The sequence below is a fragment of the Calonectris borealis genome, chromosome 8 (genome assembly GCF_964195595.1).
Source record: "Calonectris borealis chromosome 8, bCalBor7.hap1.2, whole genome shotgun sequence".
Classification (NCBI taxonomy): Eukaryota; Metazoa; Chordata; class Aves; order Procellariiformes; family Procellariidae; genus Calonectris; species Calonectris borealis.
The window spans coordinates 3,074,155-3,362,512 of record NC_134319.1 but is presented as its reverse complement, the minus strand read 5'-3'; the positions used below and the strand labels follow the sequence as shown (position 1 = coordinate 3,362,512).

At 41.8% G+C, this 288,358-nt stretch overlaps 5 protein-coding genes and 1 long non-coding RNA gene across 14 annotated transcripts; 4 read left to right on the top strand and 2 right to left on the bottom strand.

Moving 5' to 3' along the window:
• Positions 1 to 82,369: 82,369 nt before the first annotated feature.
• FOXD3 (forkhead box D3) lies at positions 82,370 to 84,090 on the top strand. The gene has a single exon (XM_075157024.1). It carries the CDS (start codon positions 82,370 to 82,372, stop codon positions 83,582 to 83,584), a length of 1,215 nt encoding a protein of 404 aa, XP_075013125.1. The 3' UTR covers positions 83,585 to 84,090.
• Positions 84,091 to 90,700: 6,610 nt separating this feature from the next.
• Positions 90,701 to 92,100, bottom strand: LOC142085232 (uncharacterized). Its single transcript, XR_012674588.1, has 2 exons — positions 91,718 to 92,100; positions 90,701 to 91,628 (listed from the first exon to the last, which is right to left on the bottom strand). It is a non-coding gene; the product is annotated as an uncharacterized LOC142085232 (long non-coding RNA).
• Positions 92,101 to 92,493: 393 nt separating this feature from the next.
• On the top strand, positions 92,494 to 116,077 carry ALG6 (ALG6 alpha-1,3-glucosyltransferase). The gene is made up of 15 exons (XM_075155611.1): positions 92,494 to 93,004; positions 95,407 to 95,518; positions 99,148 to 99,232; positions 102,687 to 102,776; positions 103,724 to 103,812; positions 106,090 to 106,172; positions 106,877 to 106,941; positions 109,251 to 109,436; positions 109,933 to 110,068; positions 112,175 to 112,260; positions 112,611 to 112,695; positions 113,837 to 113,907; positions 114,889 to 114,957; positions 115,108 to 115,306; positions 115,578 to 116,077. Exons 1-15 carry the CDS (start codon positions 92,930 to 92,932, stop codon positions 115,773 to 115,775), a joined length of 1,629 nt encoding a protein of 542 aa, XP_075011712.1. The 5' UTR covers positions 92,494 to 92,929; the 3' UTR covers positions 115,776 to 116,077.
• Positions 116,078 to 118,281: 2,204 nt separating this feature from the next.
• ITGB3BP (integrin subunit beta 3 binding protein) lies at positions 118,282 to 153,685 on the bottom strand. 7 transcript variants are annotated; one of them, XM_075155607.1, is made up of 11 exons: positions 153,588 to 153,676; positions 152,965 to 153,054; positions 149,409 to 149,451; positions 145,036 to 145,171; positions 136,795 to 136,867; positions 133,292 to 133,370; positions 132,090 to 132,183; positions 130,048 to 130,107; positions 122,581 to 122,724; positions 121,734 to 121,787; positions 118,743 to 119,763 (listed from the first exon to the last, which is right to left on the bottom strand). In XM_075155607.1, exons 4-10 carry the CDS (start codon positions 145,097 to 145,099, stop codon positions 121,735 to 121,737), a joined length of 567 nt encoding a protein of 188 aa, XP_075011708.1. In that variant the 5' UTR covers positions 145,100 to 145,171; positions 149,409 to 149,451; positions 152,965 to 153,054; positions 153,588 to 153,676; the 3' UTR covers positions 118,743 to 119,763; position 121,734. The 7 variants fall into 7 exon arrangements, 6 of the variants coding, with proteins under 6 accessions (XP_075011707.1, XP_075011709.1, XP_075011710.1 ...); XM_075155606.1 differs by lacking the exons at positions 118,743 to 119,763; positions 152,965 to 153,054 and adding an exon at positions 118,282 to 118,733 and having other exon boundaries at positions 153,588 to 153,671; XM_075155605.1 differs by lacking the exon at positions 152,965 to 153,054 and having other exon boundaries at positions 153,588 to 153,671.
• Positions 153,676 to 184,420, top strand: EFCAB7 (EF-hand calcium binding domain 7). Of its 2 annotated transcripts, XM_075155600.1 has the most exons (15): positions 153,676 to 153,888; positions 154,122 to 154,242; positions 156,448 to 156,635; positions 160,741 to 160,952; positions 163,402 to 163,488; positions 164,350 to 164,545; positions 165,624 to 165,748; positions 171,740 to 171,881; positions 173,906 to 174,015; positions 175,024 to 175,181; positions 175,409 to 175,542; positions 177,601 to 177,749; positions 179,606 to 179,815; positions 182,284 to 182,391; positions 183,471 to 184,420. In XM_075155600.1, exons 3-15 carry the CDS (start codon positions 156,449 to 156,451, stop codon positions 183,543 to 183,545), a joined length of 1,893 nt encoding a protein of 630 aa, XP_075011701.1. In that variant the 5' UTR covers positions 153,676 to 153,888; positions 154,122 to 154,242; position 156,448; the 3' UTR covers positions 183,546 to 184,420. The 2 variants fall into 2 exon arrangements, with proteins under 2 accessions (XP_075011701.1, XP_075011702.1); XM_075155601.1 differs by lacking the exons at positions 179,606 to 179,815; positions 182,284 to 182,391; positions 183,471 to 184,420 and adding an exon at positions 177,993 to 178,755.
• A 1,521-nt stretch (positions 184,421 to 185,941) lies between these two features.
• On the top strand, positions 185,942 to 212,860 carry PGM1 (phosphoglucomutase 1). Of its 2 annotated transcripts, none has more exons than XM_075155602.1 (11): positions 185,942 to 186,220; positions 200,739 to 200,901; positions 201,162 to 201,308; positions 202,442 to 202,567; positions 203,546 to 203,736; positions 204,169 to 204,323; positions 204,909 to 205,024; positions 208,213 to 208,348; positions 209,786 to 209,969; positions 211,060 to 211,194; positions 212,160 to 212,860. In XM_075155602.1, exons 1-11 carry the CDS (start codon positions 185,975 to 185,977, stop codon positions 212,247 to 212,249), a joined length of 1,689 nt encoding a protein of 562 aa, XP_075011703.1. In that variant the 5' UTR covers positions 185,942 to 185,974; the 3' UTR covers positions 212,250 to 212,860. The 2 variants fall into 2 exon arrangements, with proteins under 2 accessions (XP_075011703.1, XP_075011704.1); XM_075155603.1 differs by lacking the exon at positions 185,942 to 186,220 and adding an exon at positions 196,921 to 197,193.
• The last annotated feature ends 75,498 nt before the right edge of the window (positions 212,861 to 288,358 follow it).

Here is a 288,358-nt window from a genome sequence, read left to right as displayed (position 1 = left end):
GTCCCTCAGAACAAATACAAAGAAGGAGGAGCAAAACTAAAGGAAATTAATTATTTTAGAGAGAAAAGTGAAGAGTAGGAACTCAAGGCAGAGGTAGTTAAGATATGAGGTAATATTCCTATAAATGTCGGAGCTATTGTTGGTCAAAAGTCTGAATTTTAATTTAAATTTTTTATAGAATTATTTTATAAAAAATAAGTAAGAAATCAGATGACAGAAATAAAGCCTAGTGAGACATTTAACAGGTAAATGTGCGGTACAGTACCAATACAATACAGAAGAGGTATAATTCCCCATCAACTCCACAAGATGAATTTTCCCACCAATGTTCAAAACTGGACATACATTGTCTCTTATCACTTGCTTGTGATATGAGACAAATTGCATACTTATACCCTGATCTAACTAAAAATTTCCCTAAACAATTGTAAGAGACAATTTCAAAAGGCAATCTGCAAATTATTAATTTAAGAAGACTGAATGAAGTGTATAGTGCTCTTTTATTGATCTGAATACAACTGATGGGACTATAACAGATAAATCCATTTTCTATAAACAGCAATGGGAAACTTGTCGCTGAAGTTAGAGAGGGTCCATAAGCAGCAAAGAATTTGGCATAATGTATCTTAAATATGAGATTATAAGGAAGGCAAAGCACAAGTGTTTAACTGCTTTTGTATGCTACTATTTATTAATCATAATCCTCCAGGAAACCAGACTAGATGTCTTGAAACACCCCGGACTAGTCACTTAACTGATAGCAAATCTGGAAAAAATAATATAATTTAATGAGCACAGTATCAAGCTAACTCCAAAAACCTATTTTAAAAACAAAGCAAGATTCTACAGATTTTAAAATAAAGCTATCGTACTTTCCCCTCTTCCCCCTGTTATCCATTCCTGGAACTATAACATATTGTCTCTTGTCAGGGACCAACATGAAAAGGAAATTACATGGCTGTCTAAAGTTATGTCTTCACTGCAAAACAGTCTTTCACTGCAGCTTTGCATTGATGGCTCTCTTGATGTTACAATATAAGCAAAGAGAAGGCTCAGTAGTTTTCTCTTGGTGTCACTTGTACAGGTCGACCTCAAATTGTGGGAGAGAAATAACCACAGCTAACTACACTGGGATGATAACAATATCTCAAAGTCTCCTGTAATTATCTCATCCTATTTTGCAGAAAAAATATGTTTTAGAAATCTAAGTTTTCACTGAAAAAAAAATACAAAGAAAATGTGGGAAAGGTTAAAGTAAGTCATATAATAAGGTCTACCTGAGTGTAAAGAGAGCCTGATGCAAGGACTTGTTCAGAAGCAGGATTGTCTCTTATTTACCTTAGTAGGTTAACAACATCAAAACCTAATAATTAAGCACAGATGTTGCTAATGATTCATTGTTAGCACTTTATAGAAAGAGCAAAGAGATAAAACTGTTCTTTCCATATTTGCTGGGTCAGGATACAGTACAGCTCTGAGTTCTCATCACTATTGCCTGCAGCAGAAATTCAGACCTTTCCATCCGTATTTGTTTGCACCTGGATTTACTTCCTTCCTAAATATTAGTCTCAACTGCCTTATGGTTACCAAACCTCCTTCCCATTGCTTCTCACTAGCAACAAGACTAGCATGTTTCCTAGCAGCTTTTACAACTAGTTATTCTTTCATTATAAAACAATTATGACAGACAGAAAATTTGAGAGCATGATAATGTTCACTGGATTTTAGACAAACCAAGCTAAACTGACTGCACTAACCTGAACAGGATTACAATAGGAGCAGCAAGGAAATTTTGAAGCCCGGGTCATTGCTTCACAACTGAGGATATTCTCAGAGGCATCAGTATCAGTGAGGGGCTCAGTTCTTACTGAACATCAAGAGTTGGCTCCCTTATGATTGTTTGTCCCATTGAAGAAGTCCCCCAAGATACAAGCACTTCTGAAACAGGAATTCTTCAAATCATAAATATTGCATTATTAGATTCAAAAATATTTATTAAGGAAGAATTTCTCAATTACAAGAGAAGAGGGCAGTCAACACCCACTGATTCTCCATGGAAACCTGGTGCTCAGGTGATGTCCTTTGAAAATCTTAAAGCAGAATCAAATCAAGTGACATCCTTACCTGTCACACCCTGCCGCTTGTGCTCTTGTCTCACAAATAACCTACCCTATCGTTCAGACTGTTCAGCTGCTTCAGAGGCAACTTTTCAAGTGCTCCAACTTATAAGCCAAACCAATAGAAATATGTGCTAATTTATTTTAATATGTAAGGCTGCAAACCACAGCCATCCAGAAGTTGTTTTGCCATCAGCTGGGCTGTCCCTGCAGCACAGCCAAAGTGTCCAAAGAGAGAGCAGCTCAGGCAGGTGAGAAGGAAGGTCAGAAATCCCAATGTAAGATCTTTCCACTGCCTTAGAGAACTACTTTTAGGCACACTCACCCTAAAACTGTGAACTGTATCTCTTTACCAACAATTCCTTTTATAGGACTTTTTTATACAACTTACATCAATCTTTGATGAGGCCCTTAGATCTACTACACTTAAGAATGTTTAATTATCATTATAAATGGTGGGCTCAATCTGTAACCTTCTCTGCCTGCAACTGTCATTTCTGTCACAGAGCTTTACACATGAGCACCACAAACCCACAAGGAGCTTCATAGCATCGGGCTTGCCTGTGCTAAACATCATCTGGGAGGAGGTCAAGATGGGGGAGAGAGGATTTGCCTCATCACACTCCAACACCAAAAAACATTTGGAGAAAAGAAGCAGCAGCAGCCTCTATTCCATTAACAAGGCATGCAGTGGCCACTTTGCAGTATCAATTACTTCTTCAAAGCAACAGAATTGCAAACCAACTTGTACCAGAAGCTCAAGAAAGTTCAGCATTCTCCACTGCGCATTAGAGTCCCCGTGCTGCTCTCCCCTTGCACATTAGTTAATGCTAGAAAAATACAGCTGTCAATTCTCACGTAACAGCTGAGATTTGGTGGTTCTTAATGAAATACAAGCTGTGTTAGCACAAGGCATGTTAAAACCGTCGGTTCAAATATGTGTTACTAAAACAGTCAGTAGTAAGCTTCACTTGTTCAATAGGCTGTTTACAGACTTACATACCACAAGTCCAAGTTAATGTGAATAAAAACTGAAACTAAAGTATGAGTGATATCCTTTTGATGTGGCTTATGTGTGCACTTTCCTTTTATAGCAGATGGATATTTTTCTTGCAAGAGATTAAGCTATAAGTTGGAGAATGTTTTCCTTGACATTTGCCACCATGGTCCTGACGGAAATGAATGTGAAAAATGAGTGTGAATGTTTTTTTTTTAAATTAAATTACTTGTCTTTATGCTCCTTGAAGTTTGTGGATGCTGAGTAATGCTGTGCTATGCCCTGCATTCTCTTCATAGGTTCTATGCTGGCTAAATTAATTACAAGACAAGCCTTTGGAATTAAGTGTATTTTAAGTTCAGAGGCATCTGTTTAGAGTCTTCTAATACCTCCAGCCCCTTTGGAAATATACTTGTTAGTATGAGTGGTATAATTTTCATTTCCGCTGGCTTGGTTATAGTAGGACTTCTTTAGTTTCAAACACACTTCATTTGACCTATCAAGGGCATAAACTCTGAAGATGTTCTCTCACCATTTTTGTTTTCCTAGCAGGTAGAAGTGAAAAGATTCATTTAAATATACCCTAAGTATTAAAAGAATGTTGCTCCTGCTGTTATTCTCTTTAAATACCAAGATGATTGTTATTTTTAAAGAAATAAAAAATGCAAGAGAAAAAACGCCTTGAAGATTACAGAAAACTGTAAGAACAATGTATCTGTCTTCCCTGTAATTGGTGCAAAAATAAAATGTGTGAATAAAGTATTAAATATCAAATTCATTAAGTGGAATGGTAGCAATAATAAGTGGGAATAAATTGGAAATAAAACTGAGACTTCAGGAGGCTTGAATTCAAAGCAGGAGTAGATTTTGCTCTCTAAAATGACAGAACTTTGGTTTTGTTTTATAATTATATTTTGAAGGTGCTGAATTTCACATAAATACTCAACTGAAGGATGAAATTCCTCAAATATCTGCTTTTATGGAAAGGATTAAAGCCTGGCAGATCTATGACCCATAGATCCCTGATATTCTCAAGGATGCAGTTCCACCAGGCATTGCCCACAAGGGAAATTGAAGTTTAGACAGGCAGCACAAGTCCACCACGTCTACAGCAGCATTTCTACAACACACTGTGTGTTCAGCAAGTGCTGAATTGCAACCCAACATAGATATCAACACACATCTGAGCCACGCTCATTCGCTTGCTAACAGAAAACAGAGCTGAATAGGTTCTCCTAAGACATTTTTGTGCACAAAACACACACAACTCTGTCACTTCAAGGTTGAAGTGGTGCAGTTGCTCTGCAGTGCCAGAACTATGGGAAAAGCAGTATAAAAGAAGAAGAGGAAGATGTTATCTGACATTATGGCTGCTGCTATTATTGTTGCTGCTTCCAGTCCATATTGGTGGTGGCCACAAGAAATACTTGGCAGATACAAGGAGCTTGGAAGGGAAAGAACTGATGTAGAGGAAGGAAAGTTTATGTCCAAGGGGAAGGAACACTTTCCTACAGATCTACTCTGTAGAAGAACTGGAGCCATCAGCTAGTGCAGAAGGCCAGCCACCTATTGGGAAGGAAGGATCACGCTCTGCACTTGATATCAAACGTATTAACTAACACTAGGTCCCCAGTCTAAATCTGAGCCCAGTTACTCTGGTGGCCTCCTTTATCTTCACAGAATCTGTAATGACTGGCGTGCTCTGATTCTCTGGTGCCTGTTCTTTGACACCAGGGGAAATATGGGGTATTCACTCCCGATGGCTGAATCCCTGGAATCAGAGGAATTGGCTCTCTGTGCAGCCAAAATCAAGGAAGAGCCTCTTGATAGAGCAACTTGACACAAACAAGAGGGAGTCACCAATGGGGCCTTCTCCAAGAAGCACCTATACATTATGAAAATGCTTGTCATTTTTCCCTGGCTCCTGAGCATACCTAGATGGGCACAGTAGTTATTTCCTTACACAGGATCAGTCTTTCCTTTATTGCACAATGGTCAACTACAAGAATATCTTAAAAATCTAAAGAAGGTGGAACCAACTTCTTTCAGGACATGCACACAAAAATTTTACTGCCATTTACTTGCATCTGCAGACATTTGAAACCCCTCATTACGATACAGCTACTCTGCTGTGTAAACTGGACACAGTTTAAAATGTCATCAGCTGAAAGTGAAATGCCAAAGTACACAGGATTTAAAAGGTCCTCAGCCATCAAGGGCTGTGGCCAAACCAGACATATCTTAGATTAAACATGTCAGCTAGCTAGGATACTTGTCATTAAAAGCATATCTCCCATGCAGACCCCGGGGTGCTCAGAGTGACAGGAGACTGCCTGCAGTGCTATCCCTTATTTCCACACTTTCCATTGTTTGGATGTTGTAAGTGTAACACTAACTTAGAATTAATTTCCTGACATTCATTTGGCTCGCCAAACTGAACTCTTCTATTACCTTTCTTTCCCCATCTAAATTATTGATATGTATTTACAGCCTTACCTTCAACTTAATAAGGGTTTTTTTTGTCTGGGAATTTTATTGTGATGATAGTCAAAGCATAGTTAGGTAGTTCTGTACAGAGAGTACATTGCATATCCGTATGTACCGTAAATCTCTTTCTATGGGCTGTATTAATATTCTGCATATACCCTATCAACCCATAATCTCATGGCATTATTCATTTCTAAAGCACTGCTCATCCAGGTTTTGCATTAGCTTTTTCCTCAAAAACTTAACAGATAGAGAGTAAACTAAACTGATGTGAAAAAGCTCTATTCATTGGAATCTAGGGAAAAAATAAATTGTGTTGGCACATTTTATTGTGTTTCTGAACAAAGCAATAAGGCCCCAGCCTTAGTTGAGAATAGCTGGAATTCTGGAACTCACTGAAAAAGTTTTCTCTTGGAAGATGGATTAAATTGATCATTTTTTCCTAGACGGAGTGCACTTCAGGCTCATTTTGCTTTGTAATTAAGAAGAAAGCCAGAAACATCATTTACACATTAAGAATTTAATAGATATATTTTTCTAGCTTTATGCATTAGCACAGGACAGCCCATTAATGAAATAAGTCTTCCTTCAGGGTCAATTTAGATGGGCTGTAATCTTCTGCAAATATATTGCAAATGAGGATCATTTAATGATCTTAAAACTAACTGCCAGAAAAGGATTGTTATAACTCTCCAGACAACAAAAAAGGGTTTTGGCATGGCTTGTAGTACCTTTGTAATTAGCAAATGTTTAATTTCAACCCACTGCATCACAAAATTAAAATATTATCTTCTGTGGAGGTCAGTTTCAGATTCTCTGACCTGGGAAGTTAATTCTGAGAAAGGAAAAGCCTGTGGTTGTGTTTGTCAGTCAATAGAACAACAGCTCCAGCCCTCTTCTCAAATCTGGATGCTTCAGTTTGACATGTCCATACGATCAGATCCTGACATGCAAGGAAACCCTAAATGAAAGGGTTTAGTAGCAGCAATAGCAAATGGGTGAGGAGAATGAGTATTTTATCTCAGGCTAGAATTAGTAAGTCTAACTCAGCCGTATTTTTTCTAGGTAGTCACACAAAACCACTTCTCCATCTCCCACTTCGTGTTCTGTCTGTATGAATGTCTCGCATTTCCCCATGTGTCCCTGTAATACCTTAATGCAGTTGTATTTTGTGCTCCAAACTATGGTAGACAGACTCTCGGGAATTTGGGAAGTATATGTGAGTGTGCGTACCAGGGGCTCTGCATGTTTTGTAACTCCCATAACAGTCCCTCAATTTTAACTGCTCTACAAGCTTTTTCTGATACTGTAGTACCAGCTCTGATATTACATCCTGCAGCCCTTAATAGTGTAATAGCAACCGGAGCACCTTGCTAAAGGATTTGGACACCAGAGTGAAGTGTTTATGTTTCAAAATTGAACTCATGGAGTTTGTATAATGAATCATCACAACTGCTATTGACTCATACCTTAGGAAATACGCCATGCACTTCATTCACAAATACAGCTTGTACGCACACTACTAGTATTAACAGTGAGCACTCAGAACTCAGAACTTTTTTCCTTTTCTTGATAACAGGATCCTGACACAGAGTTTCACTCTCCCATGAGAAATGGTACCCACTGTCAGCCTGATTCTAGCAACATCTGGCAACCAAGCATGAATGATAAAATGCAAAACTTCCTCTGTATTGTGACTAGAACATGATTTTTTGCATCTTTCCACAATTTACACAACAATCTTCTTTCTACCTTGTCTTTCTACCAGGCACCTTTCTACGACACATCTTCAGCAAACAGATTAGCTGGAGTGTTTCAGTAGCCCAAGCAAGGAGAAATTCCTATGCCTTTCCCAGACTGACTTACAGTCTTTCTGACAGTTTTTCTAAGGTGTCTTACTCAAATAAATGGGCAATTTGCTAGCTCCATTTTGAAAGGTTGGTCTCTATAGAACATTTCTGATTTCTTGTACCAGTAAAAACCTTGCAACAAATTTTGTATTAGTACAAGAAACACATTCTCGGTTCTGTAAAAGGTTTCCAATCTCTCTTCAAGCTTATGGGTAAAAATAAGTAATTTTCATATTTTCTTTGCCTTCCTTCTTTCCTTTCTTCAAAATCACTTTTAGGCATTACTTTCAGTTGATTCACATTTACTTGTTTGGTGTTTCATACACTAAGAGTAGCATTTTTTGTAAATGATAGTGGAGTAATGATTGTTTTGCGCTTGGCTGGGAATTTTACCAATGATTTCAACAGAGGCCCATTCTGGTCAACACCAAATATTAATGGAAATTTTAACCTAAGCTTATTTAAATCTATCTAGGTGCTTTTAATGCAAATATCCAGAGTTCAGGGATCTGCATATCCAATAGTGACTGAATGGAAGTTAAGGATTCTGTGCCACCAGCAAGAGGCCCAGAGTCTTTGTTTTGCTTTAAGAGTGACTTTTGATTGACTTAAAGTTTTGTTTTAAAGGCAAGAATGCAGTAAACTGTGTTTCCCAAATTCTGACTTTTTTTTTAGCTCCTTTTACCATCTGAGAAGATACTGTATTAGCTGTAGCAAAGTATTACTGAGTGCAATATTTCTGCAAGATCTGGCCAATATGAAACAGATTTAGCTATCGGTTTCAAAGAGGGCTGTCTACTGACTAGTTGCATAAAAACTCAAGGAAGGAAGTGTTTGTGGGAACATCTCATAAGTGATTACTTCTCTAAGATCTTTTTATCTTTGTTATGTGTATACTGTTAAAAATGCAAGATTACATGCAAATGGAATGGCAATCACTCTAGTGAAAACTATTTGCCAGCATGACTGCTTTAATTCACTGGCTCAAGCTCTAAGAAATAGTAGAGCTTTAAAAAAGGGCTCTATACATAGCCTGTATTGTTGCGATCAATTGAACTCCGTAAGGAAGAAAACCTCTGAGGCTAACTGGAGGCATTCTGTGCTTCCCTCTGTTTTATTGCACAACCTTAGACATAATGTGTAAAAAAGGTCAAGACATCATGTAGGCTTTTGCATTAAGCAGCAGAACACTAATTAGTTTTACTGACAATGAGTTTTTGTGCTTGTGTTCTAATATTTTGATGTTTAGTTTTGCTTGAAAACGAAGTCTAACATGATACAAAGCCTCTTCTATTCTCTGTTGTCTTTTCCTCAACATTATTTTAAAACTCATCATGTGTTCTCCAGCTTGAGTGCTAAGTGTTCTGTTGCTTCGGTTTTAATTTAATGCTCCTACTTCAAAGAGAGTAAAAAAGCAAAATCTAGTAGGCCATCGTATTCATCTCTGAAATGGCATTTGTAGAAAACATCAGATAGTAATTGTTTCCCCCAGCTCTGTCTCTGAAATTTGTCCTACTGATAGCTGGCTGCAGCACAGTCTTTGTGTATTTAACTCACTGCACTCAGACATGTTTTTGCTTTTTTTTCCTAGTTATAATGATGAGAGGCCCTACCTAAACAATAAGAAAATTTGTTAATAGGCTTTTGCAACCAAATGATCTTTTATGAGTGCTTTTTGGCTCTAGATATAGTGCTACTATCGTATTAATTCAGACTCTAGCTTACTGCCTATATATATATATGTATGTTGGAAACAAACACCAATCTTGGTGAGCTCTAAATGTCCCCATCTACAAAACAGTCACACATCTGATTAATATACACAGTCAGTTGATTGCTTTTTTGTAAAAAGTTAAAAATATGTGTAAATTTCTGCAAGATTAAGGTCTGTTAACGTTGTTGTTCCCTGATTGATATGAATGCACAGTGCCTACCCCAGTGAAATGCTTATTCCAACAGAGTCGCTAATGGGATAGAAGTATTATGTTGTTGTAATAATAATAATAATAATAATAATAATAATAATAATAATAATAATAATAATAATAATAATAACAATAATAATAATAAAAAATCACCATTAAATTATATCCCACTGGTTAAAATATATCCATCCTGCACATTCTCGGAAGAGAAGAGCTGTCTCTGACTATGCCATGAATCAGTCAAGTGCTTCAAGACAACTTTTGCCCAAATGCAAATCCAGTTTATTTAGTCAGGCGCAATACTGTGTTAATGTGGTTGCAGGGCTCTTGATTGGCTTGGAGAGCAGGCAGACTGAATGCTTGCCTGTCCAAAATGTACTGTGGAGAAATAACCTCCATTTTTGGCACAGAAGTGCTATTTCATTCAAAACAATGATACTGTTAAAAGTACAACAGTTAGGAATGAGAGTATTGCAGAGGCATACTCAAAAGCTCAATTCAACAGCCACATGACAGGCTCAGAGGCAGCTGTAATGGCAGCAGTTCAAAGGTCTAAAGAGCTCAAAGAAGAAGGAAGCCAAAAGCTACTGCAGAGAAGAATTTGTCATAACTTAGTATCCTGAAGCACCCAAGTAAATAAAGCTAGTAAAAAAAAATATGTGCACTTTCCTCACCTTCTAGGAGAAATGGGGAAGGGGGAAGAAAACAGATTAAGTCATATGTAATAAAACAAGCGGGTGAATCTAAACATTTTGTTCTTCTTTAATCACAAACCCACTGCAGTGGAGCACTTATGCTGATGCTCCCCACTACTGCTCTCCCTTTCCTGCACTGCTGCCAACAGTAATGAACTGGGTGCCAAAAATTGTCAGTCAGGGACTCCATTTTAAAGACAAGTACTGCTCTATAGTGAGCAAGAACGGCAGAAACAGGGCTGGCTTTTTCTTTGGTAGTTTGGAAGAAAATGGCCTAAGCAGTAAAGCTCTAATCAAATCCAGCTTTCCCGAAATTTGGCAGCTTTTAGTTTCCAGGTTCTGGTTTCAGGGAGTTCCAACATGCAGTTTTCAACAAAGACCCAGGACAGGATTCCCACGCCCTGGCACAGTGGGAGATTTTCATCCTCAGGTGGGGCCAGGTCGTCGGCAATGCCCAGGCAGTGTGCACAAGACCCTCAGAGTGTGTATCCCCTGTATTAACAGGGTGGCTGAGTCTTCCCATCCTCTTATCAGGTCAAACCAAACTGGTACATCTGGGGATCCTATGATGGCAACAGCCCTCTGCGTAAGAACATAAGAAGGGACACTGGGGTGGGATGGCACATGCCCCAGGCATTGCTCAGATGTCTTTCCAGAAGGACTATGGAAACGCTATGGCACTGCCTGACAGGACATTAGCTGACAGCACTGTGGAGGGATTTGGGGATAATGAGAAGCAAAAATTCCTCTAACTTCCTCTGAGAGTCCAGGCTTGGGCTTATGTGGAACATAGAGTGTATGACCCAGTCTGCACTGGGCAGCTGTGGGCCCGCTGTAATGTACTACAAAGTAAATGGTTCAAGCTAAAAATGCTCTGTTGAAGAGTAGGTTTTTCCCAGTTTTACAAGTGTCCATAGGAAACAAGAGTAGTAAAAAGGTCTTTCAACTCCTGATACAGCAGTCTGGGATATTACATACACAAGAACAAAAGGACAGGCTCTGTGCTGGAGGGCTCATAACGCAATAGTAGTTTCTATGCTTAGTATTAACTCTGTCTTGTTTACAATTGAGTCCTAATCAAGTGCCTAACATTTAGGGACCATGTGCTCTGATACCTTTATAGCCTCCTCCTATGTGAGGAGTTTGGAAATTTTCAAAGGGAACACTCAGATAGCAATCCACTATGCGACATGAGTATGTGAGTCAGAATTTTGCCTGAAAGCCTTGTTGAAAATGTCATCTGACCTATCCATTCCTGGAAGGAGAAAGGATGTTTAACTCTTTGCTCTTTTTGCTTATCTGCATATTCAGCTTGGCTAATCTCACACAGAAATCAGAAATGGGCTTTGTTGTTTGTTTTTTTTAAATTTGCTATTTGTTTTTATTCACTGTGTACATTGGAAGCAATACAGCAAATCATTTCAGAAGGACATGCTTATTAGCGCATCACAATACACTGTGTCTTGTTACACAACTCAATATTTTTAATTACTTGCCTTTACTAGTGAGACAAAATTTAGAGTCAAGTTTCAAGTAATCCCTTTTATTGGACTAATGCAGCAATATTGACAGTTGTGCTTTAGGGATATACAAAACTCCCCTGCAGGTCAGGAAGGGGTTGACTCTAAAGAATGGATTCCTATACCCAGAAAGGTGGTTTGTCAATAGTGTACAGTTAGTCCAATAAAAGGGATTACTCAAACATTGGCTCTACACTTAGTCTATAAAGAAAATATCTGAGCTTTTTAGTCAACACATTTATGACTTTAAGTATGTCCATTTTGTGATGAATCACTCCAAACTTGAGGGTTGCTCTAAATAAACTGTAGTTATATCCTTACTGCAAAAAAACCCCAAAGCAAACAGTGGCTCCACAGCTTTCCTTGGTATACATTTGAATAGTTTTGTGTAGTTCAGGGAAGTTGCATTGACTTGCACCAGCTGAGACTGTCCACAGACTTACAGTGTTAGTGTTTATGAGCCGTTCTTTAGAAAGAACTTTTTATAGCCCATTAATAAGACATTCAAACTACAAAAAGCAAAGAAATTCATTGTCATAGAAGAGCTGTACCCACTTGAATCAAATCTGAATTTGGCCTGGTTATGATGTTTAGTGCTTACGAAGGGTAGCATGCTCTCTTTCATCCTGTATTTCTATTTGTGCTATGGTAGCAGTGGTAGCACCCAGAGGACCTGGGAGGTTACAGTACAAGACCCTGACGCAAAGTGTTTGTAGCCTGTGGCTCTGCAACTGCAACCTGCTCTCTGTGGTTGGGTCTCCATATTCACACACTGCCCTGGTGATTTAGATCAGCTCACAAACCTGCTGGCACTAAGCAACTTCCAGGAGGTTCCAAAGATAAGAACGGGTATTTCCCAGATTCACAAAGTGTACCCATACTTTGTTCCTGTTGTCTGTTAGTTTAAAAATATAAAGAAGCAAGAATTTGTTTACTTCTCTATGCATGTCAGATTAAAGTAAAACCACCCAAAACATGGCAGTGACTGGAAGTCACACTAACAGAGACTAAATTGGAAGACAAGAGGCCATCACCCACTTAGACTGCAAGACTGTGTTTTATTTCTTATACTCCCCAACTGAAAGCTTCACAGCCAAAATGAATTTGGTAATGGAGTTACAAGCTCCTGAAAATAGAGCTTTTATAAGGTAATATAAACCCTAACACAACCTTAATTATAGTGACACAATCTCTGTGCTATAAATAATGACATCTTTGACCAATATGATGCATAGTAACATGAAAAGTGATGTAACATAAGCAATGTCACTGCTAAAAGTTAAAGGGGAACACATTTTTCTCAGACAGAATACCCACTATCAATTCAGACAGCACATATCTGATCTAGATTTATGGTAGTGAATAATAGTGTCATGAATGCTAAAGTGTCTGCGGCTTTCAAATAGTTTGGCAAATCTGTACATCAAAATCAGTTTGAAAAGGAAGCACAACCCTTCCTCTGAGATAATTGCAACTAGAATAACATTACATATACTTTTAACACATTTTTTAAGTAAGTGCCTTCATCTCTTGTGCTTTTTATAAACACAGTGAAGAATGACATTATATATTGACTGAAATATCTGGAAGAGACAAGATCTATGCATCAGTGAAAGTAGGAGAACAACATGAGGATTATTCAATACCTAGAGAAAATACTAGGTTTTTTCTTCAAAACTTAGCAAATATTTTGGCACCTAGTTAAAAACACAGCTGTACTTCAAAAGCTCGGATTTAAGTGTTTTATCAACATTTCATTTAAGAAATGCACTTGAGAAATGCTAGGCACCAACACTAAAAACACAGGTTGTGATATTCAGGGATGTACTTTACGTTAAGCACATATTTAAATTAAAGCAAAATATCTACATTATTCCTGAGTCCCTGAACTCAATATGATATATGCATGTGCTTAAGCACCTACTTCAATTATGGCCTGAATCATGAATTCTGAACAAAATTTTGACAGTCCTAAGGAAATAAACTCCTGTTCAAGTTAACAGGAATTTTACTGGATAAAAAGAGTAAGATCTTCAGGATTTGGTCATCAGCCCAGTACACAGGTAATTTCCTCACTGCTTTTCATTTCTGGGGAAACCACTTCTGTGACATCTTTACTCCACAGGACACTTTAAAAACTGGAAAATAAACACAGGAACCCAGTGAAACACAGCCTGCCCTGGGACAGAAAAAGCCACCAATCGGTACTCAACGCAGCAGACAGCTGCTGGAAAAGGAAACATTTTGCAATAGAAGTAATACTACACCTCATAAAATGAGCTGTGAAATACTGAGTAACTAGATAGAGAAATGAAGAGACTGACTTAACACCTGACACAGTCTCAGAGTCATCTCAGCCAGCCTCAGATGCACATGTTCTGAGCAGAGACATCCTGCAAGATCATTGAAGGAGGTAAAGATTAGAGTGGGCTGAAATGCCCTTTGCCAGCGCCCCCCATCTCTTTCTGTGTCCGCCATTCTTTTATGACTGTTGTCTGGGTGATAAAAATAGCCGTATTCGTTTTTATCGGCCTTACAACATGGCCATGGTCCTGTCTCTAGATACTTTAGACTACGGTGGAGGAAGGAAACCCTGAATCAATCCAGGGGAGTTTATAAACCCCTGTACTAATATGGCTTAGTCCTGAGGAGGAACTCATCGAGCCAGATTCCTTGTAGTTCTACTGTGTTTTTAGGTACTTCAGTGCCTTCCTAGCCAGGATATCGGGGAAGTGCTGAGGCATGCAAAGGCTGAGAGAATATTGCAAAAGCTAATTTTGTTTCAAAGGGATATATCCAGATAATGAAAGAATATGCCTAGATTTATTTGCTTTTTAGTGGCTTTGGGCCTGACTCTTCATCAGTATAAACGAAGAACATCATCAATGAAGTAAAAAGAATTATACTAGAATAAAAACAATGCGCTTCTAAAGCATGACCACTCACAGATTACAATAAACATGTAGTGATTCAAACCGTACATAATTTTGCTATTTTGTATTAACATTTTTAACATGATTAAACAAAGCCCAAAGAATACAATGGCCCTGGTAAGAAAAATGATTTCTTGCACATACATTTTAAATGAAATGCAATGAGACTTTGTGATTCAGACCTTAGTAGGCACAAAATTTAGAATAACTCTGTTTATCTGTGCAAACTTTCCTTAGCCTGTTGCAACTCCAAATGTTTTAACTGTTACACATGGGTGTTTGGTAGAATATACTAAATAAAAAGTTTACAAAGACTTTCTTTTTATCCAGCCTACAAAGGACTCCAAATCTTTACTGTTCAGCACAGCTGCCTAGAATAGGCACACTAGAGCTTTTGTCCAGTGAGTCAAACTGAGTGGGAGTGAATACCATTAACCCTTAAAACAGAATTATCGTATTCTTTTGATTTTACTGGACACTGTAATATGTTTGTGGCCATATTTGGAACACATCCGGCTTGATCTAGAAGGACACAGGAATAATAGATATCATTCAGATCATAATTAGCCATGTACTTGCAATAGCGGGATGTAAAGTAAAAGGAAAAACACGGAAAATGTTGTTTTTTTGGACTGTGACAAAGAGCTTTTTAAATGAGTTTGGGCATTTTTAGTGTCTGACTCATGTCTGGAGATTTCTGCTATATTCCAGAATCCTTTAACTTTTGTGGGTTTTATTTCTGCCTTTGACAATGACATGCTAATAGCTTCAGGCTTCCTACTGCCTTGTTGGGCATATTGCTCCCCTTTGTTTTCTGTTAGAGAGAAAATGTCAGAATTTTAGATACTGGATTTTGTGATCGTGGCAAGAGTTAAGGAAATTTTAGTGCATCCTGTGATGACAGATTGGACCTTCTTCAGACAGATTTTTCACATTTTATATTCTGTTTCCTTTTTTTCATGAGACTACATCATAAACTTATAGCAGGAACAACGAAATATCACTTTAAGAGGCGCTGATTTATCAAGAATTTATGTAAGTAGAACATTTTTATTATTTTACCAAAGTTTTACACAAGGCCAATATATGCTAGAAGAAGAATGACAGAATGGAATGAGACCTGACCCTGCCTCACTGAATTTTGTGGGAGCAATACCATTTTCTTCAGTCATCTGAGGGCCAAGGTCAGGACGAACTAGCATTTACTCTCGGGTGGAAGCCAGCACTTATAAAGGAGCACTCCACGACCAGAGACTTTGCAGGTTTGTCGCCTCTGAGCCTAGTCCTGAAAACAATTGAAATCTCACTTTTCTTATGTCATCCTTATGCAATTATGTATGTACATTAATTCTTATCTAATTGTGGAGTTGTGTCGATGATCATGTGATTTTAGTTAATCCACTATAAATATTCAGGTAATATAAATCTAAACTTGAAATTTCAAAAGTGTCTGTGACTTAGGAAGGCACATTAGGCTTTTGAAAATGCACCTTAAATTCCATTTCAGAAATTATTTAGAATTCTGTGAACCAAAATACTCTTGGATTTCCATGAGACCTGAGCTCCTAACAGCCCACATCTTTCTGAAAATAAGTTGAGGCCCCTAAAATTTTTGCACTGTTTCCAAGCAGTAACCTGTTATGACTAGTACAGCTGACAGTATCACACCATCCAGAAACCTGGTAATATGGAACACGGCACGTGTTACACACTGACAGAGCCCAGAATTCACTGTATTATTTTGGTCTATCACTGCACTGCCTCAAACAAAATACCTTCTTCCTTTTAGGCAGGGGAGCTACGTAGCATGCTGTCAGCGTGCACATCAACTCGAGGGCCAGGTCACAGACATCTCCCTCCTCAGACCATACTCTCCATCCCGTACTGCACTGACACTTGGTAAAAGAATGCCCAGAAAGAGAGTGATAAGGGCATCAATGACTTTACAGTGGCAAAGAATTTTGATGACCAGTGTACATCCAAACTTGAGAGAAGGTCCAATTGCACATGGCAAGAAAAGAAAGGTGGGTGTGAGAGGAAAAACAAAGGCCTAAAGTCTTTACTTACTGACATAACTCAGAAGTAATTCCTTTGATGGCACTGAATTTACAGTGATGTCAACCTGATAGTGGAAGATGTCTAAAGATGGCAGAGACAGATGAGCAGGAGGATGGCAACAGGATGTAGAATAAAGTGAGAACAGATGCATATAGGATGAGTGTAAAAATAGAACAAAGCCCAGAGCCACAATTTTGCTGCAAGAGCAGCAAACTATTAATCGCAGTACTTGGGTGGTGGAGCCTGCAGCACCTGGGCAGCCACAGTCCTGTATCCTTCTGAATTACACATTTGATGGCAGAAAAAACTGTACAAACTCCTCCACTTTTCACTAAATGAAGGCTCTAACTGATTGTGTGATAGTAAGGAGGAATTCCTAGCATCACTGTACAATACAAAGAGTCTTCCAGAGATGTTAAATTGGATCTGACCATCATCTTGTAGGCTCCAAATGAAGCTGGCAGGAGTGATTAAGCAAAAGCAGTGTGAATAAAGCCTAAAACATTCAGAAAGGTAAAAAAAAAAATGCTCAGAGTAATTATTTGCCTATTGGTTTGGGTTTTTCCTTTCTTCCACTCAAATACTGGCTAGTAAAAAAGGTGGTAAAATGGCATTGAAAACATGCAGCCAGGTTCTCTGGGGATCCAAGAATATGAAAGCTAGCTTAAGGCTGAGGGACTGCAAGTGCTTAAGCTAAAGACTCCAAGCAGAACAGGAAGAGAAAGAGAAGAGGGCGTACTGTGCAGGAGGTAATACCCCATATATTGCCATCTTAACACCAAGGAATATTAGTAGGTCTCAGACTGCCTGTAGGTCTGACATTGAAACTGGAGGTGTGTGTACTTACAGTTTTCTTGGATATGCTGGACTCCTCATAGTGTTTCAGTTTCTGTTATTGACTGAAAACAGTCTAAGAAAAGCTAAGGCCTTGTTTTCACTACATCGTTACGTTAGGGTATGGTATGGGTGCTACTCTTGTCCTGACTTTACTCAACACACTGAACAATTCAACCCAAGATAGGATTTGTGTTCCAACTAATGGGGCGAGTCAGGGGGGAGACTGGGATGCAGGTGAAATCTTCTCTCCTGGCTGAGAATACCACAGAAGCCCCAAGAGTGCTGCGATCTTCCATGCTTTCCCAAATTACACTCTGATGGTACTTTTTGGGACCCTGCCTCTTTGCCAGCCAATCAGAGATAACCTCTTAAGGCATAATTATCACATTATGACATGGGAGCTTTGCCTTAGTATGCAACTGCCTGCACCTGTGTTTTCTATAGCTTCACTGTAGCTGGGTAAGCAAATAGTATCTAGGGGTGAGACCTTTCTTCACAGCCTGTGGCTACGTGACCTGGCTACATGACCTGAGCCTTACCCTTCAGCTCCTTACTCATGGTTGTGCTGTGACACCAAAAAGATTTATGCTTTGGGGGTCAACACTTCAAATCAGCATGTTCTCATGACATCACATGCAGACTGTCTGATGAAAGGACGCATAGGACTAGTCACCATTGACAGCAGGAGAAAATATATTAGAGACATTAAAAAAACTGAGTCCCCTACCATGTTCTGAGCAGTTTAAGAAGATGCTTTCCACTAGTCCAAAATCCTGGATCTGTCTGTATCTCAGGGCACTCAAGGACCTGGGAGAAAGTTCATGAGACTAAGGAAGACCTGGAGTTGACATAAGCTTGCACTGGTGGCCGTGGCCACTCCTGCTGTTCCTAAAACTCCGAAAAGGTAAGAAGACCCAGGAGAAACATGGTAAGAAACAAGCAATAACTAAGAGAGAAAGCAATCCCTGATGATTAAAGAGATATCATAAAAGAGACCTGTCATTGCTTGCACAGGACTACACTGTGCAGGGTAGAAGACAGGCACTTAGAAATGCTAGAGAAAAAATTCATGGCATTCACCCTTCCTCCTCTGGCATGCAAAGAGCTGGTTTTAGGTAATGATGTTCTCACATTCCCTTTTGGCCATAATAAGCCCCAGTCTTCCAGTTCCACACCCCAGTCTCTACCTCTTTTCCTTCAGCTTCTACTTTTACTTTCCCTTCTCATGATTTTGTTAACATGAGATTATAAGGCTGTATTTGACAAACTTAGGAAAAAATGTGACAGGAATTTTCTCACTAGATCAGAGAACAATAATTTATCTTCATTGTAGTTTTGCTACTGCCTCATACTGAGTCAGTATGCCAGGTGCATATAATGCACAATTTCAAAAATTAAATACAACAAAATACATAACGGCAAAGTCATGTATTTTGGTGTTATCTGTGAAGTTCATACTGGGCCCAAATAGGTTTCCCAGGACAAAATGTGTGATATTCACTCTGTGATCATTTAAAAATCAGTCAGTAGAAAAATGAATTTCATATAGCTGGTGAAATTAGGAGAAAGAAATGAAGCAGATAAGAGAATGAAAGAGATAATGAAAACTCTCCTATTGACCTTATTAAAGGATAAACAGAAAAGTAGGAGCTAAGTTCTTTGCAGAGTACTGGAGAAATAAACAGAAGTAGAACACGATTAAAACCAAACTGAATCAGGTGGGGAGTGCAGTTAAGCTTCTGCAGTTACCATCACAAGAGTGATCGAAGTGACTAGTCTCCTGCATGGCCAACTTTGACCTCTTGACCCCAATGATCAGGTAGCCATTTGTAGGGGGATCAGCTGGCAAGTAGCCTTCAGTGGGAATCCAGAATGAGGTTCAACTGTTGTAAGATACCTTAATTGATTTGTCAGTGCACCCAGCTTAAGACAGTGAAGAAGCCAATGAAAATTAATGAATTAATTCAAACGATATTGCAGACTTTGATGGGAAGTATCCCTAAGAGAAAATGATGGAAGAAAGAAAGGAGTTTCAATACTAAATCAGACCAATGGTCCATCTAGTACTAGATATAAAATCCCTATAACAGACAGTTATGCAACAAGATACCCATTGGGGAAATTCCTAGTACCGGGTGATTTTATTCTGAAGTAAGAGGGCTTATATATTTCTTTCTTTCCTAATGTACCTGCAGATGTTCTCATTCTTCACACCATGGCCTAATCTTTTCTTTTTCTCCTTTTCTGCCTCACTGTCTAGCGACAGGGAACGCCATAACCCAATATATTTTAATTTCAAAATGCATTTTGTTTTTAGTAGTGTTACATCCATGCAAAGGTTCCCTTGTTTGGGTACTGGGACAAAAGTTAAACCAACCATTTTTTTCTACTCTATACGTTTCACACAACAAATAACATCAACCTTCTGCTTGAACTAAGCACAGAAACTACATTTTGGCTCCTACAATATAGAAGCTTTTCCAGTTTCCAACAATATTTATTGCTCTTTTGGAGATTTTTGATATTTCTGCTACATCTTTTTCAAAACACAGCAACTAGAACTGACCAGAAGGTCAAAGACCAGAATAGCACCTAGCATTGACATAATGTTGAGGATGATTCTCTATTCCTTTCTAAATTTTTTTTGACCAATCTTAGGCAGCGAGAAAACATTTTTACTACAGCATGCCCACACTATTACTTAGGTCTTCTTCATGAGCACTTTTCTCCATGATACAAGAGAAAGCCATCAGATGCATTATAAAGAATGGTCCCTGATCCATTTTGCACTGGAAAAGGAGACTGGTAACAAAATGAAAATGTAAAGTCCCATCAAGCTTCACAACTCCAGTCTTCTTCGAAGCAATGTACTGCTTACTCATCTTGATATAAAGAAGATTTCAGTCCTCCTTTGCAATACACAGGAGTGTTTCTGTAATCTGGCTAGGGATCTTGTGAGGAAAACTGAACACAGTCATGGCAGAGGTTGCCTTATCTGTGAAGATGTTCCCTTGTGTACAACGTGATTTGACTAATGCGGCTGGCGGTTTGAATTCAGGATTATGCCATTTGAACTGAGAAGCTATTCCTTCCTTCCAGAAGTGCTGTTCTTAAGTTACTGGAGAGTGATCCAAGATATTTCATTCATACAGTTCCTTTGATCTAATTTGTTCCCAATTCCAGAACTAAATTCAGAATATTCAAGGGCAACTTGAATATTGCAAAGAGAAGTAAGAAAATACTTAACGGGTCTTGTTACCAGCATAAAGAGAGTTTGAAGGATGGGACACATGTCTTTGTCGATGGCAGCTTTCATCTTACCTAATGGGAAGCTTCCTTTGCAATCATTTCAGCAATAAAGAAACGGGATGTCTGTTTTACTAAATGATCTCTAATGCATTTCATGTCTTATTGTCTATAAGATAAGACAACACTCAACTGTACACAGTCTATAAAGGAGTAGAAGTTTAAATAAGTTCATCTGTTTAAGGAGGTATCATACAAATATTGTCCACAGCAAATAGAAAGAAGCACTAGGAAGCTGATTTCCATATCACGTCTCCAAAATTAATTAATGGTGAAAAGATTCTGTAAGACACAGTAAGGGTTCTCTCATCTATACACAAACATATATTTTAAGGTCAAAGGGGACCGTCCTCTTGCATAACAATGGCCACAGGACCTCCACACTGATTTCTCTAATAAGCATACCTTACTGTGTGAGCTGTGATCCATCTTTAAGGGGAATATTCAACCTTAATTCATTACTCATTTTTACAGTTTGATGAAATCAAACTTATCAGCAATGACAACAAACTATGTCAGAAGGAGAAAAACAGAATCCCAAATACTCTGTGTGACTGGGATGACACAAAAAGCATGTTGGAAGAAAAGATTATGTTAGAAAATTAAACCCTATTTTTTATCTTGAAATTTAATTTCATTTCTTCAAACTCTGATTTTAGCAAACTGAGTACTGTGGCCATGTATCACTTACTAACTTACATTAAGAAAACATTAAGCAAATGCACTGAAATAATTCTTAGTCTGTAAGTAACAGAAAAGTCAGTATTAGGATTTGTATCTTTCTTAACCGCTATGTCCTAAGGGCAGTACAGAAGTCCAGATACTTTAGACCAATAAAGTTGAATGTATTTCAATAACTTCAAGTCCTCACAGAGAGCATCTTACATGGCCAGTTCTTAACACTTCATATCTGCAAGATACACATATACTGACAGCATGTGACAAGAGAAAACAAGAAATTAATGCAGATAAGAATTTACAGGTATCATTCCAGCTAAAGGTCATAAGTAAAATCAATCTTGTATGGGAAGCAGATTTCCCATTACTGAAATATCCCTGGTATCTCATGACTGCAAGATTGCTCAGTACATCTCTAGTAATAAGGTTAACTCTGGCCAGTATGACTTATCATATCAAGAGTTATATAAGAATTATGTTCAGAGAGCAAAAGGTGCTGGAATATGCAGAAGATGCTACCTGCAGCAAAGAATATTAATTGTGTTGGGGCTGGTGGAAATGTGAGCAGATGAAAAGAAAGGAACTTTGAATGGCAGCGTCTCATCTAACAAAGTCAGAGTTTGTGGCATGTGAAAAACAAGGGTGATTACAAGGTAACATCCTAGTGTATGCTAGCAGGGGAGATCTGGTGGCGATGGCAAAGAAGAGAGTTCATACATTATTTTTAAGTGTGAGTAACTTATTTAGGGCCAAGACAGCAAGACAGAAATAAGAAGGAAAAAGAGGTGTAGAATAAAACTGAATTTCATAATCATCAGAAATTATTTTCCAGAGGGGGAAAAGTACTCTGAACATAAAGAAGAAAGGACACAAAACCATCATTTGTCTGCTTTGCGGTGCTCTGTCTGTAATTAGGAAAAAGCAGTCTTGCAAAGATGCAAAAACGCAAAAAGATGAATCCCACGTTATATGATAGTAAACAAGGAATGTGGGGCGGGGGGAAAGATCTAAAAGTAGGTACTGAGTGCAACCACCAGGTGGTTGAGAAGTGTATGACATATGAGGAGCTTAGAAGATCAGCTGGCAGAGGGGATGATTGAGTGGATGCCAGCAGGGAAGAGGCCACATGAAAGACCAAATCCAAGAAATTGGGTCTATGTATCCAAAGCTCTAGGTGACAGCGTTAAAGCAATGAGATAAATGAATCAGCTCTCAAGGCAGCAATGATGATGGATAAGGTGGGATAGGATCAGCTGCCAAAGGAGTGTGAAAAGACTCTAGAAATATTCAGAAATGCATCACAGAGGGGAGGGGAGAAGAAAGGGTACGGGAACGAGTTGTTGGTTTACTTGGAAGGTGTTATGGAACACAAGCAATTGGATTTTATTTGCTGCCTCAACAGTCATTTTGCTTTATGGAGTTTGTTAATGACTTTGTATAATGTCACTAAATGTGAATGCTAGGAGAATGTTAAGGGCTCCATCCCAGATGAGGTGCACTGTTTCTTTGACTCTCATGGTTAGACACATATGTGCAGTTCTTCCAGGGGTGCTGCGCTCCATAATGGGCCATACGTGAAAGCTTTTCTGAGTTGCTTCAGGGGCTATAGTGAGGCTGGCTGCCACGGAAATCCAGAGAAATTTAACTGTGAAGAAAATGGCATGTAAGCCAGTTCACTTGACTTACTGAATCTGTGGAGGGCAAGAGAGCTCAAACTCTCACAGGACAATGTTTCAAATGAGAATAGAAGGAAATTGCTAGTTCTGTATCTTCACAGCACCTTACCAAATGTCTGGTTTATTCCAGAAACACCTTCACCTTTGTGTGTGAGCTCAGAGCAGCATACTGAAATGTAATGAGGAGGTCCCAAAATATTCTGCAGAGCAGTTCTGTCAAAGATGCAGTCGTGATTTTAAAAAAGACCCTTTCTCGCTAGCTTCTCAGGCACGGCTTGAAAGTAAACACGCAAATCCATCTCAAATCTACAGTGTCCAGATCACTTGTGCACTGAGCATTCTTTATAAATCAAAGGGCAATTGTTCAGGCTCTCTGCTGAGTGAGGACAAAATCCCTGATTTTTTTTCATAACAATGTCAGCCTTCCCTTCTGAGCAAGGACTCCAGTTGTTTTAAAAATAAAATCAAATATTGCAATCCCATTTGAAAACAATTATTCTGGGCCAAATCCCAGAAGGTGTTGAGTGCCTCCAATGCCCACTGCATCCATGAGGGACTAAATGTGTTTAATGCCGTACATGATCTTAGAGATTTTCCTTAAGTGTAAGAGCCAGATCCCCCATATCTTTTAACCTGAGGTACTGCTTACTCCTGCAAATAGAGCACAGCTTGACCCTGCAAGTCCTTAGCATGAAAGGTTGCACTTACTGCTGTGCCCAGTACCACTGACAATAATCTCTACCATCCATAATAAAGTTTTGCAGGATGAAGGCTTAAATAAAATTTATGTCACTGACCTACAACCAACAGCTGCAAGAAAAAAGTAAAACTGTGATGAAAATTCCCAGCCCATTAACATGGATATTGCACTACTTCAGCTTCAGACAAAAGCTGCATTAACTCTATCCTTCAAAAATGATGCAGTCTAAACAGCTCAACTAGACTCATTAAACATCATAGTGGTTTTTCGGTACAACTTAAGGCCTCAAAATTTAAGCATACTTTAAATATGATTCATTAAAATTGTACTGGAGAGATCATCAGCAAGGTAAATGAATTCCGCTTCACAGTCTGTGCAGTAGAACGGACAGATATTAGCTAAACACCAGTGCCTGGCTTTATGTCTTGCAAATGCCCTCAGATTTATAAACAAATTATCAAAAGGGTGAGGAGTTAAGGCAGTGAACAGTGGCTCACTAAAACCTAAAGAGGAGACAGAGGCTTGGTCTGGCCACAATGTCCCTGTTTGTACAACTATCTGAGAGCAACTGCAAAGAGCACCCAGGATTAACTTTATGCATCTGGCACAATACATTGAGTGTGCCTGTGCGTTTATGTGTATGAATCTTCTGTCTGTGAAATGGTTAAAACTTAAGGTTACCCATCCAAGGAGTAGAAAATGAAGGTTCTCAGTTTGATGGACAACAGCTCAGAGATCCCTGATGTCCCAAAATATTAGGTTTCTCTTCTAATAATGTTGGAAATATTGCCTACTGTCATGATTAATCTTAGCAGCATCTCCGGCTGATTGCAGGTGACGCAGTCACAGCGCAGTGCCTGTGTTGGTTTCCACACACCGTCAAATCTGCTACAAATGCAGGGGTGAAGGGAAAAGAACTGTGATACCAGGTATCCCAGTGGCTAATAGATTGTGACATGAAAGAAGGAAACCTTTATTTTAATTCAAAAAACAAAAGCCAAATAGCAAAACTTATGTACGTGCCTAACTTTTTTTTTTCTTCCTCAAGTGGAAAACATTCGCCTGCTAACAACTCTTGGCTGGCATCAAGGGAAAGTGGAGGTATTTGCAGATGTGGAGGAAGACATAAAAAACATTTTTCAAATCAAAGGCTTGAATTATTGCACTGGGTTCATGAAGTTTCACAGGCATGTAGACACACCATTGTCTACACTCTGGAACAAGCTGCCCTTTCTTCGAGAAGGAAAAACAACCCAATGTTTCTTACAATCCGATCTGTATGTATCAGGGAGCTATCTATATTTTGAAATTCTTTGCATTGTCTGTGGTAAGGGTGTGCTGTTTTGGCCCAACAATGGCAACATTGATTTTAGAATTTCAGAATTTTGGTGCATAGAACAAACTGTGAAACAAAACCGGCCTGCTCTCAATAGTACAACAACAGTGCTCTTATATAAACTTGCCTTTCCTCGCCATTTTACATAGTCAAAGATCAATACTGTTCATTCAGCCAACATTATTAAAGCCATTTATCAGCGACTTTTTTTTTTGTTGCTAATAAAAAGGATTTTGCCGACAAAGTTATGTCATCTTCCGCTCACTTGGTAGCAGCGCAGATAATTAGCTTTGTTGTGTCCCCAACAATTGGGCCTTGTTTATGAACTTACATTTATTAAGTGAAAGTATTTGGAAACTGATGGTACATTGAAGTTTGGTTGCCATGGGCAATAATCATCCCAAAAAAGTCATGACCTCCCTGTTATGCAGCTAGTAACTAATTGAAATGATACAAATTACTCTGATTCTCTGTCTGCCAATTTAGAGGCTGGTTGTGGTCAAGGGTCAAATGAGCTCCTATTCATGAAACTATGTTTGAAGTGGCTGCTGCCATAGCAAGGGGTTTGGTGTGGACGCTGCGACTCCTCTGGACTTTACCCCATACTGTGGAGGAGAGTGTTGCACAGATAGCAAAACAATAAGCCTACCAAGACTACCTTCGGCTGACACATCAAAAGCTTCCCCTTGTCAGTCATTTAGCAGTAGTTGCTACCAACCAGGACATGGTTTACTGGGTAGAAATAAGTGTTGTATTCATCCCCAAGGGCTACCTTATACATTTAACTGACGCTACAATGCCTCCTGAGGTAGTTTTAAGAAATCAAAGTATCATTCTGCTTGCACTCAGTTCAGTAGGAAAAACAAAGACCTTTTCTGTGAAACGTAACAGGAGAAATTAAAATCTGATGAACTATCTGAGGTGTCATCCTTTAAAAACATTTATCGTAATTCAACTATGTGTTAAAAGAATACAACATGTTTATCTCAGTAAATATGGGGACCTCAATACTAAAAAGTTAATAGTATAATGAGATTTTTGTCCTTTGGGAAATTCTAAGTAATTCCAAGGAATGTTGCTCAAAGGCTTATTAAATATGTACCAAATGTACTGGTTTACTGGGTGAACATTTGCAATGCCATTAAAGAGATTTCTTTCTTTGTGTAAGCTCCTACAGCTTTAACATGTCTAAATTTATTAAAAATGTGATAGAAGAAACCATGCTACATGAACAAGCCAGGCTCCTTGGATAATGAAGATTAACACAAGAATAATGTGTTCAACGTTATTTGAAAGATTTACCATGTAGTTTGAGTCCAGTATGTTTCAACAAACATTTTTGTCAATACCAAATCTGTGCACCACCTATGGGGGACAGAAATTATTCTTATGGCTAGATTTGTCCCTTATCTAGCAACTTTTCTCTTTTCAGAAGATACCAGAAATACTTAACTATGCAACTACTGTTAGAGTAGCTCAGGACAATGCAAGGCAAGAAACACAAAGTCACAAGTGACATCATACATTATCTTACCAGGCACTCTCCTCCAGACTTCATTCACACCTCCTGTGCAATGAACACATATGCCACTGATTCCCAGGTATACCTGAAGCAGCTGCTAAAAAACACCGACAAATATATATTTAAACCAGCGGGAATGGAACTGGTCTCGTTGTGGTTTCTGCTATGATCTCCGTAACACAAGACATGAGTGTGCTACAGTCACAGACATCCTAAGTGTTAACTAGTTGTGGTGAGGACTCGGGAACCCCCATGAGACCACGGAGTTCGGAGTGGGCTAATTTGCCATGTTTCTTGACAGAATTTTAATTCGCATTATGAATATTAGGTTTTGGTTCTGTCACTTTCCCTGATTATGTCCTAGGAACTCCCATACGCATTAGCTTTGCTTAATAATATATTTTTTATACACAGTCTCTCTAAAATATGGCATAATTTTAAAATGGCTATCACTGATGCTCATGATCCAAGTAGGTGTAGGTATAAAGCAGGGTGAAACAGAAAACAGTAATTTGTTTCCTAAGAAAATGATGTCTTTTTTTCTATCTACATCAGTGTTTTCTCCTGGCAAAATTCCTACTTCTTGTCAGGTAACAAAAAGTGAAAAACGTTCATTTTCAAATTAAATACATCAGTTTGGATGTGTTGTTTTTTAACAAGACACTGTCATGTTTAGAGGAAAGTGGGCACCTGTCATGAAAAATATTCATAGTAGAAAACCTAATTTTCCTTTAAACACAGAAAAAAATTGACCAGCCTTATTACAGAAGTCTTTCATTGCCATTCCATGTCAGCACTGTCATTATATCTCCGATTGTGAAGACAGTTAAGAACATGTCTTTGAAAATTTATTCTGGGGTTGCCCTTGTGGCCTATTGATTGTGCTCTCGCTTCATGTGAGAGACCAGGGTTCAAGCGAGAGGGCTGGCAAGGCAGACAGGCTGCTCTGAAGGGACGGAATGGTCCCCATGTGCTCCCACAGAAGCCATCCGGACCATTCGAAGGTTTCAAAGCGTATTTTAATCTCATCTTCTGCAAAACTTCCTGGGTTGATGGTGTTGAAAGGTTTAAAGAGAGAAAAAATCTTTTTAAGCATTCAGAAAGGCACTGAGCACAATCCTTCTTGAAAAGAGGACCCTCTGGGCAGTAGCGCTGATAGAAGATGTGGAATGATGTGAAGAAGGCACAGCATTGCTGATTCCCCTAAACTGGAGGTTTTAAGAGGAATATTTGGACCTGATTCTTCAGTCCGTCACAACAGGACAGCTAGAATCATCTTCATTATTTAGAAACTAAGTCCCAAAGAACAAAGTATCTATTTCCTTACTTTCAAACCTTTTAACTTCTTCTGCTTATAGCTTATTTCTGTTCTTAAGGACAATATTTGGCAAAAAGCAGGCCTGCTTTTCCCCCCACTGATACCAGTATGAAGTGTCTGTCCATCTGATCACTTCAGTGGAGTTATTTCTAATTTGCACCATCATGAGAGATGATGCAAGCCAACCCGTCCGTACTATAAGCTAATCATAGTGGTAATGAAAAAACAGAGGCCTATGTTTTTCCTCACTGAACCTGCCATGAGTCAGCAGTAAAAGCAAGAGCAGATAGATTACAGCTCTGGAAGCAGCTGAAGTTGCTTGGTCCCACGCAGGTCAGTGAACTTGCACAGACAAAATCTAAACCATACATCATAAGGCAGCACTTAAAAGTAAACCGTATATTGGCTTCCAACTCAAACGCAGTGCATTCATTTCCATCTTATAACCATGTGGGTTATAAGGGCAATCTTCAGGTCTATATCCTCAAAGACACGTCACAGATGCTATTTATCGGTATATCCCCTCTGATGCCTTAGCTTTGCCAGCAGCATCACTGACTGCTTTCATTATGTAATACACACATTAAACATTGCCCAAACACATTTTAGCATGAGGGAACATAGCAGCTTAAAAGAAGGGACAGTGGTTTGTTGAGTCAATGACATGCTTTCTTCCAAACGTCTAAATGCAGTGCTAGGTGTTTAATCTGCATTTTAAAAAAGCCTATAAACATGCATTTACACAATAAAACATAACCATCTGAAAGAGCCATTACAGCCAATTGTCCTTTGTGTCAACTAATTCCTTCCATTCCCTCCCAAAAGGGCTCAGCTGAGTCCCCCTTGGAGACCCTACTTCCAATAACAACAATTCCCTTCCTCCCCAAACTATCAAGCTCCCACCACATGGGCAGCTTCCCTCCCGGCCAGCCCTCTCCTGATCATCCTGATCAAATCCTTAGCCTCTGCTTTCCTCCTCTGAGGCATACAGAGGGGCTGGTATATGTCCCCAAGGTAAAAAGGTCCTATATCTAAGAGTGCTGAGAGCTTTTATGGTCGCTGTTTTGATCTGTACCTACCACAGATGGAGATCCGTAAGATGATTTTTTTTCTCCTGCTTTGGTTGAGAAATCTGAATTTCAGGAAGTGTCAGGAGTCTCAAATCTACAGGCCAGATTTTCTCCCATCTTTTCTACAGACTAATATAAATAATTTAAAACATAAACCTAAGGGCTGTGTTTGCTGGCTCCTCACCTCTCCTGCTGATCTCACTGATCTGCTCATGGCGGTGTACTGGTGTGTTGCAAAGCTAGACCAGAGATCTGTCTTCCCATACAGTGCATGCCTTATATTTATTTTCTTTGACTTCTATCATAAGAAAGAAGGCATTACAATTCAAAGCACTAAGGACCAGATTCTTGTCAACTGACATTAAACACTGTCTTACCTCCCAAAAAGCCTGGTGCGATCAGTAGTTATTTATATTATGAGGTAAATCTCAGCATGGTTAAAGGCAATACAATCAGAGGCGGTTATATTTTTCCACATATGGAGGGTTGTATGACTTTCAGCTTCAGTGAATAAAAACAACCAAAGAAGGTAAACCAAAAAAAGAAAACTGCCATGAGGAAAAACGAACAGGCAGATCTCCTCTGGAATATACACTTCTATTTTGCAGGGGTATATTCCCGCTTTCCTTCCTCAAATCATTATCTTCTTAATAAGCAGCATAAGCTTTGAAATATCCAAAATCATAACAGTTACACAACTCCTAGGATTGCTCAAAAGATGACAAACACATTTTTGAATAATCATTAAAATACATGTATGTATTTTATATGTAGATATGTATATACATATATATACATATAGACATAGTCAGCACATATACATATATATACAGAAAGCCATAGTCAGCATTTAAAAAAAAATCTACTCTTTTCTAGCAGAGGGTCTTGGCACAACAGCCAGTCTCACAACACTTCTAAACGGAGCTCATTCTACCAGTGTTTTGTACAGGTTTGGGCACTACATGATTTAAAAGACTTTGGATTAAAAACCCGTCCTCAAACAGAACTAGGAAGCACCCCCAGGATTTCTGCCCTAGCATGCAAGCCACTGGGCTAGTCTCTGGGCAAAGCACTGATCCCTTCTGCCTCCTCCTGACTTCAGTGCATCAGCTGGGAATGAAGGACCTTCAGGTTCACCTTCAGATTGCAGCAAAAGCTGCTACAGTCGCCCGCAGGGCCAACTCCTGATCATATACCCCCAGGAGAGGTCAGGAGGATAGATGGCTGATGAATGTTTATATTCCTTAGCTTTTTGCTTTTCAAGAATTTTCCCTTTTTAAAATCCATTTTTTATGGGTTAGATTGTTCACTAGTTCAAAAAAGGTTACTTAAACTACCATATACTGGGGCGAAATTAATTAATGCACTTGACTAAAATTCAATGAGAACAGAAAACAGATACAAAATAAGAAAAATTGTATTAACTGATATGCAATCCCACATCTCAACAAATAACAATGGACTGTTTATGCTGCATTACTCTTTTCTAATCTGCACATATTACTATAATTATTAACTGCTAGTCCTAAAATCTATAGAGTTATCATTATTGTTATTATTATGAAATTCAATCTCATTTTCATGTCATAAAGATAAACCAAATCTCATTTCAATTAGTTGCAGCAGGAGGGAATGAACTTTAAACAGACATTTAATTTCTGAAAAAAAAATTAGGAAGTTCTTCATGGAAATGTTATGGCATTTTGAAACAGATTAATAGTTCGGTATGAACACATCCACCCTGCAGCTAAATGACGGCTGTACTGCGATCAGGAGACAGGTTAAATGAGCAAAATCAGTTGATACCACTGGTTTGGATCTAATCAAATAGTATTCATTTTTATGACTTTTTAGCTACATTATTTTTTCATCCTGTATGCTATCTGAATTGTTACTGTGGGTTATCTGCTTTGTAATTGGGTCATATTTGTCTTTAATGCATTTGATTGGTAAAGAAGTACAAGGACCAACAGGGTACTTTGCATTCTGGGTCCTGTCATTTGGAATCACACTGTCTCCACTGAGTGCGCTCTTGGACACACCATGCTTCACAGAAGTAATCTCATGCATATTTTATCATCACTCAAGGGCAGGATCTAACCTACACCAGGGCAGCCTGCCCCCGCAACATACCTAGCTTGATCCTGTGCTGAGCTCAGGTGCTAAGCCTCATCAGTGCTGAGCTGGTTAAGGGTTGTACCATGAGGTTGCTCAATGACAGTTTGATCCATGATGCCTATGCATGTGACAAGGCTGAAAGAGAGTACACCATGAAGGGTGCAGTTCTGGATCCTCTCAGCTGGGGAAAGGGAGTCCAATGCAGCTAACTGAACCCACGGCTATGGATGTGGCTCTCCAGAACAGCTCTCCATAGTGCTCAGCACTACGACAGACATTGCAATGGTGACAGAAGCCCTCAAGCCCCAGTACTTTTGACAGTGTCGTCTACTATAGGTCTCAGACAGTGTCCTTTTTACAGACACTTTTGCAGAGCTACAAAATTACTTAATTATTCATTGCTCAGCGATCCCAAGTATTAAGCCAGAAGCTGGGGAAAAAAAAAAGAGATGTCAACAGACTGGGGGTCTTCTCGACTTGCCACCAAGTCTGCCCTCCGCTTTCCCCCCCTGTTGCATAATGAAGCACAGCAGCTGTGCTGAGCAGCTGTACCTGTGCCGTCCTCCCATGGAACATCCCCCCCTCCTGGTTAGCGCCCAGATGGCAGCTACCGGCTGGAGGAGGCATCTCACCCAAGTCTTCTCCCCAGTGGCAGTTTACACGGTCAGGTTTTTACCCTCTCCTAAAGTGTGTTTAGACTTCAGAAACATTAAATGTTTGACATTAGGCCAAGATTAAAACACAGAAATAAAAAGATACCCTCTAGATATCAGCAAGCATTTCACAGATCCTGTAGATAACAAGTTGAAATCCAGTCTCATGAAGTTTCTCTCTCTCCTTCTGCTACCGTCAGTTATTTCATTCCTAGCACTCAGGCAGCAAAAAGCAGTGAGACACCCAGGAGACAAGAACCCTGCCTTACAGAGGGGGGCATAACAGCTGGCAGAAAGGAGAACTGGACCAGGGAATGCAGGACTGGAAGAAACTAGCAGGTGGGAAATTAGGGGGATGAGGAACTTTATTAGCTGAGATCATGAGGTTAAGAGAGAATCTGAGATTAAATTAGTGGAAATTCTCCACATAAGGACAAAGAGCTGGGAAAAAGCAGAGCAGGGAAGGAGGGAGTAATGGGTGAGAAGCAAGAAATGTTTGGGAGAGGCAGGATTAATCCAAGACAGAAACAGAAAGTAGAGAAGTGGACGGGACTGAAAAGAGAGAGTCAGAAGAAAAGACTGTGACCATATCTTGAAATGTGAGGGGAATCCAGGCTTCTTGTATGTCAAAATTCCTCTACTCTCAACAAGCATCTGTGAAATCCAGTGGCAAAGTATGTTTCATTCCAGTACTGTGCTGGTTCACACGTCAGGATGGGACCTTCTGTTATTAATCAATCCATTAACTCAAAATCCAAATCACTGCCGTGAATCTAAAGATACTAGCTCTTCAGGCAAACTAAAGCGGTAGCTATATGATGTTTCATACAAGATTTTTCAGTTTGCCTATTTAACAGCCCAGGAAATCACACAAATAAAATCAACTTTAAAATAATAAACTCCAACACTCTCATTCAGGAATACCAGAATTAAGTTTGCTTCAAACAACTCTAATTTAGCTCCCTTTTAAATTACAGCACAGCATTTAGAGATAACATAATTAACATAATTATCTCCCATTTTTTTCTGCAGGACCCTCTCACTGCAGGCACTCTTAATATCCTTTTAATGTAGGGTTGGGGGTTATTTTGGCCGTAATATAAAATCGAGTGACTTGTTTCCTTAAAGTAGATTAATCTTGAATTATGGCTATGTAATATCATTTTAGGTCTCTGGTTACTCAAGCAATACTCACAGAGTTGGCAGCAGAGCAGTCTGTTGGCCAAGCAATGGGAGTCCCACTTGCCTTTTCTTTACTTTATAATAAAATAAAAAGTAGTTAGTCGCTAGTTTGGCTAACAGCCAAATCACATGGCCAAGATTTTCAAAATGCAATCACAGTATCAGCATGCACCTTTAAAATTGCTACTTTTCATGAGAACTTGGCACTTTATGGAAAAAATCAGGCTCCTTTTAGGACTGCTCTGACGGGATCTCCAAACTCTCTACCCATTTTGATAAAGTTGGCCCACATCTTCTAACAGTCCTACTGTAGTTATGAGCATCTACCGTAACACTTCTTAAAATGAGTGAATGGCAGTGATTTTCTGAAAGCTTTTGCTCCAATTCAGTGAGATAATAGTAAGGCTGTAACTAAGGAAAACATGGGGTTTAGCATTTGAATCAGGTGGATCACCTGAGTCACTCAAATCACCAAGTCTTATTTGTTTGCTGTAGTTCCTAATTGTTTCTGGAATCAGTTCAGTGCTTTCCCTCAACAACGTTTGCTTTATTAAGCATATCCATGCAAGAGAGAGAGAGATTCTTGACATGCTCTGGATTGCTTCTGCTCCCATCTGTGCTAACCAGCAGTGAAGAAATCTTTATGGTGCTTACAAACGCCATAGATGTAAGGCTCCCCAGTCACACCAGATTATGATTTACTAGAGTCATTAAAATAAAATGGGAGAAGAAATTGTTATAGGTCTTGGAAACTACAGAGAATCGTCATTTAAACCACACTCAAATCTCAAAGGAAATAGGATTCACTTGGGAACAGCAAAATTCACTTGGGGGTATGGTTCTCTCTCCACAGCCAGTTCATATGCCAGAGAGTGACTTCCGTTTATACCTTAAAGAATCTCGGGCATATTATTGATGTTTTATGATATTGTTAATGGAATCTCCAGATCTGTAATAATAATGATAATTTGACATTATGCAGCATTTTCTATTTGAAGATTTATTTGGGATTCATCAGAAATACAGCCCCATATGGGGTAGCAGGAATCAGCTATTTAGCAGCATACTGTGATACCACAACAGTATCAGCTATTCAGAAGGGAAAGTGAAAAATGTATTTCACAGAGACCTCTAAAAGAATGCAGGAAAAGTGAATGTAATAATCCAGTTGTAGCCAAGATGCCAGGGCTATCTAAAATAAAATCGAAAGATATTCCCCCAGGTTTTCAAGACCTTGGTTTCACATTTCAAGCTAACACGTGCTACCTGTACAGTATTTGTTTGTACTACTATAGGACGTTAGGGCACTATAGTTGCAGAAAGGAAGATATTGACTGCCTCTGACTCAGTAACATCCCTTCTCCAATCACAGTCAGAGTTGGAGATTTTCAGTTATATCTGAAATGCTTTTGTTTAAGTAAAAAAAATTAGAATACTATTATACTAAATAACTACTAACAATGCCTAGATGTCAATGCGATTTTTGTGATTGCCTCCTAAAAAGTTATTCTGTCAATAATGTTTACTGGGTGTTTACTGGATGTTTACTGGACATCTACCGGATGTTGGTGGTTCTCAAAAACAACAATCTAAGATCCACAAATTCTGTTTATGAAGGTAAGCTGGAGTTTCATCTTTTGTGCATCCTTTCTGACCAGTACTCCTTTGTTTCCTCATTATTGTATTACCAGGTACCAACAGGGTTTTTTTATATATATGTACATATACATATATATAAATATATTTATGTGTATACATACACACATATATATGTATGTATATAAAAGTGACAGTGTTCATAATGATTATTTAGTAAATACTCCTCCTAAAGATGCAGAAGGAGGCAGAGAATCCAATTCATTTCTCTTAAGACCTGCTGCTTGTGTACTACACTGCTGGCTGATGTATTTCTTCAAGCTTTATGCCAGATGCACAGGGTGAAACCATTGATGTCCATCATAATCTCTTCAGAACAGAACCGTACTGTATGCCTTGCTTTGGAGGTTGCTGCCCAAGCACTGATTAGCCTCCATATTTAGGGTCTTGCGGAGCCGTGGAGGAAATGTGCTTAGCCTGTACTAGCTTTGAATACAAAGCTGAGGAGTCTTGCAGAGTGCCCAAAAGGAACCCCTCTGAAGACAGAGGGACTTTACCTTGAGCTGTGAGGCTTTGCTGTAGAGAGTTTTGCTCTTTTTCCTGCAGTCGTGCACAATCCATCTGTGCGACAACAGTGTTTTGTAAAGCAGCAGAACTAAATGAAATGTTCTGAGAAGGGTCATAGCAAAAAAAATCCACCAATAGAAATGTTCTTGGAGTTCTTTTATTACTTCTCTGCATTTCAGGGAGGGGTTTGCTATTAATATCTTTCCTCCTGATCTCCTTCCAGGCTGGTTTTTGTATTTTCAACCTCCATTCTCTTTATTTTAGGGCCCTCTCTAACAGTTTATAAATGTCACCATTTGTCATGTGTAAATTCATTTTTAAAACAGGCTAAAACCTTCCAAATTTCCCTTGCTGCAGTTCAATGATCCTCCCAATTTTAGAGCAACAAATACTTTGTTGTTTCTAATACTCCCTCTTCATAATGTCTGACAGTCCATCTTACAGGATGTGAGCTATCCCTTCACTTCAAGAACAGCCTGGCATATGGAATCACAACACATTTGGTTTGGAATAAATATAGCCTTCAGGCATCAATGTATGAGAAGTATAAATACTAACCAGCCAGTCCCTGCGACATCCTAAGACCAGGTCATTTTCTTTGTGTTGTAGAGAAGGAAAGAGTAAGTATGTTAGTTATAAGGGTAACTTATCATGCTACCACAATGCTGTAGCTGGTCTGGTTAGCAACTGCACTTCCCTACTCCCTCAGCACCCACTGGAGATTATCGCCCCCTTAGAGCGACCAACACTCAGGTAGCCATTAGTTAGTCCAGATCTGTCAAATGATTTGACTTAGCTTGAAGAGTTTTAGTACAAGTTTTTTTCGAAGCAGGATCACTCCTGACTGAGCTGGGTTAATGACTCATTACACCAGCAGTTGTGCTGTCATACCTGAAGGCTGATAACCTGCAGAGGAAGCAGACATCATAAGCCAGATCAGTTGCATTTGTAGCAGCCCTTCTGACCCTGAGATGACTTACACAAATTCATATAAATTCAGATCCAGTGATTCTTAAAAATATACCAAAGCCTTGAACATATCCCAAGAGATTCTAACACAAACACTATTGCTGGCTGCAAGGTTAAGTTAGTATCAGAGAGACAACCACACATTATTAGCCATCCACACCTATTCTGGCTTGGTGCGGTTTATGCAATATAAAAACATTACCATAGAGATAACAGTAAGATACTAGATCTGTACCAAGGGTAACAAGAGTAAGTCAATGTAATGTATTTGTGCATGTATTTTACAAAGCTGACAGGGAATACTTAAGCATGAAGGATGAGAGAATAGAAGGCTAAGAAGAGTTTTTGCTTCAGACTATAATAACATTTTCGTTTTTCAGATCTCCTTGATTGTCTTTTGTGACCCTTTTGATGGCTGAGAAATTCTGCAATGTACCTTGCTGCCTCTCAAAAATATGGCAATAGCTCCCTAATAACTGGGGCTTATTCTCCAAATTCTTAACTGAAGCCAGTAGGAATTTGTTCATAGACTTCACGTTTGGAGCTACAGATGGTTTACAAGCTGCATTACCTTGAAAACATCACCTGATATACACGTGCTACAGTAGGTTCAATTCTTCTAGTTTCTGGCACACATGGTTATTATACCGTCTAGGCCAAATAGGCCTATGTATCCAGACACCTGTACATATGCTATAACACCTGGCTTTAGGAGGCTGCTCTTCCACAGCAGAGCTGGAATCTGGTACTGCTTGCTCAATGTTTTTTTCAATTTTTTTTACATGACAAAAGCCTTCAAAATGAGGAATAAGAGTAAGTGGGGTGGAGTGGGGATGAATTGAATTAATCCAGTTACTATGGATTTCCTTGGTAGCACACTGCAAGGGGGCAGCACTCAGACAGAAGAAAATCAGCCTGACTAGGCATAATCTTACTTGGTTGGCTGCATGTCTGCTAGGTTATGAGCATTCACCCTGCTGGGGTCCAATGGCAGATAAACCACACATACATTGAGGTGGGTCTTTTTTTCATTCAAGTGATCAGTTACTTTTTGCAGTTCCCTCTTCCCACTCCTCTTCTTCCCTCTTTTCCTTCAGATCTGTTTTTTATCGTCTCATCTGGTATACATCTTCTTAAGACCAACTATCTTTACTTGTAGAACAGTTTCCTCTACTTACCCTTGCATAGGTCAAACAGTGAGTCAAGTAGACATCCTTGTTATTTCCTCACAGATGCTCGACAGGAGTTATAACCTCTGAAGCTCAGGTCCTTAGTAAGTAAAGTTAGGTCTTATCTCTCCTCTCCCTTCCTCCCAAATTGCAAATAATCTATAAAATACGTCAACGTTCTCCAGTCTGCATTACTCACCATCAATATGCTAATGCTATTCAATACCCATCTGCAGCCATGACTAGAAGAACGTCAGCAATGTGAAAGCAAAGGTAGCTTCACCAGCAATTTCCATCTTTCCATCCAATTTTCCCACTTTTTCCACCCTTCAATTGTATCACATCTGCCCAGCAGTGCTCATCCTAGATCCTGCCAGGCCATTGTATCACTCAGATCAAAAAGCTATGTACTATTATTCATGTAAGCAGTGGTTAGGCAAGACAAATTGCTGTTTTACAGTAATAGCTATTTGAGTATCTGTTTGGTTCGGTTTAAATTATATCCGAATAAGATTTAACATAAGTTTCACAAAAAAAATTGTGTGATTAAAGGCCAATTGATTATTAAGAGTATGTTTATCGATGTGTAGTAAGTATCACTGTTAAATTTTAAAACATTCTTAACAGTCCTTTGGTATCTAATTATCCTATAATAACTCATTAAATTTAAATCAAATCAGCAGCTGAGATGCATAATTTAAACCAACTGCAATGAAAAAAAGTCCAATTAAAACAAGCAAACAAACAAACAAACAAAAAACCCCAAAAACTCAAACAAAATCCAAAACCAAATCACTTTGAATTAACAGCTGTTCACTAAGATGTTGACTGAAATAAAATGGTCTCAGTTGCTCAATTGTTACAGTTACTGGGGTTCTTGTATGTTGCAGGTGCCTGATTCAGCCACCCTTTGGTGAGTATGTAATTCACTGTGTTCTGACTGTCTTCAAAAGTCACTTCTGATGGGCTATTTGTTAGCAATAAAAATATCAACTCATTTCTTCAGCTTCATCTGAGGCTGGAAAACTCCACAGCTGAAAAGGAAAGAGTGCTTGGCAGCCTCCAAAAAAAAAAAAAAAAGATACATTATAATAAGCTCAGAAAGTCTTTTTTAATTCTTTTTTTCTTCCATCTAGCTTCCCAACCTTCTCCTAGGGTTCTGCAAAAATGGGACGTGCTGATACCCAGAATAACTATTATCTATTTATATGGCATACACTGTCTAGATTACCCACAGAACTCTTTCAAAAGCAGTCCTGGAGGGAAAAGTGCACCAGTCTACACTCTGTGTATGGCACTAGACAGGCGATAGGGACCCTTTCATAAATAGGGTATAGTAACTCAGTGATGTGCTACAGGATCTGCCTATACCATTTGTCGTGTGCCAGCTAAGCTGGTATTTGTCACAACAGCACTCAACTCTTAGACATACCAATACCTTAAAACACAAGGCCACCCATAGCCAGATTCAGCATAAAATAAAGTCGGTGCACAAAACCTAAGCAGAACAATGGCTGTGCAATTCTCAGGTGAGAAATCGTTCCACCCAAATGGACCATGAATGTAAACACTGACTAACGAGAGTGGTACAGATTGGGCCATTAAAAGCAAGGCAGAGATGAATGGAAATGTCTGAGCAGGAACATAAAACAGACCAATTTCTACCACTAAGTAGGAGTGGGAGTATAACAGTCCTTGTTATAGAGTCGCTGGCAGTGACATTATTGTTAAGGCTGAAAAAGACATTACATTCCAAATTTCTCTTTTCACTTGTAAAACAGTAAGATTTTGAGCTTGATCCTTCACTTCAAAGGTAACTGCTTAACAAAGGAGAAACACGAGGTGGATGAGAAGAAAGAAATCGAATGGGTTACAAAACCTTATATAAACTGTAGACCCAGATGAAGGTGAGATTTCAGTTCCACTGAAGTTCAGAGTTTTGGTCTTTTGCAGGCACCAAGATGCACCCCACCTCAGTAAACCAATACAGAAATAGCTAGAGAATAACCCAATTACAGCAAAGATCACAGCCAGGAAAATACACATTTCAGAAGAGAGGACAGATGAGATGACAGTCAATTCCAGACAAAATGGAAAGGAGGTGAAACTGTAAGAACTGATGTCTATAATCTTAAGACTGGAAATGGAAGCCTGGTAATTAGAGTAAAGCAAATGTTCGGTTTTATCAGTACTAGCTTTAGAAAATAAACATACACAAACATGTCTACAAAGATCCTTGACTCCTAATATTTTTTGCTTTAAACAGAGGTATACAGAAAAACAGATTTGAGAAAATGGGGAAGGTTTTTTCCTGTCTGTTTAGAAGCAGCTTAGGATTTATTTATTATTTTATTCACCGACAACAAGTTTTGATTCATCGATTCTGTTTGTGAATTCCAAAAAGGCTAATTCATGGCTTGGTTTAAGAACACTGTTTGGTTCCTAAAAATCCCTGACTGCTTTCACTGGGCTTCTCACGACTGAGGCTGAGAGCCATTCTGAGGAAAGGGAGAGAAGAGACTCATGGTAGAGCTGAGCAAAGGATTTGAAGTTTGAACATTTGTCTTTGTTATGATCAGAAATGAAACCTGAAATTTTCAATGAAGGAAAATTTGTACAATGTGGGAAATAGTTTCAGTGCAAAATTGAAACAATAATTCTAGCATGGCCTTTTAGAATTTGACCTTTTTATCTCTTAACAACATTTAAATATAATACAGAATTTGAATATTTGGAATGAAAAGTAATTTCAACATTTGAAATTTCCACTTTTTGCTCTGAAAATGTCAAAACAGGATATTTCAACTTTCTGGGAACTTTTTTCCCTCCCATTTTCACTTGAAAATGAGAACTTTCAACTTGTGCTACTCATTTACTTGAATCACTGGGACAACTGGCTCTCAGCGGAAAAGGGAAAGCTGATAGACTACACTATGACCTGTGATACCAAGCCCAGCCATTCATTTCCTATTGCCACTACCCAATACAGTTTATTTCTGATAGGTTGTGGAGGAAAAGGAGGCTTGGCTGGGTGGCATTTCTTAAGTAACTACTTTATCATTTTGTTACAGAGACATATGCAATCTACAGCCTAATCTGCGGCTAAGTCTATGGAGTGGCACAAGAAAATACTTGAACAAGAAAACAAGCAGAGCTTTCAGTGTCTTTCAGTACTTTCATCAAAGATAATAATCAGTTGTTTGGTGCTGCCTCCAGTGTTTCATGTCCTGAGAACACTGTAGTTGCAAGGAACTTCTGCCATATGGTGCAAGCGATCTACATTTTTTTATAGCTTGCTTACACTAAGCCAGTCTGAAGCAGGCACATGTTAACTATTGGGTGACATGGCTTGCATACTTTGCAGAGCTCTTAACATTTTAGGTGCCAGTAACTGAGTGTGAAACATTGTGAGTTCTGCTGAATCATGCTGGAACAGTTTAAAGATACTTTAAAGATATTTTTGTTATTCACATGTTTATGCAAGTATTCTAGGCTGAAAATTTACTCTGTCAGCTGTTCATGGGGGAGAAATAGTGGTGATACAACCTTTCCAACTGCTTTGACTAAATTCAAATGGGACTGTGAATTAGAAGTCTCAGCCCATGGATTTACCCTGATGCAAAACTGGAGTGAGAGAAATCGATTTATCCCATACTCAAAGACCTCTTGTCCAGTTCTGCATTGGAACTCCGAGGTGCTACATTTGCACCTCAATCCAGCCATGCCTCATGGACAACTGCTGTCCAATGGCGTGGCCTCAATTCCACTTCCTCTAAAATGGAGCTAATAATTCTACCCACATTTACAGATCATTTTGAGATGTCTGAGTGAAGAGAATTACAGAACAATTAAAAGTTACTATGTATCATGCATGTGTTTGCCCATAAATAATAAATTCCTGAAGCAGACATAAGAACAGCAGTTCCCACTATCATCTACCTTTATAACAAATTCATAAGCAATAGCGTTGTACATGATTTCTCAGCTGTTCCTTTTTGAATGATAGGTTTCACTCTAGATCCAAATCTACCTCTCTCCTTATCTAAGTTATATGGATTTTATTATTTTTAATATTTCAGAATGGAAACACTTATTTGTGAAGCAAAAGTTTTTTAAAAATATTTTGTCTTGTTTGTTTCTAATTCTTTACACTGTTATTTTTCTAATGATCCTTATTTAGAGCTCTTGTCCTGCTTATAGTCCAGGAAGTTGCCAAACCTAATCTATACCACTCACTGATGCCTGATAGTCTGTCAGCATTATCAACAGTCTAGTTGCCGGACTCTATCTGTGTCTGGTGCTTTGGCGGTGGTGGGTCTGCTGTATCCAGTCCCAGGTTTGGCCAGCTGAAATGGCTGGTTGGGCTAATTTCCCTGCCTCTGTGCATCCTACCAGGATTTTACACTGGAAATAAATTGTCACAGGGAGAATATTTAAATTCAGGAAACAAAATGTTCCCACTAATTCAATGTAGCCATCTCCTGCCTACTAAAAGTTATGAGTTATGTGTGAAGTAAAAAACCTCTCTGCTGCATGAGATAATGAGAAAACGGGAATTCTTTATTCATTGTACTTGTCCCTCTGCACATAACATTTGTATATCATGCCAGGACTAACCTGTGTCACTGCACTTATAGCCACAGACCAGACTAAATGCCTGCCCTTCACTGTTTTTACGTCATGATTCATATACTCTCTCTGCTCTTTCTGACTGCCTGCAATTACTTGTGACAAATGATTCTTCAGTGTACTGTCTGCTTTACCTTTTCAAAATGTTTCCATGGTTCACGGATAAGTCAGCTAGTGTACACTGTACTGTCTTGTGGGAAGTAAATCCCAGGACACACACAGGAACAGGTTCCACACCATTTTACTGGCAGAACTGCAACGTCCACCTCACTCGGCTGCAGCAAATGTACTCTGGACCAGCCATGCCAGCAGTGCTGGGGCTCCTCAGTTATGGTGGTGTGGAGATCCCAAAGGAGCAGATTGTTACTTACAGCCGTACTCTCCTAAGAATGTGAATCCTTGTTTCCAAAGGAGCTTGGTATCGTCTATAACAAAATATCTGGTCAACATAAAATCATTATTTTGATATCTCCCATGAAAGAACATCTAGCTGACCCATCATGGCTCCCATTGGTATGCTTGTTAACCACATATACATCCGGAGGTGAATGCTGCCTTGATGTAAACCTGTGAAAATCCAGGGGACCTGATTCTGCCTTCAGTTACAACGGTGAATATCAGGGCAGCTCCACTGACCTCAGGAGATGTAAGTGCCAAGAGACTCAATCCATTGCCTCCTCCTGGTAGCACAGAGCATGAATTAGCATTTGGGCTTGTGATTCCCACCCTGCAATACAAAGATCCTATTCATATAATGAGTTTCATGCAATTATCTGTTCTCTGCCAACACAATGGATCAAAATATGACAAGCACACATACAGTGGTTTTTCCATGGAAAATATTCCATTTGAAAGCGAAACCTGTCAAGAAAATAGCTAGCAACACCTCCTTCTTGGAACATCTTCCTTTTCTAGTTGATGTACTGCAGATTTAATTTAAAACATTTTTACGGCACTGTTGGCCTTTTTTATTGACTGTAAGTTGCTCTTTCTTATTCCAGATTTTTTTCTTTAATAAATACATTTTTAAAAATTGCAAAATACTTCAGAATTTGGAACTGTACAAGAAATGTTGTGGTGAATGGATTAATTGTGACAGCTGTGAACTGACTGCAGCTTTAACATTGGATTTTCTATTCAAATTATTCTCCTTTTGTCCTCTATCGAAGTCTGCTTAGGTATGTACACACCTCTTCTCGTTACAATAACTTTGCTCAGCAAATCACAGAAACAGGATTCATACTGCTAAGCTATAAATGTTTATCCTAGCCTTTTCCATACATACTCCTCTGCATTAGCTGAAGCAGGAGTGATGACCGTTAAAACACTTCTTCCAGGTAACCCCTCTGCCTGGCTCTGTACTCTCTCTCCTCCTTGCTTCCCCTCTCTGCTTCTGAGAGTTAACTCACTTCTAAGCTGGATCTGATCTTGCCGCTGTTGTGAAGGTGTTAGGAGTGAAAGATACTGTGACGTTCCTGGCGGCTCATACTGCCCGCCTCCAACATATTTCATGTTCACATGGGGTCCTTGGCCTGCCTATGCTCATGCCCATCTGTTTGGGAGGCACGGTGCCTGCCTGCAAGTTGTTCAGGTCTTTGGCCAGACACTGAGGGGTTTAGACGGGCAAGCAGCATAACGCTGCAAATGACATCTGTTCTGCAGGAAGTCATCCTTTGTGGGAGCGATGGAGTTGTTGCACACCCCCTTCCACTTGATTACACCTGTTGATCACCATGTGCCAAAGCAGAGAAGCAAAGCGGAGCAGGACAGGAAGTGGTTGGTCACAGGCATTTGTGCCTGGCCCTGAGAGAGACTAGAAAGCAAGAGAGGCTTGTGAAATCCCATGCTGTCGCCACAATGCATGGCACTGAAAAGGATTACCCTTCTTGCACTCCATTCGCAGAACCCGATTTTCTGGGCATCCTCTTGCAAAACAGATGCAAAATGCTACCATCTGCTCATTGCTCCCATGACTGTGCAAGTTGCAAAGAAGTGACAAAAATGCCTGCATGGGCAAGCAGTCTCCATCCAACCCAAAGGGAGACACACAGTTGTATCATACAAAGGAAATTATGTAGAAGGGTCATTGTCACGGCGGGTCTTATTTGTAGTGCAGACAACCATTTTCAGTTCTGAAATATTCAGACACTCCCTGGCACTTTAACCAAATAAATGTACTTCACTGAACTCCAGTAAGCACAGAGTTTATGGATGTGGCTGGTCCTGGAAGAGAGCAAGAGTCCATTACCAGACCTCAGAATTACTTGTGCAGGGGGAACAAGAGAGACAAAACAAAAACACATAGTAGTCATGCTGATGTAGTATCCAGACCCAAGCACAAGCCAGCCAGCAACTCTCTGCTGTGGTTGCTACATATGGTAAAACTTGGGTCATCTTCCCTTCACTGATTTTGTTGGCAAGATAATAATCAATGTGCGCCTGTCTTCCCACACTTCAGATGCACCTTCAGTTTGCTGTTTAGATGTACCCAGCAGGGCCACCAAGCTTCACAGACACATCCAGACAACTGTGCCTTTGGCTGGAGAGAAAAAAGGAAAAAAAAGCTTCTGTGGGAGAAAAGCTCTAGAAAGAATCCACAGCACAAAATGTGGGAAACTAATGTTCTCCTAAATGCTTTCCATTCTGGTCGCTGGTATCCCCACTTCTGCTTTGCCATTGTCCACAGTGCACATTCACCCCGGAGCCAGCTAAGCCAATTGCTGCTGCAGTCACAGCTGACTGTGCTGCCGCTGACACAAATCCCAACCAGAGACAGAGGCGCTGGCATGGCAAATCCACACAGGACAGCAGCACTGCTCAAGTTATTTGTTTTTATGGACAGGGACACTGAACCCAGACTCTGAATTGTCAAGTCCCTCTTAGAATGCAGAATGCTACACTAAAAAAAAGAAAAAGAAAAGCAATTCAGAGAGAAGAAAAGGATGGAAATATCTATCATCCAACAACACTGACAAAAAACAAACCCTGGCAGCAGCCTCCTATGCAATGCCTTGTTTATGCCAATGTTGGTTGCAGCTCCTGTTCGGATCAGAAGCACAACAAATTGTCTGTTTCTCTGAATCCAGCAGGCTCTGATAGCTAGTGACCATGCTGACAGAGCCTATTGCCTGCATTTGAATGGGAACGATGAATAGTAGAAACAACCACACTTGAACACATACAAGATTGTTTTTATAAATCCGAGACTGTATTTACAAGTTCCAGCTTTTAAGGCCAGGGTATTTTATTTACTTCACTGTTTTTTTAATGGTGAAAAAGCATGAGAGCAATCCATCTGTCTGATCTGGAAGCTTCTTATAAATAAACAACAATAAAAACAACACATGAAATTCATTTTGCCCACTTCTGTTTTGTCTGAGTCCCCCCCAGAATCTAAATCAACAAGAGATCAGACTGTAGTTTGTGACTAAATTTCTTTCAGCTGAAACAAACAAAAATAGACAAAGATAACCATCCTCCTTATACTTTATGCACAGTAATGCAAGTTATTTTCCACTCCATTTAGACTTTTCACCTTCCTTTCATATACCCTGTTTTTTACAGTTCAATAAATATTTTTCCAAGCTCCACTTGCCAAACAAAAGAGTTTAGCTTCAGTGTTACTCCTCTGACAAATATCCTTATGGTGTTGCACATGTGAGCCATTGATAAACAAATTAAAATTCTGTCCCAGCTCAGAGCTCAGCTGGCCCATTTCATCTTGCGGTATGGGTCTGTAAAGGTCTGGGTGTCTGTCATCCTCCCCTAACCTTGTCTTTGTCAAAGGGATACAAAAGCCTGCACGCTCGGGGCCTTACGATACTGATTAGTGTGAGTGACAAAGTGGAGTAGCAAGTCCACTCAGCCCTTCATAATAAATCTATCAAAGAGTAATAGAATTCCATCAATTCTGCATCATCCCCGAGGGTCGCTGTGCTGGGATGGAAAGTGTGTTCCGCTGGGATTGTACAACTGTTATTATTCAATTACACTCTTTTCTTCCTAGTTAAAGACCATGATATCATTATCACTTAATGAATACATATAATTGGATCTGGACTCTATGTTTGGCTGATGAATACCACTCACTATTCATTCAGTCTCAGCTCATCTTCTGACCATTTATTATAGACTTTTGGCTGAAAACCATGATGACAAAGGGAATTTGAAATTAGCTGCAATTTCATTCAATGTTCAGTTAGATACAAAGGCAAAATACAATTCTGGCGCCTAAATGAGGCTGAGACCACACGAAGTTTTGCCTAAGTTAATAGCTGTTGATTTCTACATAAACACATTGAGGTAAGTGCGAAGATATTTTTCAAGACCATCTCATAACTTTGCAAGCAAGCAGAGATTTGCTCCCTCTCTTCCCCAAACTGAAAAAAATTGACTCAAAGGTAAATACTAGATCTTCTAAGTTGGTACTTTATTTTCCAACTTAGGCAAAATATTAGCTTTAAAGATGTCATCTGAGGCCATTATGATCTTTAACTCAGCCCTGCTAAGCCAAACACCATTTTATGATTAAATAACATTTAAATCTGACAAAGCAAAAGTGCTTTCTATACAGTATATTTATTACACCTAATATCGAGACCATCATTAAGTTTCATCAAACAGTGTGCCCCCAAAGGAAACTGGCCCTCCTATTCATATTGTTGGGAGTAAATGTAGCATACCTCCTTTGGATCACTGGTGAACAGGCCACCTCATTAATCCTAGTTAGTAGATGCTGCTGGGCATGTGGAGCAGCCAAATCCAGATGCTACCCACAGAGCCTCTCCAGGCAGTTAGGGAATCACAGAGTACCACCTCAAGCCCTCCATACATCACTTCAAATTAAATTTACATTAAGTGCTACTCCATCAGAGCCGAGAGAAGCTGACATCTTTGGAAAATGCAGATGATAATCCATTAAATCCTATTATATACATGTCTTCTAATTTTACTTAAGCTCATGCATACCAAAGTGTGAGTTTGTGTTAAAAATTAAAGACCCTTTTACTAGAACAAAAGACTTTATGAACTGTTGACTTTGGGAGGGTTTATTACAGGATCAGGCTATTCTGTCAAGACAAGTAGACTTTTTTTTTCCTGTAAAATTTCTGGTTAATCATTTGTTCCCGGGATCTTTTTTCAAACGCACAATGTGTCTTTGCTATTTCCATCTCAAACTCTTTGTTCTCTCAAATAGAAGTGCAGCCTCTTTAACTTAATCAAATGTTATGAATGAAACAGTGGGACACATATTGTCTCCTTTTGCAATTAAGAAAATATTTGCTGGCAGCTTCCAAACTGGCAACAGTAAGAAGATGCTATAAAATCATCACAGTGAAAAAGCTAAGGATTTAATTGCCCTATTACCACATATGTTAATCCCTTTATATTTTCATAGTCCTTAGTCACAGTTACTTTTACTTTGATGAGTCTCTTCTAATTTCATAGCAATGATCTTATTATTTTTGATTCAAGGTACTTAAATTTTTACATTTAACTACTGTATTTTATGTTTATGTTTCTGTCTGATTTACTTTTCTGCAAGATCTAAACTAAAATTGAAAATATAGGTTTCAGAAAAAAGTAATAATTATTTCAGATATTAGGCAAAGTATATTATAAGAAAACATACCAAGAAATAAAATACACACATAGACATATTAGACACAATTAATTTAAAAGCTATTTATCAAACCTTTTAAAAATTAATCAGAGTTTGGATTTCAGGCTTAGATTTGTTTTAACTTTCAAATCATTTCTTTTCAAGTGTTTCACTCTATGTCTGCTTTACAATACATGTAGTACATACGTGTTAGTTTTTAACTATTGTCATTCTTTGGCAATTGAAAAAGTGATGGGGCAGATTGTCATCTAGCATATAGATGTAGTACCATAAAATTCAAGTGAATTAATAAGCTGAATTGAAGTTTTTCAATGGGATATTTCTGATTTATGCAAGCTGAGGACATTTCCCTATACTATTTTCTACCACAGAAAACAGAAGTAGCCTCTGTTTACAGTCTGGGTTGTTCCATTCTGACTGTCCAGTCTGGGCAATACCTCCATGAGCTGGTACTACTTTTTGTATGACTCCAGATGCTGTGGCAATAGGCAACAACATACTTAGTATTGACAGGTTAGCTCACTAAAGCTTTAGCACAGCACATATTCTAATTTTGCAGTATTTTTTTAATACTACAAATACTGGCTTTGAACAAGACTCAAGGAGGACAGCTACTGAAATGAACATACGCAATTTGGAGGTGGCTATCAAAATGCACACAGCCAGCTTATCTGTCCCTAGGAGAGGCGTTAGCCACTCTCATAAGCCCTTACCCCCCAGCCTGCCTAAAGAGTGAGCCAGCTGTTGTACCAAGGCTCCCTTACCGAGTACCAAGTACGACATATGACAAATAAAAAAGTGATGTAACCGATAATTAAAACTGGAGAGTTTAGTATAATCTTCTTGATGCACAGGGATTTATGCATGTTACTCCCATTAAAACTAGTAGAATCTGCTTCCATAAATTGCCATTCATCAGGATTATAACATTACCCAAATTATTGATCTATAATATACTTATACCCTATGATTTCGGAAGCTCGCCATCATATATAGGGCAGTGCCCCTCACAGCGGTGCGGGGATTTGGTATAAAGGGCTGTGGCAGAATGCAGAATTGTAGTTATTGTGGTCTTTATAAATAACTACAAAAGTTGTCGCTGTTTACAGCACTAGGAAGCATTTCTGAGGATGTATTTAATAGTGAAACTGGATACATCCTAGATTGGGGTTTTTTGAGTCCTCTTCAAATGGGTATTAACATGGATGTACAGGATCTGCCTAAAACATCAGTTTTTATTTAAACTTCTACACTGTATTTTGAGGATAACGCTATTTGGGATAGGGTAAATATAGTTCACTCTTCTCTGTATGTTACAAAACATCTTCACCACCCCACAGAGAAATGAGTCTATCAGCCTGGAACTAAGTAGCTACTTCCTTTACCTCTGGACATCCCTAGCACCATTTTTAATGCATCATCCTATTAGGAAAATATCATACAACATCTATCATTTCAATTTTCTTATTTCATTTTTAACAAAGGGACATAAGTTATTATTTATCTGCATCTGATGGGTCAAATTTTGTTTTCAGAATCACCAGTAACTGGTGATTGAATTGGATGATTCAAAAAAACAAAACTGATCTTAACTATCAGGTTATACTTAGAATTAAAAGGAATCTCTGAAAGATGGTGCTGAGTACATAAACAAAGTAACATGCTGAATTTCATATTAAAAGCTATGGAGCACAATGCAGGATCATCCTCTTTCTTTTCATATTTTAGACTGCCTTTTCCAGGGACTAAAGAGGAAGCAGCCAGACATGAGCCAAGTAGCAAACAAAATCCTAGGCTCCACTGTGGAACTCACTGCCCAATCTCCATGCCTGATTTCTACCAGAACAGAGACACTTTAAGATATTTCCAGAATCTGATATCTGAAATATCTCTGTAAAAGCATCAAGCCTATCAAAAAAGCCATATGTAAAATTGAACAAATTTTTTACAGTATCTATAAGGAATAGTCTACTGAGGGAATGCCAAGCACAACCAAAACTTACCTAATGCTGGTGTCATCCCTGCACCTAAAAGAGGTGGCTTGAAAACCAAAATGATGGCTAAAAGGATCCTTGGGCAGAGACAGTATTGCCACCGATGAAAAATATTCCTGGTATAGCCCTGCGGACGGGTATGAATCTTGCCATTACATGGAGTTCCCCAAAAACAAAAGAAATTTCAACCTCATCCTTCTAGAAAGAATAACCATAATCTGAGGGCTCAGCTGAACAACCCAAGGCTGGGTTACCACAGCTTTCCACTTGGCCTGCAGGAGCTTCTCAGCTGTATTCCTTGTTCACAGTAGGTGCAATATAACATAATTTATACTTGGTACTCGGTAATTTGGGCCAAGTAAATCATCTTAGTTTCCATTATTTGCCACATGGCATGGATCTGCCTCGTGATTGCATATGGCTCAGTCCCTGATGCTCAGTAAGTGTCCATAAGTTGTGAATCCAGGCGCTGAGAGCTCAGGGCAGCTTGTGATGGTCAAAGTGGTCTTACATCATCATCTGTGGGGCAGGGAATATTTTCCTGCTCTGTGCTTGTTTAGCACCTAGCAAAATAGCCCATGTTAGAGGCTTTTCCTCATTTCTTTCTAGCTTGCCACCAGTTTATACAACCGTCTGCCAACTCATTCTCGTTCTGTGACTTCCTAGAGGAGGAGCTGAATGTTATTATTTACATGCAGCACCACTTGGAGATTAAGCCGTCGCAGAGGTCCCAGTGCACTAGACATGGTACATACATACAAACAGCAAGAGGTAGCCCTTGCCCTCAATAACTTACAGTCCAAATAAACAAGACAGACAGAAGGTCAGAGAGGAAACAGAGGCACAAAGAAGTGACGTGATTTGCCTGCAGTCACCTAGTAGATGATTGGCAGAGTCAGGATTAGACTAATAGATCACTGAATCAATCCACTGACTAAACATACTGCTTCCCATTATTTCTTGGGAGGCAAACCAGGAAGAATGATCTCACTCGGCTAAGAGCCATAATAAAAATAACAGCAGTACTGAGGGCAAGTTCAGAGCTTTCTACATGATGTGCTGTGGATCAATTGGTGGAGAGGCTGCTCTCTCCACCACCATATTCTGAATTGTCTTCACGGCAGGAATGATGGAAGACAGAGGAATGGCTGACAGTACTGAATAAAACTCCATGTAAATTCCCCTTATGAACATCTGATCAGTATTTATATGGGCATAAAGGGTTATTTATTTCCCTGTCTCCATGAATGATTTACATGCTACTCTCCATTTTTATAACGCACCCGCTCGGGCTTGAGGAGGAATGTACTCTGACTGGCTCTTTTTCCAAAGAAACGATTTGACACAGAGCTGGAGCCAGGATGCCGGGTGGGGGTGGGAACATTTCAAGTGGTTTTAACTGTCTTTCACAGTAGCCATTTTCCTCCCTCCTTTTCACTTTTGACCCTTCTTTTTTTTCCTCCTGTCACTGAGTTTCATCATCCCATAAGTCTCTATAGTCTCCAAACTCCTTTGCTCGTTCTATAGGTAGAATACCCCATTTTTATGTGACATCTTTTAAGGATGAGATTCGGGAAAGAGACTGCAGAAGTTTTAACGTTAATCACTCAGTGAATGAGACTGCAGTGCCTAGAAGCTCCCTCTGGTTCTTTAGCTCTCATGCTAGCTCAGGCTGCGCTAGTATCGCCTCCAAGGGCTTTCCTACCTGAAGGCCTGAGTTAGATTTTTGAGAACTCAGTAATTCTACACCAAACTGAGCCTCAGAATTTGAGAATGATTCACCCTGAATCTAGATCCAGTTTTCTGGCTTATAAAGGGCAAAATCAAAGTTTGGAACAATTCCTGATACAGAGTTTACAGTTCAGCCAAATCTTAGTATTTTCCCCGAGTTTGGTTCCTTCTCCCTGCCAAATGTGCATCTTAACAGTTAAAAAGAACTTGAACGATGTACTGAGGAATATTACAGATGATAGATTTTATATGGGACTTCTAAGGCACTTGGCCTTCAAATTCTAGGCAGATGAGTGGGAGTTCAGCTTGAGGGAGCACATTTTTTTCCTCACTTCCAGTAACACCAAATATAATGGATACAATCCCACTCAGCTGAATTTGATAGCTGGAATGAACACAGTAAATATGTTTACAAAGTGTTGGACAAAGATTTATCACTCAAACTTCTAAGAAAATTCTTTTAAAGAGGTCGCCTTTTACCAACCTGTAGCTCTACAACTTATTCTCTGACCTTTCATATTCAGCCCCCAACATCTTAAGAAAATATGGCTACATTCTTTTCATTAGGACTTCTTCTGGATTCATCCAGAGTGGAGTTTGCTAATGTTTTTCATTGGTTCACATTTCTGTAGTTGCGTTGCAGTATTAGCTTCTTTTCAGAGCAAGAGAGTCATGCTTGTAAAATGCATTCAGTGATGAAAAAAAGAAAACTAAGGAATTCAAAATATAGAGCTATATGTCAGACAGAAGTGTATTGCATATGCTACCTGTGCTGTCAGCTTTCCTTGGTCTGCCATTCAAACGCTTCCGATATCAAAATGCCTTGAAAGGAAGACATTAGGGTCAGCACCGAAGCAAAAACATCAGCACAAATTCGAGGCTGTGCACCACCTAAACCAAGGAAAACAGAGTTAAGGCCTTGTTACCTGGGTCCCTGGTTGTGCAAACTTCCTGTGAAGTCAGAGTAGCCCAAAAGGTGACTCCCACTCATAGCAGCCTCTTCTAAACTTTTTAAAAGCTATTCTGCAGTCCTGACTCTCCACCAGACTGCCTGCAATAACTTCGTCACAGTATAAAGCCCTGGGCAGGAGTTTGAAGTGGTGGACAGCAGGCCCTAGTCTACAACAAGTTTGTATCACTTCTGAGGGGAATCTCCCCTCACACCCTTGTGCCACACTCGGTATAAGCCACCAGACAGTCAGCTGCCCTCTTATTTAAATCTCAGTGCAGCTCACGGCCTACTCCAGCACAGAGCAGTCGGGTATCTGAGGGACACCTCTGCCAGTCACCGTATGAACCTATCTGTACAGGCAGGCTCCATTTACACCTCCTTCAGCATTGGCTGAAACAGGGTGGGCAAACCAACCTGGAAACAGCAGACCATGGCAGGCTCTCCCCACACTGGCCCTCAGGCACCCAACATGGCGCCCGCCCCTCCTCAGCACCCCTCAGCCTGCCACCTCCCCTCAGGGGCAGCCAGGCTGCGTGGAAGCACCCAATTGGTCAGGAACACAGGTCCTCACATGGGATTGGTCAGGAGCAGACAGATGGCAGCCTGGGATTGGCTGCAAAGGAAGTGCTTTCCCTCCTCCCTGCTGTCTCTCACAGCAGCATGAGGGACCTGGGGCAGGGGGCTGAGGATCAGAGACAGGGAATGGGGGCAGAGACGGTGTCATCCAACACCTCCCCTGTCACTGGCTTCTTTGCCATCCCTGTCCTGGGACCAGTCTGACCGTGTGCTGAGGCAGAAATAATTTGGGATAACATTCCTTGGATGGGACCTCCGCTGCCCAGCTTCTTCCTTCAGGCAGGCAGACGTGGCATCCCGCCTCATCTGGGCCTATGCCGTCTCCTCGAGGCTTTATCCCATTAAATTCAGTGGGGCTGTGCTACTCCCTCATGGAGACCCCAGTTACTGCGGCTGCAGTAATGCCCCGGGCCATCTGGATCAGCTGCTCTGGCTCTGGAGTTTTTGGCAGCCACAACGAACGGGCCAAACCCACAAGTGGCGCAGTCCCATGCTTGTGTTTCCTGACAGGGCAAAGCAGCACAGGTCCACTGACTTCGGCAGAAGCACCACCGTTTGTGTCACTGTAGAGAGCCGTCACTGATAATTTTGGTCATGTTAGCAGAGGAATTTTCAAACAAAATTAAGAGTCTGCAAGTGGAAGAAATTGCAAATAGTCCCCCCTGTTGGAAGGAGGAGTCTGTTTTGCTGCTGCTGCTATGGGATTTTATTGTTAGCTTATTGTCAACAGCTTAAATTACCATAACAAAAGTAATGCCAAATTTCATGCAGGCAAAGAAGTAAATGATCTTCTCTGAAATCTTTCACATAGGTACAACAACGTTTCTGCCTTCCCCGGGCTTCCCCAGCGTGTGTTTGGCTGGTCAGCTTCCCTCGGTGACCTGGGTTTGCTAACATTTTCTCACAAAACAAAGAAGAAATTATCATAAACAAAGACTACATTTATTTTAACACTAAGCTTTTCACCAACATTTAACTTTTATAGGGAATCAAATTATTTTTTGCCATGACTAAGAAAAATCTAGTGATATATAATTAAAATAACAAAGAAGAGTTCCATTCTATACAAGTGTAATTATGTTCGTGTGGTATCACTGTAATTGAAACACAGAAGATGTTTCAGACTGTATTAAAAGAGAATTTCTTTCAGTGGGTTTCCTGAAGCTCATTAGATATTCCCTGGCCTATTCTCCTAAGTAATTAGATTTTAACAGGATTTTCAACAGATCAGAGCAATCTCTGTGGGTGCCAATAGGAGACTCTCCCTCTGGCCTTACCAGCAGGGCAGCATGGATAACATCCAGGCTGGGAGTTAATAGGACAATTACTGGCCTCTTTTAAATGAGTTACATTAATGCACTTAAGCTAAATGGCTCTGCATATGATTAAATATTAACATCTGCAAAATATGAAATCATGATATGCAATCAAGTTTTGTTGTTTTAATTTCCCAAATGCCGGATTTCGGTGGTGTATGTAAATGTGCACTGGATAGTGTATGTTAAACTTTCAAAACACAGATCAACACTATTTGCGAATGGTTCTTCTGGAGCTACTTAGTTAAACGTCTTAAAATAGCACAAGGCAAGAGGAAATTATCGAAAATTACATAAAAACAAGAAAAGGGGAAAAAAAAACAACCTTCATTTTGAATGCCTTAAAGTGAGCCAGCTCATGATTTCCATTGCAAACAACAGAAATCAAAATTTTAAATTCAGTGCCTCGATACCTAATGGTTTCCCAACAGGAATAGGCAAAAGAACAGGAACCAGCTGAAATGCTGAATGGCATGGCCAGAGTGGATGCATGCTGTAGTGGATAACGTTTTTAAAAGACAGTTCTGTATGGGTTGCCTAAGGCTTCTTTGCATTATATGAGAAGTTATGGGTTTGTTTCTTCACATTCCTGCACAGTGCACATCAAATTGATAGAATTTTGAATGCCCACACATACACGCATGCGTGCGCACATGCACACATATATGTCCAGACATATATACAGAGAGAGTGATGTTTTATTTAGTAAGAAATTTTGTCACCACACGTTCAGAGGATTGAGTGATCAGGCCAGGACATACCTCTCATTTCTAAAATAGTAAATTGGGACTTGATGGAGTCTATTTGAAAGTTCATTCCTGTTGAGGAAAATATGTAAGTACTAACTTAACTTGCATTGACATGCATGTCTTGGGGAGGGGGAGGTGTGAGCTCTATGACCGTATGACTAAGATTTGTCCCATATTACATTTATTTGTTGTTCCTCATATCTCATCCGCTCACCAGACTCTATGCCCTGTCCATGCTAACCCTGACCTCTACTTACACGTCTTCTGCCTGAGTAAGTCCTCTCTGCAAGTCGATTCAGCTACCCTGGCGTGCTCCTACCCTCTGCAACACACTCACAAAATCATCTGACAAGATAAGTAAATAGGGCTTTTATGTGGGCTGGAAACACGCTCACTTTGCAACAAGGAGACAGGCTGTGTACTGATAGTTCTCTGTTATTTACACAAATTCTTGCTGTGTGGAAGGATTTCTTTTTGTTGCTAAGAGTTTTTCCTGTCAAACCCTCTAAACGTTCCTTGGATTTCAAGAGCAGCAAGGACTGCACAGCACAGAGGCACTTCTACGGCTCCATCTTAGGCTCCAAAAGTTAATAATGTCAGCAATATGGAGCACATTCTTTCCAAAGTAGTCTACAAATATGAAATAATTACTCACTGCAAGTCTGCTGTATGGCAGAGAAATATTACTACTGTCTTTCAGCTGGGAAACTAGAGCAGAGATTAAGACCCAAATCCTTCAGTATCTAAATCCCAGTGAAATCAAATGTATGGATCTGGTTTGAAAATGTTTGTCCAGTGCCCCAAAAGTTGGTAGGGAGCTGGGATGAACATAATTCCTGCCTTTCAAGTTTCAGCCCAGCATAAACTATCTTGTGCTTGACCAAGTCCATGGAGTCTAAAGGAAGACTGACAGTCCCATCACAAACTCTCTTATTTCCTTCCATGGCGCAAATTTGCCCTTCGTCATAACTACCAAGCACAGTGTGATGGAACTTAATTTAGGGTGCTGTGCAGTAATGTCTCTAGGTAATAGAAACAGCTACTCCTGTTGGGTAGTGAGGGCTGTCAACAGAGCATTTTGCCTCAATTTGAAATAAATGCAAAACTACTACTCCTTAAAAAAAAAATTAATTTCTATCCTCTTTCTTTGCCCAAATTCCCCAGACTTCCTGGCGAGTTCTAGCCGCGCCATGGTCTGAACGCATGCCCCAGCCACGGTGCATGCTTCCAAGAGAGGGAACTCACCCCGGCTGCCTCGGGTGACAGCGCTGAGCTGTCACCATCTGCTATCTGGAAACACTGCCATGAGAGCTGGCCATGCCATAGCAGCCTCCTCACAAATCTGAAGGAGAGACACAAATGTTCACGTGGTGCAGGAGCTAATGATGGCAGCCCTTGGAACCAAGATGGAAAATGTTAGTGTAACAGCATGACGGGAATGGAAAACAAAAGAGAAAAAGCAGGACAAAACAGAGACACGAAATTGGAATATGAATCTCAGCAAACATGGAGATATTTTAGCCAATGATGCTATTATTAGCAACATGCAGGCTTGTGATCGTCCAGGAGTTAACCCAGGCAGGCTCCCATGAAAAGCATTATTATGAATACCATGAAAAGTGGGGCAGATTAGTGCCTACAGTTAAGCTTGTCTGACACTTCCCATTGTATAAATCTGCTTTCAGTTGCCCGTATCTTTGCTAGCCTTTACCCACTTGAGATTATACATCCCATGATGACTGTCTGCCTCAAGCTGGATTATCTTGCTACATTTCAGAAGAAAAAAAAAGGAAGAAAAAAAAAGAGAGGATTCACATCTTCCTCAAAACAAGGACAAGGCAAAATATTTTATTTTGCCCACATTAAAAGGAATCTCACAACTATCCCGTTGAGGATCTCTCACTTCGGTATGGTTTGTACTTAAAATTTGGCTGCAAGGCTTCTGTTGTTTTTGGGAATGAACTCTTGACTCTTCCCACAAAAACTGTCTGGATTTGGTCAAGTTAAAAAAAAATTTAAAAAACTCGCTAGAGGTTTTTGGGTTTGTCAGCTACATCCTCCAAAGACTCTGTCTTCTGCACGTAGCACATTGCTTCTCCTCACAGTTCCCATCAACCAAGCAACTGTGATGCCATCAGAGCAAGCAAAAGAAGAGCAGCCCACAGCTTTGGCACTTGAGCAGGACTTCCTAGGCTCCCTCCTGCTTCAGGCCACTCTCCCTCCTGCGCTCTCAACTTTTCCCCCCCAACATCCCAACAGCACAGACTGGCAAAACATAACCCTGGTGCAGAGGAGACAAGTCAGACCTGGCAGTAAGGAGGCAAACGCAGGAACCTGGAACAGGGAGGCAGATGTAGGGACTAGAACTGGAAGAGAAGGGGATTTTCCAGTGGGAGGAAAGGGAGAACTACAGCTAGAGAAGGCAGAGAGGAGCTCCAGAGACTGGGAAGTGAACAGGGCGTGCACACATGTTCACATGGGCTTCAGAAACACACACTGTGCCACAGGGTGTGCTGCACAAATGGGTTGTTGTCTCTAAGTTCGTACTTCTTTTGTTGCAGAAGCTGGAATCATGCAGTTGGAGACTCTCTATTTGGGCATACGACAGAGACAAATTAAAGTGACAAGAATAGCCCTAAATCAGGCCTTTTCTAACTTCGGCATACTTGGATTGGCACCTCAGCACTTCCCTCAAGTAATTTTTGGGTGCATTCATCTAGCCCTGTAAAGCGAGCTCAGTGCTTCTCTGGGCTCAAAACACCCCAGGGCCTCGCTCAGTGGAGCCCGCATCAAATAAGCATGGTGGGTGGGACAGGGTTTAGGCAGCAGAAAGTGTCAAACAGTTTACGGAGACGTTGATGTTGAAAGGCTTTGCAAAAACAGGAACAGATTGTATGAGGTTTGGTGTGAGGGGGTCACACAACAGCTCCCCATTTGCACCTCAGATCAGTACAACTGCACCCCACCACATCTCTTAGGTTTGTCTCTAATATTCCAGCTAGAAATATCTGACTAGCGAGATCAATGTTTGCCAGCACTGAGCAAAACTTGGCACAGGATATTTGGTTCTTGAAGGGTTGAGCCTCAGACCTAGGAGGACATTCGCTGCATCACACATGTAGGTACATTTGTGTCATCCACCACAGGGCTCAGAGCTGTGCCACATCTGGATGTGTCAGGTGAAGGAGGAGGGTCCTTGCACCCTGGGGGGACCTCTCAGCCCCCCAAAGCCAGCTGTCATGAGGGAACACATCTGGGTGCACATAAGAAAGCTCTCTGTGTTTCCTTTTGTGATCTGGACCAGTATGGCTTTTACAGTACTGTAAGGGTGCTTTTATGAGATTCACCCATTGCAATGTGAAGGTTTTTATTAGAAACACACCTTCCCCTCTGTCATTTATGATAAATAATGTTTATTGATGTTCACTTCCTTCAGTGAAATAAAGTGTCAAACAGCACGTCGGTATTTGCCAATTTTCTTTTCACATTTCATGTTATGTGCTTTTTATGTTACATGCCTGATTAAAAATTTAAACATTGTCACCGTTAGTGCTAAAATACGTTGCCAGAGCATCTCTAATTATGCTTCCTTGTCTGCTCTGAGCGGGGACTGACATTTCTGGGTCAAGATCTGGTTGTTGATATGCAGCACAGGAAGTATCCAATAGCCACTTGCTGAAAAATAGCTCCTTCTCTCTCGCACAATGCAGAGCAGGTACCCGGGGGAGACTGCTCGTGCCATGGTAATTCCTGGCTCAAGAGGCCTTACCCAGTTTCTGCACATCATTTTGGTTTGCAGTTGATTAACCCAAAAAAAACCCCGAGCCAACAAAGTGCTAGAGAACGAACCCCTCTCACGGAGCTGTGCCAGCAGGGGAGGTGGACAGGGGTCCCAGCCTGCTTCCAGCACCTCCCTCGCTGAAGCAGCAGCCTCAGCCTTGGCCCCGCAGCCTTTCAGGAAGGCAATGACCTGAGCTTCAACTCAGGCCCAAACTTTCCTCCTCCTCCTGGACATGCTGGCTATGTGCTCAAGCTCCCCACAGCAGGAGATGCTGGGGGTACCCATTTTAGACAGGCCTTGGGAAGCATTATCCCCTTTTGGAGGAGGCCTTGCTGTTGGTGCACTGTGCAGGGGTGAGCATGGTTCCTTCAGTAGAATCTTTCCGCTTATTTTTTCAAGAGAAAGTGAAAACATGAAATTGTCTTCAGGTTTTTCTTCCTCTATAAACACATCCAAACTGACAGACCCGCTTCCACTAGGTTAGTAAACAAACATTTAGGAATGCGCTTTTCAGCAAGAGTTTCTTAAGCACACCACATGTGTTTGATTTTATACTTTTGACAAGTACATTTTCTGACATACGCAGGAACCCAGGCTGGTCTGCAAAAATCCACCTGAGGATGCTAAGCGGTGGAGCGGGGCATCTAACAACACAACTGACCTCCAGGAGGAGCCTTTGTACATATAAAAATGCCAACAGTGATATACGCTGTTGGAAATATGGCTATTAAAAAAACCTTGCAATATTTGCTACATTTGTTTGCAATGGTAGCACACAAAATACAGTTAAAACGAGCCAGGTTTCCAAAGGAATCAATATTCAAAAAATTCAGCTGTTCTCCTTGGGAGATGATGGTTGATGAACAGTTATGAAATCCAGCCATAATTTATAGTGAATGTTCAAATTAGTTAAAAGGTGGTATTATATATGGCTCAATGTTTCATCAGTACTTTAAAGAGTGTCCTTATTTGACCCATTAGATGCACATTGTATGAAGACTGATATGTTCCAAGATATTGTAAAAATCCTTCCCTGTTTTTGCCAGAATTTTCTTGCATTGTTATTTGCTCTCAGAAGTATTACCATTTTCCCTTTGGAAAGAAGAAGAGAAGAAAAAAAATGTGAAAAGAGGCTCCAAATTTAAAAGTAGCCATTGAAATTCTAGAGGCTTTACTCAACTTGCCATCATTTTCTGAAAACATTAGAATTATTTTTACATATCATTTTACATATAACATCCTTAATTTGTGACCACCAGCATGTGGCCCTGACTAGCACAGAAGCATTAGAGGAAAAAATGTATATGGCTAAAGGGAATTTGCAAACAGTTGCAGGACCCACTACAATCGTTGGATTTAGCTCTGCTGAACCTGGCTTTAAGTGCAAAAAATAACCAGCAAAAATACCAGCAAAACAGAGTCAAATTTGTGGCCTTCAGTATCAAAAATATCTGTTTAGGTAGCCTTTTCCCTTTAAACATGTTACATTATCATGTACATATGTAACATTTCTAGTGTACATAGCACCAACTTGCCAAAGTACCTGTTGGATTTATGGACTTAAATGATGCATCCATCTTATACAGGAAAAAATGCACCCTGCCAACGTGCTGCTATATTTGGATGGTTGTACGGTTTGTTTAAATTTTTAACCAAACTTCACATTGTCCAGTAAGTGATCTAGTTAGCTAAAGAAATGTGTTCCTGCCACTTCCAACTACTATTTAATTTGCCTGATTTTGCTGGAATCAGGATTTGGTCTTTTGTTAGTGGTATCCTATCTAATTAATACCGCATATTAAACCATGCTCTGGACACTGATCATTGTTGTATCTGAAAGTAAGGCTCAAATACAGGGTTAGGATTGTACAAAGCTATGAAGAGCAACCACTTGGGCTTTTGCATCTGATTCATAGTTGATAGCGTGCTTTACCGAAATACAGGGGTCTTTTTGCCATCTCGTAACCAAGCTGCAAAAGGGGCAGTAGAATAAGGAGGACTCACTAGCAAGAAGTGTCTGTCCAGGAGCACGCATTTCAGAGCTTCTGCAGAAGATCAGGTTGGATCTCCAGAAAAGCCACACATCATTGTCTCTATGCAGAGCTGAGTATGGTCTTGATGGTCCCGCAAGGCTGAACGGTTATTGCTCCTGAGGACACTGAGAGGCAGATCACAGAAGATGGGGACAGGCAGTCTCGCAGCCCTGTTCCCCACAACACAACCACTGCAGTGACTAACAAAAACTGCAGGGCTAGCAGTGGCATTTTTTTTAAAAAACATTGGGTTTAGTGCTTCAGTTCAATATAAAAAATCAGCATAAACCCAGAAATTTAAATGTACAAAGTGCTTCGGCAACAGCTCCAACGAGGAGCATAACGCACGTTGCATCGCATGGCCAGACGCAGGAGCTGGGCAGTGGCTGTCTCTGCAGCATCAGGCTCGAGGCATTTGTGGAAATCATGTCCAAGACCCTGAGATCCAGCTCTGAACTCAAAAATCTGTTATCACTAATGAGGATGGGAGTCATTTTGTAATAGCTGTAATAAACATTTGTTCAAACAAAAAGAAAAGTGAGATTAGAAAACATGCAATATGTCCCAGCATTAATGGAAAACCTATTTGTGCCATCTATTTTGGAAAAATTATTGAAGAACAGTTCATCCATGTGAAAATATTAGCACTGTAATTCTGTCAAGGTCAGTGAGACCTAGAGATCTGCTGAGAAATCACCTTCATTTCACCAGGTAAATAAAGAACTCGTTTTTCAAAGAAGCCTATTGAAGAAGGCACTCCATAGCAACAGTTAAATTATGAATACAGCACATATGTTCCATATCATATCATTTACAGCACACTTTAGCATAGACATAATGCTTAGTAACAAACTACAATACCATTCACAAAATGCATTTAAATAGCATAATTTAGTTCATTAAATTCAGTCATTTACAGTAAATCAAAATTATCACAGGAATTGAAGAGAGTACACAGTTGTTTGTTTGAATAGTTAAGCTAGGGAAGTCAATTCCTTTTTGAAGGTCAAGGACACAGTTGTTTCCATTTTCTGTTGTAAAAAAGATACAGCCTGTGTCATAAGATAATTTAGTATCATCTGAATGTGATCAAGTCCTTTCCCCCTGCTTGTTCCGTATTATATAACTGGCACACCTAGAATATATCTAAGTCAAGAAAACACTTTACGTATAACATTATCAAATTAGACTTCTTTTTCTTTTACGGACTGAATGGATGTGACTCCGAGTTTTTAAAAGGATTTAGTCTTGCAAATCTGCAGCCTATTACTTGGAAGCAAAGATGTATGTTTTCCTCTAGTCCAGCCATCAATTGCTTGGCCTGTGGAAATATTATTATAAAAGAAAAGTGGATTTTTTTGGGCCTTTCTAAGAGATACATTCTGGCTTTTGCCATTGAAGGTGCAGCATGTGTCTGTGTGTGTGTGTGTGGTGTTGGGGAGGACGGTGCGGAAATGGCTTTGCAGCATAGACCGGCTGCACAGGGAGCTCAGGATGAATCACCAAATCCCTCTGGGGAACTCCTGAGGTTTACACCCTCCTGTGATTTCTTGGGCATCAAAGGGAGGAAGGTGACAGGGCAGGGCATGGTGCATCCATGCATTCCTACTCATAGAAGGGGAGACCAGCCCTGCTGTGCTCTGCACCACCCAGTGGTCCAAAAGCCTCCCAGGGGCACCCAAGCCAGGCAACTCTGCTTATTTAGCAGAGGTGCGGGATATAACCTCTTCCTAATGGCTCCGCTGCAGGGATGGAGGTGAGGGCAGGACCACGGCTTTGGTCTCTGTGGACTATAAAGGCAGGGAGGACGGTGAGGATCCCTCAGTCTCTTCTCATATCACAGGCACAGACAATCCTGCCTTCATTCCTGTTTAAACTCCAGCATCACTTTCAAAGAAATGAACAACCCTAATTTTAAAACCGCCAGCAAAAACCCAAGCCACGGGGCCTCTTGTTGAATTGTTCCCAACACTTAAAAACCATGCACTGATTTTTAGTCTGAATTTGCCTTGCACCTTCTTGCACATCACTGTTGTCTTGCCTGATTGATATAGATTGAAAAGACCATGATGAAGATTTTGTTGTCCTTGTAGAAACTTCTGGGTTATCATCAAGTCTTCCCTAACCTGCTCTGGGTTGAGCTCGGTGGAGTCCTTTATCCTAGGGCATAGCTTTCCGTCCCTTTAAACCATCTGCCATGAGAATTACCTATAGGAAGCAAGCGCCCTCTGCAAGGTCTTCTCTCCCTTGCAAAATTTTGACTGCAATGGAGGTGCCTCCATTGCATCCATGAGTGAAATGCCAACCCTTTTCTGACCACCTGGAGGGGAAAATGAATGAATAAGCTATGATTTTCCATCAACAGACTATCCAAGCACCTTAAAGTGCTAATTAATTAAGACTTATATCATCCTGGTGAAAGAGGGAAGGGTCTTTTTTTTTAATGATTGCACAGTGCAGTGCGGTGCAGTGTATACCTATATGAGTTTAGCTTTAAATGAGCTTATCTTGGTACTGATGGCAGCCTAGCTGCAGCAGCATAGAGGATGGGCACCTTTCCCCCTTCTCTGCTTTTTAGCTCAGCCTGCACTGAGGTGCCTCTTCCAGAACCAGGCTCCTGCCAGGACCCAGATGGGTGCTGTGCAGCGGTGGTGCAGGAAGAGCAAAGGCCCACATCCCCGCTCTCACTCTCCCGCTCTGCCCCAGCAGATGTGCACCAGCCACCACGCACAGGCACGTCTGGGAACGGGGTGAAGTGGGAGAAGGGGGCAATCGGCTACAGACGGGTCCATTTTGGAGTCCAAAGGAGCACACACTGCCCTATCTGCCACCACCACATGGACTACACAAACCAGATCCAGGTTACGTATGCCAATAATCCAGACCTGACGTGTCTCCTCTTCTCAAGGATACACAAATATCAAATAAACTATTTGCAAGGGGTCAATGAGACATCTCAAACAGGAAGCTGAGAAAGCCTTTGGTTTCTTGTCCAGATGAGCAGATAGTACCATTCCTACATGTCTTGTCAGAGCTGCCCTCTTCTGAACAGGGCTCCAAGGGAGGATTGGGAATCGGGCAGTAGCAGCCTCCCAGCACAACAGCTGTCTTGGAGGCAGTAACATCTTAAACTGCCCCAAAGTGTTTGCTTGGAGGTCTCCCCATCCCCACTCACATCGGGCACCATGGGAGCCCCTCGGAGCAGTCCCTGTTCTGCGAGGGGGACACGAGCAGCACAATAACCATCGCTTGGCAGCCGAGGGCTGACCCTGCTTCGATGGAGCTCTGTGAAACACCCCAGGGAGAGCCTGGCAATAGCTAGGCAAGCGGCCAGCCACGTACCGAGAGGGACAATTAGGACCCAAACAGAAATGAATTATGCTAGAGAGAGCAAATTGCTTGTTGACACTGCTGCACAACAAAGAGAGAGAAGGAGAAAATGTTCTTAAGACAAATAACCTTCTCCATCTTCCCGGGCACAGGGGGAGAAGCCATGAGCGGGCACAAAGGACACAGATGGCAGTTCAAATCCTTTGTAACACACACTGCCATCACAGCTGTCCTGGGACTGTGAGGGAACGGACCTGTTACAGATTACCCTGGGCACTGAGGAAGCACCAAGAGGGCTCACCAGAGTAAAAGCGCCGAAGTTTTCAAAGGACAGAGCTGTGAGCCGAGGGTAGGTGCTGCAGAAATCTGTCTGGGCACAGCTGGAGCCTCCTCTCCTTGCCAAAGTCCCGGAGCACTGCGAGAACCAGCTTTGCGGGGCTGGTGCCCAGGGAGCAGGGTACTGGGTGCCAGCAGCTGCAGCAAATACCCGGGAGGGATGGACTGTGGAGTCACCGAGGCTCTTTCCCAACTTTTTAGCTTTTCAACCAACATCTGGAAGAGCAGACTGTTAGCAGTTTCTTACAGGCTGGGAAACTAAGCTTCAGACCTCTGCAAACCAGCTTGGTGGAGACTGGGAAGGAAATGCTAGTGCGGGGGTTTGGGGAGTCGTTGTTGTTTGTAATGGCCATCACCAGGGAAGCCCACAGCAGAGCAGAGCTCACCCGGGAAGGTGCAAGACTTTTTCACATGCACAAAAACATGCAACAGCAGACCCCAGCTAGGAACAAGCACGTACAAAAGGAGTTTCCAATATTTCCCACCTCCACCTGCAGAAGAGGATAGTAAATTTGCCCCAGTTCATTAGTCCGTGCCCCCTGGGTTGGTGTATGTGATCATGTCCTGTGCACAAAGCGGGCCAGTGGACACAAAGTGGCCTGTTTTACAGCATCAATAGCTTGGATTACTGTGCATATCTCGTTTGGATGCCAAAAATGAATTTTAACTGCAGCCTGCACTGCAGGCAGCAGGGCTGAGTTATGGAGATCTATAACGGGATGCTTGAAATGTAAACACCCATGTATCCACTTGGGCACAGATATCAGACATCAAAGTCACTAAGAAAGAAAGATACATTCCCTGTCTTACACTGTTTACCTTCTTCAGGCAAGCATGGGATATAGCTGTTCAGCAGTAACAAAAGCGTTAACCTAAGACTAGTTTTAGCACTGATTTTACCGCAAGAAAAGTTGGGTTGATTATAATCCCCCTTCCCTGCTCTGGGAGATTTCCTATACAGCACTTTTCTGAAATAGGTTTAAATCATTTCACAGAAAAAGCAGGATCTTTACCTGTTTTATAGATGTGGAAACTGAGGCACAAGGAAAAAACTGTTACTTGTTCCTGGAGAGCTGCAGCCCAGGGAAACTCCGGCTTCCAGGCTTCCAGTCTTCTGCTAACTGGTCTGGAAATTGCGCAAAATCGTTAACTCATCCTTGAAAATTTTTCATGATAGATTGTAACTATTCAGTCTGTCATCTCCAGAGCCTGCCTCTCTCAGGAATTATAACCATGTACCTGAGGGCTGCCACTACAGAATAGCAGAGGGATACATCACATCTGCTGCCAGGCAATCCTTAATGTGGCTGTATTTGATTGCTGCCGGGTGTTATTGGTACTAGTACTTCTACTGTTCTTACTTTAATGCTACAGTGTTAATTCAGCACCAAAACTGCATTTAAGACTTCACAGTGGGACTGGAAAGCAATGAGCTCAGGAGGAAAATTCCAGCCTCGCTTTGAGGTAATTATAAATCTTTTCTCTCCCATTCAGACACTATATTAAGGCTGCTGCATTGGCCCAGAATTTTATCTTTAATTTCCACTTTTCTTCTTTGCATGGGCTTCAGCCAGTCTTTGAAAGGAGGGAGGGCATAGCTGAGCCTTGACAAAGGGCCTTATTCACAAACCAGCAGCAGCTCCATTTGCGACTTCCCCCAGCACCCCGGAAGCAACTATGCTGTGACAGGAGAAACTTGCACATCAGACAAACTCCAGATTTCCCCTGCAGCGACCGTTTCCTGATAACGCCACATCTGCACTTCCAGGCACCGTGCTGCCTCTGACGCGGACTTGCACGCTCCTCTTGTCAAGCTCGGAGACCTTAGGCAGAAGCTATCGCAAGCAGCACTGTGCCGGCTAAGGTGTTATTATTTATTAAAAAGACTTTGCTTCATTCCAAGAAAGTGTCTCAGATGAAGATAAAGGACTCTGAGCCAACCTCACCAGTATTTCTTGGTCTACATCATTAACTCAACTGGGATGTTGAGCTCAACTTGGGAGCTGAACACAAGAATGGATTGCCTGTGCCTGGCACGCAAGAATATTACACCCCAGCGGCTGGGGAGGGCTTGGGAGCAAGCAACAGCTGGTGGGTGCCCTTGCCCCTATAGCCTTGCCCCTATAGTCTTGCCCCTACAGCCTCCTATACAGCCCCTGTCAGTGCCCACACTATCAGGGGCAGCCCAAGCTCACCCTTCCATTGTGGCATCTTCCCTTGTGGCAAGCGCCAGGAAGGACCATCGTGGCCAAGTGACCCAGTGTGTGTTTGCAAAGCAGATGACAATTTGGCATGTCGCATGGGGCCAAAGGAGTTTCAGTCCAGCCGGCACGAGGGTGGTTTTCCACAGGCGGCAGAGAGAGTCCCCGGGGCAAGTCAAATCCCTCCACGCAGAGAGGAGGCACCAGAGACAGTGAAACACGTATTAGCATCCCAATTTAAGTGCACAGCACTCCCTTCTGTTCCTCTGGAGCTCCTTCCCAGTGCCTGGAGTTGACTGGGGTTTGTTAGGTAGACACCAACCTGAGGGTGCCCACCCAACCGCAGCACCCAATGCAGAGATCAACAGCAGCATGAGCAGATTGAGAACTGGTCTCCTGGCCAAAGTAAGCCCACCCAAAACCCAGCTTACAGCAAACATCACTGCCTTCCCAGTGGGTGCTCCAGGGTGGATTATGTACAGTTTAGACCTTTCAGCAACAGCAGAAACTCCCCAAATCCTTACAGTGAGAGGAGATTTCATCCACACGGTGATTCAAGACACCAAAGTCAGGCTCCCGCTTTTAATTTCTCTCTGGTGGTGTTTGTCTTTCTCTCCATTGGGCAGTAGAAACCACAGAGCAGTTGGAGAGAGGAGCCAGACATTGGTAAGTGAGGAGCAAGAACGATGTGGGCAAGGCACACGGCCACCCATGGCAGTCTCCCCGCCAAAGCATGGGGACAAGGTGGCCTTAGTGGCACGAGCCGTCTTTCGGGCCATGTGGCATGGGCAGCCTTGCTTGAGCAGGGACGGGCAGGCTGGCAGCAAAGCTCTCTGCATTCAGCCTGCGACAAACCAGCACCCAAACAAATGTTTCATGCGGCAAGAAACCTGTTGGAGGAATAAATTAGCTGTACAGCAAGGTTATGCTTTGGGAATGTCTCCACTATGGCAAAAGTATCCGCTGTACCTGGTGATTAGGTTTATATTACAATGTGGCTTTTAAGGCTCACTGTGCTGAATAAAAATTTAGGCAATTAGTGATCTTATTTCTTAGGAAGAACTGCTTGCTACCATATATTAATACAGATTTTGCTCAATTAAAATTGTTCACAGTCAGCAAAAACAATTTCTGCACTGTAATGAAATAATGAAATAATTATATGCAAGGGAGGACTTCTGATCTTTTTAATTATTCTATTCTTCATTTTTAAAAGGGCTATTTGAAAACGCACTCTTATAATTGATTGCTATAAATCAGTCAGAAGCATTCTAAGGATCATAAATATTCTAACTTTTAAAAGACAAAGAAATGCTAAATATTCAATGAAATCCTTCAATATTCAGAAAATTTAATCTAGGGTAAAAGGATAGACTGCTCTTTTGAAAATAAAAAGTAAATTTGTTGTCCTGTGAAAAATGAAATATCTTGAATGTCAGTAACAGAAATGGAATTAACAAGAGATCTTTTTATTGTTTTTTAAGGTCATTAGGCTGTGAATTCTATAATTATGGAAATTGTCAGTCCAGTTCTGTGGAGTGTTTGCTCCCATCCATAAGGTATTGGAATGTTCAATCAGTCTCTCTCGTGGGAAAGTTAGGTCATAACTGTAAGTGTACCAGCAAAATTGAATTAAGCAAAGAGATTTCATTAGTATTTATAGCCAGAAGGCATCTGTAAAAGTACAGGGCAAAGAAGTTATGTGGAAGTCAAAGGAGAAAAAAAAATGGGTTTCTGGTGACAAAGGCGAATCTGAAAGAGATATAAGTGTATAATGAATAAGAGCTATTGAGCGCTGCTCCAAAGAGGGAGTTGCAAAGATGTCAAATATTGATTTTCTTGTGTATGCCTTTGGACTACATATGTAATTGTTTGGATTTGCTGTCTTCATGATACAACAATATTTGTTGTTGAAGGTTAAAAAGCAAAGTGTGAAACAACCCAAAAAGTCTGAAATGTGTTGGAGAATTATAATAATTCTACAAGCAGGATTGCATGAGCAGAAGTCTGTACTTCCTAGCAAATAAACATTTTTATGGCAATCGAAAGCATTCGTCTGTTGAAAGTATTGCTCCTGGTACTGCAGAAGCACACATTGTACGCAGGGCCATCGAACCATATTGCATTTATTGATTGAAAATATACAATTTGCTTCTAATGAGTTTCTCCAACTTTTTATACCGTGAAAATATTCCGTGATCAAGTATATATGTGCAAAGTACTGTATATGCTTTTGTATGTGCTCTTTGTATGTGTACACTGATGGATAAATATAATCCTCTTATGTGAGTTATTTATATAGGAACGACAGTGCCTCTCTGGGTCTTAATGCAGAACTGAGAATGTATTTCCTGATGCTGATTAATGTCTTAATGAAATAAACCTCTTGAAATATTTTCATTCTGTAGAAACAAGTACACAAATCACCTTAAAAATTCTTATCTTTAATAGTTACATCATGCTGACATGGTAGTTCCTTATATTTCTACACAAAAGGGATTTGTGACTATTTGGAGTGACATACCACGTGTGACATTTTACACATATGATCCTTACGCTGGCATGCACAGCAATCAAATCTTTACTGACACTGGTGGGAACTTTGTCCCTGACTCCAGTGGGATTGTGGACTTCAATTAGAGAGTCTCTTGGAGATCTTGGAGAGCTAAAAGCAATGGGTGTCCCTGTAAAGCTGGAGACAAGCCAACTGTCAGAGCCCAACTAGATTATTCAATCTCCTTTTAGGTGGTCAAGCTGGGAGGTGGGGTCTTCATTTCCAGAAGCGCTGGACTCAGCAGAACCTGACAGAGTCTGACAATCAGGTCTTAAACAAAGAAGTCCCAGGGAGGAGCAGTTTGGAAAAAGCCCAAACCCCAGCTGTAAACAAGAATAAGAATAGGATCAAACTCCCGGTGAACCCTGGCCCTGCTAAAGCCAGTGTCAGAGCTCCCATTGCTCTCTGGGGGACTGCAAGTTCACCCACCGCCTGTACGAGCTGGGAAGGAGCAAAATCCTTGGGGAGCCCGGGGAAAGGTGCAATTCTCCTTAACTTGTCTAAACGTAAAGATCTCTCGGGAATTAAAAGCACAGTCTTTATCTTTTCCTAGTCCAGGGATGCAACTAGCTAGTTGCTTCCTTGCTTCTGTCTCGTTAAGGGTATCAAAGCACCTCATCTTTCATCCAAGTCACCGTTGCAGAGCAGTCCGTAGTAACAGCAGCAACGCTGCATGCTGAAAGCATGTTGGCATCAGTAATTCAACTTCCAAACTCTCCTGTGCAGTAAGTAAGTATTATTATTCTCACACAACAGAGAAAAATGGAAATGTTTTGGCCCGACTCTTCTCCCATCTGCAGCAGTTTTCCTCTGCCTCACATGGGTGTAACTCTATTTACTCTGTTACACATGACCGTCAGAGAGATGGGATTACAGCGCAGGGAGATGAAGTGATTTACCCAGGGCCATATGATAGGAAAAGCAAGGATTGGAAGTCAATGACTCTGATATCCAAATCTATACAAACTTCTCTAGGCTACGCTGTAGTAGTTTTTCCCTAAAGTCAACAAATTCTCCGAAAGAACTTGTATTTAGAACAGCAACTGCATCCCTAGGATAAGACTAATCACAAATGAAATGTACATTTGCTAATCTTAAGTAAACGTACTTTGTAATAAGGCATGTTTAACACCAACTGCTATGAAAATAACATTGCCAAACCCACTAAACTGGGAAGCTGCTTGATTTTGCAAACACCCCCCTTGAAAGTGCAGGGCAGGACAGCGCTGTCCCTTCCCCAGCCCCCAAATCTCGCTGCCAAGAAGTGAAGGGGCTGGAAGTTTTTGGAGCCCTGCTGTCAGAGTACAATGTTGCCTAAGCAAGCATTAAGAGATTATGGTAATAATAGGTATGCTTACTCCAAATAAAAGGTTTCATTAATCAAGCCATATTGAGATAAACCTGTCAGTGGACAGAGGAAACTAGAAATCAAATGCTGTGAAAGTTCTGACAGATTGTTAAATAGAAACCCTTTAAAGCTGAATTTAATTTACTGTGATATTACAGATATTTATGCATCAATAGGCAAGTGCAGATTGAGTTCGGAGGTCAGCTCTGGTGCTTGAAAAATAAACGCGCAGAATGAAACAAAAGGTGACAGTTACCTTTGCCAGAAATTACGGTTTATTAAACCAAATATGAAGCCCTCATCTGATTCGTGTTAAACAGAAAGGCACAGGGCTGGGGCACAATTTACTGCAGTAGATTGGTTAACAAATAATTACAGAAAATACTCCCCCTTTTTTTAAAGTCGCATCTATAAACTTGACCAGAAGAAACCAGGAACGAATATTGCGCCATAGAAGCACAGTAAGGTACCAAGGGGCAGTGAGCACAGAGACCTTTCAGCAAGATTGTTCACTAATTATGCCATTAAAGCGCTGCTCTCCCGTCGGGCAGTGTGTGTTTGACTTCTACACCCAGCATTTATTTATTTAATTTCTCCTCTCGAATTTTTTTAAACCTCTCCATTTTCAGATTTGTAGCTTCTTCAGAATCAGGACATTCCTCTTCCTGCCTCTTCCTCCTCCTTACCTTCATGGATTCAGGCGAGTAACGTGCGAGAAGGTAAATTTAAGAAGAGATTTCTGTCCAGGTAACGCTGCCAGCAAGTTGCACAAAGTTGTTTGCAAAGGGAAGTGCCATTCACCTGGGCAAGAGCTGCAGCTCAGCCTGTTTCACATCATTCTTTAAAGAATAAGACCCCAGAGACCGGTCGCTGAAGTGTCATGGGCAGATAGAAAATAAAAGATCATTCTGGTTTCAAGGGATTATCTAGTCTCGTACAGACAGGCACAAATCTTTTTGCCATTGACAGGATGGATCCATATCTAACATTAATGTTTGACTTAAACATAATGGTTACGTTGCATAGCATGTTTTTCTTTCAAACAGATGGCTGCAATTTGAAAGCAAAATTTGGACCTAATTATGATCCAGCTAAGCCACCGACAAGGCTCCTGCTGACTCTTATCAAGCACAGAAAGAAGTCCTTGAATACAAGCAGTCCTAAGTGAAAATAAGTATGTCAGTGCTATGTGATATGAACATATTTATCTGCCAAACTTATATGAGATCATATCTAAATGCATTACTCCAAAACATGTAAGTATATTACATTTCACACGCATAAGAAACTTGTAAAACATGCAGGACATGTTAGCTAAAGCTATGCTAGACATATGGCCCTCCCAGAATGACAGCCTGAAAAATCCTTACCTACTCAAGGACCCTCTATTCATGCAAATAATTACTGTATCAGAAGCAACCACATGAGCTTTCTGAGAAAATGTCCTTTTCTGGCTGCATAAGGGATGCAGGACTGGGCCATTAGTTAGTGGTTAATAGAAGCCAAACCAGCAGGATATTGTGGCAAAGTCTCAGCCGTGTCCCTCCTCCGGCCATCATCGCTCCGTGAGCAGCGCACGTTAACACAAACTAGCCCTGCAGGACCCTTCCAGCCGCTGCTGAAGTTACTCAGGAGCTGCATTCACTGCGGCTTCAATACAGGAATGACCATTGCTCCAGGTTGAGGTTCACTAAGAAATGAAAATAAAATGGTAAAATCTATCAGGAGAAAGCAAGGAAGGAAGAACTCTCATATTTCATATATATGAAGATGAAAATTTACCTTACAAATTTTAACAAGACTTATCTGGAAAATGAAACTGTAGTTCAGCTTCAGAATCCAGTTAACTTGAAGCACATATTTAAGCCCCATTAATTTACACGGTTTGAATGCTATGCCAAGTAATTCTGGAAACACAGGCTACAGGGCTGGAAGAACATTCAAGAAGTTCATCCCTTTGCTTAGAGGAAGACCTTGGCAGATCCAGCAAAGCAGGACCTCTAACTCCTGTTGTAGGGGTATGTAGAAGTCAGTTCTACTCCAGAAACAAACCAAACGCGTAAGAGAGGAGCCACCTCCTCACATATCAACCTCATGCAAGCTTCACCCCGTCCTGGAACAGCACCAGGATCTGACCTGATGTCCTGTGAGTCCTACCCCATCCCAAGAAAATTGCAATTAGTTTAAATACGCATTCCCAGGCTACAGATACACAATCACAGAGGCAGGTCTCAATGGGCATAGAGACCTAATGACTAAATTCACCTTTGAAAAACTGCAGCCATTTCCTATTTCTGGGCAGTTCAGCGAAAGGCTGGAGAGTGCAGAGCCTGTGCTCAAGCATCAGCCATTAACCTCCAAACCCAGAGCCACGACGAACTAAACAGGAGCTTGGAAGTGAATCCAGAAAGTCCTTTTTCATTGTCGCAGCGCACTTATCTGCACTTTGGGGGCCCAATGCTCTTAGGGTGAAATGCGGCATGTCCTCGTGCCCTGAGAAACCATCTCTTTTGGATTTTGAGGAGGAAAGCCATCTCCCCACTTATTTGGAGCAGGGCAGAGAGTAACAGCAGGGGATAAGGAGGACCTGCAGGAGGGTGAGGGTGCAATCCCATGAGGACAGCCCTGAGTGTTGGGCACCAACTGGGGTTGCTCCCTGTGAACCCCAGTATCTTTCCTTGCAACACTGGGGAATAATAACACTTTCCCATAGTTACATGGGTTGCACAACTTAAATTCATTCATTTTCGTTCAGTGTTTTGAGATCATTGGCTTGAAAGCTTTATGTCAGCACATATGTCTTCTTATTATGAATGAACGTTAACTCTGCATTGGTGCTAAGAGGTGTAACAAGCAGTAATGAGGTAAAATTAATAAATGGCCTATGTAGACCAACTACGAGGAGAAGTGTCTCGTAGGCAGGGGAATATTTTCTCAAGGGAAGTAGGGAAAAACCCCACAAATTGGAAAGTTTTAAATAAACCCAAGGAAACCGAAGGAGCGCTCTTACACCTGTGCCGTGTGAGTCCTCAAAGTAAATGATCTACAGGTATTGCACAGAGCTATTTTCACCCGTAAAACTTACAGGCAGCAGTAAAAAACACTGAGTAAAGAGGAGCCATGACGGCTGCGAGAACTTCCAGCGGAGCCGAAAGCCGCCCGAGTGGCTCCTGTCCATGGCCAAGGGCTGGCGCAGGGGATCGCTCCCCACGTTAGCTGCCCAGCCGGTGGGACGGCAGCCCCTGCACACCTCCATGACCCTCTCCAAGCCCAGAGCTGTGAAACCTGCCTACCCTCCCGCACGGGCAACGAGCGGCCACGGCTGCGATAAACCCCGCAGCAGCCCTGAGACAGGAGCGAGCCCAGCCCTGGGCAGGATTAGGACTTTTATCCCTAAGCGATCCTCCCTGCCACGCAGACCACGCTCATCCGTAGCAGAAAGCTGCGACAGCCCTCCACATTTTATTTATTTAGATGAGTTTACAAAGCAATTAAGACATTTTGGCAAATGCTGAGGTGCAGATTTCCTCCCTTATGATAGATCATTCCTAGCTTTTTTTTCCCTCTCCTTCTGGACAGATAAATGTTTCATGGCCCCACAGACATATTTTCTCTCTGCCCAGTTGCTTAGAATCCATTTAAACGTGCCTGTTGAACTCCTCTATCATGTAATATTTTAACAAGAGCCCCTAAATAAGCTTTATTTACAGACTGTAAATACTGCCTGACGAGCTCAATCCACTGTTTCATCACCTCCTTAGCTGGAATTCCTCTTGGAAACCTTTTTTACCTGGGCAAAAGCAGAAAATCCAACAAAAAATTAATGTTGATGTGGTTTAAGGAATAAACGCTGATTCTTCACATCCTTCCCTTTCAATTGGAAATACCACCCCTTAATGATTTTTGTCAAAATTAAAACCCTCCCTGGTTTTATCCGTCCTGTCCTAGGCATGAGCCAACGTGTGCTTTCTTCACACAAGTGCTGGAAACGCTCATCCGGGCTCTGCGCTGCCTCTGATCCCTCAAAGCAGCTTCTGAAATCAGTAGGGTTTTACAACATGCCTTGGAAGGCATTAAAATACTTTAATAAAATGTTTAATAAAGATTCCCCTAATAAGATGAAGGATCTAAATTGAATTCATAGAAGTACCCTAATGGTCAAACTGACGAAGAAGCTTTGTGGGGAATGGTAGGAAGCAGCTCCGCTGGAAATGGTCCATGTTGCCCCAAAAAATAAGAAAATAAAACTATTTTGGCCCAAAAAAAAAGGATTTTGAAGGAAAAAAAGCAGACTTTTTTCTTTCTGAAGCTGCCAGTTCTGTTTCCAAGAAGTTTGTGGAGGGCACCCACTTTTCATAGAAAAATTGTGATAACTCCATTCTGTATTTAGAAGGTGGAGGAAGAAAATGTTGGACACGTGGCAAGTCAGGACGGCCCGTCAGTGGCTCCCCTTCCTCTGCCGCTAAGCCAGGACTTGCAGAGGTTTAGCAACGCATAATTTCTTTACAGAAAAAAAGCAGAGAGTCCCCTAAAATGCGTTACAGCACTCTCCAGATAAGGAGCTACCTGGTTTAGCAGGTGAAGAGGTGCTTGGGGAGTTTTTGATAGAGAGATTATGGACCTGATTACATTAATACCTAGCATGGGTTTTAACCTGCATTTTGGGTAAAATTCACCATTCTGCAGAAGGCCCATAAAAGGCCTGTGCACCACTTACGCCCCACCAAGGCACCATTTGGATGGTGTACGTGGAGCTGCGGTGATGCATAGGCCCTGCGCCGGCCGCCTGCGTCAGGAGGGGTTTCATCCGTTACGTATCAATAATATTCAATGTGTTGGGGAAAAATATTAGCAGAGTAATTTTATTAACAACAGCGATAACTCACTGCTTGTCTTTCTGTGCTTAATAAAGGGAATCAAGGGTGTTATACACGAGCCAGAGGAACGGCTTACAAAACTATCCTGGAAAAAACAAACAAATGAAGCCCTGGGAAGCGTGAGAGCACGTGGAGGGGGAGCTGGCTCCCGCCGACGTCCTGGCTGTGCTGATTAATAAAAATAAATCCTGAATTGGCTTGTGGTGTTCCTTGGGCGCTCTCACGATGTGCAAAATCTCACGGGAGTGTCTCTGAGTTAAGTATGCCTTAGCTTCACGCTGGGAAGAGGACTGGGCCAGCCCGTGGAGGGCTCCCGGCGATGCTGCTTTCTGCAAAGGGATTTCCTCACATCCCTGGAAATCCTCTTAGCTTCTTCTCAGCCATTTGCATCTCACTGGCAAGGGGAATAACTGAGAAAAAAACTGCTGTGCGTTCCTCACACCTTCTGCCTACCTGCAAAGTCAGTATAAACACACACACGGGCAGCGTTTTGAAATGAGCTTCCACTGTTGCCTCTCTGCGGACCCTCATTTTGAGTTGTCTCCCTTCTTTTTGGGTTGCGTCCCCTCTTTTTGAGGCATGTCCCCATGTTTGCTACCCAATCGGCACCATTTGCACTGTCCCTTTGGGCCATGCATAGATGAAGGGAAAAATATTATGTCATGTTGATTTACTCCCCTTCCTCAGACAAATAAAGGCATCTTCATATAAAACGTACCTTCCGTCCCGAGCCCATAAAGCCTTCCCTCTCCCTCCATGCATGGAGAAATCCCTGGATTTTGAAGGAGCGACGATGGCCCGAACACATCCCTTCACTGACAGCCATTCCCCGAGCACAAGCCGGAGGGTGAGGACATCGCACCCTGGCATTGCTGCTGCATGCGAAGCGGGTCCTGGGGCTGCCGCGTGCCTCCTCCCGCACCACCCCAGGAGCTGGGCCGGGTCACCCCTTCCGACCCATCCCTTCCCTAGATAAAGTCAAATAAAGCAAATTTAAAGGATTTTTTTGAGATTTGCCTCTGCTTTTTTTTTTCCTGTGTATTTATTATGCTTCACAGGAGCTTCCTCCAGAGACAGGGATTTGACAGGGTGTTTAGAGAATGAGTTTTAGCCATTTTGTTAGAGATGGAACGGGGACGTGAGCAGGGCCCTTCCAGGAATCGACGCTGCTGGACGCCCGGGGCTGTGCAGGACTGGGGAGCGGGTGCGGGGTGTTTGCAGGCACAAATTGGGGACACCTGTCCATTTGTTTAGAGTGGGGATTTGCAAAATGAAAATCTGAAGAATAAACAGATTTTTGTTGAACAACTGCCAACTGTTTTTTTGGTGGGGTTTTTTTTAAATCAGGTCTTAACTAACTTTGCAGCCATCTTGCACAAAAGGCAGCAGAGTTCCTCTGCTCACACAGCCCAATTTGCTCAATAATAATTCTGTATTTTAACTTACTTCATTAATTTTGCTCTCTCCCTGCTTTGTAAAGCACCCGAATCTCTCAGCTGTACTGGGCTCCACTCTTCTGACCATTTTGGTTTTATATTTTGTGAGTCCCAAGAGGTTGCATTATGGGGACACCTGAGCGCTGCTGCCTGGCTTTTGCCAGGGCCCCGGGGTGTTCCTGCCCATGTCCAACACAAGGATGTCCCCCTGCGAGCCACTGCCGGGTCCCCCTCCACCAGCACCCATCCATCTGCCCAGTTCAGCTCCCAGGGGACGGGAAGGCAGAGACGAGGCAAATGGCCAGCGCAAACACGCACCTAAAGGAAAATAAACCCCGAATGCGTGTTTTTGCATTAACGCCGTCTTTGCCTGGTGTTTAGATCCCGCCAGCAATAGCGAGAAGGGAGCAGAGAGAGGCTCGGTGTGAAACCCGTGTCCGCCCGTGGGGCAGTGGGAGGATGGACACGGCGGGGGGCTGCCCGAGGGGGAGCATATGCATGCATATATATACATGCATGTACAAACCACATCCCTCTGTGTGTGTATGACCGGTATGTGGATCCCCCCTCCCGCCCGCGGTCCCCCGTGGCCGGGCCGGGCGGGGAGCGGGGCCGGGACCGCGAGGCAGCCCCGGCGCCTCCGCCCGGTTAAGAGGGGCGGGGGGGGAGGTTTGGGGTTGTCTCCCCAAGGGGAAAAGGCCGCAGAATATGGAAAATCTGCCCCTCGATGAAACCCGACCTGCGCGGCGGCCGGACCTCCGCACAGGGCTCAGCAGGAAAACCAGCGCCTAAAGCGCGCAAACAGCGCGCAAACAGCGCGGGTTGCCGCGGCCGGCCCCTCACCCCCCGCAGCAGCCCCGGGGAGGGGGGGTCCCGAAGTTGCCTTCCCCTGCGCGGCCGCGCACCCCGCACGGGGGAAAGTCCCGTGGCCGCGGAGCGCCGGCCGCCCCCAGCTTGGGTTTCCCTAAAGGCGAACTGGGGCTAAATAATGAATCGATCTAAAATTAACCGGAGGAATGGAAATGCTCTAAAAATAAGCCAGCAGCTGCCGTGGTCGCAGCCCCCCGCTCCCGTGGGGAAGGGGGAGCGGGGCCGGCCGGAGGAGGGGGCTCACCACGGCGCGGAGAGAGCCGGGCGGGCTCCGCGGGGCTACACGGAGCGGCCGAGCCGCGGGAGGCGGCGCAGGCCGGGGTGCAGCGCCAGGAGGGCAGCCGTGGTTTACTGGCGGCTGGAGGGGCGTTTTCCGCGGCTCTCCGCGGGCGCGGTGGCGGGGAGCGGGGCTGCCCGCGGGGCGGGGGCCGCTCCGCACCTCGGCGCGAACGGAGCCCCCCCAAAACTTCGCCGCCTGCCCCCAAACCGGCAAATTATTATTAATTTTTTTTAATTTATATTTTATTTTTTATTTTCGCATGGAAGAGCCGAAAGCGTTTCGGGAGCCGGCGGGTCGCCTCCCCGGCATCACCGACCCGGCGGGGGTGCGGGGGGCGGCCCCGGGGGCTGCGGAGCGTGTGCGGGAGCCACCGCCGCGCTCCTGCGCGGCCGCGCTGGGCAGGGAGCCGGCCCCGGCCCGCTGCGAACCACCGCGCACACACGCACTCACACTCACACACCCGCACACCTCCTCCTCTTTCCTCCTTTTTGATCCACGCAGCGATCCTATATTCTCCCGGCTTGTCTCTTTTATTCTTTTGTACTCAGGCGTGTTGTCCTGGCCAACAGCGTGAACGGGGGCTTTGTAAAACGGGACAGATAAAAATGAGCAACATCATATTGTTTGACAGAATGATCCAAAATGATAAAGTGCCTTCTCCGGAGGGGGTGAAAATGGTGAATTCCTAAAAAACAAGAGCGTCGCTTCTCTCCTCTGCCTCCCTGCGCTGCTCGCAGTAGCCTAAAGGGATCTGCCGCCTGCACCAGCCCGGATCACGTCCAGCCACTCTTTTCAATGGGAAGTCCTCTTTTTAAAAGCCTTCATTTATTTATTTTTAAATAAATAAAGAAGGGGGGGGGGAGCGGCTTCGGCTCGGGACCCCCGGTTCTCCTCGCGGCGAATGAAAAGCACAATTTTCGAGAGAAAGGCTCGTTTTGATTAAATCTGACATGCTGCTGATAACTCCATGCTAATGTGAAATAATTAACATAATAGCCATAATTAAAAGCACGCTAACAATGCCATAAATTTATCACACAATTTTACTAGCTTTCTGCCCCTAACTGCTCTCTCATCGTTAATTAAACGTGTTGCCTTTTACAGAATGGATGTTTATACATTTCCAATACAAATAAATCCGAAACCGTTTTGGAAACATGACCAATTTCGTTTTATGCTGAGGTCTGCCGGTTTTACAGGCGATTTATTACAATTTAAAAAAAAAAAAGAAAAAAGAAAAAAGAAAAAAGAAAAAAAGAAAAAGGAAAAAGAAGCCAAGCACATGCAAATAGAGGCCTTAAAAAAAAGAAGAAGAAGAAGAAGAAGAAGAAGAAGAAGAAGATATATTTGAAAATCTGCATCTTTAGCGAAAAGCCCGGCCTGGGGGGGTCCAGGCCCGGCCCCGGCCGCCCCGAGCTGCCCCCGCAGCTCCGGCCCCGCCGCTCGCCCCGCTCCGGGAACGGCCGGGGGATGTTTGTGTGTGTGTCCCCCTCCTTGGATGTGTTTATTTTACAGGGATTTCTCACCCGCAGCCCCTCTCCTGCGAGCCCCTTTACCCCCGCGCGTTTATTACGAACCACAATGCTGGTTTAAGCCAGGTCAGGTCAACGATTTATATAACTCATTAGTGAAAGTAATAGGCTTAAGGAGATGAAAGGGGACACCTTTGGTTTCTCCTTCCTTTAAAACGATTACAGAAGCAGAAATTGTCCCAGCCCTGCCTTTCCTCCTCAATCCCCCCCCACCCCCGAGGCTCAGCCTCCGGATTTATTTTTAACTCGCTTCGCAGCCGGGATCTTGCTTTGCCATATTAGAATCAAATTGAGTTGTAATTAATTTCTCCCTCTCTATCATAACTTATTCCATCCTCCCTTTCCCCGGTGCTTGCCGTGTCTCTATTTGACTCCGTATCGATCCGGACGATACAGTTTGTTTTTCTCCTGTTGCTAAATCTATCTGTCTATATGGGCGCCCACTTTCTATTTCTGGTGGTGTCATTATTGTGGGTTTCTACCTCCACATAGGCTGCTTTAATTATTTTATTGCTTTGCGCAGCCCCTGCTCCTGCTCACGTTCAGCCCTTGAACTTCGGTGGGTTCGGGGGCTCCTGGGATATTTCGGGGAAAGTTTCCTGATTTTTAGAAAAGCTTTTCTCCCTCCGCACTCCATCCGGGTGGGCTCCTAAATACTTTCCTAAACTTCGCCACCTGAAGCCCTGGGAGCCGCAGCAGCGCCCACGGCCCGCGGAGGGGCGCGGAGGGGCGCGGAGCGGGGCCGAGCCGCTCAGCCGGCAGCCGTGATTGAACACGGGATTAGCACAATAGAGCCCTAATCGAGGGGAAACGTTTCTTTTCACGCTAAGCACCGTAATTAATGGTATGAATCAATTAATTTGACTTTTATTGTGTCGAAGAAAAGCGCAACAAATGAAACGGGGTTGCGGAGTTGGTCTTTTTTCCTCCCTTTTCCCTCGGAGAGCTTTTGCGGTGCAACGGGGGGGGCAGCGCGAGTGTGCGTGAGTGTGCGTGCGTGTGCGAGTGTGCGTGTGTGAGTGTGCATGTATGTGAATGTGCACGTATGTGAATGTGCACGTATGTGAATGTGCATGCAGGTATGTGAGTGTCAATCTGTATGTGAGCGGGCGCGCAGCGCGCGGGTGCGGAGGCCAGGGTCACGGTCCGCGGGGCGCGGAGATCCACCGGGAAACGCGTAAAAAGGGAGCCGGGGGGGTAGGGGGGAACCCCGCGGGGGCCGGGCCCGTCCCGCCCGAGGGCTCGGCGGCCGGAGCGGCCCGTCGGGGCCGGGCAGAGGCTCTCCGGAGGCCGGGACACCGACATTTCCGAGGCTCCGATGGACTTTAGGGTGGGTGGGGGGCTATTGCCTTTCCTAAACTAGAACCGCTCGTGGGAAATTGTTCGCTCCTGGGGTATTTTCCTAATTTAATTGTATTTACCGAAATCCGACAACACGTGCGAGAACGACAACAAGAAGGGTACCGGCGGTAGGAATTAAAAAGCAGAGCCCCGTGAGCCACCCGCGGCCGAGGTCCCGGGCGGGGGTTCCTTCTCCTGGGCGCAACGGGGCAGGGGTGGGCGGCCGGGCCCCCTCCCGCCCCGCCGGGCGCCTCTCCCCGGGCCGGGGCTTACCTGGGGCCGCGTCAATACGGTCCTCACATTCACACACACTCCCTCATTTCCTACTTTTTCATATGCTAACGCCCGCAATGATTAAGTCGTTAACACCTCTGGAGGGAAAAAAAAAAAAAAAGAAAAAGAAAAAAGAGGGAGGGGAAAAAAAAAAGGAACCGGCTAAAAGCTTCTTTATTTATCGCTTCCCTTTGTTATTTTACGTCTTTTTTATTTCTCCCTGCAACTAACCTAATAGATTAATCAATAGCCATTCTCTGATCTTCCGTTCCCAGCTGGTGCTGCTGTTGGAAAAAAAAAAAAAAATCTAGAAAACCACGGAAAAGTGATTTCGGAGCCCAAACTTGGTGGTTTTAAGCGCTATTACGGCGAGGCATCCGCTGAGCCTGCGCTCGGCCGGGGCGGCCGCTGCCGAGCGCACGGCGGCGGCCTCCGGGCCCGCCGCACCGAGAGCGGCGGCAAGCCCCGGGGCGGCAACTTTTCCGCGTTGGGCCGCGGGGGGCGGCTGCCGGGGCCGGCGGGTCCCGGCGGGCTGCGGGGTCCCGGCGGGCTGCGGGGTCCCGGCGGGGCGGGCGGCCCGACGGGGCGGGCGGGCCAAGCAGAGCCGCCGCTGCTCTTTGTTGACAGTCCATGAAACAACTCGAGTTTTGCATGACTTCACAGCGGGGCGCCTGACGTCACGCGGTCACGTGGCGCCGCCTCCGAGTATATCTTTAACGGGAAAGTAATCTATCAGGCAGTCCGGACCGCCGCGCTTCCAAAGTGGCGAGCGAGGCCCCGCGACGCCCCGGCCTCCTGCCCCCGCCCCGCCCGGCCGCCGGGAGCTCCGTCCCCTCCCTCCGCCAAGGGGGGGGAGAAAAAAAAACCCAGGGAAGAGGAGGAAAGAGGGGGAAAAAAAAAAAAAAAGCCGAGGGCGGCGGAGCGGTGCGCGGCGGGGCCGCGGCCGCGGAGCGGAGCGGTGGAGCGGCGGGTGCCCGCGGAGCCGCGGCGGCGGCCCCATGCCCGGCGCCTGCGGGAGCCCATCGCGGCGGGCGGGAGCCAGCGTCGCCGCCTGATCCCCGATGCCCGGCGGCGGGAGCGGGGCGCGCAGCCGGAGGTGACCGGGCGGCCAGGGCAGCCCCGCGCCGCGGGACGCCGCGGACGGGAGAGGAGCGGGCGCGGCCGCCCCATGCCCCGCGGGGACGGCGCCGCGGGGGGCAGTCGGGCCGCTCGGGTCTAGCCCCAGGGGCCGGTCGGAGGAGCGGCGGGAGGGGGGCGCGGGGGGAGCCCGCCGCGCCGCCGGGTGCGGGCGGGAGGCCCCGCCGCCGCGCCCCGTCCGCCGAGCGGGGATGACCCTGTCGGGCGGCGGCAGCGCCAGCGACATGTCCGGCCCCGCCGTCCCGGCGGCCGAGGATGTGGATATCGACGTGGTGGGCGAGGGCGACGACGGGCTGGGCAAGGACAGCGACGGCGAGGCCGGCAGCCCCGCCGCCCTGCCGCGCCTGCCGCTGGACGAGGCGGCGGAGCTGGCGCTGCCCGCGGAGGCGGGCGCGGGCGCGGAGAGCGGCAGCAGCGGCAGCGGCAGCCCGGCCGAGGCGGCGGCCCCCGGCGGCGCGGCCGACGGCGGCAAGGGGGGCGGCGAGGAGGGGGCGAGCGGCGGCGGCGGCGGGGCGGCGGGGCAGAGCAAGCCCAAGAGCAGCCTGGTGAAGCCGCCCTACTCGTACATCGCCCTGATCACCATGGCCATCCTGCAGAGCCCGCAGAAGAAGCTGACGCTCAGCGGCATCTGCGAGTTCATCAGCAACCGCTTCCCCTACTACCGGGAGAAGTTCCCCGCCTGGCAGAACAGCATCCGCCACAACCTCTCCCTCAACGACTGCTTCGTCAAGATCCCCCGGGAGCCCGGCAACCCGGGCAAGGGCAACTACTGGACGCTGGACCCGCAGTCCGAGGACATGTTCGACAACGGCAGCTTCCTCCGCCGCAGGAAGCGCTTCAAGCGGCACCAGCAGGAGCACCTGCGGGACCAGACGGCGCTGATGATGCAGGGCTTCGGCGCCTACGGCCTCGCCGGCCCCTACGGCCGCCCCTACGGGCTGCACCCCGGCGCCTACACCCACCCCGCGGCCGCCGCGGCCGCGCTGCAGTACCCCTACATCCCCCCCGTGGGGCCCATGCTGCCGCCGGCAGTGCCGCTGCTGCCGTCCAGCGAGCTCAGCCGCAAAGCCTTCAACTCCCAGCTCAGCCCCAGCCTCCAGCTGCAGCTCAACAGCCTGGGCGCCGCCGGCTCCATCGTCAAGTCGGAGCCCAGTAGCCGCCCCTCCTTCAGCATCGAGAACATCATCGGCGTCCCGGCCGCCAGCTCGGCCGCCAGCGCCCAGACTTTCCTGCGGCCGCCGGTCACCGTGCAGTCGGCCCTGATGGCCCACCAGCCGCTGGCGCTGGCCAGGACCACCGCCGCCATCGCCCCCATCCTCAGCGTGCCTACCAACATCATCGCGGGGCAGTTCCTGCAGCCCGCAGCCCCCGCCGCCGCCGTGCAGGCCAAGTGGCCGGCGCAATAGCCCCGGGCAGTAGCCCCGGGCAGGGGTTCCTGCAGACCCGCCGCCGCCGGCCGCCCCCTCGGGGCTCCGCGGCCGCCCCGACTGGGCTCCGGGCTGCGAGCAGCGGGCATCGGCCCCCCCGCCACCGCCGCTTGTACATATTTGTATCAAAAATCACTGACGTTGCTTTCGGGGTTTTTATTTTTCTAAAGAGGCGAAATGACGGTCGCGATTAGGAGCTGCGAACTTTCACTTTTTTTGAAGGTTCCGGCGCTCCGAGCGGTTTTATTCGAAATAAACGAACAAACGAGAAAAAAAATGTATTAAAAAAAAAAAATAAGCGGGGCAAATTTTAAATATTAAATGAACGAACAACAACAAAAAAGAATTTTGGAGAAAAAAAAAAAAAGGAGGAAAACGCTGTCATTCTATTATAGAAGTCTGTTTATATATGAATGAATATATGTATTCTAAATGTTATCCCTTCGTGTTGTACACAACTTTGTAAATAAATTTTTAAAACGCTCTGCCCGTGTTTGTGAGAGGCGTATCTTTGAGCACCCACCCGAAGGACGAGCCGCGGAGGCGGGAAAAGCCAGCGGGAGAGCGGTGCGCCCGCGGCCGCGGAGCGCCGGCCCTCTCCTTCCCGCGGAGGTCTGCGTGTCGCCGGTCTCGGTGCGGTACGGACAGCTTTCCCACGGCGGAGCGGCCCCGCGGTACCTTCCGCCGCTTCGGGATGCGCCGTCCGCGGCCGTGCAGCGACAGCCACCGGCCCCGCTGATTGCCGGAGCGGCCGCCGCGGCGGGGCCAGCATCACACCGATTCCTTTAAAATTAAACCTTCCTCGGCAGAGCCGAGACTCCCTCAACCGTGCCATAATTTTTCCCTAAATATATTAATTTTTCTCAGCCTGACTTCGGCTCTGCATCCCAGCGCTGCGGGATCCTGCCCCTTCCCGGCTGGAATAGGTACGCTTTGGGTTGGCTTTCGTGGCTAGTTATAAGGGAAATGGTTTTAAATAAAACACGCTGGGGCGATCTAAGCAACGTTTACTATTTATTTTGCAGGGGGAAAAAAATTAAAGATGTGTCCGTGCGGTGTGAGAGCGCGGATCTTTCGTTTAGATCAGGAAAATAATCGGTGCTAAAGAAGCGGCTCTGCCTTCCCACGGAAAGGGAACGGCCTTTCCCAGCTAATCCTTAATAACTAAGTTTTAAGGGCAGCTGAGAAAAAAGATGTACATTTGTGTGCATTTCTGTTAAAATAAAGAGGCCGCCGAGAGGAAAAAAAAATTAAAATATCTGTAGCGCGTTACAATATTTAAAACACTGCTTTGGGGGGTTTTGGCGAGATCTCGGGCATTCGGGCTCTCCTGTGCACGGTGACAGGTACTTTATTCTCTCCCTCGCAAAACGTTGATTTTTCGTCGCCTTTGGAAACCTCCATGGATTTTGCTTTTCCGCCCAAATAATTCGCTGTCTTTGTTAGGAAAACCGGCGGCGTAAAACGCAAGCGGGATGCAGCGGGCGCCGGGTTTCGCTGCGGGAGGAGCTGGACGAGGCGCTTATTTCACCTCTAACACCCGCTGGGAAGCGCGGATTTAAAAAAAAAAAAAAAAAAAAAAGAAAAGAAAAAAAAGTGTCCTTGCTTTCCTGGTAAGCAGTAAATATTATTTCTTCCTAAGTAAATATTTATACCTCCGCATACATAGACTAAAATAAAACAAGCAGCCCGGTGATGAGATAGTTTGAACTTTATAAATAAGGACTCGCTAATCATCTGACGGGGAAAGGGAGAAGAGGCACCTGAAGCGAGCGGGGGTTCGGTGTCAGGCAGGGCCCTACATGGGCACCCGCCGGGGCTCCTCTCCCCGGCCAAACCCGACGCATCTAAATTTGTTTGTGCGTGGCGGCTATAAAAGTAACAAGTTGTTTCACAGTTGTGTCTGGCTAATCGGTTTTACACAAACAGCAAATGGTAGGTGATTTGTGCAACACGCGCGGAGGTTATTTCTATATTTAGCGGATACCCCTGGGAAAAGAGAAAGGAGCCTCTTCTTGAATTCACTTTTAGGCTCAAGAAGCTGCTGATCCAGGGCTTCCAGAGGACACCGGATAACAGGGGCTCATTCCATTCCCCAGCCTTTGTTACTTATAAAATTACTCGCTCATATTTCCCCACATAGCAGCAATACCTCGGCCTCGGCATCTGCGCGCCGGCGGCGGCGGAACCGGCAACTTTCCTCCCCGCCGCCTCCCTCCGGCGCGGCCCCGGGAAGCGCTTCTCCCCTGGTTACCTCCGTCCTCTCTCTCTCCACCGGAGGAGAGCGGCCGGCGGGACCCTGCGGCGCCGGAGAAGCCTTTCCCGGAGAAGGGGCGGCGGCCCCCGGGGCCGGGCAGCACCGGGAGGGCGCGGGGCTCGGGAAGGACCGCGGCGGCGGCGATTCCCCCCCTCCCCCCCGGTCCGGCGGCCGCCTCCCCGCGGGAGCCGCTGCCTCCCCGCAGCCGCGGGGCCGGGCCGGGAGCGGCAGCGGGGGCCTGCGGGCAGGTGAGGGCTCCCGGTGGCAGCGGCGGCGGCGGGGCTGCAGTGGCGCACCGGGGCCTGCAGGGGGCGCGGCAGCTCCCGCCGGACCCGCGGGGAACGGGCGCGCGCCCCCCCGGGGCCGGGAGCACCCCCCCCCCCGCAGCCCCGGGGCCAGGACCCCCCCGGGGGGCCGGGGATATCCCCGGCGTCGCCCGCGACGGGACCGGTCTGGGCGCGTTCTTTGCAGCGGGCGGCCGGACGGTGCGTCCCGGCGGCTCGCTCAAAGCCACCGGCGGGGCTCGGGGGCCCCGGGGGTGCGAGAAGTCGGTTCCCTCAACGGGGGAGGGCTTGCAGCCGGGCCGGCGAGCAGCTTTCACCGCATGCCCAGGGAAGAGGGGCGCAGCCTTCCGCGGCCGCGCCGAGCCGGACCGGGAGCGACGGGGAGCGGCGGGGAGCGGCGGCGCGCCGGGGACAGCCGGGGACACCATCTCCCGGCGAAGTTTCCGCAAACCACTCGCTTCAACAGAAAGTTTTTTTCTGGTTCTTTCTCTTCTTTTTCCTTCTACAAACTTGTCCGACGCATATGGCAAAACTTGACACGCTCGGTGACAGATGCCTATTAGTATAAGACGTGTCATGTCGGTCCCTGGGGTGTATTGAAAGTAACTAGATCCCAAGCACCGGGAAAATGACCATCCTCGCCGCCCGGAGAGTTTACCCACAGCCCCCCCCCCCCCCCCCCCCGCCCGACCCCCCCATTATTTATTACAGTTGCGGACCCGCCGCTCTCTCCGCCCGGGGAAGGTGCCGGAGGATGTACAATAAGCTGGAGACAGGATCTGGCCCTAATCCTCTAAACCACCGCGTCGCTTGAAAAAGGGACAGGATGGGCTCATCAGGGCCATCTCCTCGGCTGATGCGGGTCTCCCGGGGAACCCTCTCGCTTTCGCAGCCGGCGGGGCCGGGCGCTGCGCGGCCGCGGGAGTTGCGCTCCCCTCCCGCCGCCTCCGCGCTAACCGCTCTCAACGCCGCCTATTTATAGCATAATTGATCTCTCCCCGGGCACAGAGCGGGGCTGAAAGTTAGAGGCTAATGGGTGTTGAAAGACTGCGGCCAGCATTTGAAAAGGCAGGAAAAGATCTTTTGCAGTTATTTAAAAATGTGTATTTATCGCGCGTGGATCTTGTTTCTCAGGAAGGAGCTCGGGCGTTCGGGCTATCCCCCCCTCCAGCCCCCCGGCTGGCAGCACCGAGGTCTGTGCGGCCGGCACAGCCGAGAACCGGAGGCAGCAGCGGGGCCGGCGGCCGTGGCCCCGGGGGGCGAGGCGGCGTGGAGCCACGGGGCAGCGGGCGCGCAGCCGGGCCCGGCCGCTCACCCCTCACCCCCCGCGGGGGAGCGATCGGAGACCCCGCTCCGGAGCTACGGGAGGGCAGAGCTGAGGCCGGGTTTGCCGGTGCTCGCGGAGGAGCCGGTCCGCCGGGAGCGTCCCGGGGGAGGGTCGGGGGGAAGATGCCCATTCCCTCCCGGTCTGTCCCGCGGAGAGGTGGCCGGAGAAAATCATTCACTGGAGACACCAGACACTTTTGGGACACGGGCAGCCTTTGAGGACGGCTCTCGCCCCGAGGATGTTCAACCGAGGCGCTCCGCTTCCCCGGCGGGTTACGTGCTGGGGTCCACGCCGGCGGTACCGTGGGGATTTTGCCCGGGTAGCCGCGCATCACCCCGCAAATCCCCAGCGCTGCCAGGACCGGGTGCCCCGCGGCCGGGCCGCTCCGAGCGGGGGGTGCGGGGGACTCCGAACGCTCCCGCACTGGCGCTGGGGATGCGGGTCGACCCGGTCCCCACCCGCCGGCCCGGGCTCCGTGTCCTGGGCCAGAAACAAAGGAAGGAGGGCGCGGATTTCGGTTTGGGAAACGCCATCCCGCAGCCTTCGTGGGGCCCTCGGGGGTCTCCCACTCCGGGAAAAATGCCACAGACACTTGCTTTAGGGGGAGTGGGGGTCTTTCCTCCCTCCCTTGAGGGTCCGAGGCAATTCCCGGGGGACCAGAGAGCTCAGTGGGATTTTGCCTCCTGGAGCTCGTCGGGCAGTTTTGCAGAAGCTCCCTTGTGTCTGAGGCGTGCTGCGGGGCCCGTCCTCGCCCGCTGCTGGGGGGTCAGCATGGCCCGGGAAGGCGGAAAACCAGCCTCGCCATTTTGGGGGTGTACTTCCGAGCGAAACGCAGCGAGTACCGCGCAGAAGTTACGCCGCCCAACACCGCGGCTCCGCGGCTGCGGACAAGGCTCGGCTCGGGCACGGCGCTGTCGTTTAGCGCATCCCCCGGGGTTGCGTTTGATACGCGCCCGCTTAAACCTCCGCGGAGCTTAAGTCTCCGCGGGAGACTCCGTCCGGAGCCGTGCGCATCCGTGTCTGCCATCCCCGCAGCCGTGTCTGCCCCCCCTGCAGCCTCCCTTCCCTTCACCTCACCTCTGCACCGAGCCGGGAATTCGTGCCATTGGCCAAACACTCGCCATCCAGTTTTCTTGAGCGACACCACTTCTATTTCAGGGACTTTTACTGAATTACGTTTTACTAGTCCTAAAACGTTAAGCGTTATGTACTTAAAAGATACAGAGCATAGGTATTACATCCACAGAAAGTATTTTAGTCAGTGAATGTTCAATGTAGCAGGTAGAGATGAACTTAGCACGTCTTCTAGACTGAACTGGGAACAGACTCTCCAGCCATAAAATGCACTTAACAGTCTATTTAATAGTGGCGAGGTCCTTGAAAATGCAATATCCATGCTAATCTTGCCTTTTTCTAAATCAGAAATGAAAAATAGGTCAGTAAGGTAGAACCTTCCCCTTCCATTTAAAATGTGACATTTAATCTATTTAAATAACTAAGTAAACTTTATTAATTCAGGATTTGGTAAGCAAGTTGAGAAAGTAGGCACTTCGCAACTTTATTAAGACGGCAAAATGTGAGAGGGAGCGTCCTTGAACTCCAGGTTCAATCAAATCCCTGTTTCCTTGAGCTTCAGCAAAATGGGAAAAGCCGCGACACGCGAAAACCGCTCAGCCTCGCCTCTCCATTGAGGAACGAAACGTCTCGTCCTCCCACATGCCCTGTTTTACGGGGTTCGGAGCACCCTCCGGGCGCGGGGGCAGGAGCTCTTCCCGGCAGGGCGTCCCCGGGGCGGGCGGGGGAAGCTCCGCTGTCCCCCAGCGCCCGCACCCCGGTCTGCTCCGAGAATCGCAGGAATTTAAGAAAACAACCCAAAACCTCAACCCTTTCTAATTACTTGATTAAGTGCTTGTCTTTCAGGGGAAAAAAGGGGGGGAGGGGGGAAATCAGTGTTCCTGCAGGTTATGGTAGTGGTTTCAAACACGTTTGTTTCTCTTGCTAGGGAACTGAAGATGCGAAAGAATCGCGGGTACAGCAGCCTGCCCGCGGAGGGCTTTCACAGCCCGGCTGCCTGTCCGCACCCCCCCAACCTGACAAACGTGCCCGCTAAATGACGGGCCATTTTATAGTGTCGGGAACCCGGGAAAAGGTCAGATTGTGAATCTACAGCTGAAAACGTCTCCAGAGTTTGTTTCCCCGCTCGCTCCTGCATCACGGTTCAGCTGAGAAACGAAATCCTAGCTGAGTTGGAAAGCAACTTTTTATAGCCGCAGCCTCTGCCAGGACTCCCTTCCTCCCGCCTGCCCTAGGAAAGGCTTTCTCATTATCCTGACCGCATCTCACTCCAGATTTATAGAATACCCGGGAGATATTTCCCCTACCACCGCTCGGCTTTACATCAACCCTAAGAGCCGGGGTGGAGGAGAAGAGCCAGCAGACCTGCTGAAGCCTCCCGAGAACGCCAAGGGTTAAGACAAGCCGCTTAATCTGCTCATTATCGGTTTCTCTTTACTACTGAGTACCAAAACCAAGCCCCGCTTGTCTACCACCCCGCGGTATCAGTGTCCTGAATGCCTTTTCCAGTCATTGATCTGGTCAAAGTCATCGCAGAAATACTAGTGACAGAGACTCAATTCCAGGCGACGTGACCAATGCAAGTATTTAGAAAGCATTCAATAAAAAAGCTTTCCCGGGGAGTGAATGATTTCACCTTGCAACAAAGAGCGCTCAGCTAATTGAAATAATGCACTTGAATGTGCAGCCGAGCAGTTCAGCTCGCCCGTACCGGCTCCAGGACCAAATTATCAATAACCCGCAAAGTAAAACCTAAAAACTCTTCATGTTTTTGCAATAGGCCGGTAGCCCATAGGCAACGCTCTCAGACTTGGGGGTGGCGTAGTACTGCTGTGCGGTGTTCCCTGGCCTTGCAGTTTGGGAGTGGGCTTTAGAGAATTCCAGGCATGGAAAATCCTGGATGGATCCTAGAAGGAAAGGAGACAGGGGCTGGGAGAGGAGAAATTAAAATAGGGACCTGCCGTGGGGATGCTCCCCCAGGCTTTAGGCTGGGAATTCACTCACAGCGTGTTTTCAGTGTCATATACCACGCCAAAGCTGCGGTGGGGTTCAGGAGGCATAACTCTCCCTATCTTCTAATTTACTTTGTAGTTGATGGATTTTTAGGACTATGCTTATTTTACAGATTTGCCATCTCCAGACATCCCTTAGGATCTTATTAATATCCTAAAATGGAAGCATTTTATTAGGCAGCAATATAAGTGATTGAGTATAACAGATTTAGGTAAAATATGTAAAATTTGACAATCACAATCCACCATTTTCAATAGGATCATGGCTCCAAACACCTTGACAGGCCAGCAGACTAGGGTGATTTTTATGTTTACCTGTATACGACCACAAACTTCCAGTCTGTTCATACTGTTCTGCGTGAGGGAACACGTACAAGTGACAGTCACCGAGAATGCTGAAATTACGGCAGGTGTAAGAGGGACCAGGATGTCCAAGTAATTGGCACTCAACTGAGAAATGGTTGGGATAGTGGAAATTAGTATTCTATATGATACTGCACTGGAGGAACTTCAAGGAAGAAAAGCCATCTCTGGTGGTATGCAATAATGTATGTTGCCTAACGCTTGCGTGTTTTGAAAAGAACCTACACCTGTAAAAAAAAAAATCTAGGAAGAATTTTGTTTTCCTGTCATCTCTGGTTACTTTAACGTCCAAGGAGAGCAGCGCTGGCAGTTCATCTGGAAGGTCTGACCATGAAAATCTCAGTATGTGGTGTTAGTTTTAAAAACAATCAGTTTTCTACTAAATTTCCTATCCCAACCTCAGTTAGACACACAACCAGCAGAAAAACACAGCAATCTGAAGAAAAACAGAGATCGTACTTTTAAATATCGGTAAGGTTGTATAAAGATGATCTAGGATCATTTATGTTATGCTATGTACTTTGTCAAGACCTTAAAGAGAATCAAAGAGTGTAAAACTGAAAGGTTGTAGAAGAGAGGTCTATGGTGCCCAAGATGTTTCTTTACGTTGGTTCCTAGACATCGTCTCCCAGACATAAAGCTGAGGAGATGCTTCCCAGCTCCCTGGCGCAGTTGAAGAACAAGTCTTCCAGCTGCTCCCTTCCTTCTGCAAAAACAAACAAACACTTAGATCCATCACCTAAATAAAAAGCCAGTCTTCCCGCGTGCCAAGACTATGCTTTTCATCAACAATACCTGCTATGACATTTTCCCACTTCCCTTGACTGCTGCAATAGAGACGTAACCACTACCGGTGCCATGAAGGGATGCATGTGAGAAGGGTAAAAAAACGAACGAGCATCCATCTCTGACAGCACCAGCACAACCGAGCCCGGGGCAGGCTGGCCAGCGCAGACTAGGCCCCTGCGCGGGGCTGGCGCCACAGCCTCTCCTGAGGTAAAGCCGCTTCTCGAGCCGCCATTCCCAGATTCCCCGGTACCTCCGAGGTGGACCAGGGGCCGGCGGCTCGCTCCTACCCTCCCTCCCCAGCGCGCATTCCCTCCGGCGGGGCCGGTCCCCAGGCAGCACCACCGCCCCGAGGGCTGCCGCCACCCGAGGGCAGCCGCCCGCCGTCCCGCCGCGGGCGGAGCTGCGCAGGCGCAGACAGCCCCTACGCATGCGCGCTGCGCCGCCTTAACGGGCGCGCGCGCCCGCCGGCGGAGGCCGGAAGCCGCTCCGAACGCGGAAGCGCGTGCGCGCCGGTTGTGTCCAGTAAGGAGCCGCGGGCTCGCGCCATGAGCGGCGGGAAGGGACGGGCCGGGGCGGGAGGGGCGGCGGCGCTGGTGCCCGCTCTCTCAGGGCTCGGCGGGCCACTTCGCTCCCGCTGTCGTTGCCCCGGGGGGTCCGGGCGGGGAGCCGGTGTTAGTGCGCGGGGCGGGTGTACCGCGCCTGCCCCTCCGTCGCTTCCCCGCGATGCGGGCGGCGGTTGGGGGCTGAGGGGAGGGGGTCGCCCGGAGCGGGGCGGGAACGAGGTGAGGGGAGGCGCGGTGGCCGGTGAGGGCAGCTGGGCTGGGGCAGCAGAGGCCCGAGCGCAAGTCCCCCTGCAGCAGCTCACCCGCGCGTCTCTCTGAGGCGGCTGGGAATAGGGGGCGGATGAATGAGGAAATCTGAGAAATAAATACGTCTTCTGACAAGGAGTAGGGGAGCAGTAGGCTTACAGAACGGGAATTGCTTCAGCAAATTAAGTTTTTAATTTAGTGTTTGCATTTTTGGGGAAGGAGATGATGAGCTGTGTGCTGACCTCCCTGTTAAAACAACGGGTTATATTAAGGGTCGTGCATCTGTGACTGATTCTGTAAGCGTCCCTTTGGCAAGGGGTGGGTGGCTCGTATCGGTGCTATTTATCTGAATTTTCACAGTGGGCAGCGTAGAAGGATAGTGGTTTTTTGGAGCTGTGATTTTCACCTTATGCTTATAGGTGGCATCTCGCTCGAGAGACCCTCTAGCCTTGCCCATCCAGAGGCAGAAGGTAAAAAGTTTAAGGTGAGACTGACCAAACCAGCTTTATCATCTCCTGAAAAGTCTTATTTGTTTAACATTGTTACCCGTGGTATAGCAAAAATTAGAGATCCGTGCTTTAGAATCTAATAAAAGCATGGCTTTTATTTCAGGAGGTATGGAATAATTATTAAAGATGGAAAAGAAGTAGGAAAGAATATTTTTAAAAAACACTTTTGAGAGGAGAGAAAGGAGAGCCTCAATACCCAGAAAATGACGGTTACTCCAAACGCAGGGAATGGCAGAAGGAAATGAGAGGAACAGAGATGGGGGTGTCTGTCTGCAAGTGAGACTGGCATTACGTAGAAATTAAGAAGGTATAATTAATTAATAATTGTTCTAACTGGAGGCAGAAAGGAAGGGCAGATGTGAGTATTTTTATAGACGGGAAAGGCCAGACTTGTGACACTTGATTTTGGAAGTCATATAGGACTCTGGTCTTATTGGGCCCGAGTTTAGGAAGCATGAGAGTTCACTTAGGGTAAAATGATCTACAGAATCGACCTCAGTATCTTTTATTTAGGTAGATGTGCCTATCCTGTGGTTTAGGCACAGGTGTAGCATGGAAAGCATGCAAATATCAGTGTTCATGTTTCTACCTATAGATGGTGATCTACTGCTGTCATAGATTTATATTGTTAAAGTAACTTTTTTTTTTTTGCTCTTGGTGGTGGTGTTGGGTCATATCTTTCTGTGAATAGTAAATAAACATGGATTTAGTTTAAGCAGAATAACCTAAACATGTCTTAGGTTTTGCTTGTCTGTTACTAAAACAGCAGTTCTGTACTGCTGCTGTGTGGGATTTTTTTTGTTGCTTTTTTTTTTTGGCGGTGGCAAGTATATTAAACTCACTTAAATCGGATGATGCCTCTTCTGCAAGGAAAGTCGTTGGCAGTTGTACTCGGGCTCATCCACTCCTCTGTAATGTATTTGTTGCTGACTGTGGAGGGAATGGTGCTACTGCTGCGGATTTGGCAGAAGTTCAGCCTTTGGATTTACTGCTGTCTCTCACTGTCAAGACTGGAGTAGTTTCTTTTAAATTTTTTTTCTAACTCCGACTAAAATATTTTTGATTCTCTGAGTCAAAGTTTGCATATTCTATAGTTAGTGTTTTTTGCATAGGGCAACATCATTACTTTCTTTCCTGTTTCCTGAGTTTGATGAATGCGGCCTTTAATTTGACAGCTCTAGCAGTGTTTCTTATTCTTACTGGATCCTTAGTGTGGTCAAGCAAGCTTGGTGGGAGATCAGTCCTGCCTTTTTGGGTAGAAGAATGGAGAAAATCTCTTGAACCTGGTAGGTTTCATCTGGTGTATCCTCTAGGGAGAGGTAGCTGATGGGTAGCGTGCTTATGCTTGAGAAGGAAGAGGTAGAATTTCAAGCCCCTTTTTGAATATCGGGGAGACTGAACTAAGATTCAGATCAGGGATTTTTCATCATTAATGCCAGATGTTTGCATTCCTAGGTCAGCAGTACACATTTAATTTTTTGATTGTGTATTGGCTAATGACTGTATTCCTGTGGAATTAGTTAGAACACATAATACAGAGTTTATGATATGCTCTGTGTGCTTTTATAATGGCTGCAGAAGAGCAGACAATACCTGGTCCAGCATAAGACCTGCCTGTACATAGTTAATTTTTAAATCGTTTTTGAATATCTTTAAACCAACAGAGAAGCCTATACCAGATCTGCATTTTACGTAATTTGGCCGTGGTGTTCTTAATCAAGAAAATAAGTGGCATTAACTTAATACTGGGACACTTACGCACTTTTTAAAACTGTATGCTTGTTAAAAATTTTTTTTCCTAGTGAGTTATTAATCTAGGAATTTTTATAGACTTCTTTGAAGAGGTTTTTCTTGTTCAGTGGCAAATATTAGTTTGTGAGCTACTTAACATACGTGTTTGGCATGAGTATTTTGACTACCACTACGATCTTTTCTACTGGTCTCTTGTATGATCTTCTCTGGTCACTCACAGGTAAAACATGCTACATGTTTGCATAACAAATTGTGTGGAGCTTATTAAGGTGATGTTTAAGTATGCAGGTGTATGTACAGTGTAATGTTGATCTGGTATCTGACTTCTCTTAAGTGGTTTGAAATCTTTTACCCTTCTTCTTGCTGTTGTTTTTATGTAATTTTGTCAGATGCCTTTTCAGCTTCTAGCTCGGAAGTGGGAGAAATTGCTTCTGGGCAGCATTTGGCTTCATGGTTGGAAATTCTCCACTGAAAACCCCTCCTGATTGCAGCGTGCTTCCAGGCGCAAGATAGTAACAGAATGTTTCTGGGTGGGGAGAAAACCGGGACTATCAGTACTGCCGTTAAATGCCTAAGGAACAAAAACACGGACAGTTTTGTAGCAATGTTTATGGTGTTTTTTCAGATACCTCTTGGCTTGTTACAAAGACCAGCTATGGAGAAGTGGAGCTTAATGACAATTACTGTTTTACTAGCACTTACTGTACGCTGGACTGTATCGCTTGGTTCTTATTCAGGTAATACATGTTCACGGTCTGTAAAACAACCACATGAAGGTGAATTATGGAGCTTGTGATAAATTAAAATAAACTTGCATGTAAAATCATAAATAGGAAGCAATGTGTTATTTCAAGTATTGTCGTATTTTAGTGCCTCTCTATTTCCCTAAGGTTTGTATAATACCTTGTTCTTATTTTCTGAAGCGTGCAATGATTAACATCACATCTGCTTGGAAGAAAACGCTGAAAAAACCCCCACAACTTTTTTTTTTTTTGGGAGGGAGCAATGGTCAGTAATGTTTTGCGAGGAGCCAAAGAACAGCTGGCTGTTCACCCCTATGCCTTTGTTGTTTCAGTAGCTGCGGAATATTATTGCAGTCCAATTGTACATTTGTTTAATCTTGTCCTTTAAGTTCTATAACAAATACAGCCTTAATTTATATTTAGATAAAATTGTACTGGTGATAATGAAGACAGTGTAAAGATGATGTGGAGTGAGCGATTACACTCTGCCTTGTAGTTATACTGCTATAAGATTGTTTACCGCATGAACTAGAGCTATATTCTTTTAACAGATGAGTTTTTCTCCTCCCCATCTCATAATGCTTGCAAAGAACTAGGAAGTTTTTTTCCAAACCTCTCAATGCCATCCTACACTTAGCATAAGCTTGCACAAAGCTTGCTCTCTGCAAATTAAAAAAAAAAGAACCATTACTTTCAATCCCCATCAGCTAAAAGAATCACAAGCTCAGTCAGATTCAACTCTGATTTTCTGTTAAGGCAGTTGGGAGCCTCATCCCCTGAGTAGTTGGAGCTGATCAGTAGTATTCTAGTGATTTTAAACTGGTAACTCCTGCCTTTCATTTACTTGAAGGAATTTGCTTGAAGATAAGTTGCATGCATACCTTCTTGCACAGTTGTTTTATTTTGAGTTTGCTTTCTGAAAATGCCATTATGAGACGTGTTCTGTAGGTAACTGAGGCTCTCTTCTATATGCAGAAAAACAAACACCCTGTCTTTTCCCACACAATACTAAATTACTGTTGCGCTGCAAGTATTTACAATCACATTGCTAACTAGATTTTTTTAAGTTGATTTAGTTTCAAACCAATCAAGATTCTGAAAGAGTCTTAAAATAATGCCTGAACTAAAATAACAATTTTCTAATCTTGTTTCATACAGAATGATCATATAACTTCTTTTGGAATAGGAAAAGCTGAGTCTGATCCAATCCAGCATATTATTAAAGCATGTCTTAACTTTGAGCACTGTCTGGCTGGAAAAAAAAAGACAAACCTGAATGTTAGAAAGAGCTGTCAAATGCATAAGTATACCAGAAATTTTTTTTCCTTTGATTTCCTTCGGATGTAGTAAACCTTTAATGACAGGAGCAAGAAAAAAAAATGGGGCAGGGTAATGTTTAACCTGATGTGATCCTGTTGTTTTGCTTTCACTGCTGCTCAATGCAATAAAATTGAGCAAAGGATTAGAAGTAGTCATCGTTCTCTGAAGCAGGCTCTGGTAGAAATGCTGATTCGGCATACTCTGAAGCCACGCGTGACATGGATGGCCAGAAGGAAGGAGGTTAATTCTGCCCTCGTTTACTGTATAGTCTTGGATCGCTGTATCATTTCCATTCTGTTGCTTGCCATCTAGCATGCTTTTGGATCTGCCTCTGGAATTGGGGTCATGATGGTGAGAAAGCAGACAACTAATACCTGGTTTTGAAAGGCTGCCGTTTACGATGACCTTAGATTAGCTGGTCTTGGAGAATTATTGAGGAAAGATTTGGCTTCATAGATTAATGCATAATTCTTTTTTTAATGCATTGCCAAACTTCTGCTAAATGAGTAGAAGCTAAATACCCATGTTGAAAGGGAGCTTCAGACCCTTAAAAATGTCTGTTTCCAGGTAACAATAAAACTGAGTAAGACCACTCTAAATTTAAAGTGTTTGTGACCCTTTTAAAATAAAATACTCTGTTTTTATTAATTCTGAATTCTGTTTGGCTGTATACTTGATGCTTGCTGTAGATGGAAGCTAAACATGCATTCTCAAACTAACTGATACGTGATCAGTCTCTGTATTTGGCTTTTAGTAATCGAACCTTTGGATTAAGATGTCTGTTGATTGTTCTGAAGCCAATTCATTTAGTTTCCTCCTTTTTTTTTTCCTGAGAGGGGGAGAAGCTGAAATAAAATGTGTGTTTATATATGTATATGTGTGTATATACACACAAACACACACCAAACACACACATATATACACACACACTAAAATTTGGATAACACCTATTTTTGTATTTCAATAATCCTATGACAGGTTCTTTGTTCCACTAGATTTATAGCTACAGAATGGACACTGATAAAACTCTTGTTCTCCAGTGACCTCAGTTATTTGGGAAACTTTAGTTGAATGTGTCATATAGTGGAGATAATCTAGTCTCTCTGCTACCCAGGAATAAATTAGCGGAGATAATCTGTTCTCTCCACTACCCAGGAATAAATAGTACATATCTGAGTTTGTGTGACTCCCACAAACTCGGATCATGTGAAAAAAAAAAATAGATGGCTTTCCTATATTTTAAAAAAACTCTTAAATCTCTGTCTGGCCAGTGTCAATATTTTACTGGAAGTACTATCAGTCCAGTTTCTGTTCTCAATAAACACAGGTTAATAGAAGTAAATAAACTCTGAGATAAAGATGCTTAACATACTGCCATTATCAGAGTTAGTCTTACGTTCAGGGAACTGTTCATGAGTAGACATCTGAAGTATTTGTATTGTTAAAGCCTTTTTCTGTGGGGAAAAAAAAAAATCTTAGTTTCCTGAGAGACTTATGTATGCATGTGTAAAAAGTGTCCTTTAGCATAATTCACTTTGCAGAATTGCTATATAACAATCACTCAGTTGAAAAATGTGTGCGAGAGAATTCCTGTAAACTGAAATGAAGCAGTTATTATTTAGAAAGCTTTGTAGATTATAAGAAAAAATTCTTCTAAACCTATTCTGTGTACTGAATGGCCTGATTTAGTAAATAGCCCATCTTAACTCTTTACTAAGAGTCATGGGGAAAAGGGACAGATGCAGTATTCTTGCTAGTGTTGCAAAGCAGGCAACAGAGGAAAGTGAGAGGAACTGGGGGGCTTGTGTCAGGTCCTAGTTTTAAGTAAATTTAAAAATAAGGCTGGTTGTTGCTTTTAATAGCAAGGTACCACAACACGGCTGAAACACAAGTCAGAACATTGTCAATTATTATATACTAAGGAAGTGTAGTAGTTCACACAAAATCAGTGTAAGATGTCCATTAGGTACATCTTCTTATTTCAGAGAAAGTGCCACATTTTTCATCTACACTTGGAAATGAATTTTTTTTTTTTTTGTCAGATGAGGAAGCAGTTCTTCACAGTGGAATATCTTGATAAATGCTTATCGCAGAAATACCCAGAAAGCCAAAAGAACGTGTAACTTTTTTTTTTCTCCTCCCTGCTAGACTGCATAGCAGATGAGGTCTCTATTTTGTTCTCAAATATCATAGAGGAATGGAGAATAAAATTAGTAATATATTAATAGGCAAATACATATCTGGAGGAAAAGCAATCTGCGTAAACCGAATAAATTCCTAAATACTCTGTCATCTCTTTTTAGGTGCAGGAAAACCACCTATGTATGGAGACTATGAAGCTCAGAGACACTGGCAAGAAATTACTTACAATTTACCCGTCAGGCAGTGGTACGTAGTGCTATTATAGTTCAGGTTACAAAGGGGTAAATGTAATGAAACTTGGGTTCATATCTTACTTTAATATACCTTTAAGTTTAAGATCTCTGCAACACCTTCTACTGTTCTCTGAACTATTCTAAAAATCCTTTTGTAGTAATGTAATATCACCCTGTTCTTAGACTGAGGTACCATTTTCTTCACAAAAAAGAAAAAAAGCTAAAATTTGGAACTTTGACTTGCTAGCTATGAGTTTGTATAATAAAATATTGTGACTGGTAGATATCTCTGTTGTGAAGTTCCAGCTTTGTTTTGAATTGACTGGAAAGATCAAGAAGCAATTTTTTAGCAGGCTTATATAAGAGATCATAGACAAGCTTGTTCTCCTGGTTTAAAAAAGAATCAGTTCAGCTTCCTGAGTTCCAGTTCTCTAATGCACAAAAACTTCCATGGCACTGACAAAACCAAACCGAACTCTGCTCGTCTCCCCTAAGCTAAAAGGCAGGGGCATGCCAGTAAATGCAGAGACCTGAATTCTTGTGCTGGAGGCACTGGTTGTTTTTTACACTTACGAGTTCATTGTTCACACCTGTGTTCTTAATACAGCTTTTAAAATGCGGATGCCTGGAATCTAGATGTAAGGATAGTCAACTTACTTTGTACAGATCACTTAAAACAGTAGGAAAATTATTCCAAATATTCTGTTTAGTTTTACATTGTTCCTAATATTCCTTAGAGCTTGCACGGAACAGTAGAAATTATTTAGTCCGTATATATGCTACAACACAAATTGGAATACATTGGAACTCAAAGTCATCTTCCAACAAGGGTAGTGGCATTCTGTTTGGTGTAATTTTTTCCTCAGCTATCTGTTGGGGAACAGACAATATGACAGAATAGAATATTAATTCAATTGTATTTCTGTAAATGTAAGTGGGGCCACTTCTGAAAGTGTGGCACTCTGTGGAACTCTGCAGATGACTCTATATTGTGACTTCAGATCATCCCGTTGTATCTATATTACCATTTCTCTTCTACATTTTTCTGGGATACCCAAACCCCTCCTTGTGCCAGAGTTGGGATAATGGAGAGCTGACATACTAATAGACTTGGTAGCTTTGATCCACTCTGCTATGCAGAACTATATGTACTTAAAATTAAGAGTTATAGCAGTCATTATTTCTAGGCATTCCCAGGGGCCAGATGATATTATATTGCAGGCTGGGTTTAGCCTATAGGCTGCCGGTTGGGCATCTCAGTCTTGTTGTATTTGCTCTGCGTTTTATTTATAACAGAAGTTTTTTGGATTGGGTCTGCTTTGGGAATTGAATCTCTAGTACAGCAAAGTCATATTCAGTCTTGGCTGTTTGGAAAAGAACATCTCGGCTGACATGCAAGGGATTACATTCTAGAATACTAAGCTTTCCCTCCTGTATTGTAGACACATGCAGTGTGAAAAGATGTTATACTTTGGTATGTAAACACAGTGTTCAAATTTGAAGTTGAGATTCTAATAACTTCTAGTGCTGTTATTTGTTTCGTATTTATAAAAGCTGTCTATGCAGCAAGCACTTGTTCTCCTGTAAATTTGTCTAGGTAAATATAGAGAGTAGGTATCTCATGAGGACATAGTCCTATAAGATCTCTTGATCTTTTCACAGACTTGTCACGTTTACTGTTTAAACAGGCATGTATATGTAATGCAGCTGCATGTTCCATGCTTGTTTTCTTTGATCCAAAACAAAGATTTATTTAAAAAAAAAAATGCTGCAGTAAACTACAGTATGGTTTGTACTTAGTTTCCTTGTGCGAGATTTCTCTGAGCCAGAGGCCAGAATTTAAACGTTTCTTTTTTATATTATTCTTTAGAGCCTTGGCATTATTTATTGAACGTTACTTTAAGAATATCCTTTCTTATTATACTGCTAATTAAAACTGTGAAGGCTTTTTTGCTAGATATTACTGGGTGTAGGGATTGTTTTTTCTGTTGAAACTATGAGTTTATGGAAGGTAAAATTAAAAAAAAATACAAAACTGGAAAGTTTACTACTAAGTTGCAGACTATTACAATCTCTATGAAGAACCTGAACTGCCATGGCATGAGCAATCTTGAATCGTAGGATAAGAAGCAGAGATGTAACTCAAAGAAATATGATTTATCATCAGTTCATAAGATACTTCAGGCAGCTCATAAGGAATTCAAGAAATACCATTTACTATAATAAATGTCAAAAATTGGCTGCATTTGAAGAGGGAAACTGGAAAAGCCAAGAGCTTGCCTCTTGGCAGTTAAAGTAGACTAGTCAGTCTGTTTCACTGTAAGATATGAAGGGTCTGATGCCTTATTTTTGTAACTTCTGTTTTCCTTGGATAAAGCCTTCTGTTTCTCATTTGGAAGAGGTGACTTAATTTTAACTGCTGTCATCCTTCCGTAGAAATACCGACACAACGTAATTACAAATGGGAAAATCCTTTTCCTTTCTCTCACATGGTCTGCTTGAGCTCTGAGGTAGAACTAGGTAAAGTGGTTGTGGCTGACATACCTGACTGAGATTCATGACCTTGTGTTGGTTATTCAGGAGGTGTTACTCTGATACCTTGGTGTTGCCTTCTAAGGAGCTTTTTAGCCCCCGACTCCTACGTTTGTACTGACAGAATTGCCTAGGTGCACCTGCTGTGGCATAGTTTTCTTCCAGACCTATGGTGCTTTTTGTTTGTCTGTGTAATATCTTTATGCCACCCTTTTCCACTTCTGTTCAGTTGCTTTCCAGCAGTATAACCTCAACTGGTGTTTTTTCAGAGTTTTCATATTAAGGTCTGTTCAGTAGAAGCAGTTCATAACTTTGCTACATTACAGTCTAAAAGAGTAGCAGATAAAGTTTAACTATTTGGAAGTCAGTGCCACATACTAAATGTGCTGCCCAAGTCCAGAAAAAAGGAATCTAGGATTAATATAAGGAAAATAATTTCTTTTGAAATTTCCTTTTAACTGCATTGTTTTTATTTCCTTTTTGGCAAATTGACTGCTGTCCTCTGGAATAATTGACATGCATGAAAAATGCAGGTTGGTTTGTAGATGGAGGTGAGAACCTGCAAAGCCTACCGCATAAACAAATCTAGAGCTACAGTAGATGTGCACAACTATTTTTGTGCAGGCTTTGTCTTAGTCTCTGGACTAACTCTGTTCACATTAAGGATTTTCCCTCTCCAGGTAAGTAAGTGCTAGCAGCTTTTTTTAAATCTTCTGTTTTGCAAACACAAGTGAGTGTACTCTGAATCGCTTTTGCTTTTATTTTGTTGCTTGAGATTTTTTTTGTGTAAAGCAAAATAAAGCAGATATAGAAGTTGCTAACTTCCTTTTGGATTTTGAATATGTTGCTAAAAATATTTGGTTTAATATTCAGCCTTTTCCTTGGGCTGAAACAAAGCTGGAAATGTAGATCCTTCTTTACATTTTTTTTTTTAGGTACTTCAATACAAGTGATAACAACCTACTATACTGGGGCCTTGATTATCCACCTCTTACTGCCTATCACAGTTTTCTGTGTGCTTACATGTAAGTTCATTATTGTAAATACTTACTTCTGTGGAGAATGCAAAACGCCAAATTCACCTCTTTTTTTTTCTTTTCTCCCCCCCCCCCCCCCCTCCCCCTTTCTTTCCTAAGGAGAGAAACTAGTAGCTAAAAACTACCAGTCTGGGCAGCTGATGAAATTGAAATATTGTTTGCTACTTTAAAGCTAGGGAATAGATTTTATGGATATCCCTATTGCTTAACACTAATAGTGCTATTTTTCTGTCTTGTAATTATTGCAAAGGGGACTGAAGGGTTACATTCCTCTTTTTGCCAGGTCCTTAAATTTTAGCAGATTTAGATGTGACTTAGATTTTAGCTTTCCATATAAGCCACTGTTGGATCAGTGATGCACAGAGGAAAGTGCTGTAGGAATTGGGTGCATCGCATGGGAAACCTCTCTTGTATTGGGAGCCCAAGTGACATTTGATGACTGGATATCATGTAAATAGAATTCTGTTATTGGAATACTTTTTCCACAAGGGCTTTACTGCTGTTGGAATGAGACTTATGGAATAAGAATGTAGGTTAAAGTGCACAGGCACAGTTATGTGGGGCATCTATGTGAACTGTAAATGGTTTATATTTAATACTTAAGTATGAAAAGTATTTACAATTGTTTTTTTAAAAGTCAGTGGAACTAGACTGAAGGTGGTTATCTTGTCCTAATAAATACTATATTCCGTTTTTACTGTTTTCAAAGATTTTTTTTTTTTTTAATTGTGAAATAGCAGCTAAAGTCTATAGTGTAAACTGATCTAGTGGTGAGGAAAATCTTTCATTGATCACTATTGCTCTTTGAAATATTTCTTCTCATTCATCTTAATTCTTGGAATATGCTCCTGTGCATATCATCTTTATTGCTGGAAGGAGTGTAAAGGGAAATGAGAACTGTCTACATTTTGATGTGTCTGTACTTTGTTTTACAGTGCAAAGTTAATAAATCCTGATTGGATTGCTCTGCACACATCTCGGGGGTATGAGAGTCAGCCACATAAGTTATTTATGCGTACAACAGGTAGGAAAATTATATTTCCTTAGGATGATTTGTCTGGCTTACTAATTTAGCATGTTTAATATCATGCAGCTTCTCTGTCTTCACCAGTTTATTCTCAGCTGGGTGGCATTGCAGGTCCATTTGTGAACCAAACTCATGTGTTCTTTTCTTTTCTGCCATCACTTCTGGAGCTGATAAATATAAAATATACAAACAAGTTTTCAACCCAATTGATTCAGTAAAAACTCTAAAACAAAGCTACTTTTTTTTTTGTAGCATAGACCCATTTTTTAATTTTAAAAATAGTATTGTTGTTTTCCCTTCCATTCTGATAAATATGCTTTTCATTTTCAACTTAGCTTGGTTTTTATTGTAAAATTATTTTGCATGTAGACTGGCATTCACTGACTTAACAGCCTCTTGAGGTCTCAGAGATCTTTATTATGAGCTGTATACTTTATCTGAAAGGGAGAGATACTTGATGTTTTTAAAGATGTCATTTTTCTTTCAAACGGTTACCACTTTCTAGAGATAAAATTCTGTTAACAAAAAAGTAAAAATGTATTTTACCACTTTCATCCTAAATTTCATTTTCCTGCAGTCACTCTTCTGACTGTTTGATTATTTTGAACTGCCTCTACAAAGAAAAGGATAAAACAAGTGCAGAAGAAAATTTGTAGAAACTTAATTCAGTAGCTGTATCAGTAGGACAGCAAACAATGTGGCCAGTGAGCTCTTGTTCTCTAAGCAATGGCACATGCCATATTATCCTATTACTATTTTCTTTCATTTTAAATCTGTCTTTTGCTTTGCGTAATACTGGAGTTCCACAATATGCTTTCTGATTGCAACAGCAGAATTTGTTGTTCATCAGTAGCTTTTCTGTACTTCACAAACCTCTTAGTCTGGTCTCTAGTAATTGATTGAATTGGAAAAAAAAAAATCACTAGAACTTAATTACCCTTGAAATGGTCTTTATTAATTTTGAAATCAACTCACTTGACAAACCACTGATGGATCTAGGAGAACTGATAAACACTTCATAACAATAGCCATTAGAAGAATGCATTAAAATAATTCAGAATGGTCAATGTCAGCTGTTGGTATTACCTTTATTTTGAGTGTCAGTGTATTTGTTTTGCTAACGCCTTGGCTGTATTTGTTTAGTTGTGGCTTAAGCCTTGCAAAACAATTAATCACTGAATAACTGGTATCTTTAAACATTCTATTCCAAAGCCTGTGACTAAAAAGAGGCAAAGTGTACTTTCCCTCTTGGAATAATTGCACATTTTCTGAAATTGGTTTATAGAAATAATCTCAATTTTTTCTCAGGCTCTTAAGGCAACACTCAAGAAGAATTCACCTGGTGGTTTAAGCACAAGCAGTTGACGTAATTCTAGGCAGGTGAACCTGCTGGTTCTGTTTTCTTGTCAACCTCCTTACATATATTTGTTGTAGGTAGATGATCAAAGCCAAATAACTAGTTTTAGTCTATTTATCCACATCACTAGTAATTCACACAGATACATTGGAGATTGTTATAATCTAGAGCTTCTTAATTGTGTCTCCAGACTATCTGTTCCATCAAACAACTTGACTGGATCTAGTCGTAGTTCATTTCTTTTGAGAATTAAGAATGCCTTCTCTTATTTCGGCATGTGAGGAACTAGAGTGTGCTCCCTTATTGACTGAGGCTGTGCCAGAAGCCAAAACAGCTGAACACATGGAAGCAGCAGCTTTTGGACATCAGAAATGATAGCGTTAGAAACAAGATCAAATTCTGTAGACCTATTTCTTTTTGTCCTTTGAAGTGGAACTACCCAGTTTATTCTAATGAAGAACTTTCTGATATTTTAATGCTTATTTGCCTATTTTTTTCCTTGTCTTTCCCAAAACAATTGAAAAAAATTAGCTTTGGTGTAACTGCCAAACCTGGACTATCTTTAAAGCAATGAAACATACTGTAACGCAATGTAAGACAATAAAAAAGCATATTCAGCTGAAACTATAGTCACATGACTTTTGAACTTCAGTTGAATTGAATGACGAAAGTGAAGTTTTCAGTGAGGATACAGATGCAAGCCCCACATTCAAAAGGTAGGCAACTAGTCTCACCCCAACACTGTGTAGTTATTATCATCTGAGTTTTTTTTTTTTTTACACCAAATACAACGAAGATGTGGAGCATTAAGAAGCAGAGTCAAAGATTCACAATCCAGATGAAAATACACAACTTGAATAGCATTAAGATGAGGTATGTGCGAGGATTCTAATGTAAAGTTAATCTTTATTTTTCAGTGTTTGTTGCTGATTTGCTGGTTTATATTCCTGCAGTTATTTTATATTGTTTTTCCTTGAAAGAAACATCTACTAAAAAGAAGGCAAGTATCTGGTGTGTGTGTAAATTAAAAAACAAAGAAAACATACTGTTAAAACGGGGTAGAAATGTAACAGTATGTAAGAGAGTTAATTAAATATAGAACACGGCAATGGCTTCAATTGATGTAAAACTGATGACAATCTGTGTCTCGTATTGAGGGCTTTTCAGTTAAAAAGAAAAAAAAAGCCATTAACTTAATCTTACAGCAATTATTTTAGTGCTTTCAATAACAATAACAAGATGCTCTGAAGGTTAGTAGCCATGAACTTCTGAATTATATTTCTTTCTGAATTTATTGCTTGGGTAGTAAAACCAAGATTTGTGCTGTGATATGAGGGAATCTACGAACTGCTTTGTCTTGCACACTCCTTATGGTAGAACCAATTCATTTTGGAATAATAAGTCTTCTGATTTTCGGAGTGGTTCCAACGTTTAAGACGGGTGTGGGTGATCTTTGAGCTGGTTGGCAAAGGGTGGGCTGGTCTCCATTCAGTATTTTCTTATTTATGGAAAAACTTTATCCGTTTTTATTCCTCAAAATATTACTGACAGAAGATTACTATATATACTGAAGAAGGTTCCTATATATAGCATGCACCATGGAGGGGCAAATTTTTTGTACTGGAGAAGTAATACAAGTTCCTCTCTCTAATGTCTAACTTAGAAGTAATTATTTTCCCATCCTTTTTTGATCCTTTTTTCCAGGTTTCCAGTGCTCTCTGTATACTGCTTTATCCAGGCCTCATTCTTATTGACCATGGACACTTCCAGTATCCTTGTTCTGCAGTGAAATGAATTTCCATTTACGAAGTAACACTGTTCTTTAGCACTTGTCTTTAGCTGGGAAGAGGGTTACCTTTGTATATGAAGTCATCTGAGAGGCTTCTGCCCCTCAGTAAAGAAAACTGTAAGTCTGAAATACGTTGGAGATAAATAGTTGATATTGGGACAAATCAATCCAAACATGAATAGCATTCTTCCATGCCTCAAGCTTGTGTCTCTGTCAGTCGCCTATTGCAGAAAACGTCAATGGTACTATGACCGTGAAAAGAATGATGGCTTGTGCTCCTGTGACTTGTGTTTGGAAAGAGATTCACCTTAGATCTTCCTAGATGGCAGCGCAGTGTGTCAAGTGTAGTTGTGTAAAATGTTCAGTTCTATAAAATGTGCCATTCTGGTTTGCCTTTACAATTACTTGAGACTGGATTAACTTCACTTAATGCCTAACCATTTAAAAGCTAGGCATCTAATACGAGTTAGGCTGTCAGAGCTAACTAGTCAATATTGGTGACAGACACCTTCACAGGTGGGTCTTTTTTAATAAGATTTCTGGTTTTTTTGCACATCAACAAGCAAATGTGCTAGTTGACTACTCCAGCCTATGGTGCTCAGTGCTGTCGAGCTAGAGGGACACAATCCTGCAGTTGTAATAAAGGTAGATATTTAAATATTCCAAGGAGATACTGAATCTCAGCATCTACTACTAAATCGAGTTTTGACAATCAAATAGTTTACTAATTTGTGGTTTTCTTCCAAGAGAGTGCATGGTGAACTTGAAGATGATCTATCTTAGAAAGCAGATTTTGAAGGAAGAAAATTCATAATGCTATTGGATATTTGAGTTACAGTTCAGGAATTCTGAAATTCTACTTTTGGCCTGACTCTTTAAAGATGTAGATCATCTGGAGACATCACTTACCAGAATGGGGATGGGAACGAATGCAGATCATCTTAGGTGAGAGAAGCTGGTGGTCAGAAGGCGGCACAGGGTCACAATTTTCTAATACGTAAAGGATGTACAAAGAGGAAGGCAATAATCTGTTCTGTGTGTCTTGTGTTGGATAGGGCAAGAAGTAACGGTCCTAAGTTACCACAGGGAAGGTTTGTGTTTTTTAAATACATGGAAAAATCTTTGGAACTGTAGTTACAGTGAAATGCTGGAATAGATTGTGGATGTTGTGGAATCTGCAGCATCAAAATCTTTAAGAAAAGGTTCAGCAAACCTCATGTCAGGAACGACACAGGTGCAGCAGACACTGTGTTGAAGCAGACGGATGTTCTGCGTTGTGTCCTGTGGTCTCTTCCAGCCCTGTGACTCTTACGTGAATAACTTGCACTATCTGTCACCAGCTGCCGACAAGTCAATAGATTTACTTAACCTTAACTGCTGCTGCACATCTCTGCAAGATCACAGCCTCTTGGTATAACAATTTGTTGATGAGATTTCAAATATACATGGTGATTTTGAGTGGGAAATTTGAGTGGGCTGAAAACTGCGTAGACAATCTGGATGTGTTATTACAGCTATTTATATTGACAAAGAGAAAACAAAATATTGTGAGATTTCTGACAATACAAGTATCTCTTACGTGGTTTCTCTCATTGTGTAAAAATAGCAGTAAAAGACAAAGCTAATCTTTTATTGCAATTTAATAGTAAGTGTAGCTTAGTCTCTTCAAACTCTACTGAGCTTGGGAACCTGTTCTCAAAGTCATAAGGAAGTAACGTTGCTTTTAGTAACTATTACTCATTGTTTGTACAGTATTAGCAGCTAAGGGAACTGGTCATGGATGAGGGTGCATTGCGAGTATAATATAATCACAAAAACCTCAGGAGTCCTTGAACTAAATAATACATAATTTGAATACTGACGTATTTGATTATTCTGCACATACCTTTTGGGAGCTGGGAGGAGAGACTCTTGAAAGGTTTATCCTTAATCATGTAAATACCAAGAAAAAAATATTTACCCTGCTGCGTCATACCAAGTAGTGTTACTGTCAACAAAAGCTTGGTTGACTGAGTATATGTTACATGTATAATTACACACACACGCGCAATTTGTCCTCATTTTTGCCTGTGCAAGCTTTGAATCAAGCCTTGGAAATACAAAAATTACACTTTAAATAGAAGTAAAATTATTTCTGTCTGTGAACAACATAGTCACAACTGGCAATGTGATTTTAAAACTAACTTGGAAAAACTTATTTTGCATGCTGTTTTATGCTTGTCCCTCAGGGCATTCATTACTGACTTCCAGTACTGAGATGTGTATCTTGTCCTTGACATAAAAAACCATATACAACTCAGTGAGCCTCGGCTTTGCCTTGTGGGGTGTGATTTATTTGTCTTATGACTGGGACCTTTTGGGGTCGGTGGCATTTTGCTTGGCCTTAAATTATAAGCAAATGGAACTCTACCATTCTCTGCCCTTTTTTTGCTATTTACTTGGAAAATGCTTCAAAAAGGGACTGAAAGGAAAGGGGTAAGTGACTTCAAACCTTTTTCTCTTTCTCAAGAATATGCCAGGCAGCCTGGCATTGAGAATGTGATTCTCCTTATTTGCATGTGGTCATTTCTGAATTAATTTCTAGTGGAAGGTACTTACATTGTTGTAATGTATTCCTCTCATGCAAAATAAACATTTCTTGTTGAGATCTACATTAAGTATTTCCACTGAACAAATAGCAAAATCTGTGAAGGTGTCCTTTCTTAGCCCTCTTCAGTCTGTAAGCAAAATCAAATATGGGCTGCAGTGGGCAACCAGATTAGATTGACAGCTCTGTGGTTCTCATGGAGTTGTTCTCGCTACTCTGGGGATGATGAACTTTCTGTGGTACTGGTAGCCCTTTCTGTTTAGATTTGTTACCTTCAGTTCTGTATCCCTTTTAAAAAAGGTTTATGCTATAAACTAAGAACTGACTTTTGTTACCAGTAATTGGATTTATCTTTTCTGATGTAAGCTTTTCTCTTGATTGCAGGTTAGTATTGTTAACTAAAATAGCAGGGACAGTGGTGGTTTGCTTTGCTGTCTGCTGGCTCCCGTTCTGCACCGACATGGAACAAATCATGCAAGTACTCAGAAGACTCTTTCCCATTGACCGAGGCTTGTTTGAGGCACGCATGTTTTCTTCTCCCCCACCCCGCTGTCAATGTTCTGTATTCTTAGATCCCTTGAGAAGCCTTCATCGTGACCTTTAGGGATTTCATGTGGGAGACACACCACAGAACTAGTAATTTGAGATGGCTTCTTCAGCAGTCGTTTCTTGCCAGTTATTTAATCCAGTATTTAACCCCAGCTCAGCTGGCATCTTCCAGGATATTATATGAGTAGACAACACTTATCCCGTCATCAAACCCATACTTCAATCCATACATTTTTCCATTGAAATAGATTCCATAGTAATTGACAGTGTCAGAAGATGTAACCCTAAAAGTTAACAGCTTCAGTCTCTGTCTTTGGTTCTGCTCAGCTTTTTTCAACAAGATTAATTATTTTAAAAAACTTTAAAAATAGTGTTTTGGATGCATCCTAGAACTTCCTTTTTGACCCACCTTGTATTTTCAGTGCAAGTTTCCACAATATTTTCCAAAAGTTTTGGGACAGTTCTGCTTTTACTTTTCCTTAGGCTATCAACATTCGCATGCTGCAAGGTGCTGAGTACAGTAGCCTTAATCCAGTAAAGTAATTACTCATTTACCTAATGCTAAAGCCACAGGAGTCTCGCTGATAAAAGAAAGGGTACTCACTTCCCAAGTAACAGTGAGTTGTTGTTGTTTTGCTTAATTAGGGCATGAGTCTTGATATTAATTTTAAAAGTAAACTCTCGTCTTCAAGTTTAACCAATAAAATGAAGCTTTGAATTTCCAAGTTCTGATGTCACAGGGATTTAAGCAAATGCTTACATAGTTTGATTCATCTTAAATTGTCTTTTAATCTTCTTTAGATAGAAATAATATCACGACTGGCACTTTTTTCTTCAAAAGTTAATGCTGATGTACCAAAGGCAGCATTTTATTTAGGCAGCAGTATGGAAGTGTTCTCAGTGTATTCTCTACTAGTTTATTAAAAAACAACAGCAACAAAAAACCCCAACCAACCACAAAACCCAAAAAACATACCACCCCCAAACATAACCCCGACGGAAGACATCCCCCTCCAGTGACCCTATTCCTTGGGAATTACCTGGAATTTATAAATAAATAGTTTTGGTCACCACACGTCTTACCCAGCACGCAGTTCAAAAATGAAATCTGTAAATGACAATAACCAATGAGTCCAAAAGAGCTTAAGGATTTTAGTCTAATATTAGCCCAAATATTTTCTGAGTTGATCAGGGGAGTGACTTGCTGGATGCTAATCTAGATAAAATGAGAAATTGTCCACGTAAGCAATGCGCAGTAAATTTATACTGGGGTGCGTGTAACAGGTTCTTTGAATAGGTTCCCATTTACAGCAGCAGTAACAAATGCTGATGGTTGTAAAATCGTATTGGCTATTAAGTAGGCGTCCTGTGTGTTTGCTGGTGCTGCCAAACCCTCTGTTCGCTTGTAATCCTCAGCAGATTTGAAGTGCATATTCTGTATTGCTGGTGAGCATATGAGGAAGATGGCTCAGTTGTTGGTGCTAGTAGCTTTCTTGCTGTTATGTCTACACAGCTGTGATTCAAGCAGCTGTTTAGGGATGAGTTTCATGAGCATGAGAGCTGTAGTTACAAATTTAATTTTGAAAGTGATCCTAGCACAACTGCTAATGTCTTTAGACTTCTTGATTTATTAGAGGTTAACTCTGTCATTGCTAGCAAGCAGTGAGCACAGCTAAATACATTCAGGTATGTAATGAAATGTGACAGTATACAGAACGTCTTTACATTTGAAAAAAAGATTCATATATGCTAGTGTTTAATCAGGGACAGATAGTTTCCAAGCCTTATTTTCACAAAATGTGTGATCTCATGAGTTAAGAAGTAGCCTCTTGTGCTGAAGAACTGTTTCTCAGTTACTTTAGAACATGTTTTAAATGAGTCTATTGAAACTTTCTGGTTTTGAAGATCAGAATAATTTAAAGTACGTCGAAGAATCTGATGTATATCTGCAAGTGACTTTTTGCAGTATCACGGTAAAAACCCAACAATCCCCTACCTCCCAAGCCCTGTTGTTGTCACAAACGTAAGTTTAAATTAATGTAATTATCACTAGTTACCTTTTTTTTTTTCCTTCCAGGATAAAGTAGCCAATATTTGGTGCAGTCTAAGTGTCCTTATAAAGATAAAGAATATAGTATCACCTCAAACTCAGCTAAAACTCAGGTAAGACACAACTGAAGTGCTTTAGGTAGTTTTTTATTTGCGTTATTTTTTGCAAAATGAGTAATTTTTGTCAGAGTTCACAGTTCTGTTTTTTGAATAAGTGAACAATTCAAGTCTAGGTCTACAGGGTCTGAAATGTTAATGAAATGCTTTATTCCTTTTTCAAAAGCACTTACGTCAGTGAAGACCGTTCAGTGCTCTTCTCTTGTGATTGAGTCTCCTTGAGTGATTTTGTACTTCTGAATATTACAATTGAATTCCTAACTTACATAGTTTTCAGAAGTGATTATATGACATCATGGATGTAGTTACTCATGTATTAAAACTGTTTTTCTTACAAAATTCTTTAGTTTTGCTGTAACATTCCTGAGCCTGCTTCCTACTTGTATAAAACTAACCGTCCAGCCTTCTCTCCGAGGATTTAAATTTGCTTTGGTAAGTGTATGTTTTTAATTGCTCCTTGTTTCGTATCCAGCACTGGTGTGTGACCAACAGTTCTCCTTACAGTTGCTGCAATGTGCAGAAGCCCGTGTACCATTAAATGCCGTTCTCTTTCTGCTGAAGAGGTTGGTTAAAAAGGGCGTTGCTATCTCATGGCCAGGGGCGTCTGACTGGTCTTTTAAATCCAGACTTTTTTCCTTAGCCTCAATTTTCTTTATTTAATGCTGTATTTTTATTATCTTCCTCTGAAGAGTCTTTAGAAGATTCCGTACACATTAAAGCCTCACATAGAGTTGGAATTTCTCCTCTTTCTGTTTAGCTTCCAAAGTGCTAGTTTTTCTTACTGCATTGGCTGCAAAATTCAATAAAAAAGCCCCGAGATGGGCATTGTAAGCTCATTAGCAGTTTGAAAAGAAAATGATACTATTTTCCCAAATGTTTGCCTTTTCTTAGTCGTATTATATCATTGAATTTAAGCATTTCGACATGACTTGCAAAATTAATTTAAGCACATTAACATGGAAAAATTGGTTTTCCTTGAAATCAGAATTATATGGAGCCGGTCCTAAGGTTTCAAGAGTTACAAGAAAATTTCTATTTTTAATTTTATGTGAGTACTGTTTGAGAGTTTATTGCAACATTGCCCAAAACTAACATTTATCCTTTCTAAGAATCGGTTTATATTTTACAGTGTGTTTTTATTTGGTGGGGGAAAAAAGACAGTTTGTTTACTTTGATGTATTGGCTGTTCATGATGAGCAGAATTTTATGTCAAAAAGGTGGGTAGTTCTCACCGTGACTGAACTTTGCTAGTGCTTATGTATGTGAATATTGTGTTTACTCGGTGGGGATACTCGTCAGTAAAGCTAAGCAAGAGTGAGGGCTCTTTATATGAAGTGCTTTCTGAATAATTCTGGGTAAATTTTCAAACAATGTATATTTTAGTATGTATAGGTGGTTACAGAAACAGCTCGGTGTACTTGTAAATTGCACTGGAGTAAATGTAGCAGCTAATTAGAAAAATCAGATCATTTAGCTCATACATTCATGTAAAGTCTATGCCAGCAGAGAAACTAAAATGGTGCTTTGCATTGCAGTCACATATACTAATATATTTCTGATTTCCTTTTCTAAGGTTAGTTGTGCATTGTCATTTTTCCTGTTCTCCTTTCAAGTACATGAAAAATCTATTCTTCTAGTGTCAGTGTAAGTAAATTATTTTTCTGTGGGTATATTTCGGACTTCTTTTCCTCATCTTGTTACTGCATGCTGCTTTCTCACTTACAAATATATCTGATTTTAAAAACTCTACACATTCGCTTTTCTGAATAACTTGTAAATGAAAGTATACAAATGCAGCCATGCTGGTCTCTCCTGCCTCACTCATCTCTCCGGGCCAGTGTTCTGACTGCATTTCCTGGAGTACGATGTGGCGGGGAGCATATCCCTGTTTGTCCAGGGATAGGCTGGGGGTTGGTGAAGGCGATGCTGCCGTGGACAGCAGACTTCCACTTGGCTGCCCAGCAAGGCTGGAGCATGGCAGTAGGTTGAACTGGGCGATTGATACCTCACTGTCAGCGTTGGTAAAAGGGCCTTCTCTCCCGTTGTCATTAAGGTATGTTTTTCCCATCCCCTGCCCCAAAGGAGGTGAGGGCAGCAGGGACAGTCAGCAGCTTTGCTCTTCGGTGTGGATGTCCTACGAGTACCTGAAAGTAATGTTTGATAAAGGAGGACGGGGAGAGGCGGCCCTCTTAACACTTCTCGTTCGTGCCTGACAGGAAGGCTAAGCTGCTGGTTAGAGAACTCCTGTTCTCGCTGTAGGCGGCTGTCTAGAAGTTACAGGTGCCCCTCGAAGCCAGTGAGAAGCCTTGCACAGGGCTGTCTGCGTGCCAATGCTGCGCACCGTGAGCGTTCTGCTGAGCGACTCTCCTGCTGCAGACCCCCGTGCAGGGCAGAGTCTTTGCACGTTGGGGCTCAGTGGGGTGTAGGGGGGAGCAGGGTGCCCCAGCAGCAGATGCAGCGCTTTGGGCACCGCCTGTTCCTGGACTTTCTGAGCCCGTGTCACTGGGGCGTAGAGCTCTGCCCTGCCTCCCAGAGGAGTGGGAGTGCGGCATCCATGTGAAAGGTTGAGGACGAAGTGCTGTGACCTCAGTGTTTGCATATCTGTTTCTCCTCTCTTCATTCTAGACCAGTCTGCTTAATCATAAATGAAATCCCTTTTATGGCTACGTGGTTTTTACTTGTATCAACTTTCAGGTGAGTTCGACACTATTAACGTTATTTTAAAACAGCGTTCTTCCCCAATTCTAGTAAGCATAAAAGTATTCTTTTTCCTCTTCTTTTTACGTTCTTTGAAATACAACTTGGAATGTGCACTTACTTCTGTGGGCAATTCTGTTTTCACAGTATGTTGCCTCTTCTGCTGAAAGACGGCCTGCTGCTGGCCTACGCCGTGACAATGCTGGCATTCCTGTCAGCCTGTGTGGCTTCCTTTTCCATATTTGAGAAGACTTCAGCAGAGGACCTGCAGCTGAAACCATTCTCCCTTTCCCTGAAGGGATATGTTTCTTGGTTTAAGTCATTTCCAAAGATTGTCAGGAGTCTGGTAAGCAATTTTAATTCCTATAACTCTTAGTTGCAGCTCTTCATGGTACTGAAGTACTTGCATAAACCAGTTTTATGTCCATAACTGTGTATAAAGCCCCAAAACAGGGAAAGCCACGCTATCTCAGTGTAAAGGTGTGCTATAATTTTCTTCTGCAATGTCATCTATGTATAGATTGAAGAATACAGAGCACCCAAGTAATGAAAGTAACAGCTTACTCGTTTGAGGTGTCAAATCACCATTAGCTAATATATCATTCCTTATCTTACAGTTTCTTCTTTCCGTAACCCTGATGGGCGTCCTGTCTGTAATGAGTGCTGCAGTGCATCCTCCACAGAGGTTACCGGATTTATTCCCTCTATCCGTGTCCATTATTTCTTGCTTACACTTTCTCTTATTTTTGGTGTATTTTAATGTTATTATACTCTGGGACTCCAAGAATAGTAGAAGTCAGAAGAAAATCAGTTAATCAGCCCTTGAAGATCAAGGACTAAACTGTGAAAGGACAGAGTATTTTCAGTGAACGGTGTCTGGCATTGCAGGTAAACCTCTTTGTGATGTAATACAGTTCCTGTAACCTAATGAAAATCAGGAAACACATTACGCATATTTAAACACAAAATAATCAAAGACTGTTTTAAAGGAGAAGTATTTTGAAGAGCACTTGGAAGTGTGATTTGGTGTGTTTTCTTCAGAAGTATAATACCTTTTGTTACCATTTGTAAACTTAAAATACCTAATAAAGGACCAAATTTTGAATTAATGCTAAAATACCCCGACTGTATTAGCAAAACAGCAAACTATTTTGTTAGCATTAAGTTTACACATTTCCCAGCATAAAAAGCATAAGCAAGTGAAGTAGTGCAGGTTAAGTAGAAACTCTTGACTGGTAGTCCTTAAGTTGTCTTGCTGCATTGTTTTATGACATAAACCGTTGTGTAGTCAGTCACTGTCCTCCATCGTTGTTTCATATAGCACACTGCAGTTCATCCAGGCTGTCGCACAAGGCTGCGTGTCCGTGTGAGGAACTCTCCGGACGCTGTGGTCTAAGCAGAGCTCTTGGTTCTTCAGCTAATATCGTAGGGAAGAAAACTCGAGCTTCCCGCAGCGTCACTGGCTGGAGATCTGTATGCCCAGCCACAAGACGGACCCAAGTCCTGTAGCAGCTTCAGTTCACCCACAGGGTTTTGGTTTTCCGGTACGGTAATACGTGTTATCTTCCACACTGCCCATACTTTCAGAATGCTGGAGAATCACATCAGCCACAGAGATGCACCAGCGTTAGTGCCGGGCACAGAAGAAGAGGCTGTGACATCTGGAAAGGGGGAGGTCCTTGCGCATGCGGCGGGTTGCAGTACGTTTCTTCCTTCGCTGTACATCAGCAGCTATGGTTTGGTTTTAACACTAGTGTAGTCTTGTGACTCTCAACAACTGTTTCTAACAGGACTGAAAAGCCAAAAAACCTTGGTTCTACTGAAATAATAGCTGAGGTACTGCAGTGCAGATACTAGGCTCTTCAAAAAAAGAAAAAAAAAAAGAAGAAAAAAAAAACCCCACAATAAAAACCACCCCTTATTGCATAGTAATTTGCAGATGTAAACTGAACTAAACTGCAGTTTCTCCCTCTGCACAGTATAGCATCCACTGCCAATAGATCAGTTCGTTCACAATTGATGGAATAATTATATACATAACAAAGCATGTAGTAAGAAAATAAATCATAAAGCAATTCATGGTAGTATAGTTTAATTAGGAGTCAGTCTATCCTTTTTCTTAATTCTGCTCTGACACTATATATATATAGACACACACATATATATATTAAAAAAAGCAAACCCATCCTTGTTTAAAGGCTTCTCCCCGACCTCGCTGCACTGTCACATACCAAACCGTCATTGACATTAGCATGTTCTGGGGCTGTCTCCGCAGCATCGGTGGTGAGTGTGTGAATCAGCTGTTCTGTGAACTTCCAACTGTGTGAGTTATGAATACTGTAAATGAAGTGTCTACAAGCTGAGTGTATTTATTCAGTTTTTCCAGCTTTATTTGTTGTGGAAAAAGTAACCTCAGCCAACATTATACCCACAGCAGCTGAGCCAAAATAAAAAAGGTGCTCTTGAGTAGTAATTGTAATGTTATCGGCGGTGAGTACAGTTTAGCAGTTTACCTACACTGTAACAGTTCACTATAAAGCAACAGATCTTAAATATTTTTGCAAGTATTTAGAATTTTTCTGAGGGTGTGTGTGCAAGAGCTCTGCCCACAGCATGGCCTTTCTTTTTAGGAGCGTAGGCCGAGTGGCACTGATGTGTATCAATAGGAATCTTTGTCTCCAGCGGCTGCAGAAGCTAAAAATCACAGCGCTCCCTCCAAACATGGCTGGGTGGAAGACTGCCAAATGTTCAGGCAGCTTGAAGAACGTCTACTTCCAATGAAACAGCATGTGAAAGAGCAAATTAAGATGGAAGGAAGCAGAAGGGTTCAGGTTCTAATTAGCCTGTTCTCTTGTGTTCATCATGAGATCATGGTGCAATCCTTCCCACCCATATAAAAACATTAGTTTTGCCTGTATCCCTTTTCTTTGTCCTTGAGATGGCCTCCAGGGGTGATAAAGTGAGAGTCATACGATCCACCTGGGGTGGAACTGGAAATGGTTCTTAACAGACCCAGCTGTTTCTGAAAGGCAACAGCCTAGTACACCAGGAGGTCAAAGAAACAGTAACTGCTTAAATAGCGAAGGCATGTATGAGGAGTATTTGCAGCTGAATCTTAGTATATAATTTTGTATTTCCCACAAAAATGATTAAATACCAAATTTCATGGTATTTAATAATTGCCATGGTATAAGTTACTGCTGTAACTCATTGTAGTCCATCATCCCCTCACTGTTATTTTCTGTAAAAAATTTATTTTGTTCTTCTCAGACTGCATAGAACAGCTTGATTTAGAGTGGCGTACAGTTCATTTACAGACTCTTTTCAGATCAATAATTATTTAATTTCCAGCTACAGAGGTTACAATCAGGTTATATAAACTATTGCTGGTTCAGGCTAACCTTCCATTACCATCAAAGCAATCAGCTGGTGAATCTTACACATACAACAAAGAACCAACAGCACAGAAAGCTTAAATGAGAATGGTGCAGAAATTAAAAAACTGACACAATTCCCTTCAAAGAATTACTAACATTTTTTCCAATCAGACTGCACAGGTATTAAAGTGCAAAACCATTTTTATCAATTAAAAAAACTCACAAAGCTTGAGTGTGTACATGTTTAGCCACACACTGGAACACATTTATCATTTTTGTTCTCAGAATTTTCATTGTAAAAAATCAGTTTATCTGTTTGAGTAACAGTACTTTGCAGTGGTAGCAAGAAAGGATATTCACTTCTGTGCATTTATGTTGAACTTTCTCTCTTGCGTTCTGAAAAAAAAATTCATTCTAGTGCACTCCTTCAACAGGAGAGAGGCCGCACCTAACTCAGTCACCGATTTGAGCCAGAGTATTCACTAGGTTGGAGAGGTGGTTCTGAGGATAATGAAAAAGGGAAGAAACTGTTTTATAGCAACTCTCCCCGTATATCATTAAATACCAAAACTAAACTAAAAGGTGACCTACAAAGCAAATGTTATTAGAGCCTTGTGTTTTAACGCTGTGGGCTCGAAGCCGATACCTTTATACAGTGTGTCTTGGGTGACTGTAGAGGAAACATCTTTGCAGATGACACATATGTCCCTAACCGTGGCAGCCACGGACAGGGAAGGTGTCGTTTGTAAACAACTTTAACACGTTCGGCACTCAGAATAATGTCTTGCACACTAGAGCTTCCTCCTCCTTTTGAGCCCAATCAGCATTAGAAAAAGTTGTAAATTTTTAGGCAAGCTGTTGCGAAACTAGATGCATTAATTTAAATCATGTTTTGCTAACGTTTGGGGGGATGATGAACCGATTCAATGAGCGTGGATGCACACCCACACCCCCGTGGCAGGAAGCAGCCATTTCCCACTGGAGGCCTGGGATCCAAAGTTCATCTTTTAATCTGGTTTCTTCTTACCCAGTTCTTGGAGGGAGCGTTATAGTGGGGTTGTTTTGGTGGTTTTCTTCTTTTTAAAGAAAAACAAGGCAGCATAATTATATATTTGCAGTAAGAACATACAGAAAATATAGTTTATTTTCCATGCAGCAGTAAACCTAAATCAGCATTTTGTACCCACGCTTGCATAAACCAACCATGATGTATTATTTACATTGAGATTATCTGGTTGTGCACATTGTTAAGTTTAAATAGATGCCAGAAATTTTATCTAGATGTGCACCTGCCTAGCGCAACGGGCAATCCCAAACTGGTATTTGCTGGGGAGATAGGTTTACAGTCATTTCTTCTCTCCTTTTAAGTACAGTCAAGCAGATGCAGAACTTTGGGTTGATGAGGAATGCATTTTTCACATAATGCCTGTGTGGAGATAAGGAATGACTAAGATAAATAGCAATTAGACAACAGCGTCATCATTCATGTGATCTGTTCAGAATTATATGTCTGTCCTACATCCAGTACTAGCCTCACTGCATAAGAAATACAGACACACACACATCCTAAGGCAATGCAGAGCAACAGACGGTCTCCCTTGAACTGCAGGAACATTTTAAGATGTTTTAAGGAAATGCTGTAGTCTTTATCTGTAGAAAAAATTGAGAAATAATTGCTAAAAGATCATTTAGCTTTCACAACTATATTTTTTTAAACAGTAAGAAAGCAAAGGGCTTTACGGCGTTGGTCACACTTGGGAAGGGATAGAGAGAACCAGAAAAAGCAAATGTGTCTTTTTTTGGACATAAGGTGCAAACACAATATTCACTGACTAGACGATAGTCGAGACAGGAGTGCCCTCTGAGCTAACTTTGAATTGAAGCCTTGTAGCTGTGGTCAGTACGAGTTCAGCTGACGCTAATAAGCCAGTGTAAGACTTAAACTGGTTATTGTACCATAGAACGGTCACGCTCTGCATTCTTTAGGACTCACTCAGAAATTATGCTGAATAGCGAAAATGAGCTGCTAAAGAGGATGCTAGCGCTGCTCTCCTGCACTGGTTTCTGTCCCTCGATTACTCTGTTCCCAGCCTGTGGTGTGGTAGTTGGTTTGGAAGAAGTAAAGAGTACAAAGAATCTCTGGCATAAACAGCTAGTGAGTATTAGGGTAACATTAGCTTGTGCACCAGCAGGGTTTTAAAGCTTTTTTTTTTCCTACTAGGTTACTTGTGATTACAAAAATAAAATTTAACCTTCATTGAGAAGCACAATGCAATGTCTGAGCTCACCCCTGCACTCACTCAGTTATACAGCTTGTAAAACCTGGAGATCTACTTTTCCCCATTCCTCGATTACAAGTTTAGAATACTTTCACTTTTCAAAGGAGAGATGTTCTCACACTGTACAGGGAATTGATGTAATCTGCAGACATCCTCATCTTTAGAGACTTCTTTGAATCAGTAGACTTTATGAAAGATACGAGCAGCCAGTTTTCTCATGCACAGGTAGTATATGATGATAGACAAGGCCAGTCGCTAACTGGGCTTTTCTTACAACACTGGAACAAAGACGGAAGGAGGAAGAATTTAAAACCCTGTAAAACATGGCTTGAGGTGTCTGTTAGTACATTGGTTTATGCTTTCTGCTCTGGGAATGCTAAGAAAGTTGATGTGGTGGACTGATCAGCAGCGAGCCCCGTCTGAGGTGCACGTGCAGAGATGGAACGGGAGGGTGAGATGCTCCTGGGGAGGCGGGCGGTTGGAAGTGGGCTGCTGCTATTGCTATTTCAACCGGACCATCTGCCCTGCAGCCCACTGTCCTCTCCTGGAAAAGAGCTGGGCTGTTCCGGCTGGCTGTGTACGGCCTGCCAGGAGTGAGCTGAGGAGTCTACCTATGCGTTAATAACAGCGAAGAAGGGTGCACACAGCAGCTTTGCAGGAAAGCAAAGCCTGAGCCCAGTGAATAGCATAGCAGGGCTGCAGGAGGCAGTCTCCTTGGTGAATTCCAGGGCATCAGTTGTGACATTTAAGAAGATATAATCTGAACTACACAAATTTTCTTGCTTTCGTTACATGTATTACAGCTGAATTGCCATTCTTGAAAAAACATCCAGTTAGAAACGGACAGCGTTGATGAGGAGAAATGCTATCGGATGTTTTAGAGTGGGACAGAGTTTCTACAGATTCAGTATGTCATTTTGCTTAACAAACCAGTAACGAGAGATACCACACGCAGAGTAACAACTGTTTCCCCATCAAGCTATTACAGTCTTGACTGCAGGCCTACATACTAGATCACTCTGCCAATGTTTTAAAATCAAGTACCTCCGTCCTTCTGATCATACTACCTGCACGTGGCAGCTGGAGAGGCCACACAGCAGACCAAGGGGCTACTTACCTCAGTCAAGGAGCGACTTCAGGAACGCAGAGCTACTGGCAGTCTGGACATACTCTGTGGAGGAGGAAAACCAGTTTTGATAAACACAACAATGGTGTTATTACAGAATTTATGAAAATCCCCACACAAATATGAGTTAAACAAGTTACTGCGGTGGTTAACAGAACCCCTTTTACTTCATACAGTTACTGTATCTCAAAAATAATTTAGAAGATTGCCTTAATTACTTGTGATTGTATCCACATACGCTATATCATTACCAATGATGACAAAGCAGAACAGAATGTGTTATGAGTATTGGAAGCTGGTCCTTCTTTTTTGTTATTAATAATAAAAGAATAAATAAAAATCCGTAAGGACCGTATCAGCAGACCCATATCAAAGATTGCACGAGAGGAACAACCATCCCCTGGGTTCTCTGAGGGGATGCCAAAAAGAGAGGCAACCACACCTGAGCCCCTTACTCAAGGAGGGCAGGGCCAGGGTGAAGGGCTGAGCAGATGGCTGGAAGAAGTGGAGGAAAAGTGTGCGAGGGTAGAAAGGAACTCGGGGAATGAGAACATACGGGGAAGGGTCTGGAAGCAGGTGCATCCGAGTGCCAAGATTTCGGAATGGCTTTCTGCAGCAGATGATCAGCTTTGGTCTCAGTACCCTTCGTGTCTGCTGATGGTTCATTGTGGTGGTGCATTCATACCCCCCCTTTCTGCAGTTTGATTCCACCACCACAAAAGGGTGAAAGGAATTCAGAATTACTCGCTTTATATTAAACATACTGAGAACAACAGATATTTACAGCGGCTTATAGCTAAAAAGACTCCTACTATGAGGAAAGGGGCTGCATATAAACCTTGTTGGAGAGAGGCATCAGAGCCGCTGAAGACACGGGTGGTGGTGGGGAAGATTCTCCTCAGTTCCTCAGTTTTCACGTGGCATGCTGTGATTTCTCCAGCGTCACACGCTTCCTGCACAGGACGTGACGCAGGAGACCTGCCTGTGGATCTGACATGAGGTGCCAGTGACGCTGCCTGGAGCTGGCCCAGACCAAGCCAGAAATTCTGTCATAAGCTAGGTTTCATAAGATTACTCCATAAAAAAGGCATCCAATTCAACTTTGCCTCAGGTACAACTTTTCAGCATTGTACCTAATAAACACCATTTGTTTACACAAAATAAACCCCCACTAACTATTGCTTAAAATAGGAAACTGTGCAGTCTTGCAGGACAAGTAACAGAAAAAGACTGAGATTTAATTACAAGTTGGTTTCTTTGTGCTAAATGTAACTTCCTAATTCAGTCTTTATGAACCCTTTAATCACTGATTGCAGCATTCTGACTACGCAGTACTTAAAGAACCCATACGTGCCAAAGCAACCGTGCCAAGATCTGCACTCCACTCTGAGAAGCTGTCTTAAAAAATGTAAGCTGCCCAGATTCATATAAAAAAGTCATTAACTCAGCTTTCTTTCCAAACATACACCATAATAGCACATTTTGACAAAACAGCCTTATTTATAGCAATATTTATACAGATGGCATTAAGATTTAGATATTCAAGTAACCAAATAATAAGATTTACTACTCATGTGCTCCAAAAACTTACAATGCTTGTTGTAGCAGTTTAAGGTTTTTTCCTATGTGTGTGTGTGTGTGTTTGAGCTAATGAAGATAATGAGTTGCTCTTTAAAAAACGCCAACAAAACAGACCCCCCCCCCAAAACCCTTCTCTCTCTTGATGTTTTTATATGCAGAACTCCTAAGTAAGTTAAATTACATAGAAGCAAAGAGAACATTAGCAAAACTTCTGGATGAAAATCTGTTGTGCCCAGAGCAGCTAGGAAAGGAAGGCATCTGTGGAAGTGACCAGAAAGACGTCTGGGCTGCAGCCGACTGCGGCACCAGCACTAGCTGGGTGCAGGACCAGGCTGCTCTCCTCATCAGCTGAGTGTTTCAGGGTTGCGTAGGGTAAGGCAGCAGCTAGAGAGTCACCAGAAACCTCACCCCTGCGCGGGTGGCTTGGTAGAAGCCTCGCTGCCCTTTGCCAGGGTGTCTCCTGTCCCCAGCCCGCAAAAGCATTAAAAGGGCAGAATCTTCCCAAGTTTCTTTTCGCCTCCTACTTCCACCACCTTTCTTCCCAAAGTTTGACTGCTCTAAAACATTTACAGATCTAAAAAGCAGAGAGAAAAAAAATGTTCACCTGTCAGGTGATATAAAACCAATCTTCTACTAAATGTGCCAGAATAATTTTTCTCCACCTCAACCACAGTTAAAACCTTCAGTCTATTCATTACTGTCTTTTTATAGTATTTTTATTTAATAAAACCTATTAAGACTACCATACAAATCTCTTTACTTATGCTTTTATCTTTTAACTGATCAATTTTTATATTGCTGACATCCCTTCTTCACCATTTGCTCATTTAAAAATTCATAGTATATGAGCTATGTCTCTGGAGAAAACGTCTATAAAATTTGTTACAGCTGGCAAATGTGTATGAGTCAGTGATAGCACATGACTAAATGCTTCACAGAAAATAAAATTTGTTTCTGTAGTAAGCAGAACTGTTTAAATGTTATTTATTTTTATGTTTCAAAGAAAATATATTGTGAAGTGCTGCATTGATTTAATACGCAACAATGTCTGTGTACACGCTGTACAAGGAAAATTTATGAAACCTTTGCACAACTCCTTTAATTGAATTTTCCAAATCTCTCACCACACACAAATAATCAATATCTTCTGCAGAGAAAACCAGTCAGAATTATTACAGTCTTTCTTTTCAATTTTGTTGTCATCAGCACATACAGAGCACCTGGATATTTGTAATGTCTGGATAGCAAGTTATTTACACCTCTTAAACATATAATTGCTACTAAGTGAGTCCAAACTAATGTTTCTTTTCTTTTTTATTTAAAATAATTATATTCATGGGAGAAAGCAGTATTTATTCTCATGTAAGAGTTGCTACGTGTAGGTGTTGAAAGAACTACAATTCTTTTTAATTTTTCATTAAGCTTAATACTCTAAAGTCTAGATCCACTAGAATTAAAAATTAATAGCTACTGCGTCTGTAAAAAGGTACATAGGAAAATAGAGTATAAACACAAGTGTGAAATTCATGAATAAATGTGGCTGACACCTAAATATAAAATGCAGGTTGACAGTTCTATATGTATATACGTCTGAGGCCTATAGTCATATGTTTCATGTGCATTTCTGTATCTGCCACAAAAGTTAATAGCTTAATATTTCATCTACATAGCAGAGGATGTTAAATCATTGGAGAGGTTTGTGTTTTCCATCCAAAAAGCTTATCATTCAGGTGACCTCAGACCCAGACACTTCTCAAATCTCCGGCTGTATTTTAAAATACGCACTCTCAAGGTGCAGGTACAATCCAACAGACCCATAACCTGCTGGGGAACAGTGCAGCATTTGGGGGTCGAACAGAAACCTGTCTGCCAGCTCCTTTGCCTTTCAGTAGCGTTCCTTCAGTAGACAAGATGACTCACTTGTCCTAGGAAAATCACTAGCATTGCAGATTTTGGGTACCGGGCTAAGTGGGTTTTGTTACCTCTTCTGGACCGTAAAGGACTTTGCATGGTTACAAACTAAAAAAAGACCCGCTTGCACAGAATGAGAGAAGATGTACAGTCAAATTTAGCCTGAGTAACAAGAGCTTTTAATCCACACAATACTAATTAGAATACAACACACTCCTTGCATTTTGGGGCAATCCCACAGTTTGTTTTGATTGTAAATGCAGGAGGGCAGAACGATTTCTCTGGGTCTCTGCACGGGGACGTTCAAAATAACTTATGAGTAAGCAAAACATGTGAGTTGCACTAAGTCCTTGAGTACAAATGCACACTCACATGTTCAGCACTGAAGCAGTCAATTCTGTTTTGCTTAATGCAGTCCCATTTACAAGTGTTCACACTGAGGTATAACTTAAAAACATAACCGAGATTAACTTTTCCCCATGTCTGCTTGTAGAAAAGCCTTGTGAGCAGAAGTACAGATAGATCTTCCACACGGAAGAGCAGATGAACAAGGCCAGGCTCCCTCCCGCACCACATAACAAAGTTAGGATTTCTTGAACCTGTCTCACCAACGACATAGCACATAACACTCAAAGGGTCCGCTCACTTCCATCGGCTGGTTTCAGCTCCAAGGAATCATCCACCAATCGGGAATGCGTGCAGTGCATCTGCACAATCTCTCTCGTTCATCTGCCGTGCACCTGCACCTTAAGGGCCTAAGGCGTGCCAGTCACACTGACTGCTCTTCCAGAGGAAATCCTGCAAAGTGCTGCCCGGCTGTAGCCCCTTCGTTCCGCTTTTGGCCTTGAGAAGGCTCTTGGCCTAAGGGCTCTCTGTCCTGTGGTAAAGGCAGGTATGTACTCCATACTGCAGCTGCATTACAGATCTAGTCTGTGTAAGCGTCAGCGCTGGCCTACACAGCCGTGGACATACAGGCTTTCTGGTACCGGGTTGACTGAACTGGAATGCAATTCAGTATCAGGCTTTAGAGCGTATTTTCAGACCTTCAGAAAATATCGATTCTTAACTCAATTTCTGTCTTAGTTTCGCAGCCTTTCTGAGTAGGCCAAGAGGGGAACTCATATCTTGGTTGCATACAGGACTTAAGTGAAAGAGTACGATGATTGTCATAGAATCATAAAGGTTGGAAAAGACCTCTACGATCATCGAGTTCAACTGTCAACCCAACACCACCATGCCCATTAAACCATGTCCCTAAGACCACGTCATCTCTCTTCCAAACACTACGTAGGGACATTAACTCAGAGCAGACATTTCTGACGTGTGGCAAAACATCAAACCTGGCCTTTAGTGTTAAGTTAAGAACTTAAGTAAGCATATCGTTTGCCAACACAAGCTCTAAGTCTCCATCTAGTAATAATCTATTTGAAAAAAAGTCCTTCAGCATCATCTTTGTTGCTTTTGGAGACGATGCACATCACAAAAAGGCTGCTGGAGAAACCTTGTTAAACTTTTGCTGGAAAGAAGCCTAGGATTTAACTGAAAGGACCTTGGTAGAACTAAGGAACTGTTGTTTCTGTCAGCAGCTTTTTCCAAACAGATTAAAAACGTGGAAGAACTGAACTTCAGAAAAGCCTCTATCACAAATGCCTAGAAGTAGTGTTTGCACAAACTAGAGCATATGATTCATCCTTACAGTCAGCTCATGTATCAGTTCTTAAGAAAGTGACCTACAGATTTGCTAGATAAAGAGGCCGTTCCCGATACCTAGGTGCAACCCCTGCATTCATCTCATCGCTTCCCTGAAAAAGGAATATTTTCTGTAAGCAAAGGCAATCATGGTATTTATTCCATTTGCTCTCAAGGAATGGAAACTCTGGAAAGAAACTCAGTTTCTGAATAAATTTACTTGTGAACTCATTCAGTTCACTTGATAATTTCTGCTTCGCCAGTTCATGAGACTTACTTTTCCCAGAAACGGTATAATGATATTTCTTCCATGCAAGTGAATACAAAGTTGGTCTGAGAAAAAATGTTTTTTAGGTTGGGGTTTTTACAGTCAAAAAAATCCACAGATATGTTCCTGAAAATATACATCTGAAGTCTGATGTATTCCCTTTTTCCCCAGAAGATCCCAGAGGAGGAGGAAGGATAGGTGGGAGACAGACGCCCAAGTATGTCTAAAGGTCAACAAATGTATTCTACTTTATTTGAGAATGAGGTAGAAATCTATTGTAAACTTGATTTACCCTCACTCACAGCAACCCACCAGCAGTCCAGACCCAAGCTATTTAGTTGCTTGTACACAAAGACCCAATACAAAGTCCAAACTCAAACCGACATGAATTGGGATAAACTGTGCAATATTGTATTCTTACCATTTTATCTGTTTGAGAAGGAACTCCGCTTATTAAGGAGGCGTCTATATTTTGCAGTGTTTCTGAAATGGGATTTTATTTTTCACCATATATACACAGTCTTCAAAAAATTGGCTTGGCGAGTGGGAACTGAGTATTACTTGGTCCCTAATCTCTCCAGCTTTGCTTTCATTAGTAATTTCAAATGGCGTTAAATGAAAATCCATCTAGTTAACCCTGATCTAGTCTCTTGGAAAGCCACCACTACTGTTGCAGAGAGTGCAAACTTCAGTCACTTGTATTAAAAGCAATATGAAAGTTAGGAATGTTTAGAACTAAACTTAATAGGGGTGATCATATTTGCCCATGGGCTTGGCAGGATGAACAACACAGAAAATAAAGTATTTTTTATTTCATTACAAGATACAGTCTGAAAATAGTTTTCTTTAATGCTGCAAGTATTTGATCTTCTATAACACTCTTGTTTCTTACTTGGACAGCAGACGGAGTCACGGACATAATTTATGTCCATGTTTTTCTTTTTGGGAAGCAAAGTATTACTATAATTTGTAACAATCAGCTTAAGTAGCTTTCCTGTTCAGAATGTTATCTTCACTCCTTGAAGCTCTGAACCTATTAAATTTTCCTTTAAAATATGCGTATTGCAACCTACCCATTTATTCTCAACACACATACAGCATGTTTTGGACTGCAACATACTGACTAGATTTAATCTTTTGGCAGCTGCTTTACACTTTGCTTACATTCTATTCAAAAACATTTTGTTTACTGTAAATGCTAGTCATGGACAAACAATGATGCTATTTTTTATGCTGGTCACACAAAATGATATACTGAGTCCCACATAATGCTGCCCATTAAGCAAGGAATGTTTTGTATTAAGTTGTTTTAAGTAGAGGTTGTTTATGTAAAGTAAATAAATTTCACGCCTCACCATGTGATGATAATGTGACATTCCGTCTGTATCAAGCCAGAGAACAGTCATAAGTTTTAAGTCTTGAGCATAACTAATTAAAAATAATTATGAAAAACCACATCCAAAACTAAAAGGCAAAGTAAAACATCTCCAAATGCTCTTCTTTTACCACATACTTCTTCGCCTCTCCTATTACTGTATTTTCAAGACTGCAAAATTGAATTTATTCTTTATTAAAGCAAAATTGACATTGAAACTTCATCAAAATTGGTCAACTTAAACTCATTCTATTTTCCATCCTCCTTTCACAAAATATCTCATTTCTCATCTACCACGACTGGATATATGTCTAGCGTCAGAGGCTAGTTTCTAGAGCAAAGATGGAACTATAAATGTATATCCTGGTGACCATTAAAAAGCAGTGCACAAAGGAAGCAATGACTGTTTAAATCTGCAATGGCCCATAGCGTTCACCATTATCAGTGCCAGATAGGGGCAGTGATCATTTGAACAGAAGGACATAGGGAGCTGTAAATCAGAAAGAGCAGATTGCACAAATGAGCCAAATTCCTTAAAAAGTGATGTCACTCCTTTTCATTTTGTGGTAATCTGCTGGAGCTGAGGAAACTTAAGTTTGATCAATTTTCTTTCTTTTAAGAGAATTCCCCACAGCAGAAAGAACTTAAGCCTGTGGAAGAGCAGATACAATCAAAATCAAAGGGGCTGCCTGTGATATGAAGCAGTCCTGCTGGTTAGGACAGCTGGCAGACAGAGCAGTAGGGATGCCATCACTGATTTTGATTCTGGTTTTGCTCTATTTTAAGACAGAATGTGTGAAGATAACAGAAATATCAGAATATCAGTGGTGAATGTTTGTTGATTTTACTGGGTGTGAGAGAAAAGAATAAATCTTGTGTGTATCCGTCCGCCACCTTCCCAGCTAGACAAGGCACTAAAGTGGCTATGTGGGCCACACTATATTAAACGCCACCAACTTCAAATATTTTCACAGCACTAGTTATGAAGAAACCTAATAGTTAGGATTTCACAGTCCCCTGGAGTGTGCTAAATACCTCACAATACATCTAAGGTGAAAAAGGTTTTGCTGCAAAGACTGTATGCTACTTGGCTTATACACTCAAAATGCAGGGGGAGGGAGGACAGTGAGGAAGAACGAGGATAACGGGCATACATAAAAGGTATGTAAACTCTCTAGGATCTGACTGCACTTGTTTCTAGACTATGCCTCAAGTGCAAGACCATTAATGATTTCTTCTCCTTGCACGGTTTTATGGAGAAACACCCAATACAATGAAAATAGCTGAAAAGATGAAATTTACATGTGAGTAGTGCAAAAGTTTAGGCTAGCCTGCATGCTTAGAAGAAACACATTTGATTATCATCATTTTCACATACTAAAGGTTACCCAACTTATTTCAAGTGGAAAGAACTAAGAAGGAATCAACTAAAAGGAATCATCAAAACATCTGTTACGCAGGAGTTATAAAAAGTTTCTTACCTCGGGCAGGAAGTTTTCCATGGTTTCTTTTCAACAGCTGCAGTTCTTCTGCTTGACTCACTAGTCAAATAAATAAATCTGAAATCAATAAATGTTGCCCCAGAGATTTCAAAGAAAATAATACCTACGCCTCCTTTTTCACTTTCAAAGCATTCATATTTTTCTTCAAGCAATGACAAAAGCCCCCCTTTATCTATGTATGGCGCTCAAAAAATTTAACAAAACATTTTCAGGATGAACCGAATTTTGAGAAGTTGTGCTTACAAGTCTCATTCCACATTTTGTTCCTATTTTTGCCTTCTAGTGCTGACACGGTGCTTTGTTCCCAATTCAGAGATGGGGGAAAAAGATGATTTCCATTTTGAAAGCAACAAGAAGCTAACAGGAAGAGTGGATGTAACAGAAAATGTCAACAATAGGTCTGACATCTCATTTGGGCAGTCTCACTGCCCTATCCACAGTGTAGGGTAGTAATGTAAACATAGGCTATTTTCAGAAAACTTCATTTTGTATAAGAAAACATCTGGTTATATGCATTACAGTGGGAACTAGCACAGTGTATACAAATGCAAAATGATAACTGAATGAGCATTCGAATACAAGTCAGGAAAGAAATGGTAATTTAAACAACAGTAGCTGCTGGAACTGTGTGGTGCATAAATTCCACTGCTGGGGCGCATGCACCTAATGCATTAGAAGGGTCACAGTGCTCCTTGGTAAGAAAAATTCTCTAGCACCTGTGGCTTTGCTGTCCACCTATTTCCAACTGCGAACAAAGCAGCAGTCCCAGTCACCCTAGGTTTTGCTCTCCTATAGCTAGTTCCAGTGTTTTTACACTCTGCAGAAAAACAGAGCAACCAGACAGGTTGTAGAATAATGTATACCATCAAAACATCGTATTTGCTGCAGGTTAAGAAACTGTTTTATCTTCTTTGCATGCTTGTCCAAAGACTGGACACAGGGACCATGTATATGCATATATTATTTATATTCCCCGGTCAGCTGGTAACTAGATTATCAGAGGTTGGTATGAAAGATCTACAGGAACAATGTTATAGATGCAAACCTTTGAGGAAAAGTGGTAGGTAAAGGCAGTCTTAGACACACACCTGTACCACACAAGTCATGTGGGTACAGATAAAAGGTGTTGCTATTGTGAAAACGAATGAACAAACTGTTCTGAAGCCTAAAAATTGGGGCCCTTTTGGTGCCTACAGCTACCTTTCACCACATTTAATTCTTAAAGGAATGACCTGGTAAGGAAAATCTTTATTTCTTCTCCCTGAAAGCAAAATTTTTTTTTTCCCCCTGCTATTATTCCTAATGCAAGTTTTTTGCATTAGAGTATTTCCCCATCACATACTCCCCTTCTAGTTGCAGAGGCAGTTGGGAAGCGAAGTACACTTTTCGCTGATGAGGATTCACATGCCCCAAGAACCTCCGATTTGGAGTAAGGATAAAAAGTTTCCTAAAAATGGACACATAATAATGAAAATCTTTGGCTTTCTGGGTTCCTTTGGAAAACTATTACAGATGTGCCACCTGTAAAGTGCCCTTATCCCAACACAATAAGCATCTGGTATGTCCATCATTTAAAGACACATGAATAGCAATTTTTAAAGCCTGGAAACCTATGTTCAGCCTAATCCTCCTAACAGGCAAACAAACAAAACAACTTCCTTGCAAAAAGAGAAGAAAGGCAACGCAATCAAAGTGCAAAGGTTTAGCCTAATCACTACCTAACTACCCACTAAGTATCTAACTATTTACATAAGAAAAGGTGTTGCTCTTGCAAGTTTTTCCTCCCCATCTGTGACTGTGAGTTAGAAGAGTGGGCCGTTGGGGTTGCCTTTCTTTTATGTCCCTGGCTGGATGCACAACGACATTTAAGGTGCATTTGTCCTGACCAAAAGAACTCACACGTCAGAGTCCTGGGTATGACATTATAACAGGCAGAGTGGGGTATGACTCTAGGAAACGTTTGCAGTGATCATTGTTAAATTGTTATAAATGGGATAAATATTACTGAAAATCCTCCTTACTTAGCACTTGGGTTTTCTGCACTTCAGCACTCAAGACGCAAGACAAGTCTGAGACGCCAATAATATTTTCAAGCTCTCTACTGCCCTCTAAAGCCTGGAAAAAAAAACATAATTAAAGACATTGTTAAATCTCATTCCCAAACTACCTACAACTTATTAAAAACATCTGAAAGAAAGAACTTTTGGAAACTTTTCATAAACTCTAAATGATGCATGAGACTCCACCTCACAGAAAGTCAAGGGGACTAAAAAGTTTAAGGGTGTAAGAACATATGCTACTTTTGAAAATGGCATTCAGGTACCTTTTAAAGTGTTACTTCAAAATCTCCTGTTATTTACGCTTCATTCGTAAGTCTTCAGCTGTTTAAACAGATTAACACTTGATCCCCAGAAAAGCAATCTTGGCACATGTACAGGCTTGCTATAATATGTTAGTAAAATGGAAATCTACAAGCATTTAAGATTCTGTGAGTGAACACACTCCTCAGCATTTCATGGTAGACCTAAAACCATACACTATCAATCTCAGGAGAAATACAAAGGATTTTTCAATAGGGTTTTCTAAATAAACATTTCAATTAAAATATTTTAAAGTAGTATCAGCCTTTTTTTGCAAATAAAACATTGTCAGACCACATATGCAAGTAAAATAAATCAATACAATACTTTGAGTACACTGAATTATTTCTCAGATATTGCTATACAGCAATGAACCTTGTGCTAAATTTATTCAGGAAACAAAATGTGAACAAAACAGAAAAGTTATTTGCATTTTAGCATGTATTAAACAGACTATTAAATGATGATACATTAGTGGTAAATTAAATAGTACAATCTCTTCAACACAAAGGGATATTTAATCTTCAAGAACATAAAAATCTATGCAGTAATGATTCATATTTCAAGGTATAAATAATAGTTGATAACTACTTCATATGCTTTTATTTGTGTACAAAATGAGGCGTGATACAAATTAAAAATGGTGTACTTGGAAAAGCAACTCCTCTAGTTAAAAAAACATTTCTACTAAGTTCTGGGGTTTTTTTGCATTTTCTGGATTTCCAAGTCAAACCTGCCTGGTTTCAAGTATTTTATTTGCTTCCCTATTTCTTAAAACTCAAATGTTGCATAAAAGATTTTCATTTTCATTTCAAGTCCTATATTAAAAGTAGATTAAAAAAATAAATCAGTGTAAATCAGACCTGTAGACTTGTCAGATTTGCTCTTATTTTCACAATTCTAACCAATGAACTTTTCACTTTGGACTGCAATTCCATGAACCTGCACGAAAAGTTAAAATAAAACAATTTCAATTAGCTGAAAATCAGTGTTTACGATGTTTCCCAGAGTTTCTTCACATTGTAATCAGGATGGATCTAGATAAGCTGTGAACAGATGGGCTGTGCAACCTGACTGTGTCATACAACACCAACTATAACTTGCCTTTGGTTAGGATTTATATGCGAACTGCCAAACAATATATATCCTAATTTTAAGGATAGGAACTCAGGTTCAGCAATACTAGAGGATTTTCTTATGATCATGCAAGAAGACAATGGTAAAAACAGGAATTTAACTCATTTGTTCCTAAGAGCAGAAATTTCATCAAGAGGACGAGCTCCCCAAACCCACAGACTGTAAGACCGTACGACACTGCTTGTAGCCATAAGAAACATGAGAAGTTAAAGCTGAGCCCAATAGAGACAACATCGCATGATGTTATTTGTTCAGCTTTGTTGTACTAGCTCCCCTTTTAAGCCACAAATATATTTTACAACCAGTGTAAATATGGTCAGCTTTCAGAGTTTAATGGGTTTTGCAATAAAAACTAAAATAATATCCAATCAGATTAGATCTAAATGGCAGACTTTAATGCATGATTAAGGATTTGCACTGAATATGTATTGAAAAAAAATCTGCAATGAATGTTTAGGCTATTTTCTCTTTAAAGCAATTAAACATGCAAATCAAATGGAGACATCAGAGAAATAACCTATATACTGCTTCTTCCCACAGAAGGGAGAATCACCCTTACAAGAAACCCCAAATTTAGAAAGAGAACTACAGTATGAGAAAAACTTATCACTGTTGCATTTCAACATGGCAACAGAAGGCAATGCAGAAAAGAAAATGCTAATATCAGTGTATTGTACAATATATCTTCCACCTGTAAACATAAAGTGTATGGAAGTTCACATAAATATTACTGTGTAGGTGTTAGTTTATAAATGTGTTTTACTGGCATGTCACTAACTGCTAGTCTTCTGAAAATCTTACAATTTTTAAAAAACATACTGAGTTATTGAATACAAACATTTACAGGTCAATGAAGACTATGATTACTCAAATTGTTCTGCAATTCAAGGTTACTATCACTAAGAAATGAGTCTGTATGTGTTGACCAAGGGATTTACTGAACCAGAAAAAAACCCCAATTCATCAGTTTACAGCTTTCCACTGCTATAACTGTAAGATTTTACTTTTTACTATCTAACATGCCATCCAAATAATTCTACTATCTGCCAAGCTTCATCACTTAGAAGATACTTACTGTCCTACAATGAAGAAATTTCAAGTTAATGGTGGGGGAAAGCATCCATTACAATAAAAAAAACCAACAAACATATTGAGAGTTCAAGTGCAATAATCAAAAGGAAGAGAACTTCAAACACAAGAAACGTAATATTTAGTTGAATAAATTTCACAAATATTATTTGTTAGTAAAAAAGAAATGCATGCATAAAATATCTAGCCCCAGAGGAATTTTCATCTGGGACACCAGGTACAACTGTGATACAAATATTTAATACACACAACGGAATACAGCAGCAGAATAACAGAATCAACATATACTTAAGCATATGACGAAAGAAATCCACTCGAGTACAAACTCTTTAATGTTGGTTAACTAGCCTGCATGAATACTGCACTAGCATGGTGATACTTCTTCCAGTGACACAAGCTGCAGCACGGCAGTTGCGCTCTGCCTTCAGTATCAACAGGACTTAGAGTATGAGCTGTTGTCAGAGGCAGGAACACAAGGAAAGTACAAAGAAGCTGGCCAACAAAGGAGTATGTAGGCAATGGAGGTTTGCATTACAGTGAGAGGTGAGCTTTTAGTGACAAACTGGGGTAATAGGAAATGCACCTCAGATTTTGGAGAGAAAGTGTGCCAGACCTACAGACAGGAGAATTTACATAAAAATTTGAATTGGATGCACAGGCACACTGGGCCTGAATGAAATACAGGACAGTCACATTACACAGAATGATAAAAAAATATATAATGCTATAGAGGAGAGAAGAAGAGATGTGGTATAGCCATGTTGATGCTGAGCTGTGAATTAGACTTTCTCGGATAGATGTCAAAGATATATGTCAAGATTCCACCAGAGGACAAGTTGAAGCATCAACTAAAAAGGCAGGACAACACAACAGGATAATAAGATTTCAAGAACAAAAATGTAGACAGTGTTGAAGAAGAATGAGAATAAAGAAACTTTTTTTTAAATGCTGCTAATAGGAGATCACAAGAGTCTCTGGTGAATGCAATTTCAATTGAGTAAAAAGGATAGAAGTGGATGGGGGACTACCTAGGATGATATTGTATTAGCAGCAAGAAGTATGAACATGCTCATTGAGGAAGGAAACTTTTTAGCTAGATTAAAGCTTAAACTCAAAGTAGTTTTACTGAGCATATATAACTTCCACATTAAAAAAACGCATAACTTCCAGGACTTCCGAATTAGGTAACTTCCCATAAAGATGAAAGGCATCTCTGATACAATCCAACTTACAGAGATTGACAGCTTTCCGTTTTTTTACCAAGTTCTATCACAGATGAAACAAATATTTCCTTTGTCTAACTCTGAGGGATGGATATGTTTGTTTTGGCTGAAATATGTAACACATTTAGCCTGACACCTCACTGTTGGCACAGAAAATTTCAGTTCACTTTTCAGCTAAGATTTGGCAATGTTATAAACAATTAAATATGGTTTTCATAGCAGAAAAGATGAAGCAATACTAACAAAATGAGACACTAGCAGCCTTACCTCTAACACATCTTAGCACTTCTCCTTTCTCACATCTATCAAGTTTAGGAAAGCAGTTTATCAGATACTTCACCTGAAACACTTATTTTAAGTGCTTTACTAACTGTGGACTGCCCAAAGTCCATTAACATCAGGAAGCTTATAGCTTAAAATAAGATTGTGGCAGAAAAGACAAGAATTTTAAAAGATTTTGCAAAGCGAACATGAAGTTTCATCATGACCATCTGTGGCTAGTCTTCAATCAAAAAGTCTCCTGCATTATTGGCCCTTTGGCAGTTAATGTTTCCAAAAATAAGGTAAAGGAATGTACACTTTCAGAAAAGTCTGGAAAGGCAAAACATACCTTCCTTTCAGTAGTTTAATTATGATACCTCATTGTGTAGTACTAGGAGCGTGACTCCTGTAATTGGCAGTGTCATATGCCTCATACTACCAGTGAAAGACAGAACTGGCTGGATAGTTGTATTGCAAACCCTGCATTAATCTGTACCTATAACTGTAAGCCTGCCATTCAATGCCTTTGAACATCCAATCCTGTGGAATTAGAAGTATTAAAAAATAATCTCTATTAATTTAACTCTGTATGAAATATTAATCTTTCATAAGTAAAAATCACGGCCCTGCACCCACAGCGCACTTAATACACTTACGCATCCTCCTCTGTTTGAGGCTGCCCTCTTCTGGATAATCTGCTTTCTGAACCATTCTGCTCAGTTCCATCTCCTAGGAGGTTCACAAGAAAGGAAAGAAACAATAAAGATGAAAATGAGTTATCTAGTATTTGAAGTACATGAAAAAGGTGTTAGTATGAACCCTGACCGTTCCATGATCTTTTAGGAAAAGAAAAAAACAAAATTCACTTATGAAGCAGAACAGATTCCCTTGTAATGAAACACACTAAGTTCACTGTAATTTACTCTTCTGTAATTTGACCTCTCATCAGTTCACATTACATTTATATTTGTGGAAACCTTGGGATTATAGTATTAATAACTGGAAGTTAGTATAATTCTGACACATAGTTATTGTGTTCTACTCAGTAACTTTTTATCCTATTAACTGCCTAAATGCAGCATATTAGCACAAAGCATTATCATGAAAATACTGTAATGATTGAGCAATGAAACCTCCATTTTTCTTTAATAAAAAGTGCCTGGCCCCTAACTCCATCTTGTAAACAACTACAGAGATACTGCAAATTACTTCCAAAGGCTCTGACATGCTATATTGACAATATAATATTCTAGCTCATCATACGATGGGGCATGATAAATCATATGCCAGTTGCCATTATTCTGCATGGCGAGTCATATTTCTACATTTCAGTGCACTGATATTTTGAGCAGATGCGTGTTTCTGTGAGGAAACAGGAATAGGATATTACCACAAAAGTCCATTCCCATGGATTTGTTAATAAAACCTAGGCTCACACGTGGTGTTGGTAAACTGGTGGACTGCCTTTCTGCCACTGTAGGTTGGGCATTCTTAAATGACCAGATTCCAAGATAAGCATCTAATACGGACTGCTCTTCCAAAGCAGGTGGACAGGGGGATGTTTTCAGTGATGCTGATTAGATTAAGAAAGTTAGTGCTGCACTAAAATAACCTCTTTGGCTCACTGGCTGCTATCTACTTGAGATTGTTCGACAGCCACTTAAAAAGGCCTCATTATGTGTACCGTTACGTATAACAACACACCTCTGATCACAAAAGACTTTCTGAATTTCTATCTATTTACACAAGTTATCACAACCTATGCAATTCAGACAGAAATCATATTAGAACAAAAACAGGTTAAAATTTTACCTTGCGTATCAATTAACATCGCTTTTAAAGTCAGTACATTATCTTGTCAATTCTGCTTGCCCTCCAACTAGCATATCAGGAAGGTGATGTACTAGCAGAAAAAAGTACTGCATCCCTCCTAGCTAATACTTAAAAAATAGTATATACTGTCACATTTGATAGGATCCCACAATACGATAGTCTTTGGTGATCTACTGAAACTATTGAGGCTATAACTATTCATGGTATTGTGCTCCACACAATCTATATGGTCACCTTTCAACACTCTAAGTGTTCTATCTGTCTAGGTTCCACCAATAAAGAGGTCACATCCGAATGTGTGAACAGCACATCTGAATCGCAGCAATTATTTCTGTTTAGTTGTGGCTGAAGTTGAAGACATCATATAACGTGGAGTTTTTGTAACTTCCACCTTAAGAATTTCCTTCCTCAACAGTATCAGTCACACAGTCTCTCACCTTCTACTGCAATGTTAAAGCTCCCTTTTTTGGACACAGTTCTATTCTCCTGTGCAACAGATTTCTTTTGGATCTGACACTCATTAAAGACAAAATGGTGGAGGTGTATGCACACATACAAAGGGAGAGAGGCATAATCATGCATTCATTCTTTTTTTCTGAAAACAGTTTTCCCCTTAAACAGTGAGATCAATAGTGCAGTTGACAATTAGTGACTTAGAACTGCATACCAGTAATTCAGCTTTAGAGTTCACTGTACTTGTAGCCAATCAGACTATACTCATCTATCCAAAACCCAAGAACGATCTTTTTTTTCTGGTGCCAAAGAAGTTCACAAGGTGTTTTAAATTAGTTCTTATCTACTGTCCCTCCAACAGATGCAGACATGTTCTTACAAATGCTTCATATTGAACAGCTGCTATTGTAAGGTGAAATTCACCTTTAAGTGAAAGATTTGGAGGAAACTACAACAGGTCTTTACTGTGGCCTTAACAAATGCATTGATCCTAGAACAGACCCTTGGGCATGAGGTGCTTTTCACATTTCACTGTAATACATCTGCTTTCTGACATCAGACTAAAAAAGAGAGACCACACTAAGCATTAAACACTTTGATTTCTTCTTGCTAGATCTAAATTATTACATACAAGTAACAGCACTCAGGGATAAATTAACTTTTAATTTTAATATTTTGTAAAACATTTAGAAATACCTCAGAATGACAAGGTGCTATAAAAGTTCAAGATGTTCCACTACAGTAGCTAAAGGTTAAGACTCCAAAAGATTTCATTTTAAATCTAAGTACTCATAGAACTTGCACTTAAATCAGTCATCCATTATCAAACAGATGCTACTTTTAGACCAGTACTATGGAATGGCAGAACCCTGGATTGATTTGAATTAAAAAAAAATCGATTTAAAATAAATCTTAGAATCATAGAATCATAGAATCATACAGGTTGGAAAAGACCTCTAAGATCATCGTGTCCAACCGTCAACCCAACACCACCATGCCCACTACACCATGTCCCTAAGGGCCTCATCTACACGTCTTTTAAATACCTCCAGGGATGGTGACTCCACCACTTCCCTGGGCAGCCTGTTCCAAGGCCTGACCACTCTTTCAGTAAAGAAATTTCTCCTAATGTTCAATCTAAACCTCCCTTGGCGCAACTTGAGGCCATTTCCTCTTGTCCTATCGCTAGTTACTTGGGAGAAGAGACCAACACCCACCTCGCTACAACCTCCCTTCAGGTAGTTGTAGAGCGCGATGAGGTCTCCCCTCAGCCTCCTCTTCTCCAGGCTAAACAACCCCAGTTCCCTCAGCCGCTCCTCATAAGACTTGTGCTCCAGGCCCTTCACCAGCTTCGTTGCCCTCCTCTGGACGCGCTCCAGCACCTCCATGTCCTTCTTGTAGTGAGGGGCCCAAAACTGAACACAGGATTCGAGGTGCGGCCTCACCAGTGCCGAGTACAGGGGCACGATCACCTCCCTGCTCCTGCTGGCCACACTATTTCTGATACAGGCCAGGATGCCGTTGGCCTTCTTGGCCACCTGAGCACACTGCCGGCTCATGTTCAGCCGGCTGTCAACCAGCACCCCCAGGTCCTTTTCCTCTGGGCAGCTTTCCAGCCACTCTTCCCCAAGCCTGTAGCGTTGCCTGGGGTTGTTGTGGCCGAAGTGCAGGACCCGGCACTTGGCCTTGTTGAATCTCATACAGTTGGCCTCGGCCCATCGATCCAGCCTGTCCAGGTCCCTCTGCAGAGCCTTCCTACCCTCCAGCAGATCAACACTCCCGCCCAACTTGGTGTCGTCTGCAAACTGACTGAGGGAGCACTCGATCCCCTCGTCCAGATCATTGATGAAGATATTGAACAGGACCGGCCCCAGTACTGAGCCCTGGGGAACACCGCTCGTGACCGGCCGCCAACTGGATTTAACTCCGTTCACCACAAATTTAACTCCGTTCACCACAAAGAATATGTTAGTCGACAATGGTGACAAACTAGTGAAGATTTAGTATTCTGTTATTTTAGAAATTCATGTCATAAATGGCTTGTGAGATTTTGGGTAGTTAGGCAATATATGAGTTATCAGGCAGCCCAATAGGACATAGATTGGACAACATCATAAAGACACACAATCTTATAATTGGGTTGGTTTATGTCTTCTGCTAAAATAAATGTTACTTTTGAACAATCTTAGCATTCTGTAGGTATTTAGTCTTTTTTGAGGCACTCCTCCACACTGTTATTCAAAAGAAAGTCATGTTCATAAGACACGTAATTTCCATCTGAATTCTCAGTGAGATACATGCATGCAACTTTGTGTACTTTGCAGAACGCAAAATAAGATTTCATAGCTAATAGCATTCATTTTGTAATAATTTTCATTCTGTTGTTTTCCTACTTATTGGTCACAGAAAAATAGATTATAGATTATACTCTAACACCTCACTTACAGGTGATATGCGTAATCTATTAAAATACTACAACACTTAAAATAAAAGTGTCTTTTCAGAAGGAGAAAAGAAATTGTGGGTTTAAAAGGACAACCTGAAAGCTGTGGTATAAGAGGAAGTCTTACATACCACCACCTTGTAGCTATATTAACACAGGAAAAAAAAAGATGGCTAGTACTACAGTACTGAATAATTATCCATCTAAATGTCAGCTATGATCACGTGATCAGTCTTTTTATAGGCAAAAGGATGTTCCCCTATGTCCATACTTAATATCCGTATGGAAATACAGTACATGTTCACCTTTCCCATTGACATCCTAATATACAGGCATTTTAATACAAGACATTTTGCCCCCTTTTTTCTTTCACCTAAGAGACAAGGCATGTAATACAAATGCAGAGATGCTGAAAAAGTTTTAAAACTTGTAGTGTTATCATGTGTTGTGTCACCAAAAAGGCATTGACTAAAACTAAAGGAAAGAGGTCATTAAAGCAGGTAATTATAAACATGTAGGGATACTCAAGAGAACATATCTAAAGAGTCATAGCATTTTTAATTTTGTATCATACTGCTATCATTTTATACAATTTTAAAAGCTTTTTGCAAAGGCAAGTCTTAAAGTGCAGGTGGATATCCAACCAGCCTGAGGTATAGTTTCATATTCTGCAGACAGCCACAAAATTAAAATCTGCATTTATATATAAAAAAGTAGAGGTTTTTTCCAGAACTGCTTTTGTGATGTGGCAACACTAACCGAAAGCTTACTGCTCCCAGTGTCTCAGACTGTAGTCAATGGGGATATAGATTGTTCTAATCTGGTTCTTCCCTCAGGATACAGGCAATCTTAACTCAGTGATCATCAGCAGCTAGGTATAACACGCAGTCACTTTGCTTTAATCTTAATACTTATTGCTCCATTCTGGGTGAGAATGTAGGATGCCACACCATGACAAAACAATTAATTGACGTATGGTATGAGCTGCCCTTTCCTTGACATGACAGATGCCAGTACAGGCATACCAATTGATTGCACTAACAGCAGCCGTATCTCTGATCTGACAGAGAACACCTATTGGCAACTCTTCTCATTGAAATGTTTCTTTGTACAGGATGAAGAGATTCATATTTACCACGAGGAAAAAAAGACACATAGGCTCTTCATTTCATCCAGGAAGTCCCATCAAATCCTGAGACTGGTATGGGAATTAATACATGCAAACACAAAATTTCCTTCTTACTGATGAAAGCAGAGACTGCCATAGAAATCTGACCTGGGAATACTTTGAAAATACCTTTCTCTCTGTAGAAAAATAGAGTACATAAATTTACATGTCAAAGACACAAGTTCCCTAACAAACTAAGTCAGAATGTTGCTGACTGGAAGAGTTACTTTTCACAGTAAGAAGAAAGTTGGAAAACAGTGGGGTTAGATTGCTATCTAACTTGGTTTAAACTCCAAGGAGAAAATTCAACACATAAGTATTACCACAGATATCCCTGGTTAAGACAATGCTTTAAGCAACTTCATTGAAGAGGAAAACAATCCCAAAGAGAAACTATTTATAGTCTTTTAAGAATGCAGGGGTCAAGACTTTAAAGGGCTGATTAAATGTCACTAAAGATTTCTGGGAGTGTGGAGATACCCACTGTGCCAAGTAATCACCTCTTTAGGAATCAAGAAGCAGCCATTAGTTTTGAGAGGAGGAATTGTTCACAAGACAGGTTAGGCACTGTAGCAAAGATCCTTACTTTCTGGTAGACAGAGGCTTACTCCCTCCACCCCAAACCGGGAAGTACATAAACCAGGCCTTTCATTGCAAATCTCAACATAGTTCTCAACATGCATCAACTGCATATATCTTTAATTTTGTGAAGGCAAGGGTGTTCTAAAATACAGGTCCTTTCAATATACCAGGTTTGCACAACTAGTTGAGACATGCTATCACTCACTGAAAGAATGGGAAGAAATTAGTATAATTCTTCCTCCAAAGGCTTCTTGGAATGTCAGTGGTTGAAACAGTCATTTTTGTACTAGTTCCAGGGGCAAACGCCCAATTCAAAAGCATAGCACTGGCAGAGAAGAACAACTATTCTGGGGAGAACTGGAATCAGCAGAGAACTTGGTAGGAAAGTTGTGGATATTCCGACTGGCAGCGAGTACTCATGAAGAACTAGACTGTGTTAAAACTGTTTGACAAGCAGGTAATGAGGACACAAAGCCAGGTCATAATGAAGACTGGCAGCACGATAAAGAATTAGGATATAGCTGCTTCTGTTTAGTTTCCTAGCATGACTACTAATTAGGAAAAAAAAAAAAACCAACAAAACCTCTGCACACAGGCCTGTAACTACGTGTAGCTATACTACCACCAAAACACACGATACTTCCATGTTTCCTCAAGTACTCTGCTATTTTCAATAAGGAAAAGGGATGTAATGCTCACAGATTGTAGTATTTTCAGCCTGAAGGCTTCCAGTAATTTTCATTTTTTGGTCAGCCAGCTTTGACAGAATCTCAAGATTTCTTGATTACATTCCTTTAAAAAAAAAAATCCCTTTTTTCCTGGAGGAAAAATCCATTTTTGTAGATCCATCATGAGAGCACATGGTGCAATAGCTAGTGCAAAAATCTGCAGACATCTAGATAAATTTCAAACAGTGGTTATTCTATCCTGCTCAGAATATTTCTACTCATCGTAATTCATGAATGTTAGTGAGACCTCAATTACTGCACATAAATTCCAAAATATATGGGGCATAAAAAGCTCTTTAACCCAACAAAAAGGCATAACAAGAACTGATGGCTGAAAATTAAAGCCAGACAAATTCAAAATCAGACAGGAGAATTTTTTTTTTTTTTTAATAGCGAAGGTACTTGCTAACAAGGGAAGTGATGGATTTTTATTATTATTATTATTTTTTAAATAATTTGAAGTCTTCAAATCAAGACTTAACCATCTCTCTAGGAATTATACTGCAAGGAACTAAAAGCTCTTGGGCTCTATATGGGAAAGATGACAAGAAAGTCACTCCATTTTTTTTTTTTTAATATAAAAAAGTCACATCAGGTGACCTAATGGTTCCTTAACACTTAAAAAGATTACAACCTATACAGCCATAAAAGCAGGTTAGTCTACTGAAAATATACTTCTTGAGCAGTCATAGTTTGCGTCAAAAACTGTGACTGTGTAACTGAGTGGACATATATCCTAAAGTGAACTGGAAATAATATGATTATAAAAAGACATATTTTCTGAGAGCTAATGACATTCAGTGTTATGTTAGATTAATTAAAAATTGCGTTGAAGTGCCTTACTATGAAAAAAAATAGTAAAAAATTCCATAGAAGAATGCAAAGCAGAAGCATTAAACTAACTGAACTTCCCTTTTAGCTTTGATTTGATAAAATCTACATAACTTTCAATATTCATAGAGAAAGACTCAGAGCTGAGAAATGCTACATGTATGTATGCATGCATACGTGCAAGCATTTACCACTGGAAACCTGGAAGTACATAAACCAGGACTTGCACTGCAAATCTCAACATAGTTCTCAAAAGGCCTCAAAATTAAACATGCATCAACTGCACACATCTCTTCTTTCCAGCTCTCCTGACCACGAGAGAGTCCAGACTTCAGCTGTGTAGTATAAACAATGGATTGCACTGCCTTGCAAGAGTCAACCAGGACTTCCTTGCAATAATTTGATGTAGCACATAGCAACCTCAGAACATCTCCCCATATAATCCAAAGAAGAACAAAGTCACTGTCAGTAGCATGTATCAGTTCTGCCAATGAAAGCTGGGACTTAGAAAGCAAGCAAGCAAAGGACATTGCTAGCATAAACATGGCTAACCAGTGGAATTAATGGAATTATTGACAAAAATGCCAGTGCAGGTTCTTTTTGCTCAGCCAAAGTCGAACAGTTTTAATATTGACCAACAGAAAGCAAAACTTGTTTCATAAATGAATTTTTCATGAACGCCACCAAGATTTATACTGAAAAGATTCAAGCTTTAAAAATCAACATCAGCTTTTCCAAAAGAGATTAAAATTCTTTAAGAGGAAAAAGAAATCAAACATACCACATGAGACATAAGTTACTAAATCAAGCCAATAACCAGAAAAATGTTGCAGTAAGAAAGACAGAATGTTCAACTAACCATTTGATGGGCGATTTCTGAGATTTTGTGCATTATGACTCGTGGGAGATGAAAATGGACTCATTTGGCGCGTTCCTGTTGTCGGTGAGTAAGAGTTTAGATTTTTCTTTTTGGTCTTCAAAGGTGTTGCATCAGGCTAAAATGTTGCAAAAGACAAAGAGTCTAGATGAATATTGGCTAAAGATAAAGAAGTACCTATGTCCATCTAAACCTACAACGGTTGTAAACTTCCCTTCTGCAAACTAAATACATTCTGGCCTCTACCCTTCTTACCAGTAGAGTTATATATTGCACCCCAGACCAGACAAAGCCTCTCTGAACATCTACTATCTGGTAATAGATTTTTCTAAGTAATTCCTAACTTTATGTACTCCCATTTATGGAAAGCCCATGTTCTATGTTGTGGTGGGTTGACCTTCGCTGGCTGCCAGGTGCCCACCAAGCTGCTCTATCACTCCCCCTCCTCATTAACATTAGTTTTACTCAAAAAAAAAAAAAAAAAAAAGCCCGTCAAACACGAGCCTCCCAGTTTTCATAAACAAAAAGTATGTTTCCAGACATTTAGGTATTCTGGCATGAACACTTGGCGTTTTTTTTGTTTGGTTGGTTATTTTTTTTCTTTTCAAAATTAGTCAAAAACTGGTATTATTTTTCCTACAGTATTGAGAATTTAAGACACATGAACTATAAGCAAATACTGTTAGATTTTAATTCTATCAAAAGATAGTTATATCTAATGATTTTCTAAACAAGTGTTAATTAAAAAAAAAACCCAAGTGAGTCCCTTAAGTCCAAAATTTTGTCTCTGGCTTAGGATTTCAGTATGTCCAATGATATAAAAGGAGCTATTTAATGATGTTAAAGGAATTGCACAGAGAAGTTTTCAGAAGAACTAGTCTGCAATTCTGAAATACTAACTGGGATTATTTGGGAACACAGTTCTCTGTCTAGATTGGATGCTGAATTGCAAATCTGAGAAACTCAGATTTCACTGCACTACTAATATACAGAAGAAAAAAACAAACCAAAATCACTCTTTGTTTGCACCTAAAGGGCTTCCGCTCTATAACAACTTTATTCCAATTAAGAAGTCTAGCAGCTTTAAATAACACCATCAATGACTCTGTCAAAAAGGAGACATACAATAGAACACAGGTAGCACTTAAAGGAGACTTCATTGGCATCAGAAGCATCTTAATGTCATTTTACACTCTTAGAAACCACTGATCAAGTGGCTACAGGATTTTTTAGGTAACTGAATTTGAAGTATTAAGCAATATGCATACTACCAGATCTAGAGTACTTTGCTGTTATGTCACCAGCTGATCCAATAATTAAACAAAAGAGTTGGAAGATACACCATAGAGCAAGCTGGAAAACACAGCTTTAGAATGACAGCTTCCCCGTTCTTGCCTACCTTTCGTTTCAAGGAGATAAAGACAGCAGGCATGTAAACTACTGTTTCCAAACAAGACTAGCCACCTCTAAAGAGGAGAATGCTAGTAGTGTACAACTGATTTCAGTGTATTAACATCTGTCGTGTAAAGAATAAAGGGACATTTTGGGCAAGCCCAATTTTTTCTGGCCCCTTTCAGAATTTTCTCAAGGGATTAAAGAAGGCCTGTCTAAATGGAGTGAAACAGACACTTTTTTCCTACGGTTTAGTGATTTTTTTTTTTCTCTCTCTTGGAAACATAGTATCATCAAAGCAAATCCCTCACAAAAACAGAATAAGAGATTTCTTCATTTAAAAAACAAATTAAAAATTTGTTACAATCCTGGGGCTTTGAGTTTGATGAGCAAATTCATTTATCTTTATTTTTACAACTGTAGCAAGCAAAGGAATGACTCATTCACTTCCCAAACAACTAGCCTTTTCTACCAACTTGAGCTTCATTCCATCTGTAAAACTGAGTATCTATAATTTGTCTTCATGTCACTCATAACAGTCACTCAATTTCATACAGTATTTCTTCATTGGAAGCTTTATTGTAGATGATTATTCTGTAATTTCTTTTAAGTTCCATTTATCATTCCATTTATTAATGTTAGAAAAAGTATAATAGGTAAGCATATTACACTGTTTCAGTTCCATGAATAAAATATAAGGTGAGGATCTGATTTTTATATTCATTAAAGAATGCACAGTACTTAAGCCAAGTTGGGGGGGGGGAAAACAGACAACCTGATATTTGCACTTTGGTAACTGACATTTCCACTGCATTTTTAAATTAATAACTCATTCCCTTTTCATACTTAATCATATGTTGTAAGGATTCCTCAGCACGGGAATCTCCTGCATGCTCTGGGAAAAGAGTCTACTAGGGACATGGTTGGGACAAAGGCAGTCTGAGTCCGGAACATGGTAGAGAATGGAAAGAAAACTCTGAGAAGGCCTGAAACTCACAAGTTTAAGGGTTCACAAATATCCCCTGGAAAATTTTAGATTTCAAAAGGGGTGTACAGGTGGCAAAAGCAGTATTTTTAAGGCCAATAATCAGGTTCACCAGGTAACACGTGCGAAAGCCACAAGTCATATCAGAATGTAAGTCATACCAGATCACAAAGCTACATATACAAAGGTGACTTAAAGCCTCTACTCCAATCTGCTTACACTTTCAGGATATTTTTCCTGCTTGAACAGCAGTCACCTCAGCCACAATATTTCTGGATATGAACTAAGACTCCTTTGAGCAGCTACCTGGAAAAAGTTTCTGTAGTACTTAGAAGGACAGTATTTATTTGGCAGTAAGAATTTCTCTTCCAGGAAGAAGAGTCTTAGTCCAGTTATGATACCATACTAACATTACAAAATCTAAAAATACTCATTTCTGATCTGGTTAGTTCAGGCATGCTTTGGGTAGTCTGACCAGCAGGTGGAATGAGGTTCTCCTGAATAACAGGAAAGAAATTGTAGAAACACCAATGGATGTGGCAGAGCTAAAACAGATACTTCGCACAAACCGGGTGTGTTTATTATCTTACGTTCCTTCCCACCTTCTAGAACGTTATTTAATTATGGTAGGCTTTAAATCTTTGACATGCATCTGTTAGAGGCATCGTATGAACTAAAAATCATAGTGTAAACCTACATTACTGAGATTCCAGTAAAAGTTTTTATCATTCAGATGGGCTTTTGTTACGCTTTTTGCTGCACAAGAACCTGAATGCAGGTAACCACCAAGTAACTCTTTCTTTTTATCTTGTGGGGAGGAGGCAGGGAAGGAATAGCTTTAAGGCAGAAAAAGAATTCCATGTAATTTCAGCTGGACCACTGATCTACAAAAACGTTACCACAGCCCAAGAAACAGATGCAAAATTACAGTCACAGCTGCATTCTGAGCAGAACAAGTTGGGTAATGGTACACTAAGCTGCTAATTAAATTGCTAATGATTTTTTTTAGTGCCACTGCGGTATTTTGCCACCTTTGTTTAAATTAAAAAAAAAAGTATCCAGAAAATTTTTAAAATTATAAATTTCTGTCTTGCTAAATACCAATGAGACCTCCAAATACATGCTCCATATAAACAAATCTCTTCAAAATGACACAGATGTAGAGATTTATTGAGAGCTCATTTGCTGACCAGCTATTTCTCTCTATATACTTTTCCAAAATTTTCCTTCCTTTAAACACTGCCATTCTCACAAGCTCCTCTGTATTGATGTCTGCAGCAACACCCACTGTTGGTAGGAGCAGATAATAAACTGACATATGTCATGACATGCTGGTACTGGGAGTATACTATAGCTGCATTTACAAAAAATAATAGCAACAGTACAATTTTATTTTCATTGTGATAACTGTGGTGAAATTTATTGCAGTGTTAGTACTTTATTGTTTCATTATGCCAGATTAGCTGAGGGAGGTAATTATATCTTTGACATGAAAATGCCTTTAATGTTTTCATTTCAATTTTGCAGTTTATAATATGCAGATTACAGCATTATCATAATTCCATATTGTTACATGTACAATTACATGGCAGAACATTTGCTTCCAGAATAATGGAGCTAATTTCTAATAAATGATTTCACCAAGGATCTTAACTCATTCAGCTCTTGGGTAAATAGTGATGGCAATAAAAATATACATATTTCTCCGTTATTTTCAAGTGATTCATGCAGATATACATTACTTAAAGCCAGGCAGTTCTATGACAAATGGAACACAATAAATTTTATACTATATTTTCAGCAGTAATTTTGTGCCTTGTTAAGATTTTTCTAGTCAACATCCAATCTGTAACAATAGAAATGCAGCTCTAATGAAATACCGTGTTTATATACACATATATGTGTGCATATAGATATATATACACACACATACATATATATACAGCCCAGATGATTCCATACACCAAAAAATACTTACATTATCTTTTTTAACAGTGTCCAACTTTAATGCTCTCTTCACTCTGCAAGAGAAAAATATGGACAAGTTTTATGGTGATCTAGACACAAAGATTTTTGGTAGTAAGGTCTATAATCGGTAATTTTAAACACATTTTTCTTTCTTGTGTTTCACATATTTTTATCCTACACAAGAAAACTAATGTCATCCAAAACAAATACATCAACTGATTAAAATACTGTGTACCAAAAACGTTGCTTGTTTAGAAGGATGAAGTGTTTGCATAAGAAAATCCAATTCTCCATTTTATACTAGAGATAAAAATCAAGACACTGAAGTGAAATCGCACTGTATATTTGCCTCTTTCTCAAAGACTATAAACAATGAAAAAATGCAAAAGCATTATCATTTACATACCTTTTGAGCAAGGGTTGAAATTATTTTGCCATTAGTAGAAATAATGTATTAGGCATTTAAACCACAGGTACAGCCAAGGTGAAAAAAGTAGTTCTTCCCATCATTTTAGCTCTTAACATGATTCAGTGCTACCAGACTATGACTTAACTGGGGAACAGATGCTCTATGTCTTTACAGGTCCCCAAACCATAAGAAACTATTTTCTAGTCTTCTTCACTATACTGATTCAGGAACATGCCAAGCTCTCTCTGCAAAATCTGCTCTGCTGAACTGGATGCCCAGCTGTTAATGGCAACGCTGGAAGAGGAAAGCTGAATATTTATAATACTTTATATCGTACAGCTGTCTTCTAAAGAGCAGTCATCAAAATTTTATTGAATGCAGACTAAATGCTCAAAGGAAAGAAAGGTCAACATAAATTAAGACTATTTTTCCCAGAGACAACTGAAACTTTTTAAGCACATTTCTAAATCTTAACAATAGTTTAAAGCATTATATAAAACAACGAGGAAAAAAAATTAAAATCTTTATACGAACAGTCCCCAAGAAACATATATACTATATCAAATTAAACAAGATTTAGAAAATACATCGTATTTCAAGAACTTAGTTCACAGTTTTCATCTTGGAAAAGAATGTTTTGACTTGTAAGGAATTAAAATGACCTAATTCCAAACAGATCCTTTTAAAATTCATGTTACTATTCCAAAACTGTAAATTAAAGTATTGGAAAAATAGAATGAAAACACATCTTTGAAATATAACTTAGGCAACATTCTTACATGAATACTGTTTTACAACTATCGCTATTACAAAAAGGGGAAGAGAAGTATTCTATCTTAAAAAAGCCAAGTAAACAGGTAACATTTAAATTAAAAAAGCGTGTGAACTTCTTGCCAAAGGGCAGTCAAAGCTGTAACAGTTTGATGGAATTCTTTACAATGTATTTCTTTTTTAAATAGAAACCCATATTGCTTAAGGAATGCAGACTCCATTACATCTTCCACCCCAGTGGCAGCAGAGAAACATTATATTTATTAATACATCTACTCTGAAAGGATGCTCTAGGGGCCAATGCATTTACATGTTATACCAAGGCATGTTATGATGGAAGTTTTTATGATGGACTTCGAAAGAAGCTGGAAGCCAAAGTAAAGCAGAATCTGGACTCAACATAGCTGTAGGATGAAGATAAAGGCGAAACTACATGAAAATCCCACTATATCATAAACATTTAGAAAATTTCTTAGAGAGAAAGTTGTGGACTGGTCAAGACTATGTTCTTTAAAGTCTGTCAAGTACTGTGTACACCAACAGAGTTGCAGACAGCCCAAATTTCTCTCTGCTGGCCTGCAAACCCCCTGCAAACACCCTGAGCTATGGCGGCGAAGAGGCAGCCTCATTCCAGGCAAGCACTTCCATGCTGGATGGAGCTGCATGGATACAATTTTGGCTTCAGGAGGTCACCTTTGCCTCGCTTTTCCCAATGCATCCTACCCAGCAGCCTGGTTTGCTTGTGGGCTTGTTTTTAATGATTGTCTTTCTGATGCCATAATGTGAGAAAGTTAATCTCAAAATAAGTTAAAATTTATGCTCTTAGCCTACACACAGTCCCTGGCCAGAACCACTGAAACAAAATTCATCCAGACATCTAACATGAAGACCTAGTTGGCCAAAGTGTCTTCTCTCAGGTCTTTCAAAAGATGAACATGAAGAAAAACCAATATGGGCATCTAGGTGCAAACAAGATTCCTAAAGTATTTTAGGAAACACCATGGAGGAAGAGTACCAGTTTGGTTTATCTTTTTTATATGGCTGGAAAAGCCTTGCTGTGGCTGTGGTGTAAAATCAAATATCAGACTGTGAACAAGAAAAGGAGACAGAAAGATGAGGCATATGTGATGACAGCACACAACAACTTATTTACCTGAGTTTCTTACCCTTGAATTGGTTCAAAATTCCCTAACACGGCTTAACTTATTTTCTTAACTGTGCAGAATGTGATGGCACGTGTTTAAAGCTAGCTGTACAACCTGCAATGATTATTTTGCCCATAATATTTATCAGGTTAAAGAACTACATATTACTTCTATAGTAGAAAAATAGTTTCTATTTTTCATATTATCTATCATTCCGGGTCATATTGTCAGTTCCTTGCTAATACTAGGAGACCTTTACTCACTTGGATAGTGCTTTGATGAAACCACTTATATGAGGAACTGCTTAACAGTGAGAGTCTAGATATGCAATTTAACTTTCTATAAAGAAATGGATTTTTTATATTGTTTTAATTCCACATACACTTTACTTTCTCTCCCTCACAATTCATTTATGAATTAATGCAATGGTAACAGTCACGTACAGATTTAATGCACAGAATCAGGGACTTGATTATATTATTTAATTTAAAATACCCTAGAGAGTATGGTAGTGCATTTTGAGGCCATTTCAGTTAGCTTCCTCTTAAGTTTCTGCTTTCACTGGGGACAAAAAGAAAACACCTGTATGCTATTTACATATTGCTACATCTTCAAAACCTGCCAGCAAAAATGTCTTATTAATTGGAAAAGCAGAAAGAATACATGATCATTTTCTATGTTCAGCTTACATGGTAGTTAAACTCAGTGTGCAACCAGTGAGAAACAGACTTAAACACCAAAAGATCAAAGCTTGTGTATTGATGTTTCCTTTGTATTACTACTGTCTGGCATGACTACTTCAACTTCCAGTGGTCAAGAGAAAGACTGGCAGAAGTTGCAACCTATGTTAGCTCTAACATAAGCTGTCTTTGAAATTGCATAGGGAGCTGTAAACTGGGACAATATCCCAAGCCTATATACAGGCAGCGTAAGTCTTATGGCCTCACCCTGCTGCTGTTGAAGTAGCAACATCCTACACATCTTCTTTATTGTTCTTCAGAAGCCCATGATTAGCAAATATACACAAGAATAGCATCAGGCTGACATGACTACTGCTTGATAAATTGCAAAGAATAGGAGAGATATGATCGGGATTGATTCCCATTGGAGAAAATACGAAGAGATACAGCCTGATGAAAAATGGACACAGGACGTGTCACGCCCTTATCGCCGCAGGCCTGCCATACCTCCCCAAGCAACCTGCAGCCCAAAACCCAGGTGTCAAACCCAGCACAACCCACCCATGACATGGCTCCTGTCGCTCTTCCAGCCCCTACCACACAGCTTCACAGGCTTTATCCATCGGGTGTGCAGAGAGAAACAAAACTCGGCTGGGGAAGCAGGGAAGAGACATGTAACATACAGAAGATATTACCCATGCCAGTGGGCATCACCCACCCTAACTCCCTCTGGACAAGGCTCTAGCCCGACGAACAACCATCTTAAATATCTCCCGGTCCCATCCAACAACTGGAAGACAGAGCTAGAAACCAAACCCGCCCTTCCCCACACAAATTTTGCCCGAGAAGACCCCCGCGCCCACTGGAGAGGGAGGTAATGAGATTCCTACGGTAGAAGATTCCTGCTCCTCCCCTCTCCGGGACAACCCGAGGAGCACATTTCTCCTCAGGGAACAAGTCCGCCACCGTAGAGGAAGCCCGCAGGCCGCCGGGGAGAAGCGCTCCGCCTCACAGCGTCCCACACGGGCCCTCTCTCCATCGGCCGCCCGCCCCACTCCAACGGCTGCCGCTGGGCCCTCAGGGGCCGCCCCGCTGCGGCGAGGCGCGGCAGCCAGCAGGGAAGAGGCGTAGAGTGGCGCCTAGAGCCGAGCTTACCCGCTCCGCCGCCCGTGCCCGATACCTACGACATTGCGGCGCCTGGAGCCGCTCCGCCGCCTTCGCAGATCTCCCGCCTCGCTCCGCCGCCGTGCACCGGCCAAACGCCGCCGGCTGGAAACGGTGCTGAGAGGGCGGGACGCGGCCCCGGCAGGGCGGGCCGAGGGCGGCGGAGGCGGCGGAGCCCGCGCCCGTCAGGCCTGCGGGGCGGGGGCCGCCGGCTCGTCGGGCCGCGCTGCCCCCGCGCTGGGTGCTGTGCAGCGGTAGGAGCCGGGCCGGTGGCGGCCTTTCCCCTCGGGAAGGTTTGTGCGAGGCCAGCTTGGGCGAGAGGTGAGCTGTGGCCAAACCCGGCCCCTCAGGGCTGCTGGGGACGCCGGGCAGGGCGGAGGGTCCCCTTCTGACGTGCGGGCGGGAGAGTTGATTCCCATCTGACGGGCTGGGGGAAGGGGATTGTAATGTCTTTTGCGGGAGGGTGGATGGTAAATTTTGCCCGAGCAGCCCCCTGCGCCCACTGGAGAGGGAGGTAATGAGATTCCTGCGGTAAAAGAGTTTCCTCATTTCAGGTGAGGGAGGCCTGAGCGCTTGGGCTCGGAAGCTGACGAAGCAGCAGCGCGAAGCTTCCCTGCCGGAGTGCGTTTGCTGTGGATGGAGGTGAACCTCGGCCTCGGACCTGCGGCGGGAAAGGTCAGTATTGCCAAGAAGGGTATGACCTAATTGCTGGTTGGAAGACGGTTTTTATTTGTTAGAATCATAGCAACTAAAATTGAAAGTAATAGTTAGGCAGTGTCGTCCTCCTGCTTCAGCCAAAGCGGGATTGCTTCCCTTCGTCTATTTTGTCTAAAGTGTCATTTGTCCAGTAAAAATTTAACAACCTAAGCCATGGGGCTGCTGGCAGTGCTGTCACTAAGCTATTGCTCACTGGATTTCTGAGCAATGTATTGGCAGTACTTCTTGGCAGAACTGTGGCCCACGTAAGAAATATCTCGGTAATGGGAAGTCTAAGGAGTATAAACGAGAGTTCACATTTTATAAACTAGTTACTGGAAAATTAACATTTATTCTTCTTTTCCTCCTTGACTTCAACCCACTTCCATTTTGTGTGTGTAACACTGGTGCTTAATTATAGTGACACCCGTTTGCAGTAACCAGACTGTATCACAGTGTCCCTATGGGGTCCTTCTAATACCAGTGTAATATTAAAGTGTCAGGCAGGCGGTCTGTGTATTATAAATAGGGTACTTCATCCATGATAAGCGATTATTATCTTTCTTTCCCAAGTGTAAAAGACCTATATAACTCAACAAGGTGCGAGTGATTTAGGCCTCCTGAGTAAAAATCCAATGAGTCCTGAAGGGGACCCTATGATGTTGTTGTCTTGTTGCTGAACTTGAGATATTCAATTTATTATACTGGAATATATTTTCTGAAGACAACATTGGGTAAAATAATATGGGAGGCTGTTAGACCAACAGTACAACACGATTTAGTGTCCCTCTGTGATGGCCTTCTAAAAACCTTAATCACCTTTGGTAAAAGCAGAAAGCTGCTGTTAAAGTTTACTGGCCATTGGTGAGCAAGCAGTATTAGTTACTGCTTTGAATCGTTTTAATAATTTAGAAAAAATGCATTTCATATTTTTTTCCATTCATTTACAATTTTATGGGTAGTCTTGTACTTAAAAGGCCTAAGTTGCACAAATTTTACTATTAGCCATATGTTTTATTGAGTTATAACTGTAAAAACAGGGAAAAAAAGCCCATTCTGGTATGGGTTGGCACCAGAAAAAAGCATGTAATCAATTTAATAATTATTATATCACTTTTTTAACACTGAATGTTATATGGTGTTTATGCCATTACAGAGTGTCTCTGCTGAAGCTGTGTAAAGCTATCCAGTTTTTCAGCTAAAATCAGCCTTGGAAATATGAAAGTCAACTTTTGAGTGAGGAAGGAAATCCTGACAAATATGCAGTTCAATATAAACATGCTCACATGTAGTTTTCACTGGAGGACAAAGGAGGCTTTTATTCTGCTGTTAACACCAAGAAATATAATAGCAAATCTGACATGACATGAGTCAGTTGTGATCATGCAGCCACAGAGCTCTCTCCAATGAGATAAGCACTGCATCCATTCTTGATAATATTTACTTTGTTCTTGTTGTTTGGTGAAAAAGTCTTTTAAATAATTCTGTGCCTCTTACACTTGTGGCCATGTTTAAATTGGCATTTTTTTTCCTAAAAACACTCCACCTTTGCTACTGCTGGTGAACTGTAGCAACAATGAGAGTGGCACTGGAAGCAAAACAGTGGTAGTTATGGTATGTTGATTAATTTACCATTGTGACAAATCATGCTAGGCATAGAGAGAGGTAGTAAAGTCATCAGAGCCAACAGGTGTGCTTCTGTACAAATTCTCCCATTGTTTCTGTCATTAGGAGAATTTAGCTAACGTGGCAAGAGTAGAAATTCTAGTGGAAATGTGTAATAAGGGCAAGTCCTAGTGGTTTGTTTCTACACATGGGTAGCAATGATTTGTATCACAGATAACTTGAAAATTTGTTTTCAGGCTTTCAAATAACATGACTATATAATCATTGTGATATCAAATGTCTGAAATTAAAATAAAATAAAATAAATGAAATTTTTTACTGCCAATAAAGAATAAATTGTGAGTAATAAGTAGGGCTCAAGCTATTTTTGTTTGTGGATCTCATGGTGCTTACCTACAAGTGTAGATAAGTGTTCCCATCCCAGACTTAGAGAATGAAAAACATATGACCTAGATGTTAGGATAATTTGTGCTAGTCTGTGTTTCAGAGGACAAAGCAGAAGCATTATTAAACAAGCAAGACAGTAACAAATTCTAACTGTAATTGTATTCTTCACAGAATGGCCAGCAGTGCTGAGAATAACGCATCCCTCTACGTTCAGAAAGTCACACGCTCAAAAAGTTCCCAAGCAAAGAAGTCCCAGCATGCAGAAGAAGCAACCTTTTACATGAACTGCCGAGCAGCTTATCTAACTGTTTTAAAAAGCAGTTTAGAAAATATTAAATCAAAAGAACAACTCAGTTTAGGTAATGATTACATATTTTTTCCCCATAACTATTGTGTGTGATGATTACAGCGGGTAGTTTACAAACAGCAGTCAGCAATTCGGTAGTGAGAGTATCCCAATGCATAAACTCAGTAACCGTTTTAAGGAATTTACAGTAGTTTTAGATAGGGTTCAGATTTCAAGTGTTGGTGGCTGTATCTTTGAAGACATTTTCATCATTTACCTTTTATAAAATAAGTCACATAGTGATTTTTCAAAGTTTATAGAAACTACCATTCCTCAAAGTTTTTCATTTTCCTCAAATCCTTAATTTTTGTGGCTAGGTGTTGGATGACTCATGGAAGTGGGAATAGTATACAGAGCTTTTCATCTGTAAATCACCAGTATGAATGGGCAAAAGTCAATGCTAGCTTACAGGGGACCTAGGTGAGTTGTTTAACGCCACTAAATTCGATGGTAGGATTGTTGCTTACTTGAGGTGGATCTGCTTTTTGATTATGACATTTCTGCTATAATAAGTTTTCCCCTATCCCTGACAAATGATTAAGTGAGTTGGTCTCAGTTCAGTTTATAGTGGGCAATTGCCCTGGCAGAGAAAATCGCCATGATAACTGGCATTAATTGGCATAAAGGTTTGCAGACTCATAGGAGAGGTTGTTACTGGAGACATGGATATGGTAATTTACCCCTAAAGATAGTCTCACAGATCAGTTCTAAGCTACTTCGAGTCATATATGAAAATACTGCTTTTCCTCTACCAACTTTATGTGATCAAATGGACTGTTTCAGACACTGGTATTATTCATAAGAATTCTTACTCTTATTTTATTTAAACTCCTACTGAATTACAATGTTCCCATAGACTAAAAGCAAAAGTTTTCCTTTTTTCATCCATATTATATTTGTGTATAAGTGGTATTGCTGTCAATACACAATTGATACAACAGGAAAAAAAAATCTCTGAATGCTTCAGCTGTACTAAATAAAGGTGTTAGTAGATACTGAAAGCTGTGGAGCTTAACAACATTTGTTTTGAAAACCTATGGAATTTCAAAGTTCCTTGCATGGAATTATTAGGAAAGTTACAAAAGTTTACCTGAAAAATGGTGGTTAGGGCTGTGTATTGGAAATTGATTTCTTTATAATGTACCTTAATGACTGAGTAAGATAAGGAAGGAGTAAGATAACACTGAGTAATAACCTTGTTTCAGTTGTGAAATAGGTTTCATTATCCCAGATAAAACTTCTCAAGCAAGTGTAATACCAACTTTGCTGTCTCTTGGAGTTGTAGGATTGTGTACTATGTCTTACCATGTTTGCTTTTGGTTTTTTTTTTTCCTTTCTTAGAGCATTTTTGTCCTTTTGTGACAAATTTTATTTGTGGTTGTATGTAATAGCATGGGATTGCGTTAGGAAGCTCATGAAAATGTCTTTCAGTCCTATTTTCCACTTGGAGTTTCATGATGTGAAAATCTTAGATTGCTTTATTGGAAAAAAGGTTTCCAGCTCACATGGTTGACAAAGAAAGCATGAGAACATAAACCTTCAGTTAGATAAAGAGAACCGAAATGTATCATTAAAAAAATAATGATTTTTCTTTTGTGGGTTTTGGGGTACAGCTCAGAATGCACTTGGGATTAGTGGTATACAGGTTGCTTTCTCATGTCCTCCTCATAGATTATGATGCCAGTAAAAGGTATGTGTATTATGGCATTGCAGTTGTTTGTAATAAAAAAAAAACAAGCAACAGCTAAAGGTTGTATTTTTTTTTGTGTGTGTGAGGAAATATTTCTCACTAATGGCTGCATTGCCCCTGCCTAAAATACGTGAGGTCTGCATGCGGAAACCACTACTACAGAAGCTGAGTGTAGTTCTCTGTTGCACTGATTGATTGTAGCTTCTTTACCTAAACCAGTACATGAAATTCTACCCATTAGCAAGCACATTCTTTCAGCATGTGACTTAGTGTTATCCAGGCTTTCTCAGCTGTAATAAAAGTGCTTTTATAACATCCTAATGATAGTTTTGGATAATCTGGATTTTAAGATAGGAGTGATGCGAATAAATGTCATCTCTCTTATATATGCTTTGGCTTTCATCTCTATCCATATGCCGCTTCGCTACATAGCAAGTGTTTGGGCATTTTGATTTCAAGGTCAACTCAGAAAGGGCAATTAGTTGCTCAGGCTTGCAGTCTTTTCAGAGACATTTAAGAACTTCTTTTAAAATTTGTAAGTATTGAGAGTTATTATAGACTTATGTTGCATGTTAAGTAAATTCTGGCATTTATCAAATGAGTATTGCCAGTGTTTAAGCATCTCTTGCTACATGATGTTGAGCTAATATTCTAAACTGTGAAATATTCACTTAGAGACTGGTCTGCGAAACTTTTTCGTAGGAGTTTTACTTACTCACGGATAGTAGCTTCATTTCCTGTGGTGTAATATTACTTAAGGTATTTAGCAGAATCAGTCTGTAAAGAAGTATAAATAAAAGGTGCAGTCTAATTGAACTTTCAAAAATACAAACTTGGGGGGCACGTAGGGTATGGCAAGTGCTGATCTCCCAGGATATATAAAAATACAGAATTGTCGTATATTTGAAGGATACTCTGCTAAATGTAAGTGAATACTGTGCTATATTGACATTCCAGGGAACTCGGCTCTCCACATAAACAAATACACAGAGTAACTGCCCTTCCTTGGCTGACCTTGACATTGAAATCCTTAAACAATTGCTATGTGCCCAAGCATTGCATGGATAAAGATGTAAGCTTTGTATTCTCCTGACTCTGCTTGTAGAGGTGACAGGGCAGAAATCTTTATTTAGTCCTTGGCATTCAATCGGAGATTAGCAACAAAGGTGTCTGGTTTTGTTTGTTTGTTTTTCTGGTGACACAGTTGCCTACTGAGAATTGTAACGATGCCACCACCTCATTTCACAGATGCTACTGAACTGCTCTCGGCCAGTATAGACTTGGTCAGCTGGCTAAAAATCAAACTGCCAGCCTAGGCAAAGATGAAAGATCTGCGTTTCCCTAAAAAACTTGATTATGTGGAAGGATATAAAAGCATCTCTCCAGTTTCAGATAGTCTGTGCATTAGAATTTAATTTCAGTTTAACATAATGCCGCCTTCACCCTGGAAACTGATGAAAGGATGTTTTCAGTGAAGACTTTTAAGAGGCTAACTAGATCTGGCAAATTTCATTTTGAAGAATGGTAGGTGTAGGTGGGACTGGTTGCATGTATGGTATTGGCTGTAGGCCTTAGCAATGTATGTTGCTGGTATCATATTTCCCTTACATTTGAAATTCATGTTGCATAATTTGAATTGATAAGTTCGAATGTATAAATGTGACATAAAAGATTATTTAAGATAAATTCTACACTAGATCTCAGTTCTTTGCAAAGTAAATGGAAATACTTATGTGGATCTCAGTAGAAATAGGATCTAATAATGTGCAAGCTTGCAAATAATAGGTTCTTGATGTTAAGGCAGGGGATACAGACACTGGGCTGAATTTTACACTTGTCACTTGAGGAGACTGTCTTTGAATTCATGGATATATTTTGCTTAATTAATGATTTGAACCCGTTAACTTTATTTAAGGGAGACATCCCATTGAGTTTAGTAGAACGGTGCACATAAGTAAGCTTTCAGCAAAATATTTCCTGTGATATTGTTGTGTTACAAAAAGTCACAGACTGCTCTCTGGTTTCTTGCTTTTTCCGTAGAAGAAAGTGGGTGTCATTCTCAGCAGTGCGTGTCATCATGTGCTGGATCACAGTTCCTGAGGGATGATCTAGGATGCCAGGCACTGCCTGTTTCATGACTCCTTTCAAAAGAGTATGCGAGTGAGCTCATCTGCCCCTCAGGCTGCTTGAACCTCTGTGGTACAAACCACAGAATTCAAGGCCGGGGAAGGTCACAGTCAGTCTGCGTCAGTAGAGTACAGGACTGAGACTGTAAGCAAAACTGTCCTTCAGACCTGCTTTTCCCTTGGATTGATTGGGCTTAAAAAAAAAAAAAAGCCTGAACAGGGAAAGCGAGTAAAGGATGTTTTGAGAAAACTCCTTTACTGACAGCTGGAATATATAGTTAATATTGTGTTTTATTGTTCAGTACTTCAACAGGCTGGAAGAAATCCATCTCAGAAGACAGTTAATAAATATTGGACATCACAAACGACTACACTGAATTTTGATGATTTTTGTACTATTTTAAAAAAAGAAAAACCAGCTACAAAAACTGAACTGCTCGAAGCATTTGGAAAAATAGACACAGAAAACACTGGATATATTTTACATGATGAACTTTATAAAATTCTTACAACAGTAAGTATCAGTAGACACTTAATTATCTATCTTTAACCATTAAAAGAGATTTTGAAAATTAGGTGGTAAAACTATTCTGAATGTGTAAACACATATTCCTGATCAAAAGAATCAATAACTGATTCATGGTGGTTTTAGGTTTTTCTTTGCAATTTTATGTGTAGTTTTCTGTGGTTATCTGATCTTTCTTCCATTTTTTCCCCCTTACAGTCCTGCAGTTGATAACCTGTCTGTCCCTTTCAGCAGTTGTGTCTTGAAGGTGGAAAATGACAGAAAAAATATTTTTCGTACTTTCAGAGAATGCTTTGTTGAAACCTTATCTATACTGCAGTGGAGGAACAGAAAGGGAAGCACGTCTCTCCCTTGGTTCAGTTAGTGCAAATCCCTCTATTCTCTACAGAGCCCCTCTGCAGCCCTTTGGGGCTATGAACTTTTACCAAGAGAATTAATGACATACCTTTGCTGTTCTCCCCTCACAAGTTGTTGTCTAAGTATGTTCAGATGCAAAGTTAAAAAATAATATTTTTATGTTATACATAAAATTTTAAGGTCAGTGCTTTAGTTTTATCACAGCTATGATGTCCTGTCACGCCAGTGACTTCACTGGCTCTTATAGTTAGTTCATCGAGGTCTTAAAGTAAACTGTCGATACTTTGATTAGAGATTATGCGTTATCAACCCAAAGCATGCAAATGTCATAAGGCTTACCTGCACATGTCATTAATATGGCTTAAAATAATGACATTAAAAAATATCTGGAACTTCTTATTTAGCTGCTGAACTGCCACTATATTTTTAGGTTCATTGTATAATCTGAAAGAATAGAAAAGAATTTTTTTAAAATAGCAGCTGCAATTTTTATGACGATGTGAGATTGTAGGAGATGGAACTTTAAAGAAAACATTAGCAAGAGTATGTTAGAATGATGAGTGTTGACAAGATTAAAATCCGGGTCCTCTGAGGACCTGCAAAGCAAGCAAGCAAAACCCCTGAAACAGAACAGTCTTCCAAGTTGGTGTAGAGCTGATGCTCTGACTTTAAACTACATAGATGTACATCACATATGATTACAATGATTTTCTTTCTCTGTTCTGTCAGGTTTTTTGCTCTGTACAGCCAAAAAAAACCCCTTCATTGTAAAAGCCAATCATCTTGCACAGCACAAACACTAGGGAGCAGTAACAATTAAAAATGGACTAGTAGTAGAATTCTAGTAGAGTGCTCAAAAGTGAGAAGAAAACAATTTTAAGGAAGTGTAGAGAAGAGCAAACTGGGACAGAAGGAACAAACAATTTACATACTGTATTTGTTGTGGTTAACCCAATAAAACAAAATTACTTGTTTACTTCAAACATTGTGGCAGACCCTTCAATCCTCATTCTGCATGAACAAAAAGATATAGTTGCAACGGTAAGGAAATATTCTTCATATACGGAAAGATAGAAGTAACAGATGTTGAGTGCTACTGTAGTTATGCCATGAAGAGTTACAAACGCTGTATTGTTTCATAAAGTCAGGGCACTGCTTCATATAGACCCAGACTGAAGAACTTACTAGATGTGCTTGCAGTAGCAACTGGTGCTGTTCAAAGAGGGGAGGATCAGGATTTGATTAGTCGCAATCCACTATGGCTCCATATGTCTATATCACGTGTTTACCAACAATGAAGTTCGCGTTAGTTTTCAGTCCCAAGTTTACACCATGCATCTATAGCTGAAAAGTGATGTGAAGTAGATTTCTGTACAGCAATCATATATTGCTCTGTCATCGCTAACAGCCCTGTGAATCTGTGTAGAGGAAATTGCTGGAGGACCTTGTGGAAGACATGCTTTCTTACTGAGAGATGTACCTTGTGTCCACATTGCAAGTGGGGCACTCGAGATGGTATTCTGACATGCGACTTCAGACTTGGTTCCAAAAGGAGAGAAAATGCTTTGGCTTCACACTGATGATTCCAAGTAGAGATAGGTGCAAGGCAAATTCATGCCTGGAATAACCCTTCTAGTGAACTAAATTGCAGATGTAGACTGGTATAATAGGATATCTCAAGTAAATAAGTGAAGCTAACCATTATGAAGTTAGCTCTTGGTTGTTCGCACGCTACAATGTAAGTAAGAATGACTGAAAGCTGGGATTCCCCAGTTTAGGGAAGATTTTCTGAAATTGATGCAAGTGTCTGTGATGGTAGGTTTCCAGAAGACACCACAAAATTGCATAAACAGATGCAATTCATCTGTTCAGTATTTAATAGCACTGCAGGAACATAATTGTTTGCAATGTTGACCTCTATTTTGATGATTCAAATCAAAATCCATTTAAATCTATTGCAAGATAAGATTCCTTGAAAGGATATTAAAAGAATCTTTCTTTGTGTTTTTATTAAAACTGTAGGTGAACAGCATTCTTGATTAGGAATCCAAACTGAGGTTTTTTTTTTTTTTAATTGCAGAGAGGTGAAAAAATGACAGGGGATGAAGTGAGTACCATTACTAAACAAGCTGATTTTAACTGCAGCGGCAAACTTGACTACAACAAGGTATGGCAAACAGAATGATATTTGTTCTTGTGTTACTGGCTTGATGTTATTGATAGTATTAGCATTATCAAACACAATACCTACCACCTCCATGTGTTGGTCTGTTGATGACCTTACCCCCGACCCCCGCAACTGCCTATGTCCTGGAACATGGGCTGGTATATATTTCCATTTCACTCACATTTCACTCACTTTATCTGGCTATAAACTTGAAAAGGTCACTTGCTGCAAGTGAACTTAATGTATTAGGCAGAGCATAATAGTAAACACGAAGCCTAACAGCATGTGTGAAGGTAACAGTTAAAGGAATGGCAAAATAAAGGTGACAATTGACAGCAAACTTAGCTAATCAGTGAGAGTTGCTATGTCTGTGACATTTCATAATTTCTTGTGTAGGGGACATTATATGTTGAATATCTTATTTTCAAGATGCAACATCAGTTTTTTTGACATCATCTCTAAGCAATGACTAAGTTTTGAACTGAATAAACAGTCCACAAAAAGATTTGTACATAAATACAGATTCATAGGAGAAAAACAACCCCCCATAAAGAATCTTGTATTTAAAAAAAAAAAAAATCAGTCTTCAAATATCTAGAAAGAAATATAAATCACCTCTTGGGTTGAAAGTCGCACTTAATTTTTATTCAATATTTGGACCTCCTTGTTGAATCATGGCTCCATTTTACTGTGTCACTTGAGTGGTCAATCTGATTCATGAAAATTAAAATTAATATTTTGCTTTAAGAGAAAATGCATTACATCTATTGACCTGTCCTTTCCTTACTAATGTTACATTTTAATCCTTAAAACTGTGAAAAAGAATGTTTCACTTAATAGATTACTTTTCTTTATCTAAAGTTTTGTGACTTATACATGACAACCAGTGAGCAGTGCTGCAAGACTGCACGAGAGAAACTGGAAGTTGATAGTCGATTGAGGCAACAGCAGTTTGGAAGTCAAGCTGAAACTTCCTCTGAAGGGATCACACTGCCAGTGTCAAAACCATCACCAAGAGTCTCGAGGAGAACTGATCACAAACTAGCACCAACAAAAGGTATTTATATTTCATATTGGGAGTTCTCATTCTGTTGGAGATCATGCTCTGGGTCAATGAACAGTTGAGTATTTGTTTAATTTTTCTCAGATTAGTGAGGATGTTATTGACTAATATTAATTTCTGTGGCAATCGCATAAATGTCTCAGTAGAACATCTGACTGCCATGTTCAAATGGACTCTGGCTGCATCTATGATCTGAAGCTCTCAAATTCTTAAGGGTGAATTTTGTTGACTCTCATGTGACACAGTCCAGAGGGAAGAGAGAAAATGAATGCTCAGATGTTGCAACATAGACAAGTTATTATTTCCTTCCCAGGTCGGAGATGAAACCTTAAACATTTATCAATAAGCAGTCTGTTTGTTTCAATTATCGAGGCCGCTTTTCAAGCACAATCAATATGAGAGTTTAATGTTATGCCTCATACTTAAAAACTTCCCAAACTGGAAAAAGGCCACAGGCTAACAAACTGCAAAGGAACCATGTGTGAAACACTTGCATTTGCATATAGTGTGCGCAGTTTAAGTTGCTTCAATTCTAGGCAATACTGAGGAAGTGCAAAGGTGACAGAACAGTGATGAAGACTGAGTTTATGTAGCTAAATCAATAATTGTACCAGCAGAGTTGCCCCAACATAAGGAACCAGAAAGTAAAGTCTTGGAAGTAATTGCATTGAGCAGCTGTGCATAAGTGATGTGCTATCTGGCAGGGAAACTACATTGTCCTGGAAAGAAATAACCTTAAATTAGAAGCAGGTCAAATCTATCCACTTAGGATAGATTTACTTTGATTCCAAGGTAAGTGGAATCATGTAGTAACAATTTCTTGTCCTTCAGGCAGATTTGGATTCCAAGGTTCTGCCATTCATATGCCCATGGATGGACAGTCAGGGAAGTAAAGATGTTTAGGTAATGAATTATGAAATGTTAAGTTATTATAAGAGAAGTCAAGTTATCTGACTGAGGCTTTTGTCATCCATTTTTTCCTCTGTGTGCCTATAAATGTAAGGCTTTATGATGAATAGCACTAGGAGTGGGTTGAAATAATGTAATTGTAACTAAATATCTATGTTTATAGGTGATAGCAGAACTCCTTCAAGACCCTCATCAGCGCAAAGTTGCAAAGCATCCATTTCTACTACTATCAGCATGGGTGCCAGTAGCAACAGAAACACAAAGCTAATTGAGCCAGACACAATAAAGGTATTATGTAAGCTAGTCTTATTGAAATTATGCTGTTTTCCTCTAGGCACATATGTTATTGCATTTTAAATAAGAAACCGTTTTTCTCTGATTTTTAGCTTATATTTTATTAATAGTTTGTCAAGGGCAGCTATAAACTAGTGAGAGGTTTCTTGATACATATTAACATTTTTATATACTGTTGGTTTTGCTGACATCTAGTTATTGAAAATAATTTTTCAGGTGTGAAGGTTTAATAGAACGAAGTGTGTTTTTTATAAATGAAACCACTGTTGGATAAAATGTTTAATGACTTTTTGCGAAATTTAAAATTTAATAATTTATTAGGTTGGTGAGAACTTTAAATGCTTTAGTAGTCTGAAAGATTGTGTATCATAAACCTTTATATGAAAGGTAATTGGAAATAAATAACGGATCTGTGAGCATATTCAGTTTGTTGGGCATTAATTTGTAAATATATGCTGTAGCCTGAAAATATAGATTTTTAGTTAGACTAATATGTTCTATCAGTATTTTCTTTTAAATAAATCACTCATTCAATATAAATTCCTGCGGGAGAAAGACAACAAAGTCACTTTGCTAAGTCAATATTTGTAGAGTGTTAATATTGATCTTCTTCCTTTGTTTTCCCTTTCTTGACTGAACCTTTACTAGTTTTCTTTCAACAGAAAATAATAGCTGTAGAAATATAAAACATTAACTGGAAACTGCTAGGATACATTAAAAACGTGCACCTTGAGACTCCTGTATAAAAGGGAAAAAATGGTTATGACCACATAGTATAACTGCTGCTAGAAAACTGAACTGATTGTTCTCATGAGTTACATTTTTGTTTCAAATAACAACTCTGTATTTGTTATTGAACTCTGAAGTCCTTTATATCTTCGACATTGCTATACAGTGACATTTGTTCTATATTAAAATTTAAAAACATAATCTCAAAGGAATTTTTTGCAGTCTGTTTAGGTATCTGGACCTCCATGCAATTTAACCTGCAATTTCACCTTGTTCAAACATGATATGTAGTATATAAAACCATCGCACAGTTTCCCAATATTGGATTCCTCTTTCTTTGTACAAGCTAGTAAGAACTGACTAAAAAAAAGCAGCTGCAGATATTGATTACTATTGATTAGCATCATACAAAAACTGAAATCAATCAATAAACATGAAAAGGTGTAAGTAGAACTACTAATTTTTTTTAACTCTAACTATTAAGGGCACAATGCAAACTCTGTCAAAATCAATGAATAAATACACAGCGATTCATTTGGGCTGCGGATCAGAATCTAGCACCCCACAATTTTTCTTATTTATCTTCTATTCAGTTTTTTTTTTTCCTGCAGTTCACCTGTCTTTTTGGGACAGTAAAAAAATATTGCCATCATGAAGTTGGACCAATGCCAACTTTAAATTTCTGACAGAAGAAAACTGTGGAAGTCAAAACATGGTGAACATCTAAATTTAAAAACCCTTAGAAAAGATGAAATGTATTCGTACTGCATTCTTCCATGTGTTTTCTTTTTGTCAGTGGAGTTTTGTGATATGTTCAAAGCCATGTAAATAACTTCAGGGAGAAAAAAATAGACAGTTACAGAAGTGCTGCAGATGTGCATAAACAACATGCTGACTTGGGCTTCAACTGCAGTTGAATCACAATTAATTAAAGCATGGCTAATGGAGATCTTAAATTTCTGCAAAATATTCTTCTTGTCCGTTTTAGTCAAGATTGAAAGACATTAACAAAAAAAGAAAGCAGTGTATCATATTCTAAAATGTTCTCTCTGTGTTGGGTAGCTAAATTATCCCCGCTAAGGATTCTCACCTTCTGCTGAAGCCAGTGAAAGACCTGTACACACAGTGGGTAGCAAAAGAAATGCCTGAAAAAAGTCCTTTTCCTGAAAGAAACAGTTATATGCTCCCACTTGTATTGGTGAAGTAGCCTCATGCAATTGAACTAGCAAGACTTTTTCTGTGCATATGGAACAGGTTTGTACAAGACAAAGCATTGAACTGAAGTTCCTTGCTTTAATCATAGGAACAATTCCTCTCACAGTTTTTATTTTGCATTATGCATGAGTGTGTGGACTATTCAGTAATATCTTAAATTGTAATAGCAATAGAATGCATTATTTGGGCAGTGACCAGCACTGGCAGCAACAGGTAGTCCCTAACATTTCTTTATGTTTAACATTTTTAATACAAATATTTCCCACTATGTTAGCTATTACTTGACAACTTTTGTTATGCATTGAAGTGACATATGAAAATCAAAACAGAAAAATCATCTTTTAGTTTCCCAAGTTTACATACCTGTTTGTAATTTGACATGGATAAGTTAGAGAATATAGCACCACCTTACGCCCTCTGCAAGAATAACAGTTTAGTATTCCTAAAGCATTGTCAAACTTTTGCTTACTGTTGCTCACATCTTAACCTGCACATTGTTCCTTGAGATATTTTCCCTGCTTACTTGGATTATTTGGTGTCCCTGTTGTAACAACGTCCATCTGAATGCAAAACTGCAAAAAAGGTAGTCTTTAATCTGAAATGTAAGCTAGAAAAATGTAAGGTAAACAAACAGGACAAAGCTACTCTCCGTGGACTATCTGTGAGATGATGGTTTGAAGACCACTGCCATAGTGATAAAGGGGGACTAGAATGTGGTTGTTAAAGTAATTTTTGTACATGAAAATTGTCGTAGTATCTTTTTGAATAGTTATAGCACATTTGGACTGCTGTTTAAACTTCTGTTATGCTCTTCTGTGTCTCAAAGAACAGCCATGTTGCTTCATTAGCAGACCTTTTGACTTAGATCTTTTTGAAATGTCATTAATTTTTCAAACAGTTTTGTAAGGTATTAAGCTTAGAGACTAAATGAGCTAACAACCGGTTATCTCAGCTGTGTCAATTTTTAAGGAAAAATCTCAATTTACTGCATATGAACTTTAGACGAAGTTAGGAATCATGCAAGTATTGGAATAAACAGTTTACTGAGAATGGAATAGTACTAGAATGATTTAACAGACGAAACTACATATTCGAATTCTAGCACTGACTTAAGTTGAGTCTAATGTTAATATCAACTCCCATTATCCACTTGTTTGACGGGGAGAACCCTATCTTTGCTCAACCTTTAACCCTCATCATTAAGTCCCAGTAACTTTCTGTTCTCTTCTTTGCTAATTATTCTTTGTGATTGGACCTCTTTTGCTTATCCCGTCACTGGAAATCTAGTTTAATGGATAAAGATTGGTATAAAATTTTTAGGTAGCCTTGTTAATTAGGTCTATACCACTGTATAAAAGGTGGCCAGGGACTGATCTCTGACTCTATGGACCAAGGAGCATAGGTAGCCTGTGCTTCCACAAGACTTAGGCCTAGCACCCTCTCATGCAGATTGTGTCCACTTTAAATGGCACTTGGCTTGCTTTTTTCCCTAGAACCCATGGGGTAGTGTTGTGGGTTTAAGAAATTATATTTTCTAGTGCCATTCATAATCTTATGTCTCTGCATCCCAACGGAGAATACATGTTACAAGCTGTGGGGTAGGTCGTGGCATGGAGTGTGCAAGGTTGTAAAACCTGATGGGATGATGTTGACTGTAGGTGACAGAAAGCCAAATCGAGTGCAGTTACATCCATATTCCTTTTTTAAAGTGGTGCCTGAAATGAAAAATCCTTTGAACTGTGTACACATTTTCTTGAAAAGCGCTGGTTGTAGTCATCTGAAACAGAGCCATGGAATGAGCTAACAGCTAAAGAGTATGGATGATAGGATGTTGAATGCTTCACCTTGCTTCGTGCTGTCTTTTATTTTGCAGTGTAGATATAGCTGGTGGGATGAGATCATTGTTCCTCTAACAGCATGCTGTTTCCTCTGCATCTCTGATGGCAGAGAAGATATGTTTCCACAAAGGTCCTGGATCCAACATGTTATCTTAACTGGAAAAGATTATGGGAGATTATGGGAGGGGAGGAACTTGGATATTAGTTTCTATCAGGGATTGGATGTCCCACTTTCTTTCAGATAGCTTAATTGTTCTTTGTCTTTTTGATAGCCTGTGCTGTGAGGTGGTATGTTTACTTTTAACGTCTCTTAGAACTTCCTTAGCAAAGTCTTAATTTTCTTTAAAAATCCCAAACCTCCAAAGAACAGCAGAAAGCGAGTTGCAAATAGTATTTGTACTTAAAAGTACTCCATATTACTCCTGTATGCAAATATAATTAGCAGAATTTGACATCTAAAATTGGTAAGATGCATTATGCTACCAAAACTATTGGGGTTCTGAGGATGAAATAATTGTTGCCTTTAGATCAACATCTTGGATGGGACAGGGTAGTCTTACCATAATAATAAATAATTTGAGATTAAGGTAGTTTCCAGCTACGTAAAATTTGGAATTCTCAGTATTTATCCACATTGATGTTTTGAAGATGATATATTTTTATTCCTTTAGTGTGAAGATTCTTTTCATAGATGAGTTTGTACTATTTGGGTGAAACTGATAAAATAAGAGTGATTCAGAGGCAGAAAATGAAGGGAGCGATAGTATTAGATTCTGCAGTCTTTCTATGCCAACACAGGTGGTGGGTTTGCTCAAAGTACATCTCACTCTTTGTTTCGATTAATTTATAAAAAGTTCTTAAAGCAGAAAGGAGTATAACAGAGATGAATTTGGTAATGTTTGAATGAGAAATGCTTAGTATAGAGGAGTTGATCCTGTTCCCAGAGAAATCAGTGGCAAAACTGTGGCACAGGACTGAAGGCTTTTAAATCCATGAATCCCTGAGTAATTTATATTCTTAAGAAATGTAGAGTTCTGAATGGAGAAGTCTAAATTCAGGATCAGAGCTACATGTATTACCAAGTGTATTACTTGGCATTCTGGGTGTACGTACACTCGCCAGGTCCAGTTCTTGCCTGACACCTTTAGGTCATTGACTGTAAAGTACTGAGCGTGAATGTGTTGTAATGAGAACTGATTCTTTAAGAGGAGAAATGAAATGTAGCACTCTGATGAAGACTGACTTTAGATGAAGTTAGTAGTCAGCCTCCTTACTGGGAGTTGCATGCAGACCTCTTTTTTTACAAGTTCTCTTCTCAAGAACAGCTTACCTCTTACACTGAACACTAAGCACAGCTACAGCCACCTGGACAGAGCTCTTTGCTGAGATTACACTGGAAGATTCCTTCTGCTAGGCTCCACTCAGAAACATTATCTTCCATTGCTAGGAAAGTGACTAAAAATCATGGACTTAATCCAGACCAGGGAAGGAAAATCAAGAACGTCTTCCGTTCCTCAAGGCATACAATATGTCTATAAGGAATTTATTTTTATTTTGCTAAAGAAATATCATTCACATGATATCTGAAATTGAAAATTGGCACCTGCTGTTTAAAAAAAAAAAAAAAGTGAAGCATGTAGCTGTTTTAGCATCTCAGCAAAATCAGGGCTTCTGTAGGAACCGTATTATTCATAAATACAGCAGTTTTCAGTTTATGTCTTTCCAATAGCTTTGACAGAAGTCAAGAAGAACCACTTAATTTGACCAATACTTGTGTTTGTGATTTGTCTGAGCAAATATGTCCTCATTGCTCAGCTAATCAATTATGTTCTTTGCTCGATTAGCCTGATGGAACTAATGTAGCAAAATTCCAACCTTTAAGTGGTAGGTGACACAGTTCAGAGAATTTCATGAGTTCAGTTTGATTCTTCGTGGCAATTCAAATTTCATTTCAACTATTTGAGCATTGGGGTAATCTGTATGTTTTTCAAGCATTTTCACAAGTGAAGCATAACTGCTTTGCAAAAATTGACTACGAAAAGGACTATTTGAGAAAATTAATCTTAAAAAAAGGAGTAGAAGATGAGTGCTGTATCTTGCGGTGTATTTTATGCAGGATTTATTAAATCATCAAATTAATATATTTCAGATAAGGCGCTTTTATCATGATCAAGGCAACATCTAATATTTGCTTGGTTTCCAGGAATGGCAATGTGCACAATCCAAAGGATGCTTCTACTTAGAAGAAGATGGTGAAATCATTAGTCACAAGTACAAGTTGCACTTACCTCAAAGGTCTACAGTGTGTATTACCATCAAGCCTTTAAACGTCCATCAGGTAGAAGGTAAATGTGTTTGTATTTCTTTGGAGAATTTTCCTCTATAAAAAATATTTTCTCTTCTGCTGATACATCTCTGCCCTTCTCACTGGCAATAACTTGCGATATTGTGATATAGCAATACTTTTCCCTGTTGACAGAGTCCTATTAAAAATATAACTTAATTTGTCGCACCATATTTTCTGCTTAGTCATTTTGTGCTTACTGCTTGGGCAGTGAAAGTCAGCTAAGTCCATTATCTTTCTCCCTTTAGTCAGCCAACCTCTTAGATTATTTTTGGCCATAGATTTGTGAAGTTTCTTATTACAAAATTCAAATGTTAGCACTGTTTGCAGTATCTCTTTAAGGTGTTAATGTACTTAGTGGGAACCAACAATACAAAACTTAGTGAATATTGTATTCTCCACCTCAAATACTTTTGTAAATACTTAAAATAGGTTATGGCTTTTTATGGCAGTGCGGTATCTTGATGTTTTGATTATGAATCTTGTCTGAGGGATTTATAGCTTAGTTTGCCTATTTTAATTTTCATCTTAAAAGAGTGAAGCCCAGCATTAGAGCCACCTGAGATCAGTCAGCCTTTGTGCTCCTTTTTTCCAAATGCTATTGGCTTTGTTCTCTCCAGTGATTTACCAAGGAGCTTTATCTAGTTGCTATGTTGGAATTATTTTTTTCCCCAAGTAGATTATTTCCTCTTTAATCCTGTGAAACAGGAGCCATTAGATCCCAAAGATGTTTTAGAGTCATCTGGACTGGTTGTTGTGCTCCAGGTTGGTAATTGATTCCAATTGACATTGGTAATAAAAACTTCACTGCAAATAATTGATAGAAAGTAGTCATTTTCCAGTTACTACCTGGCTGAAATGTAGTCATTTTCCAGTTACTACCTGGCTGAAATGGGAAGCTGATCAACAGACTTCTAACGGTCTGATACTAACAGATTTGAGTAACAGAATGTCTCAGTGTTCTGCTCCTAACTTTTCTTTCTTCATGTGGCACCCTCTTAAACTGTGCTTTAGAATAGTTCTGCTGCAGGATTGTGCAGACATTCTGTGTAACCAAAAGAGTACTTTCTTGTCTTTTGTAAAAAAAAAAAAAAATTATACTTTTGCACAACATTATTGTCCTGTATATAGAAATAACTTTGTGCTTTGTTGTGAAGAGGAAGGCATAATACTAGTACGTAAGGAAAGGATTCATGTTAGCAGAGTAATTACCTTTTTTGAGAAATCAAAAATACGTTCAAATTTTTAAGAAAGTTGTGTGGTCTGTAGCCACTCTTTAGTATTCTTGACTCCTAACTGTAGAAAAACTTAAGCCCCTGCATGCATTGTTTTGCTGTGGTCTGATTAACTTGAAGACCACTAAATGGCTCATTGATCGATTGCCCTCAGGAACTGAGCAGCTACAAGAAACCAGAGAGGTTCAAATGGCATCCATTCAACATATGTAAGACCAGGCCTCCGTTCCAATCCAACCTAAGACAAACAAAGAACAACTAGTGATGCCATGTAGAGGGATCTTGCTATTTAAATCTTAAAAATAATTGAAACTTATGCTTCTGAGATTTACATCTTCTGGTATCCCTAGCTTTTGCACGTAATCCGAGTTTCCAGTCAAGGTGAGTTTAACAATATTTTACAGAACTTCAGAAGAGAATATGATAAAATTTTGCTAACGTCCTTAATTGCAAATATCTAGGAGCCTTAGTATAAAGAAAAGTAATAAATAGTAATGTTGTACTAATGGTAGAAAACAATGAAAATAGCTTCCTTAACTACCAAAGATTTTAATATAGAACTATTAATCGTAATAATTATCTGTAAGATAATCACAAGACTTGGAACAATTTATCTGATTGACCTAAATAGGAAGGAAATCCTCATAGCATATAATGGATTCTTTTTTTCCATCTTACATTAACAGGGATCAAAATTATAAGTACCATGGAAATACCTACTTTGCGGTTCAAAGAAAAACAATTTTGTGCCATTATTAAGCATTTGTGTTGGCAATGTTTTTCTTTTTAGGAAAATCTTGTCATTGGTTGTCAGTGGATACAGCTTTGTATATTCTGAAGGAAAACGAAACCCAAGAAAATCTACAGCTTGTGAGCTTCACTGAACAACAAAGCAAAGAGGTTAGGTATTTTTGTTGCATTCCTATTTTAATTGTTATGTCTTTAGTGTATGTGTTAATGCTGCATGGGTGAGTTCCCAGTGTTTGGAAGGAATTCAAACTGTACCTAATCAGACTAGAGGAGAGAAGAAGCACTTGTTCTGTGCATGTTCCCTTTCAAAATTGACAGAACTTACACAAGGTAAGATGTAATACTGTCTTGGTTATGCCCTTTGGATGGGCTGAATTGCAAGCCACTTGTATAGAAGTTTAATGAAATTCCTGTGAGGACCATATTATCATGTGGTGTGTTGGCAAGTATTGCTGAGTTGCTGGTTATCTGTATAGATACTCTGTGGAAACTCACTTGTATTCCTGCACATTCAAAAACAGAAGTTCAAAGGTAAAATTTGTTAAAATTTCTTTTAATTTTCTTTCTCCTTGCCATATATATGATTTTGAACTTCATAGTGCACCGAATATTCTTACCCTATGGAAGAAACAAGGGAGGAGAAATGGCAGCATTAAGTTACTTCCCCCTTCCGAGCCACAGGGAACTTGGCTTGCTTCTTAAACCCTGAGTCACTTGTGACGTTTTACATAGAAAGTTTTTGTTGCTAGTTTGAACAAAGCTGATAAATCAGGGAGAAAATTGAAAACTCAGTGGGTTTTGTCAGCCTGCTTCTGGCTGCTTTTGTTTTAAACTTTAACAATTAAAGAGTGTTACAAATCTGAAAAATGATAGGACTGTCATTAGACGTTTCCAGTAATGACTGGTCTCCCCTCATTTTTCTGTCCTGTACATTTTTCTAACTTTTATTATAACTAAGAGATTCACTAGGTTTTGTGTCTTTAAAATGGCATCACACAGCATCTCAGAAAACTGTAGACATGTTTTCTTTAAGGAAAGAACCTAGCATTACCAGTGTTCTCAAGTAATTAATGACTTTTGTATGAACATTACTAGTAACAAATAAAGGTATCATTTGAGAAGTAACTTACAAACTTGTCTCTCTTCCTTTAAGAGTAGATGTTTGGATGGAGAGGGGAGCTTGGATCAGGCATTTACTGGCTACTCCCATTCACAACAGGCTGTAGGTTGAAGAAGGTAAAAACACAAATTACCGGAGAAGCAAAACTGGTGTATAGAGGTGAAGATGGCGAACTGGCTCTGACCAAAGAGTTCCGGTGAGTCATATTCACAAATAGGCATGGTAACTATTGCAAAAGTCTGTGCTCCAAATAACATTTAGCTTTTTAAAAGCTGTATGTTACTAAAATACTGTTTGTACAGAATATTCTCAGACTGAATAGTTATTGACAATATTATTGTAAACAGTATTGTAAACTGAATTATTGAGACAGTAAAGGAAACAGAAGTATTTGGAAATAGTTCTGCCTTTTTAATCTTTTAGAGCCGCTTTATTGGATATATTTGAAACAATTGATTTGGATGGAAATGGCCTTCTGAGTTTGGAGGAATACAATTTCTTTGAACTGAGAACTAGTGGTGAGAAATGTGATGAGGAAGCATGGGCTGTATGTAAGGGTAAGTTCGTTGTTGTGCTTGGTATAACTAACTAGAGCTATCAATCTACTTGCAAGCTGTTGTTTATAGCATCCTACTATGTATATAATAAAGAAGAACTGAGTATTTTGTAGCCTATACCAAGAACACATGTAGATACCATTCTCTTCTCCCTTTGTTTTTCTTTTTTTCCTTTTCCAGTTTCCTGTCTTTTGTTTTGCTTCATTCTGGTTTGTGTGCCACTGGCCTTCTGCTGAGAAAATTCTTCCCATTGTTAATTGCAAAGTTTTGTAGGTGAAAGATTTTATAGCTGCCCAAAACTGCAGATTTTCTAATCATGAATCATATGGTGAATGAAGCTGTAACAGGTATTTGTTTAATCAATCTCTTTTCTGCAGATTAAGGTGATACTGCTTTCATATCTCACAAAGTGTTGAGAGGGACATTTAATTAGTGTGTATATGATGCTTTAAAAATGGCATCTAGATCTTACAATGTTTAGAAAATTAGATATTAGAAAATGCCTATTGCAACTATATATTTTCTTTGGATGTAAGCAGTTTCTCATTAAAAATCTGTCTTTTGAAGGTTCATATATGGTTTGTCAGTTTGTCCCTATTGTGCTATATGGCAGCCATGAGATTCTGAGACTTCCATGAGTGAGACGAGGAAGCTGACAGTTAACACTCTTGCAGTTGTATTTACATATCTCATCAATGTTACTGGACGTCTTGCCAGCTTGCAGGAGTAGTATTGGGCCACAAATGTCAATTCTGTGGCATTGCGTTAAGCTTGCAAAGGCCTTGAGAATGCACGTATTTACTTCATAACAGGGCTAGGAGAATACAACCACCAGTAACTGTAGGCTGCTCTAGTAATATAGTGCATGAAAGCATGGTTTCAAAGCAGTGGCCGTTCAGCTGCAGTGAGCGAACAAACTGGAAATTTAGAAGCCATTGTATGAAAATTAGAAGTTTCTATAAGAAATATAGTTTTTCTGCAACTCATGTCCAACATGCCAGTATGGCATATCATTACATATCGGCCCATGTCATGTTTGATATAATTCCTTTGTAGGCTATAACATTGCTTAATTTGTGCCAAAATACTTTAAATCTGGCAAGTCCTGCTAACTATTTCTCCCTAAAAAACTCTAAGATATTGGACTTTTTCTTCAATGATGGAAAGCTCATACAAAAATACTTTTCGATATATGAGTTTCTTGTCCCTTTCATGCCTGTACGTGCACTTTATGACGTTGTCAGTGTTATGCCTCTGTGCACTGGTCTCAACATGAGTAGGAGGGGTGTATGTGTGTGTGAAGTGTATAAGAGAGGAAAGAAGAGAATACGGTGAATGTTTTACCAGGTCATTAATCAGTTGAAGGGTTCAGACGAATATCATAAATCTTAACACCAAAGTTCAAGCCATTTATTATAGCATCTGTACCCTTAGATAGATTTATTAAATTGGTAATCCCTTTTTAATAATATATAGCAAAGATTTAGCATTGTTATGAAGATGAGAAAACCATTTTTAAAAATCTCTGACACAAGGACATTTCAATTATGTGTTTGCTGACATTAGAGTGGTCGATCTATGATATTCTATCAAGAGAGGGGTGTTAGGATTACTGGCATTTTATTGCTTTTTAGGAACTAAGTAAATCATTTCTATATCAAGGACCTCAAGCACTAATAGTGCTGGCCCCAGCAGACTTTCATTTCCCATTCCTAATATACCCCATTCTGCAAATCTCAACCACAACAAATACTGCTAGCAAAAAGAAAAAAAGAATCAATATGAACTCTTTCTGTTTTGAAATCGTGCCCTCTTTTGGGTTATACAAGGGGCCAGCTGTTTCTAGTCATTATCTAAAATCCACAGGGAAGCTCTGCAAAGAGCATGTATCTGCTCAAGGACATTCTTTCCCAAATAATATTGGAGAGCCTGCGGCTGCGAGATGGCTCCATCTTGTAAACCTTGTTAACAGAAGTGGGAGTTTGGCTTTGGAAGGATAAAGGGTGTTTGCAGAGAGAAGAGATGTTTAAGTGCTACCTTATATTTCTTCTTAAACAGAGAATTTTGATATGAAGAAGAATGAACTAACAAGACAAGGATTTATGGATTTGAATCTCATGGAAGCCAATGACCGTGAAGGGGATCCTAGTGACCTTTGGGTCACTTTATTGTCTCTGGGCTACAATAAAGCGTTAGAAATGACAGAGGTATGATAGCCATATAGCAAAAATAACTGCTTCACATACAACTGGCTGCACATGTTTAACTGCAGTACTGTTTCTGTCTGTCATAAATTGATTTCAGCAGTCAGTGATGCAGTCCAAACACTGTTAATACAGGGCTTACACTATGACTTTCAGTCATTATAGTATCCTGTTTCTTAGGATAACACTGACATTGCTGAAAGAGGAAATTTGCCTTTTGCTTTAGAGAAAGCCTGTATTTTCTAGGGTTGTAAAGGAAGGAATCTTGGATTATACTCGTTGAAAGAATTCACGCACCCTGCTGGCGGGAAATGATAAGAAGACAGTGATGTAAACTGTGACCAGTCAGCAAACCTACAAAATGCAGGACTTGCTCTGCTTAAAAAAGTGACTTTCCTGGCCCAAGCTGCAACAGACATGGATAAAGAGAAGAAAACTTTTTCCCCCACATGATTCAGAATTCATAGTTTTCAGACATGGCTATTTCTGTTACTGTTGCCTTTCACAACAGTGTCTGAAGGCGTTCAACAAAATTTTCATGAAAGGGCTTCTGGTGGCACACTGCTTACTTTGCAGGAACAGGGATTATTTCTCTGATGTTTCTGTGTTTCTTTTTTTTTTCTTCCAGAAACAGTAAGTGTTGATGCTAATAGTTCTCACTAAAGAAAGAGGATATCTTTATTGAATAGAAAAGAAATTATGAAAAATTAAAGAAAACATTAAATATGCAGACAATTTCATCATTTAACTTTCATTCCCAAGAAAAGCTGATTTTTTTTTTAATCATAGTTTGATTATATCATTTCTTTTAACTTTTGTTAAACTAAACCAGGTCAGTGTAGTCACCATATAAAAATATGTGTGTGAAACAAATATACACAGAACCAAAAATGCTCAGTATGGTAGAGAGACTTCAGTTGTCTCTCAGTGAAAATATTGAGATTGTGGTGAATGATTTCTTAATGAGTAGCACTTTCTCCTTTTCCTGCCAGTATGGTTAGCAGAGCAACTACAAAACTGTCTTTCTGCATTTCAGACGTAAGAGGGAGCTATCCTCTAAGAAAGAAGATTTTGGGGAGGTTTTTATCAAGTTAGAAATTTCGAAAAGTTATTTTGTGCCTTGTACTAGCTGTGGTTTCTGGCTATAGTCTTTGCTTTCCAAAGAACATCATAGCTCTACAAATGCTTTAGTTATTCATCTAAAAATGAATATCTACTTAACTTGTGTCTATAACTTAACCCTTTAATTCCTTGATTTCAGGTGATTTAAGAGATTGGTATTTCAGGAGCATTGAGCCTAGCAAATTAAAGACAGAACTGAGAAATCCTAGTGGATTCCAATAGCCATTTGAAAGAAACCAAGGTGCTATTACCGAGTCTAAGAAAATGCAAACTCCTGGTTGTTACATGTGCTAATCTTAGCCAAGATACTGTAAAAGCAGAGTGCTTAATGCAACGTTGCAGATATTTTAAATCTGTATGAAGAGGCACAAATAGCAAGAGTGTGACAGGTAAAGGAGAGAGGTTTATTTCAGACGCGGAAATAACATTATACTTCCTCTTAATTCCTGTATGTTTTTCTATCCAAGGAAGGGTTTGCTATGATGGAGCCAAATGCACCAAACTGCGTATTGAGTGTGCTGTGACTGCCATGAAAAATGTTCATTTGTCCTGAGCTTTCATTTGGTTTAAAAGATTGCCACAGCTCTCAGGTTTTGGCTATTTAATATTCAGTGGCATACTTGTATTACTTGTACATACATCAGAGCATATATGAAAATACATAGGAGCTGTGGATGAAAATCTGAGGGGAAAAACTACAGATAAAGTGATGATAAAACTAATTTTCTCCATTGCAGGCATGCCCGTTTGTCATTGACATCTATGCAGAAAAATGCAAACCCAGAATTAAAGCCATATATCTAGAGGCAGGGAGCTGGCAACTCAACAGGGCTATTTGCAAGTCTGTTGTTAATAAAGGAGAGGCCAAAGTAATGGATGGCTGTGAAAACATAATCATCTATACCTACAAAGCGGGCAGGAGAATCACTTCTGTTATTGAAAATAAGGTATGGCATGAGACTTCTGTAAGGTACTTTGTGTTAATGTCTGTTATTATTGCTGTTCTTCCCTCCTTGTGTCATTTTTGAGAATTACATTTTCTCATATTTCTGTATCTAGTTCATTTAAAAAAAAAAGTGCCTGTTGCAAAGCTGTTTTTGACATATGACTCAGACTTCAAAAGCGTCTAGATCAGTGTTCTTGGAAGGGATAGCTCATTATAATGAGGCAAGCAGTTTTAAGTATCATAGAATCTGAATATTTGTTTGTGTTCCCATTTCAATTTTTCAATATTTTGATAATTATTGGAGTCATAATATGTTCATAATACCAGAATACAAATACTAAGAACAGGAAATACAATTACAGAAAGAGCAAAGACTACAGCATTTACACTATTTAATGTTTTCAGTGTGTATAAGAAAGTAGAAGAGCAGTGATTTGCATTGGTTGTGTTTTAGAAGCATATTATGGATGCATATTAACTGGCTAGCAGGTCTACTTTATTACTATTCAAAGTTAATTGTAAATCCAAGCAAAAGTTGTTGGTAAGAAGCAGAGATTTTAAACCTTTTTGCATAGATCCTAATGAATGTGCTGTTCATTTATATCAGGAACTGTGAGTAAATAAATATAGTGCAGTCAGATGCTAAACTTAAGATGCTTTAACTCTTGAAAGATCACAGCAAGAAGTATATTTTTAAATGGACAAACATGCAAAAGGGCGTGGGTTGGTGGACTAATATTAGGACTGAATGCCAAGGCTCCTTGGAACTACGGGTTTAGATCTGCACTTCGCCCTTTAGGGTAGGTATACTGGAGTTATTTATATGTTTGGGGATATGTCAGAGAAGGAGATGAGGTCTGTACTGAGGTAACTGGATGCTGTCTGATTAAAATCACTGACCACTGCCATTTATACCATTTAGGTTTCATAAATACCTCTGTTCTGCGTTGAAGCAAATAGTTGCACTTCCCTGAAAATCTCATTAGAATTTGTAGACTGGAGGCTTTTTTGTATTGTGAATGTCTGGAAAGAAATAATAAAAAGGCAGTTTTATGCATCTGTCGTCTTCTAAGCTTCCTGCAGTGCAAGCAGTCTGATTATATCTTCAGTTATTGTACTGATGATTTCAATGGAAATAATTGTTTGTTATTTCTGTAATTAAATTAAGGAAATATGCTAATTCTGTTTTAGTCTTGCATATGTATTTAATCAGTGGGTAGAGAAAGGTGTCTGGCTTCTAACCCTCCCTAGTCAGGGTGTGAGCTGGGGAGATTAAAAGACCTTGCGTACAGGGCCTCAAATTTCTCAGGGAGTAAGCAGTACCAGGTCTATTTATATGCCAAAATAAATAGCTAATGAGGCATTTCCTATCATCCAAAGCACAAACTTACTATAATATACCCTCTGTGCTAGGTGAATTATCTGTGACCTTGTTCCTGTTGCCATAAGTATTTTCCTGTACAGATAATTCTTTTGTTTGCCTTTATCTCACTCATGCCATGTAGAAATGAGGACTTCACCAAAGTGATGCCAGAGCAGCTAGATCAAAGTAATATGCAGCTTAACACTAGATTGTGTTTACATTTCTGCAACGATACCATATTTCAAGAATTAGGGTATTTGCACTCTGCTGTCCACAAACCCTTTGTACTGTGAGCACCAGAGATAGCTCCTTTTTTTTTTTTTTTTTTTAGGTCAGTCCTTGCCCGTCTAATAGTAGCTTCTTTGCTGCATAAGACTGATCGTGTAAAGTAACTGTGTTTCTATTCTATTTCTCAATACAGAGAGATTGTTGGATAGCGTTGTCTAAGAATCAAACTTTTATTTCCCAGAGTCTCTGTCAAATTGAGAGTTATCTAGAGGCAACTGAATAGTGGGGTATAGTAGCATGTCCTTAGGTCCTGTGTCTGAGTATTGCCTGGGATAAACTGGTGGTTAAAGAATTTTCTGTTACCCAAGCTTTCAGTTTTATATATTGGATCCTTCTTGCGTAGCTTTAGCAAGAGCATCTGTTCTTTAAGTGATTATACTTATATTAGTTTTGTCAAATGTTTTTTAAAATCTCTATTAATGAAGTCTTCAGAAATGGCCTGTAGGGGATGTATGTTGCAAACACAAATTGGGCAAGCATCCAGTGACACTTCTCCAGATCACTATCCTCACCTCTAGTGATTTGCAATTCAAGGACTGCTTGAGACAGAAATATTTTCTTTGTACTTCAAATCTAGTATGAATTTGTCCAGTCACCTTTTGAAACTATGTAAACTGTTAGAATCTGTAACATTCTGTGGCAAATAGTTTGCTCACTAAATGGTGTTCCCAAGTTGCGACTTAGTAGCATCCTTACAGCATTTCTATCCTATAAAATAGCAAAGCCAGAGGAAGTAAGAGGAATGTGTAGTTGTTACATAAAGAGCAGCCACTTAACCATTAAGACTAATGGGTTCCTTCATGTTTTTTCACTTGCAGTCTGAAAACAAAGTGATTATTCATGTCAACAATGAGCAGAGTAAGAACTGCCTAAGTAATAGGGGACTTGCTGTTTTTGCTGTGGAAGTGGCACCAAAATCCATGATGGTAAGATTTTTATTGTTTAGCCAACTTAAAATCTAAGCAAAAAGAAAAAATCATGTGACATCTTTACAGTTTCCTTTTGCAGGTCTTTTATCATGATAATGAGCATGTGGATAGTGGCATCTTCATCACCAGTACAGATCAGATATAGTTCTTGATATTTCAAAGCTGAACATGTACTTGATGTAGCCATGTTTCCCTGTGCAGATTGCTACAAAAGTCCATAACTGTTCAGTTTTTCATACATGTGCCTGTTTATTGTCCATTCAATACATGTACCATTTACTAACATTTTTTAATATTCTTTCTCTAAGGCTCTATTTTCTTTTTTTTTTTTTTTACTTAGCAAATTTTAATCAGATATATCGATGTCTGTGAGAAACAGACCAAGCAGAGACAAAAATATATGTATTGCACTCCTTACACACGGTGTGATTTGCAGATGGCGAATTTTTTTTTTAAACTGGACTTACAGATCATGTTTAGCCAGAAGGCAATTTGATCTGCTGATCCCTATTCCAGAGCTGGGCAGGCTTTAGTGAAAATTCTAAATGAGGGTTCTATGGGGTAGAATGAGATTGAAAATCCATTACAAATGCCGATGATATTTTTCTTCATTCATTTATGCAGAAAATCCAGTTTTTATTACTCTAAAAGTATGGTGTCTTTCTTTAAAAGAAGAGGCATCCAAACTATTTTATATTTCACAGCTTTCCAGTGTGGATGCATTCAAACCCCTTGTAAACAGATACAGCCCCATGACACTGGCAGGGTTGGGGCCTATTCTAATATTGCTGCTGACACTTTCAATACCTATAGCCTGATCCTGTAAGGTGTTTTGGCTTCATTCAGTATAAATTGAAGGCTCAGTGTCCCTTACGGATTTTTTGCTGTCATGCAATTAAATTCAATAGTAAGTTTTGAATACCAGCTGTCATTATAGATGCTGAATGTTCGTCATTTAATATTAGTGATAAAAGTACTGAAACAGTTCATTTTGCTTACATAGCACTTCAGGTAACATACACACAGTTCTCCAATAAACATCTCTATTTCACCTCTGTTTTCTCTCTTGTGTACAGGTTTCTCAGCATGTGATGCCGCTGAACGAGCAGGAAGAATGGCTTTATAATTGTGTGCATTCCCTCTTACGTTAAACGTTCTAGTTAGAGATCTGTTCCTTGTTAGCATTCAGACTAAACAAGGAATTTTTTTTGGCAGCTTCTAGACAATTTCTAGTCTTGTCCTTCTCAAAAAGCTGGCATACATTTATGCTTTGCAGAGTTTGATTTGTTGAAGCCAATGAATCACATAAGTACTTACTTAAATATCACACTTCTGCTAATGGCTTTTAAGAAACATGTATAGTGATAGCTTAGGGATGGAATCACTGTAAGTATGTAAAATCCTTTGACAGAGTAGAGTATTCATCATATACTGTCTAACAAAATACATCGGCATGAAAACATGGAGACACAATAAAATTTAGTACCGTTTGGTAATATAGCTGACAGTTGTAATATAATTGTGTCTTATAAAGGCTAGTTTCCCTAAATATGCTCTTGTTTTCTATAACATGTTATGTAGTTTCATCACTTGCTGTTCCACTGAGAAGAAACTTGCTTTGTTAAATTGGTCTGATAGGTTCCTAATTAAACACTCTTGTGGTTTTGACATGAGAAGTATAAAGGGGTGGGGTTCGTGATTTTGTTTTGCCACCTGATAAAGGATTTGGTTCTTTCCCTTTTTTTTTCAATTTTATTTGCTTTTTTTGTCATGTGATGATAATACTCATCTTATATTTGTTCTGAATAATTACTGACTGTTTTTATACTCTTTTATATAAAATAAAATCTGCCTTTTCATATGCAATAAAGACATAACATTATTTGAGGAAAATGGAGGTTTTGTTTTAGGCTCTTGACTGTTAACAGCAATTATTTTGAGGTTAGCTGAAATAAGGAGACTAAAGTCCACCAAGTTTAAGCTGCAATAGCAATGAAAAACAACTTTGAGGTACTGAAAATATTCAGCCTATTATGTTTTTCTAGTTCCTCTAAATGTCTGTTAATGTGGGAAAAAATGATGACCCTGGTCACCGCATGCTTAAAAAGTGTCTGAGTTTAAAATAGATATTAAATGTATGTGACCTCATCTGCAAGGGCAGCAAGTAGTCTTGAAAAGCTATATTTATCTGCCAGCAACTCCTGCAGTCTGCTGTTACTCTGCTGTAATCGTATACACCGGGCAAGCAAATGTCAGTTACAAAATGAGAGCTCTGCTGGAGGCCGGCTGCGATTTACACACTTCAGTGCTCAGGCAGGTTTGCTGGTGATCTCCTAGTTTTCCATTTTTTTTCTTCGCAGGTACAGCAGATATCGTTTTCAGAATTGTCTAAAAGAAGTAGAAGTTGTAGTAAGAAGTCCGACAAAATTTGGTAATTTGTAGCAAACAACTGAGCTCTGTAAACGCTGCCTCAGGCAAGGTGTGGGTACATCAGGAGTTCCTAGATACATCTCTGAGAAGGAACGAGAAATAATGAGACGCTCTACGTGTACAGTAGACAGTACAAAGCGAGCACTCCGTTATTTGCATTTCTCTTGTTTATAAAATCAGTCTTGTAAGGTGTGGCAGGAATCCCTATGGTACTCTTTCTGCATTTTGGGAAACGAATGGTTAAAACTGAAAGAAGTACTTAGCTGAGAAATCATTGCAGGTGAGAAGACTTGGTTTTGCTGCAGGTAGGGTCTAGTTAAACATGAAACAGCACTACCGAGTGGAACCTTTTTTCTTTTCTGATCTTCTTGCTGCTAGGAAGAGTTTCATTACCTAACTTTTTAGGTGGGAACATGGGCTAGCTCTCCATGGTAGGTTCTACCTTTCCTACCCTGGAGGAGATGAGAATAGAGATCTCAGCGGTATCTGCAGAGTCCCTTCCAGTTTGCTCTAGGTCCATGTACCACCAAGGCAGGAAAACATTCTAGCTTCTCTTTTTAAGGCTGAACACAGGTGCTAGCCTCTTTTCTTCAGTGGGAGACATTTGGGAGAAAAAGTGTCTGTAACAGCTGTAATTTGAATTTCTGGAATGTTATCTTTCTTTTGAGAACTAGAGCTATAATAACAAAATGCAGCTTCATCGTGGCTTTGCTAACGCTGGCCTTCCCAGACCTTCCTTCTGGGGGCATTGGGGGGTGTCCTGCTTGTGTCGGGTGGTGACTCTGTCAGGGCCGGTGGTGACACCCTGCTGTGGCCGTGGGGACGCGGGGCCGGCCCGTGCCCGGTGCCGTGCAGACCGCGCCAGGACAGAGCGCCTCAGCCTTCCTCTCCCCACGCAGTGCTTGGCAGCGCCGTCCCCTGACAGCTCCCGGCGCGGAGATCCGCGGCTCGGCGGGAGGGCTGTCGTCGCCTCGCCTCCTCCTTACCGCCGGTACGAGGCTGGGAAGGGAGGGCGGGAAGGATCCCCCCTGGCTCCGGGGCTGGCGGCGCCTTTAAGGGGCGGGAGCGGTGGCGGGACGCGGGGCCGGCTCCGGCTGTGGCTCCCCCCTCCCTCGCCGCGGCCGCCCGGAACTGGCAGCGGCGGCCGGCCATGGTGGGGATCGTGACGGTGAAGACCAAGCCGTACGGCGACCAGAAGCCCGGTACCAGCGGGCTGCGCAAGCGGGTGACGGTTTTCCAGAGCAATGCCCACTACACCGAGAACTTCATCCAGAGCATCCTGGCCACCCTGCCGCCGGACGAGCGCCAAGAGGCCACGCTGGTGGTGGGGGGGGACGGCCGCTTCTACATGAGGGACGCCATCCAGCTCATCGTCCGCATCGCCGCCGCCAACGGGGTAGGGCTCCGGCGCCGCGGGCCGGGGCGCCGGGCCGCGCTCCCTGACATTGACCTCGGCGGGGAAGTGATATCGCCCCGGGGCGGAGGCCGGTCCCGCTCCGCGGGCAGCGCCGCGCTGCGCGGAGAGCGGGGGGTGCGAGCTGCCAGCGGCTGCGGTGGCGCTTTGCGTGTGCGTGGCGTGGAAGTAAATGGGTGAATGACACCGGTGAGCTGACGAGGCTCAGAGTGGGGACAGCTCGTGTTTCACGCCGTAAAAATTACCTGGTAGTTTTCCCTTTGAGACGTGCAGGAGCAGTCAGACTTCTGCAAGGGCAGAGGGGGGGAAGTAAGTGCAGCTTCCCTGTCACTGCTTTTTATTGCTTTGGGCGACAGCTGTGTTTTCCAGCTGACAGCACAAACCAGCGGCAAAACGTGCTGGTGGGGAGGTGCGCTGGGTGGGGAGCAGCGTTTCCTTCCACAGCACTGGTCGGCGTCTCGCTGCTGGAGACTTCATCCCTGTTGATTCATCTTGGTCCTGTCGTTTGGTCAACCCAAGAGAAGCTCAGCAGGGAATGTGGTGTCGGTAGGGAGAGCTGCGCTGGAGGCGCTGAATTTGCAAAGGGAGGTTTTTCCCTACATTTGGTCTTTTCCAAATGAAAAACGTCCCCTTCTGGGACACCTGACTCCTCCTCGTCAGCAGCAAACTTTGTTCCTCACAGACCAACAAGGAAAGAGTGGGCTGAGGATGCCTGGTGGTTAGGGTTGGACATTAGGGTGGAACCTTAGCTACCTATTTCAGCTTCCCAGTGTCAATCAGGTGCCTCAATGCCTTTAAATGTCTCCTTCTTAAGGAAAAAATAAAATTAATTTGAGATCGCTGCTTTCTTATGGCATAAAGAAGCAAATAACTGTTTCTTTTTAAGCCAGGTAGAAATCTGTCCTTTGTGATTTGTGGTAGCTGTTCAACTTTCAGTCCATGTCGCAGCATCCCTTAGCAGCACCGGCCTTGCTGTGTGCACTTGTGGAAGCGATGGATAGTGCAGCCTTCCCTGACGGGAAAAGCGATAGACACTGGTTTATTTATTCGTTCTAAGAACGTACAGCGTTCATGCCTGACTGCAGGCACAGACAGCATCTTGGATCCCTCTGAATAAACAGACTGGGAGCCTTTTTCCTGAGATAAAGCCTTAGTTTGTACAGGTTTTTGGATGTGCACCTGGGGCCTGGTGGGATGTGGTGGCCTTCCAGGCACCGAGGAGTTCTCTGCCATCTGGGTCTCAGCTCAGTTCCAGAAGTGAGCAAGGGCCTGAAGATAGACCGTGCTAGGGCCTGACTAGGTGTCTTCTTGGGAGGGGGTTGAGGGCCAGTCACTGCTCGAATCCTCCCCCCTGATCGTGCAGGCACTCACGTACGTGCAGCATTACAACGCCGAGCTTTCTGCCAGAGTTGCAGAAGCAGGTCCCAAGGGGTGCACTTGCTAATGGGCACTTGCTTTGTAGTATTTTGTCATTCACTTCGTGAATTCGAAGTGCTAGGACAGAACTGGCTCTAAAGTCAGAAAAATGTTCTGGAAAGGCAAGAGAGAAAACGGGAGGTAGAGGAAGAAAACAGGTGGAGGAATATGTGGGTTAAGAGCCAAGACACTAGTATACAAAGTGAGAAGTTTTACTTTAAAAGCTTTTCGTTCTGAATCATTAATTTATAAAACAAGATAAATGGCTATGGCCTGAGACAAAATGTTAGACTATTTCAAGCAAAAATTTGGCAATATTACAGCATTACCAGTCATCTACTGACGCAGGTTCTTTATACCTTTGTTGTAGCAGAACAGAGGTAGTGGTATAGGCTTGCCAGAGTGCTGTAGAATGCCATGAAATTACCCCATTTTTTCCCCCCAGAGATTCAAAGAGGACTGGCAGGCCAAAAGCACCGCAAAATCGTAGATCTAAGTATCCCATTTAAAAAAGAGAAGGAAAAAGACCTCATAAGGGAGCATTGAAGAGAAGAGGAAAATATCCCCCAAATTCTTTAATAAATGAACAGCAGGTAAAGCCTGAATAAGTAACCAGAAGGAGGTACAGTGAAGTGATCTGCAGAATACAGAATCATTGAAAACTTGATATACAATTGCTGTCTAAGTTTGAGTGGCACTGGCCTGCATAAGACAGTGCAAGTATTGCATTGCCGAACTGAAGAATGGCAAAACTGTCAGGTCCCAAGAAATGAGGTGACTAAAAATAGAAAGTTGTTTCAGCAAATGCAAAATGCTGGTTTTTAATAAATTTCTGTGTACTTGCTTTCCTATTTTGGAATGGTTAGGGGATGCTTGCTTCGTGGTTTTTCACTGTAATTGCAAGTATTAGTTCTCTGATAGTTACCACAGTGTAGTTGAGCAAGAGCCTATGAAAATCCTGTTTCTTCATAATAAATGTGAAGTAACTGGAAGTCGCCTACTCTTCAAAGAGAAGGGTGGACTACTTCTGTTAACTGGTAAGAAAGTGTCCTGCAGAACAGGGAACGCATGGTAACTTGTTCCTGGAGACTCTGGTTTTGTCTGAGTGCTGGGGCTCTTGGGGGTCTCCTGATTCCAGCAGCCAGGTCTCGGAGAAAGACTCGGTAATCACATGCTGAGAAATACTGAGTAATATAGAGAAAACTCCAGAGGTGGCTGCACTGCCCTGTCTGGACACCTGAACCAACAGTACCGTTTTCTCTGTAGAGACGTGATTATTACAATGAGGATTACAATGAGGAGGGACTGGTATATAGTTACAGCATTAACGTGGTAAAACTGAAAACAAGAAGTAAGGAGTAAAGATATAATGAAGATAAGTTTGGGCTACAGTCTTTTCTAACATAGCTCTTCCGATTGCTTGATTGACAAGGTATGTTATACCAGGCTGAATTCGCTCATCTGAAGTCAGCCAGCCAGCCACCTGTGCCAAAGCAAGTGCTGGAAAACTGTATTTCTGGTCCTAGGGATTAAGACGTGTTTGGATTAATACTTTAAAATCATGTGGTTTTGGGATCTGGTTGAATGGTCCTCTCGAGCCACAGGAGAAACCTGAGGACCACAGTTCACGATTGTTAGTTTTACAATGTAAAAGGAAAGGATGCTAAAGTGAGTTTTAGTTTTGTCTCCCTCTGGAATGGTTAATATATAACTAAGGATTTATATTTGACTAGCAACAACTCAATTTGTAGTTGTGCGATTAAGGAGTGTTTATCCTATTTATAAGTTTGCATTTATATAAGTAAACTAAAACAGAGATTGTTGGTTTTGCCATTCTCAGTTGGCATCCAGTGCAGCCTGCCTGCTTTGTTTTGGTCTATTGTGCCAGGTTTCCTTGGTGTTATTCCCACATAGTTAGTGAGTCTTTAATTACATGAATAAAAGCTTAAAAGCTCCTGTCGGAACATCACCTGTCAGAGTGGAATTGTGGCTGTACAATACCGTTGTGTCAAAAGCATGCAAAAATTACAGAATTGAAGCTATAAATCTAGATCTGGTCATATAGCTAGCACCAGGTTGATTCACTAACATTGTCACCCGCTATTCAGCAAATTTGCTGTGCCCCTGGTTCCTTCTTAAATAAACAGATTTTGAAGTGCTGCAAAGTAGCTACATTAAAGCAAATTGCTTGAAGGTGTTTTGAATGCCAGGCAGTGCTTTGCATGTTAAATACTAGCCTGGTTTTGTTTTACTGCTGCAGGACAAACAGTGCTTTTATTAGAAATACTGCTCTCTACCCTAGAAAGTTTGGTTTCCTGGCTTGGCTGCTATTCACCTTTTTCACCACTCAATTATCCCAGGGAAACCAAGTGTTTCAGCTCTGTTGCATTGCTCAGCAGCTCTTTATTTGCCATTGCGCTACTTTTGTAGTGTGCTCTTCTGCCATAGCCTCCAGACCAGTTCCCTTTCTAACAGTGCCGCTGAGCCCATAATAAGCGGTGCGGTGCGGTGCAGGCTTGGAGAGCCACGTTCTGGTCCTGGCTAGAGTGTGCCCATGTTCCCAGCCTCAGCATCCCAGCTGTGGAAGGGGCATAGTGGGAACGGCACGTCTGTGATCTGCTTTGGACCTACTGATGGGAAGTGTTCATTATTGCTCACCCCTATCTCAGCCTCACTTGTTTTTCTTACCTAGCTTTTAAGAAACCTGTTACCGACGTCTCTTCTGCTTGTTCCTGTCTCTGCACAACACTTGTTGGTTTACAGACCTTCATCCGTTCAGCAATTGGCATCGTTATCCTGAAGAATAGACTCCCTCACTCCTCAGGGTCAGATCTTCCCTTTAAGTAAAAGCTCCCGGTATTAAAAACATCGAACTAAAGTGATCATAAAGAAAGTTCTTCCAAAAAGCAATCCCCGTGTACCAGAATTAGATGCAGTGGTGCTAGATCCTACAGGCCATTAAGAAAAACCTCAATTTCTGGTCTTTCTTATGTTACTGTTTTTCTCAGAAGCAGAAGGGGAAATTGAGATGATATCTGAAGTAAGGAAATAGATACTAATTGCATTCCCATGCAGGTATATCCTGGCTTCAGATTATGGTGGTTTTTAGAAGACAGTATACATGCAGCAGCTCTTACAGCTTGGAGACTGCTTTTACACTAGCTTAGCTTCTTTTTGCCTGTAACGTTAATTGGCTTATATCAGTTTACAGTTGAAGGTTATTAAGGCAGTGGTCAGGTTGTCCAGTTTCAGTGCCTTTTTGGAATTCTAAACTCTACAATAATGAAACTCCAGCTCAAAGGAAGAGCGAAGGTGCTTTGCAGTTAATCTCTGCAAATCCAGCAGACAGAAATTCATACTAATAGGGGTTTAACTGTAATCTCCTGGAACAATGACTCCATATAACTAGAAACCTCAGCACTGGCTGTGCTGGTAGGGCAGCAGAACGGAGTTTAATGTCTTTTCTTTGTCAAGGCAAAGTTTGGGGTAGGTGAGCTGGACAGAATAGGTGCTACCCATATGTCTTATGCCAAGACTGAGCTGCACCAGGATCAAGAAATGCACTATGGTGGGTCCTTGCCATCCTGTTGTGGTTCTCTCTGAGCTAGCCAATATATTGATTAATCTTTCAAACGATGAACTGGAACATATCTTAGAAACAAACAGAAATAATGTAGGATATCAGTAAGAAGAAGTGCAAAGAAGGATGCATAGGCAGAAGTAATAAAATATGAATGTAATATGTACATTTATAATCATAGTACAAGTTGCAGAGTAACATAGTAACATCATCAGCAGATCTGGTGAGTAGACCCCACAGACTGTTGTCAGTATCATCCAGTTATCGAGAAAAACAAACATCATTCCTAGATTTTTAAATAGGGTTGTTTAAGTGAAACCCAGGAAATAAAGTCTCACCAGGAATGTAAGTCCTGGTCTGGGGTACCACCCCTCAGAGAGGATGCAGTCTGCTTGGGGGAGACGCCAGCAGGAGTGACCTGAGGTTGGGCAGATGGGGCCAGTGAGGAAGGAATGAACTTAGCCTAGAGATGGGGAAGCATGCTGGCATGCAAACGTCTGCAATGATGCTGCAGGGGGGAAAGGTAATAAGTTGTTCTCTGGCCTGCTGGGGATGGGAAAGAATTAAAATTGCAACAGCGGGAGGTTTAGGTTAGACATTAGAAAGCATTTTGGAAACTTAAGGCTAATGAAAGGAGTGCGTTGCCTGAGGAGGTCATTGAATCTCTGCCTGGGAAAACCTCTAATGAGCATGGTTTGGGTAGGGTTGACCCTGCCTAGGGCAGGGTCTAGGTGACCTCTCCGCAGCCCTTCCAGCCCTCTTTCCTGCTACTGTACTTCAGCTGCTTTTTACCCCTGGGCCCAGAGATGAAGCTTTTCTAGCACATCCTAGTAAGTCTGTGAGAAAATGCTTGTGTGTCTCCCCCTCTCCCCTTCTATCCGTGCTATTCTGTGCTATGTATAGCCACCTCGCCATCACGTATACATACTGTAGCTTGCTACCAGACAGCAGCTTGGCTGTGTACACCTTAGACCAGAGCTTCTGTCCCTGATTCTGCAAGATTTAACGAGATATGTCTCTGCTCCTCATGCTAGCAGCTGGCCAGTGCCCTCCCTCTGCTCCCCAACCTTGTCTGCATTTTGTAATTCTGGATTTTTGGGGTTCAGGTGCTGGTTTCTAAGAGGATCCAGGGACAGGGGCTATCTCTCAGCAGGCTGGGGGCAGAAATTCCAGAGCATTTCTGGGTCTGCTCAAAGTAAACCAGCTGGAATCCTTCTCCCATCCCCCGGTGCAGGGACAGGACAGCAAACGCCAGGGCAGTCCAAGGTAATACGCAGATCTGGGTGTGCTTTGAGGAGCTGACCTTTGAACAGAAAGTTTTTCAGTCGTGGTTGCTGATGTGTACATCTCTCCTGGCAAGGGGAGGATCAGCCCCTACGGGTGTGACAAACCTGGAGCCCATCACAGTATCTATAGCAGCTCTGCAGATGGTGGTTTCATCACTAGCCCTGCAGAGCCCTTTCTCTGCCACCCATCTTGTCCCTTAATTTTAACCGGGGTGCAGTGTACATACAGAACAATGTCTCTTAATTCTGGAGTGACTCGTGTGTACATGGTTGCATGTATGTGCACTCATGCTGTTGAGATGGTGCTAGATATTTTGCGTCTCTGGAATCTGTACAGCACCTTCAAAACCTAGATTTTTAATTAATTCTTATAGAAACAAAGAGTTTTGCAGTTGGAGCAGCACTCCTTGTATGACTAATAGGCTTGCAGTTGGTCTATTTATTTTACTTTGGCTCCATTTGTCTTGGCATTGCCAAACGTCACACACAGCAGTGGCTGCCTGGACCAGAGTTGTACTCGGGCAGAAGGTGCATGGTTTTGGCAGCTGAAGAGCGGGGTTGTGCAGGGCTCTTGGCACCCTCTTACGGTGAGCATGCAGGCAGCAGTGCAGGGACTAGAACTTCTCTGTGCGCAGGAGCTAGGGAAACGTGATTTTTGTTTTGAAGGAGAGTCACAAAATAAGTGCAAAATACCTGATTTGACTCCGTTTGTTCCTTGGGGTTTCATGCAGTGTAACTTCTTGACTAATCACAGAAAAAGAGCATAAGGATAATGTCCACTGAATGGGGAGAGAGAAGTGCGAGACAGAGGAATGGGAAGAAGCTGAACGGAGAGGAGAGGGGCTGCTCATGGAGGAGAGGGCATCCTGGACCTTGGAGAAGCCTGACCCAAGGGTGTTTGCAGGGGATGAGAAGAGAGAATTACTGTTCAGTCTGGCTTTTGCACGGTGGGTTTTCTCTCCCCCAGCTATTTTGCTTGCCTGAATGTCATATTTTAAGATGTAGCTCAGAGGAAGGCTGTGCTGAGGATGGATTATGTCGGAGTGGGAGGTTGGGAGAGCCCGGCTGCCTGGTCCCATGCCTGGGGAAGGTCCGGAGAGCCGTGGCCCCGAGTGGGTGGGATGAGGGAAGATGGCAGAGCTCACGCAGCGGGAGAGGGGATGGGGCAAGGACCAACATTGAGCCAAGGGAAAAGCTGTGTGCTCTGCAATGTTTTACTGAGGTTTAAGTCCTCTCAAAATAGTCTTGTTTGTCTTTTTATCATTAACCAAAGTCAACAGTTAGTTCATAGTTTAACCTCTGTTCTTGCACGTCTGAAGTGCAAGACAGTAAAGGGGACCTACGCTAGCAAATGTCCCTGCCTACAGCAGATCAGGTGTTTGGAGGGGGAAACACCCTCAGCAGCCTCTGACTGCCATGAGGAATAAGAGACCTAGGAAATATGACCACAAGGAAAAGTTAAGGAGATGGGCATTGTTTACTGTAGCAAAGAGAGGGCACTCAGAGTCTGTAAGCTAAAGGATTTTTTTAGTGTGCGAGAAGTTGTCAGGAAGAGGATTTTATGATCAATTTGTTTTCTGTGTAGCTCAGGAGGACTGAAACCACAGCAAAGAAGATGTACAGCAGATTGTAGGAAAATATTTCTAACTGCAAGGCTAATTATGCACTGGCACGGCTTACTTGGAGAAAAAGATTTCAAGAATAAGTTATATCAACTTTCTGGAGGATGCCCTAGGTGTATTTGATCCTGCACCAGTTCTGGGGAGGGAGCAGATGTCCTACTGAATTCCTTTCCAGCCTGTAAGTGATCTGTAATGATCACAGTCATCCAAGCAAAGCCTCCCAGATCACAGGTCAAATGACCCTTCCCCAGACCCTGCTCCAGTCCTTAGTGGTGGTCAGGATCTACCTTTGGTGATCCACCTGAATCTTCTGGCAACCATGTGATCACCAACCGCTGTACCAGTCCTGGTTGACCAATTACTGGTGACTTAGTTTATCCCAAATAGTGATGCACATGTTGCAGGAAAGCCCTGGGACCGGGTGAGTGCCCCAAAAGCAGGGTTGGTGTATATGCTGTTCTTGTCCCTATGCTTTATATGCACTATTTTATATTTTGTTTGATAGAACGTGTTTCGTTTTATGTACATAAGCATGGCACTAATGACCAACACTTTCCTCTCCAGCTTAATTTAGTTTAATTCCTCTGTCCAATATACGTGCACTTAATTACACGCATTTACACAAATTCCTAACCCTGCATAGGCCTTTTCCCTGCCGGTAAGTCCGCGTGCATCTCCTCCGTGCAGCCGCAGGAGCTGGTAGGTGGCCTGCACCCTCCTCCTGTCACTTAATGCCGCGGCATTTCACGGGGCAGTAAGTTTATCTTGCCGGGAATGAGAACGAAGGAGCTTGCTTAGGCCTTTTCCTGCCAGGGGACTGTCGGTGTGAGGCTCCCCAAAGCTCATTTTGGGGGCTGGATTTTGTCTTCTGTGCCGCTAGAGGGAAACCTGTGCCTTTGCATGAAAATGAAGGGCATCTCCGCTGCAGGATGCCGAAATAGCATGGATGTATAAAATACAAACCAATTGTTTCTAGCTGCATAACCCAGGCATCTCGCTGTTAGTGTAAAATATGTGTTGTCCTAGTTCTGCAGTACACATGCTTCAGTGCGGTTTGGTGGGGAAAAGAGAGGAATTAAGGAATTGCATTCTGAGCCCATGCAAAATAAATTGCTTCTGGGGCACTGAGGCAAGAGGGCTCTGATGGATCAGGCAGCTCGGTTCATGTGTGGTGTGTTCAGGCCCAGCTTTTGGCTAAGCCAGCGCTCGCCCCTTGGGCAAGCCCGGGTAGGCGGCTGCGTGGGGCAGCAGCCTTCAGGGTTCCCGCAGATGGCTGAAATAGCTTTGCTTTCTGAGAGCAAACCTGAAATAAATTCCCCTTCCTTGGGAATTAAATCCCCTCCCAAGAGCTCGCCTGGCTCCTCGGCTCCCTCGCAGGACCTGGTTGACGCCTTTGCAGAAGGTCAGGTAGAGCCTTTGTCTCCAACGGTGTTTTTCTGCCTTCAATCGTGAGGTTTCCCCTCAGTCTCATACAAATTATCCAGCTCGATTTTAATGTACTGATGAATATAACAGGATCTCTTTACCCCTTGGAAGAAATTTTGTCAGTTTTTGGAGCAATGACAGAATCGGCACCTCAGGAAACAGTCCTGTGAGTGCCTTCATAAATTGTCACAATTCAGCTGTGAACACATCTCCTTTTTCCCCCCCACTTTTTAGTAATGGGACAAACTGAGTCATTACAAAGTGTATGTTCTTTAATTGCTCCAGTAATATCTATAAGTTGTTTCCAGCAGCTCAGTTGGAGGACTCCGAATGTTATTGAAGAAATTTGGAGGAAACTCTGATTTCAATCTAGCATTCAAAGTTACTTTCCCCACCTTCAGGAATATGATGCTTCATAAAAGTTTCTTGGTATCTGAGTCTGTTCGGTATGTGTTTAAGCTGCTCCAAAATGAATAGCTTTATCAGATGCAGTTTTCCAAAACATTTGATAGTTGTTTGTGTTCTTTATAGCTCCGGGTGCATATATTGCCCTTGGTGAGACTTGTGTAGGTATTCAGTTGAAACCATTGCTCTTGTGGCTTTTTAGCTACTCTGTTTTTTTGCAGTCAAACAAAGGTTGACCCAGCACGCATCGTGGATAACATCCCTGTGTTTGAGAGGGAGCCCATGGAGAAGTCAGGTTGTCAAAGCAGGAGTCGTATAAGCAAACTGTAGGTAACAGATCTGTTGCCTTCCATTTTAAGAGTGACCTTTAACTCACCAGACTTTGCAAAATAACTCCAGCAGAGCGCTGCCATGCCCGCTGGAGGCTTACTTCCCGGGGACCCGCTGCCCCGGGGAGCGTCGTGACGGCCGGCCCTGGCCAGCAGCCTGGTGCTGCCGTGCAGATCTGCTTGGCTGGTGAAAACGCTGGGCTCCGCGCCGGGGCAGCACGTCCGTGCATCCGAGCAGAGGGCTGAGCTGCTCACCGCCTCCCCCGTCGCCCCTGCCCTAAGGGAGAACCGGATGGATTGATGGTGCTGGTGATAGCACAGAATGGCAAGGAGCTGTGCCTGCGGAGGACAGAAGATGGTAAAGAAGACAAAAATCCCCTTTTCCCAGCCATTTCAGTGAAGGACAGCAGCGTGGAATTATGTATTCTCCGTGACATTGATCCTCCACAACAAGTGCAAGAAAACGTCTTCAGTTACAGAAACCACATTCAGCTCAAGGTTCAGGGAGCTATTTTTGGGTGCTCGACAACTTCACTGAACTTCTGTCTAATAGGTGGGCCATTGCTGGTGTCAAGATTGATTTTTGTATTTTGGCATAATTTACTTTTTAAATGCATTTGTATGAAAAAAGAATATGGAAGACGCTCCTCTGCCTGTGTTGACCATGCCAACAGCTCCTTACCACGATCAGAAACCAGGAACCAGTGGATTACGGAAGAAGACCTTTTATTTTGAATCCAAGATGAACTATTTGCAGAATTTTATCCAGAGTATATTTTTTTCCATAGATCTAAGAGATCGACAAGGATCTTCTATGGTAGTTGGAGGTGATGGGAGATACCTTAATAAGTCTGCAGTGGAACTGATAGTCCAAATGGCTGCTGCCAATGGGGTCGGTAAATGTTAAATGACTAAATGCCTATAGTTGTGTAGCTGATAAATGCAGAAAACCATAATAAATTAGTCACTCGGAGATTTAATTTCCCCAAAGACTTTATTCAACTGCTAATAGTTAACTTCTTAATGGAAAATCAGTTTGGTAGTACAGAAATTACTGTTTTTTCACTTTTAAGTGATGCAGTTGGATAGAAGTATGTGGGAATACACATGCAGCAAAGAAAATAAATACTGCTTGGTTTTTGCGTGTTCTTGTTTTGTGTTTTGACGTGCCACAAGCTATTGGCACCTGTGGATTTCATAGTCTCTCCATCAGATCATAAAACCCTGATATTGTTCAGAAGCGAAGTAATTGGTAGAGCCACGGCTCGCTGTTCAGTGGCAGCTCAGCAGAAGCTCTTTCAGCATTGGTCTGAGCTGCTGAGCAAGTGAAAAGGCAAAAAAGGTTTCTTTCTCAACAGGTGTAAGTTGTGGCTATGTGATAAGGGCTCTGGGAGCCTTTGAAAATTGGAATAAGATGAGAGTTAGCAAGTGAGTGGCAACCTTTCCAGTGATCTCCAATTGTGCTGGAAATCTGTATTTTGGAAGCAGAACAGAAGGCTTGTCTGTTTGCATAGAACACGCTTCATGCACTGCAAGACTCTTGGGCACTGGGGTTTTGTCTTTGTTTCCTTCTGCTTTTTAAGAAAAGACCCTGCTGTCTGTCCTGGATTTCTTAGTGCAGAGCAAGCTTTTTGCTAAAAGACTGGCTCTTAGGAATTTGTTTGACAGAAAAACTTATCTGATCACAACAGGGTAATTAGTAGTGAATGGAAGAATAGGAGGAGAGAACTTTTTTTTTTTTTTTAAAATCAACATATTTTCCATCTTGGGGAAAAAAAAATCCTTTGGCATTGAATTAATGTATTTCTCTCAAGTCAGTGTGTGGGCTGAGCAGAAGAGCTGGAAAATGTGCACAAAGAGCCAGGCCTGCTGCTTGGACTGCTTGACCTAGGACAGATTTTCTGCTGGTAAAGGTGAGATTAGGCTGATCTTCACCAGCTGAGACTTTCCTCATGCATTTCTTTCCAGCAGTGTGGCCTGTGTCTGGCTAAAATCTAATTTCACTGCTGGTTTTGATATTTTTTATTGATTTTATACAGTTTGGCTAATACCTGCGACTATTAGCATTGTGCTCATCTTGCTCTATAGAATAGAAAGGATGAGTCCAAGGATGTTTTCAAATATTAAAAAACACGAGGAGGGCATGCATATCGTGTTTGGAGTATGCGAAAATCTCTTTGTCGGTGTGTGGCAGTGATAGGTACTGTTACCTCTACTAACATGGGATCAACAGGATTTGCAAATAGCACCAAGCACACTTGCTATGTTGGTAGCATCACATTGCATGTTTTAAATGATGATTATTTGGTTAAAGGAAATGACGAAGGTAGTTTGTCCACTTAACCTGACTTGTATAAATAGAAGTGTCTCTATTCAGAGACTGTAACTGTGGCACAGTAGATAGGATTGCTGCATCTTGTGATGCATCTCTTTTACGGAAAGAGGACTGGAAGGGTGTGCTGATGACATGATGGAGCTGTAGACACCAGTTTCCTTGGCCTGGAAGACATGCTTTTGGTGTGAAAGCATCAGCCTACATTACTGGGGGAAGAAGGGGGACCACGGAAGGTCTCCTTTATTGCCCATGTGCATCTTAGTAGGGCTTTCAGTAAAACCAGTGTGGTGGAAGCGTTGCCTGGATTGCTTCGAAGTGCTGTAACCCAAAGTTGCCGCACAAAGTGGGTCTGTTTGTGAATGGGTCTGTTTTGAGCATTCTGTGAAAGGTATTTCTGCATCATTACATCCTTAGATTTTTCTCATAAGAAATTCCAGAGAATTAAAAAAGAGTAAGTGTAAATTGCTCAGCATGCTGCTACACTGAGCAAACTTTTCCAGTGGTTACCACCAAGGATTTGGCATTGGATGGGTGGGGAATGACAGCTGAAAACCTCAGAAAGCCAAGGAGGACCCCAAATCACAGAGCAGCTTGTACGGAGACAAGTTCTTCTTCTTTTCCTTCCTTGCTGCGGGAGCAGCAATGCACATGCAAAAGCTGCAGTTCAGGTGTGCAGGAAGGACAAGTTGGGCAAGGACAACGGATTTGATGTGTTTACCCAGCTTTCCTGCAGCTGCTGCGTGGTTTGGGAGGGAAACTCCCTTGTTTTGCCAGTCCTCCGCAGCATCCCTTGAGCTGCATGCGAGGCTTTGGCAGAGCAGCGACGCAGAGGGGCATCGCGGCTGAACGTGACCCTTGGAGGGAAACTGGGAAACAAAAGACGATGTTTTAGAGAGAAGCTTCCTGGAGACTGCGTTAATTCTCAGTGAAGCTGAAGGAGCAAGACTTGGAGGCTGGAATAAAACACGAGACAAGGTGTACTGGCTTGGACTGAGAATGGGGAAAAAAGCAAAACCCATGTAGGCTGGGCTACTTCAAAGTAAATGTATGGCAGAATGAACTAGTGCGATCAGCCTGGTAGATGGGCAGTGTGAGGGCTGTAATATTAGCTACTATGGCCAGCTGAAAGAAGGGCATTCACTTTGGGTTTGTAAACTGCTGTTTCACATTTATGCTCGTTGTTTGCTAGAGGTCCAGTTCTTTTAGCGGCGTGGCGCTCGCCCAGCCGGTCTGTGACAGCTGTAGCATGTAATAACCGATCGGCAGCGAAGCCGGGGCTTAGCACCAGGCAGTGCTGCGGGAGAGGAATCGCAGTCATGCAGTGCCCTTGGCTTAGCACCGAACGTGGACCTTCAGTCTGGGAACACTGCCTTGTGTTTTCTGGTTTATCTTGTGTTTGAATGAAATTCCTCCTCTTTTCTCAGTCGTATACAGGGTCTAATCGCCTCGGTTGATGGCGAGTAGTCTGGTATTTTTTTAAATCTCTATCACCTCATTTGGGGACTATGGTAAGGAGCGTGTTCTTCCAGAAAAATATTCATCTTCTGTTTTATTACATGCAATGCAGCAACCAGATCCTGATTACCTTGTATAGCTTAGCACATTGATCTGGATTTAATCTTGGCGATATTACTAAATTTATGGGAAGGAAGTGTGTTACCCGCTACGAGTAAGAGAATCTGTGGCTGGTCCAATGGGAGCAGTGATGGTGTTCAATTTTTGTTTTGTTTTGGCTTCTCTCAGTCCCATTGTGTATTTTGAAAGCAAAGTTTGAGACCATAGCCAAAGGGGGTTTTTTGGAAGTTTTTTTTTTGGTTGTTGTTTAGATGCCTCTGGAAAGCTTAGCTCTTCAGTGCTAACTGCCATTTCCAGTTGAGCTGCAGCATTCATGAAGGAAAATGCTAAAAAGGCACAACAGAGTGGAGTGAGATGCTGATCTTCACTGTACGGCAGCCTCCCAGGAGCAAGCTGTTTGCTTGCAGAGAAGCAGCATCTCTCCTGGAGGCTCTGGTTTACCTGTCACCAGCGTTTGGGGGTTTGGCGATTTTGCTGGTTTTAGGATTTGGGACTCAGGGTAGTCTGTTTTGGTCTTTAATTTTCAGATTGGCCGCTTGGTCATTGGGCAGAACGGCATTCTCTCCACCCCAGCGGTGTCCTGCATCATCAGGAAAATCAAAGCCATCGGTGGCATCATTCTGACAGCCAGCCACAACCCCGGTGGGCCCAATGGAGATTTTGGCATTAAATTCAATATTGCCAATGGAGGTAAGGTGGCTTGGTTCGTTTTGATTTGCTTTGTTTCTGTTTGGCTGTTCCTTCTGTTGACCCCGAGGAACCTAATTTAACTATCTTAATATCACAGAGGTTCAGTGCCCTGAGCAGTGGGTTTCTGCTCCCCTCATAGCCTGATATTCCTCTTCTAGGGAGGTATTCCGAACCCCATGTCTTTTGCTGTACTTCTGAAGCACACTCCTCTTGCAGTCTGATTCTTTAACGTCTTACCCCTTGCCCATTTTATCTCACAGGTCCTGCTCCTGAAGGTATCACGGACAAAATCTTCCAAATCAGCAAGAAAATTGAAGAGTATGCAATATGCCCAGATCTCCAAGTGGACCTGAGCACCATTGGGAAACAGCAGTTTGACTTGGAGAACAAATTTAAACCATTTACAGGTAAACGACTGTTCTTCCTCTTGGAAAGTTTCCTTTCAGGTGGAGTTAGCGTGGACCTGCTGTGAATGGGCAAGGACATGTGGTGTTTCTGAAGGACAGACATGGCCATTCTGACCTCTTCTTCTCATCTCTTGGATAATCCAAGCAGCAAGGATATCGCTCCTGGTCACCCTGGCATTTTTTTTTTTTGGCCTGCATCTTACCTTGTGTAGATACTTTAATTATACCATTGTTCCTGTCCTACAAAAGGTTGTACTTCAGTATGTAAATCTGATTCATCAAACTTCACTAAAATCAGAGACTATTTTGTCTATAAGGCTACCATTAACATGTACTTGCGAAACAGACAGCTCTGCAGTTAAAGTGCATTTTCCTGATTAAAAATTATAGTGCTAGCGTTTAATCTTTGTAACTGATTTTTTTCCCCATGGTTTCATATATAAAAGCTCTCTCTGAGAGTGGGAAAGCCATTACATTCCACACGTGACTTTTGTCAATTAGCAGTGAAATGTGAAAATACATTAAAAAAAGACTTTTGAAAAACACTGCAAGTATTTTTTACCATCTCCTGGTGACCTGTGTTTGTAATTACAAAAAAATAATTAAATAAAAAGATTATAAAAGGTGGTATTTCTCTCAGTCCCCATTTCTGGATAGTGGGATTTTTTTGTTAATGGGGTTTTCATGGCTCTGTCTTTATATGGCTTCTTAGTTGCAAAGGTGCAACTTTTTCAAACTTTTAGGTACACAGTTCCCATTGACTTTGGTGGAAATTGGAGATCTGTTTTTATATTTTTTTTTTTGCCCCTTTTTCTTTAATCCCACTCTCCAGGTAAGCGGAGTGGGACTGAGCCCTGTTGAAAGAAGTCCGGGGAGCCGTAGCTGGGAACAGTGTTTGTCTTAAGGATTTTGTTGGTCCGTTTGGTCTGTAACCCGATTAGCAGTGACAGCCTGTAATTAAATTCTTAATATAGGACCATTATTAATATCTTTATGAAACGATTCTATGGGATGTTTAAAGCCCTGGCCCTTTGCACTAGGGACTGTCAGCACACTGCCACGTGTAACAAAATCATTTTTCTGCAAAGATTTCAGACTCTGAGAGTTGGTCTCTATTTGCTTTTTTTTTCCAGTGGAAATTGTGGACTCGGTAGAAGCTTATGCGAACATGCTGAGGAACATCTTTGACTTCAATGCGTTAAAGGAACTGCTTTCAGGCAAAAACCACCTCAAGATTCGCATAGATGCTATGCACGGAGGTACGGGTGGACTCGGGTTTGCAGGATTGTGGGGCACCAGGTGTCTCCGGGGCTTTGACACCTACCTCAGAGAGAAAACTTCTTTCTGCTATTTATATCCATCACATCTTCTTTTGCAACATGTTGCATTTTTCTTTTTGCAGGCAAACTTTTTATGGCTTTACATTGTCTTCTTTTGTCAAATGTTTGGACTTGGGAAATGTTTGGGGTTCGGGGGGGATGCTGTACGGCTCACACACATCAGTCCACACCTGAGAGACAGAGGAGGTTAGCGCTGATGCTGTGATCCGAGCTGCCCTGGCAGACTTTGCATCAGTCGATATCCCATGGAGGTCACAGCAGTTAAGCAAAGGTCTGCCCATAGATATTTGAGTACAAAAATGGGACCATTGGACTGTTTTATATAATTTAATATATATACCAAGCTTGTGAGTCTCTTTCAATAGACATTTTCAGGAGCACCCTAGCTTTTTTCGCATCTTGTTTCTCTTGTCTCCAGGCCATTCCCATTCCTGTGCTCACTTACTTTTTATTGTCTACGTTATTAACGTTTGAGAGCAGTAAATCTTGTACTGCTGGATGTCTGTGAATCACACATGCATTTTGTTCTGTTATACGGGGCTGTCGTACTAATACCTCGGTGCACTTGGGGCGTACGCCCTTCACACTGGGGTCCTGGCTCACGCGCTGAGCCCCTGGCATAGGCTCATCCTCACTTCTAAACCCATGAGTCGTTTAACTTATTTAGTGGGACAGCCCCTTAGCTGAAAAGGGCTTTGGCAAGGGCTTGTGTGCCTGGATGGATCAGGCTTAAGCACACCAGTGTGCTTTTGATGTGAGCGCTTGTGCTTCAATACCATAAACCATATAAACTGACCCAAAGTGAGCAGACCGGAGGCCTGGGTGGTTACGTGGCTGGTGCAGAGCTGCCTGAGGGCAGAGGCTGACTCGTTTCCTCTTCGTGTTTTGCTGTGATAGTTGTGGGCCCTTATGTAAAAAAGATCCTGTGTGAGGAGCTCGGAGCCCCAGCAAATTCAGCTGTGAACTGCACCCCGCTAGAGGACTTTGGTGGCCACCATCCCGACCCCAACTTAACCTACGCTGCTGACCTGGTCCAGACCATGAAGACGGGAGAGTACGACTTTGGAGCTGCCTTTGATGGGGACGGGGTAAATGGGCTGTTCTGTATTCACCTTTTTGCCCTCTAGTCAGTTGTGGGGGAGTGACTGCTCAGCTGCTTTTAAGCAGAGGAGGACGAAGGCGAAGACCTTTTTTCTCTGTCTCCCTTCTGTAATTGCGAATAGAAGTGAACCACTTGCTGCAGTTTGCCACCACGGCAATAGTTGGCTACTGTGTTAATAATGAAGTCCAAACTGTATTTAAGTAGCTTTAAAGGCAGTGAAAAATCAGCAGGAAGGTGAAATACTATACAGGTGTTGCTATTTAACTTTTTAAAAACTCTGTATTTGTTTCAGTGCAGTCAAAAATCTCTCTGAGTTGTTGGGTTTATAGGCTGCGCCTGCCAAGTAGAACAACTTCTGCCATTGCAGCCTTTTTGCGCTAAGCGGGGATGAGAGCTGTTTCTCTCTTGTTTTCACCAGGATCGCAACATGATTCTTGGGAAACACGGCTTCTTCGTGAACCCCTCCGACTCGGTCGCCGTCATCGCTGCCAATATTTTCAGTATCCCTTATTTCCAGCAGACCGGAGTCCGTGGCTTTGCCCGGAGCATGCCCACCAGTGGGGCTCTCGACAGGTAGCATCTGCCTCTGTGGGCGGTGGGAGAGGGGAGGGGAGCCCTGCCAAGGAGAGGGACTGTCCCTTTTTTGTGGTTTAATGCATGTCTATAGTGGGAGCGAGTGCATGGTCTGCCTGAAGGGTGAAGCAGTGCCAGGGCTGCTGCGGGCTGGCTGCCAGGGGAGGCAGTGAAGTTTAATGAATTACATCCTGTTTGGGGACATGGGCTCCGCTCTTGGCTCTTTCTCTGCTCTACAGATAAGCCCAAACAAATGATCCTCCCCACCCTTTTTTTTCTAATTTGATAGTGATACTTTCTTTGTTAAATGCTTTGAGATCTGCAACTTAAAATTGCTTTAGAAGAGCTATGTGTTTATTCTTTAGTTGCGCATCCCACCCATTTCCCAAACGTTACATCGGGATAAAATAGAGGCTTTCTGTACAAAGAATTGTTCATTGTAAAAAACCAAAACAGTGGCATGACCTGCCTTCAGTGTTACCCCAAAAGAGATGCTAGGTAGCAACTGAAGCTCCTACGACAGTATTTCACATGGGAGCGCCAAGAGTCCAGCTGTGGTGTGACTTAGCCTTCTTACCTTTGAAGGGTGGCCCATGCTACAAAGATTGCTTTGTATGAAACTCCAACTGGCTGGAAGTTCTTTGGAAACTTGATGGATGCAAACAAACTGTCTCTGTGTGGAGAGGAAAGTTTTGGTACTGGTAAGTCAGCGTTCCTGATTTCACCAATGATGGTATTATTCCTCCTCGTAGTTCTTTATTGTGCTGGGTAGCTTGGGATTTATCCTTCATGTGTAGTTGTTAATGCTTCTAAAATAATAAAATAAAAAAGAATTTGCAAGAATCACTGGTGGAAATGAACACAATGCTAAAATTTTTGTCAGGCAGGAGCTAGTTCTCCTTTCGGTTATTTAGGAAGGCATATGTAGATATGCAGGAAGTTTAAGGGCCTCTTTACTAGCCCGGTCATTGAGTCTATGGGGATTAAGTGCAGTGTTAAATGTATTTTTCAACTCTTGGTGGCCAGGAAAACCTTCTAAATGTTTTCATTTCTGGAAAGAAATATGGTTTGGAGCATGCAGTTTTATTAGGGAAGGTTTCAGGTCACTATTAAATCTCTGAGCTTAATAGGGCCCTCATTTTCCTGTTCTAAAAACAAGGTATGATTTATAAAGTTTAAATTAACACTTGCCTTTGAACAGTCTAAGCAAGTTATTAGGTTACTGAGAAACAAAGTGAACATCTTAAGGAATTTACTAGGGGTGTGCACGTGACACAAAACTATTATTTGTGCAGGGAAGTTAAAGTGAGCAGGTTTTGCTCCGCATCGGAGCGGCGTGCTCAAAACGCGCAGTGTTCCCAGGAGGCCTCGGCAGTTTCTGAGTTCTCCCGTGGCATCTACCCCGTGTTTTTTAACGTCCTGACTGTGGAAACAGGACCTTCCCTGCATGCAGGAGGTCAGCACCTAATTCATGCACAAAGGCTGAGTTTTATCTGCTCTGAATTCTCCCCGGGATCTTGTTTTTCCTATTCTCCAAAGACCTCTGAAGACCGGGGGCAGCTGGTAGGATATGCAAGGCACAGGGTCTTGAGGGAATTTAGGTTGGATGATTTCAGGCTCAAACCTTGTGTGTTTTCATTCCACCACCCCATATTTTCAGGAAAACATTTTAGCCTGTGCATGGGTGTCTCACAGAGCAGGGATGGCCTTAAATCCCCAAATGTCTGAAATGAAGTGCCTTGTGGAACTGGGGTGCAGGCCTTGACGTGAAAGGGTTACCCCAGCTTTTCTGTTGCTGGGGAAATGGCATCACAGACTCTGGTTGAAAGCTGTTTGCTGTGGGGCTGTAGCAGTCTTCAGTGGCAATATTTTCACAATCAAATGCTATTCTGATACACAAGATTTGGCCTCAGGTTGGAAGGAAAGGGGAATTTCAGAAAACGTGGTATCTCTGTAGAGAAATCTTAAAGTAAATTGTGAGTAAAGAAAGATTTTGGAGTTTTGCCCTGAATGATTTCAGCATGCATTAAGTTTATGTTCTGGACTTTGGCTAATGAGAGGGCACCGGCATTTCAGTAAATAAATAAAAACAAAAAGCAGCAAATGATTCATGGAGCTGCTGATAGGAGATGGTCTCTAATGAGCAGCTCTCTAAAATTGTTTCCATCTTTTATTGTATGAGCAATGAGCTCATAGTTTCTCTCCATCCCCCAATAGGTAAGGGACTCTACGTGACAAATAAAAGTGACTGATTCCATTTGCAGCAGGGGCTGAGAGGGAGGTTTGAGATTTTGGCCGTGCAGCATCGCATCTGAGTGGCCAGGGACTGAAGCAGTTTTGGGGGGGACAGATTAGGAAGGGGCCCAGGAGTGTTGGACACCCCCTGCAATGCAAAGGGGGTTTGTCCATCTGGCAAACGCACTTCAAGGAATGAAAAGGGGCAAGGAAGGTTATTTGATAGTAAGTTAATGAGGAGTTGTTTGGAGCCGGACAGAATGTGAGTGCTGAAGGGGAGAGAGGTGAAGGAGCAGCCAAATAGACCCAGTAAAAATTGAAACAAACTGTGACCCAGTGGGACTGGAGTCCAGGAGCAATTAGAGTAATGCGACATGACAGAATTCCTGCTTGCTTTCTTGGGTATTTTATTCCAGCAATGAGTTGATACATCACATGGGACTTCTGTTTATTTAGCATTCCTCTCCATCACCTCTGTACAGCTCTCTCCGCTGTAAAGGACCGTGAGGATAATTTATCGCTGCGTCCACAATAGCGGGATTTGTGTAAAGCACCACGTAACCTGTGCCCCAGCCCCCAGCCTTTTTCCCCAGGTGATTGCCCACTCTGGCAATTCTTGAGAGGGTAAAATGGCAGCTCTGCAGTGCTCTCTGCATTAGCCGGTGTACCCTGGCTCCTTGGGATTTCATTAATTCCTGTTTGGAGGTTTTCCAGAGCTCAAAGGATAACACTCAGAAGTCGTGCATCCGTGGAGCACAGCGCCGAACTCGCAAGCCAGAAGCACGGAGTCTGGGTTGGATGTATTCTGGGCTGCCATTTGATCCCTCGTTTAATTTAGGTGTTCAGGGCGCTGTCTAAGTTGCAACACCCTCTCGGGTTTCCCGAGGGCCTCGGTGCTGTGCAGTCCCTGCCCACCGCTGTCAGCGTGCTCCCAGGGCAAGGCTGGGCTGGCCTCTGACGGCCTCCTACTCCCTGTGCAATGCCTGCTTTGCAGGAATCCTCTTCTAGCCAAAACAGGGTCTTTTACAGCCTTTCAGTGCCTGGCGTGTGGGAGCGAGAGCAGGCGCGAGGCTCTCTTCTGGTTTCCGCACGTGAATGAAGTCTTTCCTTGCACTGCTGTTTGGCAGCCCCGGTAACAGTCCGACAGGCTGCTCTTCTCTCCATTGTGGGGTAATTTCAGAGTCGTTAGGGTTTGGCTTCCTCAGTGAGGGCTGACATTTTTCTTGGTGCTCAGCCAGAATATGTGCTGATCAGAGTGTGCTGATTTGGCAGACGGTACGTGACAGCTGCTTGAAGAGGTTGATGTTAGTCCTTCCTGAGCTGTTCCTTTGTATTTGCCTTTCTCTTTTTTTTTTTGATGACCTTTTTACTGTGCATTCCCCATTACTTCCTTGGGAACAGAATTAAGGATCTGTGAACAATGAGTGTGTGTGTGTTAAAAGGGGCCGAATGTTTTATTTGGGCTATAGCTAAAAGCAGATGATATCTTGAACCGTTTTAACAATACGGCAGGGATCGAGCTCATGAAATGCCTTCCATTTGTGAGTTTGTACGGCTGCCAGTTGGATGGAGGAGAGGAGACAAGGTAGGGCCGTAGCACAGACTCTCGCGTGAAAGGAGGTGGGAAATGTGTTTCTGCTGTGGCTCTCTGCAGGCTCCGACCACATCCGTGAGAAGGACGGGCTGTGGGCTGTCCTGGCTTGGCTGTCCATACTAGCCGCCCGCAAGCAGAGCGTGGAGGACATCATGAAGGATCACTGGCAGAAATATGGCAGGAACTTCTTCACCAGGTGGGGAAGGCGCTCCTGACACCTCACACTTACCTCTGCCCTGTGTTCAACCCTCCAAGGTCAGAGCCCCAAGCACTGATGACACCAGCATGTGCTACTGCAGAGCTGTTCCTGCCTCGTTACACTTGCTGTTTCTGTCCTCTTGCAGTAGTTTCAAACTCCCTGAGCAGTAGTATGCGACATGTCTGGGTTAAATAAAACAGTGGGTCTTCACCTTAACCTTTCATGATGTCCAGTTTAGGATTTGTTATTCTAAACATAAATCTAGTAAGTATCAGAGTCTGCAAAGGATGTACATTTTATATCTGCAAGGTATCTTTTTTCTTTTAATGGAGATTTTTTTCTTGCAAGAGTCTTTTTTGCTATTGGAATGGTATGTTTGCTGAGACCCCAAATCACAAGTTAATTTGTAGTATCTTCAGTGATGGCAATGTCTTATTGAATGGTTGCTCAGCTCCTAAGCCATTATTTACCTGGTTGAGTTTCTGTCCAGTCCCAAAATACTCTAATTTAAACTGCAGTAGACATGGAAGATGAAAAGGGAAGGAGTGAGAACCAACCTGCACTTAGCAGAGGTGGGAACGCCGTCTGGAGTGAAAGCATTAGGCAGAAATCTTTCAGCTTGGAAGACCTACATGAAAATTTTGTCTCAAATTGCCAAATGAAAGAACTTGCCTTTTTTTTTTTTTCCCCTTCTTTTTTTTTCCCCCATGCCACAAAGCCAGCATACATCTGAGGCATTTAAACCTGTGGAAAAAATGCCAAAGTCTAGAATAAAAAGGCAGTCTTTTAGCACCAGAGGTATGTCTGCCTAGCAAGCTAAGTGCAATGGTAGGCAGGTTAGCAAGCCTGTGCGTGCTTCATCTAGCCAGCCGGGCAAATAAAAGCGACGCAAATCACACTGGCAATCAGAGTACAAAGTCTCGGATCCCGATGTGTGCTTCAGCCGCTCTCTGCTGCCTCTTTTACCCAGGTTAATGAGATCAAAGCTGGCACTGGTATGTTATCATGTGCTGCAATCACGCCTGCATTTTGCTGTGGGGACGCACAGGAGGATGTTCAGGCAAAATTGTTATCGTGAGGAACTTGTTGAGATCCTATCGGCAGAATTAGAATAAATTCTTTGCAGTCAGCGTTGTTGGAGTCTAGCCCTCTGTCTTCAATATGCCTAGCGCAAGACAGCACAATTTGCCCTTTCATCTCTCCTGACGCCGATTGTCTGTGATACGTTGCAGTGTATCCCACGGATTTGTATTGGATCGCAGCTATATTGCCGCACGCAGATCCTCCTCTCTTTTCTTCCTGTCGTCTCCTCTGGCAAGGGCGTAGAGAACATCTATGGGGCAGACCGCTGTGTTTAAACAAGGGCATCACAAAACATTGCTGCTCATTACAGCCTCCCCTTCCTAATCTTTATTTTGCGGCGACTGGTTGTAGATACGACTATGAAGAGGTGGATGCAGATGCAGCTAACAAAATGATGAAGGATTTGGAGACTGTGATGTTTGACCGCTCCTTTGTGGGGAAGCAGTTATCGTGTGGTGACAAAGTCTACACGGTTGAGAAAGCTGATAATTTTGAGTACAATGATCCCGTGGATGGAAGCATCTCCAGAAACCAGGTGGGCATAGCCTCGCCTAGGCTGAACGTGACCTCAGAGGGGTGTTGCGCTCTGTATTTTGGGCTTAATCTTTGTCCGTTGCGTTTGCACCTGCTTTAAAGTCAAACGTTGCATTTGTCCCTTGGAAATTTTTTTCTGCCCTGTGTTTGCTGGTGGGATCCTGCCCTGCGTGAGGGAAATTGCTGCCTTGGAGGGGGAAGGGTCTGGAGGCTGCTCCGGCCCCAGCAGGGCCCGGAGGGGGAGCAGAGCTTCCCCACAGCCACCCCGGAGGGGAAGGAGTGAAGGAGCTGAGTTGAGGGGGATCCTTTGGGCGATGGGTCAGCAGCCGAGAAACGGGTTGTGCTGAATGAAGGGTTGAAACCCCACTGGAGCACGCGGCACAAACCCTCCCGTTCAGGTATCATCTTGTCTCTAGCACTAGACCCCCAGGCTGCTGCAAGCGAATCGTCCCTGGGTGCATTTGTCCCTGAGACGATGGCACTCCTCACGTGCTTGTCCCTAAGAGGGCAGGCAGCAGTGCAGAGCGGCTGTAACGGGGGATTGAGTTCCGGGCTCCAGAAGTCACGGGGTTATTAAATACACGTGAGATGAGTAACCTGTCACCAGAGATTACTGAAATAAAAATGTCCTGTAGATGGATTGGTTTGATGGGATAATGTGGAAGCGTAGTAAGTGGGAAGGAATAGTGGAGAAATCCTGCAGGAATGATTGCCTTGCCTGTGGGATGACGGGCGCATTTTCTTTACATCCTGTTTTTGTGGAAGAGCAGTGGTTTGGTAACGCTGTGTCTGACAGAGGATCGGTCCCTGCCTCTTGTTTCCAAGCCAGCGCTGGGGCGAGGGACCTTACAGCAGCAACGCGCTTCATGTTCAGGAGCTCTAGCAAGTTCTCCAGAGTGGGTTAGGAGGGACACGAGCTCCTCTGGGAGTGGGGAGAGGATAACAGAGGAGCCTTCTGTGGCTCCCTAAAGAGGAGGAGCGCAGGGATCGTGCAGGTCAGGCACAGCCACGCTGGGTCCCGTGGAAAATACCTTGGGTACCCAAGAGGCGCGTAGCTGAGAGGCTTTTCTCCTCCCCTTCTCTCTTACCAGGGCTTGCGGCTCATCTTCTCTGATGGCTCCCGCATCATCTTCCGACTAAGCGGTACCGGCAGCGCTGGAGCAACCGTGCGGCTGTACATCGACAGCTATGAGAAGGATGCTCAGAAGATAAATGAAGACCCACAGGTAAGCATTGCATCTCAGTCATGGCACCGCTGGCTCCCAGCCTTCCTAAAAAGCTTAAATCTTTGCTTAGCACTGCTTTGCTTAGAGCTATGTGGAGGTGCTAGGTATTTTGGAAGCAAGGGCTTTGGTATCTTTAATCCCAGTATAAATAGATTTATTTAAAAAAAAAAAGCAGCTCTGTGTGGAACAAGTGTTACTTATTCAAAATTCCTCACAGCTGCTCATGCAATCGTACATTATTTTTCCTTTTGCTTGTGTTACCTCTGTGGCTGGTTGCAGGTGTGGGAGGACACTGTTTCAGTCCTGAACTGACCTTCTAGTTGAAATGTTGCATACTAGGGATAAAATGAGCTCATTCCTATACCGAATTTGGGAAATACTTGTTTAAAACAAATAAATGGGGGTAAAAGGATGCAGTTGTATATAAGATGACACTGACCTCTTCTGTACTGTTTAATACATGTTCTTTACAGCATCATTTAAAAATGCTGTTGACCTCTCTTGTAGGCATGGGAGGAAAAGAATCCTCATTTTATATTCCCCAGCAAACAGTCTTTGAGCTCTTTTTGCATAACTTACTGTGCCATTATTGGCAAAAAGACTAAAAAACCCCCGCATTCTGAGAGGCACAAACTAAACTTACAATTTAACTGTCCTGTGCCGATGGTGCAACAGAGTTTGGAGTACGGCACAACGAGGGTGGCAGCAGCAACACCGGAGCTGTGCTCGCGTTTCCTCTCCGAACGTGCATGCGGTCGTAAGACTGCATCCCTCGCTGTGCCGTTCCTCTCGCTGGTCCCGCAGCTCGTGTTGTGAACCTGAAATGGTCCCTTGATCAGCAGTGCCAAGCTTTGGGTGTCCCGGGCTGGCACCAGGCGCCTGCGAGGGAAGGCTGGACGCGACGTGCGTAGGCTGCGCGTGCCGCTCTGCTCCGCGGTTCTGAGCCATCTCTTTCCTTTCCGCAGGTCATGTTGGCACCTCTCATTTCTATTGCACTGAAACTTTCACAGCTTCATGAAAGAACCGGCCGCACCGGTCCGACTGTCATAACATAAAGGCTCGGCCAGACACTGTGCTGGAGTGCACACCGCGTGAAGGAAGTCAGCCTGCCTCCCCTTTTATTGTCAAATCTGTCACTAAAAGAGGAATATTAATTTTATCTCTGTATTTAAGAACACTGTTGAACTGCTAAGGATAGACAATAAAACCCAGCCCCTGTCAACACTTTATGTGCACATTGCTGTGCTGCTTTTCTGCGTCATACAGCACTGCTGGCAATTCGTGTATGGTGCTCATTAGCACAGCCTTTTGGTTTAGCATATGTACTTTTTTTTTCCTTAAACAAAAGGCTCTAGAAATAACAAGAAGACTAAATTCTTCAGTAATACAGAGGCTTTCTTCTATCTTGGAAACTTTCCTGGAAAAGAAGCATAAATACTTTACCCCTGTTAATACATAGTGTTTTAAATGTGATGTCTCTGAATAAGCAATGGCTGTGTATTAAGGCTGAGTATTTTTCACGTACGCGGATTTTTCCCTTTCTAAAACAAATTATGTAAATTGATCTCCATTTGCCTTCTGTATAAGAAAAAACCCACAACAAACCCTCCACACAGAAATGAGCAATAATAAGCATTGCAGGATATTAAAGTGACGTGGGCTACAATTACTGTTCAGTGCTCTTTTATTTTCTTACATCGTGATAGGTTCCCTTTTGAAGAGTAAAAGATTGTTTTGATGAGCTCTTGTTTGGTTGAACCTGGACAGTAAGATCCTTGGAATAATCAGATTTGCAGGCATTAATGTGCAATATCTTATCCAAGGGCACAGAGAGGGTCACTTTGGAAACAGTTGTAGCTGTTTGATGTTAATGCCCTGCAGCTGCACCTTCCTGCCCTTTTCCTGGAAGCCATCCCCTTGGAACTGAGCCGCGTTCCTGCTCCCGGCCCCACCGGCTGACTTTGCACTGGAGAAGACTAGACGCGCTCGTGCCGCTGACTTAGTGCCCCTCATCCGAGGAGGTGACACCCTCCAGCAACGGGAGGGACTCTGGAAAAGAACCCCAGGTAAATCCACCAGACCCTGTTGGTTTGTTCCCTCTGTCTCCAGACTGTTATGGCTTAAGCTATGTTAATAAAAGTAGTTGCATTAGTGGGAATGAGTTTAGGTGACTTTCCCCTTTTGGTTTGCTTGCCTTTGTCGCCCAAATCCCTGCAACGTTTGTGCCCCGTCTCGCCCTCTGCCCTGGCTGGGCTCAGCAGTGGGGACCTTGCTGTGGTGGTGCTGCCCGTGCAGCTGGAATTCAGGCTGGGTCCCTGGGCTCCCCCTGAGGGAACAGCTCCGTCTTCCAGCAATGTGAAACATCCCACCCTCACCCTAACCAGGATGCTGCCAGCAGCACTTCTGAGGTAGATGCAGATGTGCTGACAAAAAGCTCTTTATCTTTTCTTCCTCACCGAGGTGAGGTGTCTCTTCTGACAGACTGACTTCTCCGCTCAGTCTGCGCTAACAGTTTTGCTGGCAGAGCTGCTTTGGTGTGGAGCATATTAAAACCCAAAAAACCTCGCAGCCTGTTGCTGCTCGTTGTCTGCCTGCGCCCTGATGCTGGAAGTTGCTGGGTCGGGGGCGCAGAGCTCCTGTCCCTGCTCGCTCCCGCAGCCCGGCTCCGCTGGCCAGCCCTACCCGCAGGGATGCACGGAGAAACGGTCCCGGGGGAAAGCTGCAGCTGTGCCATTTCCACCGCAGCCCTGTCCACCCCGTGCTCTGGTTTTGGAGCAGCCACGGTCTCTGCGTGGGATGGATTCAGGTCAGCAACGCAGAAAAACACCAGGAGATTATCTGAATAAACCCTGTGTCATCTGTCTGAGGAAGCAGTGCTTGTGCTCGGGGTCTGGCCACAAACTATAGCAACAAGGGTTCCTCTTTACAGTGAAAAATAGCAGCAGTGGCACATGGGTTTCCTCCACTCCAAGCAAAAAGGAAAAACCAAACCAAAACAGTCCATGTGCATGGAGACGGACCAGAGTTTCCACCCAAGCACGTGGTGGGGGAGAGGAGCTTTGGTGATCAGGATCTTCAGAAAAAACAGGTGCTGAAGGTCAGTCTCCAAAGTCCATGTGCTGAAGGTGCTGAGCGGCCAACGCTGGTGCAGAGCTCTGCCCGCACAGCCGGGCTCCCATGGGACTCGCTCCTGCACGTTTTCCCCCCGCAGCCGCTGCTGAGCCCCTGATTCCTCCTGTTCGAGGAAATCTGCCGAGCGAAAGGAAAACCTCCCGGGAGGCAGTACAGGCGCAGAGAGAGCAGGCGGGTGCTGCTCACAGGGAGAGCAAAAGCCTTACCCAGAGCAAGCCGTGCCGCGTCACTTAACAACACACAACTAAAGAAATCCAAAACCCCAGCAAACACTGTGGCTTCTCCATTAAGGGGAGAAAGGGGAAAAAAAAAACCTAAATCAAACCTGAGTTGCACGTCAAACCCGGCAAAGGGCAGTTAAATACAGTCAATTTATATTCATTACTTATGTCCTCATGTAAGCGAAAGGTGTATCAAAGTGAAATTGCGCAATCCAGGCCCATCCACAGTGTGAGCTGGGTGCTCTGTTCGGCTTTGATCTCCTCTGTCAAAAGAGATGTGTGGCCGGAGCTGGAGGTTGGTAATGAAACCTGGAGCCTCTCGCTCGTAAATCCTTGCTTCCAGCCCTTCTCTCGTGCGCTGTCTCGTGGGGTGCTTCAGCCCAGCTCCTACCACAACGGCACTTGTAGCCGAGGAGCATCAGGGATACGGGACCAAACCCCGCTGCTTTCCACCGCTGGTGTCAGATCTCTGCTCCATCCCCTTCCCCTGGCCCAGCTCGTGTGGCTGAGCATGGGCCTCCTCTGCCTCTTCTATTCAAGCGAATCGCTGCTGTGAAACGCTCTTTCTGATTTTTTTTTCCCCCGACATTTTTACTGGCAAACATTGATTTCAGTCCTCTAATAGAAGCCCTTGTTCCCCGAGAGCCCTTAGTGCTGGGCTATGATAAAAACACCTTCTCTTTGCTGCTGCTCTGCAGCACGCAGCCGGCTCACTCTTCCCCTTTTAATCCGCAGAGAACGTTTGTAATTGTTTCAGGGGAGAAAATGTTTGGAGTATTTGGGGCTCTACTGAAGGACTCCATTTCCACACCGCGTGTCAGGCGTGGTTAGCACGGACGCTCCTGTGACTTTTGCCAAATGGATCGGTCTGGAAGCGCGAGCCGTGGGCCCAGGAAAGGGCAGATGCAGTCAGCAAGGAAACTTCCAAATTAATCTGGGGAGTCTCCTTTCTTCTGAGTACTTGAAAGACCAAGCCTAAATCTACTTGACAGCTTCTTCTGTAGGGACACGTATGGCACGGAAACATCTGATCTCTCAGCCAGCTAATAACAAACTTGAAAACAATGTAAATTGGTGATTATAGAATACGCTAAAAGACAAAAGAAGAATTTACATTTGCACCTTAGAGCTTCAGTGTGATTTGATTCTAAAAACAAACTAGAATTGCAAATAATACATTTTGTAAATTGTGTTAGCACCCTAATAGCTGCTCAATGAAATGATCTAGATCAGTCTTAGGGTAAAGAGAAAAAAGGAGACATTTATAAAGGCTAAAAGCCACGGTGAGAAGCGCTGCTGCCCACCGGCAGGCTGGGCTGAGCTGCTGTGCTGGCAGGACCTGCGGGCTCCATTCTGCAAACAGCTGATCAGCCCCTGGGCTGAGGGTGAGCATGAGTGTGTGTGGGTGCGCGCAGCGGCGGCGTCCCGCAGCGCGGCGGCTGCCGACCCGGGCAAAGCTTGTGCCCGAGTTCGGGAGAGCCGCGTTCTCTGTGCCTGCGAGCCCCGCGCTTCACTTGGCAGAGTCGGGTCTCGGAGGCTTTCCTCACCGCCGGCTGCAAAGCACTAAACCAGAAAGCTGGGATTAGTGGGGGAGAAACAATTTGGCTGCTCTAATTTGCCTTTTAAGCGTTGCGTGAACAAGTGACCCCATAGTTTATGGTTGGCCTCTTTTTAAAGCAGGTCAGTCCTGAGTTCCTTCTACTGGAACCGTGGGCGCCGTTCAGTTAAACTCTGTGTATTAAAAATTGCTCTCTGGCCCATAATGGTGCTAACGGCTCGGCGGCGGCACGCAGCTCTCCTCTCCTGGGGCTCCCGACTTATTTCAGCATCTTCAGAATGAGATGGAAACCTTCCTGCGCTCTCGTGGCTTTAGCTCGGCTGCAGTTCCTCCAACCATTCCTTTCCACTGCACCTACAAGCGGAGCCCGAACGGGTTCCCCCCTGTTGATACCCTTCCCCCATGACAAACAATTTGTGCCTCTGCAGCCCTTGCCCGTTCAGCTCGTGGGATTTGGAGCCTTGCATGGGAGAGGGAGATGGCTACAGGCAAAAGATTGCTCTCGGGGAAGCCCGGGCGGATTTGGCCGCTGGGTCGCTGAGCGGGACGTAGCTCTCGGCAGCTGCCTGAGTGCCAGCAAGTCTCTGAATATACAGCACATGAAGGAAAAGTGGCTGGTGGTTAAGGATGACTGGTACAGCTCCGAATACGGGAGACTTCCGTTCTATGCGCCGACGCTCAGTTAGTCATAATTTTCTCAGGAAATTCACTTTTACCCCCGGGCTGTATTACAGCAGATTCCTTCCAAGTCAGTGACTGTGTGCAACAACAGAGAAACACGGTCAGCCCGTTCGGCGCTTCGTGGGTCGCTTTTGCCAAAGACGTGGCAACGGAGGTGTTTGCAGAGACTCAGCCCCTCTGCGCAGATGGGTATTTGCATGAAAAATTACTCCCGCTCTTTCTTTGCTTCTCTTCAGACTAAAGCCATAGAATCCTGGCCCGGAGGAACCCAATTAGATCCAGATGTCTCACTAGTCGTATGCGTTTTAATCTTTACCCCGAGTTTACGTAATGCAAGATCTGATTTCTGCACGCAGTTTTCACTGCACAAAAATGAAAATACATCACACGAGCTCACCGACAAAAGCAAGCGCAGCCGTACACGGAGCAGAAATCAGCCCAGCCACCGAACTGCCGCTCGGTGGTTTCTTGTCCCAATCCGGTGGGGTCTTGCAGCGGTGCCATTGCCAGAAGCCAAGTCAGCGGGCAGCGGCCAGGGTGACTGCCAGCACACGGGGCGACGGTTTTACTAGCTGGGGTCAGCGAGCACCAAGGGCTGAACCCTTGTGCTAGAGGCAGAGAAGCTCTGAAACCCTGTTCTTCTGTAGGATCCGACAACGCTCCACCCGTGGAAGACGGACTGGTTCTCTCTAGGTGGCAGCATCGGTAAAGAGTCTCAGGGCAGTCTCCGATGGACCCAGGGTCTTCGCTTCGGCGTGATTTCGTCTATAATCCGGGCGTTCATTCGCAATTCAAAATTACTGCATCTTTCAAGTCCTTAGTGAGCACCCAGGCTGCCAAGCTGTTCCCCAAGCGTAGTCTCCTGAGCCTAAGTATTGGCACAAAGCTGAAACCCAGCCTGGGAAAAGGTCACTTTGAGATTGGCTAAAACAATTCAGGAAAACGCTGCACAATGCTGGCTTTTGTGGGGTATTTCCATGCGATACATCCAAAGTCTAATCCCCAGCAATTCAGCCTGCAGAGTTTTAGGCAAAATTTCCAGTTGCCATTGAAAAAAATCTGTTCCCTCAGCTTTGCTGTAAAAAGCACGTGTTATCCAGCATGTTTCCATCACGGCACTGACAGCTACGCCCAGGCTCAGGCGAGGAAAGTGGCTGCAAATGAAATAAGCCAATTATCAAATCAAATAAACCAATTCTCATTTTTTTCCTCAATGTTTTCAGACGCTGTCCAGGCGTGTGGGACCGCCAGCACATCCCAGTGTCTGTGCACTTTCTCCACCATCAGAAGAGCTTCTTCTCATCCCTTCCCCTAGTATTCCCTCGCACTCCCCGGCACTGGGAGGATCCGGGAGGATCCGGGAGGATCCCAGAAACCGTGAGCTGGGCCCAGCGAGGAGCAGGGCCAGGCTGGGACCAAGGAGTGCGGGCGAAGGAGCAGGGTCGGGGATCAGGAGCTGGCGCTGGAGTGGAGGTGGGGGAGTGGGGTGGTATAGATGGAGACTGGAAGGGATAAAAGCTTCAAAACAGTGACTGATTTGGTTTTACTGCCTTTGTTTTCACAGGTTGTGATTACAAGCCAGAATTACCAGAGATAACGGCCCTAGTCCCCATTATGGGAAATGGCTTTATATGCCAGCGCAGAACCTGCTGCTCACAGCATCCCACCTGCACTTTAATTCTGTAAACTCACATTTTCCTCTGTGGCTGAACACTCAGCTATACTCACATACAGCTTGATTACAGGCAACAAATGAAGTTTTAATTAGGATGAGGAATCCTAGCGAGGAGCAACGGTCCAGATCTGAAACACATTGGCATACTCCAGGCTTGTGGGACAGCGTCTGAGAGGAGCCAAAGCCGCAGCCGTTAGGATGGATTCGTACGGCATCTGAAGTCATTATTGGATATCTATCCTCCCATTTCCGATGGCACGGGTTGTAATTTGCATCATCTTGGCAAACGAACCCCTGCACAACAGCCCTCTGCGCATAGGGGCTGGGCATCGGTAACGGCTCCCGGATCCCTCCGGCTCCCGGACAAAGCAGCAACGCTGTGCACCGCACCGGGGAAAATACGGTGAGGCAAAGGCTGGTGAAGAAATCCTGCCCGTGGCACAGTTAATTTGCCAGAATTTCAACCTTTCTATCCACTTGTTTATTTTCATTTTACAATAGCAGGGTGCTAGTCCTTGAGTGCAGGGCATTCCCTAATGGCCGGGGGTTAAAGTCAAATCAGCTCCCTCGCCTCCCTCACAAAAGCCATCGGAAGGGCTGTTAAAAACCTTTCAGGCTCTGCTCCCTCCAGGTGCCGGTTTGGGTGCCACGGGGTGACTTTTAGAGGTGCTGCGGCGCGGTGCACAGCTCCCTGCGTGGGGGCTCCTCGGCCTCCTTCCTCCGCTCTTCCAGGTCCCGGTGAACCTCCTCGCAGCCCCAGCAGAAAGGAAGGTAAAAAAAACCCAAAAGGTAAGTTGTAGAGGGAATAAAAGAGCAAAGAAAGTCCGGTGTCACAGGAGTGAGCGTGCGAAGCTTTGAATCATTTGACTCCGTGTTTATCCAGCGCTCCTGGGAGACGGGGGGAGCTGGAGGGAAGCAGAGGAGTTTAGGAAGTTCGCAAGCAGAGTGCTTGTGTTGTTTCTGGCACAAAATTACCCGTCATGTCTGTCCCTTCACAATGCCGTTAACCTCCCATGGCGGGGCCGGGAGACCTTCAGACATGATCAGCTCCAGCACTTCCATGATGACTTCGGCAGTGGTTCCCGGCAGCAGCAAGGCTCGGACTGCCGGAGGGAGCCGTGAGCAAGGTGGGGCAGGATCCAGTTATGCAGAATGAATCTGATGAACGCGGGTTAAAGCGCTGGAGAGAGCTGCCATTGAAATGAGAAACAGCTTTTATCTCTGAACGGTGCTGGTTGCTGGGGGGGACTTGCTCAGAGGAAGACAGATAATCCAGCCGTTCGGCATCAAGGCAGCAGAAGCTGAAGACCTGCCCTAGCCGGAGGTGCAAGTGGCCAAGAAGGCCAATGGCATCCTGGCCTGTATCAGAAATAGTGTGGCCAGCAGGAGCAGGGAGGTGACCGTGCCCCTGTACTGGGATCCTGTGTTCAGTTTTGGGCCCCTCACCACAAGAAGGACATGGAGGTGCTGGAGCGTGTCCAGAGAAGGGCAACGAAGCTGGTGAAGGGCCTGGAGCACAAGTCTGATGGGGAGCGGCTGAGGGAACTGGGGGTGTTCAGTCTGGAGAAGAGGAGGCTGAGGGGAGACCTCATCGCGCTCTACAACTACCTGGAAGGAGGTTGTAGCCAGGTGGGGGTTGGTCTCTTCTCCCAAGTAACAAGCGATAGGACGAGAGGAAATGGCCTCAAGTTGCGCCAAGGGAGGTTTAGATTGAACATTAGGAGAAATTTCTTTACTGAAAGAGTGGTCAGGCCTTGGAACAGGCTGCCCAGGGAAGTGGTGGAGTCACCATCCCTGGAGGTATTTAAAAGACGTGTAGATGAGGCCCTTAGGGACATGGTGTAGTGGGCATGGTGTGTTGGGTTGACAGTTGGGCTCGATGATCTTAGAGGTCTTTTCCAACCTTAATGATTCCATGATTCTATGATCCCTCAGGCGAGGAAGCGCTGACGAGGGGGAGCAGCACGTGGGGCTTTGCCTTCTCCTTTGGGGTCACCTGCCTGCAAGGACCCTTACCAAGGCTTTCCTGAGTTTCCAGGCAGGCAGGGCTGTCAGCATTTTCCCGCTCAGGTCACTGGTGTGGGTCCCCCCTGAGCTGAGCGTATCGCTGCAGCCTGGTTTTGGCTGTGCTAATGCTGCACATTCGTCCTGAGAGAGGGGAAGGAGAGAGAAAGTCTTCTGTATTTTTTCCTTCTGACTGTGCAAAAGTGGATGAAACAGGAGACAGAGACTACAAATCTATCCTGTCCCAGTGTAGCCCAAAGATAAAAGCATTAAAATACTCTGTAATTATAGTCAGCCTCAAAGAAGAAATTTTATGATGGCAGTAATCAGATGCTCAGCTCTTACAATCCGTGGCACAAAATGAAAGAACGTGATTTTTTTTAAACAATGCTGGGGTTTAATTTGGCTCAGAGGTGTTTCTCCCTTCATAAGAAATTTGAACTGTTTGAGAGTCTGACCACTTGGATGACAGAGAAAAAAAAATATGTATTTAATTGACGGCCCTGTCTAGTTCCAGATGCTCACATCTTTGAGGGTGAAGCGTAGACTTTTACAAGGCAAAATTAAATCATCAGTTATATGCAGCTTAGGCTGAAGAAATTAATTAGTATGTAAGTGTTATGTTACATAGCTAAATCAGAGCTTATTAGAATGCTAAAACGGATGTGGCCCGGTTAGGTCCTGACTACCTTTTTCAGGAGTACATGAGCTCCTACCAATTTTGAGAGGTCAGAGAGTACCCCACGCTTACTGGTTTTTAGCTTTGAGTGTCCTCCTGATAAAATCGTTGCTTTCATGGAAGTTGAAACGCTAGGTTATACGGAAAGTAGAGACATCGGTAAGTTTAGACAACCTAATGCAGGATGGCAGCATTCAGCCTGCGTTATTTAACCAGCCAGTCATGCTTATTAAAAACTAAAAACATTCTGTTAAACATTCTTAAAACATTCCGGTTTTCAGTGTTCAAACTAAAACCCTATTATTAGAGATTCCCTCCCACTTCCTGCAATCAAAGGAAACTTATTTTCCCAAGTTTAACTTATTAATGGGCAATGCGTGGGTATCACGCCTGCCTGCACATCGCTGTTGTGAATTTTTTACCTGGTTTCCTAAAGAGTCTCATGCGGTCACCCCACCTTTGTGTGACTCTTCTAGGTGACACCAGGAAATCTGCTGACATATTTCAAACTGGATATAGATGTCGACTTAACAAAGATGTTAAACGCTGTCGGTTCAATGGCAGAATGGCAGAGAGCGAGAAACCCTGGTGAGACCTCTGCTGAAGAACGGCGGCTCTGGGAGCTCAGCCCTTTCTAGACATCAGTGAATCCACACAGGACTGCATGCCCAAACCATGCACCCATAGGAAACCCGGTACCGTCGTCTCTCGTGCCAGTGGAACTATGTGTTTTATAATTGTTTGTTCCAAAGAAAGGCTGAGGTTCTGCTGTTCGCCCCTGGGGGTGCGTGGTGCGGCCAGAGCCCCCGACCCGGCTCCTCTCACCCCCTCTCTCTCAGCAGGCAGGGCAGAGCTCCTGGCAGAGGGCTGGCTCCTCCTGTCTCCGGTCACTGTTGTTAACGGCGAGCTCCTTTTCCATGACCCCTGACACTGCAGGAGCCCTCCAGACTCAGGGGGTTGGTACTGACCCACACAAAAGGGACGCCCTAACTCCATAGCCCCAGAGCAACGTCAGCAGCAGCCGCACTTGGTCAGCTGCGGGAGGATCTGCTGGAAAGCTTTTTTTTCCTTTTGGTTTCCCCCTTCTTCTGCTTATTTTCCTAAGGGAAAAGTCGTGGTGTGACCTCAGCCTCTGCCTGCTCTGCCCTTGGCCTGTGTGTGTGCAGGCACTGCAGCTCAGCACCAGCCACACCAGCAGCTTTGGGGCAAGGAGGGAGATGGGAGGTGGGAAACTCAGTACATTGGAGTCACGACGGATGCTGGAAGGATGGTGGGAGATTTTTGAGGTGCAAGTATAAATATGAAGGACACAAAACAAGTATCATTACTTGTGCTGTTCGTATCTTGCTTAAAAATATATTCTGGGATTCTGATACTGGTCATTAGAATCACGACACAGAATGAAATACGGCAGAATACGGCCAAAGCTGTCCTGGCAGAAGTAAAGGGAATCTACCGGCCGTGAAAGCCGTGTTTGTGTTTCGGTAGCACACCCAGCTAGTTTATAACTTGCTCTGCTTATAGTAACACGCTGTTGGACCTTTGTGCCTGTGCGTGCTATTACAGTCTGTACGTGATGAGAGTGACGAGGACACCCCCCACCAAAAGCCGGGCATTGCCCCTGCGCAGCCGCGGTGCTGGGCGGCGTTACCCGGGGGCTGAGAAAAGGCCAGGGCTGGCGCTGGGGGCTGGCGGGCGCCTGGGGAGCTGGGGCTGCTCTCCTCCGTAAGCGCACCCCGGCGAAGATGGATCGTGATGTGTGATGCTGCAGATACTTGTTTGCTTCAGCAAATTGTTTTGATTTGAGAAAATCAGGGAGGTATTTTAAAAAGCTAATGTTTCTGCTTCTGTATTGTCAGGATAAACTTCCTCGTTGTTGTACTTTTTATTTTGATTGAGCAAAATGTTTAATGTAAATTGAAGCCATTTATCTTTTAGTTTATTGCAAAGCAAAATTGCAAGCAAAAATGTGCTACATGTACAGGGCTGTTAATTAGTATCTCGCGCGCAGTAGCAGGTGGGACAGTAGAGCTTCTGGCAGCACTTCAAGCATTTACTGTTGGTAACATTTATGGCAGCACTAGCAATGTAAGGCATTTTATTTTTCTGCTTTAGCAAAAAAAAAAAAAGAAAAGGAAAGAAAAGATGGAATAGATCCATGCAAATTAAACAGCAGCAAAAACTAAACTAGACATTAGTGGTTTCAAATACCCAGGCTGTACTGGTAAGCTCTCTATCATAGAGGGAATCCAAGTCAATTTTTAAGCAGCTATTGTATGTTCTACTTTGAACTGATTATTGTAAATGTCTTATAAAAAGCAGCTGAGCTGCATTTTTCAATTTTATATACAGGCCTTGAAAACCCACTAAGTAGCTGAATGCTCCCATGCATGTATGTTAAACTTATTGTGCGGTAGAAAGAAGGTACAGAATATACCTCAGCTCGTATATAAATAACATACTACTAATTTTTTCTGCCATTACCAAGTGGGTTGATGCTAAACAGCATAGCCGCTGGGTGTTTCACAAGAATTGTTTTTTAGATCTAGGGAAGTGCTACAGATTCCTCTCACTATGCACTAATTCCTGCAAAATTATGCCTAATGGTTTTGTAGCTCAGTGCTGGATCTTTCTTCCATCTTAACTTTTAAAGTTTCTTTTCCTATCTTTTTTCCCTTCTTTGTTTCCAGCTTTTCTTCCTCTTCAGTCTCCTTCACAGTTTTCCAACTTGCCATCTTCTCCGTAGATAATATTTTTTTCCCCCTCTAGATTTCTTTTCTCTTTTGCGGTACTGTGTGGGAACACAAGACTTCAATATTTAACTTCAACATCTGCAAACCCTCCTCTGGTCTGTGCTTTCAGCCTTGACTAAAATTCCCTTTGCAGAACTCCAGCGCGGATGCCTGAGAAGTTACGGTACAACCAGGTGAGCCTGCAGAAAAGGCAGACTGCAAACTGCAGTTTTTGTAACGTCCCCAGAAAGCACCCATGGGAGAAGAGCGAGTGGCTCCTCCGTCTCACCTTGGCTGCGGTGGCTCCTTCTGGGCTGGCTGAGGGTGGCTGGGGGCCTGGGAGTTTTGGCCGTGTAGCCTGAGCTGCGTAGGTTTGTTTTAGTAAAAGATGTTGTAATGTGTACGGCTGTGTTAAAGCAAAGAACACCTTCCATAGCAACTGCAGTGTTTGTAGTAGCAACAGCATTCGGGACTGCCTCACTGCCGCACTTCACAGCACTGCAGTGATTGCCCATTGCAAGGAACACTGAAGCCGTGAAGCACTGACTGGAAAAAAAGGGATATAACCCCCGATTTTCAGAGCTGGTATAAGCAACTTATAAATGAATCGCACTGCGAAACAAAGGGAAAGAGGCTCATCAGTCACTGCAAACCTGAGCTGGATGGAATAAACCATGTCTTGTCCAGTTGCATGGCAGCTACACGGCCACGACCCTACGCACAGCGTGCTCTGCTGCGGAGCCCGGGTGAGCGTGCAGCGGCCCGACGGGAGCAGCTTGGTACTCGCCCAGCTCAGAACACGGGCAAAAGCCCCCGGCGCGGATGCACCAGGGCACTCCAGCACCGCTGGGCAACTGGGAATATTTAACCCAGAAGTAGAAGCAAGGATGTTTGTGCTATGTCCGTGGTCCCATTCCGTGAGCTCCGGCACTCCTGCCAGCTGCGTGGGTCAGTGATACCTGGTACCAATGCAAACCCCAAAGATCTTAAAAGTTAGTCTTCTTGTGGGACTCACCTCCCTCAAAACAATATTTAAAAGCATATGAAATGTCCTTCAAAACCAAATTTTCTTTATTTTGACCCCATTCATTTTTTTTTCCATTAATAATGACTAGCATTATTTTAAATCTGCGTAGAGAGACCTTGAGTCCAAACAGAAGACACTGATGCGGATGCCAAAACCAGAGAGGACGTATCAGTGGTAGGAGAAGGAGATGACATAGGGAGGTGTAGGTTACTTTGTAAGAGTATTTTCTTAACAGTAAGAGGTTTTGCTAAGGTTATTTGATGCAATTTGTGATGGAACATTCTGGAAAACATCTCTAATTTTTGTATGCATTTATACCATGTAGATTTTCGGTTTCATTTACTCCATAGAAAATAATATAAATGTAAAGAATGTTTTAATCAACATCTTTTAGTATAAATGATACACTAGAAACATTACAAAATATTAAGTATTCAGTTACATCCCAGGGTCCCATTGCTTTTATTCCATATACAAGGAAATGTATGAGTCCTGAAGCAGTCTGAGAGGTAAAGGTTAAATTATGGATATGTATTCGGCATTTTAAAAGTCTAAGAAGCTGTCAAGCTCTGTAGTCCCTTTTACATGAAAGGCTTGTCAGCACGTGTTGCTGAGATCGGTGGGAGATCTGCACTGGCAACCCAGAGGAGACAAGCAGACATGTCATGAGCTGAAAGGATAAAGAAGAATAGAACTAGTAGTGGTCTATAAAACCAACGTAACTTGTGTTTGTTCCTTTGGCATTGCAATACCGCTCCAAAACAGAGGCCAACTGTTAACAGAGGCAAAGCCAACTTCATCTTTTGCAGGCTGACAAATGGTCATGTAAGTTACCAAATAACTCAAGACCTCGGGATTAAACTTCTCCAATTGTTTTCACATGATGCAACTTTAAATCTCTCTTTTGAACAGTATTAAATTTCCTTTCATTCCCATAAACTTCAGAAAAAGTTGACTGCTCTCACATTTCAGACTGTGACCCAGCTAACTTGCACTTTTCCCCTCTGCTAGTCTGGAGAACAGAATAATGAAATTCAGACAGCAGTGACCAAATGTTGCTCTGTAGAACTTTCCTTTTACAAAACAGATGAATACTCCTGGGCTCCAAAACACTGCAGGGAACAAAACTTTCAAACCTTATGGAAATAAAATAGTAAGCCTATGCAGTGACTTCATCTCCTTTATCAGATCAGAGACATTTTCACTGGAATTGAAATGGATTTTTAAAAAGCCTCTAAATAGAGCAAAAGAATTAAAAAATCCCACTGAAGCCATTATTGAAATACTGCTTTATTTAAAAAACCCCACACCCATGTGAGTGAAAGCTAAATTTCACAGAGCTATAGAGGAAAAAACCCCACCATCATCCTCATAATTTACATAATTCTTTGTTGCAGATAGAGGTATGCTTTTATAAGAGCCAGGAAAATAAATATTTTAGCTTTTGTGTTTTTGATTGAAAAGACGATAAGCAAATGTATTGTGTACTCTGATTCGGACAAAGGGCTATAGAAAATGACCACAGACACGCTGTGTGGAGGTTCAATTGCTGCAAGGTCTGGAATTTCTCCCTCGAGGTGCTGAGCACTCTCGGATCTCACAGGAACCCGACCAAGTTAGTCCACTCAGCATCTTGCCAGATGAGGCCCTATATTTATATAACAAGAAATACCCACTGTGCTGCAGATTTGCTGCTGGTGCGACTGGAATTGCATTCACTTAAGCCCATTGCAAATTTAGCCACTAGAGTCAAAATAAAAGGAGCCAAAATATATAAATCCAGCAGACGAAGTTTATGGGGGAACTAAACCAAACATTCAACATCAAGATTTAGTGCGGCCAAATTGTTATAACTAAATGGGGTACCTTACATCATTTTGTGTCCTAAGGGCATAGTCTCCATTTTAGTGGCGTGCTAAACTCATGCTGATATCAATAAAAGTTTTACATGCAAAATGAGTGGAAAATACGAGATGTTAGATAGTACGATACAAGTCTATAAACCTGATACCTAAAACCTGCTATCATGGCTTTGCCAACCCCCTGCTAACTTCCATGCAAATTCCACCGATGGATCTCTAGTTCAGTTCGTCTTAATTGAAAGTCTTAAAGGTAAATTGAAATGTTGTTGGAATAAAAACCTGTTTAAGATGCCAAATCCCTTACAAAATCCCTATGTAGACTTACAAGTAAATAAATTGTAAAGGCAAATGTACAAGCCTTCTTATTAACCTGTCAAACCACGAATTCTGGAATCTATTTTTCTCCTGCAAAAATTGCGACATTCTTCTTCCTCTAATGACTGAAGTATTTTACTGCTTTACATGCCTGGCAACAAAGATGATATTGTTTAGGAAGGTGGTGAAATCTCCCTTGTTCATGCTGATGACTGCCATGGCCCTTCCTGGCAGGACTACTTACTGCAAGTTGGTCTGGGGCTACCTGCAAATGGTGTGAAGTCGTGGATTAAGACAGTTGAGTGTAATATCAGTTGTTTTCCAAACTATTGCCTTAATAACCTCCTCCTTGAATCAGATTTTTGAGGATTGGGTTAATTGATTCCTTTTAGAAAATGCAAACAAACTCTGCAAGAGGAATCATGGTCCCTTTGAAGTTAAGGAGTTTCACCTGAGATTACCCGAGATATTTTGCAAAAGTACAACCTGGTCATGCCTGAACTAAGCTGTAAACCCATTGCCTTCTTTTCAAGACTCATTTCTGGGGCTAATGAGAAAGTCAGAGATAAAACAATTGCAACTCTTTCCTCCCGAAGGATAACTACAAAGCTCAGCATCTGAAATGTAAATAACCAGCCTGTGTGACTATTTGGAAGTATCGCTGTTACACGCTTCTCCTGTTGCCCGTCCTGCTCTGTACCATGTCTGGTTGTTAAATTAATGCTTTGAAAGTGCCCAGCGCAATGGATATTAAATTTAATGAAATGCTGGGGTGCCAACACACAGTTACAAAAATAAAGTAATAACAACAACAAAAATAATGCATAATAAGCATGCCAATATTAGCATATGTTATTAAGTAGTTGCTGGTGTTTGTGTCCCATTCCATCACCCTCATTTTTCCAGAAGGGTAACATTACATGTTATGGAGGTATGTAATTCAAGGATATAAAGAACAGAATCCTTCTGCTATATATATAAAATTCCAGTGTAATACACATATGAAAGGGAGAGAATTGTGGTCTATTTCAAGGCTTTTCCTTTTATCTTTTCCACAGTCTCCTGCCAATTTTCAAAGTACTCCCAGATCACAGACTGAATTACATTATCTGAACAAGATTGTACTGCACCTCCTGATACTCCCTTGTCATTCCCCAGGGCTACAACCTGTCCTCTGACCCCTGACGGTGCTCTCTTCCACCGCTCCCTACGGCTACCCAGTCCTTTGCGTTCCTCTTAAGGCAAAGAAAAAAAATCAGCCTGAGAAGGAGCCGTTGCAAAGACTGGCACAAACGCACCTACTCATCGGCCTGACCTGTTGCCTTCGAAATAAAAAGAGGCCCCCGGCAGGGGATGCGTATCCCGCTACCTATGGGCATACCTTGAGCTACTCCACAGTGTCTGCAGCTGACCTGCCTCATTCAGGCAGTGGAAGGCATGTCAGGAAACATCCTGACAAGGACCAGCGCTGGATTTAACTCTTAACTAAAACAACGCGTCAAGTGCAATCCATTACCTCCCTGTCTTTGGTGTCTTTTCTTACTCCTGCTGAAAACACAAATACTGAAACCAGCCTTAATTGCTTAACAGCGTTCTGTCATAATCACCAGGTTTATCAACCATTTTCTCATGCAATTATGAACAAAAGGGAAAGCTTTTGCTACATGTTCGTATAAAGTAAAATTTTTCACATGCGTGTTGGCCAATATCTGTATTTCTTAAACTGCAACAGACTTTTACAAGATATCTAACTTGCTGGAAAAAATTGCATAGCACAATATATGTCTTTCTTGTACATGCCTATTCTTTATATAGTGGCTGGTTTTTTTAGAGAATTCAGCAAATTTGCACTCATATCTCCTGTTCCTTTTAAAGAAACACGTTATTATTTGTACTGCACTTGCTCCTGAAAAATCAGCTAGAAAACGAAGAATGCATCAAGTGAGACCATGTCTTCACATAAGTTAGACAGAATTCCTATTCTAAAGAATTGACAGTGTAAGACACATGTAAATCTCCAGTCTTTAAAAAGTACCAGCAATTGTTGTTTTCCATGTTATGTCAGCATTTAAAAATCAGTGGTGAAATCAGATTTACAAGTGGTCTTTCCATGGATGCACAGATTCTAGGAATCCATGGGCAGTTCTAACCTCATCTCCAAGTTCCATTCTGGAAGCCTTAACACATTGGTGTAATTCTAGTTGAATTTCAAATCGGGAAAGGATGATTGATATGACCTCAAATCGTTGAATGAAAAAAATCTGGTATAGATTAATAGGAGTATTAGTGAAAGATGGAAAGGAAAACAAGGATTCTTTTATAATGTGACATGATACTTAAGAACACACATTGTCAGTAACTACAAATGTGTAATGTTTCTCTTTTATTTTGCTGTACTTCTGACACTATTCTTTTACAATATTTCGCTTATCATCCTCTTGTGAGGTTTATTGTACTTACAAATCATTCCCAGACAGTCAGCTTCTTTGCTATCTTTTCATTAAAAAAAAGAATAAAAAAGTTTTGTGTGTAATACATTTTCCCTGCGGGAACTAATTCCACAAAGATATTGACTACAAGCCTTTCGTTGTTTTAAAATATGTAGACATGCATCAAACAGTTGATTCTGCTCCCCAGAGTCACCTTCTTTATCTGTGCATTACATCTCTGAAGCATCCTGCAGACCATGTAGGAGAAACTCTCTCTAATTTGTCCTCCCAAGCCAGTGCTTATCCTTACCTCGACTACTTTTTGCCATCAGATCGTTATGAATACACTGTGCTATTCATTTTATGGTGTTTAGGGCTGTGTCCACTCTAGTTCCTTTGTTTAATGTATTTTCAATTCTTCCACTGTGGTATGACAGACTGCAGCATGTTAAAGGAAAAGTAGAGAGAATATTTGTATTGATTTCAAAATGCTGCGGATTGAGAGCAGATGTACCATGTATTCCCAAACGTATGTTTTAACTTTCATTTATGTGCTGTGCTGAACAGTCTTGAAGCCAGGAAGTGATTTATATTTGCTAATTGCATGCATTTTGGTAGATTTGCAGCTAAAAATAAGTGCTTTGTTTTTTAATTATAAATGATTTATCCTTTCACACTGCGTGTATCTAACACTTAGAAGCCAACTGAAGACTTGGGGAATCTGCATTTAGTTTCCCCATCTGCCATAGACTTCTTTGGTATCTTTAGGCACCCGCTGTGGGTTATTCCTGTTCCCAGCTCAGAGATATCTGGACCTCACGGACATCTTACTTCATTACACAACAAACAGAGAGATTAAGGAAACACTTTTGTGTTACAGTTAAACAAGTCCAACGGCAGGTTGGTTGCTGCCACAAGCGGTGGTTCAATTGCTCCTACCCCACCCCTGAACAAGGGTCCCACTCGCCTTTGCTGGATCTAACACCCCAGCAGCTGTAGGGCAAGCTGACCCAGCTGGGTGATCTGGAGGAACACCACTCTTCTCTCATCAGAGGGTTAGTTTTCCATGGGACCCGTTGGCTGAATGGACTTGCCTGGATGAACACACAGGAAACAAAAGAGATTTTTTTATTGCGGGCAGCTTGCTGTTAGATCAGCTTAGAAGTAACTTGAAATGTCACCTTAGAGGGTCAGGGCAGGCAAGTCTGGGCTGGTGCTGCAGAAATCCTACCCCAGCTGTACAGCCTGACCTTCTCACTGGCATTAGCTCTAGTATCCATGTATCTAGATGATAAGTGTCAGGGCCCTGAGGACACTCGTAGCTCTTAATGACTGACCAGCCTCATCTGGGGCCTCCAACCCCACCCGACCCTTGCCCAGGGGCTCTATTTAAGCTCAGCCCTGGCCCCTCCTTAGCCCCTGCCTGAGCTGTGTTGGAGGACTAGTATTCCTGTGCCTGGCTATGGACCCTGCTGGTCTGGACCCTGAGGTGTGGACTGACTTCCCTGCTTGACCTCAGACCTGTCTTATCACTATGGATCTGCCTGGCAATCATTGGGCTGTGTCCCAGTGGCCACTGCTGGGATGGACCCTGACCTGTGGCTGATTTCTCAGCTTGATCTCAGACCTGCCTTGCCACCATGAACTTGCCTGATGATCCAGACTCTTGGCTGGACCTGGGCCTTGCTTGGGGGTAGTGGGACAAGCTCTGACTGGTGAGACCCTTGTTCTGCTGGCTGTGGCACCCCTTCAACTCCTTGACCCTTAAGGATGAAAGAGCATTGGCTGTGCCCTGATTCAAGGACCTAAATTGGCAGAAACATCTCCACTCTGAAAAGGTAACTATGTGTTAGCTTAGCTCTTGAACCATCTCAGCTCCTGGTTCTTTGTGTCAGAAACAATGCGCAGGACTGGGAAGACCATGTAGCTGCCTGGGGAAGCCAATGGTGTGGGTCCTTCCTAACCTTGATTTGAATCGGCTCTGGCTGGTATGGAGGGGCCTGGCTTCATGGTCAGTTTAAGCTGGCCTAGGCTCATACTGCTGCTGAAACGGCAGGTCCTATGTGGCTGTGCAACTACTAGAGCTGACACAAAGAATGTATCCGGAATGCATGATTGGGAAAGGGGGGGAGGTGGCAGCATGGCTGCCTCCAGCCAGCTGTGAAACTGCATCCTAAGGCATATCGGAGCAAGGGGGCAAAAAGTCCTGCACCTCGAATGAGGAGCTATTTTGTCCAATGCAGAAATTAAACCCCACCATTCTGCAAACCTAGGCACACCATAGGTCCCAGCAGCAGACAGTCCCTTCCATGTGTCACACCCAGATCCTACAACAACTCTGGCAGTATCAAGCTTGGCTTGCCTCTTCCATTTAATCCATATTTGTATATTGGTCAGTTTTCACTAGGAAGTGGATAATCTCTTGTCATTGCCCTCCTTGGTCTGAGAAGGAATATGTGCATGTTTGTGTATGTGAGGAGAAGATGGTTTCAGACCTCAGTCTCCTTCCCTAACACGCAGCCAGATGCTTATCTGGGTTGTTCCTCCTCCTGAAACTCTATTAGCATCTGACAAGAAATACAAGATTCATATGGCAGAAAGCAAGCCTAAGAGGGGTGGGATCTGATCTAGCAGGAAGCGAGGAGGAAATTCCTTTAATCTTGTCCTTGTTTCCACTCTGCTTATGAACTTTTTATTAAACAGTTGCTGACTTTTGAAATCTTAAACCTAATCTAAGCATCCCAGGAATGTGATAATTCTCCTGAATGGAAAGTAGTTATCACTCCTAGTAGCTTCAATCAGCTTTGGCAGTGTCCTTCAACTCCAGCAAAACAGTGCTATCCACTATCAAATCTGCCTGACCACAGTTCCAGCTGTGATATAATGTATGGTGAATTGGTACTCTGTGTGTTCCCTCCTGCCCACAAAGCTCAGCTTCCTATGGCCAGCGAGAGGGAAAAGCGTGTTTGGGGTCTGGTGGTGGGCACCATGTCATGGGCTGATCAAGACCTTGTAGAGGCCACAGCTGTGTGGGAAGCATGCTCGTGGGGCTGGTCCCCAGCCTGGCCTGAGCTGGAGAATGGGGGAATGAGAGCAGGATTAAAATGGTGTTCTTGGCACTTCTGATCTCAGGCAGTAGCTACACCTGAGTCCTTTTCAGGTAGGCTTTTTTTTTTTAATAAAAGCTAAACTAGGAGAAATTAGTATGTTAAATGTTGATTTCACTGAGGCAGAGAGGGTTGAAAATGATTCCTGAGATGCAAACTGGACTTCTGAGGTCCTGACTGACAGGAAAAGTAGGAGAGATCCAGTAAATTGGAAATGTTGTGAGGGGAAAATTAGAAGCTCTTGACTATCAACCCGCATATGAAGAACAGTTGAGAAATCACTTTTCCACACTGCTAGTTCTCAGTTTCTTTGCTTTGTTTCAACAGAAATGGGCTAAAAAGTAGAACACTACATCCACAGAGCTCAGTGGGATAAACTTTAAGTTATGTAAAATTGATCAGCTGCCCTCCCCGTAGCCACGGCTGTGTCTGGGCAGTGAGCGATGCCCTTCCCAGGGACAGAAGGCAGCTGGTGTCAGTCGTGTGCCTCCATCATGGCTCAGACGTGCACTGGTAGCTCCTGACTACTGGCCACCCCCATGGCTATGAGCCCTCTGGGAGGGTTTGGGGTGGGGGGCATGTCCAGGCTGACCTGTGCTTGCCGTTGTGAGTTGGACACCCTGAGATGGTGATTTCACCACCTCTCTACTGACATGGCATCCTTTACTTTGTGGCTGGGGAGCTTCCCCAGTGAAGTTTGCCAACAAGGTGTTCTGGCTCTCATGCATAATGGGGGAAGACCAGGAGGAGACCTTGGAAAACTAGGAATGGAGGCAGCAAGTACAAACCTGGACTCTGTCTGGAAGAGCGTTTCCCTCTCCAAGTGCAATAATCCCAGGGATGGTGTTTACTACATGAGCAGCAGACCCTTGGAAAGCAAAATGGGGAGGGAAGGGATGGTAACCCCAACGGGTACTTTCATAAATCCACCTGCTCGGAAGGGGAAGGAATGAAGCGGTTGTGAGGAAGGGCACCTCAGCCGCCTGGGCACGGCGGCCGGCGCCTCCCCTTCCTACGGCCCCTGGCTCACAGGGCAGGGACGCGGCGGCCACCCGCGAGGGCTCGCAGGTGAGAGGCGCCGGGCCGGGCGGTGGAAAATGGCGCCCGGCGCGGAGAAGCGAGGCGAGCGCCCTCCTGCGGCCCGCAGCCGCCGGGCCGGGAGGGCGGGAGGCGGCGGCGCGGGCGGGACGGTAGGGGGCGCTGCTCGGCCGGGCTGCGGCGGGGCCGGGGGGGCTCGGCCGGGGCCGGGTCGGTCTGTGAGCGGAGCTCGCGGAAAGTGACAAGTGAGGGGCTGAGGGCGGCAGAGGCGGCGGCCGCCCGCGCTCGCTTCCCCGCCCGCCAGGAAAGCGCAGCCCCGAGGGCGCGGCGTGGGACGGGTCGGCGGCGCGGGAGGAGACGCGGCCCCGCGGCGGTGCGCGGGCCGGCCCGGGACGCCGGCGCTGCGCGGTGGATGTGGGAGTAGCGCGGCGCCGGCTCAGGAATGCAGCAGCCGGGCGGCGGGGACGGGAGCCTCTTGCTGCTCCCGCTGCTCCTGCTGCTGCGTGCGGGCAGCCGGGCGGAGCTGGGGGACGCCACGCAAGGTAGGGCTGTGCGGGGCCGCGTCCCGGCTTTTGTCCCGCGGGAGCCTCCCCTCACCCGCGACGGGACGCGGGTGTTACCGGGGGGGCGTCTGTGAGGGGGGCCGGGACCGAGCCCCCGCTGAGCCGTTGGTGCCGCCTCGCGGGCCGCGCGCGTGGGGTCCGGCGCGGCGGGTCCGGCCCTGAGGCGCGAGCGGAGCGCGGCGTTGCCCGCCGGCGGGACGCCGCCCTGCCGAGGGGGTCTGCGGGGCTGCGCGGCCCCTCCGCCCGCCGGGGAGCCCGGCGGCTCCAGCGCTCCCCCCCCCGCCCCCGTTCCCGTTAATGAACTCCGAGTTTTATACTCGATCTGTGTTTAATTGCTTCGTAAAAAGCCCTTCCAAGTGTTTGGCCGAGTTATTAGCTACGTGTAACCGTTCCCAGGCAATCCCGCTTTTGATACGTGATTGATGGTTCCCGAGGTGGTGTTATCAATGATGACTTGTCCTTTAGCTCCAGCTTTGGGGGATGTTTTGGCATCTAATCGCCCTCGTAGTCTTCCGAGAAAGTTTTTTTTAATTTTTTTTTTTTTAACAATTACCTTAAAGAAAGCCTCTTTGATTTAGTTTTAACGAGTAATATTTATTTTGCGATCCTTCTGTTTTATTAGGGTTTTGATTTCAGCCTTTTGCGAATGATTTACGTTTAAAGCATAGCACATGCATAAAGGGACCTAGATGGAATTAGGCAAGAAGGACTGATTTCTGAGGCCAAGTCAGTAAAAAGTGAGCAGTGCTTTTGGACGCCTGCATGAGAATTTCAGTAAGAGGTGGATATTCATGAACTCCGTCTCCTTGAAGGTATTTTATGGTGGGTACTTAAATCACAAGCCACTTCTGAAAAGTACTCGTTGATAATATGGCCATACTTCGTATTTAAAGAAGGGAAAGAAGTGAACACAAAAGAGAGAAAGCTGATGAGTTTAAATACTTAGCAGTTCAGAACTGGAAAAGCTGTGGTTATAAAACCTCTCAGCCAAATTGCAGATACTGTAGGATAACTGCCTTTAAAAAGTCAGTCGCAGCTAACAGATACACCGCTCTTGTCATCTGCCTGTGCCTGAATTTCTCTCTGTGCTTCAGCGTGTCCCGAATGATGCCATTACCTGGGACTGTGTGTTGGTAGTGGATCTGTTTGAGTGACTTTCCGATAGCACAGTGCGACTCTGTTGGACACAGGAGTCTCCTGGTGCAGATTCAGTGGCTGGATGATGTTCTAGCTTAGCGTAGGAATTCTCCATGACATCTCAGTGGGAAAATTTTCAAATGTTGTTTTCTAGTGTCTCCAGGGAATGCTGTATGTGCTTAACAAATAGCTGTATTTTTAAAAGGGGGGAAAAAAAGATAGGCCATCTTTTTTCCTGTTCTTCAGTTAATTTCAAAACTTTAGGGTTATAATATGAAATTCTGTGGGTTTCTAAGAGCCTGGAGGGAAAAAAAAACCCTGAACATAAAGCAACTGATCACACTGGGTCCAAAACTGGCTGTTTTTTATTTACTGTGAATTCTGCTGAGAAGTATCTTTCATTATATGAATTCACCTTTATGTATGGCTATTAATATAGTCATTATGCACAATTACTTTCCATAGTGAAATATTTCCTGTATTTTAACTAATATCTTTGGCAAAAACTTACAATGTTGACTCATGTCAACAATCAAGTGATTTATTTATTTTTAGACATCTATCACATATGTTACAACCAACATTTTCCCCCAAACTTGCTGAAGATCTAGGTTTTGTAGAAGAATAAGGGAACCTGAACATCTAACATTCTAATTAAAAAAACAAACAAACAAGAAACCTATTATAAAGTGTTTTATAAATTTCTTTAAGATAACTCCAGTGGCTGGGTGAACAGATTTTGCTCCATCAGAAACCCACTCAACCATACAGAACCCTTCAATCCCTATCGTTTTACTCTCACATTTTTCAAAAAGATAGAATATGGACCACTAAATAAGCAAAAGACTTTTTTTTTTTTCCTAGGCATGTCAAATAAGGAGTGCAATGAAAGTCCATCTCTGGTAGTAGCCTAACTTCTACTACCAGAAAAGATGGGCTAGGAGTCCAAGATCTGACGGTCTAACACAATGAAAATATTGAAGAGTAGTTTGGGCTGTTAGCTCCCTGAGGTCCAGAAGGATCAGAGCCTCATTGTGCTGTGCTTGGTCCAAACATCTGTGAAGACATGACTCCCACTCCAGAGACTTCCCAGTTTGACACTCTGATCCAGTAAATGTATACAGATGTGCACAGCCAGGCTCATGTGAGTAGGCTGATGCAGCTCAGTAGGACAAGTCAGATGCGTATCTGCCTGGAGGCCAGGAACCTGTGCAGCTATTGTCACATCTCTTTTGGGGGGATTATTACCAAGTCATCCATTTAGTTGAGATATTGTCAAGTGATCAAAACTGGTTTGCTGTGTTGCCTTCCAAAAGCTCTTTTTTGCCTTTTTCTCTTCACTTTTCCCCCTGTCTCCTGCTGCTTCCTTTTTGTCAATGACCTTTCCTTGTAGAGAGCAAAACAAAACAAAAAGTGCATTTTCCTTTGTACATTCATGCAGTCTTTAATGCGTGCTCTTCCCAAGGGTGGTCACTGGCTGGCCCAAGTGTTCTGAATAAAACCACAAAGTTAATATCAATATAAGTAACAGGAACTCTCCAACTTTAACATTTTTTCATTCTTTGCAGTATCTGACTATGGATATTACCACTTCAGCTTTATTATTCCATGTCATGTATCTTTGTGAGGAGTCACAACAGAAGAAGCGTGACTAGTATAAAAGCATTTTAAAAGCATATAGTAAAACCACAGATCTCTAGATTATATTTCAGGTTATAGGGGGTACTGTTGATTTCCTTGAACGTTGCCTCTTGTGAGATGAAGTTCCACAGCTCTTGATTAGTCCCTGGTGGTTAATTGTTTCGTCCATAGGTCAACAGGCTGTTATTTCAGCCAGTATCCACTTATGAGTTTACAAACAAACAAAATGCTTTTGTTGCCATAAGCCTATAAAAGGATGAGAGTAGATGTCACTGTTTGACTTGCCATGAGTGTAGTCTCGCATTTCTTGACAAAAGTTGATTGAAGTATCAGCAAATTATCTTCAGGACATCATTTCTTTGTTTCTACAATTAACGTCTACTGAAACTGCCGTGTTGATTATGTACACACAGGAACTTTAAAGCATTGCAAATGAGATTTGGGCAGCGGAGGGTTTTAAAGCTTGTGTATGGATTTTAAATACAAATACCTAAATCTAGGCAAAGAGGGGGGAAAAAAAAGCTTCCCTGAGGTGTGACACTAGATACCACTCTTTGGAAACACATGTAGAAATGCAGCAGTCTTCTGAGACTCAAAAGAGCACTTCAGAGTTGAAAACTCTTTTAAAAACTCTCTAACTAAATGCAGCTGCTTTCCCCATAGCAATTGTCCTGCGAGCCAGAAATATCTAGAAAGTTAACTAATACAAAATAAAAAGTGTAAACCTTTTCTTCCCTGAGCCCTGGAAAAAAACCTCAGTCATCCTCAATTGCAAATTTTATGTTCACACAATTGTGCATGTTTTTGAAATTTTGTGTCTTAAGAAACAATTTTTAGTAATCTGGTAGACAGTGAGCTGCAGTTATTTTGGGCTGCGAAGTCATGTGTTTTATCTACTGTGACGTTCTCATCTTGCTGTAGGTACCCAGGTAATATGTGCTGGTACTTCACTGGTGAAGTTGCTCCCTGAACCCAAAGAAATGAGACAGCCTGGGTCAGGGCCGGCCTTGGCAAAGCTGGAAAGTCTCACACCCAGCCTTGCGTAGGTAGAGACGTGAGAGTGATAATGCAGCTTACGTTTTGACAGTGACTCCTATGTATTGAAACACTTAAATGAATATCAAATGAAGTTATTTTATTGTTAAGACGCTATCTTTGATCCAAGTTTCTGCTTTTAAAAATTAGCAAACCGGGGCTGTTGTCTTAAAATACTCTTGCACTTGAAAGCAGAGGGAAGGTTTATGTGAAATCTGAATCTGGTTATACGGTTGTCGTGGTTTAATCCCAGCCGGCAACTAAGCCCCATGCAGCCGCTCGCTCACGGTGGGATGGGGGAGAGAATTGGAAGTGTAAAAGTGAGAAAACTTGTGGGTTGAGATAAAGACAGTTTAACAGGTAAAGCAAAAGCCGCGCGCGCAAGCAAAGCAAAGCAAGGAATTCATTCACCACTTCCCATCGGCAGGCGGGTGTTCAGACATCTCCAGGAAAGCAGGGCTCCATCATGCGTAATGGTGACTTGGGAAGACAAACGCCATCGCTGCGAACGTCCCTCCTTTCCTTCTTCTCCCCCCAGCTTTATATGCTGAGCATGATGTCATATGGTATGGAATGTTCCTTTGGTCAGTTGGGGTCAGCTGTCCCGGCTGTGTCCCCTCCCAGCTTCTTGTGCCCCCCAGCCTCCTTGCTGGCAGGGCAGTATGAGAAGCTGAAAAGTCCTTCACTTAGTGTAAGCACTGCTCAGCAACAACTAAAACATTACTGTGTTATCAACATTATTCTCATCCTAAATCCAAAATACAGCCCCATACCAGCTACTATGAAGAAAATTAACTCTATCCCAGCTGAAACCAGGACAATGGTAGAAAGCAGTTTCTAGTGGTAAGGGTAGTGCAGCACTGGGAGGGCTGTGGAACCAATTCCCTAAAGCAGAGCTTAAAGAAATTTTGGGTTGATTGGGGCTGGGGCAACAGTTGAATAGTTAAGTGACTTTGTAGTGCTTCTTCCGTTCTGATTTCTTTTTCATTCTAATCATGGTGATATTGAAAGTCAATGAATCTGCTCATTTATAAATGAAACAATAGTGAAATGAATAAATGCGAGCAATTGTCTATGATTCTTTGGAAATAATAACAAAATACTGGTGTTAGCTAAAGGATGCTTCTGTAGGTTTGGTGATGGCAGTTTTATGATGAAGGAAGAGCGCTCTAAAATTCCTGAAATTTTACATTTGGTGTAAAATTTCATTTGGTCAGGTGCTGCAGAAGAAGTTACAATTTTTTCTGTCTGTTTACAAGCAGAGTCACTGTTCCCCCTTGCCAGGAGTGTGGCGTATGAGAGGCTTGGTCATGTTTAATGTCTTTTAATTGGGCTGAAATGACAGAATGCATAGAAAGGCTATGAAGTTTGCTAAGGTGAAAAAATGGAATAATTTCAGCTTAAATAGATGCCACTAGTATGTTATGTAATAATAAAGCTTTTATTTTTTAATAGTAAAGTTCTCTTAGGTCCTCTTGGGAATATAACGTAAAATAAAATAACTTGCGTATATTTGGAATCTAACGCAATGTGATATTGAAAATGGTGCTCCGCCAAAGTCAGACAGCTTGGGAAAAAGAAGTAGCTTTAGAAAGGAACCCTTTAGTGAGGGAAAGCAATAACGCAGGCTTCTCAGCATACTTCCATGCCAGCATCCCGTAGTGAGGAAGATTGCTTTCCAGGATCTCCTCCTGAAGTGGAGACATTGGAGTGCCACTGTTTCCAAGTCAGTCTGCAGAGCAGCGTATGAAAGGAAATGGCTAGTGGTGTGTGAAAAGAATCCCATGGTGCATATTGCTGGGATGAACACAAATTTGGAGAATGATTAGTTAGATATGATTCCTGAAAAATAATGCAGAATGGTCACCAACAGGAACAGAAAGCCACATCACTCCCGTTGAGGAGGAACCGACAGCAGTAAATTAATTGTGGGGCCAGTACTGTGTTTCAGCAGTGCTGTGCACAGTGCTAGGCTTTTTCTAATGTATTTCAACAAGTCATTAGCTGGAGTTCGTGCCGAAGGCATGAAATAGGCCGTAAAGCAGAAGAAAGCCTAAGTCAAGTCTGCTTTGTTACTTCTACTGAGTTCCATGGAGTAATTGTACTTGATACCCTCTTTTAACAAAATCCCTTCAGAGAGCTGCGTGGAGGCTCTGGTTGTGTTTGATCAGAGAGGTGCTATAGAGTACCTTCACAGGAGGTTGAAGAACAACAAAAAATTGTCTCTTGCAGGAAGCATCCTGTATGGCTGATGTTGGCAAGGTCTGGGCAGCATGTCCCTGTGGGCCGGATCAGGACAATTACATGCCAGTTCAGTAGTGCTGGTCCAGGCATGGCTTAGCCCACCTTTCTGTTGTTGTGTTGGAGGCAGGGAGCCTGGGCACCTTTATGGTGCTTTGGGAACGTCAAAGGGAAAGGAGATCTGTCTGGCCTCGGTGACAGGGAAGGTTTAAAAAAAAAAAAAATTGAGGCAAGTTACCGTATGTAGAGGCAAAACACACTCCTCCTAAAGAGTTCGAGCAAAAGTGCTGGTAACTTTGTGCAGATGTTGCGTGTTTTTTATAACTGCTCCTGATGCCCTGTTCTGCATTGTACAAAGACATGCTTTCACTCAGTAACAGATATTGGGTACTAGGTTTATGTTAGGACTTAGCCATCCCAATATGCAATGGTAAGGTTTCATAACTAGATGAGTTCTTGAGAAAACAGTTAGTGAAGGCCCCGGTGGAAGCCTGCATTTTATTAAAAGTTTTTTTTCAAATTGGTCAGGTCATATGTTGAAACTGATACTTCACGATGGCTTCCTGTGACCTTCTGCTCCTTCCCTCCAAGGGGCGTCAGTTGTGCGTACTCCTGTCCCGTTCCCAGATGCTCTGCTCTGTCTGCAGCAGAGGTCTGAACATCTGCTCCACGCAGATCTGGGAAAGAAACGGGGCGGTGAAGCTCTGTGTCGGAGCACAGCAGCAGGCCATGGGAAATTGAAAGATCAGAGATAAGCAAGGAAAAATGTTCGGCAACTTTATAACCTCATCGCACATTCCCTCCAGAGACTGGAAATATATGAGGGTATGCTTTTCTTACCCTTAGAACTTGGGATTATCTTTGGAAGGATATGCACTTCCAGATTCACAGCGTGAGCATTCCTCTTAAGAGATAGCTCTTTTGTCCTTCTCTGAAGGAGGTGGCACAGTCCCTGCTGAAGATGCTAAGCCATGCTTTAAAGGATTGATGGTGCAAGTGCTGCCTGAGGGTGTCCATGTTGTGGCTGGTCAATACAGAACATAATGGCTCCTCATTCGGAGAAACTGTGTGCTTCAGTGCTGAGAATACATGCTGGAGAAGGAGGGATTTTATGACCTGTGTGGCCTTATTTTCAAAACTCAGGAGGACCTTTAGCTCTTACCACATTTACTTGGGAGAGCCGAGCACTTCTCAAAATCTCATCAGAAAGGGCACAGGGTGCAGATCAGTCCAAAGGCTCCAGAAGCCTGGTCAGGAGAAATGAAGCTGCTTGAGATGATGCAGTGAGTGAGAAATTGTACTAGAGCTCTTTTTAAATCGTGTCTGGTACTTCATCTCTTCTTGTTGGGCTAATATCACTGAAGAACCTGTCTTTGTACTTCAGTCTCCTAACCACATCTAGGTAAAAGGCAGGAATGGCATTTGTAGAGAAAAGTGCTATCTTTTGTTAGCCCAGTTGACAAGCTTTGAGTGCAGAATGTGGGCTTAGACCTGAGAGCAAGAGTGGACTCCAATAAGGCCTAATAATAACACCACCACCTTTCCTTGTTTCTTTAAATTGTTACAACTGTGTAACTACCATTATTTGAAAAATAATGGCAATGCTTCCAGTAGTATATAGATTAATTTGTGCTAGGCAGAGGCTGCAGGTTAGTATTTTGTTTTGTTTTCATCAAAGCATTTCCTTTAGCACTAGCACTGTAGAAAAGTTATTATGACACTTGCTATGTTAAAGTATTTTCAATTAAAGTGACTTTTCCACTGTCTTCCAGGGAGCTTTTGTCTGATTTGAACAGAATGTGAGTGTCTGATGATAGGATTGTTCTTCCTGAAGGCTTTGGTTTAAAAGCAGAGATGTAAAGGTGGTGACATATGTGTAAGGATTCTTGGGTAACAAAAAAATGCCAGGATGGTAGAATGAATTGCAGAGTATGGTGACAAGGCTGGGCTGATGGACATCCTAAAAAGTTTGAAGCACATACAATAAGGGCATAGGAGTCTTGATGTTCTCCTAGGAGAGTCTGTTGGTTGCGGTGAGCACTTCTCTCTATTCTTTCTTAGACTTGGTACCAGCTTTTGTAACACAACCATTATGCACTGGGTATGTTTGGATAATATAAAACAGCTTGCCAGAGACATCTTGTTGCAAATATGAACATGTTATGGAACTGCTAATTGTTGAAGTCCTTGAGGTAGTCAGACATCTGGAAAAAAGGATTAGTCCAAACTCAGTATACCCCGTGAAGTCGGGCGGGGATATTCTTGACCTTCTCTCACTACAAATTGAAAGGGGTTTGAATGTTTTCAGATGCTTCTTGTATTTGATGAAGCTTTTAAGTTTTCATCCCACTTGCAGAAAAAATTATCTATGCCTGTGCTCGTTACTGCTCCGAGCTACAAAGTGAGTGGTAAGTCACCTTTTTGACTTGGTTGGAGGAGGAGAAATGCTGTATTGTAATGCTGTTATTGTGTTTGTAGCAGCAGTCGAATAAAATGTACAAGCCTGTCTCACCACCTCAGCATCCATACCTTTGAACGTTGGTGGAATATATAACTTGGAGAGGGGTTTTGTTTTCTTTCTGTTGAATTCAGTTTCAGTAATTCTGTCCTCAAAGATAAGTGTGATTGTGTACACAGAGCGGTCTCTAGGAGAAGCCAGAAGCTTGGCCAAATGTCAAAAAAAAAAGATCAGTGTTAGAACTAAGATGAGATCCGTTTTTGATTAAGTGAAGTCCTCTTTGCAAAACTTCTGTTACCTCACCTTTCTCTTTATGGCGAGATATCATCTTTATTGTACACTGAGTATCACTCTCATCTGTGACACCTTTATAGAGTTACTGTATATCTGAGTGCTGTGGAGTCTACACTGCATTTACAGCAGTGTTTGCCTCTCCCAGTTTTTCCTGTAAGAGGTCAATTATCATGGTTGAACATCTCTTCTCCAAAATTAACTTGGCTTCAAATAAAAGGAAGTATCTTTGTAATTGTTTTGTTTACTCTGAAATATTTGATGTGCTGTATAAGTAACAAGCATTCTGTACTTTTTAGTTTTTAATTTTATTTTATGTTAAGTATTCATTCCATATGTTTTGGTTTTTTTTTTTTAAAAAATACATTATCTCTCTGTGCATTTAGTGAAAATTTGTAGCATGATGGAGACATCTCTTTTTCTCCAGAAAGCTGAGTGTAGAGAGCACCACGTTGAGCTCTGCTTTCACTGTGTTTCACCCAGAATGACAAGAGGTCATTTAATTGCCAGTTGATTGTCAGGGAAATGGATTTATGTCATTAAATGCCTTCAAAAGGTCACAGAATAACACTAGGTGGATCTTTGCTTCTGACCATTGACTTACTAGTCTAGTATCTTGAAGCATTTTCTCTTCTTACATTTAAAGCTCTTCTCCAAATGAAAAAATGGTTCCCAGTTTTGATTTGTATGCTTTTGCTTTTTTTATGAAGAGTAGAAGCACAGAGCTCTCCCCTGAGAGCTGAGTAGCCCTGAAGGGCTAGTAATATCCCACAGCTGAGAAGCTGGCAGCAAGAGGAAAGCTGGTAATTAGAAGTGAAAATGTGGTAGTTTAGAAGTAACTATCAGCCAACGATTAATTCTGAAATTCCAAGTGGGTTCTTCTTTTGTTCGGGCCCTGTCTGGGCATTTGGTGCATTTTGCTACTGCTGGGCAGAAGAGTTGCATTTGCTGTAATTAGCGGTATGTCAGAAGTCCTCCTGGAAACTCTGGCTGGTGCAGAGCTTCCAGCTGGTGTAGATGCTCATGAGGCTCGAGCCTCTTTATCGATTTCCTTTTAATATCTAGGACAACTTAGTAATGTTGCTGGTGCTTTTTACAGCTCTGAATGGTCTGGAGTTCTGGTTTGAGAGCATGGTCCCCTTGCCCAGTATTGCATCAAGCAGTTATGATTATGATTGGGAATGCCGGGCTGCTGGCATCTCTGAGCTTGAAACACTTCATGTTCGCGATAGGACGTTTTTGAACTGAGGGCCCCTTGCTTTTAAATTCACTTTTCTTGGCAGTCTGTCAGAGCCCAAGTCTGGCAACCTTTGTAAGTGAGATGCAACAAGCCTCACTTATTTTAGCTATTGGTCTGTCACTGTGTTTTTAATTTACTGTAATTTAATAACTGACACAATGCTGGAATAAATAAATGGGCTGTGAACATTCTCATACTTTGGAAGTCCAGCTTAGGGCAGGATTTAGCTTTTAATTAACACTGTCCATGAGATTTATTGTTAAAATTATATCCTTTTAAATAAGTAAATCTGAAGTTGAGTAAGAGATGAATAATTGAAACCTGATGTGGGATAACAGAATGCATTCTAGTGCATGCAATAGTGGAGCACAGCGCCTTCCCCAGCAGAGCAAGTGGAGGCCCATCATAGCTCTAAACTCTGTTTCTCATAAGTTATGGGTCATTCCACTGCTAAGCCATAAGCTGGATGTTGTCGTTATCTCTCCCTGTATTTTTCCTGTGTACGATACGTTGCTATATGTTGAAAAACACATGTTCTTCACGACATTAAGAACAGTAGTGTTTTACATGTGTATAAACCTGATTTTTAGTATAGCAAAAAGTTCTAGGAAGGCCTTCGGATGCCCAGCTAAAAGGAACTGTTGAAGGATTTTTGCTTCTTTTAGCCACTACTGCTACATAAATTCTCCAAAAAGAGGCCCAGGCAAGGGAAGAAGCTGTAAAGGCATCCTCTCACTATAGAGGAATCTTAGTCATTAGCAAAATTCTAATTCATCAGGGATCAAAAGAAGATGTTCTCCTGATTTTCTTCCATTATATAGGGGGAGATGATATCTGATTTGCCATTTTTCCTTTGAGAGTCTGTTTGTAGGATATGATTTATCTTCTTGCATTCTGGTTTTGTGATTTATATATTTTTTTTAACACAAAATCTTCTTTTAAATCCTAATGAGTAATTCTGACTCTTATGACTGGTTATGTAGTGAACCCTGAGCAGTAGTAAAAGGTTCACAAAACTTGAGAATATTTTATGTGCAGAAATTTGACGTTCCATATGGACTCCTCTTAAGATCTTTGGTCTCCTACTTTTCATAGCAGCAAATATGAGGAGCTCTGTGATCAACCCTTTTCATTTCAGGCTGAAAATCTACAGGCAGTGTCAAAGTCAGACTGATTTGCTTTTGGTTTATTTTGTTGGTTGTGCTATTCAGGGCAAGACAGATCTGGTTGGGCATTAAGCTAAGTGTCCCATTCCGTTCTTCCGGAACTGGTTTTAATGGGGAGCCAGATTGGTCACACTTGTCTCTCTGGTTTCAAAATCTATGTATTTGTGAAGGTCCTAATAGTTCTGGGGAAGTTCTTTGGTCTGTCTTGAAAATTTAAAAAGTTGATAGTTGGTATTGGGGGAAGGGGAAAAAGGTCTTCTCAGTGTCTACAGCAGGTAAAGTTAATTTTCTGTGAATTTGTTCAATAAAGAAGGAGAGACTACCTGCAAACTCACTGCTTTTCCTTGCCATAAGGCTCTTGGTTGGGTATTACAATCTCTTGGTGAGTGCCACAGGTGGAAGCGGCTCCTGTAAATGTGGGGCCTTTACAAGGATTTTGGGGAACCTGAACATCTAAGGTTGCTCTGTCATCATTCCTGTTCAGTTCTGTCATTAGAGGCCGTTCTGAAGACTCTGGGCTTGGAGCTCTTAAGCATTGGGTGAATTTTTTGGCCTGCATTATGTTTATCGCGGGGTACCTCTGGTCCCATCCAGCTTTAAAAATCCATGGGTAGCTCTAAGAGCAGTCCCCTTTTTCAAGAAGATTTCAACTGAATGCAGCGCAAATGTCTTAACTGGCATCGTTCTTCCTGTTGTGTCAAAAAATGACTGAAGCTGTTGCCTCAGGTGTCACAGACCATCCAGCAAGGGTTGTAGCAGGGAAAGCAATGCTATCACTGCCTTTGGTTTGGGAAAAATGCGGTGTGTAGGGTTCTGCACAGCTTTGTACATTAAGTTTGTTTTTTTTTTCCTGTCAGCTCTACAGAAATCCCCTACCCAAACGCTGTAATTGTCGGATGTTCTGTTATACTCTTCCCCCTGCCAGTTATTATCTCCTAAGATTATCAAGGGTAACTTCACATGGACTAATTGTAATAACTGAAAAGGCCTAAGGGGAAGAATTCTGTCTCGACGTTGCAAGTAGGGGATTAAGTGTGTATATATTCATGTAATTTGCTGAGAGGTGTCTATGTACATATCTGTCAGAAGAACTGTGAAATCATTTGAAATACTGCAAAGGATAGTTATGTGGTGATATGGAGGCTCAACTTTCTTTTGCTTTTGTTGTATTATCCCATTGAAGCTAATTTTATACACTTTTTTCCTCCCTTTGCCTGTGTAAGCTAGTGTCAGGCTCCTTGAGAAGGCACTTATGTTCTTGAAAGATTATTGTGCTAATTTAGCTTTCATTTCATCAGGTATCAAGGCCTGATATTATCCTGCTATTTGTTACTGTACTTTTACTGTAAATTACTGACACCAGGGGTGGTTGGTGATTACAATGAAGATGACTGAAGTGCAGGAAGGAAGTACTAGTTTTTGATCTCTACTTGCTTTGCTGTCTTAAAGGTCGTACAAGTGGTTATGATCCTCTGGGGCTCAGTCATTCAGTAATGCTGATTAAAATAGTCAATCTAAGCAACAGAGCCTGACAGATTTTCTGCCAGAATCCTTTAAAGAATACATGTAATGCATCTTTTAGGAAATGTAGCGGGCAATTGCTTTCAGTCCGCTAAAATATTTCCCATATAAAAGAGTGTTACTATGCTGGACCTGTGATGGGAAGTAGTCATGTTGGAAATAACAGGCTGGATTAATTGCATCTTCTCCTTACAAATATGTATTTTTTTAATGATCACTGTTTTTGTTAAAAATAAAAGTTAACTGCACTAGATTTTATTTGTTCTACAGTGTTCCTGGATTCTAAGTTGTTTCTTCTGAACTGGAGCATATGAAGTAATACAGGCATCTGAAGTTATTCAGCATATCAGTTTTATTTAAATAAGGGGTAAAAAGTGAATTATGTAAGTGTTCAAAAAAGATTTCTCTGTCTTAATTTTGGCCTCAGTGCAATCACTTTCTGGGGGACTTCTGGGTAAAATAGAGCCACTTTCAACTGAAAGTGATGATGTGCGGTGCAAGCCCACCCCTCGAGTGTGATGTTATTGCTCTAAAAGATGCATCTTTAAACAGTTAGCATGAACTCATTCCTGTTAATGATGGTACTTGTTAATACTAGACATAGAAAGTAAATTGAAAAGTTACTTTGATATATTTTCCGTATTTTTAAAATCAAATCCATTTTTTTCCATAGAAAATAATTTTGCTCGTTGACTTCATTGGGACTTAAAGTACATGTGGTGCTTTAAAGAAATGGCAGAGGTGTTTTGTTTTGTTTTGCCACATTGCTCCGTTACACTGGTACAACGCCTGAGAATTTCCCATCGACTTCAGTGTTGTTCAAATGTACAGCAGTACCACTGAGATGGTTATTCTTCTGTAGGTTTGTGCAGCAAAGGAAAACTAATTGACAAATGGTGACAGTCTGGAGTTCTGCCGGTGCCCCTTTTCCCATAGATGTTAAGTGTCCACTGCAGAACGTGTGAAATTTGAATACTTTGGATTTTGTCTTTAAGCAGAATATAGTGTTGCTTTTGCTTCCTGCACCAAATACCATGGGAGGAAGGATAGTTTTGATCTGTGCTATCCATACTGTGTTGTGTCGCTGTCTCAGCTTTCAGGGATGAAAGACGACTGTCATTTAAAGCGCTTGCCATATGAGAAAACAGTGTCTATTCTTGCATAGCTGTTTGGGGGAAGGGAGAAAGCAAATGCTTTGCATACAGGAAAATATCTGCTCAGGGGGTATTTGATTTCACTAAACAAAATATTATCTAACCTTCTTTGCATGACTTTCATACCATAATGGGGTTAAAATGAACAGCCAAATGCAAATGGTTACACTTCTTGTTCCATATATGTTCTCATGCCCTCTACTAACCTTAACCATAATATCCTGTCTTTTTTCTTAAAGAAATATATACTAGGAAATTAAAAGGCATCTCATTTGCCTAGTAATAAATAGTATAGAATTCAGTCAAATTCTAGTGAAAAGATACTGTTTATTTCTACTAGAAATATTTCTTAGACTGAATGTATGACTTGAAGTGAGCGGTTTCATTTCAAAATTTTAAATCCATTTGTGTGTCAGGAAGGCATTTACAGCATTTGATGAAAGCTGTTGCTACTTGAGACAGTATTTTTTCTTGAAGCCTGTATTTAGTAATTGCATGTGCAATTCAAGGAGAATAATATGAGCATGAACTTACTTTTTACATTTTTGAGGAATATAAAGATATAAAAAAGGAAATGTTTAATGCCGTGCATTTAAATTAGCTCTCTTGATTGGGAAACAACTCCTGTTTTTAGTCTCCTATGTGACTTCTTTGGCTTTTATTAGTTTTCTCACTTTACAGACTTCTAAAATGAGTGATTTTTGTGTATGTAGGAAAAGGATTTTATAATCTTAAGGATTTTTCTGTTTTGCCTGAATCTATCAAACATTTGTTCAGATGAAGTGAAAGGGAAGACAGCTTAAAGTGTCTTTTTCCTGTTGCACAAGATTTGATCCTTGCTTGAGTTTCTGCAGAATTTATTAGTTTGAGCCAAACTAGGAAACATTTTGGATATTTTATGTTCGTTCATCTTTGATATTTGGGATTTGGGACTTCAGTGGTTTATTTTGGATATAAGCCCAGGTGAAAATGTGCTGGAAAAGGGGTGCACCTGGCAGGCGAGGTTCTGGCAGCCCTTTTCTGGCCTGCACCAACAGGTTCTGTCCTGGGCCAGTTTTAATCTGAGGCATTTCTAGGGTTTCCATCTCCTTTGTATCTGGATACTGGTATGTCTGAAAATACAATATACAGGAGAGTCATCCCTGAAGAGCACAAACACTGAAGGTTTGGAAATTCGGTGTTAGTGCCTGCTTTCCAGGCTTTTTGGGTTTTTTGTTATTTTTTGTTCTGTGTTTTTTAATGATGAACTTGCCCTCTATGGAACTCTGTTGTTTGTTGAGATTTGGAGGTGAAATGGCGTACACTGAACTTTGTGATTTATATTGTCTTTCGTAGAAGGCTTATTCAAAGGTGCTAGGAGTCTTTGGAAGCATCATCTGATGCAGAGTGCAGCTGCATTTTCACTCACGTTCTTTTATGAGGAGCAGCGCGCACTTTGGGGCTGTGCTATTGAGCTACTCTGACGAATCATTTCTATTGGCAATTCAAAGTCCTGGAGTTTTGTTTGGGTTTTAGTGTATTCTTGTGTCAGCCAACATCTGCTTAGATGTTTTCTATTAACATCCCTTTAATTTTGGGATGTGCTTTGCTTAATTGAAACTTTGAAGTCACAGGAAGATATTTTGACCAAACCTGTTCTTCCTTACACTAATGTAAATGCAGAATGAATGCATACTGTGACCGATGGTGGTAATAAATTGTCTTAGTTGAAGAGTCCATGATTTTAAAGTTTCCGGTTCCTTTGGTTCAGCAAGACTCCAAATTTCTTGACTTTCCAGGCATGCTGCAAGGTTTGCCTGCTCATCTGAGCTGCTTAATAAAGAATAGATGGAAGGAAGGGTAGCTCTTAGAAATCATGAATGGATAGTGGTAGTCACTGATAAGTGCTCCACAACATACTTTGCATGCATTGTTTTAAAAACGTATTTAAACGCATTTTTCGTACATGTACCAAAAGCATAGGGCAGTTACAGTTTTAAATGAACACCCTGATCTGGTGTTAGAAATGTGGTATGGTTCAATTCTTACGTGCGCATGATGTACAGCAGAGAAATATAATATACCATGAAGTTATGCAGCAGTGCCAGCTCTTCAGTTGTTTTGTGTTTATAAGCAGATGCTTATTCTTTAATCTAGGGAATGATTGGTGTATTATCCGCAGTGTGACTGATTTACCAAGAGATGCAATCAATTTGTTTCCAAGCAGAGACATGTCTGGTCTAATACAATACAGGCATACTAATGACAATGCAGTTTCCAGTGCTTTTTCTTATTTTCCAGTTTTTAGTGACTGGGGTTATTAAAAAAAAAAAAAATCCATCTGTAACAATTTACTTTTTCAGGGGAGAATGTACTGGGGAGCAGGATTACAGATGTTCATGTGCCCAAACCCTGTAATGGTATTAGCAAATGACAGAGCTGCAACGCTATTTGGCATGGCAGCTAAAATGACTGACCTATTTTTCTTTCAAAAACTTTGTTTATATTAGAAGCTTTATATCTCAAATAAAATTAGCTTTATGTGAATGGAACTATACTTGTAATGATTTAGTTAGAAAAGTAATGTCAACACCCCAAAGGATTTCTGGCCTTTGATTTTTCCAGTGTCCAATGGAAGTCTTTCATAGAGGCTGGATAACGTCTCGTTCTGACTTCTGTTGCAGCACACAAAGAGAAGTGTCTTGACAGCTTCCAAACCAATAATATCTTACTTATGTTTCAATATATGAATAACAGCACAGGCTTTCTAGAGGTTATCTTTTTGTAATGTCTTTAGTTCTGTAACATACTGTAGCCAGATGAATATAAATCCTTCAGCATTTTGAAGAACAGGAATGTATCCCTTTTAAAAGTGTGTGTTATAGTAGGGATGTGCAGTAACATTAATTCACTGAGCCAGAGTTGTATTCTTTTAATTAAGAGGTGCAGTTAGCCGAGCACATGATACTTCTTCCTCTTCATGCTGTTTCTTTCCTCTTTTCTAATCTCTGTTCTCCAGTGTGTTTTTTTTCACGGTCCTTGGGAGTTTTGTTTTTTCAAAGTGATCCCCTGCTGACTATTTTGAGGTCTGTCGAAGCAGTTTCTTCAGCTCTGATTTAAAAGAAGTTGTTCCCTTTGATTACTTAAATAATTCCATTGCTGTCCATGTGATTAGTTTCTTTGCGGTGGGAGAGCTGGGAGGAGAAGAGGCCAAAGAGCTGCCGGTGCTTCTTGGTCCATCTACTGTGATGATGTCTCATCCAACCGGCATGCGTCTTTGTGCTCCCTGGTTTGTCACCCTAGGCTAGGGACTGTATAAAGGAGTCTTTGCATCAGGTAGTGCAAGGAGAGACTACTGGAGAAGCCATTCTGTGCAAACTGGTGCTGGAAACGCTCTGCTTCTGTTGAAAAAACTGTTCCACACGGCGTTGCTGCAGGTGTCTCCAGTCGTTCTCAGCAGGCAAGTCCTATGGCAAGTTCTGGTGCTTTATCAGCTACAGCAAGAAGTGGAAACTCCTCCTGCTACTCTTCTTACAGAGGCAATTGCTGTGGTGAGGAAAAATGCCTCAAGCTGTTACCTCTTCCGCAGGGCTCCCTTTCCTATCCTCTCCCTTTGCCCCACAGCATATGCACCACTGCCTGTGTTTGCCTTTTTTCTTCTATTGACAGCGAATGTTGCTTATTTATTCTTGTCTTGAGGAAAACTTTGAAAATAGTAACTTGCCTTTTAATTTAATATCTGCCTGTTCCTAGATTACTGTGGTGGCAGAATCTGAAGTGTTCAGACTGGGGACATCTGTGTTTGTTCAAGAAACAACAGGAGATGCAGTGGATGGAAAATAGATGAAGTTTGTGGGGCACAAGAAACCGGCAAGATACCTTGAAGAAAGTGTTAAATAATAATGTCTGCTTAACGCCCCAATCCAGCAAAGCACTTAAACATATATTGTAACCATAAACAGTCGAGATGTCCAGTTGATTTCAATGGGACTAGTTTTGTGTTTAAAGTTAGATACTTGCTTGAGTGCCTTTCTGGATCAGGGCCTAAGTGAGTGAGAGTTTGAGTTGTTTTTCATTTACAAGAGTGAGACCTGAAAGTGAGACCTGACCAGTGGTTAGTGATGTCCTGGGGCATCTGAGATCTCAGAGAGGCTTTTTAAGGCTGTATCCCTGCTGCTACTTTTCCTGCCACATGCAAATATGCTTCTTTTTCCTTGCTTATTTTTCTCCTCACAAGTCAAATGACTTATGCAGAATGTGAATCTTAAAGATGCAAATAATTCATTGCATGTCAGGGTAATGGTGTAACTGATTTTTCAAGGGCCTCAACCCAACTTGTGTGGTGGAAGAGAAAGAAGGAAAGGAGCAATAAAAGCAGTGATGTAGAGGTGTCTTTCTAGTTCGCTGGCATAAGTACATGCAAAATTCTCAGTTTTGTGTGAGTACACGTAAAACTATAGGTGAGGTTTTAAAATATATGTCATATGTAGATAATCTGTATCTTTTTGTGAATCTTCAATCTATCCTAGAAGTGTTTCTTAGGGAAACAGGATTTTTTCAAGCAATTATTCCCATATGATTTTCATTACTGGGAGGAACTTTCTTAGTGGGCATGATCCCACAAACTATTTCTCTTGCAAATTGTCTTTACTCCAGAGAGCTGACTGGTGACTTCAGAGGAGACTGCTGTGCAGAGAAATCTATTCTGCTTCAGGTTTGCCATTGACTTACTCTGCAACAATTTGTCTCCTTCCCAGTCTGTGTGAAGCAGAATAATAATGTTTAGCCACCTGTGTAATACAAGTTCAGATGCTTGAATGAAAGGCCCTACTGTGCAGAAATACTAGGTAGCACTACTGGGGGGGGAAGTATTCTATACCTGCAACTTCAGACTATTTACAGTGAATGTAGTGAAGTTTTCATTAACAAATAGGTAAGGTGTACTTGGTTTGCACCACGGTGTTGCTTTAAAAAGAACTAATATTAGGAAATAATGCCTAAGACGTTGTCACTGTCTTAGTATTGGCAAAAATGTGAAGGACAACTTTTTAATCCCTTAGGTGTGGAAATTCTGCTGCTGCTATTCCTGGTTATTGAACTATTCTGCTTCTGGCTAATGTGCTGCCTACCTCCTACTCCTCTCCCGGCTTGCGTGTCCATGTTGTTTCTGGCTTTAAATGGCATAATACTTTGAAGGAGCTGGCGGAGGAAAAAGGTGGAATAGCAGGGTGATGAAGAGGAATAAAGAAGAGAATCAAATTTGCTAAAGAATAATACTTAAAGAATAATATTGTTTTTACTGTGTATTGCACCTGCAGGGCCTGGACAAGATTTATGCCACAGTTCAGGTTGTGTACAAATGTCTGGTAAGGAACAGGCTCCTTTCTCTGGTGCTTTTATAGTCTAAATCTCAGTGGTGGTGATGTCAGTGGTAAAACTCCATTGACTTCAACAAGGACAGGAGTTTGCCTCTCCCTTCAGTATGTGATAAAGTGTGTGAGGAGGAACAGGAGACCAGAGATTTGACCAAAAATCACACAACAGGTTAAAAATAAAGGACAGACTCTCCCAAGTCTCCAGCAGGCACTTTATAAGCTGCCCAAAACACTTCTCAAGAAGTAGATGAAAGAATATAGAAAACTGTGAAATAAGCAGCTCTTCTGTTAATCTTCAGTCATCGGCCGTGGCCGATGGGGCGATCATGTGTGTGTGTGGGGTGTGTGTGTACAGCATATTCAGTAAAGCCCCTTATAATTGTTCCTACATAAGCCTTAGGTCAGGAAATACACCTGACAAAGCTATAATTTGTAGACCTGTGCAAAACACCTTTTCATAAGGCTTTGTTTCGTATTCGTTTGGCTAAATCTTACAAATTTTCCTAGCGTTTTACGTGCACAAACTATATCATTGTTTTGGAAAATGCAAGTCTGACCACTGTAAATGGGTTTATATTTCCAACAGGGCAGTTATTTAATTTCCTGTTGGAAGTCTGCAAATGTTGGCACTGTTCACTCGTTGGCAGGAAGCCAAAAGAGAGTATGGTATCATTAACATGCTGCAGTCCATTCGAGATTTCAATTGGTTTCATCCAAACTTTGAGACTGGACTATAACAAAATATATTTTTTTGATTAAACTTCATAAAATCAGTCAGGGAGATAGGGGTGAAAGGGGGGTGATAGGGTATTCTCTAGCATGAGAACAGCTTTTGTTCTTCCTTACCTGGTCTTGTGCTGGAGGAATCCTCATTTTGCTGCAGACTTAATCTCACTTTGTAGTTTTCCATTAAAGCACCATAAAATGAAAGCTGAGGTCCGATCCTGAAATTGACTCTTTCAGTATAAACATGTTCCCTGATGCAGTTACCTTCCTTGGGATCCATGTGCACGGTCACTGCGGAAGGATGGGTGCCAAGGTTTGAACCTCTAATAGTCACAGTGACACGACTGAAAGTCCTGAAGTCACCCAGCTGCATTTCCAAAGGATTCATCAGCATCCAGAGGACTGAGCTGTTTGGAAAATGCTATCTTTAGAGGCAAGTGCTTAGAAATGATTTGGAAAGCAAACTCTTATAAACAAAAAATATATTTTTGTTCAGAGTTTGTTTTAAATACACAAACTTAACTCTGCAAAAATGAATCACACTAGTTTAGTGTGAAAACACATAACTTACCTTGGGTGCCTGGCATAGGCTATCTATAGCTGAGCTGCATGATGCTTCAGGCAAGGCAATTTCCTCTGTGTAACAGAGTTGTTAGCTCATGTGGGCCTTCTGGTGCGCCATTTCTGGTGCCCAACTTGCTCATGGAATTCTCCATTTTACTGTGGTTTGCAATGGAGATATACTCTTGACAACATCTACAGCTTGAAATAAAGGGAGCAAACTTCAATTTTCTTTTGCAAGTCTTTCACTTTGAAAGGAGCTGTGTGTTGAAAACAAACGATCAAATGATGTGGCAGACTCTTCATCGCTTGGAAGCCTTTAAATCAAGGCTGACTTTCTGAACAATACGCTCACAGCCACAGTAGGCTATGTGCAAGAATTGCTGGATGTAGGAAATTGTGGCATGTGTCATGCAGGGGATCAGACTTAACGATTATTGTGGTCTCTACTAAATCTCTCATAAGGCAGTACTTCAGTGTAATCTGTTTGGATTTACTCTGTTCTGAACTGGAGCATCTGCTTTTTCTCAATGATTTGAGTGTGGAAGAGGAGGCGCTGGTAGAGAGACATGGACAATTTATGTATTATAGTTAATATTTGCACTCACTTTTTCTGGCTTATCTGAAGCTGTAGTAGGTAAAGCTATATGATGGAAAGCAGAAGGAGGATAAAAAGCATGTTTTGAACACCTGTCATATTTTGGTATTGTTTCTTGGCTGCTAATAATATGTAGCTTAGGCCATTGATATGTATTGAATCAGAATGGGGAGTACCTAAATAAATTTTGTGTGTCAAAAGATCAGGTTCTTTTTTTCATTGGGTCCTGAGAACTACGCAGTACAGCTAAAGGAAAATGCACGTAAAAACCAAAGCATATAAAGCGTGTAAAAAATGATATGCCTGAACTTATGTACTGCAATAACGTACTTCTGCCACTTTCATATTTTTTGTGATAACTTATTTAATAAGATCTGTAGGTTTTCTTTTTTTTTTTTTTGAAGCATACAGATGAATGCACTTATCTGTATTTACATCCCGAAAGGCAAACTAGAGAGTGTTCTTTCCATATGCTCATGGAGCTTACAGCAGTAATAAGTGTATAGGGACAGGAGACCCTCTGGTCCTTTACAGTTTCTTCTGGGTGTTAAATTTCATGCAGAAAATATGGTTCTTATTGCAGTTTGGCAGGCTTTAGAAAAAAGCAAATCTTTTCAATGTTCCATCTAAAAGAAATATAGCATGCTCAATTTTTATTTCTTTGCTGTCTCTTAGTGATAGTATCCAGAAGTTATCAAATTTTTTACAGTAGGTTTCATCAAGGGATCTCAGAACTGTTTAGAAACTATTTTTAATTTTTAACTGTATCTTGCTGTGAGTTAGTTACGTATTTTCTCCTTTTAGATACACGCAGAGGAGCACAGGTAAAATAGCTTGTTTGAGAACCCAAAGAGAACCCATAGCAGGTCTGGGAATAAAAGCCAGGGATCTTCTCTTCCACATACCTCTGTTTTACCAAAATTTTAAGATCAAAGCTCCCCGCCCCCAGTGGTCTGGGACCTTGCCTACGTGTGGCTCTTTTTCACGCTGTACATATGCAGCTATCTTACATATATTGTTCTTTATTCTTGGGCTTGCCCGAACTCCTCAATCACTGTCTCCTACCCATGCATCTTCAAAATCCTGCAAAAGTCTTCTGTCATTCCCAGCTGCCTACCTCCCAGGTTTGTGGATTTGGGGAGGGGAGTGGGATTTTGACAGAAACAAATCGTTACCAATTTGGTTTTGAAGTTGCTAATTACTTCAAAAGTTGTTACCTTCATGAAATAAATGCATTTGCTAGCATTTCTTGAAATTGCATGACATTGCGTTGAAATACTCTTTGCTACACAATGTTGCATGCTGGTTTGTTAATTCCAGTTGCAATCGAAGGCTTGCTCTGCTGCTGGTGGAGATTGTCCCCGAGTTCTGAGTGCCACCTGAGCATCAAGAAAAAGTGTGAAGAGGTCATGGTGTGCAGCAGTCTGGCAAGACTGAAGTTCTATATGGTGCTTTATGCATTTCAAATCCATATAAGACGTCACATGTTTTAAATGAAAATTTGGACTAAAAAACAAATCTGTATTTAGACATCTAAAAAATCAGGTTTATATAGCAAAGGGAGAATAAAAGAACACCAATCAGCCACACAGTGATAGCTTACCTATATGCTAATACATCCTGCTAAAAAAAAATGAACTCACAACATCAAGTAAGTGGCATGAAACACTTCTTAAAGTGTAATAACTGGGATGCTATGTAAAAAACCAACCCCCCAAAACAACACCCCCCCCCCAACCCCAACTTGACATATACCTACATGATAAATAACTTGATGCTGAATATATTTTCCCTAGGAGCACTTCCATTTATCATGTAATGTTCAAATTTTAGCTGAAAGTACAGCTATCAAATATAAAATGACAAAGTGCTTTTAAATTTGCTATCTTGACTTCAAAAAGTTTTTTGATTAACAGTCTTGAATGATGGAGTTCAAAATCCTTAGGAAATAGGGATGATATAAAAAATACTGTGATTTGGTAGACTAAAGACTAAAGTTCATGAGTAAGATCCTATGGGAAGCAAATCTAAAGAGGAAAAAGTATTTAAGGGCATCTGTGGTTACTTAGATTGTACTTCAGATGTGAGGACATCCTTTTAGTATATGGGAATGATAGGTGTGAATAAAAGGGAGATAGCGGCCTCAAACACAAGAGGGAAGCATCTAAAAACTGTGAATGAGATTACCAGAGGTGGGTACAAAAGCCTAGGATAAACACAGCAACAAAATCAGAAAAGCTAAGGCACAGAATAGGTCTAAAGCTCTAAGTGATAATGAGAGAAGCAGAAAAAGAGAAAGCCAAGAGAAATGCTGACTTGTGATTCAGTGCACAAGAAAAATTCTTGGTAGGTGAAACCAAAGGCTAAAATCTTTAATGCTCTTTTTTTGTGCTGCTTTCCACCCTCCCCTGAAAAAGCCAGCAGACACAACGAACGTAAAGATGCAAGGACTGCAATCTCAGTCTAGAATAAGAAAAAACAGATAGAGAATACTTGGATAAATCAGATGTTTTTAGATTGCTCTTGTCAATTCTTTAAACCTCTGAAGAAGTTGTTCAGTCCCAGTCAGTCTCAGGAGTGAGAGCCACTGTCTTTGTGTGCTGATGGGGGTAGGCCTAGAAAATTGGGAAGAAAAGAGAAGGGGCAGGGAAGGAAAAAAGCACGTATGTATAGCCTGTTAAAAAGAGAAGTGCTAAGGAATTATACATCAATCTGCTTGACAAAAATTATTTGCAAGCAGCTGGAAGATAACAAGGAGATAAATAGCAAATGCCAAGAGCAAATCCTGTCACACTGATCTCCTTTCCCCTTACATTGAGTCTTGTGGAGAACACAAGATGACATATCTTCAGTTCATGTAAACTTTCGATGTCACATCTCATGTGCCATTCCTACAAGTCATCTACAGACAGAGGGTCTTAGTGAAACTAGTACAGCATAAAGGCAGAACTGGAGTAATTGCATGCCAAGGATGGCTCTCGGGGTTTGCAGGGAAAATGGAGAGCTTCTAAAAAAATGGAAAGCCTTGGGCCCAGTGGTTTGGTACTTCTGGTAGCAACCTGGGAAATGGAGTAGCAATTGTGCTGGAGGGCACACAGGTGGGAGGGACTGCAAGGGTATCAGCTGGCAGGCAGGTTTTAAAACGATCTTGCTAAACTGGAGAAATAGTCAGAAGAAATATGATGAAATGGAACAAGTGCAATATATTAAACTTCTAAAGGAGTAATCACCTGTATAAATTACCGAATAGGAATGTGGTTAGGTTGCAGCTCTTCTAAAATGACTTGGGAGTTTTCGTGGAACAGAAATTGAGCAGAGTCAACAGTGGCGTACTGTGAGGAGAAGGCAAACATTGTGTTTGGCTGCATCAACAGCAATAGAACCAGCAGGGTACAAGAAGTCGTCTGTCCCTCTGCTCAGCATGGGCGAGACCTCAACTGGAGGAATACTGTGCCTAGTTTTGGGAAGCATGTCTTGGGAAAGGTATGGATCAGCTGGGGAAAGTCCAGTGAGAACAGCAAGAATCATCACGGAGCTAAGAAAACGTGACCCATGAGGATGAATGAATGGAGGTTGCATCACCAAAAAGGGAAAAAAAAAAGCCCGAAACAGATATTATGAGTTGTTAGTACATAAGCTCTTACAGGGAGGTAGAGAACAGCTTATTCCCAATGGCAGTGATTGCTAGGACAAAAGATATTTGGCTTAATTTACAGCAGAACAGATTTAATTTAGATATGAAGAAAACTTCCCAGGGTAAGGAGAATAAAGCCCTTCGTAGTCTCGCGAGGCTGTGAAGTCTGTGTTGCTAGAGGTCTTTAACAAGAGATTGGGTTTACATCTGTTAGGACTGGGTTTGGGGAGGGAGACGGCAAGAGGACTCTGCCACATCTATTTTACCCTGGCTAAAGTGGTGACTCTACAGGGATCCTAGAGAAACTATCTTCCCTAGGCTCCATTTAGTCTTTGTGAATATTTCCCTCACCTATTTCTTCAGGCCTTTACAAATATACACATTAATTAAAGCAATAATAGTAACATACCTAAATTGTTTCTCACCTAAGACCTGATGGAATATAAAATGTTTCTTGATGTGAAAGCTCCCAGACAACGAACATTATTCAGACCTAAACTGTAGTACATGATCCTGAAACCCTCTTCTGTCCTTGCTCCCGGGACTTCCTACAAAAGGAAGGGAGCTTCTGCACTGCACATCTCTCTTGCATGTTGGGGGAGGACAGCAGTGCTGTGGGTGGTATTCACCTGTGTCCTTTCTCTAAAAGCCTATTAGTCTCTCCTCATAACAAAGTACATTTTTAGCTCTGTCCAAGGAGATGACAAATATGTCTACTTTATTAATCACGTGAGTCACTTGAGAACAGCAAAACATCAAACATTTTGAAAGGATTGAGTATGTCAGGATCTCTAATGTTTTTTCTGTATCTATGTAATAGTCTTTGATTCACTTCTGACTTCCCAAGTAGTTCAAGTCTGCCAAGAAGCCTAATCACTCAACACCAACCCACAAAACTGAATAGACTTAGGTTCACTGTCATTTTGAGTTAATACATCAGTGATGAGTCTAGTCCAAGAGCAGAAAAAAAATCCGTTTTCCAAAGTTGTGTGAGCCATTAAGAGGGGGTAGCTCTGCTGGGACTAGTTTACATATAAGTTAAATACCAGATATGAGGGGTTGTCTGTACTGAAAAATAAGTAGTCTGTCGTTATACAGAAAACAGAGGCCCGTTTCTCTGTGTACATGTGTCTAACTCACAATTTAGGCCCCAAAGGATGTGTCTGTTGAAAAGAGGAGGCAGAGATTGCCAAGAAAAAAAGGCATGCCCTGCTCAAATAACAAGTATTACTTTACCCTTTCTCCTTCCTCCTTCCCCCCAAAATACATATATACACGTACTGCCCCCCCTTTTTTTAATACTCAATTTTTTATTCAAATGGACTGAACTGTAATCTCATGAATCTGAGTGCTATGTTTAGCTTTTCTTCCTTCCATTGGAAACCCCAGCATGTTTTTTTGCCACAGTAACTTCCATCTAACATCACCCTCTTTGTGAAGACTGCTGCTGCTCACTGTTCTGTAAGGATCAATTTTATATTTATTTTAATATTTATTAATTAGTTTTTAGGTAAGAAGTTTTGTGTCGTGTGTAACGGTGTCAGTCAGTTGTTCCAGAAACACGCTGTTTTCCAGGACGCAGAATGCCTGAATTTTATAGAATCCTCGTAATGCTGCTCAAAGGGACTTGGGGTCACCTAGTCCAACCTCCTGCTTGGAGTGGGACTGTTTTCCCTTCTGTTACATTATGCACATGTGCTCTACTTCCCTCGGTGGATTTTGCTATTTTTCTTACGGTAGTTCCTCAAGGCCTTGTTAAGCTGCACATGATGCAAAGACATTTTCTGTAGGCCACTGCTCCTGGTAAGCTCATGGCCTGGGTAATAAAGCAGAGAGAAAGGAAACATCCAACGTAACTTGCCTGAACAGAGCTGCAGTTTAACCTCTCCTGGTTCTCAGTGCCAGCCTCATCTCTTGCCCTAGCTGCTCATTAACGCGGTGGCCGTTAATATGAAACTTGCACATCATTTATTCAAGTGTGTGTGTACGTATATAGATGCTACACTGGGGAGCATTGCAGAGGTGTTTGGGTTTTTCTCCTAATTCTGAACGTTTTTCTTTCTTCTGCATATGGAAGGAACCAGCTCAGTATATAGTCATTCCAGGGGGTACTGCTAAAAATTTTTAGATTTTTCTTTCCCTTTTTTTATTGATCTATAATGTATCCAGTTTTTCAAATACTGCCTAAATATAGTTCATTCTCACGTGTCCCATGAAGGCAATGTTAACCACTTCTCATGCAGGAGTGGAGTCTGATTAGCTGCAGTTTTTATGGGTAGCCTTTGCTGGGGTGCTCTGCATGGTATTGTCACAAAGGAAGGAAAAGGGACTTAGTCAACAATAAATAGATGCTTGTTCGTAATATCTTGTAGTGGTAAAAACCACACCCAAACCTGATTTCTGATATTTGGCTGAAAGGAACCTGAAAATGAATATACACCAGATCAGTGAGGTTAGTGGGCTTTCTCTACAGCTGTCGTGGGAGCACACCTGTAATGTTATATACCGCTGTGGGAAAGTTAATACTAGAAAAGTTTTCAACAAATTGAGGTGAGGAAAAACCTCAAAATCGATTCTGTGGTTTGTTTTTATTTAGGGAAAATGAAAACATGTTGAAGTTAAGAGGGATGATCTTTTGTGCACACATACTTGATTTGTGTTACTAGCAGGGACAGGGGTATTATTTAGAGCAATGCAAAGGAAGACATGACTATAAGTAGGAGGAAGGAAATGCAGACAAGGAAGCCTAAGCTAAATTTCAGAAGCAGTTTCCTAAGAGTGAAATCTGTTGGACTGAATAATCTTGCGAGGGAGGTTATTGAAGCTACATTGCTTGAGATGTTTAAATGGGACTGGGCAGAACTATGGGGGAATATGTTTCTGGCAGCAAGTCCTCCTTGGCAGTGGATTGGATGTACGGGTTGGTCCAGCACCTTGGGAAGTCAATGGGAGTCTTTCAGCTCGCTCTGGATCAGACCTCTACTGACTGAAGATGTCGCTTCTGTTTCTGTGATCTCTGTCGTGTTTAAACGTCTGTGCAGATTTTCAGGTTTCCTAGACTGGAGGAGGGGACGAGTGGTGGGACCACATTTGCCATCATTCTTTAATTATCTCAGACTGCTGCCTGTAAACGCTGCTTTAGAGAGTATTATTTTAATACGAGATTAAAAGAGATTCCCCTTTTGAGATGGGAATGTATCTTTTTCCCCCTCCTGGATTTTCATAAACACATTTTTAACCTGCATCTATTTCATTAATACTAAAGTTGCAAGATTTTTCTGTTTTTTCTCTGTTTTTTATGTTTCTCTACTTAATGCAAAGTCCCTATAACGTGAGCCTTGTTGGTGGTTGTGGAAGAACCCCAAATATAGATTTGGTTGGTAATGTGTAATGTAAATACAATTAGCAGCATGCGCTTGCTTGTTTGTTTGTTTGTTTTACTAACGGAAAGAGGTCTGCAGAAAAATAATGCATACCAAATTCAGGTCACAGGAAGGAACTACGATATATCCTTAGGTTTATTACCTCAGATCGTGTAACTGCTCTTAGTCTTTAAATTCCAGAGCAATAAAGAGCAGTATTTTTAGTCTAACAAATTTAAATAACACAGTATGATCCCCTGATATTGCTAAGTCTCTGTGGGAAAGAACTGTGGCATATTGTGTTTTTCCTCCCTCATTTCCCTGCCATATGTAGTTAATAGAATAATAGTTGGTGGTATGCCTATGCCTAGATGCGGCTACCACACTGGAGGAAAGTTGCAGGGCCTTTGGCTTTCGCAGTTCGCCTATCTCAGCAAATCAGTTGCTTAAACAATGGAGCAAGTTCTTCACAGATATGTGAATCCTTATGCTGGCACGTGGCAGCCTGCCTGCCGCTTAGCTTGTTGGCATAAAAATCTGTTTCTTAGGTATTTAAAGCTTTCCTCTTTGAAATTAGCTTTTGTTGAAGTTTATATAAGTCTTTGGTATTAGAGCGCTCTTTTTTTTCCATCAAGAAAAATTACTTAAATCTATAAAACCATATTTGTGTTCCTAGAATTGTTTGGAGAAATAGCAACTGATTTTTTTGTTTTGTTGGTTTCTTTGTCATCCTCTGAGCTTTGGCACCACTGACGCTTTACTACTTATTTCTGCGGTAAGTGGGAAGACACTTTTTCAGTCATTGCACAGCATGCTGCAGCTGCACAGAAACGGAGACAGCCTGAACTCTTCTTCTGCCTTGCCCAAAATCCACAGGGCAGATTTGTGGCCACCATTTTGGATCCTCTCCTGAATGCGAATTCTTTCCCACAGCCATTTAAGTCTTTCTAAATGTGTTTTTCCATTGGAAAGACACATTTGGGCATTAAACATGCGCTTAGACTGTCGTCTTAACTGAGTATAAAGGAGAGGAAGAAAGTATTTTAAATGGGCACAGCAGACTCATTTCTTCTTTCCCTGGGGGAAGCATCCTCCTCAGGAGGCTGTGTGTGCGCTTAACCCAGGCTGGCACGCAGGCACTTCGCTTCAGGGGAAGCAAAAAACTCTGCAGTGGACCATGCATCGGTGCGTTGGGATGCCAAGATTTTACTAAAGTGAGCAAAGTGAGGGGTTGTTCAGAGTTTCAGCCTAGAAAGGAAGCGTTGTTCAGAGGCAGTTCTCTTTCTGTGCAGGTACTTGTTTGCTGACAGCTCGAGGAGGGATGAAGAGGGTTAGCAATCATCCATTTTATTAAATACTAGTGCTGAACTGAACCTATGCTGCCCTTCAAAGCACTGTGAAGTGATTTCCACATTGATTTTTGGCTAAGACAGAGGTTTTTTTCCTATCTTCTGGTACTCACACAGTTCTTATCACTGGAAATACCCCAAAGCCTTATGATCTTTGACATCGTTTTCCCCATTACATTCCTTCTGAGGTGGGCAAAGACTGCTATTCCCGTTGTTCTCTTGGGAAATGGAGACATAGGCAGGCTAAATAACTTTGTCTAGGATGACGCTGGACAAAGAGATAATTACCCATGACTCAAACCTTGAGCTCTCCTTGCTCAGATGGGTACTGTCACCTCCAGGCCACTCGGATGGAGCCTGGAGGGGGTGGCAGAACTGTTGGGGCATGCGTATCTGTACTGGCATAGTGGAAGCTGCTGGTCACACTGGTATCGGAGAGTCACAGTGTCATGCTAGATACTGAATCTTGGTTTTTATACTGAATAGTGTCAAAACACTAAAGACTATGCAGACTCTCAGCATCCCCACCACTGTCATTCTCCAGCCAGTTCTGTACTTCCAACCCCTGATTTTTGCCTTGTAATATGATTTTGCTCCATGCAATGTTTCATTGCCAAATCATTGAAGCCATGAAATATTTCTGGCATGGTAGAAAAATGTAAAGTGACACAAAAACCCAAAGGTCCAGAGCGTGTGCATTTCTCCAGGTCCAGTCTGTCTTGGGGAGCCTCTGGATTCCCAGTACCATCAGCTCCCACTTAACTAGTCCTTGGTTCTGCCAGTCTGGTGTGCCTCCTTCTAGCTTGTTACTCCTACCCAGTGTGCTCTGGGTGATGATCAAGGCGTCTTCTTCTATGTTCTTCTAAAATACTTCCTTGCCGTTTCTCCCCTGTTTTTTTTCCAAGCTGTTAACTGGTCGATGAACAGCAGTTTGTCAGCCTGTGGCAGCAAGGCAGTGGTGGTGGATGCAGGTGAGGGGGATGAAGGAGTGCTTTTGCCTCTTGCCACCTCTTCTCCAGGTGAAACCACCTCTTCCCACTGGCATCTTACTCCAAACTGTGCGAAGGACAAGGAGCTCAACCCCATTCTCTTTCAGGGTGGGGTTCAAACTCTAGTTAAGAAATCTGTATCACATGTTTAGTAGAAAAATTGTTTGGGGTGTACTTTTTATTATCCAATATTTAAAAAATCTAATTTTAGTTAGAAATTTGAATTTACAGCAACATATTTGTTTAAGAAATACTTCAATGAAGAAAGAATGTCTTCTGGTGAGGAAACCCATTTTCTCACCTGCTCTAACTGTAGCTGCTTAGCATTCAGATGATACTCTCTCTATAGCATTTGATTGTGTCAGAAGTGGGACAGTTCAGGGGTGTAGCCTTGAAAAAATCCAAATCAGCCCGGCAGTACTTTTTAGCAGGTACTTTCCCTGACACTGTTGCTGAAGTGCCAAGTACTTGATTCAGCTTTTAAGTATGATATAGCAAAAAATGATGAGATATGATAAAGTAGAACCATAGACATGAGTTAGTGTTTATAAAATGCTGCATTTTACATTTTTTAATCAGCTGCACAATACTTAACATGCAGCACGAACATCCCCTTCTTCCATTGAAGCAATTTTTTCACGTGCTTTGGGTTAACTGTTCCTGTTTTGAGCACTTTTTGGTTTACACGTTCTGTTCTGTAATGAAAAAGCAATTAATTATTTCCAACTAGTTATAAGCTGCTCTTATTCTGTCAACACAGGGTAGAAATCCTGGTCGTCTTTCTCTGTGACACAAATTTTCACACTTTCTGCAGTTAATGTCATTGCAAACGCTGCCAGATAATGGCCTGCTTTCTGGGCACAGGACTGAGAATGTGCATATTATCCCATATTTTAAAATAATTGGCCTGTACGTGTTACAGAGCTTGGAACTTAATTTTGGAAAGCAGCACTGCTTCTTGGCAGCACTTCTTGGCACCAAGCAGTGTGCGTTTTTGTCCAAGGCAGCTCTGTTGAGCAGCATGAAGAGGGTTAATGCTGATAACGCTGGAAAAGTCTCCTGGCTGCGTGGCGGGGGAATTGACCTAGCCTGGCTGAAACAGCGGGGAACTAATAGAAGTTTTCTGCTCTATTCAGAGCAGGGTAGTCAAGCATCTGAACTTCCCACCAAACTCTGTTTTCTATTGTACTTTTGATGCCAGCTTTCTATAGCACTCGGCACTAAAAGACAAACATTTGCAACTCCATCCTTCCAATTCCGACTATACAGCATTTAGTCTTAAAAAAAAAAAAATCTGTAACAATGCTAGTCTTATTTAAACAGACTGTTTGGGGGAAAGGAGCTTTGCTATTTACAACTAAGAACATTCAATACGTTTCAGAATGGAGTATGTAAATAAATAGAGCGCACTGACGCTTGTATGCTGAGATAATGCTACTTATCGAGTTTTCTTTAGAAGTAAAGCTTCTAAGTTTTGGTTAGGGTGAATGTCATCTTTATCTCTCTTTAAAGCACCTATTGTATTGCAGCGCTCTATGTAAACAGCAAAGGCAGAGGACCTAATTTCTGCTGTCAGCTTCTTACTGTAGTCTGAGCACTGCTGTTCACTTAGTTCAAGTATTTTACATGAACATCCCAATAAAAGAGAAAAAAAATTCACTTTCAAGTTAATGAAGCCCCAAGCTCATTTTCCTTTGTGACGTTTCCCTTTCTTATTTTTTCTTCTCAGTACACACTTCACTTTTGCACATAATTTTTATTTTTAAACAAAAGTACATGAAGAAATTTGCTGTGAATTTTATATACATATAGAGATGAGGATGAATTGTCTGTATACTGGAAATACACCATTGGGTGGATTGCTAAACTTAAATATCGCAAAAATTTTGTACGTCTGTGCCTGGATATGGAACAGTGTGTAGCACATGAAGGCGCAGGAGCATTTTGCCTCTGTGAGCAGGGCAAGACGACAGCCACTCTGTAAAATGTATATTGCATCTGGATCTACGAGTAACTCTTGACCTAGCCCAGACAACTGATTGACATAATGAACAGGGGGTATCTGAGCTCAAATACTTGGCAGAAACAAAACTGCCTTGTCCTGACTTTCTGTGATCCCTCAGTTGGAGTCTTTTCGAAAATCATAAGGATGGAGACCCTGTGTTGAAAGACTGTCTGGTAAGATATTGTTGAAAAGAGGCAGGGGGAAAACAGTTTCTGAAGAATTTAGAGCCCTGTTGATCTACTAACCCCATTGAAAAGACTAGCTGAAGCAGAAAGTCCCAAAAGGGTTAAGTGGAGGCAGGTGCTCAATGGACATGATAAACTATATCCCTTTCAGCTCTCAAGAAATATCTCATTTCTGCTGTGGGATGGAGACAGCAATGACTCTATACACCTCTTTATACCTAAATACTTTCTAAGGACTGATTAAGTTTCCCTGATACCTGTTAGAAATTTTCTCATTTAAAAAAAAAAAAAAGGGAAAAAAAAAGAAAAAAGCTTTCTTCCGAGGGACAAATGCTTACTGATTAGATGGTGGTGGATTTTTTTTTATAGATAAGGAAAAGTTAATTTGTTTGATAGCAGCAGATACTTGTGTACAGCTGGCCCTAAGCAATCCTTGTGTGTCTCCCACTGTAATGAAGGCAGCTCAGGTCTCGTGCTGTGAGCCAGTGCAGCCGTGCAGCATTGGCTGCTGTGAAATGTTTAGTATGAAGTGTGGCCCTACATCCATGACAAGACTGTATCCCTTCCAGATGAGCAATATCAGTATACTAGTTTGCAGTGTGTTTGAATGCATGTCAACAGGAGTGGTTATTTTAGGCTACAGAAAGTTTATCTTGAAGTAGGCATGATAAAAGAATTTCCTTTTTGTTCCTTTCCCCACCACCACCTACACAAGCTCTGATTCCTACGCTATCCTTCTCTTCTAGAGCAATGTGCTGGATCTGGGCTACCTCTTCCATCTGGGCTGCATTCATTCTTTCTGTGCTTATTTTACACACAAGCTGTTTTCCTTTGTCTTCTTGTTCTCCTTCCCCTGTTCCAGGCATGGCAAACTGAAGGAGTTGAATTCAGGCTTGTGAGGGCTTCTCCCTTGTTCTTCTCTGCTGTTAACATGTGTCTCCTAGTTTTACTGGACATCCTGAGAAGGTTGCCAGATGACATGTATGGAAATACTGATGAGGTTAATGGGACATCAGGAGAAATATTAAAAATCCTGATTTATATTCTGACATCTGGCAAATCTTATTTCCAGAACCTCGTTTTGTCTGTAGGTGAATCCTGAAAACTTGAAACTTCAGAGGATGTGCTTGAACACTGGGGGATCTACTCTGTCCTTCGCATTGTCCCCCCCTGCTCATGGCAAGTATTTGGTGCTGTGTACCCAGAGCCACAGCTGATTTTGGACAGAGCTTGTTTGGACTTCATCTGGCATGGCACATTAGTTTGTTTCTGTTGTTTTCCTCTCCCCTTCCATTTCTCCAGCACTTTTAGGGTTGGTTTCATTTAGTTTTCCTTTCTTATAGTAGGCCTGGTAAAAAGTAATAGAGCTTTTTAAACGTTTAAAAAATGAGGGGTTTGTATAATTTTTGGAAGGACTGACTCATTTTTTACTTGTTTTTGTGTAATTTATTTAAATTTGAAATATTACTGCACGTTAGCATGAATAAAAGATTCCAGGAATTTTTCATTTACCAAAATGAATTTTAATTTATCAAAAGCTCCTGACATCTTGAGGCAAGCACGATGCGTTCTTTGTGTTTCAGTCTAATGCTGGCTCCCGGCCATGAGGCTGTGAAGGATCGTTTACACCCGAGGCCTCTTGTAGTTGGAGGAAATCAATCTTGTGTGATACAAAATGCCTGAGCATTGGAGGCATGTCCATCTTCAGGAACTTCAAACTCATTCCCTTCTTTTCAGGGACTTGGCTTGAAGGCAAAGGCTGAACTCTCTTCTTGTCCAAGAAAAATGAACAAGCCTTGTAAAGATGCTTTCTCCTCTGACTGGATGTCTATTGAGCTGGAAGATTTTGACTTCTCCCTGGAGTAGGGAAGATGTGGGTGGCCTTCAGCAGAGATGAGGCTGCTGAACAATGCAGCCATTGTTTGAGCTCCTCCAGGAGGTAGCAGAGTGTTGCTTTAACATGGTGGTTCTGTTTCTGGTGGGCTGGTAATACTAAGGCATTGCTTTTTGTCTTGTAATTATAACAGTATTAGTTGAAGTTTTCTCTCTTGCTAATATTAATTAATCAGTAATGTCGATGGGATAGTATTTGGGTTACTCTCTCTTCATGTGCGAGGGTAGGAATCTATAAGAAATAAGTGTAGAATCAGAAAACATGCGTTTTCCCAGGGAATGAATTTGAGGTAGCAGCTTTTGAATGCTCTCTGCATTATGATTAAAAAGGAATAACAACAACAACAAAAATCAAACTGCCATCTTGAGTCTCATAGCCCATTGCACTAGCATGACTGAGGCACTGGTTTCTGCAGCTGATGATACCCAGGGACCCGGTGTGGGTAGCTGGCATCGTAGTCATGTCCTGGTGACTAGATACCCCATTTACAACAAGGGCTGGAGTAAGGATTCAGCTGGTCTTTGCAGAGTGAATTGGCTCAGGCCTTCTGTAGTTACTCCCTTTTCTCCTTCTTTTTTATTGCAACACATATAATTTGGGAAATAATTTAATACAGACTTCTGTTTTCTAGTTGTAATTTCTCTCTGCTGTTATTTGGGGAAGAACTATTGTGTTCTCTGCTCAGGAGGTAAGAAGACACCTGACTGAAGGCCTCCATGGTTGAAGCCTTTATTTTTTTGAGGTAATCTGCAGCTTGTTCTATTTCCCCACAGCTACTTTTTGGAAAAAGTGTAATTCCTTCAAGTTGGTATTAAAATGAGCAAATAAGAAGTCTGTTTTCTCTTTGCTGGCCTACATGGCATTTTACCTTATAAATCTTCTGTTTGAAGCATGTGGAATCTGGACCAATATCCATGGTGACACGTTATGCACACATTGCACAGCTGTAAGTCTATGAGAGGTAAAATTTGGATGTCACCGAAGTGCATGCAAAACTCCCGTACGCAGCAAGTCTGAGATTTCACACTTCCTCTCCAAAGTTCTGCTGGATGAATTGCTCGATGCCGGGTTTTGGGGGTGTTGGGGTGGGCTTTTTTGTTTGTTTGGGTTTTGTTTTTCAAATAAGGTAAGACTAAGCAGCTGCTGCTGCTGGAGTCATTCAGAATGAGTCATAAGGGGGTAGAGATGGAAAATATTTTTAAATAATTGCAGTTTAATTAAGAAAAACATACACACAATTTTGAGGTGATTCGGTGCATAGTGAATGTGTGGCCCTGCTTTCTCAGATGAACAGAGCCTATACCTTTCTCTAGAGTGTGTACGACTAAAGATGCTCTGCATGTCTGCAAAGTATTTAACCCCTACATCCCCTTCACGGAGAATGCTGTGCACGTGGTGTTATGTTCAGCAGGGAGGAAAGGAAGATTTGCTTGAGGATTGTGCTGCAGAAGGGCTGAAATCAGAGCAAAGGGCTTACTGCTGAAGGTGGGATGCTTTGCTCTCCCAGGAGGGCAAGGGGCTATAGGCATCAGAATTGTGCTATTTGTGTTACTAGCTACGATTCTTGGTCTTGCAGAATTATTTGGACTTTGCTTCATCTCTAGCGCTGTGCTTCCAGACTCTGCCATGTTATGTTACTGAAGGAAAGCTCAGCGTCTGGCATTGCCACCTGGAGAGGAAAGGTGACGACGACTCAGGCTGTTTCTTAAGAGAACTCATCCTGTTGCTTTCTGTCGTTGTGGCAGATCTTCATAAACCCTAATCTCTGTGACTGGGGGCAAAAGTAAGAGAACTGAACAATGAAACAGTTGTTATTAATTTATTACACGCAGACATGAGAGGGCAGACTTGATAATGTGCTTCCAATACGTTAAGGAGCTGCCACAAAAAGGGAGGCAGTAGTTGCTCTTGTCCACTGAGATTAGGACTAGCTATGGTCTTAAACAACAGCAAGGGACACATAAACCAAACCATTGTTAGATGATGGAATAGCTTTAATGGAATTGCTGTTATTTGTGGTCTTTAAGGATGTTCAGCCCCTTGTGGTACAGCTGATCCTGCTTTGAGCTGAAGGGAGGGAAGAGGCGATGTCTTCAGCACGACCTCAGCTCTGCTCTGTGTAGCATCCCTGCGAAGATCGACAGAATGGGAGTTGCCATACTTAGAATGGTGGAAATAAGGTTGCAGAAAGTATGGGTTTGTTAAGATTTCCCTTAGCAAAAAGGTGAGGATCCTCATTGCTTCTCCAGTGATTGTCCTCCTCATTTTTGTTGGATCCGCTGTTGAAAACCATATCTGCAGGGTAACTGATGGCTTTGCTTTGCTTTGAGTGGGAAGTCACTCAACTGCAGAGTCATTTCTCTTTGCCTATTCACTAAAGTGGTCCTCTGAATTGTTACAGTGGAGGTTGTGTCACAGTGCCCGCCTACCACAGCTTTTTCTTCTTCTATTTATTTTCCAGAAGAAAACAATGGATATAGTGGCTAAATGAGCAAGAACAGGAACATCAGCATTGAGTTAAATGTACAGGGAGTGATGTTTTTTTCGCTGTGCTCGTGTTGGATAAGTTGGGCAAAATGTCATGGCACTTGGATCTATTCTTTTCTTCCTGCCATTGGCAAATGTCCCTGTCACTTGCCCGTCTGCAATGCTGGTTTCATAATAATAGTTCAAAGAACTTGCATGGTGAGATTGCAGTTTTTAAAGCATGTTGCAAATATTAGTTGAAGCACACAGGCTCCGAGTGGTAGGTAAGCCCTGGCCTCTTCTCGCCGCAGCAGAAGTGGAGCAATGACTTGGCAAGGGCAACAAAAGAAGTTATTGTTGAAAGCAGCACGAGAAACTAGAGGCTCCTGGCTCACAAGCCAGTGCCCAGACTCCCAGGCACATGACACAATTTACCAACATGCAGCTTGGTTTTAGCAGTTTTCATGTCAAGCATATATCATCATTAGTCTCACTCCAGCAGCCTATGTATTTTCCTTTTCTTTATTTTCTTCCTGAAAGCTGCGAGCAGCTCCAGTAATTCTTGAGAATAAATCTTATGTCATCAAAGTGAGTGCCTCGTCAAAAGCACTGTTTATCTTTGCAGCTCTGTCTGGGCTTTAATGCTTGCAAGGAGTCAGGAGCGGCCGCATTGTGCTTCCTGACCAGATGTACAAATAGCAATCACGCGGGCACTGGGATGAGGCGCATTCCTATCATTATTTTGCAATGATAAGATCTATTAAGCTACTAGGACAGTCGTTGTTTGTTATGTTGATTCATAACTTTATTCATTCCCAAGGAGCTCATTGGTTTGATAAACTCTGTCAGGAGCACAGCGCTGTGAAAAGAACTAGTAAGCAGATGTAATTCAAATGACTTCCAAATAAAAATCAAGCGTGTGCTCGTTGGTGATTCTCTGAGTACTTTTTTCATCGGACTTGAACTGTGAAGCTTTAAGTGATAAAAATGCCGTAATTATCTGCATGTCTATATAAAGATGAAAATATGCAAATGATATTAAACGTCGTGCAGTGTGGCTTTTGCTGGTGTTGTGTCAATGGAAAAAAAAATTAAGTTTTTAGAGGCAGTATTTTAAAGTGGTGCTTCAAATGAAAGGAATGTGACATTGTTTTGAACTTTTTATCTAATATTGCTAGAATAATGCTGAAGATGATGATAGCAGGGTTACTACCTGTACTTTTCCTTATTTCTTTCAATTAAAAAAAAAGTGGTAAGAATTATGAAATTTGCAGAATAACTTAGACATGCCTCTCTTGAAATAAAACAAATTGAGACTTTTTCAGATGGAGAATTTTTCTTTACATCATGCAAATTGAGATTTCAGTTTATAAGAATGTGGTTTTGTGCATATCACTTGATCAATTTGTTATTAAAGATGCTTACATTTAATTATTAACCATTGCGTATGGTTTGCTTGTAGGTTGTTTCTGTAAACAAGCATAACTAAGTCCAGATCTGTTATTAATTACAGATAAGCTCTGTGTAACACACACAGCTTTGTATGACCCAACAGTCGCAAAATCTGAATGTGTTATGTTCAGCTTGGTGGGTTTTTCCTCACTTATACATTGTTTCTTTTCATTTGTACAAAACGGAAAATGGGTCAAGTCAGTTAATGCCCAACTTTTGTGTTCAGGTTGAGTGACTTGCTGTAGATGGTTCAAAGGAACATTAAACATTGAGGGGTTTTTATGCCAGGAAAGTACCTCTTTATTGTAAAATAAGACATGGTGGGAAGGAATGCTGCTTCATTTTTTTTATAATTTGCACAGTGGTACAGAAATTGTTTAGTTTTCTTTTGAGGTCAGACAGAAGTACAGTGGTGAGATCTTATTACTGATTGGAAAGAGTGTTTTCATAAAAATAAAGATATACCTAGATGAATTCATGCTTTTGTGTTCACTTTTAAAATAGTACTGTAATGGAAATATCAAGGTCATGGTTTCAGTTAATTAAGGTAATTTAGAGGCACATAGAGGATAAACTGAAATCCCGCGTTACTTGTGTGGTTGTCTTTTGCCATGCAAAAGACATTTAATCAAACACTAGTTTTAATACTTTGGGTTTTATAAATGTGACTTTTGTTCCTGCGTAGTTTTGAAGTAGTCCATGTTATGATTAAGAAATGAACTCTGAATAAATACTAGACAATGAATGTGTCTCAGTACATTCACTGAAGAGCAAAGAGTGCATGTTGCTCTCAGCGGTTGGGTGCATTGATTTAAAGAGAGGAGTGCTTTAGATCCTTCCCAGAAACTGCTTCTATCTCTGTATATGTGCGCCTTTGTTACTGTAGGATATGAAAACTCAGTTTGTAGGTTCCTGTGCTTGGTATGATGATGAGCAATCGCTGTTGGCATCAGGTCTAGATGGACAAATAAAGGGAGGGCACGTGAGTAAAAAAACCCCAATTTGCAATTCAGAGATGTAAATCAAAAATTACCAAGCAGGAAACAATAGTTTTGTCTAGATTTATTCGCCTGGGTCTTAGGGTGCTGTTACAATGAAAAAGGCACCAAAGAGCTGCATGGATGGTGGCTCGAGCTGCTCTCTGATGGTCCCAGCAGAAGTTGTGGCATCCAGAAGCAGTTTGCAATAGCACTTTCCATTTTAGCAATCCATCTTGCAATTAAAATAGAGGACTGCAGGCTCAGTCCTTCTCGCAAATTCGAAGTTATGCAATGATATAAGCAGTCTGCTAATTGGGAGATGTAGTTAGTAATATTTAAAATCCTTTTCAGTTCTGCTGGTTTTGTTAGCTCTAAAATATGGGGGGGGGGGGGAATCACAATTCCTTTGAAGTTCATGGCAAAGCTGTTGACTTCAGCAGAGCTGGAATTAAGCTTCAGGTTTCTGTCTAGAAATTTCTTTTTCCTTCTATCTGTAATGTTTTTAAATAGTAATGGCATTCAGGTGCAGCTATTGTCTTGCACTTGGGGTGATCACTGTCTACCCTGATCCTCTCCTGCTTTCAGAGCCAGGAATCCCACAGTCATCAACTTCACTTGAATTTCTTTAAGATACAGGAGAAGAAAACTTAGAGCTGTTGGAGGATTTTGTTGTTTGTTTTTTTTTTTTTTTAAAAAATCTTTCTGTTTTTTTAAATTGTCTTTAAAACAAGAGTTAATCTTACATGATCCCATGACTCCCAGTGCACAGCACAGCCACAGCTGGCAGTTCTGTGTCTTGAAGCACAGATTTCCTTCTGTAAGTGTTGGCATAACGTCACCTTTTTCACCGTGAGCAGCAAGGTGGTTGTGCGGATGGAATAACTCCAGCTGAGCTCTCGGGTGGACTCGCCCTAAATTTCCCTGCCACTGAGCCCGAGAAGATGCCTCTCCGTGAACATAGTAGCTGGCAGACAGAGTGCTGTCCTGAACTGAGTCTGATCGAAGCATGTAAATGATTTTTCCTGAGTTTGTGAGAGTCTCTTGGGCACAACAATTTAATAAATATTTGACCTACCCTGGGGGGTTTATTGTAGCTCAGACTGTCTTAACTCAGTGACTCGGGAGACACCAATCCCACAAACTGTTGATACTTTTAATTTAGCCTTTTCTGAATTTCTATCAGCAGTGTGAACCTAGCCAGAATGGCTGCCTACCTCCTCCCTTGACAGATTATTTAATTGTGGTCAGTTCTGGATAGTTGCGATTTATGATCTGTTGGTTGTGTTCATGAATGCTTTGGGAATGGTGCTCTTTTCTTGGACTGAGTTTGTCCAGATATATCAATATTTTGGTTTGGATGATATAAAATAAATGGTCAAGATTAACTGCCTGCAACATTCTCTTTTTAACAACAAAGTAGAACCATTTTTCACATCGGGAGATGTCTTTAAAACAAATATTGAGGTTTGCAAAATGGTTATAGCAGCCCATGCACAAGTGGCTTGCCTTTGCTACATCTTTTTCGCGTGGCTGCTAGACTGAGAAGGCCGTGGGGAATCCGCTTGTGATGCTCTGCGATAAAGACTTCAGACTGCGTAATGATGACCTAAGTGTGAAAGGACTGGGTGAAATCTTTTCAGTGCGGCTAGTGCTGCTCTAATAGGAGATGAGCTGGGAAACGGTTTGGAGAATTTCGTGATGAGAATAGAAGAGCTATAGTGTGGTTTTTTTTTTTTTTTATTTCATTAGCTCTGATCAAGCGGAGCAGGTCAGATCTCCAAAGGCTGATGTTATCGTGAGCTCCTCACAGCCCGCTCCTTTGTTGCTGCTGTTACTTAGGGTAATGCCACTCTGTTATGTGCAAGGGGCTTCTGAATAGAGAAGTGTGAAGGTGATTGCATTACAAAAACATGAAGCTGACGGTTGTTAATGGGCATAGAAGAGCCCATTTCCCCTTAGTACCCGTCTCAGCCGTGGGTGTGAGCAGCACAGCAGAAATGGGTCGTTCAGAGCCTCCAACTGTTATGGAAAAAAAGATGAAAACGCATCTGGGTAGTCTCTGACAGGGGAAGGCATGCTGATTAACGTCGGAGGGTGTGAAAGCCAATTCCCTGCTAAAGATCTGTTCTTCAGTGTGTATTTGGTGTTTGTGGAACCAGGATGGTTGACTCGATTTCCAGCGATGCTTGGTCACTTAATAGTCCTTGGGTTCAGAAAATGGCCACAGGCCTGCTAGACTGGACCGAAGCCCCGTGTAACTGAGCAGCTTGTCTCTGATGATGGATGGCCAGTAGACACTTGGGAAACAGTGTAAGAAACGGTGCAGGAATTGGATCCTCCCAGGTTCAGACAGGGAACTTCTTGAGCTGGAAGCAGGTTATTAGTTTTACGATTTGATGTAAGAAAATCTGGTACAACAAAAATAAATGTAGGATATAGAGATATAATAAACATATTGCCACAGAGTTAGTGTAAAAGAGGGCACATGGTTTCATTTGGGGAACAGTAAGAGCAGTTAGCTTTTTGATACATTAATTTGTGCATTTAAAATGATTCCAACTAGGTAGGAAGGATTTTCTGCATAAGGCATTAACTGGGTCAGGCTGGCTTCCAAAGGCGACGTTTGACAGCACGCCTCGAGTTTGACGTGGGGGATACTGGAAACGAGGTGATGTAAGTGTGAGTTAACCAGACTGGGCTATAGAAAGTCCTGACCTGTGCTATACTTTACAAAGGTACAAGTAAATTGGCTACTTTAGGGTTGAAAACAGTTCAATTTTTCGAAGACATACCTGTTTCCACAGGAGTAGATCTTTGATATTTCTCAGTTATTTTGTTTTTCTAAGCTAGAGAAAGCTTTGAGTATGTAATACCTGCAGAGCTGTTTTTTTTATAGAAAGCCAATCTGATAGTAATAAAACAATAAATGCAGCAAAAGGAACCTTTATTTTCTTGTGCAAGTATGTAATATTTCATATAAATTTCATGTGCACTTCCAGTAGGATGGGGGTAATTAAAGACCAAATGCTTGTTTTGTCTCTACCTAATAATCAACACTGATAAACCAGCCTAAACTTTTAAATTGCAGGAAAAAAAGTAGTTTTCTCTAAGAAGCGTGCTTATCTCACTCTGAACTCTGAGGCTGGTATAGCTACATCCAATGAATTTGCTTCTAAAGTGGAATTTCACCTTTTTAAAGGTTTTTAAAAGAGAAAATCTGGTTAATCTAATCTTTCATTGTGTAAGCCTTCTGGTGTATTACCCATACCCTTGGTGTAATGTAGTCTTTCAGTGGCAATGCCTTGTCTAAATCGGGGATGTTTTATTACTTATTTTTAAAAAACTGTTGTTTGAGTTACTAAAGGTATGGCTATAGTGAGAAGTTGCCTATTTCATTTGAAGCTGATTACTTTAACTTTGAAAATATTTGTGTAAGCTTTCATTTGGTTTGCTAACTTATTATATAGAAGTGACAGTAGTTTAATTAGAAAACACAGTTTGTATTTATGGAAAGTGTTCACATGCTGTCTTTTGTGAAAGCTGAAGAATTCAAGAAGGAACACAATGTTTCCCACAAACCATACATCTCCGCAATTCCACAGTCTCTCAGCAGCTGGACTAAAAAGGTTTTTAATACGAGTTATGTGTTTAATTAGGGAAGGGAGCCTTGGCAGATCTTCTGACTTATAGTTCATTTTAAAGTCTTCCAAAAAAAAAAGAGAAAAAAAAAAAAGAAAAAGGAGAAAAAAAAAAAAAGAAATCAATCCAATTTGGTTTAATTGTCATATATAAATTAAGAACTCATTTTTTTCCACTTCACAAAGATATCTTCTCTGGCCCCTCCTGATGGATTGCACAGGGCAATTACTTCCAAATGAGGAACGCCAGGCTGGAATTCAGCAGTGAGTTCTCATGGTCTCCCAGAAGGCCCCGCGCTGCCCTGGCCCCGCTGCAGATCCCCCCGTCGCAGCCCTGCGGTTTCACAGTGCTCTGCAAGCATGTGCCTCTACAGTTCCTCCCACAAGACAGTTGCCCAGCCCAGAGAGAAGGGCTTCTTCCAAAAACTCAAACCCTCTTGAGAGTGGACTGCGGGTAAGAAAATATCTTGCGGGAGATTCCCGCCTGGAGTGACCATCCTGCGTGTTCAGCAGGAGGCAAGGCCAGGCTCCTACAGGCTCTGGGTGTGGGGTTCTCCACCACTCGCTCTCCCCTTTTCAAACTGGTAAATCATTTTGGGTAATAGAAATTGATTCCCTTCGTACCAGTTCTGTGTGGGAGAAGATTAGTATGGTCAGTAGAAGATCAAAATAAATGGGTTTAAACCACAGTAATTTAATGCAAGAGTACAAATTGCCTACCAGTTCCTTCTGTTAGGTTTAAACTCTTGGTAACAAATCTAAAACAAATTGGAAAGAGAAGAGTTGCTTCAAGCTGACTGAAATGTCTTCAGTGTCTTCACAGGGAAATACGCAGTGGATTTGAGCTCTGGGATTATTACATGGCAAGCATCTTTTAGCAGTCCTCATTTTCAGGATATGGGGTTGAATACAGCTAAGGATGGAGGATTCTTATTTTTTTTTAACCTAAAACAGGAAAGTTTCAGGGGTTGCAGAGGTTAGTAGCCTCATTCATTAACTTCCTTTTAAGAACCGCCATGTGTCACTGGGCTGCTGCAAGGCACCGTTGCTGCCTCGCTGTCTCCTCCTTGCCCTCAAGAAGCCAAAATGTTAAACTGGGAGTTTACTAGATCTGACAGAGAAATTCTTCACGTCTGGCCTAGATGTCTAACTAAATTTGGTATGTATCTTGTGGGCTGGGGCAAGTGCTGGAAGCTATTAGAACGCTGAACAAAAAGCTCTATTCAAGGACTATCGCCTTCCTGCCGGGGTAATCCAAGTATCAAAAATTTAAAAATATGGGGTAGGAGACTGTGGCTGCCACAGACGAGAACTTTTAAAGGTGTCTAGAACATCACTCACTTTAAAATGTTGCTTCGATGGCATATGATTAATTTGAAAAATGCAACAAAGAAGCCCAATATAACATATACATATATATCCAATTAAATAAAATTGAACACTTTTAATAAAGTGGAGTTGCAAGCTGGTAAAAATTTTCTCTTGTCACTCAAAGTTAGGACAGGAAAACATTTTTCTTTCCCTTGAAATAGCTGTATTTATTATATCTGACCTGTTTAACATTGCTGGTTTTACTTAAGAACTAGAAAGAAACAAATGCTTTTCATCGTTTGATGCCTTTTTTGTAGCATGAAATTGTGTTACCAAGAAAAATAAGGTAGAAATGGTTTCCAAAACACAGCCCAGAATAATCAAACATTCTTTTTTTTTTTTTTAAATGAAGCTGGTTAATCCTAATTGTTTGAATCTATTATAAATTATTTACTTTCTGAACAGCAGCTTGTTCTCATTTTTAAGCTTTAAAACAGCTATATATGGTTTTTAGTTTTCAGTAGTTTCTTCAGGAAAGGTGAAAATGCGGTGAGAATACTTGTAGCGCTTAGAGAAAACCAGACCATATAAACTGATTCGACTTCCAGTTGAATTATCCTGTCTATTAGTTGCTTTTAGTTGCTTCCTGATGAAAAAGTTCTAGTCAGCGGGAGAGCCACTGAAGTCCATTCTGTGCTTGATTTACTTCTCGTCTATACTTTTGGCTATATTTTTGAGATATTTATACAGAATTTTTTTTGGTGTCATGTTCTGTAATGGACTTGCCTGAAGAGCAGACCTGCTTCATCACGGCTGGGCTAAACATCTGTAGTCATTCCACAGCCAGAAGCGTGGGTTATTATCTTTCATTTTACTTTAACCATTTTACGTTAGTCAACGAACTGTGCAGCTGGTACCAGGCAAGTCAAGTTAAAAATCAGCAATGTTGTGGCCCCAGCAGGCAGATGCTGAGTGTTGGAGTAAAGCAGGAGTATTTCTGCTGGAATCACAGGAAACAGGCAAAGATAAAGGAGCCAAGACCCTGATGGGGTGGGTTTGTACACACAAAGTTGAAACTTGCAGCACATCATTTCACAGGAAAATCCAGTTGCAGCAGATGCCTGAGGATGCTCCCAGGAGGGCCTGATTCTCTCCTTTCCAACTTTTTCCCCAGTCCACTGTCCAAACGAATCTTGACTGAACATTGCATTAATTGCTTATTTCCCTCCCTGTTTCACCAGTGTGCTTTAAATATGAGAGACGAAAATTCAGTGTGTTTGTTTTACACATTCAATTTGCTTGTCTCCCAGGGGATTTTGAAGTAAGAAACAGCATCTATTCTGCATTACTACGCCATTCTCGTTGTACAGAACGCACACAAGGAAAATCTTCCTTTCTAGTAAAAGCCAGATCTAATGTATTTACTACCTATGGCCACTTATTTGTCTGTCTTGCAACTCTTTAAGGTTCAAAGGCAGCTGAAACAGCATAAACTCTGCTGGTAGGGCAGAGCCTTTACACATACCCTGTCTTCTCTAGCAGGAATGTGAGCCGAAGCCTACTCAAGTCAATAGGAGTCTTTCCACTGGCTCTAGTAAGTGGTGGATTAGGTCTATAGTGTGAATATTGAGATTGGTTGAGACAGAAAACTTTAGTATATAGATTTCTTTTATTTTTCTTCCACAAATGGCAATGAGCTGCATTACAAATAAAATAATAATAGACTTGCATTATAGAGCTCCTTTTATCTGCTGACTTCAAAGTGCTTCCAAGTTTGCATGAAATTCCGAGCTTTCTTGTTGGAGAAACTGAGGCACGCGGAAATCAAATTCAAAATAGCAAGACTGAGAATAGCACTCGGCCTAATTTTCATTCATATAAAGTATCCTTAGCTTTCATTAGTTTTCAGCTGTCGTAAATCAAACCCTAAATATTTTTTGCCAACCAGGATGCCTGTGTACAGCATTAGTGAGAAGACAGTAAGTGAAAGCCCTGGCTACAGTCTTTGTAAATGTACCATTTTAATGTTCAAAGGGTGATGGTCTCATATTTCCATTGTATCTGTGTTCAGTGTCATAACATAAAAATATTATATAAACCATAGCAAAAGCTATGAAAACTGCTAATGTATTAAGCTGTTCCTTTCCAATTTTCCTTCTTTATTGTCTGATTTTCTCTTTGTCCTTAGCAGCTTCCTTGAAGCATGTTTCTTACTTCTGTTTTCCAGGAGTTGCAACTATACCGATGTAGAGTCACAAATGCATTTTAGGCAGTCTATTATTAGAGAGTTAAAAACCGAGGTGATTTCATGCCCTGAACTTGGGGCACTGTGTGAGGAAACAGCACCAACACAGTCTTGATTCTAAGAGGTTTGTCCTTAGTTACAAATTGGAGATTTTGAATTCTTAAAATATAAATGGAAGTTATATATCAATTTACATTTGTCTTTTAAGTTCCTATATAATGGATATTAATACCTGTTCAGCTTTGTTTGAGCTTCTACTTCACTGGACCCATACAGTATAAACATGATCTTTCCCCAGATTTTTTCCAAAAGTAAAATAATCATTTGGGCAGAAGACTTGTACTTTTGGCTGGAGTGAGAGTCATAGGCTGATTTTACAACCATCTGACGGAATGGATATGTTGCCAGTTTCTTTTTGGAGATTATATTCTCACAAATTAAAAAAAAAAAAATAGAGACGAGCTGGAGACGTGCACAGAACCTGTACAGAAAGGAGACCAGAATAGCTTTTGTGTGTTTTCTGCACTTCAGATGAGACTTTAATTTTAGTTTGTTTAGAAATGATTACTTTAAGCCATCCCTTGCAAGCTAAAGCAACTTGGAATGATTACAGTTGGCATAAAACTGTAAGTAACATTAAAAAAATAAGATTCCAACTCTTACACCTTCCACAGCCCTGACTGGATATGGTCTGAAGGCAGATTTCTTTTTCCTACTTAAGTGTGGGGAGTTTTTTTGGTTTGTTTTTCCTGTGTTGGCTCCCATGTGTTGGTCACTGTGAGAGGCAGGTTGCTGGGTTCGAGGGGCGATTCCCGTATTGCTCTGTTCTCTCCGTTGGGTCTCGGCAGTTGCACGTTTTTCTGTGCATGAAACTGTAGGAAAACTTTTTTTTGCAAAAGTCTTTATTTACTACTTCTGTAATATCAACATAAGTAGGAAGATCGAAATTCTAATTTGATCCTAATCATGTTTAAGTAGAAAATTGTAAAGATTCACTTTCAAACTAGACGCCAAAAAATGTGACTGCTTGGCACTAATTTTATATTGAAAATTACAATGCATGAGGAACGGGAAGGGTTGTAATAACTCACTGTTTGACTGCTATGGCAATCTGTCGTAGCTGGAGGGAATAATTTTTCTCATGGGACAAGCAGTATGATTTCTAGGTATGTGATCTAGTTGCTAGGTACTTAGTACATGAACAGTGGTAATTGATTTTAACTTTTATCAGTTTTGTTCTTGTAATTCTTGTCTTTGACACTGTGTTTGCTTTGATAGGGCCACATTTGCTCTAGATGTAAATTGGTGAATCTTTACGGCCTCCAGTAATTTGTACCTGGCTCCACACTATTTCTGTAGAACAGAGTTAGAATAATTTGGCAATTTTAAACATCTTCAGTATAGTGCTAAGGCAGGTAGTGCTTTTTGTGTTATGTTTTACTTCCACCTTTTGTGGAAATAATGAAAAAATAGTAACAGAAAGCACCCTCCTGCTGAAGAGAAAGGTGGTTTTAATTTCTTAACAAGTTAATAATTCATTACTTTGTTTCTGTGTGTACAACTATTAGTGAAATGTGCTGTAAAGATCTACCTGATTGCCTGAAGAAAGCTGTTACATGTAACCATGCATAAAGAAATGAAAAGCACCTGCCAGTCCTATGTAATGCAGGCCTGGCTTTAAACTCCAAAATAAGTATAGCAAATGGTATTAAAGTGGTGCACTGGGACCAGCTGATAATCCAGTGCTGAATCAAATTTCCAGATTTCACTTCTCATGACAATGATATTCCAGCATTGCTTTATGCTTTTTCCATTTGGAAATAAATATATGTTTTCCTTACTGTTTTTGTTCTCAGTGTTGATCATTTACAAATTTTAAATCCATAATGTGACAGAGTCAAACAAATAGATTCCACCAAACATAAGAAATTTGGTATTTTCGTACTGAAAACTTAGGCACTCTAAATGCCAAGGTTAAAATTAAGTAAGTGCTTAAAAGCTTGACCCAAATTCTGTTGGGTCAACAAAAAGGCTCTCAATTAATTTTAGTGGGCTTTGATCAGGCTGTAAGTAACGTACAATTTATCAAGTTATTTCCATGCTATTCTTTTTCTTTTCTGTAAGAGGAAATAGGTTTTGTTAGTGACAAGAATAAATCTGAAAGATGAATGGAGGGGAAGAGGTATGCATACGCTGAGGGCTTGCTCCTGCTTTCAGCAGTGCAGGTGTGGGTCTTGGTATCTTGTAAGATCAGCTGCACTGCTGATTTTACTAGAGATCTGATGATTTACATTGTGTGCTCTGTGAACGGGGTCAGCCGTAGAGATGCACACCTGTGTACCTGAGACCGGGGCAGGCTGCAGTCGCTTGAGAGGTATTTTTCGTATATCTGTCATTTGCTAATGTTAAACTGATTTGAAGAACGTTTAGAAAGAGTTCACTATTTGGCAAGCACATTAAAAAAACAAACAAACAAATATAGAAAGCATACCTTTCCGCTGCCAGTTGTCTTGCATTGTCTTTCAGTCCTTGGCTTACATACTGGAACCCCTTGCCAAAGTCATGTGCAGGGGCAGGTCCTGGCATAATCAAGAATACATGGTGGAAATCTGTCTGTATACAGCGCAAAAACTAGTCAAAAGGACTTCTATTAGCTAGAGCTCCCTATGTATCTGTTGTGTACTAATGCTTTCATGTAGACACCATTTTTGTGCTTTTCCTTCAAGACTTGTCTGTGTAAATGTCTTATTTACAAAATGAAATAAGGCAACTGGTACACAGTAAAAGCTTGAGCTAGTGGTTGGGAAAAGTGTGGAAAGTCTTATTACTTAATACCTAGCAAGTTCTTACGGATTTTGTTTCAGGGTAACTCCCTATTTATTCCTGCAAATATTAATAGTGACATTGTCTCTTTTTGTGGTATTTAGGGAGAAACTACAATGGCTGGGTTATGTGATACGTGGCAGGTGTGGGTGCTGGTGTAGGACCAGAGATGTCCATTAATACAAGTACCTATGCTGCATGTAAGGTTATTTATGAGAAAGAATCCACAGTAGCTGTGTTGGCACGCAAGGGTAAGGTATTTTTCCTTTTTCCAGGCTGGCAGCCTTTAGTGACTCACTTCAAAGGTAAAAACAAGTCTTTATTCCTGTGTACCATTGCCTTTCATCCTTCTGCTAATCCATGGGTTTGGGAGACTTATCCCATGACTAAAACACATAAACTGTTATATAATACAGAAGAATGTAGGGGGGGGGGGGGGAACCAAAACAACAAAAAAAGAATTTAAAGGGCACAGTTCTGTAGGTGGATTTTATTTCTGTCTTGAGATAGCTTTGTCCTCATTTTGATTGAAGAATGGAGATAGAAAGCATCATGAAAACTTCCTTTGTTCTATGGAGGCCTGTGTCGCAGATAACAAACCCTTTGATCCGAGCCGCTGTCGATGTTTAGAGTTCAGTCCGGAGAGGTGAGGTACAAGTGAACTCATCATTTTGGGGGAGCTGCCGGATAAGAGTGTAAGCAGAAGCAGTTACTGTTAGCGAGCAATATGCTCTTCGCTTACCTTGCAGCAACTTGTTTTTATGTCCATTTCCTGAAGTGGTTTTCCTTGTTTCTGCTGCTTTCACATAGCTGTTTTTCCTGAGGGTTTCTTGGGTTTTGTGTTTTTGTTTGTTCTGCTTAGGTTTTTTTTTCTGAGTTTGGGTTGTTTTTTGAATGAATTGCTCCATTTCACTGGAGTTAATAACTCTCTCTTTTCTTTTTGAATAACCACAAGTGGTTAAGACCTGTCTCCTCTGGTAAGCAGCACATGCAAAACCACAGTAACTTATGCCGCCATTGACTTGCTTTTTCCACTGTCTCCTGGAGTCATGAACCTCCGCAGTGCATCTCGAAGGGCTGCGTGTCATCTTCAGGGAATCACCGTCAGTATTCCCTGCAGCATCTTGCCTTCACTTGGAGGTCTCACATCAAGGTACTGACCTGATCTGACCTCTGTCACCTTCTTTGACCCAAAAACATCACAGCCTGAAGTGTTATTATTTCAGGAACACCTGTGACATGCATTTTTTTCCTACTGGAAAAAAAACTTTGAGTTTTTCTTTCACACTAATTCCACCTAAGCACCATATTTTCATCATTCCAGAGGTAATGATTTGAAATTACTTAATTTTCCTTCCAAGGATAGCAATCAGGATTTAATAAAGAGTAACTGGACAGAATTTACTGCCTCACCATATAGTATTTTTAGGTTTGTGGAGAAAAATAGGAGAAGTGTAAGTCCCTGTGTACTCCGAGAAGCACAAGGCTTGTGCCTGTGTAAGGTCATGGCATGTTTTATCCTTGTTCGAACTTGTTAGGAAACTCATGATTTTAAAGCCCACTTAGATGTTTTTCTTATTATTCTTGCCTCTTGATGTTTACTGGCCAGTGGGAGATTGCTACACTTTGGGTATAATATATATGTATGCAATGCATGGTTGCAAGTCATTATTAACCCTCGCAGCTTATTTACAGTTCCACTTTTTGCTCAGTTTTTTTCCTGTACTAAAAGCAAGGTAAACCAATGAGCAGTGTTTGGAAGGTTCGTTATTAAATGCCTGTGATTTGCACATCTGATATATTCAACGTCTTTAAAGATTTCTGATGGATAAACATAGAATCACGGAGCAACTTAGGCTGAAAGGTAGGTCATCAGGTCCGAGCCCCTGCTCAAAGCAGTGCTTGCTTTGAAGTGAGATCCAGCTTTGGCGTTAGATCAGGTTCCTCATAGGTTGAATGGTTTGTCTCGTGGACTTTGAGGGGTTAAAATCAACTTGCTAAGTGATAATACTTGAGGTTAATAATATTTCTTGAACATTTAGTACCTTGAAGTAAACCTTCTGGATGTGTCCCATGTTTCAGCACAAGTCCATATTGTTACTAATAGGCTTTCAATAATACAGCATTTTCTCCTAACAATGGGTTAGAGAGAAAGAAGGCTGCTTCTCAGTGATTAAATGACACTTATTCTTGTGCTCTTTATTCAGCTATTCCCCAGCTGCTGACAAAAGGTGCTTTCTCTGAATACAGAGCAGCAAGCCATCTCCTCTGTGTTAGTAAAATACTGTAAATTCCAGATGCCTTACAAATAAGCTTGGCTGAACCATTGCATTCAGGAAGAAAGTCTACTTTCTTACGGAAAGCAAAGTTTTGTAGGAAATGATACCTTTCAGAGTTTTTTTCCATTTTTTCCTTAAAAAGTATGTTGTTTTGGTTTTAAATTCTAATGAAATACTGAAAAGTCTTATGGAAAGATTTCCATCACTAAAAATTACACGTGGGAAGAAAAACGTTTCCCGCCCAGTTATGATTTTAACCTGCACTCCCCCAATTCCCAACACTAGTGTTTCTCAGTAGTCCTTGTTCCCTGAGAATTTTCACAAAGAGCTCATTTTTTTAATTAGGCATTTGCAAGCACACGTATGTTTGCATCAGCGAGTGCATTTTATCGGCTTCATGTGCACACCTTTGAATTTTTGCGGGTATGTATATTTAACGCGTATTTGAAAACTCTGCTCTTAACCATAGCTGGCGCCACAATTTCCTAAGGGAGATGTGCTGCAGCACTCGCTCCAATCTGATCACCAGGACAGTGATTGCGGTTAGAGATAACTGGCAATATCTTTAATTAAAAGGCTTGCTGGAGAGCAAAGGGCACCCTGCCAGTCACCATAACAACTGTTGCTGCTGAGAAATTATAACTGCATGCTTTGGCACAAATGGCATGTGCCCGCCCACCCCCATGCTTTCAGGTATGTTTTTTATCTCCTCATGACTTAATTGTTTGTGTTCACAAAGGATGTGGCAATTTTTTTTTTCTTTAACTGTCATGTGGTTTTCATTCTGCTGTTCTCATTGTGTCTAGGGATTTTTAGCCTTTTGCAGCAGGCAGTGAGGATTGTTGATTTAGTTTATAAGGCTCTGTCAGGCTTGTGACCATAAATAATCCATGGTGGAGCAGTGATTACACTGCAGGCTACCTTTGCACTGGACATACACCCACTGCATTGCTTTAGGCATTTGAGTGATTCCTATTTTCAGTTTGTTTGAAAAAGTTGCAAATGGACACTTTTCTAAATGGTTTGTTATTGTTATTTAAGTTGATTTAGTATTTAAACTTTTGTGTTTGTGATTTAAAGGGACTGCAAATTAAAACCAGTTCGAGTCAGGAATGTGTGTTCACTACAGCTTTGGAACACGTATGGAATCTGAAGTTTATGGCTTTGAAAGCACTTGCCCTCTTTCAAATGTTTCTAATAAGATAGAGTGTGGTGATTTACACCTCTTGAGATATTGAACTGCTATCCAAGAATGTTGTTTGGCTCTTAAAGAAAGAAAGCATTGGTGGGCCTGATTTTGGGAAAAGAAAAAAAGCCGATGTGATTTCATTGAGACTTAAGCATTATGTGTGTAAAAGAATTCATTATTTAACACTTTCTCTGCACACCACGAATGCATTTGGGATCCATCAGCTGTTAGTTTCTGGAGAGGACAAGGAGGAAAGCAGAGCCCTCGCATGACCTGCTTTTCCTCCTGCTCCAAAAGGCGTTGCTGTACCAGGAAAAGAAAATTTGACTCCGCTCCCAAAGGAGGCTCTTTGTCTCTCTGCTCCTGGGCTCTGCGAGCTGAGAGCACTCGCAGCGGTTCAGAGCCGCAGACTCTGGGGGGCTGAGGCTGTGCCTGGGTTATACAGCTCGGCGTAACGCGGGTCGGTCACGACTGGGCTCCCCGACACTACTGTATTGCAGTGCTAGCAACAGTGGGCGGTTCACACGTGGGAGAGAAGACATTTGGAAACAGTGAGCTGGGACTTTTTTATATGTGTATGTATTTTAATATAAAACAGGGTGTGTAGCTCTGAAGTGCACAAGGGTGTGTTTCAGCCTACATGCAAAAAATGAGGCATGGGTAGGGAAAGCGAAGGGAGAGAGGGAGCAGAATGAAATCTCACACCGCTCGTCAGAAGGGGAAGGACTTGAAACGGGCGTTTTGGAAGAGCTTCTAGGAATAAAATGGTGTCTTAACTTGGGAATCTGTGATGTGTTTCTCAGGGTGATTTTTTTTTTCAGTCATGATTTTTAAGTTTGGTTTTTTTAATTCCTTATGTAAAATTGAGAATGTTGTGATTTTTATAGATTACCTACACTCACCCCATCCCTGTGGGGCAGCGCTGCTTCCGCCCGTGCTCTCCCTGACTTTCATTAGAGGTTATCAAATTACGTTTGCAAATCCTGAGATGAGTTACAAATGATGTTTGCCCATTCGTTTGACCAGAAGAACTGGGGAGGGGAGGCATGAAGAGGGCGGGAGGAGGTTCAGGTCTGTCCTGGCGAGTGTGGTTCAAGGTTTAATCAGTGTGGTATTTCCTCTTCCTGCGGGCCAGAGGAACACCTGTGTTTTTCTTTAAGTATTACAAGGGACAGTTGATGGGCCCTATCGTTTTGAAGGGAAACGTATTAGAGCCC

Bases quoted from the DNA above. Each gene is read 5' to 3' on its own strand.
- PGM1 (XM_075155603.1), top strand. From the start codon at position 196,936: ATGGAAGACGCTCCTCTGCCTGTGTTGACCATGCCAACAGCTCCTTAC. The intron at 200,902-201,161 runs GTAAGGTGGCTT...TTTATCTCACAG, and splicing joins ATTCAATATTGCCAATGGAG to GTCCTGCTCCTGAAGGTATC. The intron at 201,309-202,441 runs GTAAACGACTGT...TTTTTTTTCCAG, and splicing joins CAAATTTAAACCATTTACAG to TGGAAATTGTGGACTCGGTA.
- ALG6 (XM_075155611.1), top strand. From the start codon at position 92,930: ATGCTTATAGGTGGCATCTCGCTCGAGAGACCCTCTAGCCTTGCCCAT. The intron at 95,519-99,147 runs GTAATACATGTT...ATCTCTTTTTAG, and splicing joins ATCGCTTGGTTCTTATTCAG to GTGCAGGAAAACCACCTATG. The intron at 103,813-106,089 runs GTAGGAAAATTA...TTTATTTTTCAG, and splicing joins GTTATTTATGCGTACAACAG to TGTTTGTTGCTGATTTGCTG.
- EFCAB7 (XM_075155600.1), top strand. From the start codon at position 156,449: ATGGCCAGCAGTGCTGAGAATAACGCATCCCTCTACGTTCAGAAAGTC. The intron at 175,182-175,408 runs GTGAGTCATATT...TTAATCTTTTAG, and splicing joins GCTCTGACCAAAGAGTTCCG to AGCCGCTTTATTGGATATAT. The intron at 182,392-183,470 runs GTAAGATTTTTA...TCTTGTGTACAG, and splicing joins TGGCACCAAAATCCATGATG to GTTTCTCAGCATGTGATGCC.
- FOXD3 (XM_075157024.1), top strand. From the start codon at position 82,370: ATGACCCTGTCGGGCGGCGGCAGCGCCAGCGACATGTCCGGCCCCGCC.
- ITGB3BP (XM_075155606.1), bottom strand. The intron at 133,371-136,794 runs GTAAGTGTATTA...CTTTTCGTGCAG, and splicing joins CCTCAAACAGAGGAGGATGC to GTTCATGGAATTGCAGTCCA. The intron at 132,184-133,291 runs GTCTGATTTACA...TTTTTTTTCCAG, and splicing joins CAAATCTGACAAGTCTACAG to GCTTTAGAGGGCAGTAGAGA.